Source organism: Homo sapiens, chromosome 16 (genome assembly GCF_000001405.40).
Source record: "Homo sapiens chromosome 16, GRCh38.p14 Primary Assembly".
NCBI classification, from domain to species: domain Eukaryota; kingdom Metazoa; phylum Chordata; class Mammalia; order Primates; family Hominidae; genus Homo; species Homo sapiens.
This window is the reverse complement of record NC_000016.10, coordinates 84673624-84954562: the sequence shown is the minus strand read 5'-3', so window position 1 is coordinate 84954562 and position 280939 is coordinate 84673624. Positions and strand designations below refer to the sequence as shown.

Here is a 280939-nt window from a genome sequence, read left to right as displayed (position 1 = left end):
CCACAGGTCAGAAACCCAGCCTCAGTCTCCCTGGGCTTGGGTCACGGTCAACAGGGCTGGTAACTTCTGGGGGTTCTGGGGGAGAATCTGTTTCCCTGCCTTTTCCAGCGTCCAGAGGTCACTGGCATCCCATGGCTCCTGGCCGCTTCGTCCACCTTCAGAGCCGGCAATGTTGCATCTCTGCTGCTGCTTCGGTAATCACAGCACCCTCGGAAAGGTTCTATCACGGCTCCCTCTGACCACAGCTCAGAAAGGTTCCACCACGGCTCCCTCCGACCGCAGCTCAGAAAGGTTCTCTGATTCTAAGGACTCGTGTGACTCGATTAGGTCCACCTGGATGACCCGGGTTACCCTCCCTATGGCAAGGTGCCCCTTGCCCCACCTGCAAAGTGCCTTTTGCCACGTCAGGTAACCTGCACAGGTTTGGGGAATTAGGGCGAGCTGAATCGCCGAGCTCATCGGGCCACAGGTGAGTTGAGTTGAATTCTGGAAAGCAAGGGAGGCCTGGGCTGGCCTCTGGCGGTTCTTTTTGGAAGAAGAAGATTCCACTAAAACCAGCTCATTCTAGGACCACTTCCCATCTTTCTGCTGTTTTTGACTCTTTTCAAAGAGGCCCTGTCTAGCCAAGGAGACTGGGTCACGTCTGCCAAACCTTTGCTTCAAAATAAACCCTACTAGGAAATTTCCATGGGACTGGGCCCTTTTCTTCCCCCACGGACCTGCTTGAAGTTCAAAACCTGGCGGGGCTTCTGTACAAAAGGGCACCGGTCATTACGCGGCCCTGAGAGCAGGTTTTCTGTTGTTGTTTGTGTGGGTTTTGTTTGCTTTCCCCGTCTCCATCTCTCCACCCGGTGGGGTCGTAGCAAGATGGTCACCTCTGTCACCTCCCCCAAGTCCCTCTTGCAGCCGCCTCCTTGCTGTTTGCCTTTCTGTCCCCAGGGCTGCATCTTGCACGTGTCCCCTGTCTGATTTCCACTGTGGTCAGGTCACGTGTGGCTCTGGGAATTCCAGGAAAGCCTGGCTTTCAAGACCACTGTCTCATCAAACACTTAAACCTTAAAAACCCTTATTTTGATGCTCAAAGCTGAGTGTGGATTCCTCTGTACCTGTTCTCTTCCCTGAGCAAGAAGCCTCATTTTCAGAGCCTGGTCGTGATAGGAGAAGAGGTGCTGGGGGCCCCCAAAAGAAACTTCCGGAGCTATTTCATAACATCCTTTGCCTGTAGACGTAAAGCCAGCAGCCAGCAAGTGGCAGTCCATTCATGGGACACAGCCCTCTCCAGGAATCACTAAGCTCATATTTGCTGCTCTGTGCTGGGGCTCTCTGGAAGGACAAAAGACACCAGCAATGTGGAAGGGAAATGGGGCTTTGGGATGGGAGGGGACTTGGTTTCCTGACCCTTTTGCACCGTGACACTGGACATGTGTCTGAGTGTCTTTTACTGAAGGAGGAAACATTCCTTCTCTTGCCTCTTTCCAGAAAAGGTCAGGTGGCTCAATTCATCCTGTCTGAAATGAAGAATGAAACAGTTGGTGGTGGTCTTTTGCTGGCAGGCTGTACTTTGGGAAGTCCCCAGGCCATGGCTGATAAGGGCCTGCGGCCTATGGTGCAGTCTCAAGCAGAGAGAGGCCACAGGCATGTGAGGGAGGCCCTGGCCTTGGGGCCCCCTTTGTCTGGCTGGTGGAGTTTATCTCCCTTCCCAGATGAGGCCAGGAGCTGTGGAGTCAGCTCCTGGCCTCTCTGCCCATTGGCTGGCTGTCTGCCTGGGGCCTGAGATTCACCAGCCCTGCACGAAGATTAAGGGGATCAGGATTCCATCCCCTCCCCTTGCTCAACCTCTGAAGTCAGGTCCCAGCCAGGCACCCATTGGAGAAAACCCAGGCTAGCCAGACCTTCTGCCGTCTGGGTCAGCTCCGTGTAGCGCTGGCCTGTCTGTCTGGTGTCTCCTGGAGAGCATGACTTGGTGGTGTGCCATCTCAAATGTCTCCCGCCAGCTGCAGACTTGGTTATTGCCTTTTGTGAGCGGTGTTCACCCAGCGTTAATGGAATGGGCATTCTCTGAAGGGCTGCAAGTAACACTTAGAACCAAGCCCAGGACTGGCCGGGCAGCAATGTCTGCAGCCTGGAGCTGCCCATGTATGTTAAGAGTGTCATTCCCTAAAAGGCCACCAGAGGGTGCTGCTCAGAGCCACATCGCGACAAACCCTCTATGGCTCCTTATGGCTCTCAGGATGAGGGCTGGGGCTCACAAGCCGGTGTACAAAGTTGTGAATGATCTGGCCGCTGACCTCTCCAGCTCCATCTTATTCTCCTCCGTGCTATGTGTTCCAGCCACGCTGGCTTCCTCACAGTTGCTGGAAAAGATTATTTCCTGCAGCCGCAGGTCTTTTGCACATGTTATGCCCACTTCTTTTTTTTTTTTTTTTTTTGAGACGGAGTTTCGCTCTTGTTGCCAGGCTGGAGCGCAGTGGTGCGATCTCGGCTCACTGCAACCTCCATCTCCCAGGTTCAAGTGATTCTCCTGCCTCAGCCTCCCAAGCAGCTGGGATTACAGGCGCCCGCCAGCACGCCCAGCTAATCTTTGTATTTCTAATAGAGATGGGGTTTCACCATGTTTTCCAGGCCAGTCTCGAGCTCCTGACCTCAGGTGATCCACCAGCCTTGTCCTCCCAAAGTGCTGGGATTACAGGCATGAGCCACCGTGCCCAGCTAATTTTTGTATTTCTAATAGAGATGGGGTTTCACCATGTTGTCCAGGCTGGCCTTGAACTCGTGACCTCAGGTGATCTGCCTGCCTCATCCTCCCAAAGTGCTGGGATTACAGGTGTGAGCCATTGTTCCCGGCCCCGCCCACTTCTTAGAAGGCTGTTCCACTCATCTTCACCCAGAGAAGTCCTAGTCACCCTTTAGGCCTTACCTGAAACACTGGTCCCAGAGTGAGGGGCCTTTCTAAACCCCTCCTTGAAGTCACTGGACCCTGCTCGACATGCTGGAGCCCAGCATTCTCCCTGCAGCAGGCGCCACCCATGCAGTGAAGTCATGAGTTCTGTCCTGGCTTGTCCACTGTCTGTCTTCACTGCTGGTTCCCTATGCCCTGTGCAGTGCCTGGCACCTAGGAGCTGCTCAGGAAGCTGTATTGCACTGGATGCTCACTGAACGCCACCTGGTATAGATATTAGTGCTGGGCACCAAATATTTCTGGTTGTCTCTCTTCTAGGCACCTGGTAGGATTAGACTTTCTGCCCCTTTTGAGGGGATGTGGCACGCATTGTCATTCTCCTACCTGTAGCCGGGAAGCATGTGAGCAGAAGAGACATGCGTCCCTGCCCAGGCTGGAGCATTTACTCACCAACGTGAGCGCCTCTGGCACGGCTGCTGGCAACCGTTGAGATGTGGCTACTCCCTGAGCTGGGGCCCCCTAGTGTCCATGATGAGCAGAACCCCCCGCTGGCCTCTGACACAGAGAATGAGCAAGGAACACATCCTTATTGTCTTCAGCCACTGGGATTTGGGGTTTGTTTGTCACAGCGGCACAATGTGGCCAGTCCTGACTGATACACCACCTGCTGCCCAAAGGCAGGAAAAGTGCAATCACCCTGGGGCCGAGCTGGCTTAGGGGGCCAAGATCTAGGAGTGCTTGAAGGTGGTCAGGAAGCAAAGGCTCTGTGGCAGCTGGGGGAAGGCTGGTGTGGCTGCAGCAGCAGGCGCTGGGAATGGGCCCAGACAGGTCACAGGGTCAGACCCTACTGGGCCCAGTAGATCATAAGGGTGTGGCTCTTTAGGTTCATACCATGCCTGGTCCAGCGCCCTCAGTTGGTGGAACTCATTGTTAAATAGCAATTAATAAATTGGCAATAGATTTATATAAATTTTTTAGAGATAGGGTCTTGCTCTGTTGTCCAGGCTGGAGTGCAGTGGAAAAATAATTTACTCCTAAGAAATTAATACAATTGATTTCATTTGTTATTTAATAATTTAATCAATGACTAAAAATTAATCAATTAAATAATAACTTGAGGTCTCAGAGAAGGGTTCTTTTTCCCCTTTCTTCATACACACGAAATATATTTTTCTACTTGGCCTGAAATTCCACCATTAGAGTAAAATTCCTCTGGCTTGTGAGGAATGGGTCCAGCTGAGGCAGGGGGTGAAGGGTGATGGGCACGGCACTCCAGAGGTTGTGCAGCTCGGTGGCCCTTAGGTGACATTTGAACAGAGACCAGGACAATGGGAGAGAGGGAGTCATGTGGGGCTCAGGAATGGTGTGCAGATGGAAGGAACAGCATGTACGAAGGCCTGAGGCAGGACATCCTTCTGTTTAGAGAACTAGGAGCCGATGCCAACCTGGAGGGAGAGGGAGAGGGCTAGGATAGCTGGGAAGATAATTACATGGCTGTGCAGAAAGCTGAAGGAGGTGTTAGTTGGATGTGGGAGTCAAAAGGAGTCCAGGCCACTTTCTCTTTTTATCAAACTGGAGAAACACACCTCCTTTCCATTTTAATGTCTCTGGAATCAGGATGCTCCTCACCTGCAGTGGCAGCTCATATTTGATGAAATACGGTAATTGCAAAGCCGGTTCAAGAAGCAAAGGTTTAGCCCTTGAGTGGAGCCCTTGAAGAGTTGCTGCTGTACTCATGGTTGGTGGCACCGAGAGAACATGGACCTTGATCACTCAGAGTTAAGGAGTGATTCAGAGAGTCAGACTCCAAAAGTGAAGAAGTTTAGGACATTCTGTAATCCACCCATTTCACTCGTGTTTCCTTTGTTTACGTGTGCCCGGAGTGTTCATAAGAATCTAAATAAGTCTCGCAGAGCTCTTTTGGCAAGTATCAAATACAAACTAAGGGATACGCAGGCCCCGCGGTGGAGGATTCGCGCTTCCTTTCTCAGAGGCACAGGTTGGTGGAGAGCCTCAGGACTCGGGCTTAGACCCTAGTTCTGCGACTTAGCACCTGTGTGACCTGATACCTGCTCCTCCCCTGTAGAAACATCAGAGAGAGGCACACCCCACCACACACACGGAGACACACGCAGAGATGCACCTGAGGCACACATGCACACATAAAACCACACAGACACGCACACACACACAGACAAAACCACACAGACAAGCACACACAGACACAGACAAAACCACAAACACACACAGACAAAACCACAGACATGTGCACACACACAGACAAAACCACACAGACACGCACAGACACAGACAAAACCACACACGCACACACAGACAAAAGCACACAGAGACACGTGCACACACACAGACAAAACCACACAGACACACACAGACACAGACACGCACACACACACAGACAAAACCACACAGAGACACGTGCACACACAGACAAAACCACACAGACATGCACACACACACACAGACAAAACCACACAGAGACACATGCACACACACAGACAAAACCACAGACACACACACACACAGACACAGACAAAAGCACACAGACACACACACACACACAGACAAAACCACACAGATTCACACATGCACACACAGACAAAACCACACAGAGACACACACAGACAAAACCACACAGACACAAGCACACACAGACCAAACCACACAGACACATGCACACACACGGAAAAAAACACACAGAGACACACACACAGACAAAACCACACAGGGACACACACACACAAAACTACACAGGAACACACACACACACACACATAGCCACAGCACCGCCTGGCACCTGGAGTCCTGGCCGGCACAAGGTCGGTGCTCAGTCAGTATCTGCTGAGTGACTGAGGAAGTCAGCACTGCCCCTCATGTGCCACAGTGGGAGGCACTGGGGGAGAGTCCCAACGCCTGTCTCAGGTGGGAGGCCCTAGAGGCGCAGCCCCAGGTGAGGACCTGCGTGCAGGCACCGTGGGAGTGCCCGGCCGGGCGGGCTTTGGGTGCAGAAGCAGGGCAGGCTAGGGACCGGAGGAAGCCTGGCCAGGGCCCCATTTCAGCCCCAGCCCAGCCCCAGCCTGATTCGTGGGCAGGCAAGCGGGAGGCAGTCTTCAGGCAAGGGAGCTGGGCCTCTGACCCCGCAGCCTCAGGCCGCAGAGTGACCCAGAGGGACTTTGGCCAGGTGTCTGCTGTAGCCTGAAGGCAGCCCCCGGAAGGGGTGTTTGCAGGTGCTGGCCACGGGAACGACAGCACCGAGAGATCCGTGGGGACCTCTGTGAGTTACCAGCGTTATCCACAACATACACGATGTACACGCTTTGGGGAAGGAAAAGCATCTTTTTTTTTTTTTAATTTTCTTTCTTTCTTTATTTTTTTGAGATGGGGTCTTGCTCTCTCGCCCAGGCTGGAGTGCAGTGGCATGATCATGGCTCACTGCAGCCTCGACCTCAGCAGCTCACGTAATCCTGCCACCTCAGTCCCCCGGGGAGCTGGGACCACAGGCAGTGTGCCATGGTGCCCAGCCAGGAGAAGCATCTTAACTTTATTCTGAATATGGAAAGAGAGGGAAATACCTGCTACCTCTGTTAGCATCGGGCATAGGAAGAACCCTGGGAGCCTCAGTTTCCCCCTTTGTAAATGGGTGCTGATGCCAGGGCCTGGCCTGCTGGGCCTGTGGAGCCTCAAATGGCCAGGACTGCACGAACATCCCCAGCGTCATTCTGAATCGTGCCTATCAGTGAGGCTCCGAGGCGTGCAGCTTCTTCCTGGTTGGTTTTGGGGCCGTCCGCAGAGTTAAATTGGCCACATTCCCTTCTGACCTGGGTGGGCTGGAGGGGGATGAAAGTGTGATCAAGACAAAGTGCCTCCCAGGGTTGGCCGTGCAGCCTGGCCCCCGCCTGCTTCTCTGCTTCTTTTTTTTTTTTTTTTTTTTTTTTGAGACAGGGTCTTGCCCTGTCACCCAGGCTGGAGTGCAATGGCGTGATCATGGCTCACTGCAACCTCTGCATCCCAGGTTCAAGCTATTCTCCTGCCTCAGCCTCCCAATTACCTGGGATTACAGGCGTGCGTCACCATGCCTGGCTAATTTTTGTATTTTTAGTGGAGATGGGGTTTTGCCATGTTGGTCAGGCTGGTCTTGAACTTCTGGCTTCAAGTGATCCACCTGCCTCGGCCTCTCAAAGTGCTGGGATTACAGGCATGAGCCACCACGCCCGAACCCCACCTGCTTCTTGATAATGAGAGATGAGTGTGGGGGAAAATCACTCACAGATGGCAGGGGGCCTGTGGCGGCTAAAATAGGCCAGAGCAGGGGGCCAGGCCCTCTTTTAAACGGACGAGTCTCGAATGAAAAGCCAGTGTTGGGGTGCAGGCCACAGCTGAGCAGGCAGCAGGCAGGAAGCCCGCCCTAGGCCTCTTTGGGCTGGAGGACAACTTCCTAAGTGAATGGCAGTCGGCTCTGAGAAGAAGACACAGTCCCTGGAGAGAGGCCAAGTTCCTCCTTGGCCAACAGCCTCTTACCTATAAATCCTTCAGTGTACAATTTCCGAAAACAGGGATGTTCCGGTAACATAACCACATATAATCACCAAACTCAGGAAATCACGTTGCCACAACTGCATTATCTCCATTTTTGTTCTAGTTCATAATCTAGTTTGTGCTCAAAAGTCATCGACTGTCCCAATAATGTCCTTTATAGCTGTGTTTTCTTTTCCTTTTTGAATCTAAAATCGGACCCAGGATCACCACACTGGTCGAGTTGTCAAGTCTCTTTAGCCTCCTTTAGTTCTTCGCTCACACCTTCCACCCCACTCCTTTCTGTCTTCCATCATGCTCACTTTCTTTTTTGTTTATTTTTTGTTTTTGTTTTTGTTTGTTTGTTTGTCTTTTGAGACGGAGTCTCGCTCTGTCGCTCAGGCTGGAGTGCAGTGGCGGGATCTCGGCTCACTGCAAGCTCCGCCTCTCGGGTTCACACCATTCTCCTGCCTCAGCCTCCCCAGTAGCTGGGACTACAGGCGCCCGCCACCACACCCGGCTAATTTTTTGTATTTTTAGTAGAGATGGGTTTTCACCGTGTTAGCCAGGATGGTCTCGATCTCCTGACCTCGTGATCCGCTCGCCGCGGCCTCCCAAAGTGCTGGGATTACAGGCGTGAGCCACTGTGCCCGGCCCGTGCTCACATTTTCATAGCATATGAACAAGCTATTTTGTAGAATGTCCTTCAATTTGAGCTTGTCTCTCACTGAGGCTTAGGCTACACATTTTAGGAATAGCACAGAAATGGGGTTACGTCCTCCTCAGGGCATCGTATCCAGGAGGCCCATGATGTGGGTTTGTGCCAATTTTGATGATGTCAGTTTTGATCAATTAAGTGTGTGTCCATTGAAAAGTCACTATTTCCCCCTTTGTAAATAATAAATAATTTGTGGGGAAACATTTTGAGACTATAAATATCCTGTCACTCAAAAAATTGTTGGCCAGGCATGGTGGCTCATGCCTGTAATCTCGGCACTTTGGGAGGCTGAGGCAGGCAGATTGCTTGAGGCCAGGAATTCGAGACCAGCCTGGGCAACATGGTGAGACCCCCCTCCTTTACTTTTACCAAAAAAAAAAAAAATTAGCTGCTGTGGTGGCATGCACCTGTAGTTCCAGCTACTTGGGAGGCTGAGGTGGGAGGACCACTTGAGCCCAGGAAATCAAGGCTGCAGTGAGGTGTGATGGTGCCACCACACTGCAGCCTGGGTGACAGAATGAGACCCTGTTTCAAAAAAAAAAAAGATTACTAGTTGTTAGCATGCACGAATGGCCTGATGCCATCATCCCTAACTGTATTAGTCCGTTGTCACACTGCTATAAAGAACTACCTGAGACTGAGTCATTTATGAAGAAAAGAGGTTTAGTTGACTCACGGTTCTGCAGGCTTAATAGGAAGCATGGCTGGGAGGCCTCAGGAAGCTTACAATCATGGCAGAAGGTAAAGCAGAAGCAAGCACCTTCTTTACATGGCTGCAAGAGAGAAAGAGAGAGTGAGGGGGAAGTGCCACACACTTTTAAACCATCAGATCTCGTGAGAACTCAGTATCACAAGAACAGCAAGGGGGATTATCTGCCCCCACCATCCAATCACCTCCCAACAGGTGCCTCCCCCAACGTTGGGAGTTACAGTTCGACATGAGATTTGGGTGGGGACACAGAGCCAAACCATATCACTGCTGAATTTGTTAGCTGGCAGATATATTAGTTATTAAAGAGGAGCTTTCTTTAAAAGAGAACTGTCCCTTCTTTCTCATTTGTTTATTCTTTCATTTGTTTGTGTCAGCATGGACTCAAGGATCTTATTTTATTTAGTGGGTTATAATTCCTTCCCATATTTATTTGGAAGTTCAAATTGTTCCAGATTGGGGCAGGCTGGCTTCTTTTTGACGTGTCCCCATTATTCTTTGAAAACGTTCTGGGGCAATAAGATGTTCTCAGCTCCTCTTTGTTCCTGCTAGCCCTGGAGTCAGCCTTTTCTTCAAGGCGCCCCAGTCCCCTAGAGTGGACAAGCATTGCATTTTATAAACTTGAACCAGCAGATCTTGGCATGGGAAGGGCCTCCATTCCTCCACAGTGCCCCCTGCTCCCTGTTCTCCACCCAGCCTGTGTGGTTCCTTTCAGGACCTCTCTAGCCCCTGCAGACATTTGCTGTGCAAACCTTGGCCTGGTCCAGCCCATTCAGAGTCCTGAGAACACAGTGGAGTTTCTCAACAGCAGGTGCTGCAGCGTTGGACGTGGCAAAGTTCTCTTCTGTTTGGTTTATTGTGACAACCATGTCCCCACTACATTTCCAGCACCCACCCCCACACTGGTCAAGAACCACTGTGGTTGAGTGTGATGAATGATCCAAGACGGAATTCTGTGAGGTGCTGTGAAACTGAGAGGGCAGGATCTGAAGTCAGGACTACAGTCTTCCCCTACAGGGAAGACTCAGGAAGGACTTCCTAGGGGAGGTGATTTATTTGAAGAATAAATAAGAATTGGTGAAAGGTAGAAAGAAGCATTCCAGGCAAGATTGACATACAAAATGTGATTAGGGGAACCTGAAAATTCCTTCCAGGAGCCTAAAGTTGGGGTGTGTGTGTCTGAAGAAGATAAGAGACAAGCCCAGAGGGATAAGTTGGGGCCATGTGAGTCAGAACGAGAAATCTGGATTTTGTTCCAGAAACCATAAGAGCCATGAAGGATTTTTGGTAGAATGGGGAGAGATCTTTGATGGGACGGTTCCAGCTGCTGTGGGAAGAATGGGTGGGGGTGGGTGTCTTAGTTATCAATGGCTGTGGAACATGTCACCCTAAAACTGAGTCATAAACATTTGCTGTCTGTCTTGGTCTCTGTGGACCAGGTATTTGGGAATAGCTCAGTGGGGGCTGTTGTGACTTGGGTTTCCTGGGGTCAGGATGCTGGCCTGAGGACTTCATCACAACCAGAGGACCTACTTCCAGGGTGGCCACTCCCACGACTGCCGTGTCTGCGTTGGCCTTGGCAGGAGGCCTCAGTTGCCTTCTCCGTGGGCCTTCCCATGGGCTGTCTGAGCATCCTCACGACATGGCTGTGGCTTCCCCAGAGTGAGGGAGCAAAGAGGGGAGCCAGCCACAGGCTGGCCCTTGTAAGACTAGCCTTACAGGCGACATAGCATCCCTCCCACCATGTTCTATTTGTTAGAAGCCACCACTGTGTGTGATCCATACTTAAGGGGATGGGAATTAGGCTCCACCTTTTAAAGGGAGGAGGTCAAAGAACGTGAGAACATATTTTAAAACTGCCACAGTGGGCTGAGTGTAATGACTCACTCCTGTAACCCCAGCACTTTGGGAGGCAGAGGTGGGAGGATGACTTGAGGGCCAAAAGTTCAAGATCAGCCTGGGCAACATAGCAAGACCCTTGTCTCTACAAAAACAAGAGGTCGAGGCTGCAGTGAGCTATGATCACACCACTGCACTCCAGCCTGGGCGACAGAGCAAGACCCTGTCTCTAAAAAACAAAATACAAAAGATAAACTGCTACAGTGCATTCCTCAAAAAGTTAAACATAGTTACTCTATGACCCTACAATGCTGCTCCCAGGTATAGGCCCAGAAGAATTGAAAGCAGGTATCAAACACTTACCTGTTCATAGCACTATTCACCACAGCGAGAAGGTGAACAGAACTCAAGAGTCCGCCAACAGATGAATGGATAAACAACTGTGGTCTGTGTGACGGAATATTATTCAGCCATAAAAAGGGATGAAACAGGCGGGTGTGGTGGCTCAAGCCTGCAATCCCAGCACTTTGGGAGGCTGAGGTGGGCAGATCACTTGAGGTCAGGAGTTCAAAACCAGCCTGGCTGACATGGCGAAACCCCATCTACTAAAAATACAAAAATTAGCCAGGTGTGGTGGCGGGCACCTGTAATCCCAGCTACTCAGGAGGCTAAGGCAGGAGAATCGCTTGAACCTGGGAGGCAGAGGTTGCAGTGAGCCAAGATCGCACCATTGTACTCCAGCCTGGGCATCAGAGTGAGACTCCATCTCAAAATAAATTAAAAAAAAAAAAAAAAAAAAAGGGATGAAACACCGATCCAGGTTATACAATGTGGATGAACCCTGATGCCATGGTGCTAAGTGAAAGAAGCCAGACGAAATGACCACATACTGTGTGACTCCATTGATAAGGAATGTCTAGGACAGGCCAGTCCATAGAGACAGAAAGCTGACTGGAGGCTGCCAGGAGCTGGGGGAGACAGAAATTAGGAGAAACTGCTTAATGGGTTTGGGGTTTCACTGTGGGATGAGGGAAGTGTTTTGGAGCTAGATAGGGGTGCTGGTTGTACAAAACTGTAAATGTACTGAATGCTGCTGGGGGCAGTAGCTCATGCCTGTAATCCTGGTGCTTTGGGAGGCCAAGGCGGGCAGATGTCTTGAACCCAAGAGTTCAAGACCAGCCAGGGACGCATGGCAAAACCCTGTCTCTACAAAATGTCAGCCAAGCGTGGTGGCATGTGTCTATAATCCCAGCTACTTAGGAGGCCGAGGTGGGAGGATTGCTTGAGCCTAAGAGGTTGAGGCTGCAAAAAAAAAAAAAAAAAAAGTACCAAATGCCAATTAATTGATCACTTTAAAATGGTTATTTTTATGTTATATGATTTCACCTAAATAAATTAGTTTTAAAACCCTAAAAACAAAACACCACAGTGGACAAGGCAGAACCAGGAGGACCAGTTGGCAAATCAGACAAAAAGGAGGGCAGAGGGGTGGGGTGGGGAGGAACCTGGGGTGTGCAGACAGTTAGGGTGACAGGCGCCATCCGAATGGTGGGGTCAGCAGGAGAGGAGAGGAGAGAGATGCCCAGCGTCTGGAGGAAGGGTGGATGAATCTAAAGCACAATGGGCTCCAGAAGCTTCTGGAAGGAGAGAGGACCTGTTTATGTGTTGGGTCTGCGGTGCCAGAGGGCCTCTCGGGCGGGGAGCTCATGTGAGTGTCTCCCACTGAATGAGTCAGGCGGAGAGTATGTTGGAAAAATACGCTGACATGTCCTGCGGTGTCAAACCATCCCTGGCCCAGCCACTGTGTCACTCAGCCCAAGGGCAGATGGGGAAATGTGCCTGTTGAGGTGCGAGTGGGGTGGGGAGAAGGTCACCCTAGTCCATCTGGGTTGCGGGGCGGGTGTGCTCACCTCAAAAGAAAAGTCTGGTCCAGGAATCCCAGTTGTCTGGATAGCGGTGTGTCTCCCATTTTACTAGGGGGAGGATGCAGATCCAGAGAGGTCCGGGTCCTGGGGAGTGAGGGGCGAGTCAGGTCTGCCTGGCCTCTACACTCATGCCCTTGTCTTTATTTCATGCTCAGCCCCTCATCACATAGGTACCGTTCGGAAGCACGTTCTAGAAAGTCCCCTCCTAAAAGTGGACACGGTTTGGGAGCAGGAGGAGGAAGCCTCGGCGGTGAGGAACGCTCACGGCAGGAAGGCGTGAAGGAGCCGCGCTCAGCAACTGCTGCAGCTCCGGTTTGGAACCAGGGCTGTCGGGGAGTTGAGCGTCTCTGGGTCTCGCTTCAGGTGTTCATCAAGGCACAGGCAAAAGCCACTTACTGGGGAAGGGGGTTGGGAAGAGCAGGCCCCGAAGTCACACTTGAGTTGGGATAATTTAGGGAGCGCTCAGGAAAAGGACTGTGCTCAAAGGTGCAGGGATGCGTGGGCTCCGGGACACCGCAGGCGGCGCACGGGCAGCACCAGGGCCGGCAACGGCAGGAGCGCCCAGCACTGAGGCCCGAGGGTAAGGTTGGGGACACGGGACGCAGCTGGCCCATGCGGCCCTGCAGAGAGGGAATTGGGGGAGTGGATGCGACTCAGCTCCTCCAGCCCTCTCCAGTCTCTTGCAGACACCTCCCACCTGCCAAACGCCTCCAGAGGCCGGGGGCAGCTGGTCCTACAGGGGGTTTCCCAAGGCCGGCATCCCTGGGTGGGGAAGCGTGGACGTGGGCCCCAGGCTGTGTGTGTGGACTTCAGGTGACACTGGATGGCATTCCGCAGCCCTGAGCCCCCCTCACGCACATGATCACACACGGGGGGTCCTGGCCGCCTCTCAGGAGGGGCCTCTCATCCTGCTGTTTGTAAACTTCAGAAAGCCAAACAGTCCCTTAGAGAAGCCAGGCCTGGATTTGCTCCGGACATCTGGAACAAGTTACCCTATTTCCCAATCTCTGCTGATCGTTCCCCGCTGCGGGAATGCTGCCCTCGGCCGACAGGGACGAGGACCTGTGGAGAGTGGCAGCCCCCACAGGCCGAGGCTGGCAAGGCGGGCACGGGGGCCGGGGCTCTGGTGGAAATGTCACATTTGAGGCAGCTCTCACAAGGGCCCTGTCTGATGCGAGGCCAGGCCTAGAGAGGATGGTGGAGACTGTGCGTGTGCAGGGTGTTCCGGAACCTTCCCTGGGATGCATGGGGCCTCGCCGCAGGCCATCTCTCCAGACCTGGACTCACCCTGCCCCTGTGCTGTTGCCTTTGTCTGGAATTCCACCCCAGCCTTCTTGCCTCAAGAACGCCCTTCCCCCTTCAGATCTCATGGGCACAGTCCCCGTCTTCCTAAACGGGGTCAGAGCCCCCAGTAATCATGACAAAGACCCTCTCCTCGATCAAGCTTTGGTCAGGCTCCTCCAAACCCTCTTCTCCAGGAGGCCTTGGCCTGGGGGCTTCTGCACTTGTCTTGGCTTTTTCCAGTTTTAGCAAGAACCCAGAGTCAATTAGGAAAACTCCCCGACCCCCGACGCGTGAGCAGTTCCTCGCCTGGCACTGCCCCTCGGGGGTGTCTGTTCACCTGGCCTGCCTTCGGCGAGAGTCCTGTTCCATCGGTTTAGCCAGAACTTCCCCCCACACCTAATGCTTCCTCTTAGTCATTTTCTTTTTTTGAGACGGAGTCTCGCGCTATCACCTTGGCTGGAGCACAGTGGCGCGATCTCAGCTCACTGCAACCTCCGCCTCCCAGGTTCAAGCGATTCTCCTGCCTCAACCTCCCAAGTAGCTGGGATTACAGGTGTGTCCCACCAAGCCTGCCTAATTTTTGTATTTTTAGTAGAAACAGGGTTTCACCATGTTGGCCAGGCTGGTCTTGAACTCCTGACCTCCAGTGATCCACCTGCCTCGGCCTCCCAAAGTGCTGGCATTACAGGCATGAACCACTGCGCCTGACCTCCTCTTAGCCATTTTCCATCCACTGAACCTCTGCTCCAGGTGACATCCCCACTCATCACCGCTGTATTCAGACCAGAGCCCAGGTCTACACCGAGGTCTCTTCTCTCATTTCAACAGTTCCTCAATAAAATCTGCTTTTACTGCTCACCTATTTTCTGGCTCTGGTTTCTTCGATAGTCGCATGGTCTGTCTCTCCTGCTGTCAGCGCCGGGTGGGCAGGGCTGTGTGTGTTCAGTTCCTGCTTGTCCATACCTTGTATATGGTGGAAGCTCCATAGAGAATTTTTTGAATAGGCCAGGTGCGGTGGCTAACACTTCTAATCCCAGCACTTTGGGAGGCCGAGGAGGGTGAATCACTTGAGGTCAGGAGTTTGAGACCAGCCTGGCCAACATGGTGAAACCCCATGTCTACTAAAAATACAAAAATTAGCTGGGCATGGTGGCAGGAGCTTGTAATCCCAGCTACTCAGGAGGCTGAGGCAGGAGAATCGCTTGAACCCGGGAAGTGGAGGTTGCAGTGAGCCGAGATTGCGCTACTGCACTCCAGCCTGGGCCACAGAGGAAGACCCTGTATCCAAAAAAAAAATTTTTTTTTGAATAGATGGATGGATAACTGGAAACCCTGATACAGGGTTTTTCTTTACTCAGTTTCTCCTGATGTAAACGGGTTTGGAACATGTGGCTGACACAATCCCTACCTCTTCCTCCGTGTATTTTTCATGTTTTGGGTACAGGGAAGTAGAAACAAGTAAAAGTCATTTGTTGAAGTTGCAGCAACGTTGAAAGCTGCAGTTGACCACTTTTCATAGGTCTTCAGCCGCTCTTAAACCTTCAGAGGTTTGTTCTCTGGGCCAGGCATTGCTGCCCACTGGGCTGGGCTGGTCTGAGCTGGGGTCGGGGGTGGCCAGAGTACTCCATCATCCCAAGAACCCTTTCCTCAGCGAACTCACCCACACAGAGGCCTCAGCTCCTAGCTGGACTCAAGGAATTGTACACGATTACAATTCCTTCCTGGGTACACGATTACAATTCCTTCCTGGGTACACGATTCTGTCTGCCCAGGTTTTTTTTTTCTTTTTTGAGACAGAGTCTCACTCTTGTCACCCAGGCTGTGGGTGGCTCACAGCAACCTCTGCCTCCCAGGTTTAAGCGATTCTTCTGCCTCAGCCTTCCCAGTAGCTGGGATTACAGGCTCCTGCCACTATGCCTGGCTAATTTTTGTATTTTTAGTAGAGATAGGGTTTCACCCTGTTGACTAGGCTGGTCTTGAACTCCTGACCTCAGGTGACCCTCCTGCTTCAGCCTCCCAAAGTGCTGGGATTACAGGCGTAAGCCACCGTGCCCGGCCTGCCCAGGTTTTCTTTAAGACAGCAGGGGGTCGGCCAGGCGCCGTGGCTCATGCCTGTAATCCCAGCACTTTGGGAGGCAGAGACAGGCAGATCACCAGGTCAAGAGATCGAGACCATCCTGGCCAACATGGTGAAACCCCGTCTCTACTAAAAATACAAAAATTAGCTGGGCATGGTGGTGTGTGCCTGTAGTCCCAGCTACTCAGGAGGCTGAGGCAGGAGAATCGCTTGAACCCGGGAGGTGGAGGTTGCAGGGAGGCAAGATCGCACCACTGCACTCCAACTTGGCGACAGAGTGAGACTCTGTCTCAAAAAAAAAAAAAAAAAAAAGGGTAGGGGGTATAAAACGGGGTGTACATCGAAATTCAGATTTCTGAGCCTCCTAGATTCAGGAGGACAGGGATGGGGATCCTAACAGGGAGGGCTTTCGGGGGCCCAGGCTGACAGAATGGCCTGTGGCCTCTCTATGGGAGGGGGCCCCCACATCTGGAATCCTGATGCGGAGAACGCTGATGAACTGCGAGACATTTGGACAATACTCACCGGGGTCTTGATGGCTTTGCCTGAATAAAGAGAACCGTGAGCCGGGTGGCCCTTCTGAAAACGACGGTTAGCAGAATGGTTTGGCTCATTAACAGCCTCTCAGAAAGCCTGGTCTGGAAAATCTGTGCAAGAAAAAATAAAATGGAAACAAACATGTAAAAAGAGGGGAAAGATGTTTTCATAAAAGCTGGAACATTTTGGGGTTAAACTCAGCTGCTCACACAGATTCATTTCAGCTCCTCAGCGTTATTCTATATGATTTATTTCCTGTTACAGCATTTGACAATTGTTGTGTAAACTGTTTTCATTTATTCTGGAAAAACATCGTTTCCTGCTTTGGGGAAGTCTTACCAGGACCCAATTAAATCAAAACAACAACAACTGGTTTTGATTTGGAAAAACAAAACCCACAAGAAGACAGAAGGGTCAAAAAATGCTGATTCCAAAAGGAACCTCAGCTATTCCAGAATGAGTTACCCAGGGCACCTCTGGCCCCCTGGAAGGTGGAGGTCTGAATCTTGCTGTGTGCTCTTGGGCAAGTAACTTAACCTCTCTGAGCCCTGTTTCTTCAATTGTAAAATGGGGACAGTAGTCAGTTCCCCTCCTATGGATGTTACGAGCATTAACTGAGACTGGACATGGCATTTGTAAACACTGAGCAATGGAAGCATGTTCACACTTGTAAGTGGGAACTCAGTGGTGACAACACATGGACGCTATGGGGGAGCAGCAGCCGCTGGGACCTGCTCAAGGGAGGAGGGCGGGAGGAGGTGGGGAGGAAGTTGGGACGAGGGTGGGAGGAAGGAGTGGAGCAGGACAATTCATATTGGGCATTATGCTTATTACCTGGGTGACAAAATTATCTTTTTTTTTTTTTCTGAGATGGAGTCTCACCCTGTTGCCCAGACTGGAGTGTAGTGGCGCCATCTTGGCTTGCTGCAATCTCTGCCTCCCAGGTTCAAGCAATTCTCCTGCCTCAGCTCCCAAGTATCTGGGACTACAGGCACCTGCCACCCCACCCAGCTAAGTTTTGTACTTTTAGTGGAGAGGGGGCTTCACCATGTTGGCCAGGCTGGTCTCAAACTCCTGACCTCAAGTGATCTGCCCACCTCGGCCTCCCAAAGTGCTGGGATTATAGGTGTGAGCCACCACGCCTGGCCCAGGTGACAAAATTATCTGTACGCCAAACCCCCATGGCACAGTTTGCCTATATAACAAACCAGTACATTTTGCCTATGTAACAAACCAGCACATGCACCCTTGAACCTAGAAGTTAAATTAAAGAAAAATGGTAACAATTATTTTTCTTCTTCTTTCTTTCTTTTTTTTTTTTTTTGAGATGGAGTCTCGCTCTTGTCACCCAGGCAGGAGTGCAGTGGCGCAATCTTGGCTCACTGCAACCTCCGCCTCCCAGGTTCAAGTGATTCTCGTTACTCAGCCTCCCAAGTAGCCGGGATTATAGGCACCCGTGACCATGCCCAGCTGACTGTTGTATTTCTAGTAGAGATGGGGTTTCACTATGTCGTCCAGGCTGGTCTTAAACGTCTTTTTTTTTTTTTTTTTTTTTTTTTTGAGACGGAGTCTCACTCTGTCGCCCAGGCCGGACTGCGGACTGCAGTGGCGCAATCTTGGCTCACTGCAAGCTCCGCTTCCCGGGTTCACGCCATTCTCCTGCCTCAGCCTCCCGAGTAGCTGGGACTACAGGCGCCCGCCACCGCGCCCGGCTAATTTTTCGTATTTTTAGTAGAGACGGGGTTTCACCTTGTTAGCCAGGATGGTCTCGATCTCCTGACCTCATGATCCACCCACCTCGGCCTCCCAAAGTGCTGGGAATACAGGCGTGAGCCACTGTGCCCAGCCTGCTATTCTTTTTCTTAAATAAAATTTTTTAATTTTTAATTTTTGTGGGTACATAGTAGGTATATATATTTATGGGGCCCATGAGATTGTTTGAAACCGGCATACAATGGGTAATAATCACATCAGCATTTAGCCTTTCTTGATGTCACAACCAATCCAATTCTACTTCTTCTTCTTCTTCTTTTTTTTTTTTTTTTTTTTTTGAGACAGAGTCTTGCTCTTCACCAGGCTGGAGTGCAGTGGTGTCATCTTGGCTCACCGCAACCTGCGCCTCCCTGGTTCAAGCGATTCTCCTGCCTCAGCCTCCCGAGTAGCTGGGATTAGAGGCGCCCACCACCACGCCCAGCTAATTTTTGTATTTTTAGTAGAGATGTGGTTTCACCGTGTTGGCCAGGATGGTCTCGATCTCCTGACCTCATGATCCACCCGCCTCGGCCTCCCAAAGTGCTGGGATTATAGGCGTGCGCCACCGCGCCCGGCCAGGAGTTTCTACTTCTTCTATAATGTGAACACGGCCAAGAACAAGGGCGTTTTCTTTACTGTGCTTCATAAATCCATTCACATTGCAAAGGTTCCAGCAGGAACTGAAAACACCTAGATTTGAATTTTGGACATAAAACAGACTTATTATAGATGAAATAACTGAGATTCAAAAAAGGATGTGGGATTCACTTGTTAAGGGCTCATCCCATTAAAGGCAAAGTTGTCTTTGGTTCTAAAATAATCTTTTCATCTGAAAGAAAATGGGACTCTCCTTTAGAAAATAGTGGTTTGCAGCCAGGAGTCAAATCACTTTGGGAGGCCAAGGCGGACGGATGGTTTGAGGCCAGGAATTCAAGACCAGACTGAGCAGCAAGCTGAAACCCCGTCTCTACAAAATATATTTTTAAATTAATTAATTAATTAATTTGTTTATTTTTTGAGATGGAGTTTCGCTCTTATTGCCCAGGCTGGAGTGCAGTGGCGCAATCTTGGCTCACTGCAACTTCTGCCTCCCGGGTTCAAGCGATTCTCCTGCCTCAGCCTCCCGAGTAGCTGGGATTACAGGCATGCGCCACCACCACGCCAGGCTAATTTTATATTTTTAGTAGAGATGGGGTTTCTCCATGTTGGTCAGGCTGGTCTCGAACTCCTGACCTCAGGTGATCCGCCCGCCTCAGCCTCCCAAAGTGCTGGGATTACAGGTGCGAGCCACCCCGTGGCCCACAATGTATATTTTAAAACCGCCAGACGTGGTGGTGCGTGCCTGTAGTTCCAGCTACTAGGGAGGGTGAGGTGGGAAGATCCCTTGAGCCTGGGAGGTGGAGGTTGCAGTGAGCCGAGATGGCGCCACTGTACTCCAGCCTGGGTGACTGAGCGAGACCATCTCAAAAAAAAAAAAAGGAAAGAGAAGGAAAAGTGATTTTCAAATCTCCAGTCAAGTCATTCTTTTATGGCCGTGATCAAAAAAACAAAATTGTTATTTAGCCAATTCAGTGAAGTTAGCTGGAGAAAAAAAGAACTTTCGGTGAGCTGGCATTGGTGCAGGATGAAATTCAGGTGGTGGGAAAGGGCTTCTGGAACGCTCGTTAGAGTTGGAACTGAACGAGGACAGGTTTTCCTGCAGCTCCCAGCAGCAAGGACCAGGGTCTGGGCTGGCTGGAGGGAGGCTTGAGTTTTGCCGTGAATGCGGGGAGGTAGCTGCAGCTGTGAGTCGTGACTCACAGACACCTCGAGGACCCGTCTGCTTGGTGTGTGGGGAGTTGTGCTCCAGTGTCCACTGTTTCTGGGGGTTGTGATCACACGGCACCCCCCAGGCTTGGCACAGAACAGCAGGGGCCACCTGGCTGGCTGGGGAAGGCCACCCTCGCCCATGTGTGACTGGCTGGACCAAAGCCCCTGCCAGGTCACAGCACAGAAGAGGGCCGCAGGCTGCCCTGCTAAGTTCATCATCTCATCTGGCCTCCCCCTGGCAATGGAGAGAGGGAGGCCAGGGGCTGAAGGCCAAGAAAGCAAGTTGAGCTCAGCATCGGCAGAGCCGGGCAAAGGAAACAGAACAAGTGCAGGCCAGGCTGACAGGCCAAGGTCAGCCCCTAGGCTCCAGACCAAGCAGCTGACGACAGGCCGGAAGCCACGCCAGGCAGGCAGGCCAGAGTCAGCACTGGGATACCGGCTGGGCGGCGGATAGCCTGGCAGCGGGCAGGAGCCACCCCCTAGCCCAGGGGTTCCCAGCAGTGCGCCTGAGGACACAGACAGCTCCCCACAGCTGTGATCTGGCCACCTCCCGCTGAGGACGGGCTGCGGAAGGGGTCGGAGGGCGAGGTGGCCGTGGCAGAGCACTCGGGGGTGACCTCAGTGCTTGGCATGCACCGTATTCCTGCTTCTCAGCTGTGACGTGCTCTGATTCAAGGCCAGGACTTTGCACAGGGCTAGAGGGCCCTCATGACAAGGACAGCCCAAAATTTCAAGAACCTTCCTGACAAGTCAGGGGCAGCTCAAAGCGGTGGCCTAGACCCTCCAAATAGTCATGAGCCCTTCTTCCTTGTGTTTGAGATTGGGTCCCCCAGAAGCAGAGCCTGAAGCAAGGAATTGAGTACGAATAGTTTAAGGAGAGGGAGGTGCTCCCAGGGAGCACAGGTGAGGGAATGGGGAAGTAAGGCAGGGTGGGGAAGGCAATAAAGAGTGGGGTGCCTGCTGGGGGCTCCAGGGGTGACTAGAACGTGCCTCAGAGTCATCCACGTATGGGGCAGGGAGCTGGTGTTTCTACACCCATTCTTTCTTTTTTTTTTGAGATGGGGTCTCACTCTGTCACCCAGGCTGGAGTGCAGTGGTGCGATCTCAGCTCACCGCAATCTCTGCTTCCTGGGCTCAAGCAATTCTCCAGTCTCAGCCTCCCAAGTAGTTGGGACTACAGGTGCGAGCCACCGACACCTAGCTAATTTTTGTATTTTCTGTAGAGACAGCATTTCACCATGTTGGTCAGGCTGGTCTCAAACTCCTGAGCTCAAAGCAATCCGCCCCTCTTGGCCTCCTAAAGTGCTGGGATTACCGGCATGAGCCATTGGGCCCGGCCATCCACACCTGTTCTTGACCTTCCTTGCTGGAGGGCTGCTCTGGGGACATCAGCTCCTCGTAGGGTGACCAGCTGTCCCAGATTGCCTGGCACTGAGGGGTTGTCTGGGACGTGGGACTTTCAATGCTGAAACCAGGAATGCCCTGGGCAGACGGGAATGAGTTAGGCACCCTCCTCTCCAGCCCTTTTGGCCAGCCCCTTACGAACCCTGAGTTTGCTCCTGCAGTCAGAGAAAGCCCTCAGGGACTGCAGGAAAGAAGCCGCTGGCATGAGCCACACTGTGCATTCAGAGGGGCACAGCTGGGGCCTCCAGCAGCATCTGCTAGGCCAGACCAGCTGCTCCCATGAACCCGTGCCTGCCCACTCTCCTGGTGTCCTTCCTGCTGCCTCCCCTTACTCCAGCCAGGATGTTCTGGCCAGCCTTGAGGTTTGGCAAACACCAGGATGCTCTGACCTCAGGGCCCCTGCACTGGCTCTTCCCTCTGCCTGGACATCTCTTCCCTGGACTCATACCCTCACCTCTTTCTCTGCTGCTCAGTGTAATTGTACCCGTGGGGCCTTCCACTTTCTTCCTCTTCCAGGAAGCTCCCCTTCCCCTTTTTTCCCTGGAGCAGGTGTGTCCACTGACGCACCATCTGTCTTATGTGTTAATTGTCTATCTCCGGCACTAAGACACAGCCTGCAGGAGGAAAGTTGACTGGTTGTCACCAGTGGGGTATTCCCGACACAGAGATCAGGGCCTGGCAAGTAGTAAACATTCAACCACTAAATAAATGCATTGAAATCACCTAAAACCAACACTAGCTAAACAGAAATAACGGTGTCAAATGCACCTGGAGATGAGACTCCACGGAGTTAGCTTCCTCCAAAGGAAGCTAGGGGATTGTCAGTTATGGATGTAAGGCAGCGAACCTGGGTTCCCGCAGCTCCCTGCAGCCACTGCCTCTGCTGCCTCAGGCCCTGCCAGCCTCCAGCATTCCCCAAAGTGAACGTTAGTCAGGATGAGGACTTGCTGACTTCTCTACTTGAGCAAATTAATCTTATGCAGAGCCCTGTCGAATAAAACAGAAAATGTGGTATTGCCTTCATTAGAGCACAGATGGGGAGTCTAGACCTGCCTGCAGCCCACCTCCCTCATGGGGGCCTGAATAGCCCTAGGGATTTGGGGTGCAGCTGGAAGTCCAGTAACTTGGGGTGAAAGGAGTGGGAGGGGATAGGGACGATGCGAAACTCTGCAGGGCTGAGCCCGGAGCTTCTCCAGCGGCAGCGTGCAGGCCCACTGGTTGAGGGCTCATTACAATTCGAAGGTCAATGCACAAGGTTTGAGCTGGAACCAGAGCATCAGCATTTCTAACCAGCTCCCAGGGGTCCCAAAGCTGATGCTGCAGGTCCGTGGCCAGGGCTGTGGGCAAGTCTCCCTCTCTGCCTGAGTCACAAGGAATTTGATCATCTTGCCTGCACTTTCCACAAGCTCAGCAGTGGTGAGGAGCAGGAGAGAGGAGGCAGAGGCCCGGGGAGTTCACCGGAGGCACATCTCAGACACAGAGGCCCAAGGGTCTGAGCTAGTCACTGTGTAAGCTGTGGTGAAAAAGAGGCCCTGTAGTACACGATCCTAAACAAGATAGATGCTTGTTTCTCTCCGATAGCACAGAGGGAGGTGGCCCGGGGCTGGGAGGCCAGCTCTGCTAGCTTCAACACGTGGGGTTTGCTTTGCTGTTGTTATTTTTAATTTTTAAGAATTTCTCCAGTGTCAGAATCTAAGGGCACAGCACATGGTTTTTTAACCTCTGGATCCAAAGTGGTTGCTTCAGCTCCTGCCATCATGTCTACATCCCAGATAGTGGGAAGGAAGGAAAGGCAAATGTGATTAAGTTGAGGACCTTTGGATGGGGAGGTTTTCCTGAATTAACTGGGCGAGCCCAATGTCATCACAGGGGCCCTTTCTAAGAGGGAGGTGAGGGGGTCAGAGTCAGAGGGGAGATGGGACAATAGACTCTGAGGTTGGAGTGATGCATTTTGAAGACGGAGGAAGGAGACCATGAGCCAAGGGATGCGGGTGACCTCTAGGAAGCTGGAAAAGGCAAGCAAGGGATGAATCTCCCCGACTCAACACAGCCATGCCCATGCCCACACCATGCCCTTGCCACACCCACTCACCAACGCCCACATCCACACCCATGCCCACACCCACTTATCCACACCCAGGCCCACTCACCCACACCCACTCACACCCATGCCCACTCACCCACACCCACTCACCCACACCCACACCCCTACCCACTCACACCCACACCCGCTCACCCACGCCCACTCACCCACACCCACTCACACCCACTCACCCACACCCCTACCCACTCACACCCACACCCACTCACACCCACTGAACTACACCCACTCACCCACATCCACAGCCACTCACCCACACCCACTCCCACACCCATTCACAGCCACTCACACTGTCACCCACACCTACTCACCCATACCCATTCACCCACATCCACTCACCCACACCCATACCCATTCATCCACACCCACACCCACTCACCCACACCCACTCACCCACACTCACAGCCACTCACCCACGCCCATTTATCCACACCCACACCCCCACTGACACCCACACCCACTCACCCACACTCACACCCACACACACCCACTCACCCACACCCACTCACACCCATACACTCACTCACACCCACTCACCCACTCCCACACCACTCACACCCACACCCACTCACCCACACCCACACCCACTCACCACACCCACACACCCACACCCACTCACCCACACTCACAGCCACTCAGGCTGGCACCACGCAGACGTGCCATTTCCTTCACATCCCATCTTTGATGTAGGAGGAAAGCGGAGTGCCCCTAGAAAACCCACGCAGACACGGGAGCGTGCAGACGCCGCACACACAGGGGCCCCAGCCGGGAAGCGACATTCCCCCCATTAACGCGGCGCTGAAATCACACTGAATGGCGTGGCCCTGGGGCCTTCCACGTGTTAGGCTGGTTTCAGCCTCTGCATTTGCAGCCGTTGGCTGGGGTGGCCTTAGGAATGAACACGTGTGCCGGGGAACACACGCCCCCGCTTAACCCCAAGGCTCCTTCTGGCTTGAGAGCGTGGGGGCGGCAGCCTGGGCTCTCCATGACTCCTCTGGGTCCTGATCTGCGTGTGGGGGCTGCACCCTGACTGAGACCCGGCCCTTGGTGTGTTTCCCTCCTTTTGGGGCCTTCCGCCAGGCCTTCCTACCATCAGCTGAGGACAGAAATGTGCAACCCGGGCAGATGTTGAAGAAAGTTTCAATCTCTGCTTTGCAACTGCCAAGGGACTTTGAAAGAACATCCAAGTGAGACCAACCTCCCGCCACGACAACAGCTCTTGAACACCGCTTCCCCTGCTCCTGCTCTCTGATGGGATCGTGTCAGAGTTACTCAGGCCCACTGACTACCCCCCAACCCCCTAAAAACCTCTTACATGGCCCCAGATCACTCAGATTGGAGGCTCACTTGGCCCTTCTCCCCTTCCTCCTCTCCATGCCCCTCCCCGTGCCAGGCACCACCTCCCCGTCCTGCTGGCTGCTGGGGGTCCCACCCTCGCTCATGGCCACAGCATCCGCAGCATCCGGCGGCATCGCAGCATCCACTTCTCCTGCTCCTCCCTCACCGAGGGTTCCCCCATAACCCCCTACTCTGGCAATGTAGTTTTTTCTCACTCTGCCTCTCCCTGGAGGATTTCTGGTGAATTTTACCAATAAGCAAGCTTTTTAAAAATAAGTGACGTTCTTCGAGGACTACTTATGTGTCTGGCACTGTGCCCAACATTTCCTAGACTACACAACCTCCTTTCAACATCCTGATTGCCCTTCCCTACAAGGATAATTATTAGGCAGCCTTTTCTCCATTTTGTAGATAAGGAAACGGGCTGGAGGGGTTCCCAAGGTCTCCCAAGGTCTCCCAAGGTCACGGTGCTGGGAGCTGGAGGAGCTGGGTGCAGACCCGGGTCTGGCTTGGCATCGAAGCCCCTGGGCGGCTCTATTTTCTGTTTCTGGGCTGTTGCAGGAACTGGCTGCAAAGAACCATCCCTTCTCACTGGCCTGAACAGCTTGTCCACATTTTCTTCCAGAAGAGTGGCCCTTAGCGTCCCTAGGGCCACTTCCCTCTTTTCCTGACAAGGAAGATAAACTGAGCCGGTGCTGTGGGTCTGAGGCTGGGCCAGGGAGGCTGAGCGGCTCTGGCTCTGGCCGGATCCCCGGCCCAGGACCAGGACTGAGTCAGCGAATGCACAGCCCCACCCTTGGGATGGGTCAAGCCAGGCCCAGGGAAATGGCACCGCTCCCCCTGGCTGGGCTGGGAGGCTTTGTTTAAAGGGTGTCTTTTCAAAGGACCGTTCTGAGTAATAGGCCATGCAGGGGCTGTGGACAGCAGACCATTTAACCCCTGGCCAGCGCCCCTCTTCCCCCATCTTGAAACCCCCTGAAGCTGAAGGGGAGAAGGCTGGCCTGGAGCCCAGGGCTCCGAGCCTCCGTTTCTTACCTGTAAAATGGAGCAACAGCCTGTCTGCCCTCCTCCAGGTGCTGTGAGGACCAAATGAGATCATGGAAAGAAAAGTGCTTAGGAAAATCACCCATTCCATGAAGCGTCTTCGTGAAGAGCTGCGATGGGCCAGGGTGGGGAGGGGGTGTGCAGAGGGCTCTGTCGGGAGGGCGGAGTCATGCCCAGATGAACCTGGGAGCCCCGGAGTGCCGGGCGGTTCTGGGGCACCGGAGGGAGCTGTAGCTGGAAGGGTGGAGGGCAGTGAGCTGGAGGAGGTGCTGTCCCAGAGGCCAGAGCCAGCAGGAATGCCAGTTCATCCCAGCCTCGCACTCAGGGCCTGGCACGCTTTAGCTCACAAGCTCTTGCAAACAGGGGGCTGAGGCTCTGGAGACGGCACTTGTCCAAGGGCACACGGCCGGGGCCTGGTGGAGCTGGGTTTGACGGCCTGAGCGGAGGCCCAGAGGCGCCTGGGAGTGGGAGGAGGGGCAGGACGTGCAGGTGGCCAGGGGCCAAGGCGGGGAACCCAAAGGCCACCCTCACAGCCTGAAGGTCAATGGGATGGCGAGGGCACCCTGTGGGAGGGTCTGAGTGAGGGAGGGGACAGAAGACGCAGGGTCCTTGTGCCAGGAGCCCCATCCGTTCTCTCCGTGACTCTGCCAGGGCTGGGCTGCGGACGCTTCCCTCTCATCACTGAAGGGTGTCGCTTCCCTTTTCGGGACCCTGCCTGGGCCTTGGTCTTCTGGACAAACACTTGGAGTAGGGCGAGAACATATCCTCTCGGAGATAAGGCCGGGGCAGGCTCAAGGCCAGACCTCCCTGGAGCTGGCTTCATGGATGGCTGCGGGCTCCCAGCCTGACTCTCTGGGCCTGGAGACGCTGGAGTTTTTCTGGTGATAAGTTACCCTTGAACCCCTGAGGAACTCAGGGGGGCCTAGCGCCCTTCCAGGACTATATGGAGTTTACAGACAAATCTGACGGGAAAGTCTGTGGCCTTTAAACAAATGCAATACTCAATGCACTGCTTTGCTTTGGTGTGCAATGAAGGCCCGGCCACTTGAAGGAGGGCTTGTGACAGAGCCCCTAACCTGGACGTGGAATGGAGCTCAAGCACCTGTTCTTTTTGTTCTTTTCTTTCTTCTTTCTTTCTTTGTTTTGAAACAGGGTCTTGCTGTCTTGCCCAGGCTGCAGTGCTGTGGTGTGATCCTGGCTCACTGCAGCCTCAAACTCCCGGGCTCAAGCAATCCTCCTGCCTCAGCCTCCCAAGTAGCTGGGATTACAGGCTCACGCCACCATGCCCGGCTGATTTTTAAAATTTTTTTGTAAAGATAAGAGTCTCCCTATGTTGCACAGACTGGTCTCGAACTCCTGACCTCAAGCAATCCGCCTGCCTCGGCCTCCCTCTCAAAGCACTGAGATTACAAGCGTGAGCCACTGCACGTGGCCTCAGGCACCTTTTCTAAACTCTTTTGCTTAGGGATCAGTTTGGGAAAAATTATAATGTTCATGGGGTGCACCTGTTTTCTCTCATTAACAATTAAAATAGCTCTAGAGAATCTCATGGGAGAAGCATGGATTTTTTTTTTTTTAACAGCTTTTTTTTGAGGTATAATTCACATACCACACAATTCACCTGTTAAAAGCCCACAGTACAGTGGTTTTTAGTGTATCCACAGAGGTGTGCAGCCATCACTACAATCCTCTTTAGAATATTTTATTTCCCCCCAAAAAAACCCCTGTACCTTAACCATCATCCCCAATTCCCCAACTTCCTCCAGCCCCTGCTAACCATGAATCCACTTTCAGTCTCTCTGGATTTGCCTGTTCTGGACGTTTCCTATAAATGGCGTCATGCAGTCTGTGGTTCTTTGTGTCTGGCTTCTTTCACTCAGCACCACGTCTTCAAGGTCGTGAACATTGTCACACATACCTGAACACCATTCCTTCTTCATGGCCAAATAATGTTCCATTGAGTGAATGGAGCACTTTTTGTTTCTCCATCATCAGCTGATGGACATGTGGGCTGTTTCCACTTTTTTTGGCTACTGTGAATAGTGCTGCCAAGAGCATTCTTGCACACGTTTTTGTGTGAACGTAAGTTTTCATTTCTCTTGGGCGTAAACTCACAAGTGGAATTGCTGGGTCCTTTGGAAACACTATGTTTAACCTTTAGAGGAACAGCCAGATTGAGAACACATAGATTTTTACAACTTACATGACCTGTTTATTAAGAAAATTCGCTGATATTGGTGAATGTTTACTACGGGCCAGGGTGTCTCATGAATGATCTTATTTTGTCCCCACAACAAGCTTATTTGGTCGGTTCTGTTACTGTCCCCAGTGGACAGAGCGGGAAAGCTGGGGATCGGAGAGGTTGTGAAACCCGAGTAGATTCAAATCCCAGCTCGTATGAATCAGGGATTTGAATCCAGGCCGTGGGGTCCCCTCCCTTCTGATGCTTCCTGATGAGTGGCCTCTACTGAAGTGCCCAGTCTGCAGAGCACTGAGGCTCCTTTCCAGCCACAGAAGCACTCATTTTGGAGAACTGGCAACCCCGAGGGTACGTTTAACTCTTCCTTCTGGATTCGATGGGAGCTGGGTCATGGGCGCTGTGTGTCGAGGCCGTGACCATTCCCAGCTCATTCCTCCATCAGGACATATGAACCACCTACTGCAGCCAGCACAGGCCAGGCCCGCAGAGTCCAGTGCCCTCGTTCCAGGTCAGCCTCCTCGTAGTGCAGGGCGCTGCCACCACCGCATGTTGTCCTTCCTGATGGCAACACTGGCTGTGCAAATGAAGGCAGTGTTCCTATTTGGCCTGATTCATTGGTTCTCATATTTGAGCTGCATCAGAATTTCCTGGAGGGCTTCTTCAAACCTGCATTGCAGGCCCACTCCCTGAGAGTCTGGTTCTGCTGGTCTGGCGTGAGGCCAGAGAATATGCATTTACAACAAGCTCCCAGGTGAGGCTGCTGCTTCTGGCCCAGGGACCCCTCTTTAAGGCATTAAGAAGTCCTGGGGATGGGGGCTGGGCCCCTGGGATGGGGGCGGGACCCTTTCTTGGATAACAGGTCAAGGGCTTCAGTCACTACTTGGGCTCAATGGCCTCTAAGAAATGGGGTTCCTGCTTCCCTGGAGGCCTCTCTGGACCCCTGGGGTGTGCGGATGGAGCACATATTGGACTGGAAGGAAGAGGGGCTGCCTAGATGGGTTGGGGTTACAGGCAGCCATTCTCACCCCTCCGGGGAGTGGTAGCAATTGGACCCTGGTGCTCTGCTGCCCCCTGGTGGTGGGCAATTCTGCACTGCCCCCTTTGAGGGTGATGAGACCCTTGAGCGCTGTCTGAAGCCGGGGCACCAAGCTCGACCCCACTGCCGGGGTCCTCGTACGTGCTCTCTCTTGGGAACTGATCTGCTGTCAGTCATATGCACTTTAGTGAGAATAAGTCCAAGTCCTTGATTCTTGTCTCCTGGGGGAGATTTACACTTAAATCCCACGGCTCATTGCTAAAGAACAGGAAGGCTCTGCCCAAGACTTGAAGCTTCAGGCACCAGGGAAGGAAGGGGAGGGTCCTCCCAAGAGTCTTGCTGAACAGCTGTGTACCCTGACCCCTGAACCTGGGAGGACCTGGCCACGGGCCTGCTTCCCAAAGGCTCCTCCCCCTCGAGGGGAGCGGCCGTGCTGTTTGCATGCTGCTTTAGAAGACACCATCCTCAGACCTTCAGCGCTTACCACGTGCTGAGCGTCTTTGCTGTCGCCTCCTGCACGTGCACAGTGGCCCTCCAAAGTCATCATTGCTTTACATGCCAGGCAATGGAAGCCCAGACAGGGTAAGAGGCATCAGCCAAGGCGTGGAGATGGCCATTGGCCAGTGGGCTCTGTGGATCTGGGCCTCAGAGAGGCAAGAGCTGAAGACGTGGCGTGGGGCAGGGGGCACACATGCAGATGGCGTGTAACGCAAGGGATGGGATGACTGCGGGGGAGAGGGAGCCCGGGCAGAAGGGAAGAGGTCCAAGGTCAGCCAGTTAGCAGGGGCCAGGAAAGGAGTGGGGTGGAGAGGCCGGGGATGGAAGGAGAGAAATCGCGAGGGCGTGAAGCATGCACGGGGCTTACAAGCAGACCATAACGGAAGGTTTGTGACCTTTAAGAAAAATCTAACCATTTGATTGGCTGCTCTGCTTGGCTGTAGTGCAAAGCCCGCCCACTTTGAAGAGGGGCCCAGAGGCAGCCTGAGGCTGTGTCCTCTGGGGGACTTGAATTCAAATGTCTTTCCTGTGTTTTTTGCTTGAAGTCCAATTTTCAAACTTGTTTTTCCCCCCTGTTATTTTTGCAGAGATGGGGTCTCCCTATGTTCTCCAGGGTGGTCTTGAACTCCTGGGCTCAAGTGACCCTTCTGCCTCTGCCTCCCTGAGTGCTGGGATTGCAGACGTGAGCCAGCATGCCTGGCGAGATCCAATTTTCAAGGAGAATATCTATATTCTTTAGAATAGTTTACATTAAACTAATATAAACTATTAGTTTATAACATACCATTGTACTAGTTTGAATCTTCAAAAAGATCCGTCCACATACTAACCTCAAAGAATTACGATTGGGACCTCATCTGGGGAAAGGGTCTTTGCAGGTGTTAAGAAGTTAAGGATTTTGAGGTGGGATCATTCTTTTTTTTTTTTTTCTTTTTTTTTTTTGAGACAGAGTCTCGCTCTGTCGCCCAGGCTGGAGTGCAGTGGCACAAACTTGGCTCACTGCAAGCTCCACCTCCCAGGTTCACGCCATTCTCCTGCCTCAGCCTCCGGAGTAGCTAGGACTACAGGCGCGCGTCACCAGGCCTGGCTAATTTTTTTTGGTATTTTTAGTAGAGACGGGGTTTCACCATGTTAGCCAGGATGGTCTTGATCTCCTGACCTTGTGATCCACGAGGTGGGATCATTCTTGACTAGGGTGGGCCCCACATTCAGTGACAGGTGTCCTTCTAGGAAACAAGGGGAGAAAGCCATGTGAAGGTGAGGTGGAGACTTGAGTGTCCTGGGATACGTCGGCATCTATCATCCATCATCTGTCTATAGGTAAGTAGACAGGCGGTAGATATGGACAACCATATATAGATATAAAATATTCTCCCTTGCATATAGATCATATGTCATATAATGTGTCAGTGTTTCTCAAAGTATGGCCTGAGGAACTCCTGCATCAAAGTTGCCTGGGACTTTGTAAAACTAAAGACTCCTGGGCCGGCTTTCAGACCTATGGGATTAGACTGTGGATGGGGCCCAGGAATGGGCATTCTAGACACATTTTCTGAGTGATTCTGATGCCCCTGGTGGTTCCCTGATATGCTGAGGATGGCTTGGGAGCAGGTGGGGGGAGGTTTGTCAACCAGAAGTGACCAGGAATGTGTCCAAGCAGAAAGGCAGGGACAGGGTGGACTGTTCTGGCTAAGGTGGAGGTTGCTGGCGCACCTCCCTCTGGGGCTGATGGACAGCTGGTGTGTGCTGGGGGCCCAGATGTTTGGGGTCATGGGGACCCTGCTCCGTCCTTGTTGGCACTGGTGCCCCCACCGCCCTCTGGGCCCAGCTGCTGTTGGAGAGGGGCCAGGAGTACACACAGGCTATTGTCAGCCCGTCTCACACTCGGCGTGCCTGGCCTTCCTGACGTTTAGACAGCTGCTTTGTGTCTGGCTGCTCTGGGAATTCCAGGGCCCGGGAAGCGACCGGAGCTGACATCCCAGGACCAGCTGGTGGGGTGGGCCGCGGGGCCATCTGGAAGTTTCCGGACCTCAGGGAACACTTATGTAACTGGTTTAGAGGGGAGGTTTGGACAATGGATTCGCTGAAGGACCAAGAACAAACTGAGCCTTTCCCAGGGCAGGCAGGTCCTCTCCCGCCAACAGGCATCTTATCTACTCCCCAAGGCCCCTCTCAGCCCCAGAGGGTCCCTGCTGTCAAAGCCAGAAGAGCAGACGATGGGACTGAAGCTCTCCAAGGGCAAGGACTTGTCTGTTTTGCCTTGTCACCCTCTGTGCTTAGCACAGCACTTGGCCCGTGCTGAGTGCTGAGTGAGGGTTGAATGAACATGCGCTTGTGTACATGACAGAGTTTCCTCCAGGGAGGAAGGACTGGCCCAGAGCAGCGGCTCACAAAGCGGGGTTCCTGGGTCAGCCCAATCAGCATCCCCTGGGGCTTGTTAGAATGCAGGTTCTCAGGCCCCACCCCAGAACTCCTGAGTCAGATGCTCTGGGGCTGGGCCTGGCAATCTATATTTTTAAGAGCCCATCAAGGGATTTCGATCCAGGCCGGTGCAGGAGAACCCCTGGTGTAGGGCAGCGAGAGGCAGCTTCCAATACCAGGCAACCCCCAACAAAATCCAACTGCTTCCACTCATAGCACTATTACTACTACTACCTCCACTACTACGGTTGCTGTCACGACTGCCATTGTTATCAGTACAGTTACTATTATTACTACGATACTTCTACTGGTACTATTGATTTAGTTGAGGCAGAAGAGCTGGGTCCTCCATGCATGGGCACTCAGCTTAGATTGTAGCCGAGTCCCCGAAGGTGGGGCGCAGATGCTTAGACGTTTCCAGGGACTTGTGGGCGGCTGGCGGGAGACCCACTGGTTTGGATGAAAGGGCACACGGGGCCTCTGAAGTGACACAGATGTGGATTCAAGTCCTGGTCCTGCCTCTTTATTTATTTCTTTTTGAGACAAGCTTTCGTTCTGTCACCCAGGCTGGAGTGCAGTGGTGTGATCTTGGCACCCAGGCTGGAGTGCAGTGGTGTGATCTTGGCTCACTGCAGCCTCGATTTCCTGGGCTCAAGTGATCCTCCCAACTCAGCCTCACAAGTAGCTGGGACCACAGGTGCACCCCATCATGCCTGGCTAATTTTTGTATTCTTTGGAGAGATGGGGTTTTGCCTTGTTGCCCAGGCTGGTCTCCAATTCCTGGACTCAAGTAATGCTCTGGCCTTGGCCTTCCAAAGTTTTGGGATTACAAGAGTGAGCCACTGCGCCTGGTGGCCCTGTCTTTTAATAGTGGGGAGACCTTGGGCAAATCACATAAAAGCCCTGTGCCTCAGTTTCTTTATCTATGAACTGAGGGTGGTCGCAATGGCGCGATCTCCGCTCACTGCAACCTGTCTCCTGGGTTCAACCGATTCTTCTGCCTCAGCCTCCCAAGTAGCTGGGACTACAGGCATGCACCACCACGCCTGGCTAAGTTTTGTATTTTTAGTAGAGACAGTGTTTTGCCATTTTGGCCAGGCTGGTCTCGAACTCCTGACCTCGTGATCTTCCCGCCTCGGCCTCCCAAAGTGCTGGGATTACAGGCGTGAGCCACCATGCCTGGCCAAATTTTGTATTTTTAGTAGAGACGGGGTTTCACCATGTTGCCCAGGCTGGTCTTGAACTCCTGACCTCAGGTGGTCCTTCCTCACAGGTGTCTTGGAGATTACATGAGTTTGTCTCTGAACGTGCTTACAAGGGTGTTTGGGATGCAGAGGACACTAAATGACAGCTGCTACCACTGCTAGTTTTAGTATTATTATGACCACTATTTATTTATTTTTCCAGGAACATGTGGACTTTACTGAATGCCATTGTAGAAAAGTGTGTGAGGATAAAGGGCTGATACATGACTTGGCTCTGGGGGCAGGGCAAGGAATAGAAAGTGGAACATGTGGGAGACAGGGCGTGGGCCGAGCTCCTGGCCTGGATGATGCCTCCTGATCTATCGATAGATTTGGAAGGTCAGCACCGGGATGATGATGAGCAGAATGGTCATGAGGATGCCCACAGTCAGGGCCCAGATGTTCACATGCTTGGCGGTGGAGGCATAGGCCTGGGCCCTGTTCAGGTCGTCAACCATCTTCCTGTCCCTAGACTTCACGGAGTAGGCAAATGCTATGAAGCCCAGGCAGCAGGAGTTCATGAAGAGGGTGTTAAACAGGGACCAGATGACATGGTCGGTCACAGAGGTCTCGCTGTGGATGTGGATCACGTGGACGTCAGGGGAGCAGGGTTGTGGGGTGCCCCCAGCACAGCCACCTCTTGCTCCTCCTTGAGCATCTTATAGTTAGGGGAACGGCTGCTGTTGGCGGGAGTGAAGAAGGTTTGGACGGTGTAGTTCATGGTGTCCAGTGAAGACCAGCTGTGGCTGGGTTGCTGGGATGGTTCTCCTCTGATGACCATTATGATCACCACTGCTGTTCCTACCATTATTATCAGTTCCATTATTACTATTATTAATATTACTATTATTACTAGGATTATTACCACTGATATCGGTATTACTACTACAACCACCACTTACCACTATTACTGTTACTGCCGCTATCGTTATTACTACCGTTACTATTATTACTACTGATGTTACTACTACTTCTACTATTGCTATCTGTTTAGTCGAGGCAGAAGAGCTTGGCCTTCCATGCATGGACAGCCACCTCCCATGCCTAATGACAGCTCTGGGCTCTGGGAGCAAGAACTCAACTAAAGCCCTACACTTGGTGGCTGAGTCCCAGCCTGGTGCAGTTGGAGGACTCAAAGGCACGGGGCGGTGCCCTAGAAAGACGCAGCTGTCAGTCAGCGGTGCGGAGGTAGAGCTTTCGCTGCTCCCTGCCTCCCCCCACCCACCCCGTTTTGGGAGCGGCTGGGTTTGTCTCCCCTGGAATGCATCTGTGTTCTTCCTGATGGCTCCTGGATGTCAGGAAGCACCACGCCATTTCCAGCTTCTCAGGCTCATGGCTTAAAAGGACCCCAGCCAACTGTTCTTCCCAAGCAAGCAGACGGGATTTATGGTGGCGGTTTCTTCAAAGTGCTTCTTCTCTACCCAAATCCAGAAGCGAAACAAAACAGAACACCCCTTTACCTTTTCGAAGCCAGGAAAAGGAACTCCTCTTATTTTTTAAAAGGCCCAAGAGCTGCAAGCAAATGTCAACTTCATCCTGTGGTTTGATTTACATGTTTCTTTGGGAGAAATGGACAAAATACAGCATTGAACTTAAAAAAAAACTTACAATGAACTGTTATAACTCAGAACATGATGCACAAACCCAGATTTAACAAATGGAGCAAAAAAAAAAAAAAAGTTCTTCTGAGAGGCTCCTCGTGTGAGGCTGTGCCTGTCTGGCGAATCATCTTGGAAATGGATGAGGTTAAACCAAGGGTCATTGAGTCCCAGCACTGGGATTGTCTGCTCCCTGCTCTGAAAAAATGGAAAAGCTACGTCCATAAGAGGCATGGATGTCTCTAGAGCTGGCCAAATATACGACGCTTTTTTCGAGTGCGATTTTCCCTAATTGTAATATTGTACATGATCATGAATGAAAATTTGGGAAATGGAGAAAAGTAGAAAGAAAACAATCCCCTGTTCAGAGAGAACCTCTGTTAATCTGCCGTAAATTTCTTGTCAGCCTTTTTTCCGTATATTTTAAAACCAAGGTGCTGTCATATTGTAGATTATGCTTTGTATTTTTTAAGAAATTTACCATGGCCACGATTTTTCTTTCTACCTCCTTCCTCAACCCGAAGGTACCTGGATTGATTGACAACACCACCGGTCCAGCTTCATGAAGCCAGGTAACCGGGAAGCATCTGACCCTGCCTTCTCCCTCTCCCCAAAGCCTGTGTCCTCCCAAGCCAGTGTCTTTGCCTCAGTATCTGTCTACCAGCTTCTCTCCATCCCAGTGGCCACCACCCCAGTCTGAGCTGCTGAAATCTCTCACCCAGGCTGGGAAACAGCCTCCACCTGGTCTCCTTGCCTCCACGCTGGACCTGTCTACCCATTTTCCATGCTGCCATCAGAAGGAGCCTTGGAGATGCAAATCTCATCCCAGCACCCTTGATGAACACTTCCATGACTGTGGCCGTTGCTCCTAAGATAAAGACCAGATTCCTCCTCCAGGAAGCCTCCCTGTCTTTACACACAAAATCCCCTGCTTCAAAGCCACATGCCACTGACTACCGCTGCTATTTGTGAGACTCTTGTTTACTCCTTCCCTGACTCTGGGAACCACTCTGTCTCCAGTACTCAATCCTGAGCATTCACTTGAGAACCTCATTTGTTGATAGAATGAATGAGAAAGCTCTCATTGCACATCCGAAAACATGATGTTAGGGCGGCATTGTGACTCCCATGATGCATCTCTGAACACCCACACAATTCTGGCATCTGCCATCCTAAGTGCTGAGGACGGTACCATCACCCGCATTTTGTTATCGGAGAAATAGAGCTGGTTCTTAGTCTAAAGAGAGATACTGGGGAAACAGCTGAGCAGAAAGTAGGACTAGAGACAGCAGTCCCCGAAAATCCCTTCAGGCCTTGCTTCCTGAGCTGGGAGGGGAACTGCGGTTGCCAAAGGCAGCCCCGGCCCCCAGTGTTCTTCTGCTGCGTGACTCCCGGCCTGCAGTGACGCCCACACCCTCCCACTCTTATGATTGTCGAATTGTCTATTGTCACCACTGACTGGTGAGCGAGCCACCCGGGGCAGTTTTGAAAGACAGCTGGCGAGGTAAGCTGAGGCCACAGAGCCAGCCCGGAGACACTGGCAGCATCTAAACTCCCTTTCCTTGACTACGCTTTGGGGCTAGGTCCCCAAGTCCCTGGAGGCAGTGCAGAAATTCCACACGAAGGGGTAACTGGGGTGTCAAACGGGAGCGCCTGCTGCCACTCCAAGCTGGGACCCATCTCTGCCGACACCTCGGGGTGTCCCTGCTGTATTCGGTGTCCTTTTGTTTCAAAAAAATAATTTTCCTCTTAGTACATGGCAGGTGGTGGGGTTTGTTGCTCTTGAATTGGCAAAGCAACTAGAGGAAAAACCAACCCACGCCGTCTGGAAGGGAAGGAACTGTCGAAGGCTGAGACTTGGATTATCCCTCCTTAGCATCTGGGAGGCAGGCGGGGAGTGAAGTGTCTCATCCGTGAAGTGGTCATCACTCTGATCCACATCAGTCCCGTTGTGATGAAGTTTGCTGAGCACAGAGCCGGTGATCTGGGGACTGCATTGAATTGAATTGAATTGATTATCATTTTCTTGAGACAGGATCTTGCTCTGTCACCCAGTCTCTATTAAAAATACAAAAAATTAGCCGGCGTGTCGGTGGGCTCCTGTAATTCAACTTGGGAGGCTGAGGCAGGAGAATCGCTTGAACCCGGGAGGCGGAGATTGCAGTGAGTTGAGATCACTGCCATCACACTCCAGACTGAACTATAAGAGTAAAACTCCATCTCAAAAAAAAAAAAGAAAGAAATTAATCTTTATAGAGCTGAAGACAGTGCCTGGCACAAGTAAGGTGGAGCACTTTGGAAATACAGTAGCTGTCTGGTTTCAATCACAACCATCTTAAAGGTGCAACTTGCATCACACTCCTTCTAGGTCCAGGCACACAGTGGCTCAGTCACTAGAAATGTATTCATGTTTTAGCCCCTTCCTTTCCCTTGGGCTCCCTCTTTACAAATGCACACACACACACACACACACACACACACGCACACACGCACACATGGAGGAGACACAGAGCCCCTTTTCTCCATCAGTTTCCTGAGCCCAGCCCGCCAGGCAAGGGGATCGGCGAGGAGGGAGGAGGTTGAAACTCTCAACAAGGCTCCTGGTTCCCCATGCTCTTTGTCAACTCCCTGGGGAGAAATCAGCCGCATTTACTTTCTGCCTCCTTTTAGCCCTTCATTTAACAGGAAAACATCCAAAGGCCCAGGCAAAAAGTCAGAAAAGGGGAGTCATAGAAGCAAACTCTTCTCCCCAGGGCTGAGCAGGTGGAAGCAGAGGCACCTGTCTTTCCTACCCAGGAAATCACACTTTGCAGCCTCTCATCCTCCATGGAGCAGCGGTTTACAGCTACACACACCCTGACCTGCAGCCTGGAGCTGCTGAAATCAGAAAACGAGACCAGTGTCCACACTCGCTCCTCCAGGGTTGGTGCCACCAGCTGTGTGTTCATTCATTTGCTCATTCATTCACCAAAGTGGCACTGGATATAGGCGCTGTATACAGCATCCTGGACATAAGTAACTCCATCCTGGAAAAAGACTCCATCCTACATTTTAAAAGGCATCATGATAACAGGGACCAGATGTTTTGCCTAATCCACAAAGACTGCACCTATCCGGATAAGAACTCCCGGGCACACTCTCTTCCTCTCTCAGTCCCCACCAGAAGATTCTGTGGCCATAAAGAGAGCAGGACTCCCTCAGCTCAAATCTGCCGTCTTAACAGACACTGTCTTGCTGTCACTGTGGTAAGTGCCTGGCATCTGCCGCCGAAGGCTCTGCCCACATCAAAGACTCTTCCTTGGAAGGCGCTGACGGACCACCCAGACCCGGACAGGCCGGGATATCCTTCTTGTCCACATCACTCTCCCTGGAATGGTTCATTAACCCTTTCTCCTATCCTCTCCTCTTTTTTTTTTTTTTCTGAGATGGAGTCTCACTCTGTCACCCAGGCTGGAGTGCAGTGGTGTGATCTCGGCTCATTGCAACCTCCGCCTCCCAGGTTCAAGCGACTCACCTGCCTCAGCCTCTCAAGGCATAATTGGATCAGGGTGCATATAGCATCCCTGGTCTGCAGGGAGCTATCAGATTATGTGTGCCATTTGTTCAGGATAGCACCAGCTACAAGGTGTCATTGCCATGTTCTCTGGCGGCATCTGTTGAGAGGGCCAGGTCTCCCATCCATGCCCTTTCCCTGTGGGGAGATCCCCTTCAGGATCTCCTGGCTGTCTCTTTTTGGGGGCATGGGAGCCTCTGCCTGCCCTCCCACACCAAACCAGGGCATTGCTGCCTCACTGGGCGGCTCCAGGCTTGCTGTGCCCTGGACTCTCTTCCAGGCCCCTCTCCTGAGAGTGTTCAGCTTGCAGGGTGGGGAATACTGCAAATTCTGAGTGGAAATGTGGAATAGGCCCTTCTACGCTTGGGTTTTTCAGGACTGTCCTGGCACTTTCTCCCTTTTTTCCCAGCTGGATCTGGCTCTGTGAGAGATGGGAGAAGGTGACTCTTTCCAGAACCCCAAGTTCATTTAAGCAGAAAAGGGATTTGTTAAAAGGACCTTGAAGATTCCACAGAATCTCAGGGAGGGCTGGAGGACCAAGCAGGGAAGCTCTGCAGCCAGGAGTGGCTCCCAGTTCCTGCCACGGAGCTGTATGAGGGGACCCGCCTGCTTGGTGGCAGTGCTGTGGCTCCACGCAGCCCCCTGGGGTGGGAGCCCAGGCTCTCCTGTTAGACCCACACTGGGGGTGCCATATGAACAGCAGGCCAGTTCATTTTTATTTTTTATTTTATTTTATATATTTTTTTGAGACGGAGTCTTGCTCTGTTGCCCAGGCTGGAGTGCAGTGGCGTGATCTTGGCTCACTGCAAGCTCTGCCTCCCGGGTTCATGCCATTGTCCTGCCTCAGCCTCCGGAGTAGCTGGAACTACAGGCGCCCGCCACCACACCCGGATAATTTTTCTGCATTTTTAGTAGAGACGGGGTTTCACTGTGTTAGCCAGGATGGTCTCAATCTCCTGACTTCATGATCCGCCCGCCTCGGCCTCCCAAAGTGCTGGGATTACAGCATGAGCCACTGCACCTGGCCAACAGCAGGCCAGTTCAACGGGAACTGCAGATAAGCAATAAGTACGTTTCGGGGCTAAGCGTGTCCCATACCGTATTTTATTGTTATTATTTTATTTTGCCTAAATTTGGCATTCCCACATGCTGCCCCTGAAGCCCCCACCGCTCCCCTGAGACCTTTCTGGACCCCACTCCTTGCACGTGGTGCCCAAGCTGCAGGGGAGTCTGGGAAAGCGAGTGTCAGATACTCCAAGTTTCTACAAGGGGAGGGGGCCCTGTCTCGTAGGACTGGGGAGCCCCTCAGACCATTGCCAGCATCTAGGTTTAGGCTTTTGCTCTCCATCATCAGGTCTGGATGGGGTGAGGAGCCAAACTCTCCCCAAATCTGTTGTTTTCGAGATACAAGCATCTCTTCCCTCAACCTGTTTTCTCTGCCAGAGTGGGGTTTTTTTTTTCCACCTATTTAGACACCATTCTCCACCAGAAGGAACCAGGGCTCCTTGGAGAAATGGCTGATTCCAGGGCTGGGCAGGGGAAGTACAAGATGAGCCAGGAACATCTTGTTGTGCCAGAAAGTCAGGAAGTCCTCGAATTGATGGGCCGCGCTGGAAGGACACAGAGCCAGCTGGACGGAGCTCCCCTCTCCAAATCTGGGACAGTTTGAGCATCCAAATAAAACTGATAGGAAAGCATTTTAATCCACTGCATAAAATAAGAATTCCTGAGTCCATGCCAATGTATATGTGTGTCTATATTATAGATCAGTGATATAATCATATCATATCTACATCTATATATCATATATACATAATATGTATCTAGATAGAGATCGTATATCTGCATGACACACATATAAATATATATCAACTATATAACATACACATATATCATTATACACACACATATGCATGTGTGTATGCAAATAAATAAATAAATGGAGGAAAAGGGAAATCTCTTCCTTACAGTACAACGCCAACTAATAAATGCGGAAAGCACAGTGGAGTTAGAAAGTTCACCTTTGGCAACCATCATAAAATACTTGTCTCAAGAAAGAATCATCAATAGAGGCAAAAACTACTGGGTGAAGTTTTTATGGGGAATAGGCTATTTACATAGTCTCAATATATCTCTCCAGAAGATAATTACTTAGTTTAAAAAAAAACAGAGGCCAGGCACAGTGGCCCACGTCTGTAATCCCAGCACTCTGGGAGGCTGAGGCAGGTGGAATGCTTGAGTCCAGGAGTTTAAGACCAGACTGGACAACATGGCAAAACCCTGTCTCTACCAAAAATACAAAAAATTACCCGGGCATGACGGCACACACCTGTGGTCCCAGCTACTTAGGAGGCTGAGGTGGCAGGATCACCTGAGCCAGGGGAGGAGGAGGCTGCATTGAGCCATGTTCATGTCACAGCACTCCAGCCCAGGCAACAGAGCCAGACCCTGTCTCTAAATAAATAGGAACTTCGCAGTGGACAGATCTGCCAGATGCCTCAGCCAAGCCATCAGAGTCAGCAGCTGCAGGAACAGGACAAACAGATGCGGCTTCTGATACGAGCCACGGAGAAGGACACAGTGTCTCCCCTGCGGTATCTGCCAAAAGTGTATACCCTGAGCCTCATGGTGAAGCAACACCAGACAAACTCAGGTTCAGGGACATTCTTCGAAATATTGGCCAGCTATCTTTAACTAAAAAAGTCAACATCATAAAAGGCAAAGATAGGCTGGGGCCAGTGGCTCACGCTTGTAATCCCAGCACTTTAGGAGGCTGAGGTGGGCCAATCACCTGAGGTCGGGAGTTCAAGACCAGCCTAACCGATATGGTGAAAATCCGGCTCTACTAAAAATACAAAAATTAGCTGGGCTTGGTAGCACATGCCTGTAATCCCAGCTACTCAGGAGGCTGAGGTGGGAGAATCGCTTGAACCCAGGAGGCAGAGGTTGCAGTGAGCTGATATCATGCCACTGCACACACACACACACACACAGACACACACACACACACACACACACACACACACACACACAGGAGAGGCAAAGATAAACTAAGGAGCAATTCCAGATGCAAGGATACTAAAAAGACATCAAAGCGTCCTGGGGTAGTGGCTCACACCTGTAATCCCAGGGCTCTGGGGGCCGAGGTAGAAGGATCAGTGGAGCTCAGGAGTTGAGATCAGCCTGGGCACCATGGCAAAACCCCATCTCTACAAAAAAATAAAACCAAAACCAAAACCAAAAATTAGCCGGGCGTGTTGGCACACACCTGCGGTCCCAGCTACTCCAGAGGCTGAGGTGGGAGGATTGCTTGAGCTCGGGAGATTGAGGCTGCAGTGAGCCCTGATTGTGCCAGTGCACTCTAGCCTGGATGACAGCAGATTAGGACCCTGTCTCAAAAAAAAAAAAAGAAAAGAAAAGAAAACTGAATATACCTCATGACCTGAGATTCTCTTTCGCCATAAAGGACGTTACTGAGACAACTGGTAAAATCTGGACAAAGTATATAGATTAGATGATATATTGCACTAATGTTAATTTCCTGATTTAGAGAATTATATCATGGCTATGTAAGAGAATGTCCTCATTCTTAGGAAATATACACTCAAAGTATTGAGATAAAAGGAGTGTGATGCCTGCAATTCTCTCTTAAATAATTTAGAAATGAGATAGAGGAAGAAAATGACCAATGCAATCCAATGCTAGTGTCTGGGAATCTGAATGAAATGTATATGGGAATTCTTTGTACTGTTCTTGCAACTTTTCTGCCAGTCTGAAATTGTGTCAAAATAAAAAAGTTGAAAAACAAACGGGCGGGGTGTGGTGGCTTGTGCCTGTAATCCCAGCACTTTTAGGAGCTGAGACGGGAGAATCGCTTGAGCCCAGAAGTTCAAGACTAGCCCGGGCAACATGGTGAACCCCCGTCTCTACAAAAAGTACAAAAATGAGCTGGGCGTGGTGGCGTGCACCTGTGGTCCCAGCTACTCAGGAGGCTGAGGTGGGAGGATTGCTTGAGCCTGGGAGGCAGAGGTTGCAGCGAGCCTAGATTGCACCATTGCACTCCAGCCTGAGTGACAGAGTGAGACTGTCTCAAAACAAACAAACAAGAAGTCAGTTTAGAAACTCGAAAGCTGACATTGACCCCTTTGTTCCTGCTATTCAGCTGTGGCCTCCCTTCCCTGGGGTAGAAGGCAGGAGAGCAGTGGCTGAAGCAGTGAAGGCCTGGGAGACACTTTTAGAGGAGAAAACAGTGCAGGGAATGCCAAATGCATTGGTCAAAATAATGATATTAGGAGCAGTAACCATCTGTATGTCGCAGGACAAATGCCATACGCTGAGGATGCTGTGGGCAGAGCCGGAAGTGTTTCGCAAACTTCAGCCCTTATTATCCAATCTTGGTGATTTTTGCAATTGACCTGCACAATCTTAACTTACTCAACATTTTAAAATGGACATTTTAAAAGCCTGGTATTTCTTAAAGAGGAAAGCTATCCCCATCACGCATGGAAAAGGACCGCACTAGAGATGAGCCTGAGAGGAAGGCAGGCGCCTTCACCGGGGAGAGGAAAGGCCGGCCCCGTGCCCCCAAATTGCTCTGGGGCTTTGGTGCATTGAGGCACTCAGCGAGATGTGACTGCGCTTGGTGAAAAGGGGCTGCTTTGGGCTGATGCCTGGGAAGAAGGTGACCGTTACGAACTAAATTTCCCACCCTGAACACATAGGGTTTTCTTTGTTTGTTTTGTTTTTGAGATAAAGTCTCACTGTATTGCCCAGGCTGGAGTGCAGTGGCGCGATCTCGGCTCACCACAACCTCCTCCTCCTGGGTTCAAGCCATTCTCCTGCCTCAGCTTCCCAAGTAGCTGGGATTACAGGCGTGCACCACCACGCCTGGCTAATTTTTGTATTTGTAGTAGAGATGGGGTTTCACCATATTGGCCAGGCTGGTCTCGAACGCCTGACCTCAAGCAATTCACCCACCTCGGCCTCCCAAAGTGCTGAGATTACAGACACGAGCCACTGTGCCCGGCCCACAGGGCTTTGAAATGATTCCAGACACCTCCACAGGTTGCTACGTGGGTGACGCGTTTTGCTGCGCTAAGAACTTGGTGTGCCCCTTCTTCCCTGGAGAATGTGGCCTCACCCCTTATCGGACCCCGTCTGCGAGCTCCTGACCCTCACGACTGGACTTCCATACACATGCAAACCTGCCAGTGGGACGGACCCTTTGGGAGCTCTGGCTGTGGCCGGCTGCACCCTCGGCATCTTCTCCCAAAGCTGGGAGCTCCAGCTGTGACAGGTCACCCCGCCAGCCTTGGAGCTACTCTCAGAAGCCTCTGGCCAGCGCTGGAACTGCCTTCTAGGGACCTTACAGCGCTTCCAAGAACGGCTGGTAGAAGGTGCACCTCAAACTGAGGCCTGCTTCCATCCTAAGTGAGCAAGTAGGCCTTGATCATTCTGGAACTGACCCACTGTGGGGTTAATGGGCTTCGTCTGTCGAGTGTATTCTCTGTGAGGTTTGGTCTCATTCTCTCCCTGTTTAAGCACTGGGAACCTAAGGAAAAAACATCTTTGTGTAGCAATAAACTGTGTGATTTGTGAAATCGTACTTTGATCATTTCCTTATTGTAACCACACAAAACGATCCCTAACCCCCAATGTATTTCTTTCGTGTGTGTGTGTGTGTGTGTGTGTGTGTGTGTCTCGCTCTGTCACTCAGGCTGGAGTGCAGTGGTGTCATCTTGGCTCTCTGCAACCTCTGCCTCCCAGGGTCAAGCAATTCTCCTGCCTCAGCCTCCCAAGTAGCTGGGACTACATGCATGCGCCACCATGCCCGGCAAATTTTTGTATTTTTTTTGTAGAGATAAGGTTTCCCCATGTTGCCCAGACTGCTCTTGAACTCTTGGACTCAAGTGATCCTCCTGCCTCAGCTTCCCAAAGTGCTGGGATTACAGGCATGAGCCAGCCTGTGTATTTCAAGGTAGGGCCTTTAAGGAGGTAATTCAGGTTAAATGGGTCCTAAGGGTGGGGCCCAGACCCAATATGACCGGTGTCCTTATAAGAGAGAGAGAGAGACACCAGGAGTGTACATGCCCAGAGGAAAGGCCATGTGAGGACACGGCCAGGGGCAGCCACCTGCAAACCAAAGAGAGGCCGCAGAGGAAACCAACGCTGCTGGCACCCTGATCTTAGACTTCCAGCCTCCAGAACTGTGAGGAAGATATCTCTGTGGGTTAAGTCACCCAGTCTATGGTATTTTGTTAGGGCAGCCGGAGCTTAGACAGAATGGCCTTGAGCCCACCACCACTCAGAGTGTGATCTGGGGACTGGCAGCATTCGCATCACCAGGATCTTGGGAGAAATTCACAGTCCCTGGCCCCAACCCAGCCTTGCTGAGCCCGAAATTGCATTTTGGCAAGCTCCTCCCTCCTTCCCGCGGATGGGGTGGAGGTCTCCACCAGGCCCTGGCTGTCAGCATCTCTGTGTATATGAGACATCCTAGCAGAAGCAGCCAACACAAAACAGTCCAGAGCCTGAAAGATGGTTTTCAATGTTTTATTTCACAAATTGTTCAGATTTGTTCATAAAAGATATGTTACAGGAACATTTTAGAAATCAAACCAGTTCTACTGAAACAATTGCAACAACGTGGCCCCTGTTCATGCAAAGCACAAAAAACATTTACAATAAAACTTTGTACACAGGAAGTAGCAAAATACATCATTTTTCATAGAAAAAAGCACACACATAAACTGCGGGCTGAGTGAGCCTACAGACAATATGAGAAACCAGCACACGCTTTGGAATACGGTAGGGCAAAACTCCTAAGGAAGCCGAAAATGTTCATCCTGTGGGCAGGAGAGCCAGGAACGCCGTTGGCTTGGTACAAGATCTTTTTAAACACAGGGTAAGTGTTGGTAGCACGAGGGGCCTCTATTCCACACACAGGAGAGGTGGTGCTAGGGACAGGGCTTATCATTTATAGTCTTGTTTCCATTTTCTGAAGACAAATATTCCAGTTTCAAAATGTTTGTGGGGATGATAAAGACAGCCAGGTCCATGGCCGGGCGCAGTGGCTCATGCCTGTAATCCCAGCACTTCGGGAGGCCAAGGTGGGTGGATCACCTGAGGTAAGGAGTTCGAGACCAGCCTGGCCAACATAATGAAACCCCATCTCTACTAAAAATACAAAAATTAGCCGGGCATGGTAGCTCACGCCTGTAGTCCCAGGTACTTGGGAGGCTGATGCATGAGAATTGCTTGAACCCGGGAGGCGGCAGTTGCAATGAGCAGAGATCACGCCACTGCACTCTACCTTGGGCAACAGAGTGAAACTTGGTCTCGGGAAAAAAAAAAAAAAAAAAAAAAAGACAGCCAGGTCCTGCTCTGGGCAAGGACTTTCTATCCTGCTAGGAAGGCCCAGTGAAGGAGGCATTAAGGAACCCGGGGACTTTATTTTTAAATGATGGGGTCAACTCACACTGGAAGTTTCAAGTCTCCCTTGAGTGGGATGCTTTGGAAGCGAGCCCACTGGGATCGTCCTGGACCCTTCACTAATTCTGCAAACCCCACAGGGCGATCTAATTTATCTTGCAGACACAGACACAGCCACAAAAGTCCAGCAGCAGAGCACCCAGCACCCAGAAGTTTCCCAGATGTTTGGTGGTAACTGGACTCACGACCTGACAGGCTGACCGAATTCTTCCTCTCCGACATTTGGGGCTGAGGAGTCAGTACCTATGAATTACGACTAGACTACAATGCACAAAGCACGTAGTCCTGTGAATTTTAGCTCAGTCAAGCTAAGAGTTGAACTGCTTTTTACCAACTCCTTAAAGGGGTGGGTTTTTGTTTTGTTTTAAACCTATTTACCTTCAGATTCTGCATTTATTAGAAAGGCAATCAAAGAAAGAAGGCATCACCTAGGTGCCCAGGTAGAATTTCTTGTCCAGTCTACAGTATCTTAGTTTTTGACTTTCTGCTAGTTCTTTCACCTAAGAAATATTTTGAATCAAATTTGAAACTAGCATTCACCAAAGTGATCTATTGGCTGGCCCGGTGGTAGAGAGTGGAATTTTCACCTTCTGCAAAAAAATGCTATTTACAAAAGGGTACTTCATTTCACTGTGGGCTTTTGGTCTGGGCTCATGAAGCACTTTTATAGAGTGATGGCAGCCAGGGTGTACTACACTCCTTGGCGCCTCGGGAACGTTTGGCAAGAGTCGTTTCACGAAAACAGGAAAAGAGATCCTTCTAGTGTATTCCCATCTCTCGCTGTCATGAGGCCACAGACGGTTTCATAACCACAAACTGAGCTGCTAACCTCGGTGAGGAATGTACCAAAGACTCCATTCCTCCCACGGCTGAAAAAATAGGTCATCGGGTGCGTGGGGAATCTGCACATTTAATTGTCATTTTTTAAAAGCAGCAAAGAGCAGGCCTTCTTTGGTTGTTCTCAGACATCTCGTCTCAGTGGAACCTTACGAGACCAGGAGTTAAGACTTGGGCTTCAAACAGGTTCGCTTGCAAAGAAAAGTCCTGGGTGTGAACCAGGACACGTAAACCAGTCCGAGGCAGGGTGGGAGCCACAACGGGTAGGGGGTAAAGAAAGGGTCCCGATCCTTAGTCCTCAATGGGACCAAAGGTCACGGCAGAAAACAGGTGGGCCATGAAGACGAAGGGCCTGACAAAGACAAGATACATCTCTGAAGTGACTGCTGAACTCTACATAAACCAGCACTGCTGTGTATAGAGCCATCCTGAATGCGGCCATTGAAGGGGGCCTGTGGCGGGCCGCCAGCAAGGACACGTGCCAGGGCGGAGCCGGGGTCTCTCATACCCGCAGCCCTCTTACTCTAGCCCATTTGTCTGTCTGACCAGCAAACATTAAAACCATTTTCCTCTATTGGTAGGGACGGACTGTGTTTTTTATTTTTAAATAACTACCTTCTACTTCATTCCTGAAACTCATTGGCGCTTGCTCAAAAGGCCTCTTCCGACGCCGTGAATGCTTCACAATTGTGAGCTTCAAATGGTTTGTTCTTTTGGCAGGGAGGTTGAAATCAACTTCCTCCACCAACAGAAGAACACATAGCAAGGAACATTTTGGGCAACTGTCCCCTTTAAGAGACAGCTCAGATCTCTAAAGGAGAGAGGACGTCCAGATGGAGACCCCCAGGCCCCAGCAGGATCAGGCACCAGGGAGTCCGGCTGAGCACCTTGGGATGCTGTTGCTTCAGTGAGGGGATGAGATGTCACCTCACCCACAGGCCACAAAGTGATGGACACTGAACATCAGTCAAAGGAAGTTTCCTGACTCTCCATATACCCCGCAATGACAAAATAAAAATAAAAGCAAAACCCCGAAGCCCTCCTGAAGACGCCCCTTCTCCCCTGGTGCTGGAAATTCACTGCCTGACAGCAAAGATCCGGAAGGCCTTTCCATCCCGAGGAGTCCCCAGGCTGAAAAAAAGAAGAAAGAGGGCCCGTTACTGAGAGATCTGGAGGGCCTCCTGCAGGGACTCTGGGTGGGCAGGGAGACCTGGGTGCCTCCTGCTTGCTCCCGTAGTGGAAGAGCCATGGCCAAGGGACACTTCCTTGAAGCCGCCAGACACAGAGCCTGCCTTGAGTTGAGAACAGGTGGCAAATCCCATTTTCTCTGCACATGAGCATCCATCTGATTCTAGGTCAAGGCTGTTAAGTTATTTCCTTTTAACTCAGGGATCTGCTGGACCCAGTCTGTCTGGATTGGACTCACCCTCCGAGAATTCTGCTTGGTTTCACTACCACCTGTCAACCCGAACAGTGGTGTCTTGGGAGAGATGAACAGGTGCTATCTCAGCACTACTGCATATGCCAGGTGCTTCACCGCCTTCCACCTTCCTCCTGAGGGAGCTGTTATCGCTCGTTCACAGGGGAGGAAACGGAGACACCAGGAAATAAAGAGATTTACCCAGGGTCCCATGGCTAGTAAAAACTGCCCTCTCACAAGAGGAGTTAAATCCTTCAGCTAATCAAAGATGGTTTTTAAAAAAGAGCTTTAGGCCAGGCGCGGTGGCTCATGCCTGTAACCTCAGCACTTTGGGAGTGAGGCGGGTGGACCACCTGAGGTCAGGAGTTCGAGACCAGCCTGGCCAACATGGTGAAACCCCATCTCTACGAAAAATACAAAAATTAGCCGGATGTGGTGGCAGGCGCCTGTAATCCCAGCTACTCGGGAGGCTGAGGCAGAAGAATCACTTGAACCTGGGAGGCGGAGGATGCAGTGAGCCAAGATCAAGGCATTGCACTCCAGCCTGGGGGACAAGAGTAAGACTTTGTCTCCAAAAAAAAAAAAAAAAAAGAGCTTTATTGGTCAGGCACGGTGGCTCACACCTCACACCTGGAATCCCAGCACTTTGGGAGGCCAAGGCAGGTGGATCACTTGAGGTCTGGAATTCGAGACCAGTCTGGCCAACATGGTGAAACCCTGCCTCTACAAACAATTAGCCAGGCATGATGGTGTGCACCTGTAATCCCAGCTAGTTGAAGGTTGAGGCAGGAGAATCACTTGAACGTGGGAGGTGGAGTGTGCAGTGAGCCAAGATTCTGCCACTGCACTCCAGCCTGGGCAAGAGAGTGAGACTCTGTTTCAAAAAACAAAAAAAAAACCAAACCAACTTTATTAAGTTTAACATACCGTATAAACTCAACCTTTCTAAGTGTACAATTCAATGGTTTTTAGAGATTTTATAGAGTTGTGCAGTCATCTCCACAATCCAGTGTTAGACAATTTTTAAAAATTGTTTTAGACACAAGGTCTGTCACCAAGGCCAGAGTGCAGTGGCATGATCGTGGCTTACTTCAGCCTTGACCTCCTGAGTGCAAGCGATCCTCCCTCCTCAGCCTCCTGAGCAGCATGTCACCAAGCCTGATTGATATATTTTATTTTTTGTACAGATGGAGTCTCACTATGTTGCCCAGGCTGGTCTCAAACTCCTGGGCCCAAGTGATCCTCCTGCCTCAGCCTCCCAAAGTGCTGGGATTATGGGTGTGAGCCACCGTGCCTGGCCTAATGGTGTCTTTTAAGGCATAAAAGTTTTAAACTTTGATAGAATACAATTTATCAATTTGTTTTCATTTATAGATTGTGCTTTTGGCGTCATATCTAGCAAACCATCCAAGGTCATGAAGGATTTATACTTGTTTTCTCAGACATCTGTAATTTTTAGCTCTTACATTTCAGCCTTGGATCCATTTTGAGTTAATTTTTATATATAGTGTGAGGCAAAGGTCCAACATCACAGTTTTACTTGTAAATATCTAATTGCCCTTGCATCATTTGTTGAGAAATTATTCTCTGCCCACTGAATGGTCCTGGCACCGATGTCAAAATCAATTGACTGGAAGTGTGATGATTTATTTTATGGACTTCCAATCATTTTTTTTTTTAATTTTTTTTTTAAATTTTTTTTTTTACCTTTTTTTGAGACCGAGTCTCGCTCTGTTGCCCAGGCTGGAGTACAGTGGTGCAATCTTGGCTCACTGCAACCTCTGCTTCCCAGGTTCAAGTGATTCTCTGGCCTCAGCCTCCCAAGTAGCTGGGATTACAGGTGCACACCACCACGCGGGGCTAATTTTTGTATTTTTAGCAGAGATGGGGTTTTGCCATGTTGGCCAGGCTGCTCTGGAACTCCTGACTTCGTGATCCTCCCCTCCTTGGCCTCCCAAAGTGCTGGGATTTCAGGCGTAAGCCACCGTACCAGGCCCAATCACGTTCTCTTAATCTCTGTGTCTGTCCTGATGTCAGCACCACCATCTTGATCACTGTCGCTGTATAGGATGTTTCAGAATTGGGAAGCCTAAGTGCCCCCTCCCGCTTTGCTCCTCTTGCTGTGGGCACAGCCTTCTAGAACACCAGGGACGCCTGGGAGCCTACCAAGGGCCACCACGGCTGTCTCATTCTCTAGATCCTCCCTGATTTTCTGCCCCAGATGATAACTGCACCTTTGGACCAACTGGCCTTCCTGTGTCTTGGCCACCAGGTTTGATACTGTTCCTGACAATGGCCAGAGGTGTGTGGTTTTCCTCGCTCTGCTTCAAATCAAGAAAGCCGCTGGATGGCACAGCCCCACCCCAGTAGAACTTCCAGCCACAGGAGCTGGTGGGGTGAACAGGAGCGGTCCCAGGCTCAGACACCACAGATCCCTCTGTTCTTATCTGAGGTCCACACTTTTTTGAACAAACACCTCCCTGTTCGTTGTATGACTCTGTGGTGTATTTCTGGAGTCCTGAAACAGCTGTTTTTGAACACTGCTTTTGGGAATAAGATTTCCCATGCATCCTGCTTTGGCATTCTGCAAATCTCACCTCTGGAGCATGTCTTCCAGACGCGAGTCTCCATCCCTACACTAACGTTTAGTAACTGTGTGACAAAGTCACTAAGTCTCTTTGGGCTTTTTTTTTTTTTTTTAAATTTTAAGACAGAGTCTCGCCCTGTTGCCCAGGCTGGAGTGCAACGGTGTGATCTCGGCTCATTGCAACCGCCGCCTCCCAGGTTCAAGCGATTCTCCTGCCTCAGCCTCTCAACTAGCTGGAATTACAGGCATGCGCCACCACACCCAGCTAATTTTTGTATTTTTTGTAGAGATGGGGTGTCACCATATTGGCCAGGCTGGTCTCTTGGCCGGGCTGGTCTCAAACGCCTGAGCTCATGATCCGCCTGCCTCGGCCTCCCAAAGTGCTGGGATTACAGGCTTCTAAGGATACTTTCCGGAATGTTCTGTGACAGTGCCGATGTTGGGGGTACCTGGGTTCTTGGGGGAGGTCCAGGAAGGGGCCAGGCTGGAGAGGAGACCCGGAAGGTGGGAGGAGGGGAGCATTAAATTGACGGGAGGCCATTGTTTTGGACTGGGCTAGGCCCAACAGACCAAACCAAATCAGATCGGAGTCACCCTGCTAGGTGCCACCTCATCAAACTGAACTTAGAAATGGGCTGGTTTTAGGCCAGGCACGGTGGATCATTCCTGTAATCCCAGCACTTTGGGAGGCTGAGGTGGGCAGATCACTTGAAGTCAGGAGTTCGAGACCAGCCTGCTCAACACAGTGAAACCCCTACTAAAAATACAAAAATTAGCTGGCTGTGGTGGCAGGCACCAGTAATCCCAGCTACCTGGGAGGCTGAGGCAGGAGAATCGCTTGAACCCAGGAGGTGGAGGTTGCGGTGAGCGAGATCACGCCACTGCACTCCAGCCTGGGCAACAGAGTGAGACTCTGTCTCAAAAAAAAAAAAAAAAAAAGCAATGGGCCGATTTTCCAAAAAATAGGAGATACACAGCAACAACCAATCAAAAGGGCCCCCAGTCCCTCTGAGCCAGCAGGATAGTGTGGCCTTCCTGCTTTAATCCTACAAGAAAAGTAACTGGGACGACCCATCCAAATTTTGTTGTTTCTTTTTTTTTTGAGATGGAGTCTCGCTCTGTCACCCAGGCTGTAGTGCAGTGGCGTGATCTCTGCTCACTGCAACCTCCACCTCCTGGGTTCATGCCATTCTCCTGCCTCAGCCTCCCGAGTAGCTGGGACTACAAGTGTCCAACACCACGCCTGGCTAATTTTTTTCTATTTTTAGTAGAGACGGGGTTTCACCTTGTTAGCCAGGATAGTCTCGATGTCCTGACCTTGCGATCCACCCTCCTCGGCCTCCCAAAGTGCTGGAATTACAGGCGTGAGCCACTGCGCCCGGCCTGTTCATCGTTTGTACTCTCTGCATGCAGCCTTTGCTGACTCTAAAACCTCCCCTCGCTGCTCAGTTCGTGGAAGCACCTTTCTATTCTGTACTTGGGATATTGCCTGATACATGAATTGCTAATAAAAGCCGATAAGATCTTGCAAACTCGCATTTGTTGGAATTTTGTTCTAGAAGGCAGCATGGCGCCTTGTAGACCCCAAAGCGTTGTTCACAGTGTGCAACCAGGGCCAGGCGCGGTGGCTCACGCCTGTCATCCCAGCACTTTGAGAGGTCGAGGCCGGCAGATCACTTGAGATCAGGAGTTCAAGACCAGCATGGGAACATGGTGAAACCCCATCGCTACCAAAAATACAAAAACAAAAATTAGCTGGGTGTGGTAGCAGGTGCCTGTAATCCCAGCTACTTGGGAGGCTGAGGCAGGAGAATCATTTGAACCCAGGAGGTGGAGGTTACAACGAGCCGAGATCACACCACTGCACTCCACCCTGGGCGATACAGTGAGACTCTGCATCAAAAAAAAAAAAAAAAAAAAAAAAGTGCAACCAGTGCCAGGTGCAGTGGCTCACGCCTATAATCCCAACATTTTGAGAGGTTGAGGCAGGTGGATCACTTGAGGTCAGGAGTTCAAGACCAGCCTGGCCAAGATGGTGAAACCCCATCTCTACCAAAAATACAAAAACAAAAATTAGCTGGGTATGGTGGCAGATGCCTGTAATCCCAGCTACTCGGGAGGCTGAGGCAGGAGAATAATTTGAATCCAGGAGGTGGAGGTTGCAATGAGCCGAGATCACACCATTGCACTCCAGCCTGGGCGACACAGGGAGACTCTGCGTCAAAAAAAAAAAAAAAAAAAAAGTGCAGCCAGGAGTGTTCTTTCCACATCAAAATTAAAATGGAAAAGACTAATCATAGCCGCACATTTTAGTTGTTGAACACACAATCCTTAAGGCAAAAAACACTCTCCCTCTCAACCCTGTCTTTCTGCACCAAGTTCTCCCCAGAGGAGAGATGTTTAGATCTTATGTGGATGTTAACAATTATTATATTTTTTCCCTCACCCATTTTTTCAACACAAATATTATATACATACTGCCATAGACATACCACTCTGCACTTTGCTTTTTTAGCTTAACAATATATCTCGGGATTTGTTGCTTTACTATACAGAAAGAACTCATTCTTTTTATCCACTGCATAGTATTCCATTGTAATAAAGTGTTATATTTAACTGGATCCCTATTGGTGGACATTTAGTTCTTTCTAATCTTTTTTTTTTTGCGTGTGTGTGTGTGTGTGTGTGTGTGTGTGTGCAGTGACACCATCATGATTCACTGCAGCCTCAACCTCCTGGGCTCAAGTCATACTCCCACCTCAGCCTCACCAGTAGCTGGGACCACGGGTGCATACCACCATGCCTGGTTAATTTTCGTATTTTTTAGAGATGGGATTTCACCATGCCGCCCATGCTGGTCTCGAACTCCTGGGCTCAAGCAATCCTTCCGTCTCAGCCTCCCAAAGTGCCCGGATTATAAGCGCGAGCCATTGAGCCCGTGTTTTCTAATTTTTTACCTTTGCAAACAATGTCATTGTTGTCCATGGGACTTTTTGCTTTTGTGTGAGGGTGCCTGAGAGTGAGCGCCTAGGAGTGGAATTGCTGGACCAAAGGACGTGCATTTGCATCTTGACAGCTGCCAACCTGCCCTGCATAAAGATAACACCTGCAGACTCCCCGGACAATGACAACGGGGCTGTGCGATGCCTCCCAGCGCTGTGTGATGCCTCCCAGCGCTGTGTGATGTCTTGCTTTTGGTTCTTGACCAATAGAAGGTAGGGAGTGGCATCCAGATATCATTTTCATTTGCATCTTGCTCATGATGAAGGAGTTTGAGTATAAGATTAACAGCCTAGTCACCATTTCTGGGCGGGGTTTCCTTTAGGATCTCCGCTCCAAACAAAGAGAGCCCCCAGATTGGAAACTGCCAGACTAGCCAGGAGACCCCGGCCCTCTCAGGCTGCTAAGATCTGCAATCCTCCGAGAGCAGGCCGCTTGGAATTCCTGGTTGTTTTTTAGCCCTTCTCCATGGCAGCTTCACACTTTTGGCTACCCTGGAATTGAACTTTTGAAACGTGTATCAGATGGGAGCACTCGGAGAGATGGAGCTGCAAAGAAACGCCAAGAGCCAAGACCCAGGCAGAACGCTTGGCCGCAGGTGGCTCCGGACCAAGAGGAGGAGAAAGAGTGGCCAGGGGCTGGGGTGACCCTGGCGGCCCTGCTGGTTTCTGGAAAGTTCAGATTCCAGGGCCCTCCTCAGGCCTTGGGGGATGTAAGATTTCCCTGAATTCTCTGTCCAAGTGAATATCCTGGGAGAACCAACCAGGGCCACAAGTTACTGTGGTTATTCTGCATGGGGGGCAAGCCACGTTGGGGAAAATTACCAGGGGTCTGTGTCCCTCCTGACTTACTATGGGTCTGCAGATTCTATGGACGGTGCAGTGGGTTCTCATGTTCTCAGGGCCCCAAACAACCAAGGGACAAGGGAACCATTCAGGCTGCCGTCCAGATGTAGACATGGCCAGCCCAAGGGCCCTGGGTATCTTGCCTGGACAACCATGCACCCCATTAAACAACCTGCTCACCTTGGAGGTAAGAGCAGGCCCCGACAAGCTGGGCAAGTATTTCCTAACACATCAAAGAATGTGCTGACACCGCCCAGGATGCCACCGTGCAACTGGCAGCATCAACTGTTGGTGCCATCCACCGCCACAGGTAAAAATTCCCGCAGGTTTGGGCACCAAGAAAAATTCCCCACCTTCAGTGTCCCCAGTTGTTCATGCCTCAAGCAGTTATTAAGCTCCAGGTATGCTGGGGAAGTTGGTAGTTGTACGTGTCTGATGAATAACGAGTGTGGCTTGATAATTATAAAATACCCTTCCCGCCCTTCTTTCCCAAATCTTGCCCTCTGATTCTCTTTTTGGATTAGCTTGTAACTCCCATACATGCCTGAAGGAGTATAAATTGCTGCAGTATTTCTGGGTAATTTTCATAAAAGGTATTGGACTTTTTATCAAGTGTATCAAGCAACTTTCATAAAGAGCACTAAACAACTTTGATACAGGGTATTGAAAATCCCTCAGGCGGGGCACAGTGGCTCACACCTGTAGTCTCAGCACTTTGGGAGGCTAACGTAGGCGATTGCTTGAACCCAGGAGTTTGAGATCAGCCTGGGTGACACAGTGACCCCTGTCTCTACAAAAATAAAAAAATTAGCCAGATGTGGTGGTGCACGCCTGTGGTCCCAGCAACTAGGGAGGCTGAGGTGGGAGGATTGCTTGAGTCCAGGAGTGCAATGGTGCAATCACAACTCACTGCAGTTGAGGCTGCAGTGAGCCCAGGAGTACAACGGTGCAGTCACAGCTCACTGCAGTTGAGGCTGCAGGGTCTCACTTATGTTGCCCAGGCTGGAGTGCAGTGGTGCAACTGGGACTATAAGTGAGAAATAAAAGCCCTCAACCAACTCTGAACCAATTGCTCAACTCAGCAAAGTCTCATTCAACCAGTGTTTACTGAGCACCTGCTATGTGCCAAGTGCTGGGCAGCATCAGGGCTGTGGGGTTAACAAGACCAGTGAGGCTCTTGCCTTCAGGAAGTTTACAGTCTGGGGTGGGGTGAGAAGTAGCAAAACATATGCAAGAAACAGTTTCAGAAGGTGATGAGTCAGGGGAAATGACACAGATCCATCAGGGAGCAGGAGACAAGTGCAGGCTGGATGGTGGAGAACGCTGCCTAGGGAGGGGCCATTTCAGTCTAAAACAGCCCAGGAACGTATGAGAGCCCAGAGGGTACCAGACAGCAGCTACAAAAGCACTGAGGTGTGCATGATCTTGGTGCAGTCAAGGAGCAGAGAGGCCAGTGAGGTGGAAATGTAGGAGGAAGATGCACAGAGAGGGTGGGGGAGCGGGCAGGGGCCGAAGCAGCTGCGGCCTTGAATGGGAGTGGGGCGGATTTGATTCTTAGTACAATGGAAAGCCACTGGCGGGGGAGCCTTACACAGGAAAGGATGTGCTGACTTTTTTCCTTGGTGCGACACTGTGCATTGCATTAGGACAGCACTTTGGTGGCTGTGGCTGTTCTGGTAAGAGGAAGTCACCTAAATAAATCGGCAAGAAAGTGCACAGGCTTGCGCAAAAATGTTCTTTCTAGTGTTGTTTATTACAGTGAAAGAAAAAAGGAAACGATCTGAGTGTCAATCAGTGATGATAAACGGATGATGGTCTCTCCATGCCTCCGAATCTGTGCAGCCACTGAAACCACGGTGTGGCTAGACAGGCTAGGGCTTGAAGAGCTAGCCACAATCCGATTAACAAAACAATACTAATAGCATAATCCCTTTTTAAAAAGCGTGTTTAAGCCGGGTGTGGTAGCTCACGCCTGTAATCCCAGCATTTTGGGAGGCCAAGGCAGGCGGATCACCTGAGGTCAGGGGTTCGAGACCAGCCTGGCCAACATGGCGAAACCCCGTCTCTACTAAAAATACAAAAATTAGCCGGGCCTGGCAGTGGGTGCCTGTAATCCCAGCTACTTGGGAGGCTGAGGCATGAGAATCACTTGAACCTGCGGGGCAGAGGTTGCAATGAGCCGAGGTCAAGCCGCTGCACTCCAGCCTGGGCAAAACAGCGAAACTCTGAAACTCCGTCTCAAACAAACAAACAAACAACAAAAAAAGGCGTGTTTATATGTAAACACAGAAGAAACCTGAAAGAAAATACACTGGAATGTTTACAGAGGTTGTTTCTGGGTATGGGAAGTTGAGTGCTATGAAGATCTTAAAATTATTTTCACTATATTGTTGAGGTTTCTCTAGTCTTTTTGAGACACGGTCTTGCTCTGTCACCGAGGCTAGAGTGCAGTGGTGCAATCTCCACTCACTGTAGCCTCCTCCACCTCCTGGGTTCAATCAATTCTCCTACCTCAGCCTCCCAAGTACCTGGGACTACAGGTGCATGCCACCATGCCCGGCTTTTTTTTTTTTTTTTGTATTTTTAGTAGAGATGGGATTACACCCTGTTGGTCAAGCTGGTCTTGAACTCCTGGCCTCATGTGATCCTCCCACCTCAGCCTCCCAATGTACCTGGATTACAGGCATGAGCCGCCGCACCCGGCCTAGAAAGGCCCTTTAAAGGCCAGAGTAAAGGGGCAGGAACAATCCAGGGACTCTCTGAAGAGCTCCCCAGAAGCACGGGGCTCCCTCCTAGAGGCCAGCCAGGGACAGGCACGTGGGGCTGCATCCCCCTCAATTGCCTTGAAAGTGACCTGAGGAGGAAGAGCTTGCCTTTTGGCATCACCCAACACACAGACGGGATTAAGGAGGGTGGACGGCCGGTTCTGGTTCCAGAGGCAGACAGGGAAGCTGCCCTGTGGAGTCCTGAAGCCAGCACTAAAAGGACGGCAGAAGAGGAACCCCTGAGTGCTTAGTCTTCTGGCTTTTAAAAAGTGTAATTTATTTTTAATTATTAAGAAATATCATTTATATGTATATAACTGTCTCTATATGTATGAGTGTACATACATGACTGTGGACACAGATGCTCCCTGACTTACGGTGGGTCGCGTCCTGATAAACCCATCGGAAGTCAGAAGTCCACATCGGAAATGCACTGAATACACCTCGCCTCCATCACAGCTCAGCCTCGCCTACCTTCCGTGTGCTCAGGACACTGACCTTAGCCCACAGCTGAGCAAAATCACCTAACACAGGCCTATTTTACAAGGAAGTTAGTATAAAGAATTTTCAATCAAAATGCAAAATTTGAAGTATGGTTTTTGCTGAATACATATGGCTCTCACACCATTATAAAGTTGAAAAGTCATAAGTTGAACGATCTTAAGTGTCTAAGACTGTCTGTATATGTGTATGTGTCTGTGTGTGTGTGTCTCTCTCTATATATAGTCTTTTTTTTTAAAGGATTCCAATCCTGGCTGGGCACGGTGGCTCACACCTGTACTCCCAGCACTTTGGGAGGCTGAGGTGGGCGGATCACTTGAGGTCACGAATTCGAGACCAGCCTGGCCAACATGGTGAAATCCCATCTCTACTAAACATATATATATATGAAAAAAATTAGCCAGGTGTGGTGGCGGGTGCCTGTAATCCCAGCTACCTGGGAGGCTGAGGCAGGATAATCACTGAACCCAGGAGGCAGAGGTTGCAGTGAGTGGAGATCGCGCCACTGCATCCCAGCCTGGGCAACAGAGGGAGACTCCATCTCCAAAAAAAAAAAAAAAGGATTCCAATCTTGTTCTCCCAGAGTCTCACCCCTCTATTGATCCCTCAGGAAAATTTCAAAGTTAGACAGGTACAGGTTTAGCTCTCATCTTTAGGACCTTGGGCTGGTTAACCCTTTTCTCTGAGCCTCAGTTTCCCCATCTGTAAACTGGGTTCCTCAAAGTGCCCACTCCTTAGGGACACTGTAAAAAGTCCATGAGCCTCTCCAGGGAGGTACCTGGGCCAGAGGCGAGCATCCAGCAGGTGCTCAGTAGCCGGGAGCTACAAATGCCATCGCCCCTGCTAGGTTTAAACCTTGCCCTCCCTTCAAAGTGAGAATGTGGGCAACGCAGGCTGGGTATGCACAAGTGGTGAGTGAACTATCCTCACAAAGCCCACACTCTAGGGAACTGTCAAACCTCTTCATCTCATTTGATGAAATATATCATTATTCTTAGGGGGGAAAAGTTTCAGACTAGCACGTATAATACAATCTCCGTTTTGATTTGTATGTGAGTTTTATGTGCACGGGGGAAAAACAGGTCAAGAAAAGTTATAAATCAGCAGTTAACTGAGGTTAACAGGGCACCTGTTGGGACTCTTACTTTTTGCTCTCTGGATGTATTATTTAAATAATAAGTATGTATTTCTTGTATCGTAAAGACAGGAACAAGTATATCTTGGCATTCAAGGGTCTCCCTGGCCCCTTCTTGGGAAGGGTCTGTGCCCCAAGTTCAGTGGCCTGTCCAGGCTGAGGAAGTCATGAGTGCTGCTTAAAAGCATGGATTCTGGTACAGGCGGCCTAGGTTTGAGTCCCAGCTCTGCCCCTGGTAGGCTGGGTGACCTTGGGCAAGTCGTTTAACCTCTCTGTGCTTCCCTTCCTTTACTGATAAAATAGGGATAATGACGGTTCCTACTTTGCAGGGCTGTTGGGGAATGAGATGTGCTAACGTGTGCAGAGCTGGTGGAAGTTTGGAATACGAGTGGAGGAGGGGAACCTGCCTGTCTGCTATCAGCAGCTCCTCTGCAGAGCACAGAGAACCTCATGTCCCAGCCTCGGGGCAGCCTGGCTTGGGGGAGAGTGCAGGGCTCCTTAGATCTGGAAATGATAGCTTAGTATCTTCTGTTTCTCAGGATTTCTAGACCCATAGCGAGATCTTCAGTCACCTGACCCTTGAGATTCTCGGTGCTGAGTTGTCTAATACAGTAGCCACCAGCCGTGGGTACTCACTGAGACCCAAAATGGGCTCGTCCAAATGGAGATGTGCCTAAGGGTGAAACACACACCAGATCTCCAAGACCTTATACCCAAAAAAGAATGTAAATTTCTTATTTCTAATAATAATTTTCTATTGATTACATACTGAAATAATATGGATATATTGGGATAAGTAAAATGCATCCTAAAATTTCCCTTCCATTACTTCTTCCTTTGGCTTCTAGAAACTTTAGAATCCCATGTGTGCTCACATCATATCTCTGCTGCACTTGCCACAGCAGACCACACCCCTATGAGGACAGGGATTTTTCTCTCTTCTGTTCCCGGCAGTGTCCCCAGTCCCTAGCGCAGGGGCTGCCCATGAGTGTTAGGTGAATGAATTTGCGATTCAGATGGCTGTGCACCCATATATACCTTTGTATAAAGGTGACATTTTAAAAAATCAAGTGGCCAAGAATGCTCACTGTCATTGTTTATATATTTCCCAATCTCTTGCAAAATCTGTGTTAAAAAATGGTTCTGGTCTAAGAAAAATTCTGAACTGACATTCACCCAGATGTCCGGCATTTCCCCAAGAATATTCAGACACCTTCGTCCCAGTATTGAAAGCTCTTCCTGATGTCTTTTCTTTCCTTTGATACCCAGGTGGGCAGGGGTGAGAGAGCAGGTGCTAGTCTCTTATGTTGCCTCATTTCTGCATGGCTGCCTTTCAAAACGTCCAGGAAGTCCTCTTCTAGAGGAGGATCATTGCTAAACCAAAACCACTGTGAAGCAGAACTGACCTTCGGCCCCGTGTGCTGAGAATCCTGTTTGGGGGTTTTGGTGGTTTGTGTGATTGAAGGATTCCCTACATTTAAAGTACAGTTTGCTGTGAACTGGTCACAGTATATACAACATCTACGTCTCCCTTGGGACTGCCTGTGACCGCCCCCTCGCCAAGGGCTTACCAGCCGTCAGGGACAGAGCCACCCTCTGACTCCAGGCTGGGTTTCCACAGCCCCTATTGGGAATAAGCTCCTGGGAAATTTCCCAGCCTCTGCTTTGTGCAGAGATGGTGGCTGAGATCCCACCTAAATAAGGAAAGGACAGGGCATGGCCACACCCAGGTGTCTCTGCAGGGTTCTCTTGGGAGCCATGTCCCCAAGGAGTCCCCTCTGGACAGTAAGACTAGCCCTCTTGATGCCTCCCTGAACTGTCCCTCCACAACAGTGACCCCCTGGGCCCTGCTGCTGGCATTGTCATTTCTGCACTGTGTCCTCTCACTAGATGGCAAATCCCATGACGGCAGAGGTCTGCTGTTGTGCTCCCTGTGGGATCCTGGGTGCCAGGGACATCGTCAGCGCTCCCTAAGTGTATGATGCCTGCATGGAGTGAGCGTTGGAAGGATGGAAGCAAGGATGAAAGAATGAATTCCTGGAAGATCCCTGACCCCTCATCCTGAGAGATAAGTCATGTAGGCCATTTCTTAGGATCCAGCCACCTGACCCTATGAGAAAAGAACCATGGCATCTTTTGAAGTTGTGGCAACAGGTGCCCCTGGGTTTCATGTCATGCTTACTGTGAGCCGCTAGCCGAGGGCTGGACACACACCTCTCACATAATTCTCATGGCAACCCATTAGAGAGAGGAGCTGCCAAGGCCCAGGGAGACTGCCCAAGGTGACCCTGCTGGGGACTGGGGGAGCAGTGTCCCCAGTGCAGCGGGCGCCACATACTGTCCCGGCCATCACCCTGTTGGGGGCTCCAGTGCTCACTCCCCTTCTGAGCTGTGAGTTCTAGGGCTCAATCATCTGTGCCCTGGGTCCCAGCACAGGTGCGTGATGAATATTCAGTGAATGAGTGACTTTTTTTTTTTTTTTTTTTTTTTGAGATGGAGTCTCGCTCTGTCACCCAGGCTGGAGTACAGTGGTGGAATCTCGGCTCAGTGCAACCTCCGCCTCCTGGTTTCAAGCGATTCTCCTGCCTCAGCCTCCCGAGTAGCTGGCATTACAGGCGTGCACCACCATGCCCAGCTAATTTCTGTATTTTTAGTAGAGACGGGGCTTCACCATGTTGGTCAGGCTGGTCTCGAACTCCTGACCTCAAGTGATCTGCCCGTCTCGACCTCCCAAAGTGCTGGGATTACAGGTGTGAGCCACCACGCCTGGCTGAATGACTCTTAGTAGCAAAATAATATCAGAATCAAGGGTATAAAATCTTGAAGATGCGGTGTGTTTTTCACACTTATGCACATCTCCAAACGGGCTCAGGATAAGCCCATTTTAGGTCTCAGTGAGCACCCACCGTTGGTGGCTACTGTACTGGACAACTCAGCGCTGAGAATCTCAAGGGTTGGGTCACTGAAAATCCCTCTATGTGTCCAGAAACCCTAAGAAACAGAAACTATTGAGCTGTTATTTCCACATCTAACAGGCTCTGCACTCTCCCCCAGGCCAGGCTGGAGCAAGGGTGGGACGTGTGTGCTGACTGACTTGTGTCAGGTTTGCCAGGTTCGCGTGACTCTTAGAACGGCAGCTGTCACAGTCGAGCATGCAGCACGATGCCCCCGAGGACCTGCTCAGACGCAGGCTGCTGGGCCCCTCCCAGAGATTCCGATTCAGCAGAGCTGGGTGGGGCCGGAGGATGTGCTTTTCCAACAAGCTCTGGGTTGATCTGGACACTGTTGGCCTGGGGACCCCACCTGGAGACCTCCTGCCCTGCCACCACCCCAGGGGGCAGGTAATATTATTCCCCCCTTTATAGGTGAGGAAACTGAGGCACAGAAAAGCTGAACCCAAGCATTATCACAGATGCCAGTCCACAGGACGGAGGAGCAGAGAGTCTGAGGAGCAAGAAAAGCAAAGTCTTAACTCTGGAAATGCTGCAGAAAATCACTAAAATCTTTCTAGAGTACAGAAGGCACCAGTGACATGTGTGCTTGGGAGGGATGCCTGGAAGACACCTACAAAGACAGCGACAGTGGCGATTTGGGTGGGTGTCACAGGAAGAGAGAAAGACCGACAGCCCCCCACACCCTGGGTGATAGTGGGGCGGGTGGGAAAGCTGCTTCGGGGGCCTTCTCTCCATCCCTGCCCTCCCCAGGGGCCTACCAATGGGGCCCCCACAATGAGGTCCCTGTCCCCAGCCCACAGGGCACTGCTGTGATGTTCTCATGAATCAGCCCGACAGGGAACAAATCCCAGCTGGCTGCGCTGCTCAGGAAGACTGTTTTCTCTCAAAGAGGGTACAAAGAGCTCAATAAATTGATGTCCTGGGATTTCTTTCCAGCCCGGCCAGGAAATTCCTCCTAATCAGCTGCTTCATTTCCCTCCCATTAAATCAGTGGAATTTCCCTTCATTAAGCTTTTCCCAATCAAAGGCCGCACGTGCTGAAGGAGAAAACGTGGAAGCTGTCTACTTGGGCTCTTCAGGGCTGCCGATGGCAGAGTCACCGGGCAGGGGTCCCGGGAAGAATGGGCACGATCTGGGTACAAGTGATGCTGTGGCATCTTCACAGACAGGGCAAGCCCGCTGCACAAAGTGCCCAGGAGGCTGGCAGTGGAAGCAGGGGCCGTGTCCCAGGAGGCAGGAAGGCCTGAGCGTCCAGGGGCCCAGGGCAAGTTACAGCCTTGATTTTATTCCTTCTCTAAAGAACGTCCCTCAAATATGAAATCTTCAACATTGCCCTGTTACGAGCTCGCCTGTGGTCCCTCAAAATCCATATGTTAATGTCCTAACCCTCAAGTGCACCTCAGAATGTGACTGTATTTGCAGATCTTTAAAGAGATAATCATGGCGGCCGAGTGCGGTGGCTCACACCTGTGATCCCAGCACTTTGGGAGGCCAAGCCAGGCAGATCACCTGAGGTCAGGAGTTGGAGACCAGCCTGGCCAACAGGGCGAGATCCAATCTCTACTAAAAATACAAAAATTAGCCGGGCATGGTGGTGCATGCCTGTAATCCCAGCTACTTGGGAGGCTGAGTGCCCTTTCTGAATGACACTCAGGAAAGGCCCCACTTAGGAATTTCACTTCTAGGGACTTTGTTTGGTCTTTTTTTCTTTTTTTTGAGACAGAGTTTTGCTCTTGTTGCCCAGGCTGGAGTGCAGTGACACAATCCCGGCTCACTACAGCCTCTACCTCCCGGGTTCAAGTGATTCTCCTGCCTCACCTGACCTCAGGTGATCCACCCACCACTGCTTCCCACAGTGCTGGGATTACAGGCTTGCGTCATCACACCCGGCCCACTTCTAGGGATTTAAGGAAACAGTCACGGTGTGTGCAAGCATTCCTGGAGAAGACTACTTACTAGGGGAGGATCTGCTCCCTGGGATGGAAAGGACTCACACCAGCTACGAAGAGAAACGCGCTACAGTCATTCACAGTCACTACCAATGACTTATGGTCATAGATTTCCATAAAGGTATGGTCTCGAGTGGAAATACGGAGTAATCAACATAACCCTCATTTGCAGAGTGCTTCTTACTGCCACTTCTTTTTTTTTTTGAGATGGAGTCTCACTCTGTCGCCCAGGCTGGAGTGCGGTGGCGCGATCTCAGCTCACTGCAAGCTCCGCCTCCCGGGTTCACGCCATTCTCCTGCCTCAGCCTCCCGGGTAGCTGGGACTACAGGCGTGTGCCACCACGCCTGGCTAATTTTTTGTATTTTTAGTAGAGACGGGGGTTTCATCATGTTAGCCAGGATGGTCTCGATCTCCTGACCTCATGATCTGCCTGCCTCGGCCTCCCAAAGTGCTGGGATTACAGGCGTGAGCCACCACGCCCAGCCACTGCCACTTCTTACTGGCAATAGGTAGGCACCATTTCCGTTCACCTCCCAACAGCCCTGTGGGGCAGGGTTTATGATTATCCCTATTTCACAGATGAGAAAACTGAGGCTCAAGGAAATCAGGTGGCTTACTCGGGGTCACAAAGCTGGTAAGAAACAGGGCCCAGGTCTGTTGGACTCCAGGCTCCCTAATCTTATTTAACTCTATGTAACTATATTACGATGTAGCTTTATATGACTAGTATGTAACTATCATTTGATCCCATTTTTTTGTGGGAAAAAAATGCACACACACACACACACACACACACACACACACACACAAAGAAAAACAACCGGAAGGACGCACGCCAAGAAATCTAACAGTAAATTCTCCCAGCTGATGAGTTATGGATGACTGTTTATCTTCGGGCTTATCTGATGTTCCTACAGATTATAAATTTTCTACAAAAACGTCCATTGGTAATAGGAAAAAAAGTTCTTTTTTTTTTCTTAATCCCAAATGTGATAGTAGGGAAAAGCATTCCCTAGTTTCAAAAACAAAAGAAAGAGAAAAGCAAAGAAGTCTCTTACCTGGGAGTCCTGGTAAGAATTCGTGCAAGTCTACCCGAGTTTTATTTTAAAGGGTAATGACTCTGGGCCTCTTCCCAGGCCCCCTGAGGGACCATTAGCAGCCGGGATTGGGTGTCAAGGGTTGGAGAACACCACCCTACCTTTCAGACTGAACTCCATTCCTGAGCGAGCCCACGTAGGTCTTCTTTTTATCCACGGGCATCACGTCCACGTCACCCCCACTCTCGTTGCTGATGACTCCCGCGTGCACGGCTGTCTTGCAGATGCTTGAGGTCTGGAAGCACAGGAAGGGCTGTGATCAGCGATGCGGATTCCAGCTCATGGGTCAAGCCAGCTGGGGCTCCATCATTCACTGCTGGGCAACCTGGCTGGTGGGATGTGGACCCCATCAACCCTTAGGAAATAATCATCACTACCTTGATGCCTTGGGGGTCTCTCCAGAGAGACTGGACATCATGCATTCATTCATTTGTTCAACAAGTGTTTTCTAAGCACCTATTATATGCCAGGCACGGAATTAGGAACTGGGGGAATTCAGCAGGGAACAAGATAAAGACCTTGCCTTCAAAGAGTCGAGTGAGCAAATAAATAAATACACAAATGAGGTAGCATCGGCTATGAAGAAAACAAAACCAGTTCACAAGGTTAAATGCCTGGGTGGCGGGGGCTACTTCAGAATTGTTTCATCAGGGGGAACTGCTCAGGGAAGACAGAACGACATAAAGGAAACAGTCACAGCCGTGGGAATGTCTCTGCACAGAGCATCCCAGGCAGAGGGAAAGGCTCGTGCAAATGCCCTGGGGTGGATATAAACTCATCATATCCAAGAAACAGACAGACAGCCAGGGTGGCTGGAATACAGTGAGTCAGGCAGAGCGTGGCAGGAGGTGTGGGCAGGGGCCATTCATGCCATGTAGACTGGACACAGGGTGGCGTCTGGACTATTCTAGGTACCAAGGGAGCAGCTGGGTACCTCGCAGAGGCAGGATGTGCTGGTTTCTGACATCATCAAGGAGTTCAGTTTCTGGGTGATAAAACCTTCCAGGCTCAAGGGATCCTCCCACCTCAGCCTCCCAAGTAGCTGGGACTACAGTTGTGTACCACAACACCTGGCTAATTTTTAAAAATTATTTGTAGGGACAAGGTCTCGCTGTGTTGCTCACGCTGGTCCTGAACTCCTGGGCTCAAGCAATCCTCCCGCCTTGGCCTCTCAAAGTGCTGGGATGACAGGCATGAGCCACTGCACTCGGCCCAATTGTTGGTTTTGAAGATGGAAGAAGAGGCCATGAGCCAATGAATGCAGGTGGCCTCTAGAAGCCGGAAAAGGCAAGAAAACGGATTCTCCTCTGAAGCCTCTAGAAGGAAGCAGCCCTGCTGCCACCTTGATTTTAGCCTGGTGACACCCACATTGGACTTCTGGCTTCCAGAACTGTAAAGATAATAAACCTGGGTTTCTTTAAGCCACCACGTCTGTGGTGATTTATTCTAACAGTAATAGGAACCTAACAGCTTCTAACCACTGTCCACAAAAATGTCCCCCACTGTGGGTGGATCTAGCGATCTGATTTATTAAGTCCCTTAAGTCTGATGACTTCAATTTATTTATTTATTTATCTATCTATTTTTTGAGACGGAGTTTCGCTCTTATTGCTCAGGCTGGAGTGCAATGGCGCAATCTCAGCTTATCGCAACCTCTGTCTCCTGGGTTCAAGTGGTTCTTCTGCCTCAGCCTCTTGAGTAGCTGGGATTACAGGCACGCACCACCACGTCTGGCTAATTTTGTATTTTTAGTAGAGACACGGTTTCTCCATATTGGTCAGGCTGGTGTCGAACTCCTGACCTCAGGTGATCCACACGCCTCGGCCTCCCAAAGTGCTGGGACTACAGGCGTGAGCCGCCGCGCCCGGCCTGACTTCAAATTTATAGGAAATAGAATCCCCAGGAGAATGACACCATAAGTGTCTGGACAACAGGCTCACCCAGGCTCACGGACTCGCCTGATCAGTCCCCGGCAGCAGCTTGCTAATTTAAGGAAAGATGAAAAGCTGGACCCGTTGTCTACAGGGCACGAAGACGGACTCCGGTCTTGCCTCCATTCACAACCGAGTGATGTCACGGCCGTGGCTGTCAGTGGACTGAGCCCCCAGGCACTTTGTGGTTCAAGGGTGGGGAGGGTGAACGGGGCAGACTCCCCATATTCTGTCCTCCCTGCACGTGTAGTGTAGAGACAGAGGCCACCACCAGCAGGTCTGAGCTTAAAAGCTTAACCCCCACCAATGGGTCACTCAGCAGGAGGGCGGGGCTGGGCTATGTCACCTCTGAAACGCTCCCCTCTGCACAATACCCGAGCCCCAGGGGTCATCGGGGAGAAGATGAAGTCCCAGCCACTGGTTCACCAAGCTGGTGCCTCCTTCAAGAAGAGAGCAAGACATGGTGGAGAAGATGAAGCTGGGATGATTTCATTTATAGGAGGCATCCAAAGAAGTCAAATTCCTGGAGACAGGAAGTACAGGGGCTGGCGGAGGGGAAGCGGGAAGTTGCAGTTCAGTGGGTACAGGGTTTCAGATTTGCAAGACAAAAGAGTTCTGGAGGTCGAACCCATTACAACGTGAATATGCTTAATGCTAATAAGCTGTGCACTTAACAATGGTTAAGAGGGTAAGTTTAATGTTATGTATTTTTTTGTCGGGGGACAGGATCTCACTTTGTCACCCAGGCTGAAGTGCGGTGATACCATCTGGGCTCATCAGAGCTTTGACCTTCCGGGCTCCTCCCACCTCAGCTTCTCAAGTAGCTGGGATCGCAGGCATGCGCCACCACGCCTGACTAATTTTTCCATTTTCTTTAGAGATGGGGTTTCACCATGTTGCTCAGGCTGGTCTCAAACTCCTGGCCTCAAACGATCCTCCCACCTTGGCCTCCCAAAACCTCAGGATTACAGGTGTGAGCCATTGCCTGGCTTATGGTGAATTTTTTTTTTACTACAACAGAGAGGGGAGTGGGGAGCTACACCCAAGCTCAGGGAGCCATTGCAGAAGTAATCAGTGCCCCCTCGAGAGAGGCCAGCCCACCACCATCCCTGGCACAGTCTCATAGCTCCTTTGTCCCGTCCTTACCACTGTCCTCGGCCCATCCGGGGGCCCCGGAAGCATTGCTAAAGCCAAAGAGAGCCTGTGTCTCAGGATCCACTGTAAAAGCACAGTTTGTCTGGAAAATGCACCCTGAGCTGCCCTTTAAATGGGACAAGCAATACAATCTAGCAGGTTCCAGGCATGAGGGAATGAAGAGAGGCGGGCTCTTTGAAAATACCAATTTGGCCGGCGCGGTGGCTTACACCTGTAATCCCAGGACTTTGGGAGGCCGAGGTGGGCAGATCACCTGAGGACAGGAGTTTGAGATCAGCCTGACCAACATGGTGAAACCCCATCTCTACTAAAAATAGAAAATTAGCTGGGCATGGATCAAGATGAGCCTGGGCAACATAGCGAGATCTGGTCTCTACAAAAAATTTAAAAACGTTAGTCAGATGTTGTGGCACATGCCTGTAGTTCCAGCTACACGGGTGGCTGAGGTGGGAGGATCGCTTGAGCCCAGGAGGTTGAGGTCACAGTGGGCTGTGATGGCACCACTGCACTCCAGCCTGTGTGACAGAGCTCCAGATCCCATCTCAAAAAAAAAAAAAAAAAAAAAAGAAGGGATCCAACATTCCCACATTAACAATCATAAGCCTATTCAGAAAAATAAAAAACAAAAGAGAAAAGTGGAGCCAAAACACACATTCATATCAAAGACCTGAAAAGTGGATTTCCTGCTTTCCAGGATTCATTTACCGAGTAACTGAAGGCCACTTTCTAAAAACTCTGTGCTAACATGTCTTCATCTTCTTCAATAAATAAACTAAACGGATGAGGGCGGGGTTCCTTAGCCCAAAGCGGGGTCCCGGGTATCTGGGAGGCCCTGGAGTTGCAGGCAGAAGGCCGTGGACCTGCAGGGGCTGATGTCAGCACAGGACACAGGAATCCCCTCAGCCCTAGGCAAACCGGGGATGGCCGGCCTCCCTGTCTGAACCAGGACGCATTTTCCCCCTTTGGAGGAAAGATCCACAACTTCTCAATTCTCAAAGAGCTTTGTGCCCTGCTAAAGACTAAGGAGCAATAACTTTGCATCCATCTCAAAGAGAAGCGAGGAGACTTTAAGATGAAGCGACCATTTCAGAATTCCTCTAAAATCGCCGTGAGCGGGGGCGAGTTTGGTAAGCGAACACAATTAAGCTCATTGTTCTTTCCGGCAGGCGGAAGCCTTGGTGCTTGGATACGTTCTCACACTTGTGCTTGTTTCAGAATCCACCCCCGCCCCTACCCGAGGGCTGGAGCAGATTTTTGGGTCCCACTGTCAGCGTTCAGGATCAATGGTTGATTGGAGCCAGAGAATCTGCATTTCCAACAACAACAACAAGATGAAATAAGACCTCCAGGCTTTCTGTCTCTCTCAGCATTGCTCGCACTGCCAACTGCTGCAGTACCAGGAGCAAGGCCCAGGCTGTTTCCCAGTGGAACGCCAGGAGGGACCCATCCCTTCGGTGTCACAAACTCAACCTCTAAAAGCCCTGGCGGGGGAGGGGCACCCTCCTGGTTGAGAGCTGCCAAGAGGTTCTGGTTGGCAGCCCCAGAGGCGGTGCTTTGACTCAGTCCCTGGAGGATTTCTGGACACAAAAGTGACACAAAAGTTTTCTGTGATAACATCAAGCTGCAGGGCGTCAGTACGAAAAGCTCACACCCATGGCCGGATCTTTCTCACTCCACAGGCCCGGTACCGCCCCGTTATCAATATGCACATCTCCCACGCAAACACCTTTCCTCCTTTCTTCCTTCCTCCACACCTCTCCTCTCACAGGCTTCAGTAAAAGGGACAAGGCATCCAATTCCTCTCCTCAGGGCCCACTGCAACAGGAATACCTGAGTATTTACTAACAATTGACATCCATGAAGCTGGTAACCAATCCTGCATCCAGCGCCGGCTGGCTGTGTGACTTGGGATGACCTGTGTGAACCCCAGAGCCCCGCCTTTCTCCATATAAAGCAGGGATGGTCACAGGTCATATCTTTACATGTCTTTGTTCTATGCATTTCACGTGCATTGACACAGTGATCCCAGTAACTCTGCCGGGTAGGTGTTGTCATTATCAATCGCTTTGAACACTCAGGTGACTGAGGGGCAGGGGGGCTCACACCTTGCCCCAAATCACTCAGCTGATAAAGATCAGAGGCGGGACTGCCACCCGGAGCCAGCAATCTGTCCACTGTCCCACCTAGGGTGATGACAGTGAGGAAGAAGAGGGTTACTGTGAAGATTAAAGAAGGGCTGTGTGTGGTGGCTCACGCCTGTAATCCCAGCACTTTGGGAGGCAGAGGCAGGCAGATCACTTGAGGTCAGGAGTTCGAGACCAACCTGGCCAACATGGAGAAACCCTGTCTCTACTAAAAATACAAAGATTAGCTGGGTGTGGGTGGCGGGCACCTGTAATCCCAGCTACTCGGGAGGCTGGGACAGGAGAATTGCTTGAACTCAGGAGGCGGAGGTTGCAGTGAGCCGAGGTCACGCCACTGCACTTCAGCCTGGGTGACAGAGTAAGACTCCGTCTCAAAAAAAAAAAAAAAAAAATTAAATAAGACCCCAGGCTTAACGCAGGATGGCACACAGCACATGCTCAGTAGGCGTCAGTCAAGACAAATGCCACCTCCATGATTGTCATAGTCACCACCACAATAGAAAATTCCCAAGGGATTGTCATCGCTAGCCCAGTGGTCCTCAACATGCAGTTCCAGACCAGCAGGTTCACCTGGGAACTTGTTGGAATGCAGATTCTCTGGATCCACCCAGCCCCACTGATCCTGAATGCTGAGGGTGAGGCCTAGAAATCTGTTCCAGCCCTCAGGCAGGCGCGGGGGTGGATTCTGATATGTGCACAAGTGTGAGAACGTATCCAAGCACCAAGTGGGATGGGGAGGACAGAAGACTGAGGTTCAGAGGAGGGGAAAGGTTGCCTGGCTTCCCACAACTGGCAAATGTCACCGCCGTGGCTCAGCTCCCTGGGCCACACCCCGATGCTTCTGTCTGCAGCTCACCACACAGCGAGGGGTCTGCCAGGAAATGCAGTCCTGGTGAACAGGCGGGAGCCGCAGGCAGGAACAGGCCCTTTGAAGGTCTGGAGGCAACTCTCCCAAAATCAATCTCTTAGCTAAATAGACATTTTCCAAAAGCCATCATCATTTCCCAGAATACAGTGACCTAGAAACTGAGGCCAGAAAAGAACCTCTCACACGGAGGTGGCTTTCTTCCTTCCCTCCTTCCCTCTTCCCTCCTTCATTCTTTATTTTTTTTGAAGAGCTACTTAAGTACTGAGTACTGCAGTATCTTCATTTATTTATTCCTCCAACAAACAATGATTGTCTGTCAAGCCCTGTCATGAGCACAGTGGTCCCAAAAGCTCAAAATCCTAGTGAAACTTGTTAATGAAGACTGCACATAGCTTTTTCCCCTCACGCCTGTTCATATCAGTGTAGCTATGAATGCAGGTAACATCAAGCAAGGCAGCATACACCAGGGAAAGAGCAGAGTCGAAAGCCGGACACATGTTCACCTGTTTGTCACCTTTGCCACGTGCTCACTGTGTGGATTTGGACAGGTTACTATGAGCCTTGTTTTCTTCCTACAGGAATAAGGATAACGATACCTAGAGACGGTGTTTTTAAAGAAAGGACCTAAAACATAGTATGTGTTGAATAAAAGGTAGCCTTCTGGCTGGGTGCAGAGGCTCATGTTGGTAATCCCAACACTTTGGGAAGCCAAGGTGGGTGGATCACCTGAGGTCAGGGGTTCGAGACCAGCCTGGCCAACATGGTGAAACCCCGTCTCTACTAAAAATACAAAAATTAGCTGGGTGTGGTGACGGGTGCCTGTAATCCCAGCCACTCGGGAGGCTGAGGCAGGAGAATCTCTTGAACCTGGGAGGTTGCAGTGAGCCGAGATCGTGCAATTGCACTCCAGCCTGGGCAACAGGAGTGAAACTCTTGTCTCAAAAAAAGAAAAAAAAGTAGCCTTCTATTGTTGCAAATATCCATTAAGTTCTTGCTTTTTTTTTTTTTTTTTTTTTTTTGCTTTATTGGTTTAGCTGCTATATTGTTTGGTGTGTACAGTTTTTATTCCTTTTCCTGTAAATTGTATCTTCTGTGCCATTGTGTAACATTACTTTGTCTCATTCAGTACATTTAACTTTAAATTCCACTTTTTCAGAGAGGAATATTGCCACTCTTGCTTTTCATGTGTTTGTTTGTATTTGGCTGGGATTGCTTTGCCCAGCTCTTTATTTTTAAATCATTTGAAAACCTCAGCCTCTGTCTCTTAATGGTAGAATTTGGTTCAAACATTTGGTGTAATAATCGACAATATTATTTTACTCCTTCATAAAAATTCTAACTCTTATAACTCAATTTTAGCTGAATCACTTTCAAGAAGAAAAAAAGACCCATTTAAAGAGGAAAGAAAAAAGATGGGGGGAGATAAGCTTAGTCATGAAGCCTGCTCTGACCTTACAGAGCCCAGTGACCTCATATTTACAGGAATCTGGAACACATTAAGGCAGACAGAGGCAAAGATGATGGCGGGGAAGCGGGAGAGAGCTGTAAAGGAGGGGATGATGACAAGCAGCTGAGTAAAGCTCTATCTGGAGGCCGGGTGCAGTGGCTCACCCCTATAATCCCAGCACTTTGGGAGGCCAAGGAGGGAGGATCGCTCGAGCCCAGGAGTTCGAGATCAGCCTGGGCAACATAGTGAGACCTTGCCTCTATTCAGAAAATAAAAAAATAAAAAACATTAGCTAGAGATGAATGATGCTGCCCTAATCACAGAATTTTAGATCTAGAAGATTCCCTGGATTTGATAATCCCGGTTCTGGGCCGTTCCGCCACAAGGAAACAGCTTGACAAGATCACACAGCCTGCTGGCAGCAGAAGTGGGACCACAGTCACATTGTCTGGGTCACCATGTCCCCAAACCCTGGACAACCAGAGGGAACAGACAATGTTCTGCAGGATCCACCTAAGAAAAACCGGGCTAAAGCTCCCTGGTTAAAATTCGGAGGGAAAAAACAGAGGAAGAGATTGGTATAACCAGAGTGGCTATCAACAAGCAGTAAATTAGGGTGGTCTGTATTATCTTCTTTGTGCTTTTAGCTAAGTGTGTGCATAACTGAGAAGAAATACAGTGCGTGGACCAGTTTCTATAAATGCATCCGGAGAGCTGGGAAGATGACTAAATAGCCGGAAAAATGAACTATCTGAAGCATGAGAGCCTTCAAACTGCGAAAACATTTAAGTAAGGCCAGGCACTCCTGAATCTGCATTTGTGAGGACAGGTAGGTAGAAGCACTACTATCTCTAGAAATGGGGAAATGGGGAAAATGTTTGCAGAAATGAGTGGTCTAAACTTAGCTAAGAGGTTGGCCGGGTGTGGGGACTCACACCTGGAATCCCAGCACTTTGGGAGGCAGAGGTGGGCGGATCATCTGAGGTTGGGAGTTCGAAACCAGCCTGGCCAACATGGTGAAACCCTGTCTCTACTGAAAATACAAAAATTAGCCAGGCATGGTGGTGCACTGTGTAACCCCAGCTACTTGGCAGGTTGAGGTACAAGAATCGTTTGAACCTGGGAGGCAGAGGTTACAGTGGGCCAAGATTACTCCACTGTACTCCAGCCTGGGCAACAGAGTAAGACTCCATCTCGAAATTAATTAATTAATTAATTAATTAATTTAGCTAAGAGGCACTGGAATAAAGTTTCAAGTATCCAGATCTTGGAGCTTGCATGTTGAGGTCTTTAACAGGCTTTGCGAGATAGTTGTTGAAAATGCATCCTACTCACATCTGCATAGATGTTGGTTCCAAACACCGGAGCCCAGTAGGAAGGTTCGTCTTTGCAGTGTGCCGGACAATGGATTCTGAAAAACAGGAAGCATTTATGTGATGGGTCTGAGCACAGAAAACCAAACTTCTTAAGCTGGCTCTCTTTATTTGAATTCCAAGATTTAAGTTCGTAGATGAAAGGAAACCGCCATACAGTTTTCCTCATTAAGAAAAAAAACAATACTTCTCCCCCCTCAGCAGAGGTAAAGATATTACTATTTTTGCTTCTCTTAAACAGTGTAGATAGAATTTTTAAAAACACACACACATCCACAAAAGACATGCACAAACAAAAAGGTAAAGAGAATAAAAATCTAAGAGAGAAGAGTGTGGAATTGTGAGGCTGCCCCTCCCATTCTTGGATGTTGGCTAGTTCACACTGTGGGTACATTATGGAGATTAGCATCAAGAGACTTTTTCTAAGGCCGCTTCCCTGTGTGGAGGAGGAAAGGGTGGAGGGCCCTCACCTCGCTGAGTCACAGAATATTCCAAGGCGGGGGCACTGATAACCTGGGGTGGAAGGGGTTAGATCACTGTGTGTCAGTCACCACAGATCCTCCAGGGCATGAGGAAAGCACCTCAAACTGGAAATGGGTGACCCCTGGGTGGTTTGACAAACTCAAGCCAGGAAAGAGCACGGGCTTTACTTAAGAAAAGATCTTCTGTGTTTATCTGGAACAGTCCACCGTGGGCTGGAGCCCAGGGACCAAGAAACCAAAATGGCAGCCGGAAGCCATCTGGCCCCAGGCAGGCAGGATTATGGGAAGGAAGAAGGCCAGGCAAAGGGACTGAGAAGTTGAAACAGTTCTTAGGGGCTGGGAGGAAGGGAAATGAGTGGGTAGAGAGAAAGGGTGTGTGTGTGGATTTAAAAAAAAAAAAGAAGGCCAGGTGCAGTGGCTCACACCTGTGATCCCAGCACTTTGGGAGGCCGAGGTGGGTGGATCACCTGAGGTCGGGAGTTCGAGACCAGCCTGGCCAACATGGTGAAACCCCATCTCTACTAAAAATACAAAATTAGCCAGGCGTGGTGGTGCAGGCCCGTAATCCCAGCTACGCGGGACGCTGAGGCAGGAGAATGGCTTGAATCTGGGAGGCAGAGGTTGCAGTGAGCAGAGATTGTACCACCGCACTCCAACCTGGGCAACAAGAGCGAAGCTCAGTCTCAAAAAAAAAAAAAAAAAAGAATTGGAAAGAGTCTAAGAACAGTCTCCATTCTTTCCTACTTCTTTTGGAATGGCAGATCAGAAATTAACATTTTGCATATTGCACTGTGTCAAGTTTTTCTGTTTGTATTTTCTGAAATTCTTTCCTTCTGCTTCTCTCTAATATTCAGGGAAAATCTACTAAAAGGCTGTTATCCCCACTCGAACATTCAAGGGGGATCAAGACGGTGGTGCGGAGGCAGTGGAGGCCCAGAGAAAGCCTGAAGTGGGGTGGCAGTCAAGGGAAAGCAGTCTGGGCCCCTCCCAACCAGTCACCCTCCTGGGCCTTTCCCTGCTCGGAACCTTGGGGTCACCACCTATTGTCCCTTGGAGAATCCACAGGTCTCCAGCCCAGGATGAGGGCTCATGAGGGCCACACCACCCAGCCTCCAGGGCAGCTGTCTTCATCCTCAAAGCATTTCAACCCAGGGTCCTGGGACTGTCATTCTATTTCTAATTCTACAATGGAGCTAAGTCAGAAAGCGTGCTCTGTTTGAAGGGCAGCTTAGCATTACAGATGTATTATATGATCTGAACCCTGGGGAACATCTATAAAGTGGGGACGTCCCAGAGACCTGCGGCCTTTTCCACCTGAGAAGGTGCCTCAGCCGATTCAAATAAGAGGATGTTCCTGTGTTCCCTTCCCAAGAGGATCTACCAGGAACTTCAGCGACAGCTGTTCCCAGGACACCCTTTATTTTATGCTGGGAGGCATCGTCCTCCGTGGACCACTCATTTGGGGTTAGCTGCCTGTAGAACCGATTCCTGGGACAAACCCGTTGTCACGTATCCACAGAATGGAATGCTGCATGAGGATTTGAAAGAATAAACAAACACGCTCCACAACACGGCTGAGTCTCCAACACATGACGCAGAGTGAGAAGCCAGACACCCAAGACCACACCCTGCCACGGCGCCATAATTTTGCTGAAAAAGCAAAATCAGAGCAACAGAAAGAAGCTCCCTGGTGCAGGGGTGTGGCCGGGAGCTGGAGGGAGAGGGACTGGCCACCAGAGCAGTAATGACATTCGGTGCTGACAATGTCTACACTTTGACGGGTGGTGGTTGTGACCCTGTATACCTTGGCCAAAACACATTGTGTACTTTTTTCTTTTTTTGAGACGGAGTCTCGCTCTGTCACCCAGGCTGGAGTGCAGTGGTGCGATCTCGGCTCACTGCAAGCTCCACCTCCTGGGTTCACGCCATTCTCCCGCCTCAGACTCCCGAGTAGCTGGGAATACAGGCGCCCGCCACCACGCCCGGCTAATTTTTTTTTTTTTTTTTTTTGTATTTTTAGTAGAGACGGGGTTTCACCGTGTTAGCCAGGATGGTCTCGATCTCCTGACCTCGTGATCCGCCTGCCTCGGCCTCCCAAAGTGCTGGGATTACAGGCGTGAGCCACCGTGCCCGGCCACACATCGTTTACTTCTAATGGGTGGATCGTATCATTTACCTCAATAAAGCTGATTTTTAATTTGTATTTTATTTATTTTGGGACACAGTTTCACTCGTCACCCAGGCTGGAGGACAATGGCGTGATCTCAGCTCACTGCAACCTCCGCCTCCCAGGTTCAAGCAATTCTCCTGCCTCAGCTTCCCAAGTAGCTGGAATTACAGGCACCCACCGCCATGGCTGACTAATTTTTGTAATTTTAGTAGAAATGGGGTTTCACCATGTTGGCCAGGCTGGTCACGAACTCCTGGCCTCAAGTGATCCACCCGCCTCGGCCTCCCAAAGTGCTGGGATTACAGCTGTGAGCCACCTCACCCAGCCTAAAAAGCTACTTCTAACATCTTCCATAGAAAAGATGACAGATCAGGCCCGCCTTACCTTGGGCAGTGAGTTGCTGGCTTTTCAAACGGGCACAGCTGAGCAACGGTCGTGTAGCAGTCCAAATCCTGCACTGTGAACAGGAGCAAGGGGGAAAGGGTCAGGTCCCAGCACGCCTGGGCCTCAGGCTACCAGGCTGTGCAATGGGCCACTAGACTACCAGGGCCTATGGGTTCCCTGGGCCCTTGAATAGAGCTGGGACTACGACCCAGCAGGCTCCTCGTACCCCACGTAGGGGCACTTAAGAGATGAGACCAAACCCACGGCCTGCATGTGTTGGCGGGTTGAGGGCGTTGTCACCCCCAGTGGTTTCTCTGTGGGGCTGATGGTGCTTTTCATCTGAATGGTGACTTTCTTATTTGGAAGCTTTTCCTGACTTGATCACCTTTGCTCCTCACAGCAGGTGTTACTCTAAGTAGGCAGATGAGGAAATGGAAGCTCAGAGAGCTCAGAGTGCCCTTCCCAGGACTGAGGTGGGAGCCCAGCTTTCCAGTGCCTGCTCTAGAGCTCCTTCTGACATACCACCTACCTCCTGCCGCTAATCAAGGCACATTCATCCCTGCTGAGGGGCGAGGGGCTTTTATCTTCAAGGTCATTTTGTTGTGTTTAAACAACACAGGTAAGGAAACAGTTCTAATACTGGCCACCTGTGATCTCTGACAGCATGTCTTTATTTAGTTCAGGGCTAAGTAAACTTTTTCTTTTTCTTTTTTTCTTTGAGACAGAGTTTTGCTCTTTTTGCCCAGGCTGGAGTGAAACGGCACGATCTTGGCTCACTGCAACCTCCACCCCTGAGTTCAACTGATTCTCCTGCCTTAGCCTCCCGAGTAGCTGGGATTAGAGGCGCCTGCCACCACAGCCAGCTAATTTTTGTATTTTCAGTAGAGACAGGGTTTCACCATGTTGGCCAGGCTTGTCTCGAACTCCTGACCTCAGGTAATCCACCTGCCTCAGCCTCCCAAAGTGCTAAGATTACAGGTGGAAACCACTGCACCGGCCTTTTTTTTTTGAGACGGAGTCTCACTCTGTCGCCCAGGCTGGAGTGCCATGGCATGATCTTGGCTCACTGCAACCTTCACCTCCTGGGTTCAGGCAATTCTCCTGCCTCAACCTCCCAAGTAGCTGAGATTACAGGTGCCTGCCACCACACCTGGATAATTTTTGTATTTTTAGTAGAGACGGGGTTTCACCATGTTGGCCAGGCTGGTCTCAAACTCCTGACCTCAGGTGACCCATCTGCCTGGACGTCTCAAAGTGCTGGGATTATAGGCGTGAGCCACCGCGCCCGGCCAGGTAAACTTTTTCTTAAAGGACCATAGAGCAAACATGTTTGGCTTTGTGGTCCTTATGTTTGATGTCAAGATTAATCAACTCTGCTGTTGTAGCAGAGAGGAGCTATAGATGATGTGGAATAGGTGTAACTGTGTTCCAATAAAACTTTATTTACAAAAGCAGGCAATAGGCAGGATTTAACCCATGAGTCATCGTTTGCTGAACCCTGCTGGTCCAGTCTGTCACTTGAACAGGCCATGGTTCTATATAGCTATCCAACAAAGGGGACTGGTTTAGTACATCAAGGGACTTCTATTCAATGGGGAGATCATTCACATTAGGTTTGGAAGAACATTTAAAGCAAGGGTGTCCAGGCCGGGTGCAATGGCTCACGCATGTAATCCTAGCACTTGGGGAGGCCCAGGCGGGTGGATCACCTGAGGTCAGGAGTTCAAGACCAGCCTGGCCAACGTGGCGAAACCCCGTCTCTACTTAAAAAAAAAAAAAAAAAAAAATTAGCTGGACATGGTGGCGGGTGCCTGTAATCCCAGCTACTCAGGAGGCTAAGGCAGGAGAATCACTTGAACCCATGAGGAGGAGGTTGCAGTGAGCTGAAATTGCGCCACTGCACTCCAGGCTGGGCGACAGAGAGAGACTCCATCTCAAAAAATAACAAAATAAAAAATAAAATAAAAAAAGCAAGGGTGTCTAATCTTTTGGCTTCCCTAGGCCACACTGGAAAAAGAATTGTCTTGGGCTACAGATAAAATATACTAACACTAATGATAGCTGATGAGCTACAAAAAAAAAAAAAAAAAAAAAAAGTCCATGCATAAATCTCATGTTTCTCATGTTTACAAATTTGTGTTGGGCACATTCAGAGTCGTCCTGGGCTACATGCAGCCCATGGGCTGTGGGTTGGACAAGCTTGATTTAAAGGCACAGAAATATATTCCTGACACACACACACACACACACACATATGTATATATTTTTTTGAGACAGGGTCTTGCTCTGTCACCCAGGCTGGAGTGTAGTGGCATGAACATGACTCATTGCAGCCTCAAGTTTCCAGGCTCAAGCAACCCTCCCATCTCAGACTCCGAAGTAGCTGAGATACAGGTGTGTGCCACCCTGCCCAGCTAATTTTGTGTGTTTTTTGCAGAGACAGGGTCTTGCTGTGTTGCCAGGGCTGGTCTCAAACTCCTGGGCTCAAGCAATCCTCCCGCCTCAGTCTCCCAAAGTGCTGAGATTACAGGTGTCAGCTGCTGCATCAGCCAGACACATAATTATTTAAGAAAAAAATTAGGTTACCAAATTGTATGTAACTCCATTTCAAGTTTTAAAAGTCATCGATGTATATATTACCAATGTACATACTTTGAATATGTAGAGAAAACAAACTGGAATATTTGCCAAAGTGTTCACGATGGTTATCTCTGGCTGCTGGAATTTAGGTCATCACTACAAAAAAATGTTCCACTCCGTGTTTAAATTATCTGGAATAAACAGGCATTCTTTTTGCAATAAGAAAAAAAACTACTACATATTTTAATAAAGATATCTAACTAGAACTTTTGCATGAGGGCAAATGATAAGAGTTGCTGTCCCAAAACAAAGGCATGGTCTGCCGGCAGAGCTCCGGGGAGGAAGCTGGAATGGCTCCTACATCCTTGCTTGCCTGAGATTATTCTAGTCAAGGGCACAGTGTGGGCAGCTATGATCCATCCCTTCACTTCTGGTTGGAGTGTGCTCGCCCATCGTGCATCCCACCTTCCAAATGAACATACACTAAGCAATGTAAAAAGCTGGGCCAGAGATGGCAAGTAAGTGCCACACACTTCCCTTCACTTCCCTCTCTTGCTCATGGCAGACATTACTAATCTATCAAGCTCTGTTTTCCACTAAGCCCAGATGGAGGCCTCAGAATCCTTCTTAACACAACACTCCAGGTAGCCATTACCAATCGACAGAAAGTGGCACTCCCAGTGAAACCTCTCAGCCACTTTAGCCCCAGGCATCAGTATGTCTGTGACATTCAGCTGGCAACCTCAGCCCTGTGTTTCTGGTTCAGTGATCTCAGGCCAATTTCCAGTCCAGATATTCTTAGAAGCTGGTTAAAGAGATGACGTCTTGAAAAAGGCTTGACAATGATGAGAACCATAATGTTCACACGCATGATAAACATTAAATCAGCGACTAAAGGAAGTGAAATTTCCAGGAAAATCTGAGATAACCCAGGTATTATGGTCGCAAAAGAGACTGGCTAGCTTACCTTTCACTTTTGACACCATGAATGAGCTGGAAGGTTTGTATTTGCTGTTTAAAAAAAAAAAAAAAAAAAACGGGCATTAGGTAAATGCAAATAGAATTGCTTCTAAAAGTGAACGCTTGCTCCTATACTTATCTTATTTGCAGTCTCGACTTCACACTTTTCTACTTGTTTCCTATCAGCCTGAGAGCTCTTAGAATGTTCTAGACCAGGGCATCTTAACTTTTTTTGTACCAAGGACTCTTCTGGTAGCCTGGTGAGGCCTATAGATCCCTTCTAAGAATAATGGTTTTCAAATGTATAAGATAAATTTAATCTAACCACAGCTGCAAAATAAAGAAATTTTAAGAAGATAAATTTAAAACATTACAAAGAAGTTATTATTAATATCATGATCAAATTATAAAAACACATTTGCATTAGAGTTAGAGCTGTGGGTTTTTTTTTTGTTTTTTTTTTTGTTGTTGTTGTTTTCTTTTTTTTTTTTTTGAGACGGAGTTTTGCTGTGTTGGCCAGGCTGGAGTGCAGTGACACTATCTTAGCTCACTGCAACCTCTGCCTCGGCCTCAAGCGGTTCTTCTGCCGTAGCCTCCTGAGAGTAGCTGGGATTACAGGTGCCTGCCACCACGCCTGGCTAACTTTTGTATTTTTAGTAGAGACGGACTTTCACCATGTTGGTCAGGCTGGTCTTGAACTCCTGACCTCAGGTGATCCACCTGCCTCTGCCTCCCAAAGTGCAGGTGTGAGCCACCACGCCCGGCCTGTGTGGTATTTTTCAAAATTTCAACAACACCGTCATAAACAGGAAAACCGTTTCACAGAGCCCCGATCACAGAGTAGTTACCTGAGGGACTGCACGCCGTGTCTCTCAGACTTCACGAAGAAGGGGACCTTCCCGTTCCTGGTGATATCCACCAGGCCTCCCTTGTCATCCAGGATCCCGTAGTGGATGGCGGCGCGGCATATGCTAGACGACTGGCGGGAAGGGAAGAGAAGACCAGAGGCACATTCTCAACCTCTGTCAGCAAGTTTCACCAGAAATACCCAAACATTTGTCCTCAACTCACTAAAAGCCTGAAGGACAGGCCAAAGCTCACTCTGCTCCTGCCTCTCGCCTCTGTCTGTAACCACATATTTGTTCCTGGGGTTGCTTACCTTAAAAACTCATCTGAGTTGCTTTACAAACTAAGAAGAGTGACAAACATCCCTTTCTCCCTGCTCGGTCCAGTGTGTGAATGCTCAGTCTAAGACGGAGACTGGCCTTCAGGAGGATTGGTCCCCGAAAGTGGCTTTGCTAGTTTGTAAGCCCATAAATATACACCCGCCCCAGTTCTAGAAATGCCAGGTTTGACTAAGGAGTGGAAAGAAAATCTTTTCCTACTAAAGCCAACCACCTGCTTTAAACATATGCAACAGGATCCCACACAAGCCATTGAGAGGAGGACTGGCCACACTCACGCTTTCATAGAACAGAGTTCCAAAGATCTTCGCCTTGTGGTTCAGGCAGCCTGCTGGGCACTGGTACCTGACGAGGAAGAAATAAAATGATGTTCAGAGATAAGCACGTTGATTACATCTCACAATGAGTTTATCATTTTTTTCATCGATGGCTCTATTACTAAATATAGAAAAGCTTCATTCATGTGGATTCCATTGTTTTTGGACAAGTCAGACTTTACCCAGGCGCAGACTGATTCACGCAAGCACAATACAGTCGTCCCTCGGTATCCGTGGGGGATTGGTTCCAGAACTTCCCTAGGATACCAAAGTCTGCAGATGCTCGAGTCCCTTATGTAAAGTGTCCTAGTATTTGCGTATAACCTTTGCATCTTTTCCCATATGCTTTAAAACATCTCTAGATTACTTATAATACCTACCACAAGGTAAACGCTATGTAGATAGTTGTTACACTGTATTGTTTTTAAAATTTGTATCAGTTTTTTATTATTATACTGTAATACCACACACTTTTTAAGAAATATATTTTTGATCTGCAGTTGGTTGAATTTGAGGTTGGTTGAATCAGAGGCCGGTTGAATCCACAGAAATAGAAGGTCAACCATAGTCTTTTTTTTTTTTTTTTTTTTTTTTTTTTTCTCATTTGAAAAAAAACAAGGCCAGGCACAGTGGCTCACACCTGTAATCCCAGCACTTTGGGAGGCCAAGGCAGGTGGATCACCTGAGGTCAGGAGTTCAAGACCAGCCTGGCCAAGATGGCAAAAACCCATCTCTACTAAAAATATAAAAATTAGCCGCGTGTGGTGGCAGGCACCTGTAGTCCCAGCTACTTGGGAGGCTGAGGCAGGAAAGTCACTTGAACCCTGGAGGCAGAGGTTACAGTGAGCAAAGATCGTGCCACTGCACTCCAGCCTGGGCAACAGAGCAAGACTCAGTCTCAACAAACCAACAAACAAACAAACAAAACCCCAAGAAAGAGTCTGACTCCATCACGCAGGCTGGAGTGCAGCAGCGCAATCACAGCTCACTGTAGCCTCAACTTCCTGGGCTCAGGTGATCCTCCCACCTCAGTCTCCCAAGTAGCTGGGACTACAGGTGTGCACAACCACACCCAACTAATTTTGGGGGTTTTGCCATGTTGCCCAGGCTGGTTTCGAACTCCTGGGCTCAAGCAATCCACCCACCTTGACCTCCCAAGGTGCTGAGGTTACAGGCACAAGCCACCATGCCTGGCCTGCAAGGATTTTTTAATAGGGTAAAACTCAATGATGGTGTTGCTGTTCATGGAAGTGTAAATCACTCTAATGTTTAAGAAAATCTTTAAGAAAGACTTAAACATTCATATCCATTAGCTCTTCAGCTTCCCTTGTAAATATATATTCCAAGCAAAAAGTCAAGAAAGCCAGACCTGCAAGCATATCCCAACTATTTATTTATCATTTTTTAATTTTTGAGACAGAGTCTCATTCTGTCACCCAGGCCAGAGTGCACCAGTACACCTCGGCTCATTGCAGCCTCCACCTCCCAGGTTCAAGCGATTCTTGTGCCTCAGCCTCCCGAGTAGCTGGGACTATAGGCATATGCCACCATGTCCAGCTAATTTTTGTATTTCTAGTAGAGACAGGGTTTCGCCAGTTGCCCAGGCTGGTCTCAAACTCTTGGCCTTAAGTGATCCACCCGCCTCGGCCTCCCAAAGTGCTGGGATTACAGGCTTGAGCCACCGTACCTGGCCGCAACTGTTTATAATGGTGAAAAGCTGGAAATAAGCCAGCAGGTGGCAAAGCAATGGCTAAACACATTCATGTACAGTCGTGTGTCAGAGTATCAGGCAGTCACTAAGCATGAAGTGCGTGAAGAATATTTGGAAAATACTAAGTGAAAATACATAAGCAGCCTAGGCGCAGTGGCTCACGCCTGTAATCCCAACACTTTGGGAGGCCAAGGCGGGCAGATCACTTGAGGTCAGGAGTTTGAGACCAGCCTGGCCTGGTGAAACCCCATCTCTACCAAAAATACAAAATATGAGCCGGGCATGGTGGCGTGTGCCTGTAGTTCCAGCTACGCGGGAGGCTGAGGTGGGAGAATCACTTAAACCCGGGAAGCAGAGGTGGCAGTGAGCCGAGATCATGCTGCTGCACTTCAGCCTGGGTGACAGAGCAAGACTCCAACTCAAAGAAAAAAAAAAAACAAAATACATGGGCAGCATTAGCCTCATCTGTACACAGAAAAAAAGACTGGAAGGAAATACATCAAATTGCTGCTGGTATTGATGAGATTTTGGAACACATTTTTTTCTTTCTACTTTTTTGTTGTTGTTATTGCTTTCCTGAATAATTATTAATGAGCATAGATGCCTTTTCAAGTCAGAAAAAAAACCCACTGACTACTATTTTTGTAAAAGCACCATGAACAGAAAACAGGTGTGCCAGACTGTGGGCCGGCTTCTACAGAGAGAATGAGGATGCTCCCACAGTGGCACACTGGGGCTGAGTAACTTTTCTTGACTGGAGGCCTTTAAGAGCCTTTGTGTGGACAGATTCTTGCCTTCTCCCTGCATGGGGAGTGCCCCACCCACCCCAACTCTGGAACTGCCTCGATGTTGTCTGACAAGGAATGTTCTCCAATACGTGCTCACCTTTTTCCACTGAGTACTACTCAGGGGTGATGCTATCGCAATGTGCTTAGCATTCAGAAAGATGCGTTGCCACAAAAGGACAACTCCGGCTTCTCAGCAGCCCAGACGGGGCAGTGCACACGGCGGAGGCCCCTGCCAGGCGCTGCCTGCTTTTTCCCAATTCGCCCAGCACAGAGACATGCAAATGCTACCCTAACACTGAGCGCGAGGTTTTAGGCACTGTTATTCCACTGCTGACTGTTGACACATGAGGCTCATCTCACCAACAAACGACAGTACCACATGTGAGCCCACTGAGCCGCCTCATCCCGGCTGCTCCAAGTCCATCTCATCACAGTCCTGCCAACGTCTAAGTGAAGTGTTCTCCTGGCAAACTGAATTCCAAACCCTTGCGATATAAAACCGAAGATTCAACCTTCCCTTTTTAACATGTGCTTTAAATAACTCGATTCAGCTTTCGGCAAACTGATGCCAGAATTCGTAGGAAGACGAGCAAGGTCCCCTCTCCCAATGACATGGTTTTCCCATTTGACTCTGAGGGTGTGCGTGCGGCGGCTGCACCTGTTGGCTGTTTACTACCACAAAGAACAGCCCAGCAGTCACACTGCCAAAACCAAATGCGTTCTTTTTGGCAGACAGCGTTCATCATCTGAATGACTGCAACAACTAGATGGATTTATTCATCTACCATGGGGGGAATATACCGGTGGCCCATCTGTCTGGTGGGGCCCACTGGGAGCAGCCTGCTCAGATCCTGCAGCATTCCCATAGGATCTGCCAACGGCCGAGGCGAACACATGCCCAGACACTGCCCAGCCCTAACCCCTGTTCTGCCTGCTGAGAGCAGCTTGCTAAATATGCAACAGCAGGACAGCCCAGCATAGGCCCAGAGGCCACAGTGGTAGGACAGCCCAGCACAGACTCAGAGGCTACAGTGGCAGGACAGCCCAGCACAGGCTCACCTGTTACACGTGGACCCTTTGCACCTGTCCTTCATCTTGGTGTCACATCTGACGACTTGGGCTAGGAGAGAAATGCGGGAATACATGTCACGGCACGAAACCAGGAGGGTGAGAAGACCCTTCCCCATGCTGAGGGACATTCTGGAACATTCTGCAATCCAATCCGTGCTATACTAAGAGCAAGGGCAATGCCTGATGGTTGCAGGCTTCCGCTGGGGGCTCAGACCCCAGGCCCACCGCTTTACAGTAGCAGTGTGACCTTGAACAATTTGCTTCCCCTCTCTGAGGTTCAATTTCCGCATATGGACAATGCGGACAGTGACAGTACCCACCTCCAAGGGCTTTTGTGAACCTTGAGAGAGAAAGTGAACTCTGGCCTTGGCAGGGTGCCTGGCACACACGATGTGCCTGTGGTCCCACAGGGCTCTGCAGGGCAGGACTCCTGAGAGGGTAGGGAGGATGCTGCTCCGAGCCTGTGGGGCCGGAGACCCAGCCAGGCTCACCCGAGTCATCTCCCCCATCGCCAAGATGCCTTTTGCAAAGCTTTTTGCTTTGTTTATTTTATGGGAACATATCAGAGTCTCGGAGTCGTGTTATAGTTTGAAAAGGGACATAAACGTTGTATGTTATTAAAAGAAACAATGGCACCGTTTTGAACTCCTGGACAGACAAGGGCCTCCGCAGGTTTCCTGGTCAAAGCAAGCTACAGAATGCTTCGGCATCACAGGGAAAGAGGTTTGAAGAGGACAGAAAGACTGGTGGGGGCAGGGGAGATGGTAGTTATGAAAAGAAGAGAGGGGCTCTGAGAAGGCGGGTGTGAGGCTGTTCCTCAAAGAGGGGTCCAGTTTTAGGGCCTTTGAGGCTTGCGGGGCAAACGGGGAGAGCCAAGGGCATCCAGCCCAGCCCTCCAGCCCCGCCTGAGCAAAAACGCCCCTCCACAGCCCCCGGCCTGCAGAAACGGCGGCTGCAAATGAGTTCCCGCAGCAGTGGCTGGGGGGAGCTGAAGGGGAGCTGAACTCCACCCTGGGGCGGTGAAGGCAGACAGAACAAAAGCTTGGGGAGCTGAGGTGCCCAGGGAGCCAAAAGGCCAAAGGTGAGCAGGGGAAGAGTCAATATTTTGGGGATTCCTGGAAGTCCCAGGGGGAAACATCTCCCTTTCTCTACTAAAAATACAAAAATTAGCTGGGCATAGTGGTGGGCACCTGTAGTCCCAGCTACTCAGGGGGCTGAGGCAGGAGAATTGCTTGAACCCGGAAGGCAAAGGTTGCAGTGAGCCGAGATCATGCCACTGGACTCCAACCTGGGTGACAAGAGCGAAACTCCATCTCAAAAAAGAGTTGTAGGCAACTCTGCAATGATCTCAATGTACAGGGAGACCTCAGCTGGCACTGGGTGACCCGTGTTGCTGCAGCTCATCCTCCGGGCAACCTTGATGTGGCATCTCTATCCCCTACTTCATGGATGCGCCAACTGAGTCCAGACCCAGGACCTGGTGAGAAAGGAGTGGAACCTTCCAGAGCCAGGCTGGACGCTGCCTGCCCTCTGCAGGGCCAGCGCTTCCCAGAGGAACCCAACTTCAGCCCAGGTCCCTTTTGAAAGGACAAGGGAAGGTCTAACCTTAAAATACCTGCCTGGGTGTGGGGAAAATGCCACCCAAGCACAAGTCCTATAATGCTCGCTTTTGAAATGACTTAAAAATATCGTTTTTGAAAAACGTCTTATGGTTGTGCCTCCATGAGCTTCGCCGCACCCTGTTTGCCACTGCCTGTGGATTTGCAGACCTAAATCCACTAGCTCCCCTCCTCCACCCACCCCGTCCCCTTTGGAGGTGGCTGGGAGGGCAGGAGGGGCGGAGGACGGCCTAGACTCACTCATGTAGTTGACCGCAGAGGTTTTCTTGGGCTTGGTGGGTCTCATCACCCTCGGTTGGAGCCAAACATGGTTTTCTTCAGGAATGGGAGCCGTTTCCACCTCATTCATCTCGTCCGTTTCAGGTTTTGGAGTGTAGGTTTCTTCTTAACATTGGAGAGGGAGGAAAAAAAATAACACACTGGGATTCAACAAAAACGCACTTTGGGGAAAAAAAAGCAATTTGAAAACTAAACGTGTTTGAGGTTTGGTTTTACAAAGAATCATTTCAGCGGCAAAGAGAAAGTTACATTTCAGAACAGACCTGGCCAGGTGGAATTCTACCAGCCCAGATGAGACGGGGACGCTCTCCGCTCACTGTGTTTGCTTTGGACCCAAGATCAGCCAGGCTGCCCAGAGGTTAGCAGGCCCCACGCCCACACCTGGGTTATCATAATGGTTTCTTGTCCCATCTCCTCCTCCACCTGACCCTCTGCCCCCACGAAGCAACTTCAAGAAGCTGCCTCAGGCCGGGTGCGGTGGCTCATGCCTGTAATCCCAGCACTTTGGGAGGCTGAGGTGGGCGGATCACCTGAGGTCAGGAGTTTGACACCAGCCTGGCTAACATGGCGAAACCCCGTCTCTACTAAAAATACAAAAATTAGCTGGGCATGGTGGCGGACGCCTGTCATCCCAGCTACTTGGGGGGTGCTGAGGCAGGAGAATCGCTTGAAGCCGGTAGGTGGAGGTTGCAGTGAGCCGAGATTGTGCCATTGCAGTCCAGCCTGTGTGACAAGAGCGAAACTCCATCTCAAAAAAAAAAACCAAAAAACAAAACTGCCTCGGCCACTGGCCCAAAGCCATAGTGGACTTGCTGGAAGTCCCCTGTCCCTGGGTTTTCACTGGGGAAGGGGTCTTCCTCATCATGCACACATCACGGTGCACAAGGCCAGCCTCAGTGCTCCTAGACCCCAACTGCACCTCACACCAGCCCACTTCCATCCCTTCTCTCCTCCTGCCAGTCAGGGTCACTTAACCAGCTCAATTGTTGCTTCTGTACTGGAGTTTTACTGTCCAATAATGTCAGACTCAACATGTAGAACTATCCAACTATCCGAAAGAACAATCTTTTCCTTATTCAAGGACATGGTATATTATTATTTCTCCAACTATGACCATGACCCATGTTTTAAAACATTTTAATTAACCAAACACATTGCACTTAATAAACCTGAGTTAGCTTATCTTCCAGTTTTCATCCTGAAAGACAACTACAAACTGCTCACCAGAATCTGCAATCAGGCCACCAGGATACCAATTTGTAAATTCCAGCTAAAGCAAAGACACTGCTATTTTCATTTGCCTGAGCGGCCTGATCAAAGACAAATTCACGAGCATATCTGCTGGGGACACTTAATACCTTTACTTATGGCATGCTCCTCCTATGCCCCAACAGAAGTCTTTGGACCAGAGTTGGAAACCTGTGGCCTCCAAGCTCCCCAAGCAAAAAAGGCAACAGATGTATTTGGGTGAAAACAATTTCAAGGAGAATAACTAGAGCACGCTCGCAGGTCTCTTTGTGGTTTTGGATTAAAATCCAAGTTTCAGGGCCAGGTGTGGTGGCTCATACCTGTAATCCCAGCACTTTGGGAAGCCGAGGCGGGTGGATTGCATGAGGTCAGGAGTTTGAGACCAGCCTGGCCAAGAGGGTGAAACCCTGTCTCTACTAAAAATACAAAAATTAGCTGGGCATGATGGCGGGTGCCTGTAGTCCCAGCTACTTGGGGGGCTGAGGCAGAAGAATTGCTTGAACCTGGGAGGTGGAGGTTGCAGTGAGTGGAGATCGTGCCACTGCACTCCAGCCTGGGCGACAGAGCGAAACTCTGTCTCAAAAAAAAAAAAAAAAATCCAAGTTTCATCAGGTGTTCCTCAATCCCTAAGTCTTAGCTCCACTTCTTAAAATACATGAGCTTTCTTTGCTAAAGGACACAGCAAGTATTTTGTGTCCACACAATACCAAACAGCCAAACGAGGGGCAAATGCCTGACTCCCTGACGCCTTCCTGGGCTGGGGTTCTCCATAGCTGCTTCACTGGCCAATTTCACTACCCTACAACCACCACCCCAGGCTGGTCCTGTCCCACAAGGGGAAGGGACGGGTTTAAGTCAGAAGGTGGGAAGCCATTCTGAGCTCCAATTCTAATCTTGGATGTGCTCACGGGTCACCCTGCACTGTTCCCCAGCAGCTTGCTCGCAACTGTCATTTCCCCACCACCTGCCTCATCCACCAGCTGCGAACCTCCAGAGGCCAGGGGCCAGCCTGCCTCACACCTGGCACCCAGCACACAGCAGCTGCTCAACAAAATTCACAAATGCATGAACTACCAAAACCCCCAGAGAATCCTGTCACCTAAAGAAAAGAGCATATGTCCAGCAACAGAGCTTAAAGACATTCAAAGAGGGAACTCTGAAAGCACCTCTGGTAGCAAAAGCTATGGGTGGAAGCTTCAGGAAGACACCGGGTTTGCAGAGGCTGCCCAGGCGCGTGTCTGTTCTTCCCGTCAATGAGGCTATTCAGGCTTGCCCTCACTGAGAGCGGGAGCTGGCTGGAGAATAAGCCGGGTTTTCTTCCACTGGCCTTTAGGATGTTTAGACCTCATAATCGCAGCTTTATTTAGCCGAAGACAGTTTGGTAAAGCGGTCTAAAGCATTTGAGGACTCTCTATTTAAGAAAATGGGCAGACAGACAGTCCTGGCTCTCACACCCACAAATGAAAAGTAGAAGGCTTTACCCGCAGGATGGGCTGGATCCGAGTACCTCCTAATGAAGACACCTTGTATGGCCCAGCACGGGCCTGGGGAAATTCCGTGCAGAGGTCACGGCAAGGTTATTCTGTGCCCCATTCTGCTCCGGGCCAGGGTCTCAGGGCATTGTTTATGTCACTCTGCAGATTCCCTTCTGGCTCTAAAGCTGGTGACCATGCCCGGAGCTAATGTTCACTGAGCACTGGCCAGATGCTGGCTGGGCCCTCCCCGGCATGCATTTTTCTTTCTTTTCTTTTCTTTTTTTTTCTCTCTCTCTTTCTTTCTTTTTTTTTTTTTTTTTTGAGAGGAAGTTTTGCTCTTGTTGCCCAGGCTGGAGTGCAATGGTGTGATCTCGGCTCACTGCAACCTCCGCCGCCCGGGTTCAAGCGATTCTCCTACCTCAGCCTGGGATTACAGGCATGCGCCACCATGCCCGGCTAATTGTGTATTTTTAGTAGTGACTGGGTTTCTCCATGTTGGTCAGGCTGGTCTCAAACTCCCGACCTCGGTGATCTGCCCGCCTCAGCCTCCCAAAGTGTTGGGATTACAGGCATGAGCCACCGCGCCCGGCCATCCCCAGCATTTTCTTCTGTCAACCTCCCATTTGCCTTCAGAGGCATGATTGGCCACATTTCACAGATGAGGAAGAAGGCTCAGAGAGGGTAAGGGCCCTGCCCAGGCTCGCACAGCTGGGAAGTACCTGGGCTGGGTGTCAAACCACCTTTCCCCAAAGCCTGCGCCTTCTATCACCACACAGGTGGGGGTGAGAGGGGAGAATACCTCTTTTTTTATATCCTTATCCCTGCTCCATCTCCGTTAGAGGTCAAGGCCTTACCAGGCACCCTGGATATGCTCTTGGTAAATAGCTTCTGCAGATAAGCTGCTTCAGAGGAGACTTGCTGCGTGCTTAGCTAGAGAAATTGGGTGTCTGCCAAGGAAAGTTGGATACTTTCTACCAAAAATTTAAAAATAAGTACATGAAGCTATGTTGGTGGAGGTAAACTGGCATCTAAGGTTTCTGTGCACATTTGTTCTTTGAAAATGCCCCTCTGTGGCTATTGGCATATTTATTCAAACAACACATAAGACACCCCTGCCATGTGCCTCCGGAGGCCCTGGAGTGAGCTGGCAGCTGAGACGACAGGACGATCAAGGTTCCCAAGGAGTCTGGGGGTTGATGAACATGGGGCAGGTGCACTGTCTGGCTGTGAAGTCCAGGAAGGCTCCCTGGAGGCGGGGGTCACACCAAGACTGCAACAGGTGATACATGACCCAGACCCAGATACATGGTCTGTCTTAGTGTCCAGATCGCTCCTTCTTCCATCCCCATCCCCACTTAGGATGTCCCCTCTCCCCAGCGGGCAGTCAGCCATGAACAGCTGGCTGGGACAACAGAGGACCTGGCTCCTCAGAGGGTCTGGGACCACTGATCTAGCCCACTTGTTCTTCACTCCAGAACCCACCAGCCTGATCCCACATCTACCCCACCCTTCCCTGCCAGCGGAGCCCACCCAAGTCTCTGCAAGGCCCCTCGGTCATGGCAAGGCTGCCAGTGGAGCCACGTTAAAAAAAAAAAAAAAAAAAAAAGCCTGGGCCACACGAGCATGGTCAGCACCATGGACCAGCCATGCCCCATCGGGGACATAACTTCTGAAAGCCTGAGGAAATATCCCAAGACATGAGAAACGCTTTAGGCACCAGAAACCTGTGTTATTTATAGTAGCAGAAGTGGAAACATCCTAAATGGGAACCAGTGAAGAAATGGTGGGCGGGCATGATGGTGCACGCCTGTAATCCCAGCTCTTTGGGAGGCCAAGGAGGGAGGATTGCTTGGGAGTTTGAGACCAGCCTGGGCAATATAGTGAGATCCCGTCTCTACAAAAAATTTTTAAAATTAACCATGGTGGCATGTGCCTATAGTCCCAGCTACTCGGGAGGCTGAGATGGGAGGATCCCTTGAGGCCGGGAGGTTGAGGCTGCAGTGAGCCAAGATTACGCCACTGCACTCCAGCCTGGGCAACAAAGGGAGGCCATGACTCAAAAAAAAGGTGAACTAGGTAGAAAATCGCACCGCCCCAACAGCTCCAGTTCTGAGAGCTGTGGGAGTGGGGGCGAGAAACCTCTAGCACAGTCAGGGGAGCACCAGCAAGACACATGCATAAAGGGGAGGCCAATGGGGGCAAGGACACAGGAGTAAAGGGTCAAACAGCCCGGGAGGACTGATCCTACCCAGCTGTCCACATTGCAGGTACTTCCCACTAGTGAGCTCATTTGGAATATCACGTTGTTTGCTTTTACTTTCTTGTTCAAATGTCTGTTTTATGTTTTTAGAGTTGGGGTCTCGCTGTGTTGCCCAGGCTGGAGTGCAGTGGCGCCATCATGGCTTACTGCAGCCTCAAACTCCTGGACTCAAGCGATCTTCCCATCTAAGCCTCCCAGGCCACAGCCAGGACCACAGGTGCACGTGACCACACCTGGTTAATTTTCTATTTATTTTTTGTAGAGATGGGTTCTCGCTATGTTGTCCAGGCTGATCTAGAACTCCTGGCCTGTGATGGTTAATACTGAGTGTCAGCTTGACTGGATTGAAGAATGCAAAGTATTGATCCTGGGTGTGTCTGTGAAGGTGCTGCCAAAGGAGATTAACATTTGAGTCAGTGGGCTGGGTCTTGGTGGGCACCATCTAATCAGCTGCCATAGCAGCTAGGATATAAAGCAGGAAGAAAAATGTGAGAAGGCGAGACTGCCTTAGCCTCTCAACCTACATCTTTGTCCCATGCTGGATGCTTCCTGCCCTCGAACATCAGACTTCAAGTTCTTTAGCTTTGGGACTCGGACTGGCTTCCTTGCTCCTCGGCTTGCAGACAGCCTACTGTGGGACCTTGTGATTGTGTGAGTTTAACACTCCTTAATAAACTCCCCTATATATATATATCCTATTAGTTCTGTTGCTCTAGAGAACCCCGACGAATACAGATTTTGGTACCAGGAGTGGTTCTAGAGGAACACAATATTAAGGATGGAGTTCTTTCATTGGTTTTAGGGTTTCTGGAGTTGGCTGCTTAATATGATTAGATCCCAAAATGCTAAGGACTCTACTTCTAATAGTATGGAGAACACTGGGAGTCCTTGGCATGAGCTATTTGGAGAGTTATGCACAATAAATGCATTTGACACTCCTGATTCAGCGCTCCTGAGAGGGGAGTTCAGTGACTCTAGACTGAATACCTCTGACTATATGTGGAGAACCAAGGAACATAATGAAGCTGATTGGTTGCTTCTAAGTTCACCGGACAAAGTGATGAAAGAAAATGATGAACTCAGGGATTCTAACTTCCGGCTTCAGAAGCAGATACTGAGCCTCAAATCTGCTAAGATTATCATGAGTGAGTCTTATCTCCTGTAGAGAAAGAGCTGAAATTGTGGAAAAACAGACACAAGCTCTTCTCATGCAAGTGGCTGACCTGCAATGAAGGTGCATGCACAGACACCTCGCTAGGTGTCTACTTATTAAAGTGAGGGCATTGATTGGAAAAGAATGGGGAAGTGTGGGAGGACCCTGCTGAAGCTAGGGACACTGAGCTTGTAAATGCTGATAAACCTTTTTTGCCAGAAGAAACAGGTTCCCCATCCCCAGTAGTGGCAACGTCTCCTCCCCGACCCACGCTGCGGTCAGCCTTTCCACCTTTGTCTGAGGGGATAAACCCTGCACTGCCTGAGGCGCCTGAGGCAGCTGCCAGGCAAGATAATGCTGATTCTCCTCAGGAGCCAACCCCAACATCCCTGTTTGCTTCTAGACCTATAACTAGACTAAAGTCCTGGCGGGCTGCTAGAGGTGAGGTTCGGAGTGTGACACATGCTACACTCGAAAAGAACTGCTTGAATTTTCAAATGTATATAAGCAGAAATCTGGAGAATAGTCATGGGAATGGATATTAAGGGTGTAGGATAATGGTGGAAGGAACATAGAGTTGAATCAGGCTGAATTTCTTGATTTGGGCCCACTAAATAGGGATTCTGCATTTAATTTAATGTTGCAGCTCAGGGAGTTAAAAAAGGTTCTTCACTGTTTTTATTTGCTTTATTTGCTTGGTTAGCTGAAATATGGATTAAAAGGTGGCCCACTGTGAGTGAACTGGAAATGCCTCATCTCCCTTGGTTTAATGTGGATCCAAAGGCTTAGGGAGATTGGGATGGTAGAGTGGATTAGTCATTTTGGACCTACTCATTCCAGCTGGGAGAATCCAGAAGATATACCCTTGACTAATGCTTTGTGAAATAGATTTGTAAAGGCAGCACCTGCATCTTTGTAATTGCTTTTTTCTGTATGTCAGATCTAACAGTGGGAACCACAGTCACTCAACTACAAAATTTAAATGCAATGGGAATGATTAGATCCCAAGGTGGCAGGGGCCAAGTGGCAGCACTCAACCATCAAAAGTAAGGTGGGCATAGCTACCGTAATGGACAGCAGAGGCAAAGCAGCAATCAGAATAGTCTGGCTCGTGTAGAGTCCTGTCATTGGCTAATTAATTGTGCTGCTCCTAGAGGTGAAATTGACAGGAAGCCTACTACATTCCCACTTAATTTACATAAGCAGAAAACTTCCAGATTGAGTGGACAAAAGACTAATTTGAATTATAAAAACAGAGAATCACGGTCCCTCCATCAATTTCCAGATTTGAGCCAGTTTACAGACCCAGAATCCCTTGAATGAAGGGGAGGCTAGGTCCCCTTGAGGAAGGACCCCACTACGCTACTGACAATTTATGCTGTTCATCTTTCTCCCATACTTCCCCGGGGAGACCTCTGGCCTTGTACCAGGGAAACCGTGCACTGGGGAAAGGGAAATGATCAGACATTTTGGGGACTACTGGACACTGGCTCTGAGCAGGTGTTGACTCCAGGGGACCCAAAACATCACTGTGGTCCTCCAGTTAAAGTAGAGGCTTATGGAGGTCAGGTAATTAATGGAGTTTTAGCTCAGGTCTGGCTTACAGTGGGTCCCTAGATTCATCCTGTGGTCACTTCCCCAGTGTCAGAATGCATAATTGGCATAGACATACTTAGCAGCTGGCAGAACCCCCACTTTGGCTCCCTGACAGGTAAGGGAGGGCTATTATGGTGGGAAAGGCCAAACAGAAGCCATTAGAGCTGCCCCTACCTAGAAAAATAGTAAATCAAAAACAATATCGCATCCCTGGAGGGACTGCAGAGATTAGTGCCACCATCAAGGACTTGAAAGACACAGGGGTGGTGATTCCCACATCCCCGTTCAACTCTCCCATTTGGCCTGTGCAGAAGATAGATGGATCTTGGAGAATGACAGTGGATTATCGCAAGCTTAACCAAGTGGTGACTCCAATTGCACCTGCTGCACCAGATGTGGTTTCATTGCTTGAGCAAATTAACGCATCTCCTGGTACCTGGTATGCAGCCACTGACTTGGAAAATGCCTTTTTCTCCATTCACGTCCGTAAGACCCACCAGAAGTAATTTGCCTTCAGCTGAAAGGCCAGCAATGTATCTTTATTGTCCTAAGCTCAGGGGTATATCAATTCTCCAGCTTTGTGTCATAATCTGATTCAGAGAGAACTTGATTGCTTTCGCTTCTGCAAGATATCACACTGCTCCATTGCACTGAAGACATTTTGCTGATTGGATCCAGTGAGCAAGAAGTAGCAAACACGTTGGACTTATTGGTGAGACATTTGTGTGCCAGAGGATGGGAAATAAATTTGACTAAAATTCAGGAAACTTCTACCTTGGTAAAATTTACAGGGGTCTAGTGGTGTTAGGCCTGTTAAGGTATTCCTTCTAAGGTGAAGGAGAAGTTGCTGCATTTGGCCCCTCCTACAATCAAGAAAGAGGCACAACGCCTAGTGGGCCAATTAGGATTCTGGAGGCAACACATTCCTCATCTGGGTGCGTTACTCTGGCTCATTTATCAAGCGACCCAAAAGGCTGCCAGTTTTGAGTGGGGTCCAGAACAGGAGAAGGCTCTGCAACAGGTCCAGGTTGCTGTGCAAGCTGCTCTACCACTTGGGCCATACGACCCAGCAGATCCAATGGTGCTTGAGGTGTCAGTGGCAGATAGGGATGCTGTTTGGAGCCTCTGGCAGGCTCCCATAGGTGAATCACAGCAGAGGCCTCTAGGATTTTGGAGTAAGGCCCTGCCATCTTCTGCAGATAACTACTTTCCTTTTGAGAGACAGCTCTTGGCCTGTTACTGGGCTTTGGTGGAAACTGAACGTTTGACTATGGGTCATCAAGTCACCATGTGACCTGAACTGCCCATCATGAACTGGGTGCTTTCTGACCCATCGAGCCATAAAGCGGGTCGTGCACAGCAGCATTCCATCATCAAATGGAAGTGGCATATGTGTGATTGAGCTCAAGCAAGTCCTGAAAGCACAAGTTAGTTACATAAGGAAGTGGCTCAACTGCCCATGGTCTCCACTGCTGCCACCCTGCCTTCTTTCCCCCAGCCTGTACCAATGGCCTCATGGGGAGTTCCCTATGATCAGTTGACAGATGAAAAAAGACTAGGGCCTGGTTCACAGATGATTCTGCATGATACGCAGGCACTACCTGATAGTGGACAGCTGCGGCAGTACAGCCCCTTTCTAGGACATGCTTGAGGGATGGCAGTGAAGGGAAATCTTCCCAGTGGGCAGGACTTCGAGCAGTGCACCTGGCTGTACACTTTGCATGGAAGGAGAAATGGCCAGATGTGCGATTATATACTGATTCATGGGCTGTAGCCAGTGGTTTGGCTGGATGGTCAGGGACTTGGAAGAAGCATGACTGGGAAATTGGCGACAGAGAAATTTGGGAAAGAGGGATGTGGATGGATCTCTCTGAGTGGTCACGAACTGTGAAGATGTTTGTATCCCATGTCAATGCTCACCAAAAGGTGACCTCAGCAGAGGAGGATTTATTAGTCAAGTACATAGGACGACTCATTCTGTGGACACCACTCAATCTCTTTCCTCAGTCACCTCTGTCATCGCCCAATGGGCCCATGAACAAAGTAGCCGTGTTGGCAGGAGTGGAGGTTATGCATGGGCTCAGCAACATGGACCTCCACCCACCAAGGCTGACCTGGCTATGGCCACTGCTGAGTGCCCAATTTGCCAGCAGCAAAGACCAACACTGAGCCCTCGATATGGCACCATTCCTCGGGGTGATCAGCCAGCTACCTGGTGGCAGGTTAATTACATTGGACCTCTTCCATCACAGAAAGTGCAGAGGTTTGTCCTCACTGGAACACATGCTTACTCTGGATACAGGTTTACCCATTTTGCGTGCAATGCTTCTGCCAAGACTACCATCCGTGGACTCACAGAATGCCATATCCACCGTCATAGTATTCCACACAGCATGGCTTCTGACCAAGGCACTCAATTTATGGCTAAAAAAGTGTGGCAGTGGGCTCATGCTCATGGAATTCACTGGTTTTACCATGTTCCCCAACATTCTGAAGCAGCTGGATTGATAGAACAGTGGAATGGCCTTTTGAAGTCACAATTACAATGCCAACTAGGTGACAATACTTGGCAGGGCTGGGGCAAAGTTCTCCAGAAGGCCATGTATGCCCTCAATCAGCATCCAATATGTGGGATTGTTTCTCCCATAGCCAATATTCACGAGTTCAGGAATTAAGGGGTGGAAGTGGAAATGGCATCACTCACCCTCACCCCTAGTGACCCACTAGCAAAATTTTTGCTTCCTGTTCCTGTGACATTACATTCTGCTGGCCTAGAGGTCTTAGTTCCAGAGGGAGGAACGCTGCCACCAGGAGACATAGCAGCAATCCCATTAAACTGGAAGTTAAGGTTGCCACCTGGACACTTTGGGCTCCTCCTCCCCTTAAGTCAACAGGCTAAGAAGGGAGTTACAGTGTTGGCTGGGGTGAGTGACATGGATCATCAAGATGAAATCAGTCTACCGCTCCACAGTGGAGGTAAGGAAGAGTATGCGTGGAATACAGGAGCTCCCTTAGGGCATCTCTTAGTATTACCATGCCCTGTGATTAAGGTCAATGGGAAACTACAACAGCCTAATCCAGGCAGGACTACAAATGGTCCAGACCCTTTAGGAATGAAGGTTTGGGTCACTCCACCAGGAAAAAAACCATGACCTGCTGAGGTGCTTGCTGAAGGCAAAGGGAATACAGAATGGGCAGTAGAAGAAGGTAGTCATCAATACCAGCTATAACCACGTGACCAGTTGCAGATATGAGGACTGTAATTGTTATGAGTATTTCCTCCTTCTTTTGTTAAAAACTTGCTTGTGCATGTATACACTTGTACTAAGAAAATATCTTCATGTTATTTCCTTTTTCCTTCATCATGGGACATAAGATTTATTAACTTCATATCAGCATTTAAGTATTGTTAACTTTATGTCATAGTATTTGGGTTGGGGATTGGTGAGTTTCCAGTTTTACGAAGGATGGTTGTATTATGTTAGTGTAATTATGATCTTATTATTGTCTTTATTTGAAGATTATGTATGATCTCAGGAGATGTGTATGGGTTCAAGTTGACAAGGGGTGGACTTGTGATAGTTAATACTGAGTGTCAACTTGATTGGAGTGAAGGATGCAAAGCACTGATCCTGGGTGTGTCTGTGAGGGTGTTGCCAAAGGAGATTAACATTTGAGTCAGTGGGCTGGGAGAGGCAGACCCACCCGTAATCTGGGTGGGCACCAACTAATCAGCTGCCAGTGCAGCTAGGATATAAAGCAGGCAGAAAAATGTGAAAAGACTAGACTGACTTAGGTGGAGACTGGGAGCAGCCTCCATCTTTCTCCCGTGCTGGATGCTTCCTGCCCTCAAACATCGGGCTTGAAGTTGTTCCACCTCCAGACTCAGACTGGCTTTCTTGTTCCTCAACTTGCAGATGGCCTATTGTGGGATCTTGTGATCACGTGAGTTTAATACTCCTTAATAAACTCATATATACATATTTATATATATCCTATTAGTTCTGTCCCTCTAGAGAACCCTAATACATGGCCTCATATGGTCCTCCTGCCTCAGCCTCCCAAAGTGCTGGGATTACAGGTGTGAGCCACGATGTCCAGCCCGTGGCCTATTTTATATGAAACTGTGAATGCTAACGAGGGTGAGCAGTGCGTCTGCATTTAATGCTGTGTCCAGCATCTGCAGAGCCCGGCACAGGAGATGCCCATGGGAAGCCATGTCTCGGGGCAGTGGGGCTCTCCAGGGGCCTGGAAGCTGAGCCTAGACCCTGGAGATGAGGCTCAGCTCATCACGGAGGCGGGAGGAATGTGCTGAGAGCGTCTTAAATAGGGCCAGGAGGGGTGACTGACTTCTTTAATTCCCCTGTTTCATGTAACGCTGTCGCATGACTCAGACTGAGGGCAAATTCATTGCAAAAGTGTTGGGAGTAAATTTCCTACCTCGGTAACACAAGTTGTTCCTGCAGCTGCCTCCATAGCTGGGTGGGCACTCAGAGCAGGGCCGGCCATTCTTGTAGGGGGCTTCTCCAATCCAGTTCCCCCTGAGGACAGACCCAAAAACAACCGTCAGAGGGAACCACGACGTGAGGCCTCGGGACTGATCCTCTTCCAAGGCCCACGTGAGTCCCTGAACACCGCCACTGACAGGTCAGGGGGGAAGGTTGTGTGCTGTGGGAAGCGGGAAAGATGGCTATCCCAGGCCTCTCCCGTGCACAGAGAGTCTAGAGAGCTCCAGAATCCCAGCGATTCTGCAGAAGGGAGCTACAAGATGCCCTTCCACACAGTACCTTTGCCCTGGCTGGCTGTCAGCCCCGTGGCCCCCCTTCCACCAACACAGCTCTGAACACTGTTAGGGCCCCTAGATCACAACACCTTAGCGCTGAAAAGCTGCCAGGACCCCCTTTTAAGCCATTTCTCAAATGTGTAAAGCCAGCCTGTCCCAGAGACGGCTTGCGTTTCCCAGTTTTTACCACACACCATCCCTGGTCTGTGCCTTCACTGCACTCCTCACCCCATCTCCCCAACACCCCAGGAGGGAAGAGCTGGAATTCAATATTTTTGCAGAGGAGGAAACTGTGGCACAGTGAGGTTAAGTGACTTGCCCCAGGTCACAGGACAAGCAAGTGGCGGGGCTGGGATTTGAACACAGGCTGTCCGGCTCAGAGCCTTAGGCACACTCTACTCTAGGGGCTGGATCAAAGGTCCCTCTTGGGTCACAGTTGCCCTCTGCCTCCCTCCGGAGTTCCCAGGGGCAGGAAAACTGGAGGCCGCACCATAGGCTTTCTCCAGGGGCCAGGTAGAGGTGGTGAGCGGAATCCCCAGGCCCTTCCTGCGGCTCCTGGGCTGTGAAGAGCAGGCTCCCCGGCTTGGGCCCCAGGCTGCCAGCATGTGCCCTCGGCCAGCCTCCTCCAGCCCCAGCCTCGGTCTCCCTTTCTGTAAAATGGGATCACGGCAGCAGGGCTGCTGTGAGACTGAGGGAGTGACCGTGGGGAAGCCCTTGGACCGGCACCTGACTCACGGGGAAGGCTGTGCTCTGAGCGTTGGGGAAATCCACAGGCTTGTGCGGGGAACGCTCTGATGCTTTCCAGGGAAGATGGGGAGGGGCCCTGCCAGTGCTGGCCAAAGACAAACGGCAGGAAACACGCTCTGGGTCTGATAGGCATCCGTCCTTACAAGAGTGGCCTAGAACTTCCCGCGGCCCCAGAAGCACCCTGGCCTCACCGAGGGGCCTGTGGGCAGGGGAGGGACAGTGGGCCGTGCAGTGTGGGGAGGACAGGGCTGGCCACTGTCTGACTGGGCACTGTTATGACGTGCACACAGCCTCTTCCACCCTCTCACATTCCGGAGGCAGAATGATCGCGTCCGTGCCATGCCACAAGACATCCCTGCTCAGAAATCGTCTGTTCAGATCCCCGGGGGTCTTCGGGATGACTCCCCCAAAAAGAACATCACCAAGGGACCGAGAGGTCCCAGAGCCCATCCTGTCTCTGGGTGAAGCCCAGTAGGTTTCTCAGATGATCGTGGCCCTGTCGTGGGTACGTCCCACTGCCCCTGCCAAGTTTCCCCTTGTGTCTACGGTTCTATATTTCCTCAGACAAACCACACCACTGACGCTCCCAGCTCAACCCTAACACTCAGGGTTGGCATTGGTGGAAGGCTGGCTGGGCACCAGGTCCTGCAGACAAATAATCTCCTTAATTTTTGAGACAGGGTCTTGCTCTGTCACCCAGGCTGGAGTGCAGTGGTGTGACCACAGCTCACTGCAGCCTCAACCTCCTGGGCTCAAGCAATCCTCCCACCTCAGCCTCACAAGTAACTGGGAATACAGGCATGCACCACCACACCCAGCTAACTTTTTGTATTTTTCGTGGAGATGGGGTTTTGCCAGTTGCCAAGGCTGGTCTTGAACTCCTGGACTCAAGCGATTCTCCTGCCTCGGCCAAAGGAGGCTGGGATTACAGGCATGAGCCACCGCACTGGCCAGTCTCCTTAATTTTTGAATAGCACCGTGAAGTACCTTCCCTCACACACAAGGCCCTCTGTGTACACACCCACCCCACCCCTTGTCGGGTTGGGAATCCCCCTCAAGGGATCTGACCCCCCCCACACCCAAACTCACCCTCCCAGCCACCCTCCTCACCCTGGTGCCTGGGACAGTGTCCTGCATAGCCCAGGGGCTCAAGCCCTCTCTCTAAGACAGAGGCCATGGACAGCACGCAGTAATATGCAGCAGACAAAAGGAAAGAACCGGTGATCACGCAACACCACGGGGAGACCTCACCAATGTGATGTTGAGCAAAACACCATTTGGGGGTACAGGGAGTGTGCTGTGTGGCCCCCTTCATATGAGGTCCCACACCAGACACCACAGACCGATGGGAAAGATGCTAGAATGGTGGGCACTTTGTAGGGCACGAGAGAGCCTCTGGGGCATGGGAGACACTGTCCATCTCCATCTGGATGGTAGTTACACGGGTAGAGGGCTATTGCCGTGGACTTTCATTATGTGTCTCCCCAAATCCCAGTGTTGAAACCCTCACCCACAATGTGACTGTACTTGGAGACAGGGCCTTGATGAAACTAATTAAGGTTAAACGACGTCAACAGGTGAAGTCCTGACCCAATAGGATTGATGTCCTCATCTCTCACCACCATGTAAGATAGTGGCCGTTGGTGAGCCAGGAAGAGAGCTCCCACTGGAGCCCGATGCTGCCACCCCTTGATCTGCCACACCTTGATCTGCCACCCCTTGGTCCAGGGGACTTCTAGCCTCCAGAATGGTGAGACATAAAAGTCTGATGTGTAAGCTGCCCAGGCTGTGGCCTCTGTTGTTGCAGCCCCAACAGACTAATGCATGTGAGACTGTGTCGCACTGTATACTTCAGATGAGTATATTTTACCATATGGAGGTTATTCCTTCTTTTAAGGAAGCAGGGGGCAGCTACAGAAGGAAATAATTTCATTTCTGATAGGACCTTCTAGTGTCTATTTTTTATAGAGTCAAGTCAAATGATTCCTCATTCACCACCTGCCACTGGGCCAGGAATTCCACCACCTTGGACCAGTCTGCTGCTCTTGCATGGTGCCTGCGTCCCTCCCAGGCAATGACACACCCGCTGCGCTCATCCATGTGGGCTGCTGAGCCGCGCCACGCCACCGCAGGCACACCAGATGGTTTTGAGAGGGCTTCTATTTTTCCTCCCAACCTCAGCGATTCCCCCTTCATCCCACCTTTTCATAACTACTCCTGACCCAAAACAAATAAATGAGGTCATTCCCATTTCATTCAGTCACTGAGCAAACATGCCCCGGGGCCCACTCTACACAGGGCACGGGGCAAGAACGGCGGTGGCCAGCGGCCAGCATGCAAACCTCAGGCCATGAACTGGGGGAGTGACTCTCCAAGAATCAGCACATATTTGTCCCATGAGCAAATGAGTCAAGGGCTGGACACCACACTGATGAGCTGAGCATGCTATAGGCGGAGGAGGCACCATGATCAGGAGGCCGCATGTGGACCCTCTTTGGAGGGAAACAGAGAAGCTAGGCTTTGTGTGAACATGTGTTTTCTAGGGTGCTGTCTACTGCATGTTTTCAGAGAAAAATAATCATACTGCCAGGGCAGACCATGCTGGTTGCCCAGCCAGCAGCTATTCCCACTTCTGACTTTGTTCAGTTGGTCCCAGAGGACGTCTTGCAAAGCCAGTTGGGGCAATCTTTTTCCCCCTCATCTATGATTGGTCTAATTCTGGCAAAGAACATAAGGAGAAAGTATGCCAGTGTGCAAAAGACCTAAGGAGAGAGCCCTTTGACCATCCTTCCTTGTGCTTGGGGAGATGTGATGTTGGTGCTGTGCAGCCATCTTGGGACCATGAGGAGAGAATGGTACGGCAGGAAGACGGAAAGAACCCGAGTCCTTGTTGACACTGCTTAGCTATTACGCTAACCCAGATGCACTAAACTCTAGATTCTTTGTTATGTGAGATATTAAAGACTTCGCTGCTCAAGCCAGTTTTCACTGGGTGCTCCCTGGCAAGCAAACACATCCCAACCCCCACCCCATACAACGGCATCAACTTGTCTTACTTTGGAGAATAATTGCAGACAAAGTAGACCGCGTTCTCCCAAACTTCTCCCCAGACAGTCATCTTCCGGCAGGTGTTCACAGCACAACCGATCTTGTTGGTGGTGGCCCAAACTATCTGAAAAGATGACATTTGTGTGTCACAGCTCGAGGGATAAGGCACAAAAGGGTGATATCATTTGGCCTGGATGTATAAGGTGCTGGCACTAAAGAGGTACGAGGTGAAGGGTTGGGGAAGCAGATATTAGTCCCTAACCCATTGAAGATACATACATTTTCTTAAAAAGCAAAGCAAGTGGGCCGGTGCGGTGGCTCACGCCTGTCATCTCAGCATTTTGGGAGGCTGAGGTGGGCGGATCATGAGGTCAGGAGTTTGAGACCAGCCTGACCAACATGGTGAAACCCCATCTCTACTAAAAAAACAAAAATTAGCCGGGCGTGGTGGCAGGCACCTATAGTCCCAGCTACTCAGGAGGCTGAGGCAGGCGAATCGCTTGAACCCAGGAGGCAGAGGTTGCGGTGAGCCAAGATCGTGCCACTGCACTCCAGCCTGGGCGACAGAGGGAGACTCCGTTTCAAAAAAAAAAAAAGCAAGCAAACAAACAGACTCCCACACAATGAAAATGCCCCACAATGTCAAATTGCCATAGAAGTTTTCTCGGTTGAGTGCAGTAGCTCACAACTGTAATCCCAACACTTTGGGAAGCTGAGCGGGGAGGATTGCATGAGCCCAGGAGTTTGCGACTAGCCTGGACAACATAGCCAGACCCATCTCTAAAAAAAAAAAAAAAAATACAAAAATTAGCCAGGCCTCGTAGTGCACAACTGTAGTCCCAGGTACTCAGGAGGCTGAGGTGGGAGGATTGCTTGAGCCCAGGAGTTTGGGGCTGCACTAAGCTAACTAAGATCATGCCACTGCACTCCAGCCCAGGTAGCAGGGAGACACTGCCTCAAAGAAAAAAAAGAGTTTGTAGTGCTCACTCAGTTTCTGACCTTGCTGGTAACAAACAGCTTCTTCTCCCAGCTGTACTCTGTATAGAACTGAATTTTTAAAAATGAAGGCAACAACAGCGCAGAGGCTTTACAGATTTGACAATCCCCCAGGGGCAGGGGGTGAATGACTGGGATTGGGGGGCAGGGCTGAGGTCGTGGCAAGTCCCCGAGTTACCTGTGTGTAGTGCGTGCACATGGGCCCCGAGCACCTCTCTGGACACCAGGGGTTGCACTCGCTCGGGTAGGGGTAGGTGTAGTCCTTCACCTCGTCATACCAGGACTGCACATGGAACCCCGGAGAGCGATACCTGCAGGGCAGAAACCGCTCACTCAGTCCCAGCCCCTCCCCTCACCCACCAGTGGAGACAGCAGCAGCCACGGGCAGGTAGGAGGGAGGGAGGCCGAGGAGGGTGAATAGCGGCCAATTCCAGGAGCAGCCACGGGCAGCCGGGAGGGAGGGAGGCCGAGGAGGCGGAATAGCCCCCAATTCCAGGAGCAGCCACGGGCAGCGAGGAGGGAGGGAGGCCGAGGTGGGGGAATAACCCTCAATTCCAGCAGCACCTGGTACAGGTGCTTAATACCATTATCCTTGAGGAGCTCACCTGGGGTCTCTAGTAGGCTCCTCAGGTGGCTCATACACCACCTGCACGTGCAGGAATCTCTTCACCTGGCTCTTAATGAGTCCTTTCTTTTTTTTTTTTTTTTTTGAGACGGAGTCTCGCTCTGTCGCCCAGGCTGGAGTGCAGTGGCGGGATCTCGGCTCACTGCAAGCTCCGCCTCCCGGGTTCACGCCATTCTCCTGCCTCAGCCTCCCAAGTAATGAGTCCTTTCTTATGTCAATTAGGTGTTTATTTTCAGGTACGTTGGAGAAAAACTATCCAGCCCATGAAGCCCGTATTTCACAGATATTGTTGTCTAAGACAAAACCTGATGAAGACGTGAGTGCACTTAAGGCCGAACATGGTGGCTCATGCCTGTCATCCCAGCACTTTGGGAGGCTGAGGCGGTAGGATCACCTGAGGTCAGGAGTTGGAGACCAGCCTGGCCGACATGGCGAAACCCCGTCTCTACTAAAAATACAAAAATTAGCCGGGCGAGGTGGTGCATGCCTGTAATCTGCAGCCACCAGCTGCACCTGTCCCTGGACATCCTCCGTGGGGTCATCGCTTCATGCCCACCACCCCCTTGCTTCAGCCTTGGCTGCCAAGGTTGGCACCATTTTTTTTTTTTTTAATAACTAGGGAGAAAACCAAACTGGAGGCAAGTCCACAGTCACACTGTCACCAGCAAGTATAAACAAAGTGGTTTCGATGAAGAGAAAATGCTCACGGGGGAAATGACCATTTTTAAGGGCCATGTGGTCGTCGAGGCAGTTAGAGGTCTTGTAACAATTACTGTCTGGAAGCGGAGCGCACGGCAGCGGGCAGCGGCATTTGCAGAAAGGCGTGCACACAGTGAGGAGGCAGGAGCAGAGGGCTGCTGGCCACTCATCCGCTTCCCTGCGGCTCAAGGTCACGCAGACTCAAGGCTGGCACTGGCATGGCTGTGGGGAAAGGAACCCGCGGCTGCCCCGGGGGGCCATGCAGAGTCAGGGGCTCTTTTGCAAAGCAAGTTAGCAAAATTCCTTAAGAAAGGGGGAAGTCTGTGTGCCCTTTGGCCCAGCAATCCTACTTCTCAGGAGTAATCCTAATGAAATCATTCAAGTGAGACAAAGACAAAAACAAAAAACAAAAATGAATCTGCAAGAGCCAACGGGTCAACTTTGGTCTGTCCACAGAGGGATCATTAGGGCATTTGCAGGGCGACATTCATGACAACTGTATCACTGAAAATTTCCTGATATTGTATGAAAAGGAAAAAGAAAAAGATTTCAAAGTGATCCAGGCTACAGTCTCAATGCTGTAAAACTACGTCGGCGCCCAGCCAGGTGCTGCAAAGGAGCTCAGAAAAATGAAAAGAGCCGAACCAGGCTAGTGGAATTCCAGATCTCCCTGCTTTAGACACTTCACTTTCATGTTATTGTAAGATTTTTTTTTTTTTTTGAGACGAATTCTTGCACTGTCACCCAGGCTGGAGTACAATGGTGCAATCCTGGCTCACTGCAGCCTCCGCCTCCAGGGTTCAAGCGATTCTCCTGCCTCAGCCTCCCAAGTAGCTGGGATGACAGGCGCCTGCCACCACGCCTGGCTAATTTTTTGTATTTTTAGTAGAGACGGGGTTTCACTATGTTGGCCAGGATAGTCTTGAACTCCTGACCTTGTATTCTGCCCACCTTGGCCTCCCAAAGTGCTGGGATTACAGGCATGAGCCACCTTGCCCAGCCTGTAAGATAGTTTTTATAAAAAGCTAACTTCACCAAAGAAAAAACCATGGTGTGGATTTGCCTCTGTGAAGTCACCGCGGTCGATCCACCATGACACCTGCCCAGGTTTGTCCTGAAAACCCACGGATGCAGAGGAAGGTGCGGCTGCCCGTGGCCCAGTGAAACCCAAGCTAGGAAATCCCTCTGTGGGAAGTGAAAGCAAACGCTCACCTACATTTTAAGAGGCTGTCTAAAGCCCATTCCAACTTTTCAATAATTAGGGCAAAATGGATGTCAATCCAGGTCCTGGATGGGTCTGAGGACGTGAATTCTGGCCTTGGGCATGGCACGGTCACAGGTTGGTCGTTAAGTCTTATGTGGTCTTAGTTGTTATCCTGGGCGTGGTCAAAAGACATTTTTCCACTTTCTCCAATGAAACCAGCCGTCAGCCCCCAGGAGGGGACTTCTGGGTTCTTTGGGAGCACGGATACATGGTCCAGCTTACTCTGGGGAAGGCCCGTCGGCTGCATTTAACAGACAACCGTCAATGCCTCCTATGGGAGAGGGGACAAATCGCTCCCAGACAGGGAAGGAGAGGGGACAGAACACTGCCAGACAGGGAAGCCTCGGGGGTCTGGAGAAGTTAGTGAGCTTCCCGACGGCTGGATGACGCGGGGAAGGCAATGGGCATCTTCCCAACAGGGTGGAACCTGGCTCAGCCTTAAACAGTGAGCAGAACCAGACAGAAATGACCCACCATGAACAGAGCAGTTCACCCCACAGGAACGGGGACTCAAGAACCCTGCACAGGAGATGGAATGGAAACCCCAAACTACAGGCCAGGCGCGGTGGCTCATGCCTGTAATCCCCGCACTTGAGGAGGCCAACGTGGGTGGATCACTTGAGGCCAGGAGTTCGAGACCACCCTGGCCAATATGGTGAAACCCTGTCTCTACCAAAAAATACAAAAATTAGCCAGGCGTGGTGGCACATGCCTATAGTCCCAGCTACTTGGGAGGCTGAGGCTCGAGAATCACTTGAACCCAGGAGACAGAGGTTGCAGTGAGCCGAGATTGCGCCACTGCACTCCATCCTGGATGACAGAATAAGACCCTGTCAAGAAAAGAAGGAAGGGAAGGGGAGGGGAGGGGAGGGGAAGGGAGGGAAGGGAAGGAGGGAGGAAGGGAGGGAGGAAGGAAGGAAGGAAAGGAAGAAGGAAAGGAAGAAGGAAAGGAAGAAGGAAAACCCAAACTACAAACTTTAATCAATCATCAGTGTCTGGGGTCAGCCAACCAAGCTTGAATACATTTTGTCAGTCACTCAGGAGTGTTCCTGGATGCCAAGCCTCAGTTTCCCAGAATATCGATGGGACGGGTGGTCTCTCTCACTCTCTTTGCAGGCTAAACTTGATAAGGGGCACAAGTGCTGAGCCCGGCACACGGCAGTGGGGTCCTGCGGCAGCCGGAGAGGAACTTGTGGCTCTTACCTGCCCCAGTGAGCGCCCAGGTTCTGCCCGATGGACACCAGCAGACTGGTGGGCCCGTGCTCCCAGATGCACTGACTGGCCCACGCTGCAGCAGACTTCTCCAGTTCGTCATCCCAGGTCTGCAGGAGAAGGAGAAACGGGCACCAGGAGGTGAGGGTGAGGGAGGGGCATAAGAACCATAAATACAGCAACGCCCCAGCCTGGGCTCCTGTGGAGCCTACAGCCAATGCTCTGCTGCTGTATTGCTGGGTTCCTAAATCAGCCAGGGGGGCGTGGCAGGCCAGACGTGCCGGCTCCAAGCCTATCCTCAGGCCTCCTGCTGGGCCTCTAACTTGCCAGAGGTCCTGGGCAGGTGCCTTCTCTCTGGGCCTCAGTGTCTGTGAAACAGGAGTGGCCATGCTGAGTGACCTCTGAGGGTAACACGGCACGCTGTGTGGAAGACAAGGGAAGGTCAGCAGCCATCTCTAGGGACGGTCTTGGCCTGGAAGCCTGTCCCGATGACCCCAGTCTCCTCTCCTTATGCATGTTCCAGGCACACCAGGCTTCCTCTCCTTACTACGCATGATCCAGGCACACCAGGCTTCCTCTCCTTACTACGCATGTTCCAGGCACACCAGGCCTCGGGCTTTACCCCAACCTTTTCATTGCATTCTAACAGGGGGCTCCGAAGCGGGCCCTTATCTCCATTTCACAGGCAAGCAAACCAAGGCTTGAAGAAGCAATGCCATTTTCCCTGGGTCCCACAGCCAGTCACAGAACCAGGATCTGAACCCAGGTCTTCAGGACCTTGGACCCTGAGCTGTCTCCATGTACGCAGTTATGTGTGGACCACAGCAGGTAATAATCAGATGCTATTCCTAGGCCAGGGGCTAGAAATCAATTATCCGGGTGGCGTTGGATTGGCGCTCTGAATGCTGGTCCTGGAATGGCAGTGTGAACCTAGGCACGCAGTTACCCTCTCTGAGCCTCACTGTCCTCATCTGTAATGTGGGTATGTCCATGGCCCTCACTGTGAGCAGTAATGGGGAGGGGAAGCCTACAAGATGCCCAGCCCAGGGCCTGGCTGCAGTCAGGGAGGCTTTATCCACGTCAGCGACACACAGGCCTGCAAAGAAAAGCAGACGAGGGCCCCTGCAGGGGATTTTAGACTCTCACTGGCCACCCGCAGGGCAACACAGCAAGAAGGGCCCCGAGATGAATGGATGCCGCATTTCAGTTGGAAGATAGAAAGTGCCGGAGATGGGCCCGGAGCAGTGGCTCACGCCTGTAATCCCAGAACTTTGCGAGGCTGAGGCGGGCAGATCACTTGAGGTCAGGAGTTGGAGACCCGCCTGCCCAACATAGTGAAACCCCGTCTCTACTAAAGATACAAAAATTAGCCGGGCCTGGACAAAGTAAGACTCTGTCTCAAAAAAAAAAGAAAGAAAAGAAAAGAAAAGAAAGTGCCAGAGATGGATGGCGGGGATGGTTGCACAACAGTGTGAATGTACCTAATGCCACAGAACTGCACACTTAAAAATGGTTACAATGGTCAATTTTATAGTCCGTATACTTTACCACAATGAGAAGAAATTGACAAGAGACGTCTTCAGCTTGCCCAGCCCTGCTCACCTCCCAGCACGGCCCATCCTGAATCAGTGGGGCCTGAGCAGGGGTCTGGGCAGAGACTCTGAAGACAGGCTGGCCCCAGGAACACACATGACTCCTGGGGAGAGAATTCCATGAACAGAGCAAGCGTGTCCTTTCTCCTCTGTGGAGGAACAGATGCCAGGCAGCCCTGGCACAGCTGGCAGCTGACGCTGCACTTCCTCCCTGGAGTCCTCCCGACAGATGCTCCAGCTTTAAGCAGGCAGAGGCTGGCCTCCTGCCCTCTGCACACCCAGCCCCGGGCACACAGCAGATGCTCAGGGAAGACAGTCCTGTCTTAGCCCTGGGACCCCCCAGCAGGGAGTACCTGCCCAACACAACCGCATGCCTCACTTCCCTCTCTCCCCGTGTCCCAGCAAGACTCCTCAACAGCCAAGGGGCAACAAACCTTGAGTCTTGGAGAGGTTAAGTAGCATGCCTGAGGTCACACAACCAGGAAGTCTTTCACAACCCCCTCTTGTCTGGCTACTAAGGGGGCTCTTCCTGCCTTGCATACTGTAACCAAGTGCCAGACCCATCCCACGAAAATCATAAGTTACTAAAATATGCTAATGCAACATGCTGACTGTGCAATATACTAAATGATAACAGCATCATTCACATTTACTTGGAACTGATTTATGCATTATCTCATTGCCTCCTCCAAACAACCCTATGAGAAAGGGTTTCTTGTTCCCATCATGCAGGTGAGGAAATATAAACAGAAAGGCTAAGCAATCTGCCCGAAGTCACAAAGCTGGCCAGTGACAGAGCTGGCTGGACGGAGGCAGGCTGGCTCCAGAGCCTGTCCACTCATAAAACCTCAGAACGGGCTGCTCAACTCTTTGGGGTTTTAGAATCCACCTTTCAGTGCTAAGGCTGTTTCAAAGGACTGTGGCTTGAAGCCACAGCAGGCAGGGTTGAGCAGGAAGCCACGTTTCCAAGCCGCTTTCTCAAATCTGCATTGCTTGTTTGGGTGTGAACCAGAGCAGAGGGGCAATGCAGCGCAGTGCTGAGGGTGCCGGGCTGAGTGGCAGGGCCCCTGCCACCCCATCCTTTCAGCCTCCTTGCTCCGAGGTAGCCTCAGTAGCATCCATGAAGGCTCAGCCTCCCCAGCAGGCCGGCCTTTTAGACCAAAGGACCCAGATCCCAGCTCCAATCCTGAAACATCACCAAGTAAACAAACAGGAAAACATGAAAGGCCTGCTCTGGGCTGCCCGGGCGGCCTGACTTTCCCTGCTGCAAAGAAGCTCCTTTCACTGGCACTAAGTCTTGCATGAAACCGGGAGGACCACACAGTGCAGGGACAAGAAGACCAGCATGAACCCAGCCTGCTCCAGACCGGGAGGCGGGAAGCATCTGGGATCCTGGGGGTCGCAGCTCAGTCAAGCTCCAGTCCCAGATGCTGACAACCTCTCCAGAGAGACGTGGGGCCTCCCTGCCCCATGAGGACCAAGGCCAAGCCACCAGGGATGCGCGGATTCAATGGGTCTCAACGTTCCCATGGCCCCTTTCCTTTCATTTCTCATAAAGCAACTCTCCCAACAGCATGTTCCAACAAGCCCCCTCTGCTCTCAGAAATTGGCGGCGAAAAAGAAAAACGTAGGTTGGGCACAGTGGTTCATGCCTGTAATCCCAGCACTTTGGGAGGCTGAGGTGGGCGGATCACCTGAGGTCAGGAATTCAAGACCAGCCTGGCCAACGTGGTGAAACCCCGCCTCTACCAGAAATACAAAAATTAGCCGGGTGTGCTGGTGCGCACCTGTCGTTCCAGCTACTCAGGAGGCTGAGGCAGGAGAGTCGCTTGAACCGGGAAGTGGAGGTTGCAGTGAGCCGAGATAGCACCACTGCACTCCAGCCTAGGCGACAGTGCTAGAATCTGTCTCAAAAAAAAAACAATAAGAAAGAAAGAAAGGAAGGAAAGAAGGAAGGAAAGAAGGAGGGAGGGAGGGAGGGACGGAGGGCGGGCAGGCAGGCAGGCGGGGAGGGAGGGAGGGAGGGAGGCTAACTGACTTGGAAGAGGAGGGGAGCGTGGCACGAGGGAACGCAGTGACTCTGAGGGAAGGCTTGCAGGTTTTCCAGCCTCTGCTCTGCCCCTTCAGAAACAGCCCCCGGGCAGGGTTGCTCTGCTTCCAGGAGCCTTTCTCACGGTGCGGTGTGTCCAGAGCTTGGAGAAAGACAGAAAGCCCAGCCAGAAAACCAGTGTAGCCCTGACCCATGGGCAATGCCTCCCAGGTCTCCGGAACGGCTCTTTGTTCTTCACTCCCCGCCTCCCGCCCAAATACCGCCCCGTCACTCCTCACCTGCCCGTCACCTGAGCCGCCTCCCTGCTTCCTGCTGCGCCCTCCAATCCCCAACACCGCACAGCAGCAAAAGTGTTTCACAGCCAGGCGCAGTGGCTCACTCCTGTAATCCCAGCACTTTGGGAGGCTGAAGTGGGTGGATCACCTGAGGCCAGGAATTTGAGACCAGCCTGGCCAACATGGCAAACACCGTCTCTACTAAAAATACAAAAATTAGCTGGCCATGGTGGTGGGCACCTATAATCCCAACTACTTGGGAGGCCGAGACAGGAGAATCGCTTGAACCCAGGGGTCGGGGGTTGCAGTGAGCCGAGATCACGCCACTGCACTCCAGCCTGGGGGACAGAGCGAGACTCTGTCTCAAAAAAAAAAAGTGCTTCACAGTCATAAATGCATCCTCTCCCGCAAAAAAACCCTGTTTCTTTTTTTTTCTTTTTTACCCCCATTTCAGCAATACCAAAACTCTATTCCTCATAGAAAAAAAGGCAGGCTCCTCACCTAGCCTCAAAGCCCTGTGTGATTTGCCCCTGCCTGCCTCTCTGACCTCTTCCAATGGCCTCACTCCCTCAGAAATGAGCCATGGCCCTGCTGGCTTTTTGAGAGCTCCTCTGAGACCCGAAGCTTTTCTCCCGTTAAGGAAAGAGACTCACGAGGCGGTGGTGGCTTTCACACCTTCTGTTCCCTCTGCCCAGAACACCCTTCCCTGCACGCTTGCTTGCTCAACCATGCTCACTCTTCAGGTCTTAACTGAGATGGCTCCTCCGCAGAGTGGGCCACCCTTACTCCTCCCTCTCAGTCAGGATTCTTCCACCCCTAACGTTCTTTCTTGCAGCTCCCCGTATTTCTTCATCTAACTCTGCACAACTCATAATCATGCCTCTTCCGGGAATCCAGGACAGTGCCTGGCACATCGAAGGTGCTCCACAAATACTTCCTGGCTACACTAGTCCGGAGGTGCCGTGTGGACGGGGACCTCATCTGCTTTGTCCACCTCTTTATAGCAAGAATCTCACGGGGTGCTGGGCACACGGGAGGCACTCAAAAATACATAGAATTCACCAGTTGATTAAATATCAGGTATGTGGAAGGCAGAGAAGCAGAGCCTCCTACCCACACATTCAATAAATATGTATAGGCCGGGCACGGTGGTTCATGCCTGTAATCCCAGCACTGTCGGAGGCTGAGGTGGGTGGATCACTTGAGGTCAGGAGTTTGTGACCAGCCTGGCCAACATGGTGAAATCCCGTCTCTAATAAAAATACAAACATGGTGAAACCCCGTCTCTAATAAAAATACAAAAAATTAGCCTGGCGTGGTGGTGCAAGCCTGTAATCCCAGCTACTCAGGAGGCAGAGTCAGGAGAATTGCTTGAACCCAGGAGCCAGAGGTTGCAGTGAGCCGAGATGGCACCATTGCACCCCAGCCTGGACGACAGGGCAACACTCTGTCTCAAAAACAAACAAACAAACAGAAACAATAAATACGTATTAGCACCTTCTATGTGCAGGTTTTGGGGACAGACAGGGTGGCTTTGAATCCCAGCTTCACCATTTGTACATTTGTAGCTGTGTGGTTTGTACAAGTCCTTTAAAGATGAACCTCTCTGAGCCTCAGTTTTCTCTTCTGCAAATTGGTGCTAATACTTTCTATTTTCCAGGATTACTGTCAGGATTAAAGAGGACACAATTCACGTGGCACGTAATAGCCACTCAACCCTCATGCCACGACCCTCCATGGCAGCTTTGTGGGGGAGACACGGGTCATCACCCAGGCCAGCTCAGCCTGTGGCAAAGGAACGTGACCACAGCTTTAAAGACACAGATGAGACGGCAGCGTGTCTCTCAGAGCAATCACAGCAGGGGGCCATGGGTGCATTCCAAAGACATGATGATGCCTGTACCCACAAAGTGGCAAAGACTCAGACTCTGGGGGAGATGTGGATTTTTTTTTTTTTTTTGAGACAGGGTCTTGCTCTGTCACCCAGGCTGGAGTGCAGTGGTGCAATCTCAGCTCACTGCAGCCTTGACTTCCCAGGCTCAAGCGATCCTCCTTCCTCAGCTCCCACCCCCCACCTCCACCTCCACCTCAGTCCCACTGCAGCTGGGACTACAGGTGCGCACCACCATGCCCGGCTAACTTGGATTTTTTTGTAGAGACGGGGCTTTACCATGTTACCCAGGCTGGGACGTGGGTTTGTTTAAAAAGCCATTCATAGCTGACGGATGGCCAAGGTGGAGGCTCCCGGTTGGTGGACGAGGAGGGACCCTGGAAGACTGTGGTCCATTCCTCTGTAGTTCTGGAAAACCAGCCAGGAAGGAAGTTTCCACACTGGAGCTTGGGGTCAAGTAGCAGCATCGCCCAACCACACCTGGAACACCCATCACAATCACCCGGGAGGGTTGACCTTGGCTGTCTTCTGTCACCGTTAGCTCCTTTCCCGGTTAGCAAAGCCTAGGGGTTGGGGAGGCAGGGTCAGTCTGTGCCGGGCCCTTCACAGCCTCGACTTATCTCACAGTCATGGCAACCACGCGAGGAAGGACTCTCCAAGTGGAAAGTGAGGCTCACACGGGCTAAGGAGAAGTCAGGGTGGTGCAGCTAGCGTGTGGCACAGCTGAGATCAGCATCAGCAAAGCCCAGCCCTGGGCCCCTCCCCACTCTGCCTCCAGGTGGGAAAGGCTGAGAGCTGTGTTCCCAGTGGAGCTACCAAGAGTGACATGAAGGCAACGAGGCAGGCTCTGCACAGGGAACCCACGTGTGTTGTTTTGGCAGAATGTTAAGAACAGAGCCAGAGCCAGACAGGGTGACTCATGCCTATAATCCTAGCACTTTGAGAGGCTGAGGCAGGAGGATTGCTTGAGCCTAGGAGTTCAAGACCAGCCTGGGCAACGTAGCAAGACCCCCATCTCCACAAAATATTTAAAATCTAGCTGGGCACCATGGTGCATGCCTGTAGTTCCAGCTACTTGGGAGGCTGAAGCAGGATCGCTTAACCCCGGGAGTCTAAGGTTTCAGGGCATGACGATTGTGCCATTGCACTCCAGCGTCAGTGGCAGAGTGAGACCCTGTCTCAAAACAAACAAACAAAACAGAACAGAGCCGGGATCCTCCCCTGCCAGAGGAGACCCTGAGCCAGCCATCACACGCACTGGCTGGGGAACAGAGCTGGCTGGGGAACAGAGCAGGCTGGTGGCCCAGGCCCCACCCCCGGTGCCAGCCTCTGCGGCCGGAGCCGGCGCTCACCATGTACTCCATGTTGGAGGCCTGAGGCTGCACCTGGCCCCGAAGCTTGTTGTGCAGCATGAGGATCTCCTCCTTGTCCTCCCTGGGGATGGCTCTGCGGACCCGGGAGTGAGACTCGTTGTGCTGGTATTTGCTGAGCAGCTCCTCTAAGAGAGTGACGTTGGGCAGGAGGTAGCCTTGGGATCCGCAGACCAGGAACAGCAGCCCCAAGGGGATGACACCACCCAGGACGCAGCTCATGGCTCCACTCCTGCAGCAACTATGGGACTCACGGGGCAGCCTGGGCTCCTCGGGCAGAGCTGGGCGCTTGAGCTCTGAAAGGAAGCAGAGGGTGGTGGGAGAAGTCGCATTAGTAGGAGCCGGTCACAGCGCTGGCTGGAGCAGCGAACGCAGCACACACGACTCTCTCCATTTTACAGATGCGGAAACTGAGGCCCACAGAAGCTAAACAAGCAAGGTCCCACAGACAGGAAGTGGTGGAGCTGGGATTTACGCCAAGGGTTTCCAGCGAGGCAAGCTGTCAGGATTCCAAAGAGGATAACCTAGAACAGTTCTTCCTGGACTCAAGTTTTCCTTGAGCGAGTCCCTGCATTTTCTAATTATGAGTCAGCATCTCTTATTCATTCAGGACTCAGGTGAATCTCAGGCACAAATTAGCTTCTATCACCTGCCCCAAGGGGATTGCTAAAGTCATTTCCCATCACCAAAGGATGCTCCGTGGACCAACGTTGAGAGCAAACTTCTAGTCCCTGTGAAGTCAGACTCAGTTTACCAATAGTGGTTGACATATGGCTCCTCTTATCACGGCCCTCGCCCCGGGCCCCACCCGCACATCTGTTGCACACTAAGACACAGCTGCCCAGAACCACGTCCAGCCAAGGCCTCAGCCTTTTGTTCCCTCAGAAAACCCTTCATCAGCACCTACACAGGCCGGTCGTTTATGTTATTCTCAATCACCATGGCAACCCAGGAGGTCAGGCTGTTCTCATCCCCATTTTACAGATAAGAAACCTGTGGCTGGCCGGGGGCGGTGGCTCACGCCTGTAATCCCAGCACTTTGGGAGGCCGAGGCGGGCGGATCACAAGGTCAGGAGATCGAGACCATCCTGGCTAACACGATGAAACCCTGTCTCTACTAAAAAATACAAAAAATTACCCGGGCGTGGTGTCACGCGCCTGTAGTCCCAGCTACTTGGGAGGCTGAGGCGGGAGAATGGCGTGAACCCGGGAGGCGGAGCTTGCAGTGAGCCGAGATTGCGCCACTGCACACTAGCCTGGGCGACAGAGCGAGACTCCGTCTCAGAAAAAAAAAAAAAAAAAGCAAGCTATGGCTTAGTGTGGTGACAAGACAAGCCCAGGGCCGGCCTCCTGGTAAGCAGAGATGCTGAAATTCGAAATGATGATTACAAAGACCCAGAGTTTTCCAGCAAGCTACCTTGACTCCTCTGTCCCTGGGGGCCAACTACCTCCCCTCCATTATAGGGTCACGAACCACAGACCTCCTCCTCCTGGCTTGCCATCTGAAAAATGTATGTCATTGGCCCAAGAAGACAAGGAAGGGCTTGAACGAGTGCGTCCACGCACACCCCTCCTCTCTGCTTTCCTCGCAGGGGAGAGTCGGGGCCACCCAGTCACCTCCATCAAGCGCCTTATTTTGTGCTGGACTCCGAGATGGAGACTGGGGATGCGAAGATGAAGAGGACTCTGTCCCTGGCCTCAAGGAGCTCAGTTAGGTCGGGGAGATGGAGGAGGAAACCCGCAGTCCCCACATAGCAGGACAAGGCTGACTCTAAAGACAGTGCCAGGCCCTCGAGGGCCGGAAGAAGCAGCTCTGTCTGGAGGGTTGGGTGGTGGCCGTGCCTCAGGCTGACCCGTCGGAACTCCACGGGGCTCAGTTCTTCACATGAGTCCTCCCTGGTCTTCACCCCCATAGCACCAACCAGGTGTTTACCAGTCAAGTTGGCTGGGACAGTGGCAGTGCAAGGTGGGCATCCTCGGGTGGGGCCGGGGTGGGGAGATGTAGATCAAGGCCTGGAGGGGATAGAGGCCAAGACGGGCATCCCAGGAAGCAGAAACGTTGGCAACAGGCGACAGAGGCTGAGCCAAAGAGCTATGGGAATGCTGTGGTTCCCATTCCCGACCCCTGGAAACTCTCCAGGGTCCTGACTGAGCCTGCGCCTCAGACAAAAATAACCCCATGCGGAGAGGAGAGGCTTGGCTTGCTTTGTAGCAGGGCAGACGGGCTGCCCTCCTCCAAAGCCGAGCCCGGGGCTGCGTGGGGAGGACCTCTGCGTGCTTACTCGTCCCACTGGGAAGCAGACCAAGAATGCAGAACTTCTCAGGATCCCTGATCTCTCTCTCTCAGGTTAGTCACACCACCATATATGAGCATTTCCAGCTGCAGGCGGCCAGGCTCAAAGAAGAGATGCCAGAAAACTCTGACGCTGGGTTGAGGTTGAGAGTGCGGTAATCGGCGTCACGGGGTGTCCTCCTGGTGTCATGACGATGCTCCGCTGATTTGCATGTACATAATGAGATATCTTGGGGATAAGACCCAATCTAAACACAAAATTTGTTGATGTTTGAGATACACCTTATACATGTAGCCTGAAGGTAATTTCATCCAACATGTTAAAATAATTTTGTGCATGGAACAAAGTTTTCACTATGTTTTGACTGCAACCCATCACATGAGGTCAGGTGTGGAATTTTCCACACGTGGCTTCAGGGCAGTGCTCAAAAAGTTTTGGATTTTGAAGCATTTCGGATTTTGGATTGTCAGATCAGGGAGGGCCAACCTGTGCTTAACAAAATAAAACAAAATGCCAAAGTGAGAAAACAGGAGGAGTCAAATGCTGTTTTTAAATGAGTCCTCTGGCACGTCCTCCTGAGCCAGCGTGAGCTATCCCAGGAGATCTGACTGGCCGCCTTTGTTCTGAATGTTAAAGGGACTTCCACAGCTTAGAGGCTGGTCCTTCTCTAAGGATTCCAAAGAGAAGTTATGAAGTCTCAGGTGGAGCTTTAGAGTTGGGAGAACCACGGGGTTTAGTGAAACCTCCACATTGGAAGACAACAGAAGGAAAAGGGGAGAGGAATGGGAGGGTTTCTCCAAGTGCCCTCATGTGCACCACAAAAGCCACCAGCCTGGGAGACACAGGCCTGCCATGCTGGGTGGTGTGCCAGTACTGTTGGGTCTGAAAGTGGTTGGGTTTGACTTCAGCCCAGAGGGCCTGGGGGTGGGTCGGAGGGTCCCTGCTTGGGAGGGGATGAGGCTCCTCCAGATCTGGATGGCTCCTACTACATTTGGGCCGCAGGAGAACACAGCAGATTTTGAGCAGAAAAGTAACCATAGGCCGGGCATGGTGGCCCACACCTGTAATCCCAGCACTTTGGGAGGCCGAGGCAGGTGGATCACCTGAGAAGTTCGACACCAGCCTGGCCAACACGGAGAAACCCCGTCTCTACTAAAAATACAAAATCAGTTGGGCGTGGTGGCGCCTGCCTGTAATCCCAGCTACTTGGCAGGCCGAGGCAGGAGAATTGCTTGAACCTGGGAGGTGGAGGTTGCAGTGAGCCGAGATCATGCCATTGCACTCTAGCCTGGGAGACAAGAGCAAAACTTCACCTCAAAAAAATTAAAAAAAGAAAAGTAACCATAAAAGGGCCAGCACCTCATTCCAGTTTGTACCCCCAGAGCCCAGTGCTGGGTGCACAGGAACAAGCACACAGCTATGGGTTTGAGCTGGTTTTCCCCAAACTCACACACTGGAGCCCTAATGTCCAGGACCTCCAAATGCAATGTATTTGGAGACGGGGCCTTTGCGGAGGTGATTAAGGTAATGTGAGGCCATGAGGTTGGGCCCTAACCAAGCTGACTGGTGTCCTTACTAGAAGAGTTTAGGACCGAGACACGCAGAGGACGACCACATGAGGACACAGGGAGAAGACGCCGTCTGCCAGCCACAGAGAGAGACCCCAGAAGAAACCAGCCCCGCCAGCACCTTGATCTTAGACTTCTGGCCTCCAGAACTGTGGGAATCTAAATTCCTATTGTTGAAGCTTGTGGTACTTTGCTGTAGCCGGCTTAACAGACCAACACACATCAGATAACACATGGCTGGACAGGACTGTTTCCAAATATGCCCCTGGCTATTGTAAAGAGGAGACACGAAGGAGGCAGACAGGCACGTTAGGAGGCCAGGCCAGGGTCCTGGCTGGAACCTGGTTGGTGCCATCTGCCAAAGCCACAAACCAATTGGCCGAGGCCCAGTTCACAGGGGCAGTGCCCGGCAGCCCTGGCCCACACTGCCCATTCTACCCTCACTTCTGAGACAGCTCAGTCGGAACCGGGACCGAAGCACTTCCACCCCTTTTCCATTGACAATGAAAACACACAAACTCTTTCCAAATGGGATGGACCTCCAAGTGGTCCCGGGCTTGCCAACATCAAGAAGGGGCTCACGCCAGCAACCCTCAGGGCGAAGGGGGCCGCCGGGGAAGACCTGCCCTGCGCCCGTCGTGGTGTGAGCGCCTGACCTCCGTGATCTCCTCTCACCCTCCTGACTTTCCAGAGTCTGGGCTCCATCACTCCCACTCTACAGATGAGGAGGCTGAAGTCCATGGAATTTAAGGAACCTGCCCAGGGCGAGCAGCAAGTCTGGAGCCGGAACGCAGCTCTTCTAACCTCGAGGCCCAGGTATGCCCTTGGCTTAGTGCCCTGCTGCCTCCCACGGAGTGGGCTTCCCTCTGGATGTGAAAATCCCAAGCACCCCCACCAACCCATGCAGGGGGAAGGGGGCTCCCAAACCAAACAACCGAATCTTGCCCTAAAGTTCTCTTCCACCCTCTTCTGCCTCCTGGGAAGGCTGCTGGGCTGGGGGAGTCAGGGCACGGGCCTCCCGGGTCACGTGGTGCCTCTGTTGATGAGAAGGCACCAACGTGTCACCCCCATGGGAGACGACGGAGACCCTCGCATCATGGTGACGTTCCACCAACACAAACACGCCCCCCCACCACCATCGGTGCTGCCCACTCGCCTTTGACCCAGATATGATGAGCTGATCTCTGACCTCTGACCTCTGGCAGATGGATGCCCCCTGCAGAGTGCCCTCCTAGCGTCCTGGAAGAGCTCACGCTTTGGTGGCTGCCCCGAGTGCACTTCGGTACCCAGGGTGTGAGGCTCCCACTCTAACTCTGCTCTTCTACCCCTGATGCTCCCAGGCAGGGCCGGGTGCATGCGCCACTCCTAGAGAGATGCCCCTGCATCCTGTCCACTCAGCCACTCATTGATAATGAAATATCACTAGGGACCGCGGGACAACACAGCAGAAATGCTCTCTAGAAGATTTTGTTCTCTTTTGCCAGAGTTGCAAAACTGAGCCCATAAGACCACAAGTAAGATAACGGCTCCGAGACCTCATGAAAACACACCAGATTTCAGCACACAGCAGAGGCTGGGAGGGGAACGGACAGAGCTTTCAGGTCCCAGGGTCAATGGTGAGACCCACAGCTGGCGAATCAAAGCGACGGGAGCCACACTTCTCCCGCGCTGCCCAGAGCTTTGAGATGCATTTGGACTCTAGCAGGGAGGCAGCTGTTTTCAGCCCCATTTTACAGAAAGTGCAACTGAGTCCAGGAGACTGGCATTTAGGAGACTGTGTGGCTAGTTTAAAGTGAAACCAAGACTTGAACTCAAACTTGCCAAAAGTTTGGAGGACTTTCAACACAGCTTGTTTGCACTATGAGCTCTCCAACCGCACCCCTCTACCCTGGCCGAGGCTTTGTGGACATTTAGGGGATCACCAAACCATGTGTCCAAGTTTAGCGAGGGGTCTCCCTGATGGTTATCTCTTGGGCGCCATCGTACTCAACACTCAGAAGTGAGTGAGGGAGAAGGAGCTGGGCTGAAGCTCATTGCGTCATTGGCCTGGGCTGCAAGTGCCTTGTGTTTAGGAGAATCTGCCAGAAAGATGAATCTCGGGACTTAGCCTGTCAGCCGTCAGCTCCCAGCCTGTGCCAAGCTCCCTGCTTTTGCACATGCTGTTCCCACAGCTCATCCCATGACCCCGACATGCCCCGCTTCACTGGCCCAGGCCAGGGAGATGAATTCCTGCTCATTGCTAAGACTCAGCCCGAGGAGCACGGCTTCCTAGAAACCTCCAGTGTAATCACACCGCAGACCTGCGGGTCTCGTTCACCGCCGAAGCGTCGATGTCTAAGTCAGTGTTTGATAAATATTTACGGGATGACTCTGTGGCCCCCTCCTGCTCCCAGCTAGATCAGAAAAGCCATATAAGGACTACGTCTGATTTGGGCTGCTTCTTTACTGACTGCAGCATGGGCTGTCGGGGAAGAGAGACCTGGGTTCAATTCTTGACCTTGCCCCTCACTGGCCCTTGGCCTTGCCCAAGCCTGTGTCATCTTGGACACAGCACCGAGCTTCTTGAGTTCACGTCTGTGGGTGGAGGGGAGTGACAGGCCCTACGGCTGTGAGGAAGGAAAAAGGTCCTGAACTTCAGTCCCCAGTCAGTGCACTGCCTGTTATAATAAGGAGGCTGTGCCAGAGCCTCCAAAAATGCATCGTTTGAAGGGATTTTAGAAGGCTGGAGTGAATAATGTGGAATGCTATGAACAGACAATTCTCTCTTCATATTATTTCAAAGCCCACGTTTACCTTAACAAAATCCAATGTTTAAAAATCCGGCTGGACATGGCGGCTCACGCCTGCAATCCCAGAACGTTGGGAGGCCAAGGTGGGTGGATCACCTGAGGTCAGGAGATCAAGAGCAGCCTGGCCAATGTGGTGAAACCCCATCTTTACTAAAAGTACAAACCTTAGCCAGGTGTGGTGGTGCGTGTCTGTAGTTCCAGCTACTCAGGAGGCTGAGGCAGGAAAATCACTTGAATCTGGGAGGTGGAGGTTGCAGTGAGCCGAGATCGTGCCTCTGCACTCCCGCCTGGGTGACACGGCAAGACTCAAAAAATAAAAAATTTGAAAATTTAAAAATTAAAAAAAATAAAAATCCTATTAGGCCAGGTGCGGTGACTCACATCTATAATCCCAGCACTTTGGGATGTTGAGCTGGGAGGATCGCTTGAGCTCAGGAGTTTGAGACCAGCCTGGGAAACATGGTGAGCTCCTGTCTCTACTAAAAATAATAATAATAAAAAAATTAGCCAAGCACGGTGCCACATGCCTGTAGTCCCAGCTACTCGTGGAGGGGCTGAGACGGGAGGATCGCTTGAGCCTGGGAGATGCAGACTGTAGATCGTGCTACTGCTTTCCAGCCTGGGCGACTCTATCTCAAAAGAAAAAAGGAAAAAAAATCTGTTAAATGTCCAATGCTTGGGGGATGGCAGGGGGACCCTCTACTGAATTTGAAACGTATATTAGCTCTGTATATACCTTGAGCATTGGCCATTTTTCCCCAGATGTCCAAGATGTCATGTGCCAGGTCTGGGGGATTCATGTCACCACCTGGCCAGGTGCCACCCATGCAAATGTATTTGGTGATTCACACCGAGGTTATCCTGTCAGATGTCATTTTCTGTCATGGAGCTCTGTCCTCTTCCATGGCTGCGTCTCAGCTGAGTTGACAGGCCCATGGGCACCCCCGGCCCTGGGCTCCCCACCCAGGATTGCAGCCGCTCTGACTCTCAGCCTCCCTCCCTGGACCCCGAGCTTCTCAAGGGCCGGAACAGTGGTGGGATGGTAAATCGTTCACCACCAGCTTCCAAAACAAAAACCAAGCAAAAACCAGCCTGCCTTGCGGTGTTTGCCAATTCCCTTGGTGTAAATACTCCCACCATGGCCAACTTCAAGCAACCAGTGTGAAGTCACCGAGCATGGAGTTTCTGGAAAGAGATCCCCAGAAGCACACGGTCACGCAGCCTTTCCATCACGCAGATCCCATAGACACTGATAATCTCAAGAGCAGAGGCCACAGTAAAATGCAGGAAAAAAGTCAAAAGTGATAGGTTTTAAGTATTTATTACCTTCTTTTTAAATATGACTTTTTTTTTTTTTTAAGACAGAGTCTCACTCTGTAGCCCAGGCTGAGGCTAGAGTGCAATAGCATGATCTCAGCTCACTGCAACCTCCACCGCCTGGGTTCAAGCAATTCTCCTGTCTCAACCTCCGGAGTAGCTGGGACTAGAGGTGCATGCCACCACGCCTGGCTAATTTTTGTATTTTTAGTAGAGACAGGGTTTCCCATATTGGTCAGGCTGGTCTTGAACTCCTGACCTCAGGCAATCCACCCGCCTCGGCCTCCCAAAGTGCCAAGATTACAGGCGTGAGCCACCATGCCCGGAATATAACTTAACTGTAAGTTTTTATAATCTAACGTTTAATGCTGGTTGTGTTGAACTGGTTCGCAATCCATTTTTTACTGAATTTTATTTATTTATTTGTTTTGAGGCAGGGTCTCACTATTACCCAGGCTAGAGTGCAGTGGTGCAATCATGTCTCACTGCAGCCTCAACCTCCCAGGCTCAAATGATCCTCCCACCTCAGCCTCCCAAGTTGCTGGGACTACAGGTGTGCAACACCAGGCACAGCTAATTTTGTATTTATAGTAGAAAAGGGGTTTCACTATGTTGCCCAGGCCACCCTCGAACTCCCGAGCTTAAGTGATCCTCCCACCTCAGCCTCCCAAAGTGTTGGGATTACAGGTGTGAGCCACTACGCTGGCCCTGAAAATGTAACTATCAGCTCTCAAGAGCTGGTATGAGCCAGTCCAAGCTGGCTGCAGTTCACCATTGGCCAGCACTGAGCCTTGTTCAATCAACTTTATGCCCCCAGCAAATGTTCATCACCAAACCCACGCCAACGTGGGATGAGGAAGGGGCTGCCGCAGGCGTGGCCTGGGCCCTCTACTCCTGCACTGAACATTTCATGTGGTCCACAAACTGATGAGGCCACTGTGACAATAGCCCTATTTTACAGACGATGAAACTGAGGCTTAAAAAAGATAAGCAACTTGCCTGTGGTCACACATAAGGCCTGAGGACAATGTCGATTCATTCACTACGCCCTGGTCACTTACCAGTCCTGGGTCGTCCACGCAGCGACTCTCTTAAACATCAGGGCAGTTCTGACCTGTGGCCCTGCACCACTCAGCTGAGACCCATGGTCCACAGGAGAGCAGCTGACCCCAGAAGCCTGGGGGTCGGGGTGTTCTCTAGGCTCTACCCTTCCTCACAAGTATCAAAGGAGAACTCAGATCTGAGCAAGAGGCCAAGGGCAGATCAGAGTCATACCCACAAACCACCCAGAAATTCCAGGAATGAAGCAGTGGCTGGAAGGAGGGGTACTCCACTCCCCCCGTTTGTGTCTCTGGCAGATCCCTTGACTGAGCAGAACATCCCGTTAGAGCGCCTGGGTAAGCACCACGCAGTGAGTGGGGGCCCTTTCTCCCCTACTCACTGCAGCCTGGCAGTTTTCCTTAAACCCTTCTTGGCAGGATTGAAGCCAGACCCAAGGGAGGCCACAGTCCAGCTCCAGCTCCTTCCCTAGCTGCTGCCTGCACTGTGCTGAATTCCCCATCTCCCCAGGACAGCCAACAGTCCACTCAGCTTAAAGGCGACACCAGCCCCACAAGGCACCTTCTCTCCTCCTGTCACCTCAACAAAAGATAATATTCTTTTTTTTTTTCCTTTTTGAGACGGAGTCTTGTTCTGTCCCCAGGATGGAGTGCAGTGGTAAGATCTCAGCTCACTGGAACCTCTGCCTCCTGGGTTTAAGCGATTCTTCTGCCTTAGCCTCCCGAGTAGCTGGGACTACAGGCACGCACCACCACGTCCAGCTAATTAACAAAAGATATATTCTTATGGGATTTCTGAGTCAATATGTCTGGATGCTTAATTGAGCAAAAAATCTATACAATGCTTTTCATTGTTTACATACTATGCTAAGCATATACAAAATTCTGGACAAAAAGAAAATAGTCATTCAACAAACTCTTATTTAATGCACTATGTGAAAAAAAAAGAACTGAAAAGCAGGTGCATTCGATGCAAGCCAAGGTGATATATAAGAAAAGTCACTTTTAAGGGACCAGGTAATAAATTAATACATTCTTTAAAACCCCAGGACATAACTCCTGGGGCACCTTTCTCCCTTCTTGAAGACGTGTGGTTGTTTCCCTGGAAACAATGTTCCCAGCAAAGCTTTAAAAGATAAACAGCAGGAGCCCTCCCTCTCCGAAGGGAAAGGAATTACGGACTCCCAGAAGGCAATGAGGAAAGGCATAGAGAAGAATGGGCAGCTCTGGGTTCGAATTCTGCCGCCACTGCATGGAGCTGGGCATGCCTCAACTTCCTCAAGCCTCTAATTCCTCACTCATGCATGAGGCCCTGAGTTTCTTCCATGGCTAGGGGAGGAAGGGTGCTATGACTACCCAGGATCATGTTTATAAAGGGCCCAGTGACAGAATCCCAGGAACTTAATGGTGTTTAATGATGTTTCTTTCCCTTCTCCTCCTGAGTAAATTCAGGGCCCCAGGTCATCTCTGTGCTGGGCTCCAGGGCTGGCAGCCCGGGCCAGTCTCCCTGCCTGAGAAGCGTGATTCACTGACAGGTGGCATCCGCGAAGATGAGTCGAGAGCTGGCTGCGGAACCTCCATAGCACTCTGCAGGTGAAAATCCCAGGAGTCCTTGGGATCTGCAAGTGAAAAAGACCGAATCTGCCCTCGGGACTGGGAGGAGACAGAGAGTAAACAAACGGGCAGCGGACAGGTAAATACCGAAGGTGTGAGCAGGACATCCCGGACACACGGATGGCGAAGATGAACAGAGGAGGGGGGCAGAACCACTCTGGTTGGGGTAGACGGCAAGGTCCTGCTGAGCTCTTAAAGAAAGGGCACTGTAGGCCCGGTGCGGCGGCTCGCACCTGTAATCCCAGCACTTTGGGAGGCTGAGAAGGGCAGATCACCTGAGGTCAGGAGTTCGAGACCAGCCTGGCCAACATGGTGAAACCCTGTCTCTACTAAAAATACAAGAATTAGCTGGGCGTGGTGGCACATGCCTGTAGTCCCAGCTACTTGGGAGGCTGAGGCAAGAGAATCGCTTGAATCCGGGAGGTGAAGGTTGCAAAGAGCTGAGATCGCACCACTGCAGTCCAGCCTGAGCAACAGAGTGAGACTCCTTCTCAGAAAAAAGAAAAAAAAAAAAAAAAAGAAAGGGCACTGCAGGCAGCAGGAAGGGCAAGGACAAAGGCTCAGAAGGGGTCACAGTCGAGGCGTGACCGTGACCGAGGACAGGCGAAAAGCCCATGAAGCTGGGGAGGAATGGGGTCAGGAGGCAGCCAGGGCCAGGTGGTGAGCAGCCTTGAAGGCCACGGTGAGGACTCTTGGTTTTGCTCTAAATGCAAAGAGGGCCCTCGAGGGAGGGAAGTCGGGCGGTGACAGGGTCTGGTTTGTGTCGCAAAAGCCTTGCAACACACAACAGCACAGACAAACCCCGCAGACACGGTGCTCAACCAACAGAAGGGGCCAGACTCCGGGGATTCAACACGCATGGTTTCATTTAAGTCAAGTCCAAACCAGGCAAACCCAGCCTGTGCCCTTAGAAGTCCGGAAATGACTACCTTGGGGGGTGCGGGGGCAGTGAGAGGGGCCTGGGGGGCTTCTGGGGGCCGGCCAGGCTCTGCTGTGACCGGGGCTACGGCGCTTTGTGAAAATCTCTCTGCCGGTACAGAGACGGCTGTGCCCTCTTCCCTGGTATGTTAAGCATCAACAAGAAATTATAAAAAAAAAAAATTTGATGTTGCTCTGACCTCTGTTTGAAGACTGGATTAAGAGGGCAGGAGTGGTCCAAGGAGAGAGCACACCATTATGCAAGAGAAAATCCCGGGGCCTTTCCCTCAGGAGTCTCAGAGCTGAAACAGGCCTGGGGCCCCGGCTCAGCAGCCTTCAAAGTGAACTGCGATGTGTCAGGCCCCAGATAAAGTCCAGCTGGCGGTGGGGCCTCCCCCTTGGACCCGCACACGACTCTCCTAGACAGGGCCCAGTTCATCCCAAGTCTGAGAGAGCACTTTGTCCTGCGATGCCAAGGCCCAGCTGAAAATACCTTCTCAGTCCCAGGGCAGCCCCAGCCTCGCAGGTCCCGGGGAATAAACCGTGTCTTCCCTCCCGGGGCGAACGGACTGGCTGTGTGGGCAGCAGGCCTGGGGCAGGAGGGAGAGATGGCAGGGAAGATGGACACACATCATAGAGGTGTCTTCAATGCCCTTGAGGAAACAGCTCACCCCTTCAGGGGTTATAAGTAAATGTGCGTAGCTGGCTCTTCCCAGGCACATAGGGGCATGAAACGTGCTCTGAAGGAGGGTGCCAGCATCCTCAGGACACTGACTCAGGCCCTGGAGCATCAGGGCGTCACAGCTTCAGCACAAAGTGCCAAAGGGCTGAGTGTTCTTCTGGAAGAAAGCCTTCCAAATATGCCAACAACTTGTTCTTAAGGGGCCTTCCTGATTTTGGAGGGAGGTGGTCTTTCAGCTCCCAGGTCACTCGTGACTTCTTTCTGGTCACACCAGGCCCTATAACCAGAACCGTCCACACAGCTCCACGCTGACCCCAGTAGCCAGCCCTCCATGCCCCACCTTTGTGCCAGGGCCCCAGGGCAAGCCTTCTTTAGCTTTCTAGGATAACAGGATGCTTTGTTACAACAGACTGCCAGCCCCACCCCACAGCTTCTGATCCAGGTCTCCAGGGAAGCCTGAAAACCTGCATTTCTATGAGTCCTCAGGTGCTTCCAGGCCAGGAACCCACTTTTTTTTTTTTGAGACAGGGTCTCACTCTGTTGTTCAGGTTGGAGTGCCGTGGCGTGAACACTGCTCACTGCAGCCTCAGCCTCCTGGGCTCAAGTCTTCTACCTCCCAAGAAGCTGGAATTACAGGTGTGCCCTACCACGGCTGGCTAATTTTTTTTCTTCTTTTATTTTATGTATTTATGTATTTATTTTTATTTATTTATTTATTTATTTGAGATGGAGTCTCGCTCTGTCACCCAGGCTGGAGTGCAGTGTGTGATCTTGGCTCACTGCAGCCTCTGCCTCCCAGGCTCAAGCGGTTCTCCTCCCTCAGCCTCCCAAGTAGCTGGGATTACAGGCGTGCACCACCACGCCTAGCTAATTTTTGTATTTCCAGTAGAAACAAGGTTTTGCCATGTTAGCCAGGCTGGTCTCGAACTCCTGACCTCAAGTGATCTGCCCACCTTGGCCTCCCAAAGTGCTGAGACTATAGGTGTACGCCACTGCGCTGGGCCTTTCTTCCTTTATTTTAGAAACATGGAGAGGACAAGACACACTGAGAGGACACCAGCTAATTTTTAAATTTTTTGTAGAGACAGCATCTCACTATGTTGCACAAGCTGGACTCGAACTCCTGGGCTCAGGCAATCCTCCCGCCTAGACCTCCCAAAGTGTTAAGGTTACAGGCATGAGCCACGGCGCCTGGCTGCTGGCCCCCACTCTGAGAAGCACTTCTCTAAATTATAACAGCCTCTCAGTTCTCCTTCTTCCCCGACCTTGATCCAGCATTTCCCAAACCCTGTCCTTTGAATATCCCCCTTCCCAAGTTTTGCCCACCTTCCTACTGTGTACTGGTACCAGTACATATTTTGTTTTTGTTTTGAAATGGCATCTCGCTCCGTCACCCAGGCTGGAGTGCAGTGGTGGCGTGATCTCGGCTCACTGCAACCTCCGCCTCCCGGGTTCAAGCAATTCTTCTGTCTCAGCCTCCCGAGTAGCTGGGACTACAGGTGCCTGCCACCACGCCCGGCTAATTTTTGTATTTTTAGTAGAGATGGGGTTTCACCTTGTTGGTCAGGCTGGTCTCAAACTCCTGACCTCAGGTGATCCACCGTCTCAGCCTCCCAAAGTGCTGGGATGACAGGCATGAGCCACCGCGCCTGGCCCCATATTTTGTATTTTTATTTAACTTGGCTTGTTTTTTGCGTTCCAAGAAATTTACTTTAAAAAGGTAACTTTCTATCACTCCCACTGGCAGAGAACCTGATCACTGGTGCCGTGAACAGACGGCAGGAGTGAAATTAAACACAGTAAAAACAACAGTTACTTCCTCCCAGCCAGGCACTGACACCAACCAAAGGCTTTGTTGTAGAGGATGCTTGCTCTTTGTTGTAAAAGGAGATCAGGGTGTGGGAGAGGTGATAGGGACAATTCCACCTGTGACTTTCACCTTGCCATAAGCAGAAGGACCGGAAGAACAGAGAATGGAAAGAACAGAGAATGGAAAGAACAGCTCTTGGACTGGGGGGATTTGCTGCTGGATCTGTGCCCGTGCTCAGTCACCTTGGGGACCCCTAGGTATTGGCTCTGCACACTTTGGAGGACACAGTTCATTCTAGAGTGAGCTGTTCTCAAGTTCTCAGTGCCACCGTGTTACTCTCTGTTCATCTTGATGGTGCCCACTAAGTGGTACAGCTCATCACAACACCTGCAGGACAGACCTTTGCTGCCCTGAGCCTGGCTCGTAGACTACAGGCACACCAAACTTCCTGCCATTCTCCAAGAGTCCCAGGCCCTTCTCCACCTGCAGGCCTTTGCACACACACGGTGCCTCTGCCTGGGGCACCCTCGCCAGCTCCCCACCCACCCACTATCATCTTCCCCTGCTCGCAAAACCCTGCCTGTTTCCTCTAGGCGTTATCAGGCTCTTCTCAAGTCAGTCTCAGAAGATGCCAGCTCCATGCCAGCTCCCAGTCCTTAGAGGGGTCCAGTTGAGTCTTTTCCCTATTCAAAAAATATTTGGGGTAGGGTCAGTTCCAGCTCACTTGATTACAAGCAAAATGGGAGCATGACTTTTTTTCCTGGGATGTTGCCATTCTGTGCTCAAAATAAAACACGTTCCAGAAATTGGGATTGAAAATGTGGGATTTCATAATTTATAATTTTTAAAAAATGATGGTCCGGAAATTGCACAATCCTCATCAGGACGTTTTTTTTCCCTCTGACTCTGTGGTTTTTGTCTTAGCTGATGCAGCACTCAAGACAATCAAAGATAAATCTCCCTCGGGCTGGACCATGATGTCCTCGCAGCCTTGCAAGAGGGGTCTTTGTCCAAGAGTACTCGTCATTGTACAGCCTGGGGTAGAAGGCAGGGCTCCCCCAGGGCGATGTCTCAGGATTCCCTGCCTGCTGCTGCTGTGACCCAGGTGGCACGCCAACACTGCCCACAAATGCCAAATGCCAGGGCTTCCCTGCACCCATGGAGAAGGCCAGCAACACATTCTGGAATGACATGACCTGAGTTGATGCTTCAAGAAGGAACTCAAAAAAGAGGCCACAGTCTCCTCAATAAGTTAAACATAAAGTTACCATATGACCCAGCAATTCCCTCCCAGGTAAACACTCAAGAGATATGAAAACATCCGCCCTCAAAAAACCTTGTACACAAATGTTCACAGCAGAAGCCTCTGTAAAAGCCAAAGGTGGAAACAGCCCAGATTTCCTTCAGTGGAAGAATGAATAAACAAAACGTGGTCTATTAATGCAATGGAATATTACTCAGCCATAAAAAAGGAACGAAGGTCTCATACACATTACAACATGGATGAACCTTGAAAACATGATGCTGAGTGAGAGGAGCCAGACACAAAAGGCCACACATTGTGTGGTTCCATTTACATGAAATGTCCAGAATAAGCAAGTTCGTAGAGACAGAAAGGAGATGAGCGGCTGAAGGGAGGAGAATGGCGAATGATGCCTAATGGGCCTGGGGTTTCCTTACGAGATGATGAAACGCTCTGGAATTAGTGGTGGTGGCTGCACAATACTTCCAATGTACTAAACGCCACTGAATTGTACACTTCAAAATGGGTTAAATGGTAAATTTTATGTTTATGTGTATTTTTACCACAATACATCTTTTCAGGAAAAAGAAAAACAGAACATGGCCCATCCTATTAACCACCACCCAGATCTACCTGTCCCTTGCCTGTCCCAGAACTCAGCGTGCTCTATTTAAGACTTTACAACGTGCTTTAGGTCCCTGTCCCTGGAAGGTCTGAGCATCTGTTCCACTCAATGAACTGAAGACGAAGTGAAATATGCCCAGATTGAATTTTCCTTTCCTGACAAGCCGTCAGCCCGTTTGAGTGATCCTGGGTTTGCACATCTGGGACTGATCAAAAACCAGTGCGTTTGCAAAAGAAGAAAAAAGAAAAAGAAAGAAAAAGCCTCCTGAGTCTGGCGCAGGCAGACATGCAGACACCTCCCACACACAGCAAATGACGCTGGTGACAGAGGAAAGAAAAGTTCCAGTTCCCACAGGCCAAAGAGGTCAGTGCCCTGCCTCCAAAAACTTTCTGACCTCCAAAGACGTCAGAGGGTCCTGCCTCCAAAAACTTTCAAATGCAACTTACAAAGGGCCACATACTTAATTTGTGGTCTTTTGAGGGATGAAGTGCAGAGGTTTTAAGAGACCTCGCAGTCTTCTTCCCTAGCTCAGGCCTTCCCAGTCAAACCAACTCTCCTCTCCAGGACAGAGGCAGGACTCAGAACCAGCACTGATTTGGGTCCTGGGACGGGGCTCTCAGTACCTGTCAGCAATGTTGAGCCCAAGCCCAGGGTCAGTTGATCCCCTCCCAGCCTCACCCCAACAGGGACCAGGGACCCAGATCCCTGCCAACGTTAAAAAAACTCCCACATGGCACAGAAAGCCTCAACTAGCAGCAAGCTCTGCTGGGACAGTCATGTGGCTGGTCATTAGATGGGCACCTTCCCCCAGAATCTGGGGCAGGGCCCAGCCTGGACGGCAGCTCTACCCCGCCCTGGCTGTGTCATGTTGGGCACACACCTTAATAATTCTGAGCCTCAACTAACTCCTTGTAAAAAGTGCCCAGCTAATAGAGCAGGCAGTGAGCTCATCCGTGGAAACCCTGGGCATGTCTGGTCTGTACTAAGCATCATGTAAATGTCAGCTGCTTGTATTATTACAAATGGCATTATTACTATTCCTACTCTCACATCTTAAGAAACTCTGAAAAAATCAAAATCACCCTCTTGGTTTCTCCTCCCTGGGTACATTGTCCAGTGGTTTTAACTGGAGCCCCTGTAAGACAAAACATCACCTGTGTGAAGGTCAGGTTCATGGGTGGAGTTGGCAGTGGGCAGGGAAGTGTCTTAAAGAAAGCAGGGTCAAGAGTGCAGATAGGACCCACCTGGGGGTGACAGCATTCCATACCAGCTGGGGGATCTTAGGCAAGCACTTCACCTTGCTGAGCCTCAGTTTCCTCAGCTGTGAAGTGGGCATCAAGAGGCCTACTCCCCGGGGTGTTGCAGCGATGACAATACAGGTAAACTGCGTGGCACAGACCGCGTGCCTGCCGCACAGGCAACACAGTCACACACCCACCCCTTCTCCTGAGTGGGAACAGCCAGATCAGGGGCAGAAGCAGAAAATCAGGTGCATACAACCCAAGGAGCCCTGGGACAGCCGACAGTCACAACTCATGGCCTCAGTCTACTGGAAAGGACCACGCCCCGGTCCTGTTCTGCAGGCTCTCCTCACTGTCAGACATCAGACCCTGGATGGGGAAAGCAGGCTCACCCCATTCTACCAGGGCAAGAGGTCCAAAGGCCCAAAGGGGAAACTCACAACCCCACTCTCGGTTGCAAGGCAAGCTAGGCATTTGCACGGGATGCTTCTCTCAGCCAGGGCAGCAACTCACATTTTGGCTGAGAGACGCCCAATTCAAGTTGGACTGCGATGAGCAGGCATCAGCGAAGTCCTCCCTGGCTTGTCCACCAGCCCAGCCTTAGCAAGGGAGGCTCTGGGTCTGCAGCACATGAGGGACTAGCCCTGGCTCTGTCCACGTGGGACGACCGATCTCCCCCACACTCCAGAGTGAGCCCTCCGCTTCCAGGGTAACTCTCCCCACGCAGGAGTTATGCAGGTGCCCGCTCTGGCTAAAGAAACCCAGAAACGTGTTCCCCCAGACTGCAGAACCCTGACATGGCCCCAAGTCTCTACACATCCATTTGAAGCTCTGGAGACAGACAGAGCTGGGTTCCAGCCCTGGCTCTGCCCGGACAACTTACTTCACCTCTCTGACCCTCAGCATCTTCATCTGAAATGTGGGAAGAAGGCTACCTTGCAAATGAAATCACAGAGGGGCGTGGCCCTCTAAACTGCAGCTGAATGCACATGCCACTAGATCACCCTGGTCCTCCAGACATGAGTAGGACACATTCTAATGCCTGCCATATCCATGCCATCAGCTTTCCAGTTATTGACACCCACTACGAACACAGGAATGCAACAAATGCTAGTGAACTGCACGAGGAAGGCAAGAGAGTAAACAGCCTCTAAGGAGCAGGATTCTGCGCTCAGATCGGCGTTGAATCCTGGGTCCTTGGAGTCCTGGCTGCGAGGTCCTGGACAAATGAGTTGTCCTCGCTGAGCCTCAGTTTCTCCATCTGCAAAAGGGCATGTCGCAAAGCTGTGTTCCGCTATGCAAGCAGAGCACTCGGTGTGGTGCCAGCACACAGTCAGCCCTGCGAGGTGGCATCTGTCCTAGTTATTCCAGCTTCTCGGGGGGGTAACAGTTTGCAAAAGGGAGAAGCATGGAAATCACACTTACCTCCGCAGGGCTCCAATCACCAGCTCGCTGGCGTCTCCCGCGTCCAGCAGACGCGGTAGCAGCGGCGACAGCGCGGGCACAGCAGGCACAGCGGGCACAGCGAGCAGACAGCTCAATAGGAGCAGCCGGAGACGCCCTGGGATGCGAGTGGGTGCCGGGGCTCAGCGTACCGCCTCTTGTAGGCTCCCCGGAGCCCGGAGGCCACGCCCCCAGATCGCTGGCGGCGCTGGTAGGACCGAGCATCACCGGCCCCGCCCCCGGCCCCGCCCCGCAGGCTCAGCGGGCTGAAGGAGGCGGGGGGCAGCTGAGGCGCGGGCGCCGGGTGGGCGAGGAAGGCGGGGCCGCTGGCCTCCAGGGCCGGCTAGGGACAAGGAGACGCTCAGCTCCCTCGCCACTGGCCACACAAGCATAGTTTTCATTGAGCGCTTACTATGCGCCTGGCGCGGTGCCAAGCGCTTCCCACAAGGGGCTTGCAAATTTACCAAACCCCAGCTCTCTGCAGCTCAACTGGAAAATAGGAATAAGGAGGCGACCTCCCAGGATTTTAGCAAATGAAATCCGCAAGGGCTGGGCGCTGTGAACTGTGGCGCGGTGCAGAGTACACAGTTACTGAGGTGACTCCCACCCTCTACACGTGCTCAGAAAACTTAGGCCCCCTCTTCCCAATTTGCAGACGAAGAAAGGGAGACTTGTTTCCGGATGGGGCCGCTAGCGCGGGGATCCAGGCTCCGCACTTTACCTTCAACGACCCTAGGACGCGTTCCCAGGAATCCAGGGAGGTGGAAATCACCTCATTTCACAGATCCAGTAGCTGAGGCTTGGAGAAGAGCGTGCCCCAAGTCCCGTAGCTAGGAGCAGTGCAGCATGTTCATATCTCTTTTGCCCGGAGGCATTTAGCATTTTTAACCTGTGCAGGTACATACGGAAATCAATTTAGAGCCAGACGAAATCACCTTTGAAACAGGTAAATCCACGTTCCTTAAGAGCTAAGGGACTGCCCCGTGCTCCCGCCTCAGTCACAAAATGTGGACGGGTATGCAGGCACTGCGCGGTAAGGTGCTGGGGCCCAAGGGCAGGAGGGGGCCTGTCCGCACTGCTCATCTCCGCACCAAGACACCGGAATTAGCTCCTCCAGCATTAACTCATTCCCCAAATACCCATCGAGTCGCTCTGTGCCGGGCCCTGTGCTATACAGCAGGCACAAACAAGACACCTCCGGGATCTCAGAGTCTGGGGCCCCCACGAGCTAGGGCACGTGGGAGAAACAAGGATGGGGAATGGGTGGAACAAGGACTATGGAAGGCTGCCTGCGTGACGTGGACTCAAACAGGGAAGGCTTGCCTAAGATTTTGGTGCGGCTCAAATGCAGATACAGAATAATGCAGACTGGCCGGGCGCGGTGGCTCACACCTGTAATCCCAGCACTGTGGGAGTTTGAGGCGGGCGGATCACCTGAGATCAGGAGTTCGAAACCATCCCGGCCAACATGGTGACACTGTCTCTACTAAAAATACAAAAATTAGCCGGGCATGGTGGTGCATGCCTGTAGTCCCAGCTACTTGGGAGGCTGAGGCAGGAGAATCGCTCGAACCTGAGAGGCAGAGGTTGCAGTGAGCTGAGATGGCGCCATTGCACTCTAGCCTAGGAGACAAGAACAAAACTCCATCTCAAAAAGATAATAATAATGCAGATGTTTTCTGTTATCTTTTTTTCCTCTTTTTGTTTTACTTTTCTCAGTCTTTGAAGCATCATTCTTCAGAGGCACTCAACTGGCATGCAGTCATCCAATAATTAAGCACCTACTATGTGCTGGGCTCTGTTTCAAGCACTGGAGGGCTCAGTAGTGAATAAGACTGTTCCAGAACAACAGTCCTTGGATTGACAAAAGACAAATCCAAGGGGAGAAGAGATCTGTGTTAGCAGATGCCTTTGGAGGCCTGGCACGATGGCTCAGGCCTGTAATCCCAGCACTTTGGGAGGCCCAGGCAGGTGGCTTGAGTTCAGGACCAGCCTGCAACATGATGAAATCCAGTTGCTACAAAAAGTAGCCAGCATGGTGGCATATGCCTGTGGTTCCAGCCACTCAGGAGGCTGAGGTGGGAGGATTGCCTGAGCCTGGGAGGTGGAGGTTGCAGTGAGCTGAAATCGAGCCACTGCATCCCAGCCTGGGTGACAGAGCAAGACCCTATTTCAAAACAAAACCAACCAACCAAACAAACAAACAACAACAAAACAGATGCCTCTGAGTACCTGACCCCAAAGCATTATACTGCCAAATCCTGCCACCCCCAACAACCCTCCAGGCTGGTCCTGTTATTAGCCTCATTTTTTCAATGATGGAACTGAGCACAGAGAGTGTAAGTCACTTCCCTGAGGCCACACAGCCTCTGAATAGAAGAGCCAGGATTTGAATTCACACTCTCACCCACGTGGCTGCCATTGCCTGTGACCATGAAACCTTGGGTGCAGGGGAATGGAATGAACTGGGTCCCTACTCCATCCCCACTCCAGCAAAGAGGAAGGAAAGCTACACGGAATCAGCCTCTACATAGGCCCAGCAGGTGGAACGGGGGTTGGCAGTTGTCAATAGTGAAATGTTTGCCACTTTGCTAATCCAACCCTCATCTCCTTACAGATCCTTTGTATGGCAACCCTGTAGGCTCCTCACCGGCCCAAGTTGGCTTTGGGGAGACCCAGCCCAGCCCAGACGCTCCAAGGACCCCATTGGCAGAGCTGCAACCAGAGACCACTGCTCTGCAAGCCACGATTGCTGTCCGGGCAGTCTCACCCACGGGGCAGACTGAATCCTTAGCTTGCTGGTTTGTGTCATCATCCGGCATCAGGCTCAGTTCAAATCCCAGCTCCTCCACTTCCAAGTTGTTGGCCTTGAGCAAGTCACTTAATGTCGCTGCGTTCCATGCCCCATCTGTGAAATGAATGTGGTAATAATGGCATCTCTGTCTCTCTCTGTGGGCACAAATGGTTAATAGATGGGAAGTAATACGTGGCCTGACACACAGAAAGTGTTAGTTAATACCGTTATTATTAGAGCCAGTAAAGCAAAGAGAGAGAGAGGAGTTTAGTGGTGATCAACTTTTCCATCATGTTGCAATCTCAGAATCTAATTTCCAAAAAATAACATTTGAATTTGAAAAAAAAAAAATGGTGTTTCATGGGCAAGGGGGACCCCTGGGAAGTCCCAGATGGGAGAGCACCAACTTGTACCAAGGAAAGGGGCAAGATGGCCAGTCCCGTCCCAAGTGCCCCCTGGGAAGGGACTGGTCACTGATACCCTTGGACATCCCAGGAAAGGCTCCTATTTGCTACCCAGGCAGGGAGTTAAGTCATGGACAGTTTGAGACAAAGGAAAAAAGTCATCCTTCTGGTCACAATGAAGCCCAACCTGGAAAAACGAACAGGAAAGCCTGGTGGGGCCACCCTGGAGAGCCCAGCCCTCTGCCCACTCTCTCTTGGGACCAAGATGGGCCGACAGAAGGACCGCATGCATGTCTGCAGAACGGTGGCTGGGGCCGGCGGTCATAAATGTTTAATTACGTGATGTAAAGATCAAGGTCGTTCTTTCCTCTCGATGTGATTGCTGTAGGGCTCCTGTCCTCACACCAATTTCTTATTCATCATTTATTTTTATTGGAGGCTCTATGAACTGGACATCAAGAGCAAAGGCCGGGGAGTCCCAGCTTTTCATTTGTTCCTGCCACACCCATTCAGCAGCTGCAGAATGTCACCAGCCCTCAATTTGGCATCAAAGACCACTAACAAGCCTGGGCAACATGGCAAAACCCCGTCTCTACAAAAAATAGAAAAATCAGCCAGGCATGGTGGCGCGTGCCTGTCGTCCCAGCTACTCGGCAGGCTGAGGTGGGAGGACGGCTTGAGCTCAGGAGGTCAAGGCTGCAGTGAGCTGTGATTGCACCACTGCACTCTGTACTCCAGCCTGGGCAACAAAGCCAGACCCTGTCTCACAGGAAAAACAAAACAAACAAACAAACAAAAACCCACTAACAATTTGAGGCGAGGAGACATAGGGGTGCCATTTTGTGATGTGTGATGTGGTGCCATTTTTCTAACTCTTTTCCAGAAGACTTGGAAAAATGGTGCCACCTCTGTATTAACAGGTGCCAATCATGATCTTCCAAGGCTCTCCATGGGACCCACTTGTCTGCCTTGTTGGAGAGGAGGGGGCAAGGGTGACACCTTGTACATCTTACACCGGCAGGCCACTCTCTGGGGGCAGTGGAGACCCTACAGTGGGGAGCTCTGGGGGCGAGGTCTTAATCAATTGGAGTTGCAAGTAACAGAAATCCACTCAAGTTAGCTGAAGCAGAGAAGGGAACTGCTTGGGAGGATACTGAGTTATTTGGGAACCCAAGGCAAGTAAGACTCTCAGACAACTAGAGTGAATCCTGGAAAGGCACCAGGCCCTCTGGCAGTGCTTTCCGTCTATTTCCTCCTTCTCTGGACATGATTCCCGTCTCCCTCTGCAGCCAGGCCTCGCCTATTCCCTGTGGACATGGCCATCCCGTCAGCTTGGGGGGTCACCTCTCCTCTGTCCCAGAGCCCAGCTCAGGCTGTGCCTCACCATCTCCCACTTCTACTTCCTAGAGGGAGAATCGAATTGTCTGTTGGGAGCAGACGTCCACCTGCAGCTCAACTGAGTGACACCAAGGGAAGTTATCGGGCTGCACAAGCATGATGAAATAGTGCTGTGGGCTGGTGGGGTTGATCACAGCAGAGTCTGTGCAGTGTCTGTAGACACATCCAGAAAAAAGCCCCAAATTTAGTGGGACAACAGCTTTGGGTAAATAATCTACATCTAGGACTGAAGCCGACTGTCCTCACAGATCCCAGCCATCTCTGTGAAGGCCAACCTGACTTCCAACAGCCACACCTGTGTCTTTGCTGGAGGGCTGTCCCTGAGCTATCAGAACCCACACAGCACATGAGCATGGTGGCCCATGAGTGCCTAGGATTTAATATCCCCTGGGACAATGGCTAATAACAGCAAATGGGGATGGGGATATAAATACCCCAGATTTCTCGTCCTTGGCTGGGATGATTCAGAGCTGTTTCCCGGAGTTTTCCAGAGGGATTTTCCAATTGGCCATGTGGTAGCTGGCTTAATAACCTACACTGTATCAGCTCTCTTCCTTTCCCTGGATCATTTACCCATCTCTTTCCTATGTTTCTTGCACCTCTCAAATAGACTACCTGCCCTCAAAGCCTCAGCTCAAGGTTTGCTTCTGGGAACCCAAACTAAGTTAACAACCCCAAAGTTTGCAAAGAGGGACTCAGGAGTTACTGCTGTTCTCACAGGCTGTCGTGCATTCATCCATTTAGCCAGTGAATATATGTTGAGCATCTGCTGCCTGCTCGGTAACTCACTGACAAATGTGGGAGAGAAATAGGAAGGAACCAGGGAAGTCTATGCAGCAATAGAGGAGATGACTTTTTACAAGGAGAGCTTGGGAAGCCAAAGACTGAGCTGTGGTATTATTATTATTATTTGTTACTATTTGAGACAGGGTTTCCCTCTGTCACCCAAGCGGAGTACAGTGGCATAATCATGGCTCACTGCAGCCTCGACCTCCTGGGCTCTAGCAATCTTCTCACCTTGGCCTCCCAAAGTGCTGGGATTACAGGCATGAGCCACCACACCTGGTCAGTATTAGTTAACTATAAAAAACTATGAGTCACGTAGGAAAAGTGAACACCAAATTCCAGAATATGATGGGCACCCCCTTACTGTTTAGGTAATTTAGGGCAAATTAAAGGAAATTATTCATCCAACAGCCGACAACAAATTTATCCAACTCGTGTTACCCCACAAGAAGTAATACAGGCAGAAAATGTAAATAGATTTTTAAAAATAAATTAATGATGAGGGCTGTGAAATGCGAGTTCATTTTTTTCTTCTTTTTGATGACCTTCATGGAGGACTTTCTTTGGACCGGGCATTACGAGGGAAAAGAGATGAGTAAGGCAGATGTGACACAGAGATTTTGATGGAGGGACCCTGGGTGACCGGCAGACACTGTCTTTCGGGCTAAATGCAGTCACAGAAGTATCCAGGGGGAGGGATGGGCTTCAGGTTCAGCCCAGGACCTCAATCACAACAGCCATTGTCTCCTGCCCTCTCCTCAGCTCCCCTCTCCTCCTGGTTCTACCTAGCCATGGCCATATTCCCTCCTGTTACTCTGGGAGGAAGAGACGATGGTCTCTGGCAGCTATCAACTCAACCTCTCCAGCCCTGCGACCAGCAGGACTGGCACCACCCAACTTTGCTGCAAATCGAGAAACAAAAATCCCAGGGAAAGGCACTGATTGGCTGGCTTGGGTCACATGACCTCTCTGGCAGATGACATCATGCCCCATCCTGGTCCTCGCACCCTCACCTCCTACCGCCAGTACATGTGTTCCTCGGCATGAGCACTTTCGCTGTGCACGGGAACTTGTGGCAGGCTAGAATCAACGTGGGTCATGCCACTCAGCAGCAGCCTCAACCAATGATTTCACAGGCACAGGGGCACTCACGTCCCAGCTTTCTCACCTCTCTGGGGGACCCTGAGGTGTGCTCCACAGTGGCTCCCAGAGTCCCCTGTGGGATTGAGCTCCAGGGGCCCCCACTGGCGGCTGACTCCATAGTCCACCCTTGATGGGCTGCCTTTCCTAGCTCACATCCCCACTCTCCCCTGGTATTTCCTGGGATCATCTCTCAAGTAAACTACTTGCACCCACATCCTGTCTCAGAATCTGTTTGGGAGGGAATCCAACTTGAGACATCCGGCCATTGGAACAAGCCCATGGCTGTGGCCAGGGGATAGGGACCTTGTGACTGGCTAGCCTGCGTGACATGCTCCCTGCCAGGGTCACATAATCTGCGTGAGGGAGGAGCAGCTCCCCCAAGGAAGGGGGGCTCGGCAGAGAGAAGGGCAAGATAGATGGATCTAGAAGGACACACAGGAGACAGGCTCAGGGCTCTCCGGGCAGAGGATGGTGTGTGCAGGTTGGAGGCAGGAAAGCGCGGGTGTGAGAATCCCAGGATGGAGGCGAGGCTGGAGAGGTGGATGCCTGCAAATCATTTTAGACTCGAACCTTCACTAGAGTGAAACCTGCAAAGGAATTTAGACTCCAACCCACGGGGAACAGAGAATGAGGAGCCCCAGAAAGGCGAGGCTTCCATTTTGGACAGATCCTGGGGGATCTGTGGTGAGGGTGGCTTGGAGGAAGAGCTCCTGGCATCAAAGAGCATGACATCCCATCCCCCTGAACAGCATGCTTCCTCTGTGGGCACCTGGCGAGCCCCAGGCTGCCCAGAGAATGGCTTCACCCAGAGAGGCTTCATTTAGTGTGCAGCTCAGGGAGCAGCAGATACACAGGCCTGCTGAGGCTGTCTCAGGGACACCAGGACAGCCTACACCCTCCGTGTGCCACTCACTGCCTGAGTAACACACGGGAGGGAAATGGGAATGGCAAGTTCATCACCTATGGAAGCTTTACAGGAATCCTACATCCCATCCTCATGTCAACACGATGAGGTGGGGTCTGCAGGATCCCCATTTAGTCAAGGAGAAAACCGGGGTTCCAACGCATCAAACAAGTGCCAAGGACGGCACAGCAAGAGTCACCGAGGGAGTGAACCCAGCAGGCTCCAAAACCCGACCTTTTCACAATTCTGTCATGTGGTCATTCATTACTTGTAGGTCAGGTGCAGGCCTTTCTCTCCCAGCACCCCCTGAATCTATTCAAGTCCTGAGTTCCACCTGTGAGCTTTCTGCTAGAGATGAACACCTGCTCAGGCAATGAGGTGGTCAGAAGGGAGGTGTCCTCTTGAATTCTTTGGTTAGAAAGTACTGGAATATTCATGGAGGCTTTAGCCACAAGGCTTAGGATGGAAAAGCTTTTATGGTTTCAATAGTATAAAAAAAGTATCCTGGAATGCTCGTAAATCCTTCCTCCGAAGCCAAGGAAAGATCTAAAAAAGTGATGAGGCTGCCAAGTCATCAACACCCAGGGTGGCAGTTGGTGGCTGCCCTGGGACTCTAACGCCAGCTTCCCAAGTCTCCATCTCAGGGCCAGGTCCCTTCTACCACAAAAGTCCCCAGCAGTGGCACAGACGGCTCAAGTTGCCTCCCAATATCTTATCTGCTTTCTTCCTTAATAATAGGAAGATTCCTGACTTCTAAATGTGTGCACTGTCACTCAACTAAAGATGATACTCCCCTGCCTGCCTTGCAGCTTCTCCTGTCCATAGAAATAAGTTTTAGCCAAAGAGAAGTGAGTGGGACAGTTGTGTATGACTTCTAGGACATCTCTCTAAAGGGAGGAGGAGGTGTGTCCTTCATGTTCTCCTTCCTCCTTCCTACCTGGAATGAGGGTATGATGGCTGGAGCAAAGCAGCCACATTGGCCCATGAGGTGCCTTCGGAACAGAAGGCACAAATGGTGGGTCTTGAATCCCTGACACTGTAGGTCTCTATACCAGTCCCACTGCCTAGGTCAGACTTCTTCTACATAAAGGAGAGATACATTTATATCCCCATTTAGGTGAGGGAGAAGGGGAACGGTGTTTGTTACCCACAGTAGCTAAACCTGATACGCCTTTAGTTTAAAAGTGAAAATAGGCCAGGCATGGTGGCTCACACCTGGAATCCCAGCACTTTGGGAGGCTGAGGCAGGAAGATCACTCGAGGCCAGGAGTTCAAGAACAGCCTGGGCAATACAGCGAGACCCCATCTCTACACAAAAGAAATTAGCTGGACGTGGTGACATGCACCTGTTTCCAGGTAAATGACAGCATTCCCTTCGGTCTTCCCAGCTACTTGGAAGGCTGAGGTGGGAGGATTGCTTGAGGCTGGGAGGTTGAGGCTGCACTGAGCCATGATCCACTGCACTCTAGCCTGGGCAACAGAGTGGAAAAGAAAAGTGAAAATAGACCTAATGTTAGAACAAGGGAGTTTCTTTTTTGTTATTGCATCTTGGCTTTCTTTCCTTTGAATCCTCCATCTGGCACCTCTTCAACCTTGGGGGAAAACCACAGAACGGAAGGATGATTGCATCTCTACGAGAAGCTGGGGGCTCTACTGCGCGATGTCGTAAGAGACTTTTTGCCCAGGCCGCTTTGTAACCACCACCCCTGGACAGCCCAAGCTCATACCCAAAGCATACCTGGGTTCCCACCATCCCCTGAGTTCCTGCCCCTTTCATTTCTTCATCATCCAAGCTTAGGAGTCAGAGAACTAGGGTGATGACCTGGAGCGGGAATTCCTCAGAAAAATATCCCCTGGGCGGCTCCTTTGGCAAATGCTGCGGCTGTGACCACTTTCTCCCCTGGAGGACAGTCAGGAGGCTTCTCCAGAGGAGACGGCGCCCTGGGCTTCACCTCCAGGGTGCGGTTTCTGGAAGATTCTAAACCTGTCAGGCCAGGAAGAAGGCAGGCCTCTGGATGTTGCAGGTCCTGCAGATGGTGTCCCCGGCTTCAGGGTGTGTGCTGGATCCTGTGTGAGCCCAGATCCCTCCACACCAGGCCGGAACAGAATGGAAACTTATCCCGCCAAGCCCCTGGCGAGGACTCAGCAGTACCCACGCTGGGTCCCCAGGTCCCCTGTTGGGCGTGAACCCCAGCTCCAACACCTCCTGGCTTGAGACCCTGGAGACGTGCCTTGGTGTCTCTGCACCTCAGCGTTGCATCTGTAAAGTGGGAATGATAATAACACCCCTTCCTAACACTGTGTGCCAGGTGGGCTCACTATCGGAAGTTCTCGTCATTAGTAATCTCCCCTCCATCTTTGCTCTCCAAGTCGTCAACACTGTGGTCTCTATAAACGCTATGACTGCTATCACCCTGCCATGGGTTGCCCCACTCACCCCCACCCCAGAAAAAAAATTCAAATAAGTAGAGTTTCTGGTCAAAGCTTGATAAGCAGGTAAATGACAGCATTCCTTTCTCAGGACTGCCATACGAATTATCCCCAACTGGGTGAATTAAACCAGCAGAAATGTATTCACTCCTAGTTCTGAAGGCCAGAAGTGATGTCAAGATGCTGGCAGGGCTGTGCTCCCTCTGAAGGCTCTAGAGGAGGGTCCTCCCTGCCTCTGCCAGCTTTGTTGGTGACTGCAGACCCCTGGAGGTCCCTGGAGATCCCTGGAGACCCCTGGAGGTCCCTGGAGGTCCCTGGAGACCCCTGGAGGTCCCTGGAGGTCCCTGGAGACCCCTGGAGGTCCCTGGAGTTCCCTGGCTTCTGGCTGCACCACTCCAGTCTCTGCCCCCATGGTCACTGCATTTCTCTCCCCGTGTGTGTCTGTGTGTCTTCTTTTTTTTTTTTTTTTTTTTTTTTTTTTTTTGAGACGGAGTCTTGCTCTTGTTGCCCAGGCTGGAGTGCAATGGTACAATCTCAGCTCACAGCAACCTCCGCCTCCCGGGTTCAAGCAATTCTCCTGCCTCAGCTTCCCGAGTAGCTGGGATTACAGGCATGCACCACCACACCCAGCTAATTTTGTATTTTTAGTAGAGACGGGGTTTCTCCATGTTAGTCAGGCTGGTCTCGAACTCCTGACCTCAGGTGATCCGCCCACCTCGGCCTCCCAAAGTGCTGGGATTACAGGCGTGAGCCACTGTGCCTGGCCTGTGTCTTCTCTTATAGACACATAAATCATTAGGGCCTACCCAATTCCAGTGTGACTTCACCTTAACTAAATAAATCTGCAAGGACCCTATTTCCAAAACCACCTTCTGAGGATCCAAGCGGACGCGAATTTTGGGTGGCCAACACCCAATCCAGTACAACGAATTAAAATAAAATAGGTAAATGCTTGCGCACATAGTAAATATTAAGGTTTAACTAAAGATTAATTATCACTGACATTAACAACAATTGGATTTTTATTGCCAGGATAGACAATAACGGGGCCTGGCACCCAGCCTCCGCCCTACGCTGACCTCCACCATGAGCTGGCACTTGGTACTTGGGGTGGTACAGGAATTGGGACAGATGAAAACCCCAGAGATGTGTCCACTTAGGGAAGTGAGGACACAGAGCACCCGCCCCCGCAGAGCTAAGGGCTGGCCCATGGAGGAAGAGCTATCCCTCCCAGCATCCCCTCTGGGTGGAGCGCAGGGTTGGAGCCTGGGGCGGGGATGGAGCAGTAGAAAGGTTTGTCTCTGCAGGAGGGTGTGGCCATCCAGTGCTCTAGGAACAGGGAAGAAATTAGTGTCTGAAACAGACTCAGATGCCAGGTTAGCCCACATGAGGAGAGGCAGGTGTGTTGAAGGCAGGCACCAAGACGACCAGGGATTTGGGATCCCAGTGTCCCAGGGTCAGTCCCTCCCTCAGCGTCCTTCTGTGTCTTGCTCTGGAATACTGAGGTGGTTCCATTAGCTCACCCAGTTGGGGTCTATGTACACTTTTAAAAAATGGTCTCAGGCCGGGTGCAGTGGTTCACGCCTGTAATCCCAGCACTTTGGGAGGCCGAAGAGGGCAGATCACTTGAGGTCAGGAGTTCAAGACCCACCTGGCCAACATGGTGAAAACCTGTCTCTACTAAAAATAAAAAACCTTAGCTGGGCGTGGTGGCGCATGATTGTTATCCCAGCTACTTCGGAGGCTGAGGCAGGAGAATCTGGGAGGTGGAGGTTGCAGTGACCCGAGATCGCACAATTGCACTCCAGCCTGGGCAACAAGAGAGAACCTCCGCCTCAATTAAAAAAAAAAAAGGAAAAGAAAAGAAAGAAAGAAAAGGTCTCAGGCCGGGTGCAGTGGCGCACGCCTATAATCCCAGCACTTTGAGAGGCCAAGGCAAGAGGATCACTTGAGGCCAGGAGTTCAAGACCAGCCTGAGCGACATAGCAAGACGCTCATCCCTACAAAAAACAAAAAATTAGCCGGGCATGGTGGTGCATGCCTGTATTCCCAGCTAGTTGGGAGGCTGAGGCGAGGTGGGAAAATCACTTGAGCCCAGGAGGCAGAGATTGCAGTGAGCCGAGATCACACCACTGCACTCCAGCCTGGGTAACAGAGCAAGATTCTGTGTAAAAAAAAAAAAAAAAAAAAAAAAAAAAAAGAGTCTCATGGCCCGCCTGGCAGCAGAGGCCACCTTCACATGTGACAGTCTCAACTTACGCACCTTATCCACATGGGCTTGAGCACCTGCCCTGTGACAGGCCCCGTTCTGCAGAGCCACGCCACTCTGACACCCTTCCAGGTGCCCTCTCCACTCTCCAGCTCTTCCTTGACAGGGGGCTTGGCCCATTTCTCCGCCCTGCTAAGGGTCTGTGGAGGGCTGAATAATGGCACCCCGTCTAGGCCTGTTCCTGACTCCTGGAGCTTGCAAATGTGCCCTTACACGATGCATTTGCTCCTAGGGCGGCTGTAACTAAGTACCAGAAACAGGGGGCTTCAAACAACGCAAACGCATTTTCCCACAGTCCTGGAGGCCAGGAGTCCAAGATCAAGGTGTCGAAGGGGCCATGCTCTTCCCGAAGGGCCTAGGGAGGATCCATCTGCACATGTCTCAGCTTCTGGTGGCCGGCAATGCCTGATGTCCCGTCTGTGGCCATTCCAATCTCCGACTTCCTCTTCACATGGCCACCTTCCCGGTGCATCTGTGTCCAAACTTTCCTCTTCTTATGAAGACATCAGGCACTAGATTAGGGCCCATCCTAGTTGAGTGTGACATCATCTTAATGTGATTACATCTGCAGAGACCCTAGTTCCATATAAGGTCCCATTCTGAGGTCCCAGGTGGACATGGATTTTTGGGAAACGCGATTGGACCCAGCATTCATTGTAACGGGGCCTCTGCAGACGTGATTCTGCTAAGGGTGGTGACATGGGAAGAGCGGCCTGAATTCTCCTGTGGCCCCCACGGAATCACAAGCCTCCCTTGTAAGAGGGAGGCCAGAGGGTCAGCGTCAGAAGAGAAGGTGCTGTGATGATGGAAGCCGAGGTTGGAGTGATGCACTCTGAGGATGGACGAAGGGGCCATGAGCCCAGGAGTACAGGCAGCCTCTAGAAGCTGGAAAAGTCAAGGAGACGATTCTCCCCTGGAGGTTCCAGGAGCAACCAGCCCCGCCCACACCTTGACTTTAGCCCAGTGATGCCGATCTCAGACTTCTGACCTCCAGAACCGTAAGATGGGATACTTAAGCTGTTTCCAGCCGCCAACCTTGTGGTCACTTGTTACCGCAGCCATGGGAAACCAGATGCATCCATGAAGAGCTGTGTCTGTGACACGGCGTCGGCAGGGCTGCAGAACCGGGCTCCTGCGCCGCCCTTCCAGGGGAAACAGCCATGAATGAGCCCTCAGGCAGCCAACTGTTTCCCTGCAGAGCACCCGGGCCCGGCAGGCAGCCGGCTCCCAGACCACACACACTCCGCACAGTCCTGAGTCATCTGGCCTGAAGGTGCTTCCCTAGAGCCTCTTTACCGGAAATGGCCTGCGTTCGACCTGATTATTTTTCTAGCAATCGATGAACACTTCCCAGATGCAAAATTGGATAGCGGCCAGTTCCAGGCTGTGCATGGCCCAGGACGACCAATGCAAGAGCCTCCGGGGGGTTCTCTAGCCCGAGTGGTGTCACTGCATTCCCACTGTCCCCGAGCACCCACGGCATCACCGCCACCATCAGGGGAGCCTGAAGTGCCTGCAGAAGCTCTGGCCAGGCCCAGGGGGTGGACAGGAAGTCCAGTCATCCTCGGCATCCTGTGAACCGCTGCTTCTTGCATTTTTAATCTCGGCGGGTCCCACTTGCGTGTCTGAAAATGCAACTGCCTTATTTTCCCTAACAGGGCAGTTGAGGGGTGGGGTAGTACTTAACCTTGACAACAGGACATCTCTTGGTTTCTTTTTTTTTTTTTCTGAGTCGGAGCCTCACTCTGTCACCCAGACTGGAGTGCAGTGGTGCAATCTCAGCTCACTGCAACCTCCGCCTTCGGGGCTCAAGTGATTCTCCTGCCTCAGCCTCCCCAGTATTTGGGATTACAGGCATGTGCCACCATGCCCGGCTAATTTTTGTATTTTTAGTAGAGACGGGGTTTTATCATGTTGGCCAGACTGGTTTCAAACCCCTGATGTCAAGCGATCTGCCTGCCTCAGACTCCCGAAGTACTGGGATTACAGGCTTGTACCACCATGCCTGGCTAATTTTTGTATTTTTAGTAGAGATGGGGTTTCACCGTGTTGGCCAGGCTGGTTTCAAACTCCTGACCTCAAGTGATCCGCCTGCCTCTGCCTCCCAAAGTGCTGCTTACAGGTGTGAGCCACCATGCTCAGCCTCAGTCTCTCTATATCATCTCTGTTAATTTGCAGTGGTCTCTGCAGCAACTAGCCCACCCATGTGCACTCAGAGCCACTCAGGGCCCTCGCTCTTTCCCTCCTTCCTCTCCTCTCCCCCTAGATGAGTGGGAAGGAAGTTTAGGGACTTCACGGTTTTGCAGAGAGGCAAAGACGGAGCCCACCCACCGATCTTTTTACATGACAGGAGCCGTGATTAATTTCCCGGGGATGTCCTAATAAACTGCTGCAAACTGGGTGGCTAGCAATAGAGATGTGTTCTCTCCCGGTTCCGGAGGCCAGCGGTCTGAAATCAAAGCGTCTGCAGAGTGGAGAGAGGGAAGATCCTTCCTGCCTCTTCCAGCTTCCAGGGGCCCCAGGTGTTCCTTGGCTTGTGGCCGCATCACTCCCATCGCTGCCTCTGTCCTCGCGTAGCCTTCTTCTCTTCTTATACGGACATTCATGGTTGCACTTAGGGCACACATGGTCATCCAGGATGGCCTCATCTCAAGACCTTCTATTGATTACAGCAAAGATACTTTTTCTTTCTTTTTTTTTTTTTTTTTTTGAGACAGAGTCTCACTCTGTTGCCCAGGCTGGAGTGCGGTGGCCTGATCTCGGCTCACTGCAACCTCCGCCTCCCAGGTTCAAGTGATTCTCCTGCCTCAGCCTCCCGAATAGCTGGGACTACGGGCGTGCGCCACCACGCCCAGCTAATTTTTGTATTTTTAGTAGAGGCGGGGTTTCACCATGTTGGCCAGGATGATCTCAATCTCTTGACCTTGTGGTCCACTCACTTCGGCCTCCCAAAGGGCTGGGATTACAGGCGTGAGCCATCGCAGCCAGCCTATTTATTTATTTATTTATTTATTTTAGATGTGGTCTCGCTCCATCACCCAGGTTGGAGTGCGGTGGTGTGATCTCGGGTCACTGCAACCTCCGCCTCCTGGGTTCAAGCGATTCTCGTGCCTCAGCCTCCCGAGTAGCTGGGATTACAAATGTGCACCACCAAGTCCGGCTAACTTTTGTATTTTTAGTAGAGGTGGGGTTTCACCATGTTGGCCAGGCTGATCTCGAACTCCTGACCTCAGATGATTCACCTGTGTCGGCCTCTCAAAGTGCTGGGATTACAGGCATGAACCACCGTGCCCAGCCAGATTCTTTTTCCAAATAAGGTCACATTCACGGGTTCTGGGCATCAGGGCTTGGATATATCATTCTGGGGGCCACCAGTTAACCCACTCCAGCAAGCTTGGACATACCGGGCCACATCGGCCTACAGGGCTTGGGGAGTCACCCAGGCTGGGGCTGCTCCACTGTGCACGAGGGCTGTCCTCCACCTTGCACTGGAGGGAGCTGCCTCGTAACACGTTCGCTCTCAGCCTCCTCCTTAATCTGCCTCCTCCCTTGACTCCAGGGTCCCGACCAGGGGCAGAAGCTCTTTTTCACCTGTCCGCTCACCTTGCTGGAGCTGGGAGGGAGGATTTTCCACCTTCTTATGTTTGGGGTGTTCCTTCCATGAGGCACTGGGTTTTCCATCCCCTCTGGCTGATAATAAGTTTGAAGTTCAATAGGCCTGACCTTTTTTTTTCTTTTAAATTTCTCACTGACTTTGTTGTTTTTTTGTTTTTGTTTTTCTTTTTGTTTTTGTTTTGAGACGGAGTCTCGCTCTGTCACCCAGGCTGGAGTGCAGTGGTGCAATCTTGGCTCACTGCAAGCTCCGCCTCCTGGGTCCACGCCATTCTCCTGCCTCAGCCTCCGGAGTAGCTGGGACTACAGGCGCCCGCCACCATGCCCGGCTAATTTTTTTGTATTTTTAGTAGAGACAGGGTTTCACCGTGTTAGCCAGGATGGTCTCGATCTACTGACCTCATGATCCGCCTGCTTCGGCCTCCCAAAGTGCTGGGATTACAGGCGTGAGCCACCGCGCCTGGCCCTTTTTTCACTGACTTTGTAAAACAATCGTTTTTTTAAAAAAAACTTTTAATTTCCAGGGTACATGTGCAGGATGTGCAGGTTTGTTACTTAGGTAAACGTGTGTCACGAGGGTTTGTTGTACAGACTATTTCGTCACTCAGGTATTAAGCCCAGTATCCATGAGTTCTTCTTCCTGATCCCCTCCCCGCTCCCACCCTCCACCCTCCGACAGGCCCCAGTGGGTGGTGTTCCCTTCTATGCGTCCATGTCTTCTCATCGTTTAACTCCCACTTATCAGTGAGAACGTGCGGTATTTGGTTTTCGGTTCCTGCGTGAGTTTGCCAAGGACCACGGGCCTGACTCTTGATGCAAAAGGGGTGCAAAGGATGTGGGCAACCCCGTTCCCCTCTTCATTCCTTCCCAGGGCTCTGGTCTCACTGAGAACTCTAAAAGCTAAACAAGTTGCTTTCCTGCTGAGGTTCTGCTAAGCTTTCCTAGTCCCCCGAGGCAGGTAGGGGCTCCAGCTGAGGAGGAAAAAGGTCGGCTAGCCAGAAATTCAAATGACGGAAAGACATCCCTGTGTTCTAAGAAATAGGATCCCCTGACGTCCACCGACCTGGGCAATGTCACCAATAGGAGGCCTCAGAAGCACTTTTAACATCAACCTTACAGGGGGTGGGGTTTATACACAAGCACGTGTACCCATTTAAGTGGACAGCTGGATGAGGAACAGATGTCTATACCCGCCCAACTACCACCATGATACAGAATGTTCCCATCACGCCCATCTGCGTCCCACCTCCCCCAGCAACCATGGATCTGCTTTCTGTTGCTTTGCTGTAGACTTGCTTGCCTGTTCAAGAATATTCTGTAACTGGAAGCATACGGCATGGTCGAGGACTCCTTTTTTTTTTTTTTTTTTTTGAGATAGGGTCTCGCCCTGTTACCCAGGCTGGAGTGCAGTGGCGTGATCTCAGCTCACTGCAACTTCCGCCTCCCAGATTCAAGCGATTCTCCTGCCCCAGCCTCCTGAGTAGCTGGGACTACAGGCAAGTGCCACCACGCCCGGCTCATTTTTGTATTTTTAGTAGAGATGGGGTTTCACCATGTTGGTCAGGCTGGTCTCGAACTCCTGACCTCGTGAACCACCCACCTCGGCCTCCCAAAGTGCTGGAATTACAGGCACGAGCCACCACGCCCAGCCAGTCGAGGATTCTTGACTCCTCTCTTCCCTTCCTGCTCCCCTGAAACTCGTCCCACACCTGGTCCACTTGACGCAGGTAGAAGCCACATCAGTCCCTCCTTTCTCCTGCAGCCCATCCGCCATTTTGGTTGGGGGCTCTGGACTCACCCTATGGGGAGGCGCTGTGGCCCAGTGGCCAGCTGCCCACCTCCTGGGTTTGGATCCTAGCCCACCATTTCCTCACTTGAGACGCTGGGCATGTTCCTCAGGCTCTCCAGGGCTCAGCTTTCCTCATCTGGGGAATGGGGCTGAGAACATCAACCTCCGTGCTTCAGGAGCAAACAACAACACTAAAAGTTCTGGCTGGGTGCGGTGGCTCACACCTATAATCCCAGCACTTTGGGAGTCCGAGGCAGGCAGATCATCTGAGGTCAGGAGTTCGAGACCAGCCTGGCCAACATGGTGAAACTCCGTCTCTACTAAAAATACAAAAATTAGCCAGGCGTGGTGGCGCATGCCTGTAATCCCAGCTACTGGGGAGGCTGAGGCAGAAGAATTGCTTGAGCCCCGAAGGCAGAGGTTGCAGTGAGCTGAGATCGCACCACTGCACTCCAGCCTGGGTGACAGAATGAGACTCTGTCTCAAAAAAAAAGAAAAAAGTTAGCATTCCCTGAGGGTGAGCACAGTGAGCTCCCAGCTGGTCAAGCCTGGCCAATGAGGAAAGATTTTTAAATGAATGCAAATATATTTCTTTTTATGCTAAAATTAAAATTAATAATGCCTATTTCTTTTTTTTTTGAGAGGGAGTCTCGCTCTGTCGCCCAGGCTGGAGTGCAGTGGCTCGATCTCGGCTCACTGCAAGCTCCACCTCCCGGGTTCATGCTATTCTCCTGCCTCAGCCTCCCAAGTAGCTGGGACTACAGGCGCCCGTCACCACGCCCGGCTAATTTTTTGTATTTTTTTAGTAGAGACGGGGTTTTACCATGTTAGCCAGGATGGTCTCGATCTCCTGACCTAGTGATCTGCCCACCTCGGCCTCCCAAAGTGCTGGGATTACAGGCGTGAACCACCGCGCCCAGCCAATAATGCCTATTTCACTCGGTTGCTGTGAGGTTCAAATTAGGCATGTAAAATGCCTGGCTGTTTCTTTCTTTTTTTTTTTTTTTAAAGAAAAACCTACACATGTTAATTATTTTAATTGTTCCTCTTCTCTGGTCTCCACTTTGCAGCCAGAATCATTACCTGAAAACCCAAGCCTGACCAGACACTTCCCTGCCCATTAATGACCTTAGTTATCTTCATTACTGGCAACTTTCTGGGTTCATCTCTCTCTACTGCACCCAGCTCCCTGCCCCATACCCTCCCCACCCACCTGCAAGCACATGCACCCCTCTACACATCAGTAGCACTAAGCTTTTTCCTTCTCTCTGAGCCCACAGGGGCCTTTTGTGCCACTGGACCTTTGCACATGCTCTCTCTCCACCTGGGAAACCCCACCTTTCAAGACCCAGCACCGACATCACCTCCTCTGTGAAGGCATGTGGTTGGCAAGGTAGGCAGTTGCTTCTATCTTTTGTCTTCCTTAGCAACATCTTGCTGTCATGCAAATTGCTTTGCTCACCTGTTAAAATAAATGAGGTGAATTGAATTATCGGTTCTGGTTCTCCACTCTGCTGTCTGTTCTACAGCCCAATGGCCTTGGGGTCTACCATGGCCTCGTGGTGGGCAAAGAGTACTTTCCACCTCTTGACTTTGAGCTTAGCCATGTGACTTGCTTTGATTGATGGGCTTCCGCCATGGCCACAAGGAGAAAATGCCCCAGGCAATCCACGGGTCACAGAACAAAGTGTCCAGTAGAATTGGATCCATCCTGTAGCTTGAGCCCAGCATAGATCAGGTGACCCCACCCCACCCCATTTTCCCAGATGATTTGCAGACAGAGAGCAAGAATAAAGCCACAGAGTTACAGGTGGTTTGTTACTCAGCATCACCGTGGCAATAGGTAACTGTGACAATTGTTCCATCTCCTCTTTTACTTCGAGCATCTATAAGCTGGAGACCACGTCTCACTCCCTGGGTATCCCCAGTACCAGCATAAGGCTGATATTTGAAGGGGAAGGAAATTTCAGAGGGCCCTGTGAAATACTGATTGTTAACTTCAGCCAGCAGGGAAAGAGACAGAAACAGGAAATCCAAGCACTGGCAGGCCCTCCCAAAGATAGCTTAGGGGCCAAGATCATAGGCCTGGTAATTGGACAGCACAGGTTGGAATTCCAGCAACTTCCTTCAGTTCACTGAGATGCCACTTCATCAGCCATGGAGGGGAGCTAAGAATCTTGTCAGTCTCACAGTGTTGTTGGGAGGATTAAATGATTGAATGTAGGCAAATCCCTGCATATAGTGTTTGGCACGTTGCCAGTTCCTCGAAGACACTCCATCAAATTGATATTGGAGAGACATGCAAAGTAACCCAAGAACTGTACTTAGCAATGACAAGAACTGGAGAGCATTTATTCATGAAAAGTATCCTCTGGCAAGGGAAGTTTTCGAGCAGAATACACAACTTTAGAGAGAGGGCTTAGCAGGAGCATAAGGAAGGCGAACACACCGTTCCTGACAGAATACTCACCTTCAGGACCTTCCACGACCTTCCATGACCTCATGTCTCCTAAATTTCCAGGATTATCAAGTTTGCTCTTCTGATGATTCAAATCATAGAAACTATAATTGTGAGCTTAGGAAAAAAAAAATACTTAACTTCTGGTCTAGGTTTTATTCTGTTTCCTAATGATAACTGAAGGTAAGTCCAAACATGCAATTTTTTTCCAAACATGCATTTTTCAATTGATCTTTTCCTTAATGAGTCATCTCATGATTGGCCTCATTATTTTAGAAAAATCATCTATTTTATGTATATCCCTAATGAAACTTCAACTTTTTACATATCTGCAAGCAAATAATATAGATAAATTGGAATCAGACAGGCAATGCAACTAATCTAAAAGAAGACAAGAAAATGGGGAGAAAGTAACAAAGAAGAGATAAGACAAATTGAAAATCAAATAGCATGATAGCAGGTTTTAACCCAACTATATTGATTTATGTTAAATGTAAATGTTCTAAACATTCCAACATAATGTAAGGTTGTCAGATTGTATGAAAAAGCAAGGCCCAACGGTATGCTGTCTACAAGAAACCAACTTTAACTACAAAGACATAAATAGGTTAAAAGTAAAGAGATGGAAAAATGTATACCATGCAACATGCTTATACTCACCAAATGAAAGCTGGAGTGGTGATATTAATATTAGACAAAGGAATATTTCCAGGGATAAAGATGGGTTTGTCATAATTACAAAAAGGCCAACTCATCAAGGATATAGAAAATTCCTAAATGTATACATGCCAAATAATACAGCTTTTTTTTTTTTTTGATACGGAGTCTTGCTCTGTCGCCCAGGCTGGAGTGCAGTGGTGCAATCTTGGCTCACTGCAAGCTCCACCTCCCGGGTTCGCACCATTCTCCTGCCTCAGCCTCCCAAGCAGCTGTGACTACAGGCGCCCGCCACCACGCCTGGCTAATTTTTTGTATTTTTAGTAGAGACGGAGTTTCACCCTGTTAGCTAGGATGGTCTCGATCTCCTGACCTTGTGATCCGCCCGCCTCGTGCCTGGCCAGCATTCTATATTATTGATCTATTTATCGACCTCAATACAAGTACCATGCGGTGTTGCTAAGTTTTATAACAATTTTGAAGGGGACTGTAAATCTTCTAACTTCGGTCATGCTTTAAAGTTGTTTCGACTGTGTTTTATTTTTTCATATTTCCATAGGTATTTTAGAATCCACTTAATTTCTACCAGAAAAAAAAAAAAAGCTGCTGGGATTTTGATTGGGATTGCATTGACTCTATAGATCACTCTGGGGAGACCCTCAAATCCTGGCTTGTTGAATACAGTGTATTTATCCGTTTACTTGGGTCTTTCCTTTCATTCAGGTATGTTTGTAGTTTTCAATGTACAGGTCTTACGCTGATTCGTCAGATTTGAGCCCAAGGATTTCATATTTTTATACTATTGTAAATGGTATTGTTAAAATCCTATTTTACAATTGTTCTTTTTTGGCATATGCAAACACAATTGATTATTGTGTATTGATCTTTTATCTGGCAAGCTTAGTACACTCACTTTTTAAAACATTTTTAAATTAAAAAAAATAGAGACGGGGTCTTGCTGTGTTGGCCAGTGTAGTCTCGAATTCCTGGCCTCAAGCAATCCTCCCACCTTGGCCTCCCAAAGTGCCGGGATTACAGATGTGAGCCACCATGCCCAGCCTACACTCACTTCTTAGTTCAGGGAGCTTTTTTGTAGATTCCACAAGATTTTCTACCTAGGTTTTCATGTTGCCTGCAAATAAGGAGAGTCCTACTTCTCTCTTTCCCATCTGAATGCCTTTTATTTCTTTTTCTTGCCTATTACACTAGCTGGAGGCTCCATTACAGCATTGAGTAGTAGTGGTGGAGTGGACGTCCTTACCTTGCTCCAGACATGGGTGGGAGCGTGCAGTCTCTCACCATCAATTATGATGTTAGCTGTGGATTTTTTTTTTATAAATGTCCTTTGTTAGGTTGAAGCAGTTTCCTTCCCTCTCTAGTTTGTGGCGAGCTTATCTCATGAATGGATGCTGAATTTTGTCAAAAGCTGAATCTATTGAAATGATTACATGGCTCTTCTTTAGTCTGTTTATATCATGAATTATGTTGACTGATTTTGGTAAACTTTTAAACTTGGAATAATTTTAGGTTTTACAGAACAGTTACAAAGCTAGCTAAGAGAGTTCCTGAATCCTCCTAGGGTTATAATCTAATTATTTTGTTTTGTTTTGTTTTTGAGACAGAGTCTCGCTCTGTTGCCCAGGCTGGAGTGCAGTGGCATGATCTCAGCTCATTGCAACCTCTGCCTCCTGGGTTCAAGAGATTCTTCTGCCTCGGCCTGCCACGTATGTGGGACTACAGGTGCCTGCCACCATGCCCTGCTAATTTTTGTATTTTTAGTAGAGATGGGATTTTACCATGTTGGCTAGGCTGGTCTCGAACACCCACCCTCAGGTGATCCTCCCTCCCCGGCCCCCCAACATACTGGGATTCCAGGCATGATCAATTCTCCTGCCTCAGCCTCCCTAGTAGCTGGTACTACAGGTTTGTGCCACCACGCCCAGATAATTTTTGTATTTTTAGTAGAGATAGGGTTTCACCATGTTGGCCAGGCTGATCTCAAACTCCTGACCTCAGGTGATCCACCAGCCTTGGCCTCCCAAAGTGCTGGGATTAAGGCATGAGCCACCGCACCTGGCCAAGAAAATATTTTATAATATTTTGATCTCTTAAAATTTGTTGAGATACAGTTTTTGGTTCAGATTATGGTCCAAGTGATTATCTTATGCATTTGAAAAGAATGTATATTCTAGAATACTGGGTGGACTATTGTATAAAGGTTAATTAGGTCAGTTAGTTGGTAAGTTTGTTTAAGCTTTCTATAATCTTACTGGTTTTCCGTCTTCTTATTTCATCAATTAGTGAGAAAGGAGTGTTGAAATATCCAACTGTCATTTGGATTTGTGTATTTCTCCTTTCAGTTCTATCAGTTTTTTCTTTACATACTGTAAAGCTGTTAGGCCGGGCGCGGTGGCTCAAGCCTGTAATCCCACCACTTTGGGAGGCCAAGGCAGGTGGATCACCTGAGGTCAGGAGTTTGAGACCAGCCTGGCCAACATGGTGAAACCCTGTCTCTACTAAAAATACAAAAATTATCTGGGCGTGGTAGCAAAACCTGTAGTACCAGCTACTCCAGAGGCTGAGGCAGAAGAATAGCTCGAACCCGGGAGGTGGAGGTTGCAGTGAGCCGAGATCACACAGCTGCACTCCAGTTGGGGCGACAGAGCGAGGCTCCATCTCAAAAAAAAAAAAGAAAAAGGAGGCTGGGCACAGTGACTCATGACTGTAATCCCAGCACTTTGGGAGGCTGGGGTGAGTGGATCACCTGAGGTCAGGAGTTCAAGACCAGGCTGGCCAACATGGCAAAGTCTCGTCTGTACTAAAAATACAAAAAAAAAAAAAAAAAAAAAAAAAAATTAGCTGGGCGTGGTGGCGAGTGCCTGTAATCCCAGCTATTTGGGAGGTTGAGGCAGGAGAATTTCTTGAACTCAGGAAGCGGATGTTGCAGTGAACTGAGATCATACCATTGCACTCCAGCCTCGGTGACGGAGCAAGACTGTCTCAAAAACAAAACAAAACAAAAAGAATACAGAGTCTAGAAATAGACCCACATGGTCAATTTTTTCGCAAGGCGCAGAGGCAAATTCAATGGGGACAGGAGAGTATTTTCAACACGTGGAAGAACCGGATATCATTCATATGCAAAAAATTACCTTCGATCTCTACCTCCTCCCACACAAAAGTTAACTCAGTCAAATCAGATACCTAAATGTAAAGGCTAACACTATAAAACTTCTAGTAGAAAACACAGAAGAACATTTGTGAGCTTGGGTTAGGCAAAGATTTCTTGAGTTTTTAATGGGTACAGGAATTGGCCAGGTGTGGTGGCTCACACCTGGAATCCCAGCACTTTGGGTAGGCCAAGGCGGGTGGATCACTTGAGGTCAGGAGTTCGAGACCAGCCTGGCCAACATGGTGAAACCCCATCTCTACCAAAAAGACAAAAATCAGCTGGGTGTGGTGGTGCACGCCTGTAATCCCAGCTACTCGGGAGGCTGTAGTGGGAGGATCACTTGAGCCTGGGAGATGGAGGCTGCAATGAGCCCTGATAGTGCCACTGCACTCCAGCCTGGGTGACAAGGCAAGGCAGTGTCTCCAATAAGAGAGTAAGTGTGCCTGCACCTGCAGGGGTGAAGTGCTTCTGACGCACCCCCCTGCCTGGATAGGGTCCCGGGGTAGCCCTGTGTGGCAGATTTCCGAGATGAATCCTAATGACAGGAAGTTGAGGAGTTTCCACCTCCTTTCCAGCACCAAGGAAGGGGTGGGGACACGGAACTCTCTGAGTCAGTCTGGCTTCCCAAAGCACAGAGGAGGTCAGCTGAAGAGAAGGTTAGAAAGTTCCCATGAGTGACGCAATCCTGCTCCATCTTCAGGAGGAGCCAGCGTTGCAGAGCGGGAGGGATGGCAGCTGTCCACGCAGAAGGACGTCTCTGCCTTCCCAGAATTCCTAATCAAAACAACACACTATAAATGTGCAGACTTTTCAAGGAAACCGTTCTTTACTGACGTTTCCCACCACGCCGCTGCAGTCGTCTGAGACAGCACTAACTCAGCCTTTACGTGAGGTTTCCGTGAAGGGCGTCTGCTGGCGCACTGGCTGGATCTGTCACCGTGAGGGAGCGCTACCAAAATGGGCCCAGGCTGGAATCCTTGCCGTGTGTCCCCGGGAGTCTGTTCCCTCCTCCAGGACTCACCTTCCTCCTCTGTAAATGAGAATAATAAACACTATCGGCCTCGCAGGGCCGCAGCGAGATGAAGGAGAGGTCGTAGGAAGTGCTTCATAAATGCTAAGTGCTTAATGGTCAGTGTGCAAGCGTTTAATCCATAGGAGCTCTTGTTATTGTTATTATTAATATTAAATATTAATATTTAGAATATAGATTCTTGGCTGTGCGCGCTTCACCCAAGCACTTTGACTCCCTGGATGAGTGGGGCCCTGCTGACCGAGAGCCCCAGTGCCCTCCCAGCATTGTTCGGGCTGGCTGGGGTTCCACTCAGATCAGTGCGTGGTGCCCCAAGCGCAGGAGTCCAGGAGTGACTCTCAGCTCTGCCCACTTAACGCCGCCTTCTTCCTCCCGGCACCGCAGCTTCTCCACGTGTAACATGGCTAGGGGCGGCTCCCGCATTTCCAACGGAGAGCAGCACTGACGCCAGCAAAACACGCGAAATGGAAATGGAAGGTGAGGAGCACGCATGTGCCTCGGAGAGCTGAGGCCTTGGAGGGGACTCCTGTGTGACGCTGTAGAGGAGGAAGTTCCTGCATGGAGGTCGGCTGCCTTCCCGGGTCCCTGTGATGTCAGGATGTGCTGAGCCCTGCAATGCTCTCAGCCACTGGCTCCCACACAGGTTGGTGTTATGAAAATAAAAACTATGGAGGTTTGGCTCCACAGAATAGATAAGCCTGTCCTGTCCTGCTCACCCTGCATCTGCCACTGAATGCAACCAAAACCCTGAAGAGAGTGCGGGAGCTGCCATCGAGGGCCTCTGGAGAGTACACGCAGCAGACAGATTGGGGAAGGCAGCAGAACTCGGGTACCTCCCAGCCTTCGGAGCTCCCAGGCTCTTCCCTCCCAGCCTAAACCTCAACGCAGCTGGAAACCTTCCCAAAGAGCATCTTCAGGCCCAGATGCTTTCCCTGGCAAATTCCACCAAACAGCTAAAGAAGAAACAACCAAATCTACACAATGTCTCCCAGATAATAAAAGAGAAGAGGATACTTCCCCATTCATCTTATGAGGACAGCATTACCCTGATACCAAAACCACACAAAGACAGTCCAAGAAAAGAAATGCATGCAGACCAATGTCCATCAGGAACATAGACATGAAAATCTTCACCAATCTACTAGCAAGTTGTATTCAATAATATATATATTTGCTAATATTTTGGTCATAGGTCATACAACCCCATGACCAAGTGGGGTTTATTTGGGGAAGGCAAGGCTGGTGGAACATTTTTTAAAAATCAATCAAACTTGCGTGCAGTAGCTCACACCTGTAATCCCAGCATTTTGGGAAGCTGATGTGGGAGGATCACTTGTGGCCAGGAGTTTGAGACCAGCCTGGGCAACACAGCAAGACCCCATCTCTACAAAAAAATTTTAAAAGTGAGCTTGGCATGTACCTGTAGTCCCAGGTACTTGGGGGGCTGAGGCTGGAGGATTCCTTGAGCCCAGGTGCTCGAGGCTGCAGTGAGTGGTGCCACTGCACTCCAGTCTGAGCGACAGAGTGAGACTCTGTCTCTAAAGAAAAATTTAAAAATAAATTTATAACAATAAAAAAACTATCAATTAATCCATCATATTAACAGACTAAATAAGAAAAACCACATGATCATACCAACTGACGCAGAAAAAAGTCTGACAAAGTTCAACATCCATTCATGATAAAAAAAAAAAAAAAAAACTCTCAGAAAACCAGGGTAGAACAAGAGCAGAAGGCCACTTCCTTAATCTTTTTTTTTTGAGACAGAGTTTCACTCTTGTTGCCCAGGCTGGAGTGCAATGACATGATCTCAGCTCACTGCAACCTCTGCCTCCCAGGTTCAAGCAATTCTCCTGCCTCAGCCTCCTGAGTAGCTGGGATTACAGGCGCCCGCCACCACACCCGGCTAATTTTTTGTAATTTAGCAGACACAGGGTCTCACCATATTGGCCAGGCTGGTCTTGAACTCCTGACCTCAGGTGATCCACCTGCCTTGGCCTCCCAAAGTGCTGGGATTACAGGCCTGAATCACCGTGCCCGGCTTCCATAATCTTATAAAGGGTATCCATAAAAACTCCACAGCTAGCAACGGACTGACTTCATGGGCAAAGAGAATGCTTCCCTTGAGGTCATGAAAAGACAATTTATAAACTCTTGCCATTCCCAGTCAACATCTTTTCTGGAGGCCCAGCCAATGAACTACAACAAGAAAAAAGAAATCCAAGGCACATGGACCTGAAAGGAAAGAATAAAACTGTCCATATTTGCATATAACATAATTCTCTATGTAGAAAATCTTAAGGAAACTATTTAAAAAGCTTAGGCTGGACCGAGTGTGGGGGCTCACACCTGTAATCCCAGCACTTCGGGATGCCAAGGTGGTGGATTACTTGAGCTCAGGAGTTCGAGACCAGCCTGGGCAACATGGTGAGACCCCCATCTCTGCCAAAAAAAAAATTAGCTGAGCATGGTGGTGCATGCCTGTGGTCTCACCTACTCAGGAGGCTGAGGTGGGAGGACTGCTTGAACCCGGAAAGTCGAGGCTGCAGCCAGCTGTGATTGCACCATTGCACTCCAGCCTGGGTGACAGATTGTTAATATGATGGATTACATTGATCGATTTTTTTTATTTTTATAAATGTATTTTATGTTTTACTTGTTTTTTTAGAGACAGAGTCTCACTCTCTTGCCCAGGCTGGAGTGCAATGGCACCACTCACTGTGGCCTCAAACTCCGAGGCTCAAGCAAGACGCTGTCCAAATGAACAAACAAAAAAGCTTATTGAAATAATGAGTTTAACAAGATCTCAGGACATAAGGCCAACAGACAAAAAAAAATCATATTTCTATATACTAGCAATGAAAAATACATAAATGATAAAAATGTTAAACCCATTTACAACAGCTCTCCAAAAATGAAATACTCAGGTATAAATCTGACGAAACTTGAGGATGATCTGTATGCTTTATCAAAATGCTCACAAAAGAAATCAAAGGCCTAAAAACAGAGATATACTGTGTTTATGGATTGGAGGGCTCAAATGTAACTATGCTGTAAATTATCCCCAAATTGATGTGGAGGTTTAACACAATTCAAGTCAAAATTCCAGCATGACTTTTTGTAGATAGTAAAAATTGATGTGGAAAAGCAAAGGATCTGGAATAGAAAAAAATGATTTTGAAAAAAATAGAATTCAACATCTACTGCCCAGCCAGACCCTCCTCCGGGCTCTGCCAGCCACGGGCTCTGTTCTGTGACTCGGAGCACCCCTGCCTTTTCCCAGTTACCGATGTCTTGCTTTCTCCCACTGGCTGCAAACTCTCTAAGACAAGAGCTGTCAAAATGCTCACCTCCTTTCATTTTTGATCTCCCTGCAAGTACAGGCAATGCCTGGCACAGAGTTGGGGCTCAATAAGTGTTTGATGAATGAATACATAAATACACTTGCGATTGGTCCGAGATCTGATTCTGGTAATGGTTGACAGTGGACTCGGGGCAAGTATTTCCGGGGGTGAAAAAAAGCTTGTTTGTGTGGTAAAGACCTTGGCCAGACAAGATCCTTGGTGATCCTGAGATCCTTGCTTCACTCCCAGTACTCCAGACAGATGTCTCTTTAGCCTTCCAGTAATCGTGATAGAGTGAGAAGGCTTCTGTCGATGTAGTTATTAACTATCAATTAGGATTCAGGCTGGAGGCATGGAGGGTTTGGAAAAATGTTTTCAGATTATTTTCCAAGTGTTTGATGAAACCCCAAGATATTTTTCCCAGACATATTTTCCCCCGAAGCTAAAAACCCGTGAGTATTTAAAGGAGAATTTAATCCTAGGGGTTACAGTTTGCTTTTGCTGCGCTCATCTGAATGGAATGGTGTGCAATGCCCAAGAGGTCTGTGGCCCCGTATTTTACACGCGGAATTAGACGCTTGCATTTCAAATGCATGCAACTGAATCTCGCATTAATCCACAAACCAGTACTTGAGTTTCAAGAGGGTATATAAACTTGGCAAATGTGCCTCTCAATTACTGGAATCAAGATAAGCCTGCTGGGTTGTAACAAGGCCCAGGCGCAGGCCTCAGAGAACCCAGGACCTTTGGTCGTCAGAGAAGTGGAGGATGGGAGACAGACATGATGCTGGCGTCTCTGGGCTTGCATGGAGACACGGAAGGAGAAAAGAGTTTCCCGTTTGAAACGTAAAAACTGTCCATTGCAGAAAACTGGGAATACACAGACAAACAGATGGAGGGCAAACAATCCCACAAAGACAACCCTTGGAGGCCAAGCTCACACTTGTAATCCCAGCACTTTGGGAGGCCGAAGCAGGCAGATCACTTGAGGTCACGAGTTTGAGACCAGCCTGGCCAACATGGTGAAACCCTGTCTCTACTAAAATTACAAAAATTAGCCAGGCGTGGTGGCGGACACCTGCAATCCCAGCTACTCCGGAGGCTGAGGCAGCAGAATCATTTGAACCTGAGAGGCGGAGGTTGCAGTGAGCTGATATTGGGCCATTGCACTCCAGCCTGGGAGAGTGAGACTCTGTCTCAAACAAAATAAATAAATAAATAAATAAATAAAACAAAGACAACTTTTGGTGATATTTTAGACCACGACATTTCCTTCCAGTCTTTTTCTCCCCCTGCATTTTGGGAATTGCCATTCATGGCAGCTGAAATGAGAGGTGGGGCTTCGTGATTAATCTGCCATGTGTCCTCATGTTAAAGCCTGAGGGGCGCCCAGAGACTTGGTTAATTGTGAAGACTTAGCGTCAGCTGTCAGCCAGGCACCTGATGACTCAGTGAGTAGATGGAAAGGAAAGGGCTTTATCTAGTTCAGAACTGCAAGTACCTGCTGTTTTGAGAATAATTTATTAGTGAAGATAGCATTATCAAAGTGGGCATGCTCTGGATATATGTCTGTGAGCTTAAATCCCCTCTAGTCCATTTCAACACAAAGCAACTTGAAGCACATCAGAAAGTTTGCATTAATCCTGCAGCACTTAAAATTGTGACAGAAGCTCCCTGACTCTCAGGTGGCCTGTGGGAATGGAATTGGGAGCACTGTGCAATGGTGGCCACTCCTGCTAATAGGCGCCTGCCTGGGACCCTGCAGTCCTACTCAGGAGGATGCACCCAAGAGAAAGGACACAAGCCCTCCACAAGGCACACTGAGAACACTCTTAACAGCCCCAACTGCAACAAGAGATGCCATCCGCAGTGGAACAGACAAGCACATCGTGGCACATCCATAAAATGCAACATTACTCCAAAGTGAGAAAGCAAAACTAACTCCTGGCACCCGCCACCGCTGGAGGGATTTCAGAGAAGCAGCGTAGAGAGAAGAACACGGAGGGCAGGACACATGGCACCGTGCGATGCCATGGAGAGGAAGCGCGGAAGTCACAGTGACCCACGCTCTGGTTCTCAGCCAGGGTGACTGTGTCCCCAGGGTGTATTTAGCAATGTCTGGAGACGTTTGGTTGTCACGATGGAGAGGGTGGGTGCATCTAGTATCTAGTAGGTCAGGGCCAGGGACACAGGAAACATCCTACAGTGCCCACCACAGCCACCACCCCCTAGAATTATTGGCCCCAAATGGCAATCAATAGTGCCGAGGTTGAGAAGCTGATGTACGACAACAGGCATCAGGTTAGCGTCAGGGATGGGGAGAGCGGGAGGGAGTGAGCTCGGGGCCTCTGGGGTGTGGAAATGCTCTATACACTTACACACGTCTAAATGTGTAAAAAGCCACTGAGGTGTACACGTGCGATTTGTGCACTTTGCCATACACACACACACACGCACACACACTCTCTCTCTATCACACACCAGATCCACAGCATTCCCCAGCAAAGCCATGGCTCATGGTTTTGTGTTCCATCACCTCCCGCGCCCCTCTCATTTAAATAGGACAGAACATCTGAGTCAATGCATCCCTTTTACTAAGTGAAATGAAAGAGTTTGGCTCGCGGGGATTCCAAGGCAAATCTGAACCATATGAACATGCAGACTCATGGTAGACACTTGGCTCTTGCACAGCTTCCTCCAGCCCGCCGCCGTCGCGGTGAGCGAGCACACGCAGGCAGCAGCAATGACGGGCGCCTGAGGCTTTATGGGCCCTGGCATCACTGCTGTCCAGAGCTCATCATTTCCGTGAAAAAGGTGCCGGGCCCAGCCCGTCCCTGTTGCTCCATCAGCCGCAAACCTGCCTCAGGATGTCAACAACTGGGCAGCGTCCAGAGACCCAGGGGCTCCTCTGCTCAGTGGGCCAGTGGGTCAGTCTCGAGGAGCTGACCGTGGTTTGTGCTTGCGTTCCATGCACGACCTGACTCAATCTAGTCCAGGGCAAAACTGGGCTGGAGTAACGCCCTGGCCAGACGCTGCAGAAGATGTTTTGCTGTGGCTGCCACTCCTTGGAGAAAAAGCAAATTTGGAAGCTTTGACCCAAGAGGTGGAATGGCTGCTTATTTATTCTCATTTTCTCTCTTTTTTTTTTTTTTTGAGATGGAGTCTCACTCTGTCGCCCAGGCTGGAGTGCAGTGGCGCAATCTCAGCTCACTGCAACCTCAGCCTCCCAGGTTCAAGAGATTTTCCTGCCTCAGCCACCAGAGTAGCTGGGATTACAGGCGTGTGCCACCACTCCTGGCTAATTTTTGTATTTTTCGTAGAGACGGGGGTTTCACCATGTTGGCCAGGCTGGTCTTGAACTCCTGACCTCAGATGATCCACCCGCCTCGGCCTCCCAAAGTGCTGGGATTACAGGCGTAATGAGGCTCAGCCTTATTTTCTTTCAGTGAATTTTATTTTCTCTTTGGCTCATATTAATATACTGTCACCATGAGAATTAACGAGACCAGAATGCTGAAACAGATTTGGCTTCAGGAGGAAAAGACTCCGAAGTCAAAGTCAAGGTGGGTTTGCTGTATAACCTTCAGGCACTGAAGACCTGAGCCATACAGCTTGTGAACGTCAGACGGGCTTTCAAGCCGCATAGAAGACATCTTCACATTTCCAAAATGAATTTCTAAAATGCAAACCATACCTCAACACCGAAACCTTCAGAATTCCAGGGTAAACTCTGCTTTAAATGTAAATTGCAGAAAAGAAATAGAGACCCACTCCCAGCAGAGATGACAGGGCTAGGGTTGAGGACGCTGATTTCAGGGGCTGGTAATGACCAAGAGCAGCCTAGCATCGTGGCCTGGCCATCGCCACAGGGCTGTCTCCCTGGAAAGATGAGGCCAAAACAAAGCCACCCCCACGCCCTCCACCTCCCTGCTCATTCCTTCTCACTCTCCCCTCTCTTCTCAGTTGCTTCTCCCCTCTACATTTTCCTTTTATTACTGTTTTTAACTTTTTTTTTTTTTTTTTTTTTAGTAGAGACAAAGTCTCATTATTTCACCCAGGCTGGGGTCAAACTCCTGGACTCAAATGATCCTCCTGCCTTGGGCTCCCAGAGTGTTGGGATTACAGGCATGAGCCGCCTGCCTAGCTCACATTTTCCTTCTCCTGACCTTCTCTTCCATTTCCTTTACCTGCTTAGCCTCACCCTTTCCATCCCCTAACTGGCCTCAATACAGAGTCAAAGCATACTTTCAGTTGTTTGCTGTATTTACCAAATGAAGTGTGTGTTTTCTTCTCAGTTATAAACGTGGGTGGGTTGAAGCTTTATCGTTCTATTCCTTTGCAAACAAATCTTAGGTTGCTGCAAATCTGAGGTTGGATGCCGGCTTTGAATGGTTCTTCTTGTGCACTAGTGACTGTGAGTATTTTTAAAAGTCCCATTGTAGATGGAAAGGAGGGGACTTCCAGGAAAGCAGAGGGAATGCACATGCAGCCAGCTCTGGAGGACGTGTCTGAGTAAAAGGAAGACAGCAGAGGGAAAGGCTTCCTAGCTCCTCTGGGATAACTGGCTCTGGAACAGTCTTCACCTGGTTGCCCAATATACCCTCGTGCTGTTTTTCGGTGGGAACTTAGGAGTGAATGTCTGTCTACCCTGGTGGTCCCTGACCAGACAGGACACACTCTCTCAGTGCTGAACTAGCACTGTCTGGCTTGATCAGAGTACCCAGAACAGCCAGGAGGGCTGGGATTCTAATGAGGGATAGGGCAGGCAGGGGCAGAGGTCCAGGTAGGCGCGTGACCAAGGTCCCGAAGGCTGGCTGCCCAGAATCGAGGCCCCAGCCCCAGGCCCTCCTGGGTGCTCCCTAAGGGCCTGCTCTGCCAGGGCTCCCTGGTGTGCTTCCTGCCCAGGAGGGCACAACCAGCGGGCAGCTATGGTCATCACTCATGTGCACCTGTGGGCGCACTGCTGAGGGTCCCTGTTCAGACCTCACTAGGCGTGGTGTCGCATCTGCCAGAGTGGACGCTGCGATGTCAGGCAGGTGGTACATTCACTGGGCACGGACTGCAGCCCCTCCTCCCCCAGGCATGGCAGGGGCCCTCTGAGGAGTGCCAGGGCCACCGTGACTGAGCATCAGCTGTGCTAATGGATCACACCTGCTACCTTGCTTACTCCTGCCCCTGGGCCTAGGTGACAGGGCCTAGGTGACAGTGCCACTCCCAGCCACTACCCAGAGGAGGCACCAGGCCACCTGTCCAAGGTCATGTGGCTGGTTCACAGCAGGTGAGGATGGAATGCAGGCACCCGACTATTTAATCACTGTGCTACTTTGCTCTTTTTTTTTTTTTTGCTTTAATGCTGCAAGCACTGAGGCGTCATGCACATCTTTTTCCTTCTGTTCCTCTGCAATATCCACTGGGCTCTGTCTGCCATTCCAGTTTACTCCTAAGCACCAGTGATGACCTCGTCAAGCAGGGTGGGCTGCAGGGAGATGACAGCGGGTATGAAAGGGTGTGAACACCCGCCTGCAGCACAGAGGAGGGGCCCCAAGCATAGGTGCTGGGCAGGTGCCAAGTCCCCAACTGCACAATGTAGACAGAAACTATGCATGGGCTTGGCAGAGGACCAAATGCCTGGCAAAAGCTCAGCAGCAGCCCTGGCCTGCAGAAAGCCCTGTGTGTTTGCTGTTAATCTCTCTCAAATGAAAGGTGCCAAACCTTTAGCCAGAGGAGGAAGTGTCCTGGAGGGGGGATGGAGGCAGGAAAGCTGGAGGGAGGTGCTGGTGGGGGGAGGCCCACAGGAACACCCTAAGGTAGCCACCGAGGGTGCTGCTGTGGGCTGCCGGTCCCCTGTAGCTCAACATCTGATATCCATGGACACACTCCAGGTCTCAGACCCTAGCCTTGGAAGCAGGCCCGGCTGCACCCTTCTTTCGGTCACAGCAGAGGACCCCACTGAAGACTGCACTCCGGCGCAGTGAGGTGCGGCCTCCCAGTGTGGCAGGGAGCATTTGTAGCCACAGGAAACAGGGACATCTTCCTAGAGAGTGAACTTTACTCATTGCAAAGCTAATATACTTTTTCAAAAATATGACAATTAATTTTTTTTTGAGACCAAGTGTCACTCGGTCGCCCAGGCTGGAGTGCAGTGGCGCAATCTCAGATCACTGCAACCTCTGCCTCCCGGGTTCAAGGGATTTTCCTGCCTCAGTCTCCCAAGTAGCTGGGACTACAGGTGCATGCCACCATGCCTGGCTAATTTTTGTATTTTTAGTAGAGATGGGGTTTCACCATGTTGGCCAGGCTGGTCTCCAACTCCCGAGTTCAGGCAGTCAGCCTGCCTCAGCCACCCAAAGTGTGGGGATCACAGGCATGAGCCACCACACAGCCAAAAATATGACACATTTTATGTCACTGTATTAGCCCTAAGGGGGCGCCGCTCACCTGCCAGGATGCCAAGGGTGCATATTTCAATGGAAAATTGAGGCACTGACTTCTCTCTGCAGAGCCCAGGAGTAAACTGTATGTGATAAAATAAGACAAGAATGTCAGGGTCTCTTGCCAGCCCCATGGGTATCAGAAGCTCTACTTTAAGCAGCAATAAATAAGTGGTTACCTGTGCAGAGAGGGACAGACAGGTCAGCTGCGCTGAGTCCCAGACCTGTGTCTTCTGATGGAAACAGGAGGAATGAGGCAGAGACGGGGTCCTCAGATCTGGAAGGCAATCAGCACCTTACAGGGAGGCTTTCAGTCTTTTAAAGCAGAGGAAGAATTTTTTTGTTAAATCAAATGGAGAATACCATCATACTCAGAAAATAGGCAAAAATAATTGCTTTCTTTGAAGGACACGTGGGAAGTCCAAGGTCAGGGTTATTAGACCCGACCCAAGAAAGCCAAGGCTATACCTCGAAAACCAGGGCACGTGGCCTGATCCCATGAACCAAAACACACTCCAGAGGGGTTGTTAAAAAAACAAAACCAAATAATAGGGGAAAAAGAAAGAAAAAAGACACAGAGTTAGATTTTGTCTAGTTCTCAAATGTGCCAACAACACAGGCACCCCTCAGAAAGTTCCTATCAGGGGACTTTTCAAATACACAAACACAACTGAGCAGTGTATTGGCTTGAAACAGGCAGCATAAATGAAGCTACTCTAATGTTTTCGTTATTAGAAAATCAAACAATAAACACTTTCCCCCAAAACAGAGCAAGAACTTAAACGGGAGTCTATGAGAAAATGAAAGGGATAAAAGTTTTTATAGGTCGTCCGCGGTGGCTCACACCTGTGATCCCAGCACTTTGGGAATTCGAGGTGGGTGGATCCCTTGAGGCCAGGTGTTCAAGACCATCCTGGCCAACATGGTGAAACCCTATCTCTACTAACAATACAAAAATTAGCTGGGTGTGGTGGCGTGCACCTCTAATCCCGGCTACTAGGGAGGCTGAGGAGGGAGAATCGCTTGAACCCGGTAGGCGGAGGTTGCAGTGAGCCAAGACCACACCACCGCACTCCAGCCTGGGCTACAGAGTGGGACTCTGTCAAAAAAAAAAAAAAAAAAAAAAAATTATAAAAAATATCTTAAGCATATCACTGTGTGAAATCCTAGAGTCAAAATAAAATAGTTTGCAAATCCCACAGCAGCAAGCGCTGTGTAAATTCCCTTTACTGAAAATACAGCACAGAACAGTGATTTCCAGGTTTGCTTACTTGCCAGTTGTTTCCAAGGAAGGGCCACTCAACGAAATACTACTGTGTTCAGCAAATCAGTGCCTAGCAAATGATCCCGTATCCTGACCACAGAACAACAGGAGACACAACTAAATCCGTGAAACAAAATGCATGTACGACCAAGAAGCAAACGTACAATTTGAGTCCCACTGGAAAAAAATGTACACTTGCTCATTAAAATGATGTAACATGTCTTACTGAGGTGGGGGATGAGCAAAGGGAGGGAAACAATCAGAAAAGAGAATGAAGCATTTGGTCACTAGTTCATAAAGGAACATCACCATGAGGTAAAGCCAGCAGATGCCATCGGGTGCATTTCATTTTCGAGCAAGTTAACTTTTCCCCAAAAGGTGCAAATAAGATGGGAACGGCCAGTCTAAAAGATGAATAACACTAAAACAAACAAACAAACAAACAAACAAAAACAACAAAAAAAACCCCAATTCCTAGGAAGCCAGAGAAAATGTCTGAAGAAGGCAGAACAGTGTCTGCTCGGTGACTTTTGCTGTGACTGATTTTAAAGGAAAAACATGCCGGGCGTGTTGGCTCATGCCTGTAATCCCAGCACTTTGGGAGGCCGAGGTGTATGGATCACGAGGTCAGGAGTTCAAGACCAGTCTGGCCAACATGGCGAAACCCCGTCTCTACCAAAAATACAAAAATTATCTGGTGTGGTGGCAGGTGCCTATAATCCCAGCTACTCGAGAGGCTGAGGTAGGAGAGTCACTTGAACCCAGGAGGTGAAGGTTGCAATGAGTTGAGATTATGCCATTGCATTCCAGCCTGGACAACAAGAGCAAGACTGTCTCAGAAAACAAACAAACAAACGAACAAACAAAAAACAATAAAGGAAACACAAAACACTTCGTGTAGAGTTGGCTATTACCACTTGGCCTTGCTAGACACGGATTTTAAAAACACTAACATTTTGGTCTAATCTCTTTTAAGTCCACTGACCCTCAGGAAATTGGTATAGAGATACTGTCTTCACTAGGCTCAGTCAAGATATTTTTCCTTCTTGAGCCAGAGAAGTACCAGAAAAACTGTGAGTCTTCTGTCTCTTGCTGTTTTTAGTTCTTTTGATGCACTCAGCACTTCCCAAGAGAAATGAAGCCAAGAGACTGCTGTGTCCACACTGCTACAACTTGCTCATTCTCATTGACTCATGAACGTGAGTTGGCTGTACAATACTAGCTCACTGGTTTATTGGGTTATTTCCCATAGTTCAAAAGCCACTGACTTGGACTATGCTTGTCACTTTGTAACCAGTTGGCCTGGTCAAGTATAAGCAGTCTATGACAGCAATAATCAGAAACGTCACCAAATAAAAGACATTCTAAGATGATGCCTTTGCTGACTGCAAAGTTCCTGCTCACGTTGCCCACACATTAGACTAGGATGGTATGACCAATGACATCAAGCAATGAAAGCAGGGGCTGGGCACGGTGCCTCACGCCTGTAATCCCAGCATGTTGGGAGGCCGAGGCAGCTGGATCACCTGAGGTCAGGAGTTCGAGACAAGCTTGACCAACATGGTGAAACCTCGTCTCTACTAAAAATACAAAATTAGCCGGGTGTGGTGGCACATGCAGAACAATCGCTTGAACCTGGGTGGTGGAGGTTGCGGTGACCTGAGATCGCACCGCTGCACTCCAGCCTGGGCAACGAGGGCAAAACTCCATCTCAAAAAAAAAAAAAAAAAAAAGAGAGAGAGAGAGAAATGAAAGCAGAATGCCACTGTGAGCCACTTGGGTGGCTGAACCATAGTTACACCAGTGGAGGCCAGAATGACCTCCATTCTCCATCCTGCCTCAAACACACAGTGGCTTGCGCTTCCTTGGCTAGTGGACAAATAACATACCAACCAGGTAAACTTCATGACATCTTCCCTGTAAGAGAACTTCCAAGTCTTGTTGTCAACAACTGACAAATGCGAGGAAAATCTCCCTATAACATACTAAAAATGTAACCATTCACTGCTTTAAATGCCACCTACAAAGGCATGTTAAATGATAATGAAGGAAAATCACTAAGTCTGTAGCCTCAGCACCAAGGTTAATGAGCAAAGTTCCCGAAGTAAATAACCTAAAGTTAGGAGACCGTACTATGAAACTTACAAAAACATTAAACGTTGCAACATAAAATGGAAACGTTGTGCGTTAGGGTTCTCTAGAGGGACAGAACCTATAGGTAGATGTATATATAAAGGGGAGTTTATTAAGGAGTATTGACTTACAAGAAGGGGTCCCACAGTAGGCCGTCTGCAGGCTGAGGAGCAAGGAAGCTAATCCAAGTCCCAAAACGGAAGAACTTGGAGTCCGATGTTCAAGGGCAGGAAGCATCCAGCACAGGAGAAAGATGGAGGCCACAAGACTAGTCTAGTCTTTCCACATTCTCCTGCCTGCTTTTATTCCGGCCACGCTGGCAGCTGATTAGATGGTGCCCACCCAGATTGAGGGTGGGTCTGCCTTTCCCAGCCCACTGACACAAATGTTAATCTCCTTTGGCAACACCCTCACAGACACACCCAGAAACAATACTTTGCATCCTTCAATCCAATCAAGTTGACACTCCGTATTAACCATCGCAAGTTGAGTGCAAAATCTCAAGAACAGCTAACAGGGACAGACCCAAAATTCACTGGCACCCTAGAAAATGTCTGGATTTGCTAGAATCACCTAATTCTGTATCCCTGGGCCAATTATTCACTTGAGGGACCATATTCTGCCCTGCTCTGGGCTTCCCTGTCTGTGGCTGGGTGTGTGCTGATCCTGCCTGAGCAAAACAAAACTTGGGCAGCCACACGTTCATCACGAATACAGCCTCAGGAGTCAGGCGGCATGAGGTTATGGGCTCCGTTTGTGTCGCCCCCAGTATTCATCTTTGAAGCCTGAACCCCCGGCGGAATACTAGGAAGTGGGGCCTTTTAGGTATAGATGAAATCACAAAGGTGGAGGCCCACAGTGGGATGAGTGTCCTTGTAAGAGAAACAGACCAGGGTTCACTCTGCCCTGTGAAGACATAGTGAGCAAGCGGCTGTCTCCAGGCCAAGAAGCAGGCCTTCCCCAGACAGGTCTGCTGGCATCTGCTCTTGGACTTCTAGCCTCTAGAACTGTGAGAAATAAATGTTTGTTGTCTAAGCCACTCAGACTATGGTTAACAGCCCAAAACAACACAGGGGTTTTGCAGGCTGTCTCGCTAGCACTAGCTTGCATCTTTCTATGAGCAGCAGCAAGATTTATTGTGAAGAGCAAAAGAACAAAGCTTCCAGTGTGGAAGGGGACCCAAACGGGTTGCCACTGCTGGCTGGGGCGGCCAGCTTTTATTCCCTTATTTGTCCCCTCCCATGTTCTGTTTTTGTCCTATCAGAGTGCTCTTTTTTCAGTCCTCCCTGTGATTGGCTGCTTTTAGACTCCTGCTGATTGGTGCGTTTTAAGAACCGATTGGTGCATTTTACAAACCTCTTGCTAGCTACAGAGTGCTGGTTGGTGCGTTTTACAATCCTAGCTACAAAGTGCTGATTGGTGCATTTTACCATCCTCTTAGAGGACAGAAAAGTTCTCCAAGTCCCCACTTGACCCAGGAAGTCCAGCTGGCTTCACCTCTCAATATGAGTTATAATTCAGCCAAGCAAATCACAATAGAATTACAAAGGGTAAGTAGGTTAGACGGACAACACTTGTACAGAAAGTTTAGGAAGCTCTGAACCCCAGATGGCACCAGGCTACAATCAGAAATACCAGATGGTAAGAGCAAGAACTTGAGAGAAAGGCTCAGACCACGTTAAAACCCCTTCTCTGTAGATCTCAGGACACCACAATCATCCACACAGGGCCAGAAGCCGGGGCACGGGCACCCTTGCACGTGACATCCCTCTCTCCATGTCTTCCGTCTCAGAAGGCTTCCTTCCCACTACTGAGGGTGGCGTCTGGAGGCACCGCTCAGCCGCCCCAGTGGCACTCAACTGAAGAGCATTTAGCCTTGACCTACAGCAACTATTTTGGTGATACTGAAAACGGTGGGCTATAGAAACAAGGGATGAGGAGGGGAAGGGGAGAAAACCTCCTCCTTTCTGCCAATCGAAGAGTCAAAAACTTCGTGTACCCAAATCACTAATCCATTTGAAAATACTAAACAAGCATAACCTGAGTGGTGGTTCAGCTTCCACAAACACGTCGAGCTGATCGAAGGGCAGATTTTAATTCTGCAGGCAAACTCATGCCCCCATGAATTTCAGTTACCCGAAAAGGCATTCGCATTCAAAGAAACACGCACACACCTTTAAACCAACTTTGTGATTTTTATTGATGGGCGACAACTTTATACTCCTAGATATCACTAAACTGTGTACAATTAGGGACGCAGCATTAGAGAAGAGCAGACAGCAGAATTAAACAGAGCAGACTGAAGGAGAGATCTTCATTATTTGCCCATTTTTCATTATGTGTACACAGAAGCATGAATGCAATTTGAAATCTTTTAATGGCAATAAAGTTACAATCACCCATCTATGTAGACTAACATTTTAACTCCAAATATTTGATCTGCAATGTGTACGTAAGCAGTTTCTCTCAGTACAATTATTAAAATTTTTCCTGTTAGGAACCAGCAACTTATTTTTTATGTTTATTTTTCTTTTGAAGTAAGAACTAGTTCTTCTTTGATAACTGGCTCATTTTTATCATTTATCAAAAACTAAAGGGTAGGGAAGAAAAGTGTGATGGATTAAAAAATTTCTTTTTTAAGGAAAGATAAAATTCATTTTCACAAATTTACAAGTGTTGTTGCTGGTGCAGGATTTATTCTACTAAGCAATGAGACTGGGGATCAAATCCACTTTCTTATCTCAGGAATCAGCATTATTTCAGAAATATGGGTTTTTGTGTATTTTCTAAAATCAAGCAACAGTCTGTTTCAACCAAATGATTTTGATTTGGAAGTTAGAGTCAACAGAAGCTGTGTTGTGCACGAACCCCAAGGCATCTCCTTTTCATTCTAGCCCATTTTTGCAAAGGGAGAAAGAGTTTCTCTCTAAAGAGCCACTAAAGAGAGGCGGGAAGTGAGTGTGAGGTGGTGTCCTACGAAGCGGGCACTGGGCGCACACACAGCGCACACAGGGTTTACAGCAGGTCCACTCGGCGGTAATACAGGAGGTAGGCTGTGCGTTCAGCAGTTGGTTTCACCACCTGGTACTGGTTGATCACCTTGACTGTCTGGTCATCGATGCGCAGCCAGCCATTCAGACCGATCTGGAAGACGTCTGTAGTGTAATGGCCGCCCGTCGCACTGTTGCCGTGATGGTAGACCACTGGAAGAGAGCCCAGCAGGCAGCAGAGTGAGAACAGCACTGCACACGAATCATTACAGGTCTCCGCCGACTTCCCTCCAGGGATGCATCCTATGTGTAAAACCCCTCTCCAAAGCAGGTGGGACAGAGAGATGTCATCACACAAACCAATGCTATTTCAACTCAAACACGCAAGCAATCCATAATAAAAACTTTTCTATAACTGCAAGGTAAGGGTAAGTCAGATAGGTACATGTGTGCATGTACGCATATTAACCACATATTTAAAATGTCCCACGCCTCACACAGACACTCCTACACAGCCATCAGCTGTACAGGCCTACAGACCTGGCTCATGCCCTTGGATGTGGCTGACTCTACTTCTAGACTGTCCTGAAGAGATTATCTGAATCTTGGACAGAGATTATGATGTCATTTATAACAGTGAAAAAACGGAAAACCTCAATAGCCACTAGAAGAAATGACTGATGAGTAAATTATATTAAAATAACACAATTTATTTTTTCGTGGAATAGATTAAGAATGGTGATGCGGGAATACGCTTATGGTATATTAAATGAGAAAACAAGGTCCTTAGGCCTTCTGTGGCCCATCTATCCTAAAGACACGGGACACAATCTCCCGGTGCCGGCCCACATGGCAGGAGGGACCCTGGGACTGCTAACCACGGTTGCTTGAGCGTGGAGCTGTGGTGGGGCACTGCGGAGATGGTGCTGGTAGTTACGCATTTGCCTTTAAAAAAAATTACCCATTTTTCTATGTTTTAACAGAACAAAACACACACACACACACACACACACACAGTTATTTACTTAAAAAAAAAATCCTATAACCAAGAAGCCTTAGTCAAAGGCCTAAAACAAAAAATCTGTAGAAGATGTCATGAAAACATTAAGACAGCCACAGAACACATCCTCCACTTCTATGGAGCAGAGGGGCACAGGTCTGCCTGGCCAGCAGCAGACACCAGCCTCGGGAAGGCGGCTGTCCGGCAGCATTCCGCGGGGAATGACAGGGCAGCCTGCTAAGCTGCGCCCACCATCAGTGGCACAAAAGAAAAGGAACCAGGAGAGATGCAAGACTTGGCTGGTAGGGAATTTCAGCACTAAAACAAGACCAAACATCACCAGGTTCTAGTCGCAGTTGTCACGTGGAGGGGCTAAATGACAGCAGGAGGCCTCAGTCCTCTCTGGGCCAGGGACCTTGGCTGGCTAGAGGACAGTGCTTATGACTGAGGCCACCAGTCAGACTCCTGGGCTCTGCACAAAGAAATCCTCTGTGCAGGGACCCCGGAGGAGACTGAACAGCATAGGGACAGCAAGACTGTGGGGCCCGTACTTCGGAGAGCCAGGGACACAGCCAATCCAAGGGCATAGCTTCATCCTGTGCTGCACAAGTCACAGCCATCTTGTGAAAGGGCAGGAAGCACCCATGACAGCAGCATGTCCCCTGGATCCCAAGTTCACTTTGAGACTTCTGTCCTAGATCTTCACCTCACAGACCTAACTGACTGGGCTAAGAGTTTTGCTTCAAAGCGACCATCAGTAGAATCTGCAGGGCCTGGGGGTTTTACTAACTTGTCTTTCCCACAAGACATCTCCATTCTAAAATGTCAAGGGGGACTGCATGTCACCATTCTAGTTTCATAAGCAGCAGCCCAGTTAACTACCCTGGGCTGAGCCGTGTGTCACTCACACCTGCAAGCCCCCCTGACAGGAGCGCTGAGAACCGCCTGAAAAGCTTGTGCGCGAGATTGCTTCTCCCAGGCCCCACAATCACAGCAGTTCTTAAAAAGTGTTCCTTTGCTCACTCTACAGGTAATTCTAACCAGTCCGGTGACCTCATTTCCAAGATCAGAATAGGCTTCCAGCCTGGCCAAAAGGGCGAAACCTCGTCTCTATTCAAAATACAAAAATTAGCTGGATGTGGTGGTGCACAGCTGTAATCCCAGCTACTCGGGGGGCTGAGGCACAAGAATCACTTGAACCTGGGAGGCAGAGGTTGCAGTGAATGGAGACTGTGCCACTGCACTCCAGCCTGGGCGACAGAGCAAAACTCTATCTCAAAAAAATAATGGGTTAGGGGATGAGGATTCAGGAGGGCAGGGGAGAGCAACCCAGGCCCAGGTCCCGGGGCGAGGCAGGTTGCAGAGTCGGGGAGGGGTGTGTGTGCTCACACTGGGGCCCTGACCAGGAGAGGAGCAATCCCTAGCCCCTGCCCCTGCCCAGTGATGTCCCCCGCAAGAGCCTCCAGGGGAAGAGGTGCAGGGAGAAGGCGGAGAAACTGCTGGCCACCCACTGGGACCTGGGTGCCACACTCCAAGGAGCCAGGCAGGATAATGGCTGGCTGCAGAGTCTGAGGACTCAGACCTTCCATTCCAGACAGGGCTGGAGACACCCACAAGCGCGTGGTGCCCATGGCCGTCCCATCTGAGGCCCAGCAAGTTGAGGAGGAATTGTGATCGGGGGGAGAAAAGAAGAGAGTCAAAAGGAACAATGAATAGTGAGAGGAAGAGAGGGAAGCCTGGCACCTTGCAGTGTGGCTCTGGGCCTCACCCACTGGGCCCTCACCCCTGGGCCCCCACCGCTAGGCCCTCACCCCTGGGCCCCCATCCCTGGGCCCTCACCCACTCGCCAAACTTCCTAAAACATCGGGCGTGAGCTGAGGTGGACAGGAGCTTGAAGCCCTGCTCTGCCACTGCAGGCCAGAGTGGTGAGTTTTCTTCCTTGAGTTCTGGTTTATTCTTTTATAAAACAGGGATCCCACCTCCCATCTCCTAGGACACATGTAAGGAAATGAAAGAATATCTTGGGAAGAGGTTCAATACATGTGTGAAGGTCAATAAATGGCAGTGTTATGTTACGATACAAACAGGTTCACCAAAGGCCACACCAGAGGAGGGAAGACACAGAAGCTAGAAACATGTAGTAAAAACAGCCTGGGAAGCAAACAAAAGTGCGGCAAACAGCAACAATCCAAAGAGGTAAAGACTCAGAGGCATAAAAGATGACGCTATAAAAGAGAAAGAAGGATAAAAGGGAAGGCAGAAAGGAAAGGGAAGATGATGTGGCAGAAAAAATGATACTGCAGGGAGCCTAAGCCAGGAGACAGAAGAGGTCTCAAGGTCCACCCATGAGGGAACAGGGGGTGCCATTCACCCTGTTGGGAGATTTCTCATGACTGACTGAGGGCCTGGCAGCCGAGGAGCTTGTGTAATCGGGCCCACCCTCTCAAGCAGCCCTAACAATACCTGTGGGGGAGGACGCAGGGATCACCGGCTGGGGGCGCGCTCACCCAACCTGGCTGGGTGACCAGGTGTCGTGGAAACTCCACAGCACTGTCACCCACAGGTGCCACAAGCACAGCCGGGAGAGGTCACATTCTCAAACAGCCAGCCTGGGAGCCTGAAACTCCCTCCTCTGACTCAAAGACAGAAATGTTCGCTTTGAGCAAGGTCTTCTGTTATCTGTCCTCAGGGCCAAGATGATAATCCGTCATCTACGCAGAGTTTCAGGTAAAACTCTCACGTGACTCCCCGACTCACAAGGCCACAGGGATACCTGAGTACAGCATCTGGTCGCTATGCTAAGTTGCAGCAAACCTGTGCCCAGCTGTAAACCCCTTCATCAGTGTTTTAATGAAGAAGTAATGTCGTACAAATTTACTCACCTGCAAAGAGCCGATAGGTTCGGTGGCATTTAAAATTCTTATTTTTAACCCCTGGAGAAAGCAGTTCTGGAAAACAAAATATCAATGGCTTGAAGCACTTTTAGAAAGGTTCAGGGTAACAGCAGCAGAAAATGGCTAACAACATTCTCCCCAGCAAGTAAACTGCCTGTCAGACCAGGAACAAAACAACACTCTATCCCTTCAGTTGCACAAAAATTGACTCATGAAGGAAATGAGCCATGTGACGTAATAGGACACAAAATGTGCAGCCAGCTCACTAAAGAAACAGGAGCAACGGCCGAGGCTGTGATGCTCCTGTGGGAGGCCCCTTAAAAACAGGTGCTCTACAAAATGGAAAAGAAAAAAGCTGCTGACTTAAAAACAAAAACAGTTGTGAAAAATCCAAGGCAAGAATTAAAATTTTACATATGCGTCAGATCATAAAACTTCAATTACAGGCCAGGCACGGTGGCTCACGCCTGTAATCCCAGCACTTTGGGAGGCTGAGACGGGCGATCACGAGGTCAGGAGATCGAGACCATCCTGGCTAATACAGTGAAACCACGTCTCTATTAAAAATACAAAAAATTACCCGGGCGTGGTGGCACGCGGCTGTAGTCTCAGCTACTCGGGAGGCTGAGGCAGGAGAATCACTTGAACCCGGGAGGCAGAGGTTGCAGCGAGCCGAGATCGCGCCACTGCACTCCAGCCTGGGTGACAGAGCAAGAAAAAAACAAACAAACAAAAAAAAAACAAAACAAAACTTCAGTTACAGAACAGTAACATGATTTCTCCAAATAGGAACCAGTCTACCAGCTGCTACGAGGCGGGAACTCCCTGCTCTTACTGTGCGCAGAAGTACCACTTACACCGACACAAGAGTCCGTCGGAGGCATGCTGTTCGAGGCAGCCATCTGTACTTCTGACCCATGACCCAAGTGAGGTCCTCTTGTCCCCCATTTATGTTATTTATTTATTTTTTTGAGATGGAGTCTTGCTCTGTTGCCCAGGCTGGAGTGCAGTGGCATGATCTCAGCAACCTCTGCTTCCCAGGTTCAAGCGATTCTCCTGCCTCAGCCTCCCAAGTAGCTAGGATTACAGGCACCCACCACCATGCTAGGCTAATTTTTGTGTTTTTAGAAGAGTTGGGGTTTCACCACGTTGGTCAGGCTGGTCTCGAACTCCTGACCTCAGGTGATCTGCCTGCCTCGGCCTCCCAAAGTGCTGGGATTACAGGTGTGAGCCACTGCGCCCAGCCCCCATTTATGTCATATTTTGATAATGTATTGGAGGTGGCAGCGGATATAAAAATACAGCAAGCAAGAAAAGATATAAAAATAAAATCACTGTAGCAAAACATCCAAGTCAGCTCAGACAGCTGATCTGGAGGCGAGTGAAGATGCAGGAGCAGAGGCCGAGGATGCCTTCTTTGACTTAGCCGGCATTCCAGGTTTCCCGATGGATAGAATAAAATGGGGAGGAGGATCTGTTACATGATTCTCACTGGCATCTTTCTTCCTCTTGCTGGTCCTCAAATGGGATTAAAAAGCAATCGGCTGATGAGTGATAAGGCAGCTAGAAGTGTGAGAGGAGCAACGGACACTAAACCCGGCACAGCAGCCAAGCCCGTCAGCAGAAAGCACAGCTCTTGTGTGCAGGCCTGGGAGAGACAGTGTCTGAGTCTTCACGGGAAGGTATAGGGCGCCCCTAGGGTAGACAGGGAGCCGGCTAGAAGCCAGCCATGCCCACAGTTCCTGGGTCATCTATATGGAAGGAGGTATGAGGTGGGGTTGCTGTGCCAGGGGACGGAGAGAAGAGGACTCTCGGTTCAGGTTTGTTCCTCTGCAGGACCCAGGAGTGAGGCCCAGTGTCCTCTTTTCTGCTTCCCAAACACCTCGATATTCTGAGAATCCTCTCTAGCTAATCACAGTCCCAATCAAGCCTCAGTGTTGTACTATACGTTTTCACAAATTCTAAAGCTTTCAAGAAAAGTCTTCTTGAAGCTGTGCTTTTAGCAAGATGCCTTTAACCTGGGGCTCTTTAAAATTGCTTTCAAAAAGTGCCGAGCCCGTGACCTGACAGAGACTTGAGGCTGGTAAGTGCCACGTCTTATTTGTGCGCCACCACAACTAGAGGTTAGAAGGGACTCTCACTGCCTATGAGAAATCATTCTTACTTCACTAAAAACCACTTAACTGGGCTAGTCAACACAGCTGTTAATACTCGGTGGAAGGCAAACTGCACCATTCATCCCTGAAATATTCACAGAAAAGTGATGTTCTTTTTGATAGACAAAAGCTGCTATTTTTCTAATCTAGTAAGATTATAGAGTTTAGTTATTTTTGCCTCTATTTTCAACAGGCCATTTTCATGAGAATTTTAGTATTAAGGTCTATTACAAGTCAAGAAACTTAAAACAAGTCCACGTCCAGCAAGAGAATGTCCTCACTCTTGACATCATAAAGAAATGCTACAGGGTTGAGCTTCTGATGTGCAGGAGTGTGTCACCACGAACACTCCCGACCTTATGTATGCATTACCTTTACTAATTTCCAAGTCCACAGGATATTCAATATTTTTGATAAGCTTCTGGCACCCACCAGTCTTCTCATAAACGAATCGTTTCAGGTGCAGCACGAGGACAGGAGGGAGTTTTTCCAGAGTCACTCTTCGACTTATCTCAACCTAAGACACAAAGCACACCAGGACACACCGTCCCTGTCTTACTTGCAACAGCTAACACCACATCCACCTTCCGCTCAAAGACGTCCTCTGAGAGGTGAGGCCCAAGAGTCCTGTGGCAGGACTTCATGGCTTTTCCTGCCCCACAGAAGCTCTGAGATCTACCAATGCTCCTCTTAAGAAAATGCACATACCCAGATGCAGTGGCTCATGCCCATTAATCCCAGCACTTTGGGAGGCTGAGACAGGCGGATCACCTGAGGTCAAGAGTTTGAGACCAGCCTGGCCAACATGGTGAAATCCCGTCTCTACTAAAAATACAAAATTAGCCAGGCGTGGTGGTGGGCGCCTGTAACCCCAGCTACCTGGGTGGCAGAGGCAAGAGAATCCCTTGAACCCAGGAGGTAGACGTTGCAGTGAGCTAAGTTCGCGCCACTGTACCCCAGCCTGGGCAACACAGCGAGATCTTGTCTCAGAAAAAAAGAAAAAAGAAGAAGAAAAATGCATACGTTCCCATAAGCACAACTGCAGAGAGCCTCTTGGGTCCCTGAAGTCCAGTCGTAAACTCAAAGTTAAGAACTTTACTCTGTGGCATTACTGACAAATTAGCATAAAAATTAAAAAGCTAACTTAGTACCACCTTATTTATGTACTGACTCCCCCGCCTTTTTTGGGGGGAGGGAGTTCTCACTCTGTCGCCCAGGCTGGAGTACAGTGGTACGATCTGCGCTCACTGCAACATCCGTCTCCCGGGTTCAAACGATTCTCCTGCCTCAGCCTCCTGAGTAGCTGGGATTACAGGCTCCCACCACCACATCTGGCTAATTTTGTATTTTTAGTAAAGAAGGGGTTTCACCATGTTGGCCAGGCTGGTCTTGAACTCCTGACCTCAGGTGATCCACCTGCCTCAGCCTCCCAAAGTGCTGAGATTACAGGCGTGAGCCACCACGCTAGGCCTAGTATTGACCCATTTTAAAATAACTCTGATAGTATTGATAAAACTGATACCAGTAGGATTAGGTGGGTTTTTTTGTTTGTTTGTTTTTTTAAGACAGGATCTCACTCTGGTTGCCCATGCTGGAGTGCAGTGGCATGATGAGGACTCACTGCAGCCTTGACTTCCTGGGCTCAGGTGATTCTCCCACCTCAGCCTCCCAAGTAGCTGGGACTACAGCCATGAGCCCAGCTGGTCTTGAACTCCTAGACTTAAGCAACCTGCTCGCCTCAGTCTCCCACCGTGCTGGGATTCCAGGCCAATTAGATGTTTTAAATAACCTTTAAAGCTATTTATTCTAATCATGAGTTTTATCAATGTAATCTGTTCCTGAAGTACTTTCACAGGTCTGATGAATGCTGCTTTTAAATAAAGCCAGGTTTTTTGTCACTAAGATGCATCTTTACAAATAACAATCCCTTTATCATTCTCTGTACTTACAAAGTCTTTGATGCTTCCCATATTCATTTGGATAACACTTTTTTTTTTTTTTTTGAGACAGTCTCGCTCTGTCATCGAGGCTGGAGTGCAGTGGTGCGATCTCAGCTCACTGCAACCTCCACCTCCAGGGTTCAAGTGATTCAGCCTCCTGAGAGGCTGGGACTACATGTGCACACCACCATGCCCAGTTAATTTTTGTATTTTTAGTAGAGATGGGGTTTCAACATGTTGGCCAGGATGGTCTCGATCTCTTGACTTTGTGATCCGCCTGCCTCAGCCTCCGAAAATGCTGGGATTACAGGCATCAGCCACTGGAGATTTTTTTTTTTTTTTTTTGGGGACGGAGTCTCGCTCTGTCGCCCAGGCCGGACTGCAGTGGCGCTATCTCGGCTCACTGCAAGCTCCGCCTCCCAGGTTCACGCCATTCTCCTGCCTCAGCCTCCTGAGTAGCTGGGATTACAGGCGCCTGCCACCATGCCCGGCTAACTTTTTGTATTTTTAGTAGAGACGGGGTTTCACCGTGTTAGCCAGGATGGTCTCGATCTCCTGACCTCGTGATCCACCCGCCTTGGCCTCCCAAAGTGCTGGGATTACAGGTGTGAGCCACCTCGCCCAGCCAACTGAGGCTTAATTTCTAATCACTCAACAAAGGCAGACATTTTCTATATAGCAAATATTTCATATAATCCTATTTTCCCCAAAACCTTCACATGTTCCCACAGAAAAATACTTCTGATCTAAAACATAATAAAGTTAAAGGTGGCATTTTAAAAACTTAAAAAAAAACACATTCAAGAAAATATGTAATTTGCTCCTTATAGATACTTCCATACAAGCTGTCCCAAATCTTCCTGAAACATCTGCTGTTGAAAGTGGTCCTGGCCTCATCTGGTAACACACCACCACAACCACGCACCCAGAACGGCTGGCAGCATCCTTTTTATCTTCCGGAGTCCACCAAAATGCCAGCTTTCCTTTATTTTTATTTCTTCTTATGTTTTAGAGACACGGTTTCACTATCGCACAGGCTGGAGTGCAGTGGCGTGATCATAGCTCACTGCAGCCTCCAACTGTTGGGCTCAGGCAATCCTCCTGCCTCAGCCTCCCAAAGTGCTGGGACTAAGGGCGTGAGCCACCACACCTGGCCCGCCTTCTTTCTGGAAGCCTTCATCCAAACCTGCTATTTAGGATAAACCATTCTTTCTTCACTACCGTCTAACAACAGGCTAACAACTACCTGCGCCTCAACCCCTGCCCCCACACCGCCACCCCTACCAGCCCACCCCAGCAAAGTCAAACTGTAATTGCAGCAGAAGCAAAAGAGAAAAACAGACACATCACAAAAGGGTCTTCCCTAGGCAGCCCATGGAAAGGCTGACCACCTCCCCAACAGCATGGGTGGCCAAAGACTCCCATAGCTGGCTCAAGAAACAGCATAAGCAGAGTGCACCAGCAGCCAGGGCCAGGGAGCTATCTCTGGAGTTGCAGCTGCCACAGAAGTGAGCCAAGCCGACAGTCACCCACAATGCACAACTGAACCACCCAACCAACCTCCCCAACACAAATACCACTTTTTCCCTCTCTCTCTTCCACGAGGTCCACCGCCAGACTCTTCTTAGCTCATTCACTGAAGTCAACTACCAAGTTTCTGCCTCTGGCTCCTACTGCTTCTATTTTTTAAACAAAATCACCCATGAGATGCAAGTCTGCAAATACGGTAGAAGATTAGGCATAACTTCTACTGATCCCCCCAGAGCCTGGGTGAACCAGTCCACAGCAGGACACCCCGAAGGTGCTAAGGGTCCCTATGTCCTACTTTGCTCTTTCTGACTCAGAGCACACAAGATAAGCCAAGGATAGATCCATCCCAGTCATGCAATGTGATGACAGGTCTTCTACGTTGGGGCACCTTATTTTACCTTGTAGCTGCCATCCACTGCCCATTATTCAAATATCGCTTTGCAGGAATGCTATGGACCGTCCATAATTATCAGCCTGCATTCATCTCCCCAGTGCATTTTTATGAATTCACTGCCACAACCTAAGATATATAACAGAGAAGACACTCTCTGCTGCAGAGTACAAAATAGCTATAAGCTGGCACATCTGGACAGCCAGGAACTAATAAGCTCTCACAGGGCAGAATGCTATCCGTCTCGCCCAACTGAGTTGACAAGGACTCCACCAAGCTATAATGTGATACTCTTAAATTCATGAAGACTGAAAGACTCAAGAATCTTACCTTTTCCAGATCAAATCAAAGAGTAACAAGCATCAGAACAATGACTATATTATATTTACAATGACTATATTATATTTACAATGACCTGGAAGATCTACAATCAAATGCAAAACAGATGTGTCTGGAATCTCTCTGACATCCTAACTAATCTAATGACAGTTGTACCCTACGGTATCATGAACATAAATAAGCTATTTGGCCTCTGTCAGAGGTAGTATTGATGTTGTGATATCATCATTAGATTGCCAGAAAATTAAATGTAGCTCAAGATAAACAATCCAAAAGGAGATCATTACCTTGTGTAATATGATTTAGAGCTAAAAGAGGCCCTTGGGATCACGTTTCAACCATTTCATTGTAAAACCATAAAAACTTTCAGTACAAAATGGTTAAGCAACTGATTTAAGAGGCATAACTCAAACCCATTTCCCCTCATTCCTAATTTTGTGTTCTTTCCACCAAACCAGAGCACCTTAGTAGAAAGGTTCAAAATCAAGTGTGAACATACCTCTTGTTTGGTTTTTGTGGTATAACCTTGGACAGATTCTCTTGCCACCAAGCTCTCCAGTGCATCCTGGACTGTGCGTATCTTGTCTGACTGGATATCCAACTGCAACGTGAAAAATGGCTGCAAAGTGGCAGATTCTTTTGAACTCTGCTGGTAAACCACAGACCTAAGAATTGAAAGCAAAAACAAAAAAATTAAGAGACCACTCCTTGCCACTTTCCCTTAAGATTAACCAAGGGAATAAACACTGAAAATAAGATTATTCAATATCACTTTCAAAAGACCACAGAGAAAAGCCAAAAATATACTGAATTTAAAAATAATTCTGCTGAAGATGTGCTTTGTTAAACAGATGCTTGAAGGCAGCATGCTCGTTAAGAGTCATCACCAATCCCTGATCTCAAGTAATCAGGGACACAAACACTGCGGAAGGCCGCAGGGTCCTCTGCCTAGGAAAACCAGAGACCTTTGTTCACTTGTTTGTCTGCTGACCTTCCCTCCACTATTGTCCCATGACCCTGCCAAATCCCCCTCTGTGAGAAACACCCAAGAATTATCAATAAAAAAATAAATTAAAAAAAATAATAATAATTCTGCTGAATAGCACCTCCTTAGTATTTCTAACAACTAAATCTACCAGTTGATAAATGTTCCCAACGCCAGTGCTCTGGAAGAAAACATATTTCATTTTCCAAATTCTTTCACTTCCTCTCCACACTGTTATTTACTGCACCGGTTCATAAAGGCAGCCACCCTGCCATGGCCTCAAAACGCTGCTGCTTTCCATTTTCTCCAAGTATCATAGCCTGTTCTAATAAAATAGAGGAAATCCCAAGGTAAATAGAGGATTTTTAATGGCATTTTCCTCCTATAAAGATGTCTTACAAAAAGAAGAAGGGGAGTAGGGTGTGTAGAATAAAAAACAAGTTAACATTCCAGGAAAAAAGGCTGCCACCCTTCCAAGAAGGGCGCCAATTTGACCTTGTTTTCTTAGCTGGTTTTTCATTTCATTTTTTTTTTCCTTTTTCTAAGTTTTTCTGAGTAAAAATTGTGTGTTCGGCCCATCTCTCATTTAGCCTCAGCAAGGAAACATTCCAGGGGTTCAACAAGGGCTTCTATTTCTGCAGTCTCGGTGACCTAGTTTCTCAACGGAATAAAATGGGTGTGGACAGGTACTCAGGCTTTCCAGAACAGATGCGGTGAAGAGCTCGCTAAAAGCTTTTCTGTCCAGGGTTTAATTACGCATCTCCATGCTCCTTTACAGTTTGAAGACTTCAGTGACAACAGTTCCCCTGGTTCTGGAGAGGGATACAGTAGTGGGGAAACCGCTCATGAGAGCTGGTGGAGAATCAAGAAGCCCTCTTGATTCAGTGGTCCTGTGTTTTAGCAAAGGTGGCACCGGGGAAGAAAGGCGGGGAAGTCTTCCTGGGGAAACTGAAAAACATCTGAAGAGGCTGAGTTTTAGAAGTAAATCTTTCAATTGGTGTGAATAAAGAATCATGCTTAACAATGGCTGAAAAGAAGTTCCTACGTTGTAAGAATTCCCTATCTTTGCTTTACCGTTTTTCAAAAAGAAACATCAACAACCAATTTCAACACAGAGACCCCTCAGAGGATGTGGCTAGCAGCTGTGACAGAGCTGTTCAATCTGAGCCAGCAAGTCCTCCAAATGGACGCTGGTATTTTCCACTGGTTACTCTTAGACAAATTTGGGATCTTTGAGTATGCTGACCCTCTGTGGCCTTGAAATTCTGATACCCGGCCTCTGCACAAAAACCATGTTCCCGATGCCTCCATTTGAGCTGTCCATTCATCTTTCTCTCCCATCCCGAGGGGGTGTCCTCACAATCCTAAACCAGGCTGCTGGGCTGAAGGAGCAAAGGGCACAGCCTTCCCTCGCTGCTGCGCGCCAACCTGGACCTCAGCGTCTCCCTCCCAACACGACGTGTCCCAAGGAACCACAGACAGTGGTCAGGGCTGGGTGTTTCCCAGGTGACAACTGACCACCCAGCTGCCGTGGACACTCCACAGAGCACCAGAATAGAAAGGGGCCAGTGGAATAGAGCTCACAGTGCAGAACACAGAAGTGACTTGTTCAAGGTCACATGGCTGCTCAACTGGCTTCTAAATCCACTTCCACAGAGGACGGGAAACCAGCTTCTGAGGGCGTCAGCGCAGGTTTCTGAGGTTCTTATTATTCACCTGTTGAAAGTTGTTGATTCAGTCTCAGAACTGAGACTGAATCAAGTCTTGATGCCTCAAAAGGGGTGCTCTTTCTTTCAGGTACGCAGCATTTGGGACAACAACAGACTAAGAGTGTCACTGAAATACCAGCCTGGGGGTTATGCCGCAAGGCCTCAGAAAGGAAATTAGGCTCCAATGAGGCCTCTTCAGTACTTTCGATGGGTAAACCTTCTTGGAGATGGTACAAGTTTTGCTGAATTCCACATCACAGTGGTACTGAAAAGCTCTCAGGTAAATAAAGAAAAACCTTTCCGAAGGACTTTGTGAATGAGCAAAAAGCTGCTTAAGGGAACTGGCACACAGCCAGGTGCCCAGGGACTCCAGCCCAGTCACGGGTCTGTCTGTGTAAAAAAGACCTCCCTTCACACTCTCTTCACTTTCTACCTCACCTGCTTCCAATCAGTTCACAACAGCCAAGACAGGGAAACAACTGTCTGTGGATGGGCCAATGGATAAAGAAACTGTGGTGTGTATATATAGACAAGGGAACACTATTCAGCTGTAATAAAGACCCTGCCATTTGCCACAACAGGAATGAACCTGGGGAACATTATACTAAGTTAAAGAAGTCAGACACAGAAAGAAAAATATTGCATGGTCTCACTTATACATGGAATCTTTATTAAAAAAAAAAAAAAGACGAAACTACAGAGATAGGGAAAAGAGTGGTTCCTAGGGGTGGCGAGTGGGAATGGAAGATGTCGGTCGAAGGACACCAAGGGCAGCCACACAGGCGAACAGGTCTAGAGATCTGATGTGGAACATCGGACAAGAGCTACTCATAGTGCACTGTATTTGGGACTTTTGTGAAATGAGTAAAACTGCAGCTGCTCTTGCCATGTGCACACACACACACACAAGGGTAACTGTGATGGGGAATATGTTTATCTGCTTCACTGTAGCAACTATTTTACTATCTCTATTTCATAACATCTGTGTATACTTTAAATATACACAATTTATTAACATAAATAAAATTCCTCCAGATACACTGTCTTCTCTTACCAAAACACATGGTTTGGTTAGCTGGTTTTTTTTTTTGAAGACAGTCTTGCTCTGTCACCCAGGCTGGAGTGCAGTGGTGTAATCTTGGCTCACTGCAACCTCTGCCTCCCGGAGGTGGTTTTATGTTGCAAGTTTTAAATGCAGATGAAGTCTAATATATATATATATATTTTTTTTTCTCTCTCTCTCGTGGTTATTGTTTATGACCTATCTTATGAAACCTTTGCCTACCCCTAAGTCATGATGACATTCTCCTGTATCTTTTTCTTTTTTTTTTCTTGAGACAGAGTCTCACTCTGTCACCCATGCTGGAGTGCAATGGCGCTATCTGGGCCACTGCAACCTCTGCCTCCTGGGTTCAAGCGATTCTCCTGCCTCAGCCTCCCTAATAGCTGGGATTACAGGTGCCTGTCACCACACCTGGTTGATTTTTGTATTTTTAGTAGAGACGGGGTTTCACCATGTTGATCAGGTTGATCTCGAACTTCTAACCTCAGGTGATCCACCCGCCTTGGCCTCCCAAAGTCCTGGGATTACAGGCATGAACCACCGCGTATGGCCAATTAGCTGGCTTTTCTCTTACTCCCTAGCAGTGAGCAGCTGAACTTGACAGAGTAGAAGGGAGGAGCTCCCTGTCCCCTGCAGACATGCGCCAGCAGGGAGAGAATAAGCCACGGGGGCTGACAAGGGAAGCATCAGGAAGTGCAAGAGAAGAGCAGGCAGGGGAGCAAGATGCAAACCATTACGTCCAAGAAGTCTCAAAACAAGCCTCACACCTTCCCCCTTCACCAACATGGCAAAACCCTAGAAAAGGCAAATATTAAGTTATTCCAGAAAAGCACAAACCTGATGTGTCCACCAAAAATGCCGGTGATTGGAGTCTGAACAAAATCCGCCTGGCGGGTGACGGAAGTCTTGTTCCGGGGGCCCACTTGTTCCCATTCATCCTCGCTTCCTTCACCTTGTTCTTCCTGCTCTTCTTCATTGACCGAGTGGTTTTTGGGGCCGTTGGAAATCGTAAGTTCTGAAAAGGAGAGCATCTGCTTACACTACTATTTACGACAAGAACAGCAAAAAAAAAAAAGGCACAGATCTGTCGATTGCAGTTTTAAAAATGAAATCAGGGTGTGGTCTACATTAGGAGCCACGGCAACCAATCGCAACAGGAGCAACGTCACTGGATCCACGGCCAATCGCAACAGGCACAATGTCACTGGATCCACGGCAACCAATCGCAACAGGTGCAACGTCACTGGATCCATGGCAACCAATCCCAACAGGCACAACGTCACTGGATCCACGGCAACCAATCGCAACAGGTGCAACGTCACTGGATCCACGGCAACCAATCACAACAGGCGCAATGCCACTGGATCCACTGCAACCCATTGCAATGCCACTTGATCCACGGCAACCAATCGCAACAGGTGCACCACCACTGGATCCTTGTTTACATAAACTCCTAGAAATGACATCCCTGGGACAACTGGCGAAATTTGAAGATGCTCTGCAAAGTCGGTATTACCGTGTCATTACAGTTGTTTTTCTCAGTTAGATAAGGGACTGTGGTTACGCAGGAGATGCTTTAGCACCTGAGATGAACTAAACTGTTAGCTGCAACTTAACTTTGAATCATTCAGGGAAAATGTATGCGTATGTATGTATATATGGATGGACAGATAAGACATATATATATATACACAGTGTGTGTATAGCATCAGAAAATATGTTTAAAACTGTACACTCGGCAATTATAAAGGTATTCATCAAACGATTCTTTCAGCTTTTTTATAGGCTTGATCATTTTCCTAATTAAAAGTTAAAGGAAAATGGCAGAGGTTCGGGATAAACTGTAATTTACCTAAATATAACCTTCTCGATGGTGTAAGTTATCGTAGGGAATAAATGCTATTTGAAAGGAAAACGACTGAGGGGCAGGGAAGCAACATAACATATGAGTATGCAACACCTGTTTACAGCGAACTCTTGCACAACTCTGCGGCAAGTGGACCATAACCTACTTTCATTACTTGGTGAGAGAAGCTTCTTTAGGTTCAACATTTCCTCATGAAGTCCATTTAGAATGAAGCCTAAGTATTCCTCAGCATCTTCTTGTCGACCCTGAAAAGGTCAAATATAATCACGTTACTGTGAACTGATCACTGTCAAAGGCCTGCAGGACATGCAGTACTTGCAAAGTCCAACCATGCCTCCTCTGAAATGGAAGATGTAAAGTATTTCCAAACAATGACATGATGACATGGGTTTCCCTTGCATAGCTGAAATCCCAAGAGTAGGAGGAAAAGGAGAAACTGACTAAACACATATCTCTAAATGGGTGGACTAATGGGGATTTTTATTATTTATACTTTCTGTATTTTTGAAATTTTCTTCAATAAATATACTTTTTTTTTTTTTTGAGACAAAGTCTCATTCCGTCACCCAGGCTGGAGTGCAGTGGTGCAATCTCAGCTCAGTGCAACCTCCAGCTCCCGGGTTCAAGCGATTCTCCTGCCTCAGCCTCCCGAGTAGCTGGGACTCCAGGTGTGTGCCACCATGCCTGGCTAATCTTTGTATTTTTAGTAGAGACGGGGTTTCACCATGTCGGCCAGGCTGGTCTCAAACTCCTGACCTCAGGTGACCTGCCTGCCTTGGCTTCCCAAAGTGCTGGGATTACAGGCATGAGCCACCACACCTGGCCACATTACCTTTATCACAAAAAAGTTATTTAAAAAAAAGTTTCTGTCTTGGGTAAACAAAATAGAAGACGAAGAACTAGATGTCTAGGGCCAGTTCACTGTTCAACTGCAAGGGTCACCACTCGAGCAATGAGCTAAGCAGCCCTATGTCTGCTTCTGTCTGTCTTTGATGATGGACAACTACATGGGAAAGAACTCAAACTACATGTGGAAAAACTCCACTGATTTAGAGCGTTAGCTGTGTTACACATACATCAGCAAAATCATTCACAGACGAGTCACCCAAGAGTTTAATAATCCCACATCACGAGTGTTTGATTCTGTTACTTATCATCAGTTCATATTTCATTCTTCACAGCACAACTGCCTATTCCAAGGCCCTGCAAATTGTTCTGTTTGAAGCATCTAGGTAAACTGCAAAGTTTACTTGCCCTCTCCAGATAGTAGACGTGGACAGCAGCTGTTCACGTGAGTGCATGCTCTGCACGTGTGCAGAAAAGGGCAAAAACTGGCACAGCCAAAGTGTGCTGAAGACTTTTCATAGCAGGCCTGGGTGGCTCTCCTTGGAAAGGCCTGCTTGCAAGGTTGCCCCTTGGCTGGTGTCTGGGAATTTGGATTTCAGAAAGGTTCCCATCGGTCCAATAACTGATACGGGATTCTGCCTAAACCGTTTGCGCAAGCAATGTGCTTTCTGCTGAACACTTTGCTTTTGTTTTGGGAGTTTGGACTTTTGGTTCAAGCCAGGCAGATGGTACCTATGGGACCAGCCCTCAGTAAAAACTCTGGACACGGAGTCTGTAATGACCTTCCCTGGTTGGCAGCATTTCACGTGTGGTCACAGTCTGGTGCTGGAGTAGTTACGCGTAGCCTTGTGGCCCCACTGGGAGAGGAGTCTGGAAGTTTCCTTTAGGCCCTGCCTCACCTGTCCTTTCCCTTCCTGACTCTGCTCCGCATGCTTTTGCTGTCAGCAACCATAGCCACGGGTATACCAGCTTCTGCATTTTCTGAGTTCTTCCAGTGAATCACCCAACCTCAGGGTGGTCTTGGGGAGCCCAACACATCCCCTATTAATGTAACCTTTAGAAGATGCTTTTGTTCATAGCATTATCTCTGTGCACGATCCAAGAGGGGTTCCTGAGCACCCACTTTATTTTGCCTCCACCTGTGCTAGGTGGGCCCCTCTGGGTTCTAAGGCATCTCTGTATCTTTGTGCTTCTCTTGTTGACTATTCATTAACTCATTCCCTCACTGAGGGCAGAGGGCGCACTTCATTCCATTTCTGCATCCCTAACACCATGTTCCCATTACTTGGGAAGTGCAAATTCCAAGCCAATACCAAAAGCTGCATTATAAGCATTTAAAAAGCTTAAGACCCTATGCTACCCCTGGTGGTATCCTGCAACGATGCCCTCGACATTCACTCTTCTTCAAAGCAATGAAGCTTCAAGTAAACTTGACTTAAATGGCATTTTCTCAACTATTTTTCTCTCTGAATACATTTCCCTAAGCATCATTTCAACTGCTTGTACTGATTCATCACAAACTCAATCTGGGAGGAAAGAAATGCTCCAGTTAACGGTGCTAAGGGCGGCCCAAGTCACTCTCAACAGCCCCAGGGCCTTTTATAAGGGCTCCCTGGCCCCTTGGTCTCATGCCTTTAGTAACAAAGTATGTGATTAAAAAAAAATTAGGTAAAGGAATCAAGTACATCAAATAGCTACTAAAGCCTGTAAGTATGATGAAGACATAAGCTCTTCTGAATACTGCCATCATTCCAGGCCCAGTGCACTCCATTCTACCCCAGTGGCATATAGTGCAGTGGTTAAGAGAACTGACTTGAAAGCTGGGTTCTGCCATGTACATTAGCTACCTGACCTCAGACAGTGGCTTCACTTCTCTTAACCGTAACAAGGAGACCATAATCATACTTTATTCAGAGTCAACTAAGTTAATATATGTAAAGTACTGAGAGCAGTGCTTGGTGCACCATATCATCCAAGCAATGGACTCTTATAAACCTACATCTACTTATAGCGCTGGAGACAGAGGGCAAATATCAATAAGCAACAGTTACCACACAAACACTGGAACAAAAGGCAACACTTGATACTAGTGACAACAGAGAAGTCTCAAACCTTTTCAGACAGGCTTGACTTGTTAACTGTCAGGAGTCTGTAAATATATGTGGGCTCAAAGGCAGCTCCAGGGCGAATATCCCTCACGATTTTATCTCCAAGAGCTGCAATGGAAAGAGGACACAGGTTTTCCTAACTACAATGAACTCATAAATGATGAAAAAAGCAACATCATCAAAACTCCCCCACCTCCCACCTGGCTGAATGTTGAGAATGGCATAGGTGTAAAGACACTATCTTCCCAACAAGACTGAATTTACCAAATTTAAGTCATCTGTCTCCATAACTCCCAATATGTAATAGCATCAACAAAACTCATTTTTACTAACCTTGTCGGGGTTTTGGAGGTACTGGCATATTAGTGAACTCATTCATTAGCCGAACACTAAACATGGGGAAAAAATGTTAAATAGTGCAGTTTTAAACAATATATACTTTTACTAAAGAGCTTTGATGGCTAAGTAGAATATCAGCTATACGAGTATAGTAGATTTTAGGTAACCAATGCTGTAACAGCTAGTGAACTCAAGTCTCTTCTATATGCATTTTTGGTCTATTTCAAGTGATATATGCTGGTAAACGCTAAAATATTTTCTACTGAATCTAAAGAACACAGATCATCAATGCTCCAATTCCATTTCTGGTTAACTTCCATATAAAATCGCCAACAGTCTATTTTTAAAAAAAGACAGAATTATAGGACTCATTTGCAGGAAATCAAGAGCTTTACTAAACTATTTCAATTCTAATTATCAGACGGGAAAAACCCCACCACTTAACACATCTTTCACCACCTTACTTACAAGCTGTCTATCATGGGTGTTGACGTACAAGGCCTTTGCACTTTGGAATACAGAGGAATGAACTTCATCAGGTGGTACATCGGCGGGCAAGCAACCAATGCCTGCAGTGTCTATGTAGTGGCAGTAAGGAAGCGTAAAGGAAATGAACAGACACACCACATTTCCTGAAGGCACATGAAGCACAAGAATGTTTATAAAAACACAAGGAAGCTAAGGACGTTGAACTACTTAGATATGTCACCACGAAAAGGAATAAACCAAATAGTTACTAGGGTAAGTGTCCTGTGATGTCCATATAAGGATCTACGAAGCAGTCAGTCGTTTGTATTCAAGAACTTGACCTAACCAAGACAGTTCAATCAGTTAAAACCAAATTTCCAGTTGTAAGTGGTTGCTCTGCCCTATTATTTGTGACTATTCTAATGAGAGCCAGCTTGTCTGCAGCCCTCATTCACGTGCCAACATATCCTCTCTTTTAGAGGGAGATGGACTGGGGTCAGGAATAATCCTGTTTATAAGCAAGGTAGGCAGACCAAGTAATAAACCAGACTTAGGGATTCAAATGGAGAGCTAGATGGCCCACGGAAGCTGAGCTAAGTCACATGCACCCAAAGGAGGGACAGCTGCAACAAGCTGGCCTTGCGGACGGCGTCCAGGAAGGATACAGCATTAATGTAGCACCAGTTCCCTTTATTGATCAGCCCACGGGGTTGCAACGACACTGGTTTATGGATTAGGGTTACATTCTCCAGCAACTCTGAAAGAGTGAAGAAGCATATTTCAGAAATTGATGACATCTAGTGAAGAACATTCAAATCATTTCACATGCTCTACTCTGGGACAGCATTTAAAATCCCTTCAGTAAAACACACAGCCAAAGAAAATGCATACTGTTAAGGCTTCATTCAGTTCAACATCAAGTACATTATTCAATTAGAACATTTTTGAAACTAATCTTTTCCCTCAAATAGCAACATTTAATCTTCCTGGGGGGAACAGAATTAGGGAACACAAGAACTACCTATTTTAATGAGAAACAAAAAAATGTTAACACAGTATCATTATTAGAGAATAGATTTGAGAGATACAGCCTTTCTTCCTTAAACACCATTAGCCAGGTGTGTCTCATCAGCAGCAAGGCGCCTCAGACACTAGATAGAAAGATATCTTGCAGAACCCACGTCTCATTCCTCTCTGCATCCCCAGCATCTAATGCTGACCCTACACATCACTGTGTGTGTTCAATGGCTGTTCAGTGAGTAAAAATACTCCTTTCAGAGACAGCGGTCTCCTACAAATTAAACCGTCCACTAGAAATCCAATTTAGCAACTGTTTTATAAACTGTAATTCCCTTATTCCATTTACAAACACGCTGCTCAGCCTCAGGTTCACCCTGAGTGGACATCACTCTTTCTGTGTATTAAAACAGCTGTGAATGCCATCTTTATAGAATTAACCATCAGAAATGCTTGAAAACAAGACAAGGTCTCCCCCTGTCCCACTATGAATCTTCTAATGGTGATGGCTACAATTTATAAACCCTTCTACACTTAGCACGTTCTTTACAATTGACAAATGTTAATTGGCTGGACTTAATCCTTAGTAATCTAGGAGTACCACCACTTTGACCCTTTCACCAATAAGGAAAATGAGGCTCCCAAAGACTGACTAACTCACCTGTGATCACACAGGAGCCAGGTAGCATAGCCAGGGCCTCAACTCCATAATCTGCAGCCAATCCACACTGTCTCCTTTACTTTTAAATTGTATACTAATCATATAACCCACAAATAGATACACCTACTATGTACCAACAAAAATCAAAAATTCATTTAAAAATAAAGTATAATAAATAAACAAATTGTATATAGGAAAGAAAAACCAAAATGGCATACATACATTTGATAGTAGCATCCATCTAAGGCATCGCTCAAAAATAAGCTTTTCTTTTCTAAACTACATTGTACTGGCAGATCCCAGACTTCGGCACTAATCAAATGAAAAAATTAATTTACAAAATTCAAAACACACACACACACACACACACACACACACACACACACACACACCCCCACCCCTCTCATTCCCTCCTTCCTATGAATAAATGTCCTCTTCCTTCTAACTGAAGAAGCGTAGGGAATAATTTCTGCTAGCTCTTCTTCTGTAGAAAGTAAAATATTACAGATTCTGTGGAATCTGTTTAATTAGACTAAGTTTGCAAAGCTCCTCTCTCTCTTAATATGGAATACCGAACTGGGCCTTGAAATAAATGAATAATGGATCAGTTACGAACTGAACCCCAAGCCTGCATGTGATGACACCCAGCAGAGATAGCACCTGTCATGTGAGGGACACTGTGCTAGAAGCTTTGTGTATATTATTCATAATTATCATAACCCTACTGTCAGAGATAGTTACCAACCCCATTTTACAGATGAGAAAACTGAGGTCACATAACAGCTGAAATGACCTGTGAACCTGGGTCCACCTGACTCAAGAGGTTGAGCCCTTTCCTCAATATATAAGGGGCTTCACTTAAAAATCCCTTTTATTCCAAGGTTTCAGATACTTACTTTTCCCCACAGGCTTAAAGTCTATTGACAGTGGATTTTTACATTTGTCTTTAAACCATATCATCACAACAGTCTATCATTTCTAGTGTGTGCCACAGAACAGCAACTAATGTCATTGCAGTGTTAAAAAGGTGCATTTTCAAATAACCATCAATGACGTAAAGGCATAGTGTCTCAAATGAAAACTCCAGCATGATTCCAACAAGGCTTTGCCATAGTATTTTTATATCAAATGACTTTTTTTTTTAAACCTAACCTTAAGACTCAAAGCCTGCTATCTTTCTAACATAGAAACCTTTGTTTTTTTGAGACAAGTCTTGCTCTGTCACCCAGGCTGGAGTGCAGTGGTGCAATCTTGGCTCACTGCAACCTCTGTGTCCTGGGTTCAAGTGATTTTCCTGCCTCAGCCTCCCATGTAGCTGGGATTACAGACGTGCACCACCACGCCCGGCTAATTTTTGTATTTTTAGGAGAGACAGGATTTCACCATGTTGGCCAGGCTGGTCTTGAACTCCTGAGTTCAAGTGATCCACCTGCCTTGGTCTCCCAAAGTGCTTGGATTACAGGCATGAGCCATGGTGTGTGGCTGAAACCTTTGTTAAATAACATGCTGCCTTTCGCTGAAGGCGAGTAAACCCCTGCTGAGCCCTGCCTAGGCACCGGGTAAGGAAGGCACAGAGATGAATGCAAGGTGGTCCTGCCCTAGGCAAGCTCGCAGACCAGTGAAGGGACGAACTGTGATGTCCCTGGCTCCAAACACACACTGTACAGGCTAAGCTGAAGGGGTGTTGGGAGATGGGGGGCGGGGGGTGGGGAAGGATGCTTAGCCCAATCCAAGGGCTGCAGAAACTCTGGGAAGGTCAGGGGTTGAAGCCACCAAATGGAAGCTGAGGAAGAACAGATATACTAGAAGGTTCTCACTGACTGGGGCAGCAGTGCTATCCAACTAGAGGAGGAATACAACAGATGAGCAGGTTATTTTTTGTTTAGTGTGGTAATGAGCTCAGTTTTAGAGATGTTAGTAAAAGATACCCAGATGACACCAGTAAATCGTATATGTATATTAAAAGACCAGCAAGTGACTGATTTTTTTTTTTTTTTTTGAGACAGTCTCACTCTGCCGCCCAGGCTGGAATGCAGTGGCACCATCCTAGCTCACTCCAACCTCCGCCTCTGGGTCTCAAGCAATTCTTGTGCCTCAGCCTCCCGAGTAGCTGGGACTACAGATGTGTGCCACCATACCCAATCATAATTATTATTTTAAAGACAGGATCTTGCTCTATTACCCAGGCTGGAGTGCAGTGGCGTGATTATGCCTCACTGCAGCCTCGACCTCCTGGGTTCAACAGATTGATAATCACACAAACATACGCACAGGTCCCCAGAGTGCAGGGCTGGAAGGGTAGAGAAGTGAGAAGCACGCAGGGGCAGCGTGTAGGAGTGGGGGCAGCGTGTAGGAGTGAAGACAGCAAGTGCAGGCTGCTCAGCCAGAAGCCGGGCTGAGGAAGGAGACAGGATCATGGGTGCAAGGAGCTAGGGATCCAGGAAGATGCAGCGAAGTTTCTGGGTGGGAGAAGGAGTGAAACAGCAACTTCAGTTTTCTTGACGATACGGAAGGAAAGGTCTTCTAGGGCAGAGTTAGGGCGAAGATGCCAGAGGTGGGTGAGACGGGGCTTGAACATGTTCATTCCTGTTTAGCACTGATACTGGAAGGAAATGAAAGCAGCCACCAGGGCCAGGCATACAAGATCTGCCTGAAACTTCCCTTCGTTGTTGACCCGTTCGAACAGACTCAAAAACACGCTTTATGACGAGGCTAACTCCACTCTTAAAAGGAAAGCATTGCACAGCCATCAAGAACTGGCTGCACTAAGCTCTGTCTGAAAACACAGCTCCTTTTTTTTTTTTTCTGGGACAAAGTCTAGAGACAGGGTTTTGCCACATTGGCCAGGCTGGTCTCGAACTCCTGGCCTCAAGCAATCCGCCTGCCTTGGATTCCCAAAGTGCTGGGATTACAGGTGTGAGCCACTGTGCCTGGCCTCCTTTCATGTTCTTAACTGAGTTAGGGGCCCAGAATAATCTGCATGGCCTGGAGGCTTGACCATTCAATCTCTATGCAATCAAAGGATACATAAATCAACTATAAACCGACTTTTTTCCCAGCATTTATTTGTGAGACAGCATGAACTAGTCAGACAGAAACCTTTAGTTTCTACATCAGCCATTCCCTTAAATCGATACCAGCTTCCAGTTTGCTTATTTTGAGGCGCAGGCAGGTTAAAAAGCAGTTTCAGTTTTTCTTGCACAGTATTAAAATCAAGTCTTCTAGCACCACCCAGTGGTTTGTTCAATAACTGCAAGGAACCTACAAAAGCGAACGAGCACAACCTCTGCAACAGCAGAACATACGTACGGGCCCTTGGGACGTGTACTAGGAAATGTACTCCACCAAGCTTTCCTTCAAGCCTTTGACAGTCTTTGAAAGGCCATTCTGGTACGACGTCGTTAAACGCAGAATAAACCTTTTCAGACTTGGAAAATACAGAAGAGACACGAACAACCTAGATTTTTCTTAATGATTATTCTGTTACTGTAGAAAAATTTTATCTAGTGGCAAGTCTTTCATAAACTAAAATACCGTATCATTCTGTTATTAATCTCTTATAATGATCCTAAATCCTAATCTCAGAGTAAGACCGACAGAAGGCACTCAAGATTCTCCACACTGTCTCCACAGTAGCTGACCTCATCACTGCCTACCTGATATTAGTGCTGTGTGCCTCCTTCTCTGGACAGGAGGCTCCTTAAAGACAAGACTCTCACACTTCAACTGCTCAACAAAGTCCGCACCATCTAAGGTAACAGGACTTGGTGGCCTTTTGTGTCCTCAGCCTGTTACTGCCATCCCTACTAGCTGCATGAGGCCTCCCCTCCTTGCTTTCTCCCCTCAACACCCCTCTGCCAATGATCACTTCTCCCTACAAACAGCTGCCATCTGTTCCTTTCTGATCTTATGCCTTAGACTACCCTGAAGGCAAGGCCAATCATTACTCCAACTAGACAGTGCATGGCATACAGTAAGTTCTCATTAGACAGTAATACAGGATCAATTAAACATCTGGAGATTAAAGTTGTTGGTTACGGCAAATGACTCCACTCATATTTGTTAGAAATGACTCAACAGACTTTAAAGGTCATTTAGCTCCTGGTCCAGAAAGTCTAAATGACAGCTCCTGAGAAGACGCACAGTAAAGGGCAAGGGCCCAGGCACACAAACCAGGAAGACGGGGGTTCGCGCCCTGGCTCTGCCACTTCATTCATTGTGCGGCAGATCACTCCGCACCTGGAACAGGTAAGGAGCTGCACCACGCTCAGCTATAGCAAAGATGAGCACGCATGTAAATACATAAGCAGACCACTCCCGGCATGACGGCCAGCTCAATACAGACATCAGAATCCCCCCTAGAAAATAAAGAGCTAATAGAGGTGGAAGGAGAAGGGAAAAGCAAATGAATTTATGTGAGAGTCTGAGAAAACCAACAACTTTCAGCATCCCAAGAGGAAATGTTAGCCCAACTTCCTTAAAATCTTGACAAGTTTTAAACATCTTGACATATTAAAGATATATTAATAAAGTTCTATTTCAGGCAACACTTTGGGAGGCTATGGCAGGAAGATCACTTGAGTCCAGGAGTTCCAAGATCAGCCTGGGCCACACAGTGAGACTCTGTTGCTATGAAAAATAAAAAATAAAAAATAAAAAAATTAGCTGTACATGGTGGTGCCTGCCTATAGTCCCAACTACTCAGGAAGCTGGGGCAGGAAGACCACCTGCGCCTGAGAGATCAAGGCTGCAGTGAGCTATGATCATGCCACAGCACTCCAGCCTGAATGAATGAGCAAGACCCTGTTTCTTAAGAAAAAAAAAATACGTTTTTAAAAAATAAAGCTCCATTTTAAGAGGAATGATTGTAAGAAATGAAGATTAAATACTTATTGTCAAAGATTTTCTCTTAAGATCCAAACACTCAAGAAACATTTAAGGTCCACTTTTGTAACATCTCACACGTACACTAAGCCTTCCATCCTGACTCATTTCGATAACCATCAACTGGAGGAGACACTAACGCTTTATGAAGTTCGTGAGCTCCTCTTCTTCCTCGCAGTGAAAAAAACAGGGGTGCAAAAGCAGTTCTAATTCCTCCTAAGACCAGACCGAATTATGTTCAAGTGAATGAATCCTATTGTTATCATGCAAAAGTCAGGTCTTACGGACAAGCCAGAACTAATACCACTTCCAAATTTCTAATATCACTCTTCGCTCTATTTAAATTCCTCTTTCAACATCAACATTTTCATTTACAATGTTATTCCTAGCCTAAAGTCCAATACGCATTCCAATTATGGAGGCTAAAAGAATAAAAATGAGGAAGGCGGGCCACCAAGGATAGAGGGCAGGCAACTTCTAGGTTGAAACTTGACCTGCATTCCAAAGTCATTGCCATTGGTGTATCTATTTTACCTTCTTTAAGGGCATATAATAGAAGTTGGCTCTAATAACAAACTTTCCCCAGAAGCCTTCTTTTCAATTCATCATGGTTGGTATAATTTACTACTTAACTGTTCAGACAGCAACTTTAGGAAGATGGCCTCCCCCAGTCCATCTTTGTCACAGGAGTTGGTGGGGCTGCCTAGAACAATGTGTGAGAAAAGGCACAAAATGCCAGAATGACTCATAAAAGACACAAAATTGAAACCTGTAGTTCACTTTTGTAATAACTCACATGAAAAGGCTGAACTGAAATTTCACTCTTATGAAATCTGCTGACATACAGAAAAATGGAGTTGCTTAATAGCCTTTTTTCAAATTTTAAGACATACATGCTAGATGGTAGCTCACAAGGGCTGCCACAAATCAGCCCACTGAAATTGTTTATCAACTCAAAGGCAATACCAGCATCGTAAACTTTTATGTCATCATAAGCTATGATTATTCTTACACATATTTTACACATCAAATTCTGTTTTCCTAAAATTAGGACTTAGGGGTCATATTAACATTGAAAATCCCTGAAAATGCAAGGTACAGAACTCTGATTCTTAGGGCTCAATAACTGGCCCGTAATCGACATTCTGGTGTTGTTGACCTGCTTTTCTGTCATCATTCTAACTGTCCAGAACATTCTCCAAGTGCTTTTCTTTTCCTCATTACCATCAATTTGGAAGAACACACACTATCTTGGTTATCTAACCAGGTGGAGGACAGCAAAGTGACCAAAATGTACCACTACCCATTGACTACAGATCAACTTATGTTTCTGAAGTGGAAAGATGTATAATAAATGTGAGGCTACAAACATCGAATCAGATGTGGACTAAACTCTCAGTCCACAAGGGTGGATCCCGGTAAACAGGTGCCACGCCTTTTTAACTTAGATCACGCCGCATGACCACTGCCTGTGTACTTCAGAGTTTGAAGAGGAAGTGCAAAATATCTGAGAAACCATTTCCCCCAAGGAGCGGGGGGAAATATATGCATGATTTATAAACTGCCAAAATAAAGATCAGTTTTAGGATACACAGCCATGCTTAATGATGGGGATATGTTCTGAGAAATGTGGCATTAGGCAATTTTGTCATTGTGGGATCACATGCCTAGATGGTATAGCCAACTACACACCTGGGCCATATGCTAGAGCCTATTGCTCCTAAGCTACAAACCCGTACAGCATGTTGTGTACTGAATACCGTAGGCAACTGTAACACAACTCACTGGTCACTAGAAATTGTTTAGCTCCATTATAATCTTATGGGACCACTGTCGTACATGCGGTCTGTTGTTGACTGAAACATCATTAAAGCAGCACATAACTGTATGTTCATTTACACTTAAATAAACACGGACAGGGTAATTCATTAGAGAAGACCCAAATTGTAATAACTTTGTTTCTTGATCCAATGCCTTTTAGGTATAAAACCACTGTGAAAAATCATATAAACAGGTTTTGACTAACAATTCATAATAAATGACATTGCTAGATACCTCAACGCAATGTTTTCAGAGCTGTTCAAGAGCTCAGTTTTCCTAGTTCTCTCTCACTGGAATTTTAACTTATCGGGCAGTTGGCCACTCTTCTTACCCAGCATTATTTATATTCTGTTAAAACAAAATATACTGTTGCATAATTTTGAAAGCAAAACATCAAATACAAAATGGCTCTATTTGTGATGTGAAAGCATCTGATACAATTTCGTCTAGTATATGAGGAATGTTCCTTAGTAAAGACCCAGGAAAAGTACAATGTTCAATGAAAGCATACGTTCAATTTCAAACGTCACATGTTCGTCAACTCCAAAGTATCTGTGCTAATGAGGGAAGCAGCAGCAAAGGCACTCCCCACGTGTCTGCCATACTCACTCTTAACAAGGGTGTCGCGTTTTGCAACTACTTTCAAACACAAGCTATTAAGTTTTGGGTTTTTTTTTTTTTTTTTGAGACAGTCTCACTCTGTGGCCCAGGCTGGAGTGCAGTGGCACGATCTGGGCTCACTGAACCTCCACCTCCCCGGTTCAAGCTATTCTCCTGACACAGCCTCCTCAGTAGCTAGGATTACAGCCATGAGCCACCACGTCCATCTAATTTTTTTATTTTTAGTAAAGATGGGATTTCCCTATGTTGGCCAGGCTGGTCTTGAACTCCTGGCCTCAAGGGATCCACCCACCTCAACCTCCGAAAGTGCTGGGATTACAGGCGTGAGCCACTGTGCCGGGCTGTATTAAGTTTCCTTTTGTTGACTCCTACTGATAAATGGCAACCATCTCCTCTCAGACCAGTCACTGAAACACAGATCCCTCTCCAACCCTCGGCAAGACAGGGCTTTTGTGTTTAGATACATCCTTCCCTTGGGGCTAAAGGAAATCACTGAGTATTCAGTTCACACGCTCTCCCCTGGCGTGTCCTTCTCCTTTCAAATAACAGTTCACACTTGAAAAACAGCCAATGGAACAAAATGTTGACACATAACCTACACCGAGGAGATGGCCTTGCCACCAAGAAGGTCCAAGTAGAACCCGTTAAAGTGGATAGTTTAAGAGTAATCAAGAGTTTAATGTATTTCACTTCAAAATCCCTTATACGTGATTCTTTTAGTCCATCTGCCTTCTTAATTTCACTTCTGATGGCATAAAAACTAGCTGGCATTTATTAAGCAGACTTAACAATAGGGGAAATAGTCCAGAAATGTGAGTATTTGAAACAAACTTGAGATAAAAAATACACAAATTATTCCAAGCATTTTGTGTGTGTATAATTTTTTTTTTTTTTAAAGATGGGGTCTCAGTATGTTGCCCAGGCTGGCCTCGAACTCCCGGGCTCAAGTTATCGAGCCTCAAGCCTCAATCTCCACACTATCATGCCTGGCAGAAAGGAATACATTTAATGTCTAAATCATTCCCTACTCCCTCTTTCCCAAAAGTTAATAACACAAATACCACTGTCTCAGTAGAAACAGTTAGATACTAATGCAAGTCAAACTCTATTATAACCCACATCAACAGATCTTTTAATGAAACTAGACTTTCACTCAGTTAAACGCTGCTTAAAATAAGTGGGCCTACACTTAAAAGTGTGCCCACTAAAGGGAATTTGTGGTAGTGGATCTGACTTGTAACAAACTGAGTATGTTTTACCACTTTTATAAAGTAAATCCCTAAGTAGGAGAATAAAACAACAAAAAAAATTTCAAACAATGCCATTCTCCCTAAGCCCTATATGATCCCAAGGGTTATTCAATGTGACTCTATTGCTCTACTATCTCACGAGACTCCTGAAACTGTCAACAACTACGTTCTGTCTATCGAAGCCTCAACAAACAGGCTGAAAAGAATTATATATTTTTAAAGAAACTACACTTTTGCTCAGAAAATTAAAACATCTTCATAACTGACCTAACCAAATAGGATTAAAAAAATAATCTGTTTGGTAGGGGTTTACAATATGTCCACACAAAAATAATTACGTGGACTGTGTGTGGCAAGGCTTTCCTCTACTACCAGTCATTAAGAGGCCCTTACTTTCAGTGTTTGACAAAGCTACTTCAATTAGACTTTAACATATACAGAACATAACAAACTATTTATCAAACTATATTTAAAGTCATATGACTAAGTAGAATGTTCTAAAACATTTTAAATGAAGCTTTTCTTGGTTATTTTAAATAAAGATAGAGAAAATCTCCCTAAGATGGGAGGTTTTCCTTTGTGGAGCAATTTTAGAAACGAAACTATAATATTCTCAGCTGGGCGCGGTGGCTCACGCCTGTAATCTCAGCACTTTGAGAGGCTGAGGCAGGAGGATCACTTGAGGTCAGGAGCTCAAGACCAGCCTGGCCAACATGGTGAAACTCGGTCTCTACTAAAAATACAAAAATTAGCCTGGCGTGGTGCCAGGCACCTGTAGTCCCAGCTACTAGGGAGGCTGAGGCAGGAGAATTGCCTGAACCCAGGAGGAGAAGGTTGCAGTGAGCCGAGATTGCGCCACTGCATTCCGGCCTGGGCGACAGAGTGAGACCCCCTCTCAAAAATAAAGAAAAGAAAATAAAATTCTCATGACTTCGAACTTAGAATGCACATTTTTAACAGGACCCCACCATGCATTTCTCATTATAGGTTAAAAATAAACTTTTAACTTAGTAATCTATATAAAGGCTTACACAATCTATCTTTTTTTTTTTTTTTTTTTTTTTTGAGATGGAGTCTGGCTCTGTCGCCCAGGCTGGAGTGCACTGGCGCCATCTCGGCTCACTGCAAGCTCCGCCTCCCAGGTTCACGCCATTCTCCTGTCTCAGCCTCCTGAGTAGCTGGGACTACAGGCGCCCGCCACCACGCCTGGCTGATTTTTAGGTTTTTTTTAGTAGAGACGGGGTTTCACCGTGTTAGCCAGGATGGTCTCGATCTCCTGACCTTGTCATCCACCTACAGTATCAGTCCTTGCAATAAATACATTCTGAAAGCTGTATTCAAGAAATCGCCTGGCCTGAGTGCGGTGGCCCACACCTGGAATCCCAACACTTTGGGAGGCTGAAGCGAGCAGATCACTTGAGGTCAGGAGTTTGAGGCCAGCCTGGGCAGCATGGTGAAACCCCATTTCTACTAAAAATACAAAAAAAGATAGCCAGACATTGTGGCATGTGCCTGTAATCCCAGCTACTTGGGAGGCCGAGGCAGGAGAATCACTTGAACCCAGGAGGCGGAGGTTGTAGTGAGCCAAGATCGTGCCTCCTGCACTACAGCCTGAGCAACAGAGTGAGACTGCATCTCAAAAAAAAAAAAAAAAAAAAAAAAAATCACCTGGCTTTAAAAAATATATATGAAGCCCAAAATAACGACGTCTGGCCTATCATTTGCTCATTTAAGAGAACTTCAGAACAACAAGAGTACCTGAGATAATGTATTTTGTATAAGGAATAAAATACTCTTAAAAATATATATACATTGCTTGCTATCACCCTATTGCCACCCAAAGAATGTGTTTTATTTTTTACACAATTCTGACCATCCATCGAAGGGTGTGCATTTGGCAGCTTGCTGCTACATCCTGGTAATGAAGGGTGTCAGGTGTTCCAAAAGGTCACATCAGAAAGTATTACAGAAAGCCTAAACCAAACAGCTTATTTTAACTTGGCTACTAGGGTGACAATCTGAAGATCTGGTCACCAGGCTTGGTGGAATCCAACCTGATGACACAGCTTCTGCTTCTTAGGTACGTACAGTCACGCGCGGCGTAACATTTCGGTCAACAATGAGCCGCACGTATGATGGTCCCACAAGATTCTAGTGGAACTGAAACGTCCTGCCGCCTAGTGGCGTCTTGATGCTCCTGACCCTGTGCAGGCCCAGGCTAATGTTTGTGTCTTACTTTTTAAGTTTAAAAAGTTAAAAACAATTTTTAATATGAAAAAGCTTATAGGAAAGTAAGAATAAAAAGGAAGAAAATATTTTTGTATAGCTGTAGTGTGTGTTTTAAGCTAAATGTTCTCATGAAAGAGTCAAAAAGTTTAGAATTTTTAATTTAAAAGTAAAATAAAACGTAAAAAAGTTACAGTAGGTTAAGGTTAATTTCTTATTGAGGAAAAATTTGTAAATCAACGTAGTACAGCCTAAGTGTTGACTGTTTATAAAACTCGGCTTTGCTCAGTACTGTCCTGGGCCTTCACATTCACTCAGCACTCATCACTGACCCATCCAGAGCCACTCCAGTCTTGCAAGCTCCATTCACGGTGAGTGCTCTATACAGGTGAAGCACTTTTCATCCTTTATACCATATCTGTACTATATTTTTTCTATGTCTAAATGTGTTCAGGCACACAAATACTTAGCACTGTGTTACAACTGCCTACAGTATTCAGTAGTAACACGCTGGACAGGTTTGCAGCCCGGGAGTAATAGGCTGCACCACCAGCCTAAGGCTCTACCACCTGTATTTGTGTAGTACTCTCTGATGTTAACACGCACATCTCGGAACACATATCCATCTTAGTTAAGCAACACGTGGCTATGTGAGGACACATACCTCTTTCATACCCTGCTGCATTTCTGACTTCCTACTGTAACTTTTTAAAAACAATCTGTGAATTATGCAGCTTTCTATTTTTATTGTGAATTGTTTCTACTTTGGAGCCTTAGCACTCTAAAATAAAACATTAACTTTGGGCTGAACCCTTAACATTTTTTTTCTCTTCAAGAGCTGACCTTGGTGTATCAAAATTCTGAATAAAATCCATTTACTCAATCCAAAAAAAAAAAACCATGTTATTTCACAAAATGATTTCTTGTATCTTAAGAAATATAAAAAAGGAGCACACAGTGAGTACAAATCAGGATTATCATACCAAAGGTATATCACAGAAAAAGTCCATTATACATTCATACCGTGGAGCAGAATTACTTGAACAAAAGGCAAGAAATGGAAATGTAACTTGTCAACAGAAAAGAACTGCTAACAGACATGGATCTTTCACTTAACATAAAGTTACGACAACCCTCTCCTCCCATTTGTTTCTATATTATCTTACTTTTAGAGAACATTTAAGACATAGGCATCCTTCAGACGTTGCTATTAACACACAGGTAATCTGCCATTGTTATGGGTAACACCACAGTCTATAAGCCCAGTTGATGAGGTCTGCTCCCATCTTCACTCTAGATTTGTATCTTTTCAACTATACCTGCAATCTTTATGGCTACAGGATCCTCTGAAACCGGAACAAGCCCTTCTTTGACTTCAACCTGCTTTTCAGAAACCAGGGGAGATATGGCGGGAGGGGAATACTTAGTTTCCACATAGGCCACCGGCGAGGAGGAAGAGGGCTTAGAATCATGAAAGAGGCTGGCCCAGGACTTGGGCTGGCTGACAGGAAGGGTGCCTGATGCAGAGCCCGTGCCGTCAGCAGGAGGTGATGCACTCTCGGGTTTGGTTGGGTCCAAGTCTATGCTTTCCGTGGTGTGCAACTCCACCCCGTTGGTAGCTGTGCCCTCACCCGAGGATTCAAGTATTTGTCCATTAGCAACTCCAAGGTTTTCAGTAGTATCGGTACCAACGCAGGGCTGAGCCCCAGCTGTCCTTGACAGGGTGTCTCTGCCAGCCTCTGCAGGGAAGCAGGACTGACCAAAATCAGCCCCGGGGCCCCCCTCTGGCTGCCCTGCAGTCCTGGTGTCACTGCCGAGTGCTCCGGGGAAAGGACTGTCAGGCACAATGTCACTGACAGAGTCTGTGGAGTTCTGGGGGCTGTTACAAGTCCTGGGCGTAACTGACGGGGGCATGTCACCCATAAATTCTGCATCCTCTGCACTGACACTGTTCGGGACTGCTGAATTGGCATGGCCATTGACCAGGGCTTCTGTGGAGATACTATCATCGCCACCATCTTTCAAATAGCTGTAATATCCAGGTGGCCGCTTTTTCTTCTTTTTACGCTCCCTTTGTCCAAGACCACCTGAGACACCATCATTTTCCAAAACTTCCGCCTCCACATTAGAACTTCCATCCAAAGCGAGGGCAGAGCCTGGGTACTGGCAGTCGATGGAGCCATAGCTTGCTTCTTTAGTGATACCATCAGGGGTTATTTTGGAAGCTGTACAACCGAGAATAAATTCAGGGGCCTGAGGGTTCAGTGTGCTTGAAATACTGTAGCTGGGGGTTCTCGGCAAAGTGTCACTGGGTTCAATGACTTCATCGACACCAAACTCAATTCTCTGATATTCTTGTCCTGTTTAGAAAGAAAACTATTAGTTAAGAACCCAGTTCTACAAACTCTAAGTACCAGTAATTACTCACTTTCTCTTTGAAAATAAAAACCTTAAGTTCTCTTCCTAATCAACAAATCTATTACGTCCTTTACTTACGCTGAACAATTTGCGGAAAATGAAACAACTATAAAATTATTATTTAATTTGGGGATATGAAAAGCAGAAGCCTGTACTTATCTTTCTAGCTAAGGAAGGCTTTCAGAAGGTAGAAATTAAAATAAATTTGTAATAAAAAGCAAGTAATATTTTGCCAATTTTAAAAATACCCCCCAGTGGAATCTGACTTTCTTATAGCTGCCTTATGCCTGAGATAAAGGAATATGTATTTTGGACAACTTAAATTTTAAAAGATCATGACAACTAACTTAGGGACTTAAAACATGGTTAAATCAGCTTCTGTAGTTAACGTGATTTGATTAATTCCAAAAACATGAACTACGCAAAGAATCCTATACATACTGGATAGGAGAAATTAGAAAGTATAAATTTAAAAACAAAAAAAAAAGATGTCAAAAAAAGATTCAACAACAACAACAACAACAACAAAGAATCCTATATATAAAAGCGCACTTCAGAGCACTCTTCTGAATTCTCTATCTCTTGGTCTCCTCCGCTGGTAACCTTCAATTAAGTCTGAAAAATGGCCCTGACATGAACACATGCAAACGTCCTCTAAATAAATTCACACTGGATTAACCCCATGGGTGGTAAAGCCTTCCAAAAATACCAAAAGAAAAAGTTAGAATTGTGAACTTTTAAATATCTCTTGGGAAGCCTTCAATACTTCCTTCCCAGTTAACCACAATCCACATAATTCATTCCTGCTAAGACAGACGTATTTTTATAGTTTACACCTCTGAAATCAGGTTAAGTTTTAGAATCAATTGTGTCTTTCAACAGAAATCAAGCATCAATGTCACCTTATATTTGATAAAAAGTTACACATTTTGAAGTTAAGGGAAGGACACATGCCTTATATTTCATCTTTAATGCATGAAGATTTCTTCCAGGCTAGCATTAAGGGGCCAATTTTTTTTTCAAGGCATCTATCTTAAGAAAAGAAACTAATACCCAAAGAACGGTGTTCTACTGCGGAGAACTGAATATATTTTACCTTGAAAGGACCCCTAGAAATCTTTTTGTAGAAGAAAAAATACAGACGCTGAGAGGGGCCAGTTACGTGCAAGTGAGTGTGCAGGAGGCTGGAGCTACACAGCCTCCCGAGGCCTCCTGAATCTTCGTATGCTTTAGAATCACAGCCCCCGACTGTGGGGGGTGAAGGGTGGTGGCAGCACAATCCTGCCCCAACAAGAGAAAGTTCCTGGAAAAGAACACTGATGACGATTACACCTAACAGCAAGTTTATGCATGAAGTCACGACCATCTAATTCCTTTGGCTACTATTTATTTTTTGTTTCCTTACTTTGAAAAGAATATCAAGGGGAAATGAATTTATTATCATATGTAGGGGCTGGCTGTTCATTTTGGTTCCATACATCCCCTATTCCCTGATGTTCTGGGGCCGTCAAGGCTCCCCAGATTGAAACGGGTGTGCCTGGGGCGGAAGGCTCCATGTGGAGCCTGCCCTTTGAAGGCTGTGAAATCACATTAGAAACTAGAACGTGTTGTGTCATTCAGCTTATGCAAGACTGATTATTTCTAAGACACAGATGTGCTGTACACATCTCAATTCTCAATCTTATCAGAACATAAAACATTCTAGAATGTGATGTAACGTGAACAGAACCATTTCAGTATGTTATAATTAGTATCAAACATTTACTCAATACCATGTTTGATCATCTCACTAGAAGGCAGATTCCTAGCCAGCACAGTTCCTCTTCTTATGGAGGAACACTCACAATGGACGCCATGTGCCTTGCACCGCATGGCAGAGAGCTCAGAGCCCAATGTGCCAGGCAGACGAAGTGCAGGACGGCCTGCACGCTTGGCTTCAACAACCCAATCAATACATTAGGAAGATGGAAACTCAATACTCAGGTAATGCAGGCAGAGGCTCTTAAAACCACGAATCCTAACACAGCATTTCTCCAAGGCTGCTCACTGCAGTACATGCAGTAGAGAGGACTGGACTACAAGGCAGGGGGCGAGGGAGGGAAATATACAGAGATTAGTGACACAAGGGCCCTGCTCAGAGAGTTCACATTTATTAGGGAGACAAATACAAACAACTGAGAATGAAAACATGGAGGGAGGGGAGAGAAAGCTGTGAATAGCTTTAGAAAAAGGATTCTTCTGGATGCAGGAAACAGTGATCAACTTCTATCAGAAACTAGAGAGGTCAGTGGAACTTGATGGATCACTGAATTGCTAAGGGCAGGGTGAAGGAGTGGTATCTCAAGCTTTAGGAACATCTAAAACAGGCAGTGCTTGAGGTGAAGGACAACCATTCACCTTGATGTGATTATTACTTGTTGTATGCCTGTATGAAAATATCTCATGTACCCCATACATATATACACCTATTATGTACCTACAAAAATTAAAATATAAAAAAATTAAAAAACACAAAAATAGAAAAGGCCGAGATCTAAAAGGGAAGCCACGATGAGGTGCCTCTGCAAAGGGCTTGCTGCAGCTGGAGGTAGTGGGAGGGAGCAGAATAAAGCATCCTAAACCATTCATCCAACAAATGTACTGAGGGCTTACAACATTCCAGATACTACAGGCGCAGTGACAGACACAGAGAAATGGATCCTGCCATCAGCAGCTGAGCAGGCTGGAAAGAGAGGCAGGTCCATGACAGTGCCCACAGGCTCTGTACAGTCGAACAGGCACTGGAAGAGAAACTAATGTCATGGAAACACAAGATACCCAGAAAGGCTGCAGAGAAAAGCAGGCCTGTCACTAACTGTGCAAACTGGTGGCAAGATTCCAGTCGTGTTTTTGGCAGAAAAAAGGCAGGACTTAGAGGGAACAGAGTAAAGAATGGAGAAAAAGGGCCAAGAAGCAGTCACTGAAAAGGGCAGGCAGGCTGGAAGGAGGGAGGGGGAAGCAGAACTCCAGAGGCTGGGGGAGCTGGTGGTGCCCACTGCACAGGGAGGAGGGTGAACTCAAAGAAGTGATGTGCATGGGAACATCATGGGGCATTTGTAAGCACTGGTTCAACATGAGCAGCATGCTCACCACGTGCAAAGCACACAGTGACAGAGGAAGTCCCACTGACTCAGATGTCTGAGAGGTTGACATCAGCCAATTAAAAGGTGGCTCAGGAGGCTGAGCAGCCCGGCTTCCCGGTCCCTCAAGCTTCATTCATTTTATTACTTGTCCTAAGCTATTGTTAGATCTGCTCTTTCCCTTATGGTCTCCCACATTTCTTATAAATCTAAAATTTTAGATATAATCACTCCCTGATGTTACTGGAGATAAAACGTTTGGTTAGTCTTTTCAAGGCTTCTATTGAAGCCTAAATTGTAATTAAAACCCCTTTCATAAGTCTGACCATGCTAACTGAACAGGGAATCCAAACCTCTAACTCTCAAAGAAAAAGTTTGGCATCAGTTTCCTGGAGGCCAGTAAGGGCCTTTAAAGTGATTCAGATTGAAAAATGATCTCGACAAGTTTGAATTGTGCAAGGGCAGCCTGCAATCAATAATTAAACAACCTTGTTGGTATTCCAACGCTGGGTACTTAAGCAATACAAAATCATTGCATCTCCATAAGCACCATCTCTGGCAATCAGCTTAGTGCCTGTGATGGAGACCCAAAAAAGTAACAGACCAGGAGGTGAAGAGTTGACCTGAGTTCCCAAGAGTCAGCGACAGACCAGGACATGAATGTGAACTGCAAGAACAACAGATGCCAGCTGCCCCTTAGTTTACAAAGAACACAGGCTCAGAAGCTAGCTGGCGCTGGAGCCAGCAGGCTGCTTAGCAACAAGACCCAAAGTTCGCTTCAACTCCAGCATGTGCTGATGAAGAGTAACATACCTGTTGCACTCAGAACTGTTAGGAAAAAAAGAACTCAACAACCATTTCCTAAACTAAATCTTACATGGCTGGCACTCCGAAGCACAGGATACGCTTTAAAACCAATTCACTAGTCAAAGTGATTCAGCAATTAAATACATTACAGTTTACAGCAAAAACTTCAAGCTACAAAGAAATGTTTATTCAAATGGGAAACAATGTTTACAGGTAGCCTGCCCACCCAGCACGTATGGCCAAATTCCCTTCAGGGAAATAAGGAGAGAACTAGCTTACCATCAGGTAGTTTATCCACAGCCTGTGTGCCACACAGAACTGTTCCACTGTATGGAGGAAGCTGCACAAGGAATCAGAAAACAAATTTTAATTCAACAAAATGTTAAAACCAACGCTTACCATTTAATTAAGGCAACAATTCATTAAAACTCTTAATCCATACAACTTTGCATGCCGTTACTTCTAGCAGAATAACATACATGAAGAGTCAGTGCAATCTAAATCATCTTCATTTAACGAAAAAAACACAATAGAAATGCTTTCAAATATTTATCACTATTAAACAGATCCGAAAATGAAGCCAAAAGGAATAAAAATGAACTCCAATGGACATGTAAATCAGCTACAATGAAATGCTTATGATACATCCTTCTTTCCACAGGATGTCAGTGACTGACCATCCAGACCACAGACACTTTTGTTTGTGCACTAGCGAAGATGACTCTTCCTGACTGCACCTCTTATTCACGATCACTACATTGCAACACAGCCAGTAGAGGCTGGGACCAGGTCCATGGTCGGAGAGCAGAGGAAAGCGCACTATAAACAAAAAGCCTGGTGACTGCAGCTCCCTTTTTAACACAGTGCCTTAATTAACTACATTAACAGCTAGAAGTCACATTCCTTGTTTGGCAGACAGAAAGCAGAATGGGAACTGTCTGACTTCTTTGTAAAAAGCTGAAAGGTTATCTCAAAAATAACTTAAATTTTTCTTCTTCCTAGCTATTCCATAACATTTATTTAAGAGTTGGAAATGCTTCCAATGGACACATTGGGTGTAAGAAAGTTTAGGAAGGGGCAGGGCATGGTGGCTCATGCCTGTAATCCCAGCAATGAGGGAGGCTGAGGTGGGTGAATCACTTGAGGTCAGGAGTTCTAGACCAGTCTGGCCAACATGGTGAAACCCCATCTCTACTAAAAATACAAAAAATCAGCTGGGCGTGGTGGCAGGCACCTGTAATCCCAGCTACTTGGGAGGCTAAGGCAGGAGAATCGTTTGAACCTGGGGGATGGAGGTTGCAGTGAGCCGAGATCGCGCCACTGCACTCCAGCCTGGGCAATAGAGCAAGACTTTGTCTCAAAAACCAAAACAAAACAAAACAAAAAAAAAACAAACCCTGTCTCTACTAAAAAATACAAAAAATTAGCCGGGCATGGTGGTGGGTGCCTGTAGTCCCAGCTACTCAGGAGGCTGAGGCAGGAGAATGGCGTGAACCCGGGAGGCGGAGCTTGCAGTGAGCCGAGATAGTGCCACTGCACTCCAGCCTGGGCAACAGCACAAGACTCTGTCTCAAAAAAAAAAAAAAGGTTTAGGAAGAAAAGGGGTAAGGTAAGCAGAGAGATAAACTGCTACCTGAGGGCAGAACAAAAGAACAAAAAGACATTCTGGTGCAGCACTTCCCAAAGTCTGTTCACTGCAGTACAAAGGCCAGTGCAGGAACGGCCCTAGGGCCGCAAAGTTCAGAGGCTCCTAGGTAAGTCTCATGCCCAATACTGTATGAGAGCTGCTGCTTGATTGGCTTCCTCAGCTGAGTTCTCCAATGAGATCTCAGCACACCAATTCAATAATCACAGCAATAAAAGCTTCTCTCTGCTAGTAACGCAGTAAGTTCTCTTCCCAGAGAATTATGACAAACAGGAAAACACAGGGCAATTCAAAAGAAGCCAACACCTTCAGGAGTTGACAGCTGCACTTATCTCCACCACCAGGGGGCAACCTAGTACGCATCACGTTGACACCCAGAAGAAAGCATTCTGTATGCTGAGATGGGCTACACTAGCCTTGGCACCCGCAAGGCAAAGACCATTCCACACACCAGCATTGATGCTGGCAGGCACCTGGAGCAGAGAGGTGGGTCTATAAGGGCAGTGGACACAGCGGCCATGTGTGTCTCAGGAAGCCTCCATCTCGTTCAAAACCCTCTGTGGTCAAAGAAGACAGTTTAGAAACTGATACATAGAATGCCCTCTTTTTCTGTTAATGACACTAGGATGCCCCCTGGTGACAGAAAGCTGTGTTATTTTGAGGCATGAAAAGTGTTTTGAATCACTCTATTTTTACACAAAATTTATTGTAACATCAAGAAATCATCTTTTTCTGAGTCAAAACAGTTTCATCACTATTATATCAATGTTCTCTTCACACTTCCCAGTATTCTGTTCTGCTCGGGGAAGAGAGAATGCTGAAGGAAACCTCCAGACCCGAGAGACTGCAGCAGGCTGGGAAGACGCACAATTCAGAGAAGGGACCTCTTCACCCATCCACTTCACAAGGCAGAGAGCTGTTAGAACCCTGCTCACCATCTTCCGGCTGTCCCCTTCCTCAACATTCAACCACGGGGTGTGAACACTCACTCAACTCCCAGCCACTCCCACAACATGCAGAAGAAAACCCCAGCAATCGGGAAAAATACACAGATGACGCTGAGGACAAGCCAAGTGGAGAGGCGGGGCCGGTAATGCCAGGTGGCGCTGACTGAGGGTGGAGAGGCTGGAAAGGCTGGACCAGTGACACCAGGTGGCACTGACTGGGCACTCAGGGTGTGCCAGGCACACATCCTGCTCCTCAACAACTCTGGGGAGGAGGTCCTGTTACTGTGGCCCTCTGACAGATGAGGAAGCCAGGCGACACTGCCAGCTTCAGATGAGGAAGCCAGGTGACAGTGCCAGCAGGTGACACTGCCAGTAAGAGGCACAGCAGGGATCTGGTGAGACGACCACCAGCAAACTCCCAGATGACACTGCCACCTTCAGTAAGCATGCTCAACACACTTACTTTGATTTGCTAAGCTGATAAAAGAGCGCACCTGCAGGAATGCCAGATGGGTTGTGGCACTGTGGAAATGTGTGTGTTTTATTCCACAGGCACACAGCACCTTTCATTCAGCAAACCTCCCTCACACATCAGATGCACTTAGTCTGTGGTAACTGGGTATCTAAATACACAACAGAATAAAAGTGCCAGGATGGTTCGAAGTTCACTCATTAACTATATAACTATTTGTAAGAATACAAAGTTCAAAAATCAAAGCAAAGACATAAAATTCCCTAGACAAATGCAAAGTGAGCAAGGGAAAAAACTGTCATCTATTAATAGTTATGCTAAACGCACAGTGTGAAAACAGTGCTGCGGCCTTGTGAAAAGGATACCTGGGCCCGTGGCTATAGGAAGGTCATGTTCTGAAGTCTCCCTCTGGGCTACCTGTGTGTTCTGCTTTCCGTCTCAAAGACTCTCCTGAACCACAAAGCCCTCCTTTAAAATCCCATTAAGATACCAAATTAGGCCGGGCGTGGTGGCTCACGCCTGTAATCCCAGCACTTTGGGAAGCCGAGGCGGGCAGACCACGAGGTCAGGAGATCAAGACCATCCTGGCTAACCCGGTGAAACCCCGCCTCTACTAAAACCACAAAAAATTAGCCGGGCGAGGTGGCGGACGCCTGTAGTCCCAGCTACTCGGGAGGCTGAGGCAGGAGAATGGTGTGAACCCGGGAGGCGGAGCTTGCAGTGAGCCGAGATCACGCCCCTGCAGTCCAGCCTGGGCGAGAGAGCGAGACTCCCTCTCAAAAAAGAAAACACACCAAATTAAGAACTGTCTCTACTCTCTACTCTCCATGAGTACCCACACACACCCACACCACACACACTGCCCACTGCCAACACTATGTCATCGGGGGCTTATTGACTCAGTCATGGTTGGGATGTGTGCTACTTCCAAAGCTGAGATTCTGGAAACTAAAGAATGGTGAGCATTTTCTCTTTCTTTCTGAACATAAATAACAGGATTACGACTGAGGTTTAAACATGCTTATTAAATAAGGTGACTGCATTTTTTCCACTGGAGAAAATAATTTTTAAATCACTGGAGCACAACTCTAGAAAAGATGCCAGCTACCTTTCACCTGAATTCGTTTCTCCTGATGCCACTAAATTACTAGCCACCTTATCTTGCCAGTGGCAAGCTGCCAAGCAAGCAAACTAAAAGACAAAGCAGCCCTCCGCTGGCAGGAGGCGCTTCTGCAGGAAGGCAGAATGCTCTTTCATCTTAACATCCCACATTTCTTAATTTTGGTTTTTCAATTCATGGCCCCAAGTAGAGAAAACAATATTTTATCAAGCTCCTAACAACGGAGAAAAAGCATATGAAAAATTCGACTAGATTGTAACTCATGCCACAGCCACATGGTAGAAACACTGCATGTTTGAGCGGCAATTATGTTACCTGAGAGATAAAAGGCCAAACTGTGCTGTAGAAGTGACACGCCCTCCCCTCGCCACTCACACACCCACAGGTCCAAGTGACACGCCCTCGCCACTCACACACCCACAGGTCCAAGTGACACGCCCTCGCCACTCACACACCCACAGGTCCAAGTGACACGCCCTCGCCACTCACACACCCACAGGCCCAACCACATGCCGCCCCATGAAAGTGAGTTCCTGTGTAATCATGTGCTATTATAATTCAGATTCCTGAAGATTGGGGAAAACAACTCCATCCGATTATGTTAATTAGCCTGCATTTCCCTTTTGCAGGTTACTGTGATTTTGATAAACTCTTTTTATACCCCTCCAAACTTCACCGTATGTTAAAAAATAAGAAAAACAGAAAAGCCCAAATAAGCCCACACACACTACGAGTTCTGAAGCTTGAGCTCATTTTCATGAGACACAGTCACGTCTTCTGTGAATAAAAGGTTTGGCATAACTTACCATCTGTACCCTTTTCATCCATTTCTACTAACATCTGTTACTCACTAGTTATCGGACCATACATTAGCTGATTTCCCAACATTTCTGTGACGTGAATAAGCATTCTGCATTTTTTCAATTTAAAAAACAAAAGAAAGAGAAAAGAAATGGGAGGCCCAAAAGGAAAGAACGTGCCCAAACCCTCCGAGCCTGTGGAAGTGGCAGAACTGAAGCGACCCCAGGCCTTCAGACTTGAAATACGGTGCACTTTTCACTTTCCTATCACATGAAAACTCAAGTTTTTGTCTACTCACTTGCAAACAGGTACCCACCCATCCACATGTGTACACACTTGAGAAAACCTGTAGCAACTAAAACGTATGGTTACATCAGTGTGATGTGGGAAAAAATACAAAATCCCCTTACTTAAAAACACACACACCACACACACACACACACACACACACACACACACACACACACCACCCGGGCCTGGCAGCACACACCTGTAATCCCAGCTATTCAGGGGCTGAAGCATGAGAACCCCCCTGAGGCGGGGCGGGGGGTCAAAGTTGCAGTGAATTGTGATTGCACTCTGCACTCCAGCCTGGGCAGAGTGAGACCCTGTCTCGAAAAAAAGAAAAGAAAAGAAAAAATAGAAATAAAAAAATAAAATAAAACGTGTGGTGTTTATACAGAGATAAGCAATAGGCCCACAGAATAGCACACTCGGAACCAGGGGAGATGCACTGCCCAACGGGGCTGACAGGACAGCTAAGGGCCGAGTTCCCAATGAATGGTGAGGAGGCACCTGCCAGGGCCACAGGGGCAGGGAGTTCGATGCCACCTCACACATATACAAAATTCAGTGCCTCAATTTCAGCTTATTACACACTGAAGCGTGAAAACAAAATCTGAAAACTTTTAGAAGAAAACAGACAAATATCTTCGTTATCTAAAGGATGGGAAGAATTTCCTAAAGATATTTTTAAAACTAAAAATCCACAAACTATAAGGAAAAAAAAATCAATTCAGTTGACATTAAAGTTGAAAGTGTACTCCTCTTATCCAACAACAACAACAAAAAAACCCAACCCCAAAAAGGGTTCACCTAACATGTGAAGCTTAAAGCCCTCATGCTAGGAACAGATGCCTGTAAAACCAAAGATTAATCCTAAAATCAGTAAGAAAAAGACAAGCTACTTGATTTAAAAATATGGACAAGGGATATAAACCAAGTAATTCACAGCAGAGGACATCCGTATTGCCAGCAGACGTGAAGAGAATGAAATAGTACCCAGCTGTTTGTAATCTGGGAGATGTAAATTAAAACAATGAGAGTCCATTTACTACACACATCAGATTCACAAAATTTTAAATATGCCAACACCAAGAGTTAGCAAGATTTTTTTTTTAATACGAGCAAGAAAACTCCCATGCACTGCTGATGGGAATGAAGACTGTTAAAATCCTAGATAGCAAACGAGCAGTCTCTAGTGAAACTAAAGAGGCTCGGTCCACAGAACCCAGTAATTCCATTCCCAGGTCTGTGTCCCGGAGGAGCCCACAGAGGGGCACCAGGAGACATGATAAAATACATTGAGTGCAATATTTTTAACGGCTGAACTAGAGACCTAAATGGCCCTCGACAGGAAAATATGTAAGTAAATTGCAGTGTGTTCAATCAGTGGTACTGAGCACTGGAAATCAAAGAACAAGGACAAATTTCTTAGCATAAAGAATACAACGTTAGCTTAAAATAAACGACAAACTGAATATAGTATACCATTTACGTGACACTTTAAAGCACATAAAACACTACGATTGACTATGGTGATATACACGTATATGATAAAAGGTGAAAACCAGTCAGGACCAATATTTCCCAATTTCAGCAGAGTAGTTACTTCTGGGGAGAGATGGGAGAGAGGTCCAAAGGAGGCTTCAGTTGCATCTGTAATGTTTTATTTGCTTTTCAAAGCCTAATAAAGTAAATACAGCAAAATGTCAAATCAAATGTCAGTCAAATCTAGTTGGTGGGTTGAGGCATTTCTCATATTAGTCTCCATACTTTTCTCTACATTGGAATTCTTTATTTAAAAAAACAAATTAAAATAGAAACATAACTATTAATTGTATCTACCCACGGACTCACTAAAACAAAGTTTTGTCTTACCTCAACTGAAGATCGAGGAGTCACAAAGAATTGATTGAATTCATCAGGGCTAAAATCTCCAAAAATATACTGAAAAAAAATAAGAGAGTCACTGATCACATAAAATATACAAATTATATACTTTCAGAAAAAATGCTACATATTTTAACAATCCTATGCAACATTTGGGCCATAACCCCCAAGATCCTTTCTCAATTAAACAGAGGATCTGCAACTCAGAGTTCTAGGTTGTTTATATAAAAGAAATACTACTGAACCTTTCCTACAAATTGTCAAAGAACACTATGAAACTGATAAAGCTTATTTTGAAACAAATCAATTTTGTATGCCAAACTTGTCGAGTCCTGCTTGCAGGAGATTTTTATTGGTTCACAAATACTGCCAGTTGTTCCATTTACCTTTCTGCTGACTCATGCCACTACCTCCATTTCCGCTTTCTCTGCCAAACATACTAAAGAAAAGCAGAAAACGTGGTTCAAATGGGAAGACAAGGAAATCCAAAAAAGGAAAATGTTAATGATCCTGATTAATGATCTTTAAAAATATCTATATAACTTCTTAGTTTAAAAATGCATTTCCATAGGATACACAGATACACATATTATCAGACAGACACAGCCCTTGTTGCAAGCCTGATTTCACGGAATTCAGAATGTGATTTTCTGGAAAACGAAGTGGTTAAACTGCACGGATGTGAGTCTGGCAAGTGCCTACCAGTTCATATTCTCCATGGAGCTTCAAGAAACAAGTCATTGAGGCCTGGCGCAGTAGCTCACGCCTATAATCCCAGCACTCTGGGAGGCTGACATGGGCGAATCACTTAAGGTCAGGAATTCGAGACCAGCCTGGCCAACATGGTGAAACCCCCATCTTTACTAAAAATACAAAAATTAGCCAGGCGTGGTGGCGTGTACCTGTAGTCCCGGCTGCTCGGGAGGCTGAGCCAGGAGAATTGCTTGAACCAGGGAGGCCGAGGTTGCAGTGAGCTGAGATCGCGCCACCGCACCCCAGCCGGGGCGACAGAGCCAGACTCCATCTCAAAAAGAAAAAAAAAAAAAAGAAGAAGAAGAAGTCATTGAGAAGAATTAGCAATTTCCACAACGGAGAAGCAATGATTCATTCATTTAATCAATAATTATTTAGAACCTACAAATGCCCACGTATGATCAGTACTGGGTATAAAAATGGTAAGCAGAGTGTGGTTCCTCTGTTCTAATGGAACTAAACAGTCTAGTAGCTTCCAGGGAAATTTACAAGCCAAGTGATTCAAAAATAACCAGTAACTAAATATTACATAAATGAATAATACTCATTATTATTGTAAATGTGAATAAATGGCCACTAAATGTAATACCCTCCTGGTAAGAATGCACAGGGAAAACGTTTCTGGAGAGCTCTTTGACAACATCTACCAAAACTATAAATATACATTAAGAACAAAAAAGTTTTCATATAATATTTACATATACTTGCAAAAGTCAACAAAGAAATTATGTATTGACAGTAACAGTGAAAATAAACAGAGCCTCAAAATGGTTCAGAAATGATCTTCTGAAATACTGTCACTTTTCAGTGAAGAATATAGAAGGTTACACCTTCTTCTCATCACCAACACTGGGAAAAGATGATATGAATTTCACTAAGAAACCCTCAAAGCAATGGAAGGGAAAATTCTATAGGCTAAAAGGAAGCAGAAAAAATTAGCACAGACTATCACAAAAAAAAAAGAGCTATCAGAGATCATGAAAGTGTTCGCGGAAATTAATTACTAATTTTAAATCACTAAATTAAAAAACTCAACAGAACGTCTTAATAGCAAAATCAACAAGGCTATGGAAGGCAATGGGGCAACATTTTGAAAGTTTCGAGAAAAAAGGATTTTGTTCCTAGAATGCCAGAGTATTTTTTCATAGAATTCTATAAACTACTTTTCAAGTGCAAAAGAGAAAGAACACTTTCTGTCACATACACCTTTTTCTTGGGGGGAGGAAAGGAAACTGCTTAAGAATTCCAGAAAATGAATTCGAGAAATACAAGAATGATAAAGAAGTAAAATACAAGAAACACACGGCAGCTGTGAAGTTTAATGCAAATATTAAGAATAAATAAACTAAAATCATGCTGTTTTGTTTAATATCAATAGTAGAAACGTGGCTACTCTGTGCACATTGCCTATGGCGTAGCCCTGCTCTGCAACGAGCAGTTAAAAAAAAAAAAAAAGTAGAGGCCGGGAGCGGTGGCTCACACCTGTAATCCCAGCACTCTGGGAGGCCGAGGTGGGCGGATCATGAGGTCAGAAGATCGAGACCATCCTGGCTAACACGGTGAAACCCCGTCTCTACTAAAAATACAAAAAATTAGCCGGGCATGGTGGCATGCACCTGTAGTCCCAGCTACTCAGGAGGCTGATGCAGGAGAATCGCTTGAACCCGGGAGGTGGAGGTTGCAGCAAGCCGAGAATGAGCCACTGCACTCCAGCCTGCTGACAGAGAGAGATTCCGTGTCAAAAAAAAAAAAAAAAAAAAAAGGTAGAAATGCTATATATTAAAAGTTATCCATTTTATCTTATGACTAACAAGAAAGGCCTTTTACTTCAGAATGTGGGGAAGATACCTAAGGATAAGAAATCAGAATGTTCTGCAGGATTATCAGGTATTTTCTTTAGGAAGGTTTTCTTCCTAGACAATGGAAAATAAAAATGTTTATTTAAATCATACTTCTAAGCACACTTTCTTATTTCAGTTCATATACAGCCTAAAGTTTTTAGAGCTGGTCAATCCAGTAAGAACACTACAAATCCAAATGATTTGATAAAAATCTTGGCAGCAGAGGAGGAGAGGAGGAGAAAACAAGATTCCAAGCCACTAACACACACTTCCTGTTTCAAACGCAGACACCAAGTGGCTTCAGCATGAGTCAGCGGCAAACACCCTCAAGTCATGAGCTGGAACGCTCAGAAACGGTTCACTGAGTTTTTTTTCTCCTATTATTTTCAAATTTATTAGTTTTACTTAATTATTTTTAAAGTATCTGAGAAAATGTTATAGATTTTAAGCGTGTTTTTATTATAACTTCATGTCAATAATTTCTCCACAGATATGTACCTTCAATCAAATTACAGAATTAACTAGGGGAAAATGAGGAAGAACTTTAGGTACAGACAGCGAGAGATCTTCAAAATACTATTAAAAGAAGAAAGCACTCTCGGTGTAAAAAAGGTAGGAAAATAGAGTATCTGTGTTGCTATATAATAACATATTTGTGTTTGTTAATAATATAGATATTTGTGTCTGCATAAAGAGACACTGGAAAGATCAACAAGAAAAAATGTGGCCCTTCACCTTTGGGACAGTAGCACTGAGTGGACGCTGAGTGGACGCAGACAGGAGTGGAGGGGATTTCCTAGCACGTTTTTTGGAGGGTTTTCTTGGGAGGGGACTACATACTTTATTCAAAACATTAATCATAAAAAGTAAACACAACAGAAATCACCTTACAACTCTTCAAATACACCCATTTTGCACAGACATAATTTCATAAGCATGTTAGTTTCAAGAGCTCATTGACAACAGCTTAGGACTTGATGAAAACATGTCACGCAAAAAAATACACCATAAGTAACTGCTGATTACCAGCTATGCAACACTGAACTATCATTTAACACTTGACAAATCACTAGCCACGGCTGTTTTGAACTCCAACTTAATTTCCTTAACACTGGCTCACATAGCTCAAAAAACAACTCCATCAAAATACACGTGAATCACATTTTAATCCTTAAATGCATGAGCTTTTAAAAGTGAGCAGTTACACTTCAGCAATATTTAAAACCGGTCCTTTCGATTTTATAACTGAAATAAAGGAACGGGCTAAGAAGTCAGTGCCAAGGGTTTAAGAGCATCTCTGCAAGGCGCTCAGCCTCCCGGGGAACTTGATTAGAATTTCCATCTCCCATACAATGAGTATTCCCCATATGCTCATGGCAGATAAACTACATGTATCTTTTTCCTATGTGTCAATACAAATATAACTTATACTCAAGCAGGAATTCTGATACAACCCAATAACCACATATAAAGGAATCCTCTATTTGGGGAGTTAACTATCAAATGTCAGTAAAAGACAAGTCATCGATATCACAAGCTAGGGGAATCCTAAGAATAAAACGGAATTTCTTAGAATTGCAATGCACATTTTGAAAAACGATAAATATTTCTTTCTTGGCAAAGTAAGCTGGCATGGTAACCATTCAAACATGGATTATGAATGATGTGATAAAATAATCCATACAAATGTGAAGGTTAAGACATCATTTTTGTATTTAACAAAATCATATGCATCATTCAAAGCACTACAATGAAGAAGCATTTATTATCAACACTATTCCAAAAGACAAAGTGTTGCTTGGCCAGACACGGTGGCTCACGCTTGTAATCTCGTCACTTCCAGAAGCCGAGGCGAGCAGATCACTTGACTTCAGGAGTTCAAGACCAGCCCAGCCAAAATGGTGAAATCCACCTCCACTAAAAATACAAAAATTAGCCAGGCATGGTGGTGGGTGCCTGTAATCCCAGCTACTTGGGAGGCTGATGCAGAAGAATTACGTGAACCTGGAAGGCGGAGGCTGCAGTGAGCCAAGATGGTGCCACTACACTCCAGCCTGAATGACAGAGGAAGACTCCGTCTCAAAAAAAAGAAAAAAGAAGAGGTGCTGCTTATAAAACAGAATATGACAACTTTATTGGGAGGAAAAAAGGTAATTTTTGCATATGCTGATAAAACTACAAAAAGGGAAAATGGCCAAATACTTATTCAGTAGCAAATACCAGTGAGTGGACGGACATAAATTATAATTTTGATAAAACTACAAAAGGAGGCCGGACACGGTGGCTCACGCCTGTAATCCCAGCACTTTGGGAGGCCGAGGCAGGCGGATCACGAGGTCAGGAGATTGAGACCATCCTGGCTAAACCCCGTCTCTATTAAAAATACAAAAATTAGCCGGGCGTGGTGGCACATGCTTGTAGTCCCAGCTACCCGGGAGGCTGAGGCAGGGGAATCGCTTGAACCGGGGAGGCAGAGGTTGCAGTGAGCCGAGATCGCACCACTGAACTCCAGCCTGGGCAACAGCGAGAAAAAAAAAAAGTAAAAAAGGCCAAATATTTATTCAATATATTTCAATTATTTATTCAATTTATTCAATATATTTATAGCAAATACCAGTGAGTGACAATTATTTAACTAAAATGATATCTGACTAAATGTTGAAGCAAGGCATGTTTGTGACACCAAAAAGTTTATCACAGAAATTCAGGACAGCCAACTGCTATTAAAATGTTCTGGTTTCACCATCTCCTTCTCCAAAAGCCTTCCTAACTTCCAATCAAATGTTATTTTAGGTGTTTGGTAAAATGAGGAATGTTATCAAAAGAGGGGAGGAGAAACTGCTGTTCAAAAAAGTCAATATCCTGAAAGGCTGTGGGAAACTTCCAGACTACAAAAAGCTAGAGACATGATAACTAAATACATTTCCTGACCCTAGACTGGATCCTGTGCTGGAAGGGAAAATTCTAGAAAGGACATTATATGGTCAACTCCCAAAATTAGAATATGGACAGGTTAGAAAAAAGTACTGCATCAATGTAAATTTGTGAAAGTGGTAACGTATTACTGTGGTTATTTAAGAGAATATGCCTATTCTTAGGAAATACACATTCAAGAATTTAGGATTAAGTGGCTACAGTGTATGTAATCTTCCCTGAAATCTCAAAGGGTTTGGAAAAATATTGTATGTCTGTATATTTGCATTTGTTAGCCCATGTCTGTGTGTCTGTATGTGTATCCGTATGAGTGTGTATTTGCAGACAGAGAATTCCAGCACACACAAATGATTAAGCAAATGGATTTAATCTTAACAACAGGTGGATCTGGGTAAAGGACCATCTGGGGATTCTTTGTACTATTTTTCTTTCCGCAACTTTTCAAGTTTCAAACTATTTGCAAATAAAGAGTTTTTGTTTGTTTGTTTGTTTGTTTGTTTGTTTTTTTAAAGCTAACACTGAAAATTGTGAGGTTATGAGGAAAACCTTTACCCTCTCCTTATGTTTGACTGTTTAGTGTTTTCTCTCCTCTGGAAGATTAACTTATTTCAAAGGCTGTCACATGAGGGGGGAAAATTGTAGGTGTTTGGGTAAAATAAAGATGAAAATAACGCTGTGTCTGACTTCACAGGATTTACAACCTAGTGAAGAGGGAAATGCCACTGATGACATGAATTAGTTTTGCCCATAACAGAGCAAGATAAAATACAGAACAATTCAGTTCACACGGGAGACTAAAAAGCACGAGTAAGTTCATCGTTTCTTGTAATTTCAAAGAAAGTGCAGAGCTTAGGACATATTGGTGGCTGTCATTAAAATAAAAGCAGGTACCTGGAGGCCCTGTCAGCCATGCCACACCACAGAAACTGTGACACTGCTGCGGCTAACTCTGCCCTTCCCACAGCTACACCAAATACCATCAGGAAAGACTGGGAAGCCCCCTAAGGTTTCAGCAACTCTGCCAGAGTCAGAACACTGGGGTCAAAAGGAGGTATCAGAAAGCAGTAACAAACGCTCCTTTCCCGCGTCCTGTGGTTGCATAGGAAATGCCCAGGGGCGGGACGGCACAGAAATGCCTGCGATTCGGGGGAGCAAAGTACAAGGGCTTCAGGCATTTCTTCCCCTTTTTAGGGGAAGTAAGACTGTGAACTAGAGAAGCTATTTATTCCCCTCCACCACTTCCCCTCATATCCCATCCGGCCTCCATCCCGGGCTTTCAAAACTCTCACTGTTCACATCTTTACTTTCTGATCCTTTCTCAAGAGGATGTGGAAAAAAATATACAAGAAACACTTCGAGAAAAGGGGGGCAAGCCCACACCACAGCAGGGATGGGAACAAAAGACACCTTCCTCCCTGAAGCATAGCCTGTTGGCTAAGCTGGCTCAGTTTACCTTCTGGAGGTGTGTGGAGGCCACTACGGCCCTCAGGGGGCCTGAGTTGAGAAACCCTGGGCAAAGGTTTAGACGAAGTGGGAAAACCAGTGTTCCTGCTAAAGGAAAAACAAAGACCTTGCCCTCAGCAATAAAGACACATTCCTCCATCTCAGCCCAAGGAAGGCGAGAAGGAGAAAAGATGTCTAATGTTCACTTGCACAACCTGCTGGCTACAGCTCTCCCGCCGGAACTGCGGGAAACGCCACTTTCGGCTTCAGGAGACGCTGGGGACTATCAGTACAGCACGGCACTAGGGGGCGCTGCAGCACAGCATTCTGAAAGTTTCATCTCTCTGGAAATTTGAATAAATATGCAGGTTGTTCCAAATTAACATTCTCTGCCTTCAAAAGGACTGATAGAAATAGGAGATCAGCCCTGAAGTAAGAATGTAAATACTTTGCTGCTGCATTTGTACCTGCAGTTTCCGAGGCAGGTGGACAACTATGACCAATCTCTAAGAACAATCTCCCATTCACAGATGCACAGCTAAGCCTCACAGTGGCAAATGGTATAACCAGGTCACAGTCAAATACACAAGAAGCTGAGAAGTATAAAGTATTCTCCCTCTTCTCCTGATCCAAATAAGCTCAATTTGGGGAAACATGAAAAGAGCAATAGACTGTTTGGCATGATTAAAGCCTTAATCTCATCTACAAAATGAAGGTATGTTGGACCAGACAACTTCTAAAATTCTTCCCATCTCCAAAAGGATCTCTTGGATCTAAAAAGGATTAAGAAACACGGGTTTGAAAATGTCGTCAGACAGGCCGGGCACGGTGGCTCACACCTGTAATCCCAGCACTCTGGGGGGCCGAGGCGGGTGGATCACCTGAGGTCAGGAGTCAGAGAACAGACTGCCAACATGGTGAAACCCTGTCTCTACTAAAAACACAAAAAAAAATTAGCCGGGCATGGTGGCAGGCGCCTCTAATCTCAGCTACTCAGGAGGCTGAGGCAGGAGAATTGCTTGAACCCAGCAGGCAGAGGTTGCAGTGAGCGGAAATCGTGCCATTTGCACTCCAGCCCGGGTAACAAGAGCAAAACTCCGTCTCAAAAAAGAAAAAAGAAAAGAAAGAGAAAAAGAAAAAGAAAATGTCATCAGACTAATGCATGCTACAACAGGATGACTTTGAAAACATTATACTAAGTTAAAGCCACACACAAAGAGCCATAAATTGTTTCTTCCATTCATATGAAATGCCAAGAATAGGCAAATTACCAGACACAGAAAGATCATGGTTGCCAAGGGCTGGGAGGAGAGGAGAATGGGGGAGCGGGAGGCGGTGACTGCTAATGAACATGAGCTTTCTTTTGGGGATGATGAAATGTTCTAAAATGGACTACGGTGTTAGCTGCAAAACTTTGTGAATACACTAAAAACCACTGAAATGCATATTTATTCAAATACACAAACTCCACAGCATGTGAATTATATCTCAATAAAGTTTTAAAAAAGGTCAGTACTTATATCAAAATAAAAATTTTAATTTCTTTACTAGGCTTTATGAATCAAAGCCCAGTAAGTTATGGGTGCTAGCTGATATCTACTGAACAATCATTGTGTGCTTTCAACTTCAGAAGGTGGTGTGGGTGGTTCTGAGGACATCTGGAGATGACACTATCATCAACTAGTGAATGCACACCAGGAAGTTCGCCAATTTAACAATATGCACTGAGCATCAACAATCCACACTCAACTATGCGAGACTACGAGAGTAAAACTTTGAACACAACACACACAGGGGTCAGGGCATGGTGACATTTACAGTTTTATTACAGTGCAAGCCAACTGCAAGCTGAACTAAGTGTTACAAATGGCAGAAGCAGACAAAGGAAGAAGGAGGAAGAGAAGTTTTGTTCCCTCACTAATAGGGCTATAGCAAAATTTTGCTTTACTTTCTTGGGGCAAAGAGGTCCTGAGAAGCGAACAAAGTAGACAAACTATCACAAAGTCACTCTCACAGGCAGCCTCTCTCCTTGAAACTCAAATGTCAAAGTACTGCAATTGAGTGTCTACTTCCCTGTTTGTATATTCTATTTCTACTATTAAAGTGCTATCAAAAAGTAATCATTTTACCTCTCAAAGTATGGTTTTTAACAGGTTGGCTGTATATTAAGTGCTTTCATGGAGATTCCGAGCTAAAATTTCCTTCAGAAATTTTAGATTGAATTCAGATTGAATCTCCAAATTAGAAAACATGATTCACTTAACAGAAACCCACTTTTACCAACTTTCCAGTCCTGTGTCTATATTAGAACTGTATTACAAAATGGCCATTAAATTTTAACTCGCTTTGCTCTTAACTAGTACTAAATAGCAAGGTAATATAGATAGCCCTCATTATTGAATAACTTCCTGTGTAAAATTGCTATTGTATGAAACACAGCAGATAAATTAGGGAGTAAATTCAGTCAACTTTATCTGGGATAGCCCTAGTAGAAGTTCAAGATTCCACCAACTTTCATATTCATTACAATCACCTTGGTGCTGACCTTAAGAAAAAAAGAAATGGAAGATGAAACCAATAAAAAAGAAACTGTAACAGAAGCAGTTCTATCTTTGCTGGGGCCAAGGACGAACAAAAGAAGAGGCTGCAAGGGGGCTCAATGTCATTCTGGGGAATGACAGAACTGGTGTCTTGATTGTGGAGGTGATTACACAAATGAATACATCTGTTAAAATTCATGGAAATATACACTTTAAATGGGTGAAATTCACCGCACATACGTTATACCTCCATAAAGCTGATTTCTTTAAAGTACAAGAATCGAGTTAGATCCATCTTTGTTTAGCCAGAAGTTAATGCAGTAGACTTGGCATAGAGTAGGTGCTCAAAATAGCTTTGTTGAACAAATGAATTCAGGAAGAGGAAGATGAAAAAACCCACACAAATAAAAAGCTTATCTAAGGATAAGGAATAATTTCTCCAAACTACATAGCAATCATTGTGACTTCCCAGGCGTCAGTGGGCTGACAGTCTTAACTTGATCACTCTGAATGGTTTTTATTCTCATGTTTTTATTATCACCAGAGATGTTCCAGCTAGGAGTACATCTTTCATTCTCAAATATAATCTTCAAATAAATACAATCAAGAAATAACACTTATTTTTAAAGTATAACACTTAAACTTATATTTTAAAATATAAGACTTATTCAACGTAAGTGAATTAAGCTTCACAGAACACTTTAAAGGAACACCTATTTTGACCTAAAGAAAAATCATTAACAATTACCATGTGATCCATTTCCCAAGCTAAAGAGAAACCACTTTTCAAAATCTTAAGTGTATAAGGGGGAAAAAAGGCCAAAAAAAAAAAAACCCTGGATGTGATCAGAAGGTATCGGAGCCGGTCAATCCTTTTAAAATCGACTTTATTCCCCACCCCCCATCTTTGACCCTCAAATAAGACCACCGGTTTCCAGTGTGAAGCAGGCATGCATCCTGTATTTCTTGGTCCCTCCTTTCTGCTCAAACTGTCTTTCTGGGCACATTTCACTAAGAACCACCTATTTGTACTCAGTTTCACTTTGCTGTCAATGACAGGAACTCATGTTCCTAGGGACAAAAAATTATCATTTAAATTGATGTACTATAAAATTAAGACGACTGAGCCGGACGCAGTGGCTCACACCTGTAATCCCAGCACTTTGGGAGGCCGAGGCGGACAAATCACTTGAGGTTAGGGAGTTCGAGACTGGCCAACATGGTGAAACTCCATCTCTACTAAAAATACAAAAATTAGCTGGGCGTGGGGGAGTCTGCCTGTAATCCCAGCTACTCGGGAGGCTAGCAGGAGAACTGCTTAAACCTGGGAGGTGAAGGTTTCAGTGAGCCAAGATCACACCACTGCACTCCAGCCTGGGAGACAGAGTGAGACTCTGTCTCAAAAAAAGAAGACTGACAATATCAAATGTTGGTGAGGACAGAGAAGAAGCATTCTCATACACTGCTGGTGCAGATAGAAAACGGCATGGCCGCTTTGAAAAAGCCTTGCAGTTTCTTACAGAATAGAATATACGCTTACCACATTTTACCCACAAGAAATGAAAACCTATGTCCACACAGACACTTGTACATGAATGTGAACAGCAGATTCAAACAGTGGGAACAACAAAAATGTCTATCAAGAGGAAAGAGACAAGCAAACTGTGGGACATCCACAAAGGAATACTACCCAGTACTGAAAAGGCTGGAACTCAACACTCAACATGGCTAAATCTAAATAGTTGGGTCAGGTGAAGGTAACCAAACAAAAGAGTACAGTTTGTGTAATTCTGGGCCAATGTAATTCTAGAAAAGGCAAACTTTCTTAGCCTATAGTGACAGAAGCAGACCACTAGCTGCCTGGACAAGGTGGGGATTCATGGCAAAGGGGCATGAAGAAACTCTCTGAGCAATGGAAATGTTCTATATATGGAGTGTGGTAGTAGTTACTACTTTGGTGTATACATCTGTCAAAACTCAAACTGGGCTGGGCGTGATGGCTCCCAGCCTGTAATTCCAGCACTTTGGGAGGCCAAGGTGAGAGGATCACTTGAGAGGAGTTCAAGATCAGCCTAGGCAACACGGTGAAACCCTGTCTCTATGAAAACACAAAAAATTAGCCAGGTGTGGCGGCGTGTGCCTGTAGTCCCAGCTACTCGAGAGGCTGAGGCAGGAGAATTGCTTGAACCCGGGAGGCGGAGGTTGCAGTGAGCTGTGATCGCGCCACTGCACTCCAGCCTGGCAACAGAGCAAGACTCAATCTCTAAAACAAAACAAAACAAAACAAAGCCAGACTTGGTGGCACATGCCTGTAGTCCCAGTTACTTGGGAGGGCTGAGGCAGGAGGATGGCTTGAACCCAGGAGGTCAAGGCTGCAGTGAGCTATGATCACACCACTGCACTCCAGCCTGGGAGACAGAGCAAGACCTCGTCTGAAAAACAAAGACAAAAAACCTCGAACTGCAAACTTAAAATGGGTACATTTATTGTATTAAATTATACTTCAATAAGGTTGACTTTTTAAAAATTGTTATGCACAATCTATGTAAAGCAGATGAAGCAGTACCATAATCAAAGCTCTTGAAGACCAATGGCCACAGTTGTAATCTTTCATTTACAGAAGAATAATTCCTCAGTACGCTCTATTTGTTAATCTCTCATCTACGGAAGAAGAATTCTTCAGTACACCCTATTTGTAGGCATCCACACTCTGGGATTTTTAGTTTCACATTCCTTGGTCCAAAGACCTCCCAGTGCTACACAACATCATCTTAAAAATTCTGCATCATTGCCGGGCATGGTGGCTCACACCTGTAATCCCAGCACTTTGGGAGGCCCAGGCAGGTGGATCACCTGAGGTCAGGAGTTCAAGACCAGCCTGGCCAGTGGTGAAACCCCGTCTTTACTAAAAATACAAAAATTAGTCAGGCATGGTGGCGGGCACCTGTACTCCCGGCTACTCGAGAGGCTGAGGCAGGAAAATAGCTTGAATACGGCAGGCGGAGGTTGCCGTGAGCTGAGATCGCGCCACTGCACTCCAGCCTGGGCAAAAGAGCGAGACTCCTTCCCAAAAAAAAAAAAAAAAAATTGTGCATCATTGGCCGGGCGCGGTGGCCCAGGACTGTAATCCCAGCACTTTGCGACGTCGAGGTGGGCAGATCATGAGGTCAGGAGATCGAGACCATCCCCGCTAATACGGTGAAACCCCGTCTCTATTAAAAAATACAAAAAATTAGCTGGGTGTGGTGGCGGGCACCTGTAGTCCTAACTACTCAGGAGGCTGAGGCAGGAGAATGGCGTGAACCCAGGAGGTGGAGCTTGCAGTAAGGCAAGATCGCACCACTGCACTCCAGCCTGGGCAACACAGCGAGGCTCCATCTCAAAAAAAAAAAAAAAAAAAAAAATTGGGCATCATCTTTTTATTCTGCATCTGTTTTCAATTTAACTGTGCACCACTCTGAAGCCTCTGTCCCATCATTACTCAGTCACTTCAGATTATTCTTGCCTGGCTCAACCTTTATTACTGCCGAGCTTCTCGGACCATGTACTCAAACTCCACACAAAGACAATTACTGCCAAAAACAATGAAGCAAAACTATAGTATTTCATTAAACAGAGTGCTACATGGGCAGAAACTTGTAAGTGCCATCTGTTCTACAGGATTTTTCACTTAATAAAATACGCTGGAACCGGACCAACAGAAGGCCAGCTACTGGAGGCCACCCGCCAGGAAGGAACGCACATCGCCACGGCAGAGCTTCCTCTTAAAGGACATCCATGAAAAAAGAACCTAGCTACAGAAATGATTTTCCTCTGATTTGCTGGCCACTGTCAGCAGACTCTTCAAATCTCCTAGAAAATCTAGGACTGTCTAATAAGAAGTACTTACATTAGCTGGTAAATAGACTCCTCTCCTTCCGGTGTTAAGATCAAGCACAGAACTTCCACCTTAATGAGCGGCTTTGTTGTTAATGGAAAGCAAAGTTACTTAGAAGGTTTGGTTGAAGAAGTAAAAAGCTGCAAAATTACTATCTGTTGAAAATAAAAGAATGCAAAAAGTGGTATACTAGCTAAGGAAGGAATCCACTGTTTGCTGTCTCAGTTTAACCTTCACCTAATGATCTGTCGAAACATGCCCTCCAAAGATTTAAATTATGCAAGTATAGCTTGCTTTACCAGCAAAAATCCTAATAATTTGCATTCCACTCTTTAATTATGTATTTAAGTTCCTGGATATGGTCTGAAATCTTTTATTAGAAAACTGTTAACTCCAGACTTCAAAGTCCCCCTTATGGGACCTACATACACTAGAAGAGATGTTTTCCACCCAATCGGCTTCCTATATTCTATTTTCCACATAAAAGCAGGTAACCAATCCGCGGTGGTACTCACCTAGCAGGGGAGCAGCATAAACCATATTGGACAAAGGCCTAAGACAACAGTCCTCGAACCTGGCCACACCTTAGAATCAGAGCATCCTCAGGCCACACCTGCAACAATTCTGGCTTCAGTGGTCTAGGGTGGAGTCCAGGCCTCATTTAGCATTTTAAACACTTCCTGTGTGATTCTGACTTACAGTTGGAGTTTAGAATCACTGTGTAGGGGCATTCCCGTGATCCAAGTAAAAGCTCCATCACTACAGGCAACTGAGGAGGTGGGAGAAACTAAGCAGAAAACAGGAGGATGAGGGGAGCTACTTCTCCATTCAGTTATGCCTCCCAGTTAAAAAAGAAATTATAAAATAATTTGAGATAATTACTCACTATATAAAGTTGATGAACAACATCCAGATGTCTTTAAAATGGGAACTCTTTTAGTGCTTTTAAGGGTTTACTGATCATTAACAAGTTAATAAAGGCAAAAACAACAACAACAACAACAACTAAACTGGCCGGGCGCGGTGGCTCATGCCTGTAATCCCAGCACTTTGGGAGGCCGAGACGGGTGGATCATTTGAGGTCAGGAGTTCGAGACCAGCTTGACCTACATAGTGAAACCCTGTCTCTACTAAAATACGAAAATTAGCTGGGTGCGGTGGCGGGCGCCTGTAATCTCAGCTACTCGGGAGGCTAAGGCAGGAGAATCGCTTGAACCCAGGAGGTGGAGGTTGCAGTGAGCTGAGACTGCACCACTGCACTCCAGCCTGGGTGACAGAGAAAGACTCCTTCTCAAAAACAACAACAACAACAAAACTAAAAGAAGAAAAACTTTTTTTTTGTTTTTTTGTCAGACAGTCTTGCTCTGTTGCCCAACCTGGAGTGCAGTGGCGCAATCTCAGTTCACTGCAACCTCCGACTCCTGGGTTCAAGCAATTCTCCTGCCTCAGCCTCCGAGTAGCTGGTATTACAGGCATGTGCCACGATGTCTGGGCTAATTTTTGTATTTTCAGTAGGGACAGGGTTTTACCATGTTGGCCAGGATGGTCTTGAACTCCTGACAGGTGATCCACCCGCCTTGGCCTCCCAAAGTGCTGGGATTACAGGCGTGAGCCACCGCACCCGGCCAGAAGAAAAACTATAATGCAACTAAATTAGAAGTAATATGACAGAAAAATTAAACTCCTGCCAAACACAGTGGCCCACACTTGCAGTCCCAGCTCCTCAGGAGGCTGAGGTGGGAGGATCCCTTGAGCCAATAACTTTGAGGCTGCAGTGAGCCATGATTGCACCACTGCACTCTATCTTGGGTCACAGAGTACAATCCTGTCTCAATAAAATAAATGAACTCACAAGCAACTCTTCAGAAATGTCTTCTGAACAAAAGACATTTCTTTTGTAATTAAACTCATCTCTCATTTGCTTTTAATTCACTGAAATCTAACTTTCACTACCAACACTCCACTTTCTCAAAAATAACCTTCCAATCCAAGATTTTCCCTTCGCAATGTAGTCAAGTTCTCTGAAGCATCTACAACTCTATAAGACAAGTAATCTCCCAATCTCTCTCTCATCATTGTTCTTCCAATCTCTTAGGTAAGGAACTTTGAAAATACCATAAATTATATACCCTTTCCATCACAAATACCCTAACGTGATCACGAATCCCAAATTTCTGGGACCATCTCAACAAAATATCAAAATGTTCAGAAAAACTGCATTTGGCAAGAATAGCAACTGAATGAATTAAATTAAGCATTACAGTAAATTAATCCGTACTGAAATCACATACACCTGAGGACCAGAGACTAGGACCTCAATGAATCAAAGGCAGTAGAAGCACTTTCCTGAACACACATAACTCAGGAAGATTACTAAGAAGTGATGCATCTCCTCTTCAACTCTACAGTTACTATCCAGCACAGGCCCTGATGACTCCACCTATGCCTGGGTATCTGCAATAACCTAGGTAGTGGCCTCCTCCTACCTACCTAGTAAAATGCTTGGCACCTAAGAGACTAGCAAATGCTGACAGAATGGCTCACAGTCACCAAACAGCTTGTCACCAAGCTAAATCGACACTTATTGAGCACCAATGACATAAAAAGGACATTAAAAAGCAGTTTAAAATGTTTAAGCAATGTGTCCTGCCTTCAAAGAACTGGGGTCAGGGAAGGAGGACATACAGCTAGTGTGTACTGAATGTCCATTATGCTCTAGACAATGTTAAAGGCATTTAATCAACATATTTCATTTAATCTGCACAAAATTTCTAAAAGGGAGGATTCCTAATCTTTTTTGGGTGGCAGCAGACCTCCCGAGAAACTGATGTAAGGGAATTAGGCCCACCCCCTAAAGAATGCATGTACACACATTTCTGCGTATGATTTCAGAACTTCACAGACCCTCTGAAGCTCCCGAAGCCCAATACGACCTGCTACTCAAAGTGAGGTCACCAGGCCAGCAGCCTAGGAATTACCTAGGAGCTCAGACAGCGCACAGGGCCCACCCCAGGTGTACTGAATCTAAATGTGCACATTCACAAGACCCGCAGCTGATTCTCAACGGACTTTTAAGTTTGAGAAGCACTGCTATGCTCTATCTCATGTAATCCCGAAGCTCTACTATGAAGCAAGCACACTGCTATCACAGTGACTGTCCCTATGGCTCTGGACTTCTATTTTAAGTTGCGTAACCATTTATCATCCAAATTAGAGGCATATCTCAGAGTGAAAGGATCATTATGATGAATTATGCTGGGATAAGTTTAGACCAGGACATGCGGTCACTCCCCATGTAATTGTAAGGTGTATATAAAGGTAGAATCTTCACTCTTCAACTTGGTGTAATGGGCGTCTCTGCCTACCAACCTTGCCGAAGGTCGTGCACCTAAGATCCCAGTAACTCTGCATTTATTCATTATTCTGCTGATCAGCCTTCGTGCAGGCAGCTCCCTCTTCCCCCATGCTCTGAAGAAGTCCTACTTGTCCTTCAAAGCTCAACGCAGGCATCACCTCCTCAGGAAGTGTTTCTAAACCCTATTTCTGCCAAAGCACTGTTCATATTTCATAGTAATTCTCATTTACCTATGTCTCTGTGAATGAACTGTTATCTCCTTGTGTCAGTCTGTATTTCGTCCACTGAAGCACAATACTGAGAATCTAATAAAGATTTGCTGAATGAAGATGAAAAAACTTTAAAAGTTCAGAGAAACCAACCTTGCCTGAGATTCCACAAACAAAATGGAACAGGATTGGAACCTGAGGCTGACCTCAAGGCACAGACACATTAACAGTTAAGGAACAATAATATTTAAAGAAGACTGTAAGATGCAATCAGATAGTACAGATGATTTGCCAAGGAGAAAGGACAATCTTCCAGTCTGAGGAGTCCAGGAGGAACTGGCATATCTGGAAAAGGAGAGGGGGGAGAGACATTACGCTCATGTGGGACAGTAGCGAACTGGCCAGCTCCCCTTCCTACCCTGTGGGATAGTAGTCACCCAGTTCAGAAGTCAACACACCCCCACCCCCAGGCCAGATGGGAGCCCTGCTTGGCATACCACCCTCCTCGCCACAGTGCTCTGGTTGAGGGACGACCCAAAGGGCAAGAAGCTCAGGACACTGCCTAAAATTCTGGGATGCACACTCACTCTCTTGGTCAGGCTGGTGTGACGGAGGCTGTGCCCAAATGTGAAGCCTGAAACTGCTGTGGCCATTCCGCCATCGTGGGGGAAACTAGCCCTGGGATAATACTGACAGGCAGAATGAAAAGATGAAGAAATGAAAAGTGAAAAAATGAAAAGAAGCCACGTCCTCAAAACTGTAACTAAACGGCTGAATTAAACCAACTTTGAAGCCTGATCTACCTCTGGAATTTCTAGTTACATGAGCCACTAAATCTCTAGTTTATGGTGTAAGCCAGTTAGAAAGCTGAGCTCTACTTGTTTGTTTTTTTAAAAAAAAAAGGGAGGGCACCCTAACACATAAATGGGGTAAGCAAAAAGGGAGATAAAAGGATAGTTGGGCAGCAGTGACCAGAGGATTCATATAAAGTAGTAAGGTCACCCAGGTGGACTCACTGGCTCATGCCTGTAATCCCAGCACTTTGGGAGGCGGAGATCCTATTCCTTCTCAAGACTAGCTCATTACCCATCTTCATTCTCTGAATTACTACAAAAGAACCTGCCACATGCACCACATAATTCAGCACTTAATTACACATCTTGTAACGTGCCCAGTTGTTTCTTATGCCTTAGCTATCCATTATACACAAAGGTAAGGATGCTTTGGTTATCTTCCTGGATATCTACAGCAATAGCTGAAATAGTTGGCCTTCACCAAACATAAGTCAGCTTATTGATATTTTATAAATGGGCCGGGAGTGGTGCCTCACGCCTGTAATCCAAGCACTTTGGGAGGCCTAGGCGGGCAGATCACTTGAGGTCAGGAGGTCGAGACCAGACCGGCCAATATGGTGAAACCCCATCTCTACTAAAAAATATAAAAAGTAGCTAGGCATGGTGGTGCATGCCTGTAGTCCCAGCTACTCAGGAGGCTGAGGCAGGAGAATCGCTTTAGCACAAGAGGCAGAGGTTGCAGTGAGCCGAGACTGCGAACTGCACTCCAGCCTGGGCGACAGAGCAAGACTCCATCTCAAAAAAAAAAAATAATAATAATAATAATAATAATCAGAACTTTTTAAATATTTTTCAAACATTTCATATGTAGAACTTGTTTTTGATATTACTTTTAAAATTTAAAAAAATTCATGTTTTAAATATCCACTAAGTATCTTCTTAATATCCCTTAGCAAAATATCTCTCTCCCTTCACCCCAAAAATAATCAATGAATTAAGGACGTTCATCTTCCAGTTTACAATAATGTGCTTAATTTGCTCTAGGAAATAAGATAAATTCACAAGTAACAACTAAAAATTGGACCAAAAAAACCTGCCAAACATTACCATTTTTAGTATGCATAAACTATAACTTGTGAATACGCTGCAGTCCTTAAAAAACAATGCTGAAGATTAAGTTAAGGCTCTTGAGATCTAAAAAAAAAAACAATCGCAAAGGAAAATATTTAATGGAAAAACATTCAACAATATAAGAAATGCAAAGCCGTGCACGGTGGCGCACGTCTGTAGCCCCAGCATTTTGGGAGGCTAAAGAGGGAGGATGGCCTAAGCCTAGGAGTTAGATGGTGCAGGGAGTGAGCTACGATTGTGCCACTCACTCCAGCCTGGATGCCAGAGCCAGACCCCATCTCTAAAAAAGAGGAAGAAGTGGGAAAAACATTTTACTAAACAAGTGTCATTCCACATTTTAAGGAAGAAACTACTATACCATGAACAAACCACAACGAGCTGGCTCCCGCCAGCCACCCACCTCCCGCCACCCTAAGGCCTGCCCCTCCTCTAGGCACTGTTCAAGCCCTCCACGCTTCTCAACTGGGTCTCTGCAACAATCTACCTCCGCCTCTGTGCTCACCCCTCACCCTCCAAACTGCATGTGGCCACCACAGAGCTGTCTCTCAACTGAACCTTACTATTCTGGTGCCCAGGAAAAGCCTTTCTAGTCTCCCAGAACTTTTCAGGCTAAAAGGCTCTAGCAGAGCCTACAAGACGCACCCATCCACCTTCCCAGCCAACCCCCAGTGCTGCAGCCCCGACAACTCTCCACGTCCCAAATGCACTTCAGCGACACGGCACACGCCAGGTCTTTCTGCTTTGGGCGCCCTTCTCTTGGGACCCTGCTGGCCTGGCTGACTCTGCAAACTATAGAACTCAGTTCCAAAGGCTCATCTTTGTGAACTATTTTCCTCACAAACATGAGCCAAGGTGTCCCCGGGGACTCTCCTGTGATGGTCTCTCTAATTCTGGATCCTAACAGTTGATTCTCTAGCTTCTTTCCCACACCTGACTGTGGGCTTCTGAATATGTCCACTGTGGTATGTCTTTCATGAAGGTGTTTGTTAATAAATATTTACTGAGCACTCACCACATTCTAGGACTAGGGGCCCCAGCAGTGAACAAAGCAAACAAAAACCCCTGCCCTCACGGAGCTTACATTGGGGCCTCAAGGAGCTTACATTGGGGGAGGACGAGAGAGTGAACCAGACACACACGTCAGGATAGCGGGTATGTAGGGTATTAGGTGTGAAGTGCTCTGGAGAGGGAGCAAGCAGACAGGGTGACAAGTGTGAAGGAGGGCGCAATTTTAAAGGTGGGTAAAGTGGGTGTAAGAAGATGGCCCAGGCACAGAGACTCACTGAAAGTAGGGGAGCAAACCACAGGGACAAAGGGGGCGAGCCTGTCTACAGACAGAGGGTCTCGGGGACAGACAATGTGTTCCCCTCCATTTCTGTACCAACAATGCCTGGCACATAGCTGAGTTCAATAAATAACTAGTGGGTGAATGGTGGCATTGGCTGAGATATCTAAGGTCACAAAGGTGGGGGAAAGATAAACTAACTGTGGCAAACCAACCGAAAAGCTCTTTCCATGTTCACTGGTGACACATAATTGGGCCCTGTACTGGAAAGGCTGGCTGCTCCATGGTTCTTGCATTTGGGGGACAGCTGCATTTGCTGTAAGCAGGCCTGCGAAGATAGATCACTGGCATGCCCACTAACAATCCTGGAAGAGCTTTAGTACACGGAGCCCCCACAGCCAAGCACTTGCTGGTAACTCTGGTGAAGGCATTCTCTCTGCATTGCTAAGTGTCCTATCATCTCCAGACTACACTTGCTGAGAAAGAGACCAAGGAATAAAACCAAATAACTTATATGTGACGTGCGGGTCAGTCACCTGGATTCAAGAAACTACACAACAGAGGTAAAGAGAGCACTGAAGAACCTGAAGAGCAGCTTAGGGGTCACTCATGCATTCTAAATGCAGAAATGACAATCAAGGTGATACTGTGGGAAGCAGCCACCTCTTCTTCATCAGCTCTCATTACTATTTCTATAGACGGCAAATCTGCCCCTCGGGGTCTTGCATGCTGTGGTCCTGAACTTCATGCCTAGAACTATTATAGAAACACCAAAAACAACCATAAGCAGTCCTGAAAACAGTGAATGACAACCAGCTGTTCTCTGTTTGCTTCAACTGGTCCCTGCCAATTAACCGATCCAACAGACAAACACCTGAGTGCCCACTGTGCTAGGCAGTGGGGACACTGGGGCAGCCAGACCATACCAGACTCAAGAAAGCCTTCCTGACCCGAAAGAGCAGCCAGGCCAGCGGCTGCTTCCGGCTCATCCATGTGGTGTTGGCCTCTGCATAAGGCACAGTCTCCCCAGGCAGAGCCATGTCTTCCTTCCGCTACTCTCAGGACAGGACCACAAGGGCCTCTGTACACAGCTGACTGCCTCCTGAGGAAGGACAGGGCATCTACAGAATCAAAGTATAAGGGCCCTCAAAGCCTGCCATACACACAAAATACTGCGATTTCTTTCCCTTCTCACAGAAAAGAGATCAACTGATGAATATGCTAACTTAAGTCTATGTTTCCACCCAAAAGCAGCAAGGGCAACGAAGCACAGCTGCAAGGTGTTTCTGTCCACCTTAAAAAGCAAAAGCCACCGGGCGCGGTGGCTCATGCCTGTAACCCCAGTACATTGGGAGGCTGAGGCAGGCGGATCACTTCAGGTCAAGAGTTCAAGACCAGCCTGGCCAACATGGTGAAACCCCGTCTCTGCTAAAAATACAAAAATTAGCCAGCCATGGTGGCACGCACCTGTAATCCCAGCTACTCAGGAGGCTGAGGCCAGAGAATCACTTGAGCCCCGGAGGCAGAGGTTGCAGTGAGCTGAGATCTTGCCACTGCCTGGGTGACAGAACAAGACTCCATCTCAGACAAAAAAAAAAAAAAAAAAAAAAGCTAGCCCTTCCTCACGCCTAAAACTCTAGTTATAGGTGGAAGAAAAGTTTCTGCTGCTGGCACCTAACTTAGAATACATTGTTGTGGCACAGAAGAGCAAAGAGGTAAGAAGCAACAGAGAACCAAGCGTAATTATTTCAGCACCAGTTTGGGAAAAACTAGAGACTAGAATTTCCTCACCTGACGAATCCATGAGCAACAACAGCAAAAGAGAGCAGGAATTCCCGATGGTAAATTGGCTTAATGCTATGCACACATCCTCAGAGATGTTGACAACCAGGCTTCAGGATGAATTATAAAGTTCCAGTTCTCTGGGACATCAGATGCTCACAGTTACACTGAGCTGTGGGGGAGTGTGCTGATCCCATGCTGTCCACAAAGGTCCTATTTCAAGATGTGGGGTGCAGAGCAACAGCCAGAGCAGCTCTTAAGGTTCTGGGGAACACATGTGTACTTACATTTTTAAAAACATGTTTTTTTGCAACTTATAAATCCCAACACGGGCCCTGGCACAGAGCAAGTACTGGGTAAATGCTTGCTTAAAAGGCATAATCATGGACTTAATGAATGCCAAGCCAAACTGAAATCTCGTTCTGAAGACACGACATGACAGCTCTTCAAAGTGGCAAAATGTCAGGTTTCTCATCTGCTCACAACTGTTCCACCATTCCACTCGGCGCTAAAATAAGTGAGTATCACACTCAGAGGGAGGGGCACAATTCATATTTTTGTTGTTGTTCACGCCTAACCTAGACTGGAGATGTAACACTTTGTCCAAAATACGATTTCGTTATTGCTATTCATGCGAAAGGGCTCAACAAGTTAAAACAAAAAAAGCTGTACACAAACCCATGCGGACGACCTGCAACCTGAGCCTGGCTCAGACGGCCTGGGGACCTGCTCACAGGGATCCTTACTCAGTGTCTCTTGGTGGCACCCAGGGTGCCAGGTGATTCTGGTATTAGAAGAGGGCACTCGAGGATCACAAACCTAAAAACGCTGTTAAATCCAATGATTCCAAATTTCTAAAGTTTACTACCAAAAGTACTACAGGAAACATTTAAAATAAGGTAACAAGTCACCTAAGTTTTCCTTAATATTTTCTACGAATATAATCAAGGGACAGATGCTTGTTTTTAAAGGTGCCTCCCCCTCAAAATAAAGGGAATATGTCCCTAAATGACCTTCCCTAACTACTCTATCCAATTACCACTGAGGACACTGAAGGGCTACCTGCCTCACATTAATCTGTCTCAAAAGTCCCCAAAAGAAATGCCCTACTTCTTTCCCCTCAAAGTTATGAGGCTTAAGATGCCAAAATGAGCAGAGAGTAGAGTCCCAGCTATGGAGGAGAGCCTAAAGAATCAAATCCCTGACAACTTTCGAAGCATCTAAGTAAGACCCCTGCACAATCAACTCAACCCAGCAATCTTTTTTTTTTTTTTTTTTCCGAGATGGAGTCTGCTCTGTTGCCCAGGCTAGAGTGCAGTGGCACAGTCTGGCTCACTGCAACCTCTGCCTCCCGGGTTCAAGCGATTCTCTTGCCTAAGCCTCTCAAGTAGCTGGGATTACAGACATGCGCCACCACGCCCGGCTAATTTTTGTATTTTTAGTAGAGATGGGGTTTCAGCATGTTGGCCAGACTGGTCTCAAACTCCTTACCTCAAGTGATCCGTCTACTTCGGTCTCCCAAAGTGCTGGGATTACAGGCGTGAGCCTCGCACCCGGCCTCAACCAGCTATCTTAACACAGAGTTGCTACCAACTTCACTCAGTCCTGAGCTTGGATTACCAAATTCTTTCTCTCTCCTCTCCAGACTCCCGGCTAACCACTTCACCCTACACACCATTTCAGCCACAAATTTATCTGTTTCCCAAACAGGCTGCAGGCTTTGAGACAGTTCCTCTGCACAGTCTCCTCCACATGCCCTTGTCCGTGTGCTTCTCTGCCTGAAAAACTCCAGCTCAAATGTCACCGTTCTACAAGAGACGTCTTCCCAGCTTTGCCCAACATTCAGTCCCACTCTCCTCCTTTTTTGAAACACCTTATACCTAACTCCTGAGTCACGCAACTTCTCTCCACCTCCACGGCACCCTCCGAGTCAAAAGTCCAAGGACCCTGCCCTAAATGATCTCCTTATGGCCACTGCGACCCCGTGAGTCTATTCTTCACTGGGCAGAGTATGATCCCAAAAGGCAATGTGATTATGAGGTTCCATGGTCAAATGTTGTACCACCCCCTCTTCCACACTTTTCTCAGAATAAAGACAGTAACATCTAACAAAGGCTGCAAGGTTGGATGGTGCGTCTGTCCCTCCCCTCCAGCTCTGTGCCCAAGACACACAACTCCTTGCTGAGTTCTCCAAAGTGCTCCAAATTCCCTCCAGCCAAAGGTCCACCACACATGCTGTCCCCACTGTCTCATGCTGTAAACACGTCACTTCCACGGGAACGGTTCTCTGACTTCAGATTGTGTTCCCTTCCTTTGGGAAACATCTCTCAGTTTGGAGTGACGTGTACGTAACTGTGATTATCTGATTAGCAAGCTGTCTTCCTCAATGGACCCATAAACTCCTCCGCGAGAGAAACAATGCCTGTTTTCGCTCATCACTCCCTCCTCAGTGCCTGGTACACAGCAGCCACTCGGTAACTATTTGCTGAATGAATGAACAAACGAATGAATGAATGTTCTTGACTATGTTGTTCACACTTGTGTTACAGGAATTACCACCCTAAAACTGGATGCACCCAGCCATTAGCCTGCTTCTCTCCCTCACTACCCAGCGAACCTCTAAAGCACAGGAATTCTCTCTTCAGCTCTATACTCCTAACGTCCGGCCACCAAAATCTGTGAACAATCACAAAAGATATAAAGTCCTTCATATGTGGTTCTGAAAAAAGTGTCTAGTATTCTACAAATTAATTCTAAACAAAATAGTAAACCACACTTGGAAGCCCCGATTTTGCATTCTATTACAAGTCAGAAGTACTTAAATGTGGTTATCTCTCAGGAGTGGGACCTGAGTTGGGAAGTGTTTTGTTTTTTGCCATTGCAGTACTCTGATGAAACAAAGTGACAGAAGACAAAAACATGATTTTGAAGAAGATGGAGAAAAATTCAGGTGAATTACCCAGTTTCTCATTATTCCCTAGGGCAGGTGACTTACCAATCTCCAACTAATAAAAAGTTTGTCCTCTCATAAATCTAGTGCAAAGGCAATGGATGGACAAGAATCTGAATGTGAATCAGACCTCCTTTTTTGTTTTTTGAGATGGAGTTTCACTCTTTCGTCCAGGCTGGAGTGAAGTGGCGTGATCTTGTCTCACAGCAACCTCTGCCCCCACGGGTTCAAGCTATTCTCCTGCCTCAGCCTTCGGAGCAGCTGGGATTAAAGGTGCCCGCCACCACACTCGGCTAATTTTTGTATTTTTAGCAGAGATGAGGTTTTACCATGTTGGCCAGGATGGTCTCAAACTCCTGACCTCAGGTGATCCACCCACCTCGACCTCCCAAAGTGCTGGGATTACACGCGTGAGCCACCACGCCCAGCCAGACCTCTTTTTACACTATGAACACCGGACAGCATGACTACTACTAAGGGGGTGGAAGTCTTCAAAATATTTCTTATCTTTTCTTTTTTGACGTAAGAGTCTCGCTCTGTCACCCAAGCTGAAGTGCAGTGGCACAATCTCGACTCACTACAATGTCCACCTCCCAGGTTCAAGCGATCCTCCCACCTCAACCTCCCAAGTAGGTGGGACTACAGGAGAGCACCACCATGCCCAGTGAATTTTTGTATTTTTGTAGAGAAAGAGTTTTGCTACGTTGCCCAGGCTGGTCCCAAACTCCTGAGCTTGAGTGATTCGCCTGCCTCAGCCTCCCAAAGTGCTGGGATTACAGGCGTGAGTCACTCACTGCACCTGGCCCAAAATATTTCTTAAGAAAAAAAAAAATTGTTTGGACAACATGTTATAAGTTGTGGCAGCACTTCCACAATCCCCTGCACACTGGATCCTGATAAGTCACTTCAATCTCCAGAATATCTGCTTCATTCCCTGGCAAAATTAGGTAAACCTAAGAAAACTGACTTCAGTGGATGTTTTCAATAATTTTGAAAACAAGGTTTGCTCAATAAAGTTCAGTGACTAGATACAACAGACCATATTATGAAACAACGGAACAACAACAACAAAATACTCCAGTGGAAAAAAGCATAGAAGACACACACCAAACTGACGATTAAGGATCAGAGAGGAAGGGAATGACTTCTACTTTTCACTTTAAATACGTCTGTGCTGTTTTCGTGTCTTAAAAATAGCATGTCTTTATACTAGAAAATAAAATAAACGACTTTATTAAAATGTACCCCACACAAACTTTAGTGAATAGTAACATATTATAGTAACAAATTTTGTAATTAGTAACATTAAAGTTTCTAAATGCACATTTCATTCATTCATTCTGTAAATGTTTATGGAGGAACTACTAAGGGGAAGTCACAGTGTGAAAGATTATGCCTTCATCAGTCTCTTCCAGAAAACCAGTCTGGCAAAGTAGAAAAAGCAAAGGATTTAGAAGTCAAAACACCTGCTTTTAAAAGGTCCTGATGGCCAGCAGCCATTTGACCTCAAGCCACAACCTCTCTGGGTCTTATCTTACTCATCTGTAAAATGGTTATAATAATACAGGACAGAGTTGCTGTAAAGGCTCAAACAAGCTAAGGCACTTTCTAAACTATGCAGTTTATAGAGTTTATAGGCTTCAAATGATGACTACTACAATGCTTAGTATCTCGTAATAAATATGTTTCTCCTTCTCCAATGATCAGATCTACCCAGAAAGCCTACTTCAGGTCTTGAATAAATATATATATAGTCTTGGCCCGGCGCGGTGGCTCACGCCTGTAATCCCAGCACTCTGGGAGGCCGAGGTGGGCAGATCCCGAGGTCAGGAGATGGAGACCATCCTGGCTAACACCGTGAAACCCCGTCTCTACTAAAAATACAAAAAATTAGCTGGGCGTGGTGGCGCACACCTGTATTCCCAGCTACTCCGGAGGCTGAGGCAGGAGAATGGCGTGAACCCGGGAGGCGGAGCTTGCAGTGAGCCGAGATTGCGCCACTGCACTCCAGCCTGGGTGACAGAGGAAGACTTCGTCTCAAAAAATATATATATATAAAAATATATATAAATATAAAAATATAAATAAATATAAATACATATACAAATAAATACATATAAATATATATATAGTCTTTGCAGCCACGTAAGGGAAATTATTACTTAAAATACCAAGAGAAGGGGTATATAGGAACTCTTTGTACTTTTCTCTCAATTTTGCTGTGAACCTAAAACTGCTCTAAAAAATGAAGTATAAAAAAATTGTTTTAATGTATCAGAAGTTTTTTATATTGGGCAGGAATCTCGAAAACCTCTAGAATTGAACTTCATTTTCAAATCCTCTTCTATTTTTAACCAAAACTTCAACATGTCCTATCAAAAGTAAAAAGACTGATACTTGCAGAATGAATAGGGAGGCTAGGCGCGGTGGCTCACACCTGTAATCCCAGTACTTTAGGAAGCTGAAGCAGAAGGGATCCCTTGAGGCCAGGAGTTCAAGACCAGCCTGGGAAACACAGCAAATCCCTGTCTCTACAAAACAACAACAAATTGTTTTTTTCAAAGAATGAGTAGGGATGCTGGGGGCAGTGGCTCATGCCTGTAATCCCAGCACTTTGGGAGGCCAAGGTAGGTGGATCACCTGAGGTGAGGAGTTCCACACCAGCCTGACTAACATGGTGAAACCCCGTTTCTACTAAAAATACAAAAAAATTAGCTGGGCGTGGTAGCAGGCACCTGTAATCCCAGCTACTTGAGAGACTGAGGCAGGAGAATCGCTTGAATCTGGGAGGTAGAGGCTGCAGTGAACCCAGATCGCACCACTGCATTCCAGCCTGGGCAACAGAGCAAGACTGTCTCAAAAAAAAAAAAAAAAAAAAAAAAGCAAGCAAGGGCATGATTATGTCTGTACTCAACATACACAAATGGAAAGGAGCACATCTTCATAAAACAAAGACAAATGGGAAAACAAAAATCTAGCACCATCAGATCAGGAAGAAAGAAAGAGGGAAAGGGACGGAGGGAGGAGTCAGCTAGATGTAAAAATCAGGTTCAAAAGGCACAGGAGTGGCTGGGTGTGGTGGCTCACGCCTATAATCCCAGCACTTTGGGAGGCCGAGGTGGGCGGATCGTGAGGTCAGGAGATGGAGACCATCCTGGCTAACATGGTGAAACCCAGTCTCTACTAAAAATACAAACAATTAGCTGGGCATGGTGGCGGGTGCCTGTAGTCCCAGCTACTCAGGAGGCTGAGGCAGGAGAATCACTTGAACCCGGGAGGCAGAAGTTGCAGTGAGACAAGATACCGCCAATGCACTCCAGCCTGGGCGACAGAGCGAGACTCCGTCTCAAAAAAAAAAACAAACAAAAAAAACAAGGCACAGGAGTGGGGACACTCACCTTTTTATTAGGGATACTCTCACTTCAAAATGGACTGGTTTTGAGACTCCTGAGCCATAGAGTACAGGCTTAAGGAGATGTCCCTCCAGCTAATACCAGAAAAATAAACTGAGAATGGATCCGAAGAATGACAACCGATAAGGCTGTACACACAAGCCCAACGGGGAGGAGACTGAGGACTCTTAGGAGCAGCCACCATTACAGCGCAGACGGTAGCAGGTGCTGGGCCCGCACTCCACATGCACATTCTCCTAACAATTCTCATGTGAGCCCAAAAGGGAAAGTCGAGGAATTCAGGCTGTAACAGCCCCAAACCACATTTCTATCTCAACACCTTACCTGCCCTATTCCAGGAGAGGGCAACCAGGGCATGATGTTTCAAGACGGGACAGAATGGCAGTGCTGGTAGAGCTTCTGGGTTCTCAAGTCATCTGATGAAAATGGGATCATGGCCCAGGAGCTTTCAAATAGCCAGAAAATAGCCAGTTCAGAAAAAATCTAGGATCTGAAGATTCTACATCGAGGTTTATGATAAATTCTACATTTTCTGATCCTTGAAACAAATACTATACACATACCCCAAGGGCTACCTTTATTTTCCTACACTAATTCTTCATCCAGCCTGTATTGACAGAAATGGTCAAAGAAAGACCTTTTGGGAGAACACTTCAATAAACAGGAAAACTGCAGTCCAAGCACATACAAGTCTCTGGAAATGAACATCTACACTGCTGAAGTGGCACTAAAGTGACAAATGACAGTAATCCAATGGCCCAAGGCCAGCAAATTCCATTGCAAACAGATTTATCTGTTTTGTGCGATGGTGATTCTTGCATGTGTGGCAGTAAATAGAAAAGTAACAGCCTAATTACAAATTCAAAAGCAAGCTCTTCCCACTACGTTTCATATTTTGGTATAGTACCAGTAATAAGTGTCCTCAGCAACCACGTTTAATGTGCCACCTGAATACCAGGAACCATTAACAGGAAGTACCTACATGTCTGAAATTATATCTTTAAAAACAAACAAACAAACAAAAAACCGAAACAAAAACCCTGATGTAACTAATTCAATTGGAGATGATACCACTTTTCTCAATTACTTGAATGTTATATTCTGAGCACAGCACAGTGCAACGTGCCGCTTAGGCTTGGCATTAAACAGCAATCATTAAGCTTCGTAATCCTTTTCTCCTTTAAGTTTTCCTATGTGAATCACTGCTTAAATCCTATCAGTTCCACGTAACAGAACACTGGAATACATGTCCTAACTTTTGCTTTAGTGAGGAATTTAGAATGTGGTAGGCCCGCTTAGTATTCACTGGAATTTCAGTGCGCTGTGCTCTCAATGAGATGGGCTCAAGAGCATGATGGTGAGGTCCTGGTACGGCGCGGCTGCTCAGGCCATCTGTACAAACCACTAAGGCGACCACTGGCTCACAAACTTCTCAGGCCATCTGTACAAACCACTAAGGTGACCACTGGCTCACAAACTTAAAACATCTACTCTTAGGACATGTTTAAATAGCTTGCTGTCACTATGCAAAGGAAAACTGTTATCTCCAAATGCCCTGTCAACATTTCAAACAATTGTATTTACTTCAGCTGCTCATTACTTGAGATTCTAATAAAAATGTATCTCTTTTAAGAATTAACACTAATCCAGCTGTTGGCTAGAAACAGATATTCAGCAATACAGTAACATTCAGCCATATGCTAGAGGGGGAATCCAAGACTTTCCATCATGTAAAATGTGGAGGATCTGCTATTACAAGCTAAAAAAGAGACTGGGGTGAGTCTATGCAGAGACAAGGACAGAAGCCAACTGCATGACATTCAAATTGGGTGTAGGAAGCATTATTGTGGAGATTTCACTATAAATGACATCAATAATCACAAATATTTTTTCGGTGTAAGGCAAAACTAATAGCTTCAAATTAATTACCCCAAATAATTTAACCGGTCCCCTCAGTGACAAGGATATTCACTTGGACCTACACTTCAACTGTTAAAGTTCATTTATTTGTCTTTGCTAAAATGCTGAGTTACCGGTCTCAAAATGTTTCCAAATTCTTCACTATTACACTTCAATACAGGTAACAGGGATCAACCAACACTTTCTAATATTTGGAAATAAGGTTATTAACCTATAAACTTTTTTATTTATTTTGAGATGGAGTTTCGCTCTTTTTTTTTTTTTTTTTTTTGAGACGGGAGTCTTGCTCTGTCGCCCAGGCTGGAGTGCAGTGGCATGATCTCGGCTCACTGCAACCTCCGCCTCCCGGGTTCAAGCGATTCTCCTGCCTCAGCCTCCCAAGTACCTGGGACTACAGGCGAGCTTCACCACACTCGGCTAATTTTTGTATTTTTAGTAGAGACAGGGTCTCACTATATTGGTCAGGCTGATCTCGAACCCCTGACCTCAAGTGATCCACCCACCTGCGCCTCCCAAAGTGCTGGGATTACAGGCACGAGCCACCGCGCTGGCCTGTAAACATTTTTAAACTGTAACTTTTTCCACCTCCCATTATTCTCAGTGACAAATTTAACTTTAACAAGTCAATTTTAAAATAAGACCTTCAATTTGCAGTTGTTATTCCCAACATAAACAAGTAATATACATACCATGACGCTTAATATCTGATAAACAATCAGTATTTGCTGAATGAATGAATGGCCATTAAGGCTGCAAGACTCTTAGGACAGTAGGCAACCAAGTAAAACAAATTTATTAAAACGCTCAGAATGACTGGAGCAGGAACCAGTAACTAAATCCTGTCATACATGATTCCATTACTTGTTTGCATTACTATTCTTTTAAAATGAAAATTATGAGAAATCGGCCAGGCGCAGTAGTGGCTCACGCCTATAATCCCAGCACTTTGAGAGGCCGAGGCGGGTGGATCACCTGAGCTCAGGAGTTTGAGACCAGCCTGATCAACATGGTGAAACCCGTCTTTAATAAAAATACAAAAAATTAGCCAGGCATGGTGGTGGGCGCCTGTAATCCCAGCTACTTGGGAGGCTGAGGCAGGAGAATCGCTTGAACCCGGGAGGCAGAGGTTGCAGTGGGCCGAGATCATGCCACTGCACTCCAGCCTGGGCGACAGAGCAAGACTCCCGTCTCAAAAAAAAAAAAAAAAAAAAAAAAAAAAGAGCGAAACTCCATCTCAAAATAAATAAAAAAGTTTATAGGTTAATAACCACAGCACTCCAGCCTGGGCAACAAGAGCCAAATTCCAACTCAAAAAAAAAAAAAAAAAGAAGAAGAAAATTATGAGAAATCAAACTATTTCCTTTGCTACTTTCTCCATGCTAAAACTTAAAAGCATTTAAATCATACTTTAAAAGAATAAACCCAAAGTGTTGCTAACATTTACGTTCCGCCAACTTTTGCTACTCCAATTTTCTAAAGATGTGTATAACGCTTTAGACTGTTGTATAAAACGTAAATACTGGGACAATGAATGCAAACGAAATTACAATTAAGTTTACATATTATCCATCCCCATTAATTAACATTTCAATCAACCTTGAATTGTGATTGATGCTTATTAAATAAAGGAAGTGAGCTATGCCTAAAGATGCTTTCTTCATGTCAAAATCACAAGGAATATTACACATTAATTCATAATGAGCCTTTTACTTGTTCATACCAATTCTAATAAGCTAGTTAATTAGGATTTAAGTTGAGAAAAAAGCAAATATCAAATCTTTTTTTTTAACAGAAAGGTCTAAACAAAGCTAAATACACCAAATCTCTTAAAATCTTTGGGCTATACATTTGTAAAAATTATTCAACTACTGATCCCTTTTTTGGCGCAAAGACCTACACTACTTACAAAAGTAAATGAATAAGGGAACAAAACGTTAAAGGGGGAAATTCTGATGCAAACTAAACTACAGCTAATTTAACAAAATTGAAGCTTGTCGTAAGATCTAATTTTTTAAAAAGTTTTCGCATTTTAGATTCCACAACACGCATTCATTACAATAGTTCCGAAAATCATGTTTCAAAAGAGGTGTAGTCAGATTGACTTCATCTGCAGAAGGGCAACAAAACCCAATTGCTCATGAAGGGTTATGATTTTACTCGCAATCAGTTTCCCGAATGGCTACTTTGTTTCATTTCCCCATATTTAATACAAATACACAATGAGATGGTTTAAAAGTGTGCAACAATTTATAGGGACCAGATGTCAACAAATTAGCAGTCTAAAGCAAGGCTGACAAATAATACATCATGCCGATTTTTGTCCAGAATAATTATAATGGCGGAGGGGGGAGAAGATGTGAGAGAAGGGGTGGGAGAGGGGAATAAGAGCTTAACTCTACACGCACATCTCCCAAAAAGAGCTCTTTCTTTCCACCACGGGATTATTGTAAAGGGCCCCCAAGCTTTAGCTACTGTTCAGGCAGGGTGCGTTAGTTGTCAGCCTGGCTGGGATGGATTCGTGCAAGGGATGTCACTCAAACGCAAGTGAAAGTACGGTCCTTGCGACTTATTTCGAGTTTTCTTTGCAACAGCAGCCCAAGGCCGCTACTCTGCTACTTCTATCTAAAAAACAGAAAATCGGCAACCCCCGCATCATCAATCAAGCTGAGAAAGGAAGCTCTTGGGGCAAAGGGGCAACAGGGCACCCCCAAATCTCTGAGGCTCGCTCCAGGCAGAGGCAGCAACCTGAGCTGCTCTGGGGCCCCTGCGCTCCAGGGGACTCCCGGAGCCCCCGGGCCGCCTCCCCCGGCCGGCGCGGCGGGGAGGGCCCCACTCCACACCCCGGGCTCGCCCCGCGGTCCAGCCCCAGGGAGGTTAACCCCTTCGGCGCCCTCCACGCCCTCCCCAAGCGGGGCCCGGAGCCCCCGCCCTTCGACCTCCCCGGGACTAGGGGGTCCGGGTGGCTCAGGGGACGAAGGCGCGGCGGGCGCGGAGGCGGCGGGTGGCTCCGGCCTAGGCCCGGGCAGCGTGTCCCAGCGCCCTCCCCCACTCCCACACGCTCGCTCCGGGCAGGGCGCGGACGCCCGCCCGCCGCGGCGTCCGCCCGCCCGGGGCTCGGGCCCCTTCCGGCCGAAGGCGCAGACCGGCGGCTACCTGCGGGCTGTGGAGGGCCATGGCTGCCCGTTTCATTGGGACTCCGCGATCCTCCGGCTGCTCACGCTGCTTCCCCCGCCGCCGCCATCTTCTCGCCCGCACATACACACTCGCATCGGCCGCCGCGCCTGCGCACTGGCCGCGCGCCGCGGGGCGCGGGGAGGCCGGCCCGCTGCTGCGCCTGCGCGGCCGACAGGTGGGCGTGCGCCTGCCGGGCCGCGGACATCCCCTGCCCCGCCTGGAGCCTGCCGGACTCTGAGCCCCGCGACCCTCGGGCGGAAGCGGCCGGGCGGCTGCACACCAGGAGCCCGCCGAGGCCTGGCTGTGGATCCGGAAGGGGAGAGGGCAGGCAGGTAGAGGTGGCAACGCCAAGGCGCCGGCGGGCCCGGCTCCTCACCTACTGGGGGCCACCTGGGCCCCCGGAGCCCGGGAGTCGCGGGCTGAGGTCGGCCTGGGGCCCACGAGCCGCCCTCAGCGTACCTGGGCCCGGGCCTCGGGAGTGTTCGCATTAGATCCCCGAGGAGGGTCTGGTTTATGAAGATCCCGTTGCCGCGCATTCATTCATTTGTTCACTCTTCATTCACTCCCCAAGTCCTGCCTGGGCGCCTGGGCCACGCCTTTGGCTAGGCATTAGGGGAAAAAAGCAAAACAGACAAAAACAAAACGTAGGGCATAAAAGCACGCGTAAAGTGCTTGACATGAGGCCTGGCAAGTAGCAAACACTCAGCAAGTGCTACGTGTTGCACACGTGCGTGCGTGTGCACGGGCAAACCAGCCTTGGGGGTCGTTGGTTCATTCATTATTAAGAAACAGGGGCCCCTGCCTAACTGCACTGTTTTCCAGCCAGTGGGTCCACCCTTGGGTTTTGGCCCCTTTTCTAGCTGTGATTTCAGACAAGCGACTTTCCTTCCCTAAGCCTTGGTTTCCTCACCTGTGAATAAGACAAATATGTCATAACGCGTAAGATTTCTGTGAGGTTCAAATTAGATTAACGTGAGCACACTGGCCAAGAGAATAGTCAATAAAAATTGGCTACTGGGATTGTTATTAATAACCATTACTATTGGTTTCATTTATTCAACAAACACCTACAGAGAGTCTGCTCTTGCTAGACCGTACACTGAGCAGAGGAGATGAACAGGAAGATCCATTCCCACGTTACATAAAATAGGGAGCCTGGTCTCTTCATAAATGGGATGCCATGAAAAATATAAGTGGGCCAGGCGCAGCGGCTCACACCCGGAATCCCACACATTGGGAGGCCGAGGCGGGCGGATCACTTGAAGTCAGGAGTTGGAGACCAGCCTGGCTAATATGATGAAACCCCAACTCTACTAAAAATACAAAAATTGGTGGGATGTAGTGTGGCACACCAGGCGTCCCAGCTACTCAGGAGGCTGAGGTGGGAGGATCACTTGAACCCCGGAGACGGAGGTTGCGGTGAGCCGAGATCGTGCCACTGCACTCCAGCCTGGGTGACAGAGCGAGTCTCTGTCTCAAAAAAAAAAAAAGAAAGAAAGAAAGAAAGAAAAGAAAAGAAAAATATAAGTGGTAGGGAGGGGTTGTTCCAAAATAGAAGAGCTAGAAAACATAACCAAATACAATGTGTCATCTTGCTTGGATCCTGATATGTCTTTTAAGCTGGTTTTACTATTTGTTGACAATTGGAGACATTTGAATATGGATTGGATATGGGTGATCTTCGTGAATTATTGGTAATTTTATAGTGTAATAATTATACTGTGCTCACTGAGAGAATGTCCTTATTGTGAGGAGATGCATTCTGAAGAGTTGAGGAGTGAAGGCCATAATGCCTGTAAACTATTGTTTAATGGTTCAACAAAAGATAAAATCATGTACACACATAAACATTCAGGGAGAGACAGCAAATATGGCAAAATGTTTACTATTGTTGGCTCTAAGTAGTGCTATATATTTCAGCTTTTCTCTATGTTTGAAAATTTTTATAACAAAAAATTGGGGAAAACAATACAATATAGTGTCTGTGCTATAATTTTAACCATGGAAAAGCGATATCTGCACTTGGATAGAAACTGGGGGACGTGAAAACTCACTAGTGATTTATGGTTGTCTCTCTGGCTCGGTGCGGTGGCTCACACCTGTAATCTCAGCACTTTGGAAGGCTGAGGTGGGTGGATCACCTGAGGTCGGGAGTTCAAGACCAGCCTGATCAACATGGTGAAGCCCCGTCTCTACTAAAAATACAAAAATTAGTCGGGCGTGGTGGCAGGCGCCTGTAATCCCAGCTACTCAGGAGGCTGAGGCAGAAGAATCGCTTGAACCCGGGAGGCAGAGGTTGCAGTGAGCCGAGATGGCACCATTGCACTCCAGCCTGGACAACAAGAGTGAAACTCTGTCTCAAAAAAAAAAAAAAAAAAAAACATATATATATATATATATATATATATATATATATATATATATATATAGTTGTTTGTCTGATTTTTATCATACAGTTGCTTGAACAACAAATAAAAGTGATAATAAACAAAAGATCCCAGGCCAGGCACGGTGGCTCACGCCTGTAATCCCAGCACTTTGGGAGGCTGAGGCGGGTGGATCACCTGAGGTCAAAAGTTCGAGACTAGCCTGGCCAACATGGTGAAACCCCGTCTCTACTAAAAATACAAAAATTAGCTGGGCATGGTGGCGGGCACCTGTAATCCCAGCTACCTGGGGGGCCTAGGCAGGAAAATTGCTTGAACCCGGGAGGCGGAGGTTGCAGTGAGCTGAGATCACACCATCTCACTCCAGCCTGGGGGACAAAAGTGAGACTTTGTCTCACAAATAAATAAATATATAAATAAATAAATAAAAAAGATCCCAGTCTTCATTTTCAAATAATTCACATAGATATGAACACATACCTTCAGTACAAGGAAATAGATGTTAAAAGGAAGCTATGAACAAGCACTATGGCCTTCAGTGCTTAGCAGAGCCTGGTGATATACTTCGGCTGTGTCCCCACCCAAATCTCATCTTGGATTGTAATAATCCCCACGTGTCAAGAGTGGGGCCACGTGGTGATAATTGAATCATTGGCGTGGTTTTCCCCATACTGTTCTCATGGTAGTGAGTAAGTCTCACAAGATCTAATGTTTGTGTGTGTGTGTGTGTGTGTGTGTGTGTGTGTGGTTTTTTTGGTTTGTTTGGTTGTTTTTTTGTTTTTGTTTTTGTTTTTGTTTTTGAGACAGTCTTGCTCTGTCGCCCAGGCTGGAGTGCAGTGGCAGGATCTCAGCTCACCGTAACCTCCGCCTTCTGGGTTCAAGTGATTCTCCTGCCTCAGCTTCTGGAGTAGCTGGGACTACAGGCATGTGACACCACGCCCGGCTAATTTTCGTATTTTTAGTAGAGATGGGGTTTCACCATGATGGCCAGGCTGGTCTTGAACTCCTGACCTCAAGTGATCTGCCCACGTCAGCCTCCCAAAGTGCTGGGAATACAGGCGTGAGCCACCACGCCCAGCCTCTAATGGTTTTACAAATGAGAGTTCCCCTGCACAAGCTCTCTTGCCTGCCGCCATGTTAAGCGTGACTTTGCTCCTCATTTGCCTTCCGCCATGATTGTGAGGCCTCCCTTGCCATGTGGAACTGTGAGTCAATTAAACCTCTTTGCTTTATAAATTACCTAGCTTGGGTATGTATGTCTTTATTAGCAGCATGACAACCGACTAATACACCTGGTATCTCCCATGAGTCTGGGGACAGTGGCCTAGGCCTGGAGTCAAGACAGGCCCAAGTTCAAATCTGGAATCCCCCACTCACTAGCTGTGTGAACCTGGGCAAGTTACCTACATTTTCTGTGAATCTTTTGTAGAAGGTGGTGTGATGGGCAGAATAATGCCCCTCCCCTCAAAGATGTCCATGCCCCAACCTCAGAACCTGTGGATATATTACTTTACATGGTAAAAGGAACATTGCAAATGTGGTAATGTTAAAGGCTTTGAGATGGATTATCCTGGGAAATAACCTAATTATGACATGACTGGTGGGTCCCAAGTAATCACAAGGGTCCTTATGAGGGAAAGAAGGAGGGGCAAGAGAGTCAGGTCACAAGGAGATGTGAAAATAGAAGCAGAAAGAGAGAGGGAGAGATTTGAAGATGCTGCGCTGCTGGTGCCACGAGCCAAGGAATGTGGGTGGCCTCTAGGAGCTGGAAAAGGGCAAACATTTTCTGCTAGTGCTGCCAGAAGGAACATAGCCTTGCTTACAGCTTGATTTAGCCCCGTGAGTCTTCTGAGCTACAGAACTTTAAAACAAAAAACTTGTGTTGATTTAAGCCGGTAAATTTTGTTCCAGCAACAATAGGAAACTATGACAGGGGAAGCAACACTACCTGTTCTATAAGCCTGTTGCTAGGAGGAGATGAAGTAATGGAGCTAGCACATGGAGTGTGCTGCCTGGTGCTTTTATTTTTTTATTTTTTTGAGACGGAATTTCACTTTGTCGCCCAGGCTGGAGTACAGTGGCATGATCTCAGCTCGCTGCAACCTCCGCCTCCAGGGTTCAAACGATTCTTCTGCCTCAGCCTCCCAAGTAGCCGAGATTGCAGGCATGCACCACCATGCCCAGCTAATTTTTGTATTTTTAGTAGAGACAGCGTTTCACTCTGTTGGCCAGGCTGGTCTCAAACTCCTGACCTCAGGTGATCCACCCGCCTCGGCATCCCAAAATGCTGAGATTACAGGCATGAGCCACCATGCCCGGTGCCTGGTGCTTTTAAACTACCATTCAACAAATGGTAAGTGAGTTTTCTCATTGTCCAGTTTGGGCATAAGGCTTCCCCAAGGAGGTAACATTTGAGCTAGATCTTGATGAGTAGGTGTTTCCCAAGAGTTCTTTTCTGGAACTCTGAAAGTATATAGGAGTGCCACTAACTGTGTGGCCTTAAGCAAGTAACTAGTGTCTCTGGACCTCAGTTTCCTCATCTGCAAAATGGGAGAAATAATACCTCCCAGGGATATCGTGAAAAGGAGAATAAGATAACAGAGGCAAATTGCTTAGCAAAATGTCCGGCATACAGCAAGGGCTTAATAAATGGTGAAAATTGTCATTATTACTCCCAGAGTTCTTAGAAGGGAAAGTGAGGTTTGCACAGGAAGGGCTCAGTGCATTTGACAGCATTTATTGCCAATTATAAAATTCAAGCTTTCTTTCAAACAAAAATTAGAATTTGGAGACACTTGTATCCACCATTGTGAGATGGACAGCTACCCAATTCTTAAAGACTTTTCTGATAAGATTGGTGGTGATAGTAATAAATGTAACTTTTTTTCAACTTTTAGATTCAGGAGGTACATGTGCAGGTTTGTTACCTGGGTATACTGCATGATGCTGAGATTTGGGGTAGGAATGATCTCGCCCCCCAGGTACTGAGCATAGTACCCACTGTTAGTTGTTCAACGCTTGCCCCCCTCCCTCCCTTCCCCCTCTAGTAGTCGCTAGTGTCTATTGTTGCCATCTTTATGTCTGTAATTAAAAAAAAAAAATAGAATAGAATGCGTCAACATTTGGAAGATCTGCATAACTCAGCGAATCAATGTTTTCCAAATGACTGATGTTATAAAATTGCACATGAGTAAAAGATCCATTCAAAGTACAAGATAGGACAGTGGGGCCAGACACAATGGCTAATGCTTGTAATCCGAGGCTGGTCTCAAACTCCTGAGCTCAAGCAATCCTTTCTCCTCAGTCTCCCACAGTGCTGGGATTACAGGTGTGAGCCACTGCTCCTGGCCCAGACTTTTTAAAAATTTGTAAAAATACAAAATAATGCCACTCCTCTCACCAAAATGTTTTGTTTTGGAGTATAGTTGTTTTTCACTAAAATGATGTTATTTATGTTAACATTTAATGAAAGTATTATATTTTAAATAAATTGTTATTATTTTGTAATGTTTTAGTTTTTACTTCTAATATGGTAAACCACAACAGATACAACCTCTGTCTCCTGTGTTCAAGCGATTCTCCTGCCTCGGCCTCCTGAATAGCTGGGATTACAGGTGCGTGAGCCACCACGCCCGGCTAGTTTTTGTATTTTTAGTAGAGATAGGGTTTCACCATGTTGGTCAGGCTGGTCTCGAACTCCTGACCTCGTGATCCTCCCACCTCGGCCTCCCAAAGTGCTGGAATTACAGGCGTGAGCCACCGCACTGGCTCTTTTTTTTTTTTTTTTTTTCTCATTTAATTCTTTAGCTTTGCCAACAGGAGGTCAGCCAACAATAATTTTTAAGAATGTGAAGAGATCAGCGACCAAGAAGTTTGAGAACTCCAGCTCTCCCGTGCCAGCAAGTGCCCACTTTAAATGTGCCCTCTGTCTGCCTGGAACTTTCCCCAGGGAGGCTCAACCCTTCATTCACTCAGGTTTCTGTTAATGGTCGTCTCTTCCTAAAGGACCCTCCTCACTCCTTTGCCCATAATGGGTGCCCCACCCTGTGCCCTCCTGCTATCCAGGTTAATTTCCCACAGCACTCACAAACTTTCTTTCAAACAAAAATTAGAATTTGGGGAAACTTGTAGCTGACATTTGGGGAAACTAGCTGACATTCTATGGCATATTAATTTTGTGTGTTTATTGTCTTTTTCTTCCACTAGAATCAGGCCTGGCGCAGTGGCTCATGCCTGTAATCCCAGTACTTTGGGAGGCTAAGGCAGGTGGATCACTTAAGCCCAGGAGTTCAAGACTAGCCTGGCTAACATGGCAAAACACCGTCCGTCTCTACTAAAAAATACAAAAATCCACTGGACATGGTGGCAGGTACCTGTAATCCCAGCTACTCAGGAGGCTGAGGCAGGAGGATTGCTTGAACCTGGGGGGTGGAGGTTGCAGTGAGCCGAGATCATACCACTCCACTCCAGTATGGGTAACAGAGCAACTGTCTCAAAATAATAATAATAATAATAAAAAATATAAGCTCCATGAAGCCAGGTACTTGGTCTTGTGTTCTGATATTTTTGCAGGACCTAGAACAGTTCCAGGCATTTTGGGCAGCTGCTTACAAAACATTTGTTGAATGAATGAAGGAAGGAATGACCTCATTTAATTCTTGGAAAACCCAGTAAGGCAGATCCTATTGGTTTCCCCGTTTTAAGGTGGGGGAAATGGAAAAAAGTCAAGTGACTTGCCTAACATCATGTCACTTATAAGTGGGGCAGATTGGGATAAAAAAGATTGGCCAAATGCAGAGTTCAAAACTGAGTCAAATCAAGTACTATGAAAAGACATTTTTGAGATAATTTAGAGAATGTAGGTGAGGCCTGGAAAATACCAAGAAACTATTTACCAATACATGTGTTAGGTATGGTCATGACATTGTGGTTTATATAAGAAAATACTCCTGGTTTTAAGAAGTGGGCTCTGAAATATGTAGGGAATGAAATGACGTGAGGTATGGGATTTGCTTTAAAGTATCTGAGGACAAAACAGGAAGGAAAAAGGAAGTGACGAAGCAAACGTTGCAAAATCTTGGTAGCTGTTGAACCTGATATATGGATGTCTTTGTTAGTCCCGGTCCTCTGAGAAACAGGGACCAAGAGGTGGAGAAGGAAAAGGCCCAGGAGGGAAAGAGGAAGGGTGGGCAGAGATGGGAGATTGGCCGGCAGAGTGTGGGGCTGGCCCCTGCAGAGGAGAGCAGGAAGGCAGAGGGCTGGGAGGAAGAGGGTTTCACTGTAGGGCAGTTTTCTTCTTTTTTTTCTTTTTCTTTTTTTTTTTTTTTGAGGCGGAGTCTCTCTCTGTCGCCCAGGCTGGAGTGCAGTGGCACTCTCTGCTCACTGCAAGCTCCGCCTCCCAGGTTCGCGCCATTCTCCTGGCTCAGCCTCCCAAGTAGCTGGGACTACAGGTGCCCGCCACCATGCCTGGCTAATTTTTTGCATTTTTAGTAGAGACGGGGTTTCGCCGTGTTAGCCAGGATGGTCTCGATCTCCTGACCTCATGATCCACCCGCCTTGGCCTCCCAAAGTGCTGGGATTACAGGCGTGAGCCACCGCGCCCGGCCTGTAGGGCAGTTTTCTAAAAGTTTCAGCAAGGTCATCAGGAGTCCTTGGGACACAACTGCACGTAAGAGAAGTCCCGTATGTCCCAGAAAACAACCAACCTAGTCGCTGTTTCCTGTGGCTGCTGTAACAACCACAAACTGGAAGGCTTAAAGCAACACAAATGTATTCTCACAGCTCTGGAGGTCAGAGTCCAAAACCCAGGTGTTGGCACGGCCATGCTCCCTCCGGAGGCTCCAAGGAGGACGCTGCTGCAGGCCCGTCTCCCAGCTTCTGGTGCAGCCGGCCACCCTTGGTGATCCTCAGCTGGTAGCATCATGGCTCCAGTCTCTGCCTCAGTCATCACCTGCCTTCTTTTCTGTTTGGCTCTGTCTCTGTCATGTAATAAAACCAACACAGACAATTTTTCCTCCAAAGCTGGATCAAATTTCAGGTGGTCCATTGGAGCCCTGAATTACAGCTTGCTCTGCGGGCCGTGTTATCTGAAATCTGTTTATCATTAAACACCAACATCAAAGTCAGCTCAGCAATCTGCCCTAGGAGGGAGGGAGGACCCGTGGAGGGAGCACAGAGCTCTGCCTCTCATCTGAGCCTCACTCGGATCTCTTTGCTCGTTGATAGCATGTTGAATGGACTAGAACACCCACTTTTTTTTTCTTCTAATTCTTTTACTCTTTTATTTTTGGTGGCAGAACTCACATAGCTGACGTCTCTTCTTAAGTGAGGATCTATATAATGCAGTTCCTCACTTAAACATTATACTCATTTCCCGTGTCTCTGCCCCTCCCCAGACAGTGGGCCAAATTTAGGCACCATCATCTTCAAAGACTTTGGCCAGGAGAAAAAACTGCTAAAGAAAGGCAATAAGAAAAAAATAAAAGACACATTATTGATCCATTCTTCCTTTTTGTTTTTTTAGATAGGGTCTCACTCTGTCACCCAGGCTGGAGTGCAGTGGCGCCATCTCAGCTCACTGCAATCTCCGCCTCCTGGGCTCAAGCAATTCTCGTGCCTCAACCTCCAGAGCAACTGAGACTACAGGTACACAGAACCACACCCAGTTAATTTTGTTTACTTTTTGTGGAGACAGGGTCTCCCTATGTTGCCCCGCTGGTCTTGAACTCCTGGGCTCAAGTGATCCACCTACCTAGGCCTCCCAAAGTGCTGGGATTACAGGCATGAGTCACTATGCCTGGCCTGGGTACCAGTCTTAATTCAGCCCCCCAAGTCACTCTTAAGACCTTGGAGAAATCACTAATTTTCTGTAACTTGGTTCCTACATAAGGAAGAAAGCCCTGTTTGTCCTGCATGCTTCGTTGAGTAGACACTGAGATCAACGGAGATGATGAAGGTGGTGGCAACTTCAGTCATGTGAAATGATACATTGGCTGCAATGTGTTCATATTATCAATGAGTTGAAGTGGGTGACATTATTATTTAATGCTCCTTCATTTTTCTTGCTCCAGTCACCCTTACAAACCCTTCCTTTTCCCACTCATCCAAGAATTTCTTCTGTTTCATCAATTTTCCTGTGATGTAGGTTTTTTCTTCTTTGCCAGACCACCCAGAGAACAAAAGCATTCTTTCAATCTTCTTTAGCCTACAAAAAAAGTATATTTTTCTACTCTAAAGGCAAGATTGATTATTTTAACAGAATTATACAATTTTGAAGAAAAAAATAATCTGTGACCCCAGCATTCTAGCACAAACACTGATTGTTTGATTTTTTAAAGCTTGTTGTTAACATGAATGTGATGGGAATCTACAAAATAGACTGTGGAGTCCGAGGGTCCAAGCTCAGTTCCCAGCTCTCCCGCTTAGCGGCAGGAAGCTGTGGGCAAGGCTGCTCCTGGAAACCTTTTACTTCATTTGTAATATGGGGGTAATGATGCCTTTCACACAGGTCACTGTCAGGATTAAATGAGACGGTGTGCATCAGCTATGGTAGGGTAAACTGAGGTACATGGAGAAGCATCAGCAAAGCTACCCCAGGAAGCTGATACCAAGGGTCCCTTCAAAGGGTGTGGCATAGAGGAATGGAGAGAAGGGTGATCCAGGAGGAATGGAGAGAAGGGTGATCCAGGAAAAACCGGGATAGTTCACCCAGCACTTCCAAGGTGCCAGGGTGGATTCGCAGCTGAGTTTCCTGGGAGAGTGAGGGAGTCTTGGCAGAGATGGCGCTGGAGAATTGGGCAGTGGTCTGGTCACATAATATTGTGAACCATTTACTGAGCACCGTGTGTCAAGCACTCAGATTAAACCCTTTATATGCATCACTCATTCATTTTCTCCTGTATTTATTTATTTGACAAAAGCGTGGTGAACGGGCCAGGAGTGGGGACTCATGCCTGTAATCCCAGCACTTTGGGAGGCTGAAGTGGGCAGATCACTTGAGATCAGGAGTTCAAGACCAGCCTGACCAACATGGTGAAACCCTGTCTCTACTAAAAATACAAAAAATTAGCTGGGTATGGTGGTGCATGCCTGTAATCCCAGCTACTCAGGAGTCTGAGGCATGAGAATCACTTGAACCCAGGAGGTGGAGGTTGCAGTGAGCTGAGATCACACCACTACACTCCAGTCTGGGTAACGGGGCGAGAGGCCATCTCATAAAAATAAATAAATAAAAATTAAAAAGTGTGGTGAGCTCCTACTGTATGGAAATATTAGATGCCAAAGATGTGAGGGTAAGTTGAACAAAATTCCTGTGTTGTCGAGTCACTGCTTCCATCTGTCTCCATTGTCACGTGCCTTCTTTCCTGTTTGGCTCTGTCTCTACGTCACGCCATAAAACCAGCACAGACAATTTTTCCTCCAGAGCTGAATCAGACTTCAGGTGGTCCGTCTGAGCCCTGAATTATGGCTCCCTCTGTGCAGACGTGTTATCTGAAACCTGTTTATCCTTAAACACCAACATCAAACTCAGCTCAGCAACCTGCCCTAGGAGGGAGGGAAGGCACATGGGGGGAACATGGATTAGCCTGTAAACTAAGGAATGAGGAGGGACAGGAGCAGACGTAGGTTTGAACAAGATCTCTCTGGCTGCCGTGTGAAGAGTAGCCTGGGAGGGATAAGGGCGAAACAGTAGGATATTGCACTTAGTAGGATGTTACTAGAATCTCCGCCGGTCAACTAAGAATGTACACAGTATGTATATAAATGTGGACGTATTCAGATTCTGTATGCATGTTTTAGTCCATTTTCGTACTGCTATGAAGAAATACCTAAGACTGGGTACTTTATTAAGAAAAAGAAGTTTAGACTGGGTGTGATGGCTCATGCCTCTAATCCCAGCACTTTGGGAGGCTGAGGTGGGAGGATCACCTGAGGTCAGGAGTTCGAGACCAGCCTGGCCAAAATGGCGAAACTCTGTCTCTACTAAAAACACAAAAATTAGCCAGGCATCATGGTGGCACACACCTGTAATCCCAGCTACTCGGGAGACTGAGGCAGGAGAATCGCTTGAACCCGGGAGGCAGAGGTTGCAGTAAGCCAAGATCGTGCCACTGCACTCCAGCCTTGGCAACAGAGTGAGATGCCATCTCAAAAAAAAGAAAGGAAGGAAGGAAGAAAAAAAAAACAGGTTTAATGGACTCACAGTTCCACATGGCTGGGGAGGCCTCATAAGCATGGCGGAAGGTGAAGGAGAAGCAAAGGCACATCTTACATGGTGGCAGGCAAGAGAGCATGTGCAGGGGAACTGCCCCTTATAAAACCATCAGATCTCAGGAAACTTATTCACTGTGATGAGAACAGCACAGGAAAAACCTACCCCCATGATTCAATCACCTCCCACTGCATCCCTCCCACGACACATGCGGATTATGGGAGCTACAATTCAAGATGAGATTTGGGTGGGGACACAGCTAAACCATATCAATGCACATATATACACGCTTGCTCTCAGCACATACTGTTAGACAGGTAGCTTGTTTCCAGCATCTCACCATCATTGACAGCACTGCCGTGAAGTGTTTATTTCTTAACAGATCTTTCCCCGATTTTATTATATTAAGTAAGTAAATAAGCAATGACTTGGTGGATGGTGAGCATTTTACATCTTACCCCGCAAGGGTTTCCCAACAGCTGTCCCTCTTCAGAAAGGAGGCCACTTAATGCTGATGAAATTGGACAGGAGATGAATTTTTTTTTTTTTTTTGGTCCCGTTGCATGCTGGTGAGTCAAAGCCACAGGGTTTCCTGGTTCTGCTCTAACGATCATGATCTTGCTCTTGTAGTTCTTGCTTTCCATTGTAAGCCTCAACACAAGGCATGATCCCTGACATGTGACGAGAGCTCAACCAATACTTGATGAATTAATCATGAGCTGAGGCCCCAGAGAACATCTGAATGGTAGCTAAAGTCTCTGGACAAGGAGGCGAATGGGCTTCATACCCTCAAAAACCATCTTTATGTTTTCTCCTGAGTAGAGATTCCCTTTCCCCACCCCATGACAAACTAGGTTTTCCAGATTGAAGAGATTACCCAGCTAGTGACAGACACCTTGAATCTTTCCTGGATTCTAGCAACATCCTAGTAAGTGTGATATCCTACAATTTTTTTTTTTTTTTTTTTTTTTTTTTTTTTTTTTGTAGACAGAGTCTCTCTCTGTCACCCAGGCTGAAGTGCAGTGGTGCAATCTCGCCACACTGCAACCTCTGCCTCCCGGGTTCAAGTTATTCTCCCACCTCAGCCTCCCTAGTAGCTGAAATTACAGGCACCTGCGACCATGCCCGGCCTAATTTTTTGTATTTTTAGTAGCGACGGGGTTTCATCATATTGGTCAGGCTGGTCTCGAACTCCTGACCTCAGGTGATCTGCCAACCTCGGCCTCCCAAAGTGCTGGGATTACAGTCAGGAGCCACCGCGCCTGGCCTAATGTTTTATGATTTTTTTCAGAATGATATTTTCAAGATTTTGATCTTCTGGGATTTCAACATTTGGGATTATGGCATTCTGGATTGTGTCTTTTGGGATTATGATCCCAATCCACTCAAGGTCACCTTGAAGATTTCTTCCTGAGTTTAACAGCCCTGATCTGTCTCTGAGAGATTAGAAGTGGCTGCCTGTTCTCTGACACTCTTGGCATTGAGAGGTGGAGTCTATTTTCTGTCCCCTAGAAGCTGAGCCAGCCCTGTGACTTGCTTTGACCAATAGCGTGCAGTGGAGGTGATGCTGTGTCAACTCCAGGGCTGGGCCTTTGTCTTGTGTGCTCAGGATGTTCCCTCGTGGAACCCAGCCCTCAGCTGCATGGAGAGGCCATGTAGAGGAGAACTAAGGTGCTTAGCCTGGTCACGACCCCAGATGATGGCAACCCCAGCTGTCTCCAGAGAAAAGAACTGCCCAGTTGAGCCTAGCCAACCCACAATATTGTGACAGATAATAAATGGTGGTTGTTGCCAGGTCACTGTGGCTCACGCTTGTAATCCCAGCATTTTGAGAAGCCGAGGTAGGAGAATTGCTTGAGCCCAGGAGTTCAAGACCAGACTGAGCAACATAGCAAAACCTTTTCTCTACAAAAAATTTAAAAGTTAGCTGGGTATGGTGGTATGCACCTGTGGTCCCAGCTACTGGGGCGGCTGAGGTAGGAGGATCCCTTGAGCCTGGAAGGTTGAGGCTACAGTGAGCCATGATCACACCATCGCACTCCAGCCTGGGCAACAGAGTGAGACCCTGACTCAAAAAAAAAAAATTTCATGCCAATATGTAGTGAACGCATGACAGAGATTCACTTACCTCATTAATGAGAGCCCCACCAGGGCAGTCAAGTTGCTCCAAAGGAAGATACAAGAGACTGAAGTATACACACATGCTCCTTGACTTACAATAGGGTTATGTTCCAAAAAGCCAATGGTAAGTTGAAAATATCTTAAGTCAAAAATGAATTTAATGCCCCAATAAATCTATCGTAAATTCAAAAATTTGTTAAGTCAAACTGTTGTAAGTCAGAGGTGGTCTGTACAGTTAATGAAAGAAAGAATGCTGGAATAAAATTGTGAAGTATAACACAAGAAGGTTAACGCCCTACAAGGCAATAAAATGACAACATTGGAAATTATCTTTTCTTTCAGATGGAAATACTTTCCATCTGTATGGAACAAAAAATATTCTATGAGCTAACATCTAACTTTGCAGAGTCTAGGTCCTAAAAGTAAATAGTAAGTTTAAAAAATTACATTTCTTGGCTGGGCATGATGCCTCATGCCTGTGATCCCAGCACTTTGGGAGGCCAAAGTGGGCAGATCACCTGAGGTTAGGAGTTTGAGACCAGCCTGGCCAATATGGCAAAACCCCACCTCTACTAAGAGTACAAAAATTAGCCGGGCGTGGTAGTGGGTCCCTGTAATCTCAGCTACTAGGGAGGCTGAGGCAGGAAAGTCGTTTGAACCCAGGAGGCAGAGGCTGCAGTGAGCCGAGATCGCGCCACTGTACTCCAGACTAGGCAACAGAGCAAGACTCTGTCTCAAAAAAAATTACATTTCTCTAGAGCAGCAAAGTACTATGGCCTGTGGGCCAAATCTGGCCCTCTACCTGTTATTATAAATAAGGTTAGAACACAGGCATACCCATCTGTTTATATATTGCCCATAGCTGCTTTTTCACTACCATAGCAGAGTTGAGTCACTGCAACAGAAACCGTCTTGCCCACGAAGTCTAAAATCTTGACCATCTGACCCTTTTCAGGAAGCTTTCTAACCCTTGCCCCAGAAGATCTCAGAGCTGTGGTTCTTAAAGTGTGGTCCCTGGACCGGCAGCGTTAGCCCCCAAGGGCTATGAGAAAGGTAAATACTGGGGCTGACTTCAGGCCCACTGAATCGGATACACCAGGAGCAGGCCAGTACTCCGGGTTTAGCACGTCCTCCAGGGATCCTGACGTGCACTCAAGTTGGAGAAGCTCTGCCTTTGAGAGTCAGATGACTGTTGGGCTGACTTGAAGACAATGCAATAATTTGGTATGACATCTAAAGGGCATTCAGTATCCCAAGTTTGGTATAAATTTTCTTTATATGGCACATGGGGGAAATGGAGGATAGTGAGATTGAGGAGCTAGGCTGATGGCAGATCATGCCAAGGCAGGAAGTTCAACTGTCATCTTTCCACTGATGGCTTTGGCACAGGAATGGTGATCAGATTTTCATTTTAGAAAGACCTCTCTGTTTACATCCGTTGGGATGTAAACCAGACGGAACTAAGGGTGGGAAGATGGTGAGGTTAGAGAAGCACAAAAAGATGGGAAGGTTCGTAGCTAGTTAAGAGCCTGTACCTGAAATCCTGAATCCAGGCTGGAGATACTTTGTGAACTCCTGGATACAGCTATGCCTGAAGCTAGAGAAAATACATAGACTTCCCAATGAAGCCATCCAGAACAGGATGCTGCAGTGGAGATCAGTAACAGTAGAAGGCATGGAAAGATATTAAGGTCACGGAATCTGCCAAATGATATGAATGGTGAGAGACAGGAAATGTTATCCCAGTGGTATATTTCTGATTTGTTGGATTGGGTAGAAAGGGGCAGTCTAGGAGGAGTGCCTAACTCCACGGAGAACCTCATCTCTCACTGCTCTCAGCCTGATAGGAGACAGAGAGACACGCAAATGACCCCCAGCCAGGGGAAGGACTGCTCTTCTGCGGGCACTGCGGGCATGCCTTTCTCTCCTCCTTCATTTGCATCTGCATGCCTTTGTGGAAAGCATAGCAGGGAGGTGAAGTCCACACCCCTCCAGGCAAAGCAGCACAGTGGGTAAAATCCCCTGGCTTCCTTTAGGAACTTTAAATACGCAAGTCAAAGAGCCTCTGAGGCACCCCACGGATGACTATCAGATCATTCTTCCCTTTTATACATCCTATATTGCATCGCTTCATCACAAAGTCAGATTGATTATCTATCTATCTATCTATCTATCTATCTATCTATCTATCTATCTATCTATAATTTTGAGACAGGGTCTCATGTGTCCCCCTGGCTGGAGTGCAGTGGTGTGATCGTAGCTCACTGCAGCCTTGACCTCCTGGGGTCAAGCAATCCTCCCACCTCAGCCTCCTCCCCATAGCTGAGACTACAGGCATATGCCACCACAACCAGCTAATATTTTATTTATTTATTTATTTATTGGAGATAAGGTGTCATTATGTTGCCCAGGCTGGTGTTGAACTCCTGGGCTCAAGCGATCCTCCTGCCTCAGCCTCCCAAGGTGCTGTGATTGCAGGCATGAGTCACTGCTGCCGACCTCCCCTGGCTTCTGTGTTAAATGCTCCTCGCCTTAAATTCTATTAAGCTTGACAAGCTATTGAAATTTCTCTGAGTCTCTGTTTCTTTATCAGTAATTTTGTGATAACAAGACGCACCTCCCAGCACAGTAGCGAGGAATACATATTGAGATATGAAATGCGAAGTGCTTTTCGAGATGCCTGCTACATGGTAAGTGTTTAATCAGGGGTGGATATTACGATGTTCATTCTGGGACCTCCAAACAGACAAACATTTTTTGACTAACTGGCTTGTGACATGGATTGTTTCTTTCCAATTTAAAATGCTTTCTTTTAATGAAAGTTTAAAAAAATAATAAAAGCGTAATTACCACTTGATAGGTAATTACTATGCTGGGCTTGTGCTGTGATTAAATAAAACCGATTTGCATATAAGATCATGTTGCTGCTGGTAGCACTACTGATACATTAGTTATACAATAATTTTAAATTTAACTTCATGGGAAGATTCTAGGGATGACAGCCTCCTGGGAGAAGGGGAGGGGCATGCTACCACCTGTCATCGGCTGCCACCATGAGTACCATGATCTTGTACAAATTGGAGGAAGGGTTGAGGCATGGGACTGAGGCTCCATCTTACTTTAAAAAATTCAGTTTGTTTTAATTCTTTCCAAATATAGAAGCAATACACACTCAGTGTGGTAAAGAGGGTAAAACAAGGTGGAAAGAAGGGAAAAAAACCGATTTATTTTAAAAGACAAACACTGTTGGCTTTTTGGTATAATTTCCAAATCTTTCTTCTTGATATTTTGAATGTAATGCTGAGAATGTCATTTAGTTCAATGATGCACATAATATACCCAAGGCAGTGTCTGGCACTTCGTTCCTGCTCAGGAAAATGAAAGTGTTATTATTATTATTACAGGATATCTGATTTTTGTATTCTGGCCTTTCTATGGCACAAGTGCAATAATTTTTCCATTTGATTAAAATGAAAAAACCCTCATAAACATTATTTTAAGCAATTGTACCATATTCTGTTCTGTACAAGTTTCATGCATATAAATTATTTCAAATTGTTTGCTCTTATAAATATTAATGAACATCTTTATGCACAAGGTCTTCTCTGTGTTCAAGTTATCACATTATATTAGTCAGGGTTCTCCAGAGAAACAGAACCATTAGGAGATAAATGTATAGAAAGGCGGGGGTCATGCCTATAATCCCAGCACATTGGGAGACCAAGGAAAGGAGGATTGCTTGAGCCCAGGAGTTTGAGACCAGCCTAGGCAACACAGTGAGTCCTCCATCTTTACAAAAAAAAATGTTTAAAAATTAGCCAGGTGTGGTGGTGCACGCCTATAGTCCCAGCTACTCGGAAGGCCGAGGTGGGAGGATCACTTGAGCTCACAAGGATGAGGCCGTAGTGAGCCCATGTGACGGTACCACTGTACGCCAGTCTGGGCGACAGAGCAAGACTCTGTCTCAAAAAAAAAAAAAAAAAGAGAGAGAGAGAGAGATTGACTGTAAGGAATTGGCTCACATGATTACAGAGGCTGAGAAGTTCCAGGATCTGCCCTCTGCAAGCTGGAGAGCCAGGAAAGCAGGTGGTGTAGTTCCTGTTCCAGTCTAAAGGCTCGAAAACCAGGAGAGCAGATGATGTAAGTTACAGTCCAAGTGCGAGAGAAGACCAATGTCCCACCTCAAAGACAGGTGGGGAGAGAGAATTCTCCCTTTTGTTCTATTTAGGCCTCCCACTGATTGGATGAGGTCCACCCACATTAGGAGGACAGTCTGCTTTCCAGAGTCCACTGACTCAGGTGTTCCTCTTGTCCAGAAATGCCCTCACAGACACACCAGAGTAAGCTGTGTCCAGACATTTCGGCACCTTGATTCAGTCAAGTTGACAAGTGAAATTAACCATCATATACATGATTCCTTGCACTCTTGTCCAGTTCTAAAATTGAGGATTGAGACCAGCCATGGGCAACATGGTGAGACTCCACCTCTACAAAAAGTACAAAAATAGCCAGGTGTGGCAATTCATGCCTGTGGGCTCAGCTACTCAGGAGCCTGAGGTAGGAGGATCACTTGAGCCTAGGAGCTTGAGGTTGTAGTGAGCTATGATCGTGCCACTGCACTCCAGCCTGGGTGACAGAGGTGACCCTATCTCAAAACAAAACAAAACAAATTGAGGATTCTGAGATGGAGGACCCTTTGTGGAAGTCTGTTTGGAACCTATAATAGAGCTACAGGACTCAATGTCTGCTTCAACTGTGGGGACATGCATGCTCTGGTGGAAGTATGAGTTGGTTTAACTGTTCTGGGAGTCTGACAATATGCTTCAAAAACATTTAAATGAAATAGTCTAGATTGGACTTTTGCTTGCAAATGACAGAAGTGCATCTCTAGGGTAAGGAAAAAGAAATGTTATCATCTGTTGGACCTAAAAGTCTAGGGTTTCAGGCATGGCTGGATCCAGGGTTCAAATGATGTCAATGGGACTCCGTGTTACTTTCTCCTTCTTACATCCTTGCTTTCTTTTGGGTTAGCTCCATTCTTAGGCCAACTCTTCTCTCATGGTGATTAGATAGTGCTAGAAGCAGTCTAACAACATCCTTTTTGTGGCATCCCCAGCGGAAACAGCATTTCTTTCACCAACTATACAAACAGATGACCCAAAACAAAGGCTCATTTGGACTGACCTGAGTTATGTCCAGGTCTAGACCATTCTTCCTGCTAGGAAGATTTAATGCTTTGATTGCCTGGGCTTGGGTCCACAGAGTAAATGAAATTCCACCAGTAAAAGTGTGAATCCTGCCTCGAGATGTCAGAGAAAATGATGCTCTGTCAGCAAAACAATGTCCTGCACATTCTCTGAGCTTCCAAATTTATTGAGATATAATTCGCATACCATAAAGACTGCATGCTCAGCCTTTTAGAGTATATATTCAGTAGCTTTTAGTATATTCACAGAATTGTTCAACCATCAGTACTATCTAATTCCAAAACATTGTCATCATCTCCCCATAAAACTCTGCACCCATTAACAGTCACTCCCCTTTCTTCCATCTCCCAGCCCCTGGCAGCCACAAATCTACTTTCTGTCTCTATGGATTTACCTGTTCTGGACATTTCATACAACTGGAGTCACACAATATGTGTTCTTTTGTGTCTGGCTTCTTTCGCTTAGTATGATACTTCCAAGGTTCCTGGTTTGTAGCGTGTATCAGAACTTCCTTCCTTCTCATGATGCAATAATATTTTATTGTATGGAGAGACCACATTTTTGTTGTCTATTCATCAAATTGATGGACATTTTGTTTTCTCCCACTTTTGTCTACTGTGAATAATGCTGTTATGAACATTTGTGTACAGTTTTTTTGTGGACATGCATTTTCATTTCCCTTGAGCATATCCCTAGGAATGGAATAACTGGGTGGTAGGGTAACGCATTGTTGGCCTTTTTGAGGAGCTGCCAGACTGTCTCCCCCAGCGGCCGCACCACTGTTCCCATTACATTCCGATGAACAGAGCAGACGGGTTCCAATTTCTCCACATCCTCACCAACACTTGCTATTATCTATCTTTGGTTCTAGCCCTCCTAGTCCCTGTGACGTGGTCTCTTATTGTGGTTTCATTTGCCTTTCCCTAATAACAGCCTGGGACTTTCCTTTTCCTGCCTGGTGACGGCTAAAGTTGGGATAAAGCCCTGCACATGAGTCTCGGTTTATGCGTATGTGCTGGCTTTTGTGCACAGCCAATAGTGAGAATTTGACCCTAGTGACTTCAGTGCACAAGGATTTGCCCTAGACTGGTGTCTGCAACAAAACGCCATAAGCTGAGTAGCTTATAAACAACAGAAATTTATTACTCACAGCTCTGGAGGCTGGAAGTCCAAGATCAAGGCTCCAGGAAATTCAGGTGAGGGCTTTCTGGTTCATAGATGGCTCCATCTTTCTATGTGCTCACATGGTTGGAGGTTAAGGGGTCTCTCTCAGGCATATATATACAGAGAGAGAGAGAGAGAAAGAGAGAGAAAGTGAGAAAGTCTTGCTCTGTTGCCCAGGCTGGAGTGCAGGGGCGCACACACGGCTCACTGCAGCCCTGGCCTCCCAGGCTCAAGCAATCCTCCAGTCTCTGGCTCCCGAGTAGCTGGGACTACTGGGACTGCGGGCATGTGCCACCACACCCAACTAATTTTTTTTTTTTTTGAGTCAGAATTTCCCTCTTGTTGCCTAGGCTGGAGTGCAGTGGCGAAATCTCAGCTCACTGCAACCTCTGCCTCCCGGGTTCAAGTGATCCTCCTGCCTCAGGCTCCTGAGTAGCTGGGATTATAGGCACCTGCCACCATACCTGGCTAATTTTTGTATTTTTAGTAGAGATGGGGTTTCACCATGTTGGCCAGGCTGGTCTCAAACTCCTGACCTCAGGTGATCTGCCTGCCTCGGCCTCCCAAAGTGCTGGGATTACAGGCGTGAGCTACCGCACCCAGCCACACCCAACTAATTAAAAAAAAAACTATATATATATATATAGTTTTTTTTTTTTTTTTTAGAAATGGGGTCTTGCTATATTGCCCAAGTTGGTCTCAAACTCCTGGGCTCAAGCCATCCTCCCACCTCGGCCTCCCAAAGTGCTGGGATTACAGGCTTGAGCCACTGTGCCCGGCCCTCAGGCCTTTCTTATAAGGGCACTAATCCCATGATGAGGGCTCCAGTCTCATGCCCTAATCACCTGGCAAAGGCTCCACCTCTTTACACCATCACCTCGGGGGTTAGGATTTCAACCTAGGAATTTGGGGGAGGACACAAACTTTTAGACCCATAGCAATTGTATCTCCCAAAAACAGACTATGAGATTGCATGCAGGGAATTGGTTGGGGAATGTGCTCTGAGAATCAACACCTGCCAGGGCTGCGGGGAACAGGATTGAGCAGAGGGAGAAGGTAAACTGAGGTTTTATGGACAGCCCTGAACCTGGGATGGCCCTCAGAGGTGTCACATATTGGAGAAAAGAGGCTGAGCTCTGAACTCCCGTGTTGGCCAGACATGGCATGGGAGCTTTCCCTGGGAGGAGGGCATCCCTGGGTAAGGCAGTTCCTTTGGCCAGGGGAAATGCCCAGTGAGAGACTCAGCCACAAACTGTCAGGGGCAATGTTCCCGGCAGCTGGGAGAATGAGCACTGCAGTCTTTTTTTTTTTTTTTTTTTTTTTCCTGGAGCCAGTCTCGCTCTGTTGCCCAGGCCGGAGTGCAGTGGCACAATCTCGGTTCACTGCAACCTCTGCCTCCTGGGTTCAAGCGATGCTTGTGCCTCAGCCTCCCGAGTTGCTCGGACTACAGGCATGAGCCGCCATGCCCGGCTAATTTTTGTATTTTTAGTAGAGACGGGGTTTCACCATGTTGGCCAGGCTGGTCTCGAACTCCTGACCTCAAATGATCTGCGCACTTCAGCCTCCCAAAGTGCCAGGATTACAGGCATAAGCCACCGTGCCTGGCCATGCACTGCAGTCTTGAAGGGTGGGGGCAGGGACGATGCCCCTGGGTTCTGTACTGTCCACCCCTTGCACTGTTAGATCACTTGTTTAATACACTAAGTTCAACCTACATGGAAACAGCTTGTTATGAGCTGAATTTTTTGTTCCCTGCACATTTCAAATGAAGTTCTAACTCCCAGGACCTCAGAAATGTGCCTGCATTTGAACATAGGGTCTTTAAGGAGGTGATTAAATGAGAATGAGGTCACATGAGCCCTAATCCAATACAACCGGTGTCCTTACAAGAAGAGGCGATTAGGACACAGACACACACAGAGGGAAGACCACGTGAGGACACGGGGAGAAGACGGCCATCTGCAAGCCAAGGAGAGAAACCAACCACGCCGACCTTGATCTCACACATCCAGGCTCCAGAAATGTGAGAAAATAGGTTTCCGTTGTTTAAGCCTCCCAGTCTGTCATGCTTTGTTATGGCAGCCCCGGGAAACAAATACACAGTCCCTCCAGGATCCCGGCTGGGAAATTTACTAGAGGAAAGAAAGTTCATGGAACCAACCCAGCTGTCTGGGGGCCACAGCTGATATTCTTCTCCATCCTCTACTAGGGTCCCCTCACCCTGACCCAGGCCCTCTGTTGGTCCCAGCAGGGTAACCTGGAACTGGGGGGTGACTCAGATTCTCATCCTTGGAGGGTCTGAACCCCTGGCCATCATGCCTTTTGCAGGCTGTGGCTGCTGCTGTTGCAATCTCTACGGAAGCTAAGCAGAGGAGGTCTGAGAGAGCCCCCCCCGTTCTGTGTGTAATAGCAGCCCTGCTGCCTCCTGCTGCTGCATCCCAGCCTGCAGACTGCTTCCATGAGGAGCCAGAAGTGACCAGGAGGAAGCAGAGCTTCAAGTTGAATGGGACCTCTCTGCATCTCTTGGTGGAAACATGAACTCTTCGGAGAAACTGCATCTTTAGACCTCCAGAGCGAAGGTGGCAGGAGTGGGAGGCACACCTCCTACGTGGTCATCGAGAACACACTCAGCAGGGCCGCACCTCCGGCCATCCCTTTGTTCCTAGACTAATGCTTTCTCCATTTTAGGAACACCGCATGCTATGTTGGTCGTTGATTTAGGGGGTATGTTACATTTCAGGAGGTGGTGCCCCAAAGTCTCAGAAACAAAAGAAAATTCGTGTAAAAGTAGACCACACAGTTCACAACCACACTGTTTAAGGTTCAGTTGTGTGTGTGTTTATATATAGACAGATAGTTTAGAGACGGGGCTTTGATCTGTTGTACAAGTTGGAATGTCTCTAGGCTGCCACGTTTACTGTGCTTTCAAAAGATCTTTCTATCACCTTATCACACTGGCAGCTTCTAGGCGGTAGAGTGATGGGACCGGGAATCCCAAGGTTATATGATCACCTTCTTATCTCCTCCTCCTCTTCTGCTGCTGCTTTTTTTTTTTTTTTTTTTTTCCTGTATAGACAGGGTTTCACCATGTTGCCCAGGCTGGTCTTGAACTCAGCCCAGACTGGGCTCAAGGGATCCTCCTGCCTCAGCCTCCCAAGTGCTGGGATTGTAGGTGTGAGCCAGCAGCACCCGGCCATACCTTCTCTTCTGTAAAGTGGGTCTCTTGTCCCAAGGTGTTGTTACGCAGGATCCCACGTCAGTGAATTAAACGCTGTGAAAGCCATCAGCTAGAGGTTCTGCAGAGACCCTGTGGGCAAGGGCAAACTATACCTGGAACAGTGTCAGTTCGGGGCAACATGATCTGCTGAGCCTTACAGGGTAGAAGGGGCCCAGTGGAACCAACTGGCCACCGAGTGGCAGGTGGGTCTCGAGGAATGGTGCCATATGGGCAGCTCAGCATTGCTCTGTGTTGGGGGTGGGAGCAGTTAGGTGAGCCGTGGTGCGTGTGCTGCTGAGCCCGGGCACAGCCCCCATCCCTGCTACCTCGGCTATTCTGTTCATGTGCCCACTGTACCAGCAGTGGGGTGGTAATTTCAGAGGCTGGCTGACATCTATGGGCAAAATCATCCTGCTTACTTAGTCGCTGAGTGCTTCTTGCATGGTGAATGTTCTCCAGTGAACATTAACACGGATTCAAAGATCTTCACACTCCGGGCCCATGTGAGTGAGCCCATCCACATGTCTCTTCTCCAGTCCTCCCTGTCCTAGACACTGTTTTTCTTCCAGGTTTCTGACCAAGCAGAAAAGCCATTGGCCCTGCCCATGGATCTATGTACATATTTACGTGTAACTGTATGCATATGTGTATGTGTGCATGGCTTTATGTATATGTGCCTGCATATGTGTATGTGTATGGATATGTGTATGGATATGGATATGTGTATGTGTGCATGCATTTATATATGTGCATGTGCATGCATGTGTATGTATATGCATATGTGCACGTGTATGTATATATGTATGTATGCATACATATATGTGCATGTGTATTATATGTATATGTGTGTATTTTGTGTGTATGCATATGCATGTACATATGTATATGTACATGTATATATATGTTCTAATCTCAACTCACTTCTCTCTCCATGTAAAGTGGGTGAGCAGGTATGTGAGGCAAAGCCCTGCCTCTTGGGAGGAGCTGCCCTCACTGCTGTCTTCTAGGGTTCGGTCCAGTTCCTGTTGTGTGTTCCCTGAGTCTGTTCTGTGGAAGTTGTACTAGTCAGATTTCTCCAGAGAAACAGACCAATAAAATGTGTGTGCATGTGTGCGTGTGTGCATGCGTGTGTGTGCGTGCATGCCTGTGTGTTTGCATGTGTGTGCATGTGTGTGCATGCCTGTGTTTGTGTGTGTGTGTGTGTGCGCGCATGCGTGTGCACGTGGACAACTCTTGAACGATGCAGGGGTTGGGGCACTGACCCCCTGCACAGTCAAAAATTTTAGTATGACTTTTGGCTCCCCCAAAACTTAACTACTAATAGCCTACTGTTGACCAGAAGTCTAACCAATAACATAAACAGTCGATTAACACGTTTTATATGTGACATGTATTATATACTGTATTCTTACAATAAAGTGACCCAGAGAAAAGAAACATTATTAAGAAAATCATAAGGCACGGTGGCTCATGCCTGTAATCCCAACGCTTTGGAAGGCCAGGGTGGGAGGATCGCTTGAGTCCAGGAGTCTGAGACCAGTCTGGGCAACATAGTGAGACCCCATCTCTACAAAAATGTTTTAAAATTAGCCAGGTGTGATGGTGTGTGCCTGTAGTCCCAGGTACTCGGGTGGCTGAGGTGGGAGGATCACTTGAGCCTAGGAGTTTGCAGCTACAGTGAGCTGTGATTACACCACTGCACTCCAGCCTGACTCTATCTCTTAAAAAAAAAGAAAGAGAAAATATATTTATTATTCATTAAGTAGAAATGGATCATCACGAAGGTCTTCATCTTGGTTGCCTTCATGTTGCATAGACTGAGGAGAAGAAGGAAGAGGAGGGGTTGGTTTTGCTGTCTCAGGGGCGACAGAAACAAAAGAAAATTCGTGTAAAAGTGGACCACGCAGTTCATACGCATATTATTCAAGGATCAATTGTGTGCGTGTTTATATACAGATAGATAGATAGTTGAGAGATGGAGCAAGGCTCCGTCGTACAAGCTGGAGTGCAGTGGCTCAATCACAGCTCACTATAGCCTTCAACTCCTGGGCTCAAGCGATCCTTCCACCTCAGCCTCCGGAGTAGCTAGGACTATAGGCACAGGCCACCATGGCCAGATGCGCGCACACACACATGCACACACACAGTGAGAGGGAGAGACAGAGAGAATGACTTTAAGTCAGCTGGCAGGCTGGAGACCCAGGGAAGAGCTGATGTTGCAGCTGATGTCTGAAGGCTGTCTGCTGCTCCCTCTTGCTCAGGAAACTCAGAGTTTATTCTCTTACGGCCTACAACCGATTGGAAAAGGCCCACCCACATACTGGAGGGCAATCTCAAAATCCATCAGTTTAAATGTTAATCCCATCCAAAAACACTTTCACAGAAACATCTACAATAATGTTCAAACACACAGCCGTGTGCCACGGCCCAGCCAAGTTACAAGCAAACTTAACCACTACAGATGCATGAACCAAATCAAGATTTTAGATCTGCAAAATCAAAAGCCAGGCCTTGGGCTGGGCTCCGTGGCTCACACCTGTAATCCCAGCACTTTGGGAGGCCGAGGAGGGCCGATCACTTGAGGTCGGGAGTTTGAGACCAGCCTGGCCAACATGGTGAAATCTCGTCTCTACTAAAAATACAAAAATTAGCCTGGCATGGTGGCAGGCGCCTATAGTCCCAGCTACTCGGGAGGTTGAGGCAGGAGAATCACTTGAACCCAGGAGGTGGAGGTTGCAGTGCACTCTAACCTGGGTGACAGAGCAGGACTCCATCTGAAAAAGAAAGAAAAAAGAAAATAAAAGAAATATGAACGTGTTCTCTAATGTTGAGTCTCCCAGAGGGGGAATGTATCTCCAGAGCTCCCCAAATGTTTCCTGACCACAAACTCCTTTAGGCAGCTGCTTAAAGGACCTCAGGCAGGTCCTTTAGGCAGACCAGGGCTCTGCAGATCACACCCAGAGGAGCGCTAATCTCCAACCATCTTATCCCATAGTGTGAGGAACTGAAATTGAACAAGATGAAGCCCTGGCCCAGGTGCACGTGACAGAGCCAAGGCTGCAACTCACACTCCCTGACTTATAGCCCCGTGCTTGGTCCACATCACAGAGACATGCTTTAGGCCCCATCTAAATACAGGAGATGCTGAGTGAGGCCTTGC

The 280939-nt window shown here is 48.2% G+C and overlaps 2 protein-coding genes, 3 long non-coding RNA genes and 1 pseudogene across 22 annotated transcripts, besides 35 other annotated features; 1 reads left to right on the top strand and 5 right to left on the bottom strand.

Moving 5' to 3' along the window:
* Positions 5458-5958: an enhancer, noted in NCBI's record as "H3K27ac-H3K4me1 hESC enhancer chr16:84982211-84982711 (GRCh37/hg19 assembly coordinates)". NCBI's record gives its function as "activates a minimal SCP1, AML or CMV promoter by ChIP-STARR-seq in naive H9 embryonic stem cells {active_cell/tissue: H9 hESC(naive)}" and the evidence as "EXISTENCE:reporter gene assay evidence [ECO:0000049][PMID:30033119]".
* Positions 5959-6459: an enhancer, noted in NCBI's record as "H3K27ac-H3K4me1 hESC enhancer chr16:84981710-84982210 (GRCh37/hg19 assembly coordinates)". NCBI's record gives its function as "activates a minimal SCP1, AML or CMV promoter by ChIP-STARR-seq in primed H9 embryonic stem cells {active_cell/tissue: H9 hESC(primed)}" and the evidence as "EXISTENCE:reporter gene assay evidence [ECO:0000049][PMID:30033119]".
* Positions 11506-26588, bottom strand: LINC02176 (long intergenic non-protein coding RNA 2176). Of its 3 annotated transcripts, XR_933830.2 has the most exons (4): positions 25958-26588; positions 16507-16628; positions 12606-12704; positions 11506-11663 (listed from the first exon to the last, which is right to left on the bottom strand). It is a non-coding gene; the product is annotated as a long intergenic non-protein coding RNA 2176 (long non-coding RNA). The 3 variants fall into 3 exon arrangements; XR_933831.2 differs by lacking the exons at positions 16507-16628; positions 25958-26588 and adding an exon at positions 14764-14951; XR_933832.3 differs by lacking the exons at positions 11506-11663; positions 12606-12704 and adding an exon at positions 15144-15182.
* LOC123862 (interferon induced transmembrane protein pseudogene) lies at positions 33525-34133 on the bottom strand (annotated as a pseudogene).
* Positions 44293-44408: a silencer, noted in NCBI's record as "fragment chr16:84943761-84943876 (GRCh37/hg19 assembly coordinates)". NCBI's record gives its function as "represses an EF-1alpha promoter that drives an FKBP-Casp9 reporter gene in an ReSE screen in K562 erythroleukemia cells {active_cell/tissue: K562}" and the evidence as "EXISTENCE:reporter gene assay evidence [ECO:0000049][PMID:32094911]".
* On the bottom strand, positions 45055-134578 carry CRISPLD2 (cysteine rich secretory protein LCCL domain containing 2). Of its 2 annotated transcripts, XM_005256190.2 has the most exons (16): positions 134430-134578; positions 118128-118386; positions 115828-116141; positions 108659-108777; positions 105046-105178; positions 103880-103995; positions 99734-99834; positions 87523-87666; positions 85652-85712; positions 82055-82121; positions 81441-81571; positions 80600-80643; positions 77053-77125; positions 73979-74054; positions 65200-65333; positions 45055-47975 (listed from the first exon to the last, which is right to left on the bottom strand). In XM_005256190.2, exons 3-16 carry the CDS (start codon positions 116065-116067, stop codon positions 47921-47923), a joined length of 1494 nt encoding a protein of 497 aa, XP_005256247.1. In that variant the 5' UTR covers positions 116068-116141; positions 118128-118386; positions 134430-134578; the 3' UTR covers positions 45055-47920. The 2 variants fall into 2 exon arrangements, with proteins under 2 accessions (XP_005256247.1, NP_113664.1); NM_031476.4 differs by lacking the exon at positions 118128-118386.
* Positions 67236-67860: an enhancer, noted in NCBI's record as "H3K27ac-H3K4me1 hESC enhancer chr16:84920309-84920933 (GRCh37/hg19 assembly coordinates)". NCBI's record gives its function as "activates a minimal SCP1, AML or CMV promoter by ChIP-STARR-seq in primed H9 embryonic stem cells {active_cell/tissue: H9 hESC(primed)}" and the evidence as "EXISTENCE:reporter gene assay evidence [ECO:0000049][PMID:30033119]".
* Positions 67861-68484: an enhancer, noted in NCBI's record as "H3K27ac-H3K4me1 hESC enhancer chr16:84919685-84920308 (GRCh37/hg19 assembly coordinates)". NCBI's record gives its function as "activates a minimal SCP1, AML or CMV promoter by ChIP-STARR-seq in primed H9 embryonic stem cells {active_cell/tissue: H9 hESC(primed)}" and the evidence as "EXISTENCE:reporter gene assay evidence [ECO:0000049][PMID:30033119]".
* Positions 68485-69110: an enhancer, noted in NCBI's record as "H3K27ac-H3K4me1 hESC enhancer chr16:84919059-84919684 (GRCh37/hg19 assembly coordinates)". NCBI's record gives its function as "activates a minimal SCP1, AML or CMV promoter by ChIP-STARR-seq in naive and primed H9 embryonic stem cells {active_cell/tissue: H9 hESC(naive and primed)}" and the evidence as "EXISTENCE:reporter gene assay evidence [ECO:0000049][PMID:30033119]".
* Positions 69111-69734: an enhancer, noted in NCBI's record as "H3K27ac-H3K4me1 hESC enhancer chr16:84918435-84919058 (GRCh37/hg19 assembly coordinates)". NCBI's record gives its function as "activates a minimal SCP1, AML or CMV promoter by ChIP-STARR-seq in primed H9 embryonic stem cells {active_cell/tissue: H9 hESC(primed)}" and the evidence as "EXISTENCE:reporter gene assay evidence [ECO:0000049][PMID:30033119]".
* Positions 73763-74962: an enhancer, noted in NCBI's record as "CDK7 strongly-dependent group 2 enhancer chr16:84913207-84914406 (GRCh37/hg19 assembly coordinates)". NCBI's record gives its function as "activates an origin of replication core promoter dependent on BRD2, BRD4, P300/CBP, MED14 and CDK7 cofactors, with strong dependence on CDK7, by STARR-seq in HCT116 cells {active_cell/tissue: HCT116}" and the evidence as "EXISTENCE:reporter gene assay evidence [ECO:0000049][PMID:35650434]".
* Positions 103051-103552: an enhancer, noted in NCBI's record as "H3K4me1 hESC enhancer chr16:84884617-84885118 (GRCh37/hg19 assembly coordinates)". NCBI's record gives its function as "activates a minimal SCP1, AML or CMV promoter by ChIP-STARR-seq in naive H9 embryonic stem cells {active_cell/tissue: H9 hESC(naive)}" and the evidence as "EXISTENCE:reporter gene assay evidence [ECO:0000049][PMID:30033119]".
* Positions 107944-108180: a silencer, noted in NCBI's record as "fragment chr16:84879989-84880225 (GRCh37/hg19 assembly coordinates)". NCBI's record gives its function as "represses an EF-1alpha promoter that drives an FKBP-Casp9 reporter gene in an ReSE screen in HepG2 liver carcinoma cells {active_cell/tissue: HepG2}" and the evidence as "EXISTENCE:reporter gene assay evidence [ECO:0000049][PMID:32094911]".
* Positions 108963-109692: an enhancer, noted in NCBI's record as "NANOG-H3K4me1 hESC enhancer chr16:84878477-84879206 (GRCh37/hg19 assembly coordinates)". NCBI's record gives its function as "activates a minimal SCP1, AML or CMV promoter by ChIP-STARR-seq in naive H9 embryonic stem cells {active_cell/tissue: H9 hESC(naive)}" and the evidence as "EXISTENCE:reporter gene assay evidence [ECO:0000049][PMID:30033119]".
* Positions 117823-118391: an enhancer, noted in NCBI's record as "H3K4me1 hESC enhancer chr16:84869778-84870346 (GRCh37/hg19 assembly coordinates)". NCBI's record gives its function as "activates a minimal SCP1, AML or CMV promoter by ChIP-STARR-seq in primed H9 embryonic stem cells {active_cell/tissue: H9 hESC(primed)}" and the evidence as "EXISTENCE:reporter gene assay evidence [ECO:0000049][PMID:30033119]".
* Positions 134616-134805: a silencer, noted in NCBI's record as "silent region_7795". NCBI's record gives its function as "represses an Ori minimal core promoter by ATAC-STARR-seq in GM12878 lymphoblastoid cells {active_cell/tissue: GM12878}" and the evidence as "EXISTENCE:reporter gene assay evidence [ECO:0000049][PMID:35858748]".
* Positions 143349-143508: an enhancer, noted in NCBI's record as "active region_11256". NCBI's record gives its function as "activates an Ori minimal core promoter by ATAC-STARR-seq in GM12878 lymphoblastoid cells {active_cell/tissue: GM12878}" and the evidence as "EXISTENCE:reporter gene assay evidence [ECO:0000049][PMID:35858748]".
* Positions 147392-147968: an enhancer, noted in NCBI's record as "H3K27ac-H3K4me1 hESC enhancer chr16:84840201-84840777 (GRCh37/hg19 assembly coordinates)". NCBI's record gives its function as "activates a minimal SCP1, AML or CMV promoter by ChIP-STARR-seq in primed H9 embryonic stem cells {active_cell/tissue: H9 hESC(primed)}" and the evidence as "EXISTENCE:reporter gene assay evidence [ECO:0000049][PMID:30033119]".
* Positions 147392-148007: a biological region, named in NCBI's record as "H3K27ac-H3K4me1 hESC enhancer GRCh37_chr16:84840201-84840777".
* Positions 147808-148007: a silencer, noted in NCBI's record as "fragment chr16:84840162-84840361 (GRCh37/hg19 assembly coordinates)". NCBI's record gives its function as "represses an EF-1alpha promoter that drives an FKBP-Casp9 reporter gene in an ReSE screen in K562 erythroleukemia cells {active_cell/tissue: K562}" and the evidence as "EXISTENCE:reporter gene assay evidence [ECO:0000049][PMID:32094911]".
* Positions 147969-148547: an enhancer, noted in NCBI's record as "H3K27ac-H3K4me1 hESC enhancer chr16:84839622-84840200 (GRCh37/hg19 assembly coordinates)". NCBI's record gives its function as "activates a minimal SCP1, AML or CMV promoter by ChIP-STARR-seq in primed H9 embryonic stem cells {active_cell/tissue: H9 hESC(primed)}" and the evidence as "EXISTENCE:reporter gene assay evidence [ECO:0000049][PMID:30033119]".
* Positions 149715-150215: an enhancer, noted in NCBI's record as "H3K4me1 hESC enhancer chr16:84837954-84838454 (GRCh37/hg19 assembly coordinates)". NCBI's record gives its function as "activates a minimal SCP1, AML or CMV promoter by ChIP-STARR-seq in naive and primed H9 embryonic stem cells {active_cell/tissue: H9 hESC(naive and primed)}" and the evidence as "EXISTENCE:reporter gene assay evidence [ECO:0000049][PMID:30033119]".
* On the bottom strand, positions 154301-173660 carry LOC105371378 (uncharacterized). Of its 6 annotated transcripts, none has more exons than XR_001752293.2 (3): positions 169248-169967; positions 169076-169151; positions 154301-154551 (listed from the first exon to the last, which is right to left on the bottom strand). It is a non-coding gene; the product is annotated as an uncharacterized LOC105371378 (long non-coding RNA). The 6 variants fall into 6 exon arrangements; XR_001752292.1 differs by lacking the exon at positions 154301-154551 and adding an exon at positions 158666-159293; XR_933826.4 differs by lacking the exon at positions 154301-154551 and adding an exon at positions 172597-173660 and having other exon boundaries at positions 162030-169151; positions 169248-169383.
* Positions 159659-160160: an enhancer, noted in NCBI's record as "H3K4me1 hESC enhancer chr16:84828009-84828510 (GRCh37/hg19 assembly coordinates)". NCBI's record gives its function as "activates a minimal SCP1, AML or CMV promoter by ChIP-STARR-seq in naive H9 embryonic stem cells {active_cell/tissue: H9 hESC(naive)}" and the evidence as "EXISTENCE:reporter gene assay evidence [ECO:0000049][PMID:30033119]".
* Positions 173661-174640: 980 nt separating the features above from the next.
* Positions 174641-254563, bottom strand: USP10 (ubiquitin specific peptidase 10). Of its 10 annotated transcripts, XM_047434877.1 has the most exons (17): positions 254452-254563; positions 238611-238712; positions 238177-238368; positions 221458-221510; positions 221060-221128; positions 214194-214254; positions 208890-209930; positions 195756-195847; positions 195091-195200; positions 194617-194672; positions 194288-194391; positions 191475-191574; positions 190300-190477; positions 186205-186370; positions 181878-182022; positions 179338-179403; positions 174641-175668 (listed from the first exon to the last, which is right to left on the bottom strand). In XM_047434877.1, exons 7-17 carry the CDS (start codon positions 209491-209493, stop codon positions 175481-175483), a joined length of 1809 nt encoding a protein of 602 aa, XP_047290833.1. In that variant the 5' UTR covers positions 209494-209930; positions 214194-214254; positions 221060-221128; positions 221458-221510; positions 238177-238368; positions 238611-238712; positions 254452-254563; the 3' UTR covers positions 174641-175480. The 10 variants fall into 10 exon arrangements, 8 of the variants coding, with proteins under 8 accessions (XP_047290833.1, XP_016879357.1, XP_011521745.1 ...); XM_017023868.2 differs by lacking the exon at positions 221458-221510; XM_011523443.2 differs by lacking the exon at positions 238611-238712.
* Positions 193346-193640: a silencer, noted in NCBI's record as "tiled region #1784; HepG2 Repressive non-DNase unmatched - State 14:Gen5', and K562 Repressive non-DNase unmatched - State 17:Gen3'". NCBI's record gives its function as "represses a minimal TATA promoter and a strong SV40 promoter by Sharpr-MPRA in HepG2 and K562 cells {active_cell/tissue: HepG2 | K562}" and the evidence as "EXISTENCE:reporter gene assay evidence [ECO:0000049][PMID:27701403]".
* Positions 202272-202351: an enhancer, noted in NCBI's record as "active region_11255". NCBI's record gives its function as "activates an Ori minimal core promoter by ATAC-STARR-seq in GM12878 lymphoblastoid cells {active_cell/tissue: GM12878}" and the evidence as "EXISTENCE:reporter gene assay evidence [ECO:0000049][PMID:35858748]".
* Positions 214566-214860: a silencer, noted in NCBI's record as "tiled region #6565; HepG2 Repressive non-DNase unmatched - State 25:Art, and K562 Repressive non-DNase unmatched - State 17:Gen3'". NCBI's record gives its function as "represses a minimal TATA promoter and a strong SV40 promoter by Sharpr-MPRA in HepG2 and K562 cells {active_cell/tissue: HepG2 | K562}" and the evidence as "EXISTENCE:reporter gene assay evidence [ECO:0000049][PMID:27701403]".
* Positions 215822-215871: an enhancer, noted in NCBI's record as "active region_11254". NCBI's record gives its function as "activates an Ori minimal core promoter by ATAC-STARR-seq in GM12878 lymphoblastoid cells {active_cell/tissue: GM12878}" and the evidence as "EXISTENCE:reporter gene assay evidence [ECO:0000049][PMID:35858748]".
* Positions 217201-218166: an enhancer, noted in NCBI's record as "H3K27ac-H3K4me1 hESC enhancer chr16:84770003-84770968 (GRCh37/hg19 assembly coordinates)". NCBI's record gives its function as "activates a minimal SCP1, AML or CMV promoter by ChIP-STARR-seq in primed H9 embryonic stem cells {active_cell/tissue: H9 hESC(primed)}" and the evidence as "EXISTENCE:reporter gene assay evidence [ECO:0000049][PMID:30033119]".
* Positions 218167-219132: an enhancer, noted in NCBI's record as "H3K27ac-H3K4me1 hESC enhancer chr16:84769037-84770002 (GRCh37/hg19 assembly coordinates)". NCBI's record gives its function as "activates a minimal SCP1, AML or CMV promoter by ChIP-STARR-seq in primed H9 embryonic stem cells {active_cell/tissue: H9 hESC(primed)}" and the evidence as "EXISTENCE:reporter gene assay evidence [ECO:0000049][PMID:30033119]".
* On the top strand, positions 223994-227082 carry LOC124903737 (uncharacterized). Its single transcript, XR_007065154.1, has 3 exons — positions 223994-224021; positions 224156-224277; positions 225509-227082. It is a non-coding gene; the product is annotated as an uncharacterized LOC124903737 (long non-coding RNA).
* Positions 227306-227806: an enhancer, noted in NCBI's record as "H3K27ac hESC enhancer chr16:84760363-84760863 (GRCh37/hg19 assembly coordinates)". NCBI's record gives its function as "activates a minimal SCP1, AML or CMV promoter by ChIP-STARR-seq in naive and primed H9 embryonic stem cells {active_cell/tissue: H9 hESC(naive and primed)}" and the evidence as "EXISTENCE:reporter gene assay evidence [ECO:0000049][PMID:30033119]".
* Positions 228032-228081: an enhancer, noted in NCBI's record as "active region_11253". NCBI's record gives its function as "activates an Ori minimal core promoter by ATAC-STARR-seq in GM12878 lymphoblastoid cells {active_cell/tissue: GM12878}" and the evidence as "EXISTENCE:reporter gene assay evidence [ECO:0000049][PMID:35858748]".
* Positions 228206-228500: an enhancer, noted in NCBI's record as "tiled region #11774; K562 Activating DNase unmatched - State 25:Art". NCBI's record gives its function as "activates a minimal TATA promoter and a strong SV40 promoter by Sharpr-MPRA in K562 cells {active_cell/tissue: K562}" and the evidence as "EXISTENCE:reporter gene assay evidence [ECO:0000049][PMID:27701403]".
* Positions 235082-235582: an enhancer, noted in NCBI's record as "H3K4me1 hESC enhancer chr16:84752587-84753087 (GRCh37/hg19 assembly coordinates)". NCBI's record gives its function as "activates a minimal SCP1, AML or CMV promoter by ChIP-STARR-seq in naive H9 embryonic stem cells {active_cell/tissue: H9 hESC(naive)}" and the evidence as "EXISTENCE:reporter gene assay evidence [ECO:0000049][PMID:30033119]".
* Positions 242613-243113: an enhancer, noted in NCBI's record as "H3K4me1 hESC enhancer chr16:84745056-84745556 (GRCh37/hg19 assembly coordinates)". NCBI's record gives its function as "activates a minimal SCP1, AML or CMV promoter by ChIP-STARR-seq in naive H9 embryonic stem cells {active_cell/tissue: H9 hESC(naive)}" and the evidence as "EXISTENCE:reporter gene assay evidence [ECO:0000049][PMID:30033119]".
* Positions 253992-254101: a silencer, noted in NCBI's record as "silent region_7794". NCBI's record gives its function as "represses an Ori minimal core promoter by ATAC-STARR-seq in GM12878 lymphoblastoid cells {active_cell/tissue: GM12878}" and the evidence as "EXISTENCE:reporter gene assay evidence [ECO:0000049][PMID:35858748]".
* Positions 254142-254251: a silencer, noted in NCBI's record as "silent region_7793". NCBI's record gives its function as "represses an Ori minimal core promoter by ATAC-STARR-seq in GM12878 lymphoblastoid cells {active_cell/tissue: GM12878}" and the evidence as "EXISTENCE:reporter gene assay evidence [ECO:0000049][PMID:35858748]".
* Positions 254262-254481: a silencer, noted in NCBI's record as "silent region_7792". NCBI's record gives its function as "represses an Ori minimal core promoter by ATAC-STARR-seq in GM12878 lymphoblastoid cells {active_cell/tissue: GM12878}" and the evidence as "EXISTENCE:reporter gene assay evidence [ECO:0000049][PMID:35858748]".
* Positions 254572-255091: a silencer, noted in NCBI's record as "silent region_7791". NCBI's record gives its function as "represses an Ori minimal core promoter by ATAC-STARR-seq in GM12878 lymphoblastoid cells {active_cell/tissue: GM12878}" and the evidence as "EXISTENCE:reporter gene assay evidence [ECO:0000049][PMID:35858748]".

Excerpts from the sequence above, each read along its gene's own strand:
- CRISPLD2 (XM_005256190.2), bottom strand. The coding sequence starts at position 116,067 with ATGAGCTGCGTCCTGGGTGGTGTCATCCCCTTGGGGCTGCTGTTCCTG. Across the intron at positions 103,996-105,045 it reads TGTGCACGCACTACACACAG|ATAGTTTGGGCCACCACCAA; the intron begins GTAACTCGGGGA and ends TCATCTTTTCAG. Across the intron at positions 80,644-81,440 it reads CACGGCGTGCAGTCCCTCAG|CAAATACAAACCTTCCAGCT; the intron begins GTAACTACTCTG and ends TTTTTTAAACAG.
- USP10 (NM_001272075.2), bottom strand. The coding sequence starts at position 249,735 with ATGCCCTGGTTGCCCTCTCCTGGAATAGGGCAG. Across the intron at positions 195,201-195,755 it reads ACTGGTGCTACATTAATGCT|ACACTGCAGGCATTGGTTGC; the intron begins GTATCCTTCCTG and ends GCCACTACATAG. Across the intron at positions 191,575-194,287 it reads AGTCAAGCCTGTCTGAAAAG|GGTCGACAAGAAGATGCTGA; the intron begins GTTTGAGACTTC and ends TGACCTTTTCAG.